At 38.7% G+C, this 286,268-nt stretch overlaps 1 long non-coding RNA gene across 1 annotated transcript; it reads left to right on the top strand.

The window, feature by feature from the left end:
• Window positions 1–87,196: 87,196 nt before the first annotated feature.
• On the top strand, window positions 87,197–216,258 carry LOC134757026 (uncharacterized). The gene is made up of 6 exons (XR_010130636.1): window positions 87,197–87,327; window positions 105,101–105,291; window positions 106,435–106,818; window positions 189,261–189,375; window positions 215,317–215,522; window positions 216,081–216,258. It is a non-coding gene; the product is annotated as an uncharacterized lncRNA (long non-coding RNA).
• Window positions 216,259–286,268: the final 70,010 nt, after the last annotated feature.

The following is a 286,268-nucleotide window of genomic DNA, read 5'->3' as shown; positions in this document are numbered from 1 at the left end:
AACATGACCTCTTCTGCAGTAGCACTGGAGAAAAATGCGGAAATAAAATCCTGCAAATTCGGGGAATGGTGGAAGAATGCTGTGATATTTGAGAGAAGGTCCATGGGCACCTCGTAGCCATCTTCTGGCAACATCCCTCCTTTCTTACTCTTTTGTTTGCTGGCTCTCTTCTTCTTTATTCAGCCTCCCTCCATGGAGGCTCCTCAGGTCTCTGACCTGGGTTCCTTTCCCCCACCCCACCCTCTTTTCTTAGGTGACTCATTTATTCCCATGGCTTTTAACATCTTTATGTTTATGACTCCAAAGTACATATCCACAGTCCAGACCTCTCCTCTGAGCTCGGAACTCAATTCCACTTCTTCCTTGACATCTCCACTTGGTGTCTTGAAACTTTAGCATGTCCAGGATAAAACTTTAGATTTTTCTTTAAAGTTTTGTTTCTTTCAGTTTTCTCTGACAGGAAATGGCATCACAATTCCCCTCACTGCTCCTTCACCTGCTGCACCAAATGCATCAGCAAGTTCTTTTCATTGTATCTCCAAACTACTTCCCCAATATGGCCCTTCTTCTCGGTTTCACTGTCACATCTTCACATCTCTGGGCTGCTGCTCCTTCTTCAGCTCCTGCCCTCCTCCATTTTGGACTGTGAAAATGCTATGGCAGGACATGAGGGTGAAGCTTTTTTTTACCCTAAGTGAGAATGTAAATGTCTCATTTCTTTCTTCTCTGGAAGGACTTGATATTAAGCCCCTCTGTCTCTGAGGGAAGAGACACTTGTTTTTGGATGATTCATCTTCTGCCACTGTAGGGCCCACAGAGTCTACTGTGAGAAAGCTGGAAGGACAGAGGAGGCAAAAGGAAGAACTTTCACAGGTGTAGACTAAAGGCTATAAAGAAGTGTGTGTGTGTGTGTGTGTGTGTGTGTGTTTAGGATGGGGAAAGTGATGCCTTTAGACCTTCAAATAGAGGAAGACTGTTTCTTGTTTTTTCATAGGCATATTGTGGCCACATGGAGCGTTTAGACAGACAGGAACAAAAGTCTTCAAAAGATTCCTGATCTCTCAGCATGGCACAGAACAGAAGGAGTAAGACCCATAGTGACCACAGTGAGGGGTGGTATTTGAGCACTGTTAGGGTTCTTGGAAACAGAAACAATAGGATGGAGATATACATACAGCTCCAAACAGAAACAGTAGGATGGAGATACACACACACACACACACACACACACATGTGTATATATAGATGTACATATAGATATACACACACATCTCCACATATATACCTACACAAAGACAAATATATAGATATGAACATTATAGGAATTGGTTCACATGGTTATAGAGGCTAAGTCCCCGAAAGTCTGTTATCGACAGCCCCGAGAACCAGGAAAGCTGGTGGTGTAATTCAATGTGAGTCCTAAAGCCTGAGAACAAAGGTGAGGATTTTGCTTGTCAGCAGCCTTGCCTGTTACTGTCCAGCAGGAGTGTCACCCCATCAGCCTAGACTTTTTTGGCTTATATCTGTGGATGCCCCACTCCCAGCCTCTTTATTTGCGATGACATGACCTAACACATGTAAGACTTAGAAAAAGAGAGGTGGTTCCCTGGACACCTGGTGGAATGGTGGGGAAGCCTTTGTGCCTGCACTTGGGAGGCTGACCTAAACTAGCATGAGAACCCTGTCTAGGACATGAGAGAATGATCCTTTCTGCTACATGTTAATGGGATCACGTCCCTCCTCTTCAGGCTTCTTTAGTGGCCTCTACGGCCCTGTCCACCCCATTGCCACGCTCCCCCTAGCTCTATGCCCTGGTCACATTGAACTTCCTTTCACTTTCAATATCTTACCTTTCTCAGAGCTTTTTTACTTGCTGTTTTCTCTGCCTTGAACACCCTTCCTCTTTTTGCATGGCCAGGTCCTTGTCTTCCTTTGGCTATTAGCTTAAATGCCACTTCTTTGGAGAAGGCTTTCTTGATCTTCTTCCTTCCCTTGTTCTCTGTGTTCTCAATTTCAGCCCTTGTTTGTTTCCATCATAACACATTGCTGTTTGTAATTATTTTATTAGTAGGCTTTCTATGCTATTCTCTACTTGAATATCATTCAGGATGGGATTGTTTCTGTCTTTCTCACTGTCGTAGCTGCAGCAATTAGCATGGAGCCTGGTGTATATTGAAAATTAAAAAAAAATTGTTGATGAGGAACTTCAAATATTTGTTGAATGCTTACTGAGTGCCCAGCACAAGAAACGGATCACCTCACCTCATCTTTACCAACCCTTGAAGTAGGTAATGATTACCCCCACTTTAAAAATGAAAAAACAGGCCCAGAGAAATTAAATTATTTGCTCTAGGGCACATATTTGGTTAGTGGCAAAGACAGGATTTGAACCTGGTTTTAAGTCCTGGATTCTCTCCAAAGTTGATTCTGTTAATATTTTACCAGAACAATGTAAATTGTACTAGTCACTTGACTAAGAAAGTTGAGTAGGGGATTAAAGCCTGGAGACCAAAGTTATAGATTCAATTAACTGCTCTCTACAGCCTGAGTAAGGGAATAGCTTCACAGCGGTCAGGCCAACACGAAGTAGATTTAAATGGTTATGTGATGGATTTTAGGTTAGAAATCATATGCCCAAGGACTTTAGTGATTCTTTAGGTTTGAAAATATTAACATTAGTAATTATTGTCTGGAACTTTTAAAAATCCTGTGATCACTGGCATAATAAATTCTTACTAGTATGACTTAAGGAAAAAGATTAAGACAAGAAAGGTCCTGACCATTTCTTGGAGAATGAGGATGAGGGCTGGCCTTAGAATCCTTCCAAGCTTCTTCTGGTTAAGGTGATTTCATGGTTTAATTGATTTGACTTGGACAGTGGGTATTTTGCTTTCTGGAGTCATTATTGTTTATGTTTCAGAAAAGGATGATTTCTGTGTTCTTCAGGCTTTTTTATGATAGTATGAAAGAAAATTTTAAGAAGTAGCAGCTTGTTATCAAATACTTTGTGTGCCATTTACCATTTGAAAATGGCATTAGCATTTGAGGTTTCACGGACCATGGAAAGTTATTAACTTCTTATAAAATTCTGAGACATTTAAGTTCTGAGAAATGAATTGGGAAGTTATATTGCTTCAGAAGCCCACTTCTGGACTAAAACTCTAATTTGTGTGCCGAAGGAGTGAGTTTGTAGAGATGATTCTAAATTCCCTTAATATATTTGCTACTCAATGCTTTCCTATACATAAAGTCAGTCAATTTCAATATATTAACTTGTGAGTTAATGAATAAGGAATACTCATGAGGCTTCCCTCAATATTGAACTCAGACTGTAACTGTGTTGATTTAAAAAATGAAATCAATCATGTTCCTTTCCAGAGAATCAAATATTCATTTGTAATGGGGACATCTTTATTGAATTCCAATTTGAATGAGGTCCAGGGAAATTCTGAAATAGGAAGATAGACTGAAATAGAGACAGTGGCATTTTAAAGAGGGCTCATTCTGAAATCCTATGGAGTGTGTCTGTGGTTCTCCTTTTCGACTTTTTTGATAAACATAATCACTTTGGTTTATTCTTTTAAAATTAAGTAGCTATATTCCAGAAAGGTTATTGCAGATGATCTGATGTTTATTTCACTAATTAGAAGGAGATTTCCCACTGTGTCACAACACCAAATGGCCTAGTGTGGCAGAAGTTAATTCACTAGGCTATTTCTTTTTTCTACCTTGGCTGACCAGTAGGTGGCATTGCCTGCCCTGGCTGCCACTTCAAGTCTTCTGTCCGCTTGGGAACCTGAATAGCCAGTCAAGCATTTGTTATCTTCTTGTATCCATTCTGATTTGTCCAGTCTGATTTTTGAATTCATTTGTGATCCTGCTAAGGATCGCCCCTTGACAGCTAAAGTGTCTTTGATACCCAGATAGCTTCTTTTCTAAATCTTGGGGATTATAATCATGTAGTCCCAGAGGGTATTCAGAGTGAATGACTAATTCTACCTAACCAACCAGGGTTCCTCTAGACCTGAAGAAATGACTGAGTGCTGCAGTGCTTCAGAGGTGATTATGGTTAATATTCTGTGAAAGTTACAGATGACTTCATACCAAACATAAAATTAAATAGGTACATTAATAACTTTAAAACCTTATTCATGACTTTAAAACTTTTAAATGAGATTCAAGCAAACAGCTGTGAATTAAATTGTCCTTTGCTTGAATAAATAAAGTTGAACTTCTTTGCATTTAGTAATCAATATTAGATGATAAATCATATCACAAAAGCCTTTATTTTGTTGAGATAAAATTATGGCCAGACATCGACTCATAAGATGACTGTTTTGGCAGCTCTCAGTTGAACTAACTTTTTCTTCTTTCTGATGTTTTTCAAATTCAAGTAAATTACTAACACTTTTGAGCTATAACACTGTGTATCCCTTTACTTATTGTATATTAGCTCTATTATCATCTGCTCTTACTTGGGAGACTCATTAGCTATAGTTAAATGACATTTGTTAGAAACAAGAATTTTTAAAGTTAGAACCATAATGGTGTCTAAAAATCATAAAAATATAAAACTTCTTCCTAATTGACCATATTTACCAGTTCTTGATCTAGGGACTATATGAATGACTTCATGCTGCTGTATGAGGTAGAGTTGCCTGTAAGAGAAGAAACTGAATCACTGATCAGTACCCTTAAGTTAGAATGTTTTCTCTGAGCTTTATAACTGGATGTGGCATATTAGAGGATTACAGGGAATAGCAGAGACATAAAAGCAAAGGGGAAGTTGAAAGGAATTAGTGGCTTCTAGAGCGTTTCCCTTTACTACACCTACTGAAAAGCCCTGTTGTAACCATTGATCTTACTTTAAATGTCTGAATTCTTCATATTGCTTTGATAATAAGGATTTCACAATTTCTGGAGCTTAGTAATTGGTTCCAGGAGTAGCACAGACAATTAGGTGGTGAATGTCAGACACTAAATTTTTGTTAGATTTATTAACATAGCAGATTTGTGGCTCATTTTTACACCACTGTTTGTTTTCTCTGTCCACAGTGTTTTATTAGGTATGGCATGTTCCTCCTAATTGGAACCAAATATCCCAACCAAACATCAGAAATGGATTTTAGCAGCCTGTGAGAAATCATCTTCTCCTAATGGACAGTCACAGGGGGTTATCTATGTGCCTCATTTTCTATGGATCTGGAGAATTATGACTCATCTCTTTGAAGCCACAAAAAATCTCCACTTTGGGCATCAGTCTCATTGCCCTTGAGAGAGTATGCTTCTTTTGATGATCTTGGGACCTCTTATTGTTTCTGGGCCCGATATATGGAATTGTATAAAAACCATCCTATTAGTCAGGATTCAATGGCAGAGAACAGAATCTGCCCTGTTTTAAGCAGGAAGGGATTTAGTATAGTTTATATTAAACAAACCCCCGTAATTATTAGTAGGACTCAAGAGAAGACGCTAAGCTGAGAAGACAGACACTAGGATGAATTCCCAAAGCCTTACTCCCCAGGTGGGCTACTGAAGGAGCTGCTGCTCTGATCAGGAAGCTTCTCCTGCTGAAGTGGTACCAACTCTGGGACCACCACCAGTTCTGCCCTGTCTACACGAGCACAGGCCTCATACCTGATCTTTCTCACAATTAACTCACTTCTGAAGTCAAGTCTTGAGTGCATGTGACTGACAGAACTTTAATCCTATCCAGAACCCATAGCTGCAAGGAAATCTGGGAAAGGTAAGCTTTAGGTTTTTGGCCATGATTGTATAAGGCTAACATGAGGAGACTGGATTAGATGGTGAGCATGCCAATCCACTTTTTTTTTTTTTTTTTGCCATTACCAGTAGTCTGTATTTTGCCATTACCAGTAGTCTGAGACCAACTCAAACTTACTTTCCAAATTGGTAAAAATCTATTCATCCAGACTTTCTTTTTTGGCATGATGGATAGTAACCAGATAGCCAGAACATATTTATATAGGTGGTAAACTATTTGTTCTTTAAATGCTGCTATGCTTCTCCTTTTAAATAAAATCAGTACTTTAGTGAATAAGAAATAGCTAACATCTCTTGTTGAGGCATATGTGAAAGTTGGTGAAGGTAACTATTGGACACAGGATAAAACAGTACCACCCAAGCAGACACCATTGCCTTAAGACAATGTCATCTATATTAGAGGATTTCATTCTTGAAGACATGAAGTAAACGTGAACGTCAAAGATTAATTGTTTTGGTGACTATAGCTTTAAGTATAGTTTGAAATCAGGTAGTATGATGCCTCCAGATTTGTTCTTTTTGCTTAGTCTGTCTTTGGCTATGTGGGCTCTTTTGGTTCCATATGAATTTTAGAATTGTTTTTTCTAATTCTGTGAAGAATGATGGTGGTATTTTGATGGGGGTTGTGTTGAATTTATAGATTGCTTTTGGCAGTATGGTCATTTTTCACAATATTGATTCTACCCATCCATGAGCATGGGATGTGTTTCCATTTGTTTGTGTCATCTTTGATTTCTTTCAGCAGTGTTTTGTTGTTTTCCTTGTGGAGGTCTTTCACCTCCTTGGTTAGGTATATTCCTAAGTATTTTATTTTTATTTTTTATTTTTGCAGCTATTGTAAAAGGGGATGAGTTCTTGATTTTATTCTCTGCTTGGTTGCTGTTGTTGTATAGAAGCATGGTACTGGTATAAAAATAGGCACATAGACTGATGGAACAGAAGAGAGAACCTAGAAATAAACCCAAATACTTACAGCCAACTGATCTTTGACAAAGCAAACAAAAACATAAAAGTGGGGAAAGGACACTATTTTCAACAAATGGTGCTGGGATAATTGGCTAGCCACATGTAGGAGAATGAAACTGGATCCTTATCTCTCACCATAATCAACTCAAGATGGATTAAGGACTTAAATCTAAGACCTAAAACTATAAAAATTATAGAAGATAACATTGGAAAAACCCTTCTAGATATTGGCTTAGGCAAGGATTTCATGCCCAAGAACCCAAGAACAAATGCAATAAAAACAAAGATAAATAGTTGGGACTTAATTAAAAGAAAGAGCTTTTGCATGGCAAAAAGAACAGTCAGCAGAGTAAACAGACAACCTACAGAGTGGGAGAAAATCTTCACAATCTATGTATCTGACAAAGGACTAATATCCAGAATCTATAACAAACTCAAATCAGTAAGAAAAAACAATCCCATCAAAAAGTGGGCTGAGGACATGAATAGACAGTTCTCAAAAGAAGATATACAAATGGCCAACAAACATATGAAAAAATACTCAGCATCACTAATGATCAGGGAAATACAAATCAAAACCACAATGTGATACCACCTTACTCCTGCAAGAATGGCCATAATCAAAAAATAAATAAAAACGGTAGACGGTGGTGTGGATGTGGTGATCAGGGAACACTTCTACACTGCTGGTGGGAATATAAACTAGTACAGCCACTATGGAAAACAGTGTGGAGATTCCTTAAAGAATTAAAAGTAGAACTACCGTTCAATCCAGCAATCCCACTACTGGGTATCTACCCAGAGGCAAAGAAGTCATTATACGAAAAAGATACTTGTACACATATGTTTATAGCAACACAGTTCGTAATTGCAAAATCATGGAACCAACCCAAATGCCCATCAATCAATGAGTGGATAAAGAAACTGTGGTATATACATACAATGGAATGCTACTCAGCCATAAGAAGGAATTAATTAATGGCATTTGCAGTGACCTGGATGAGATTGGAGACTATTATTCTAAATGAAGTAACTCAGGAATGGAAAACGAAACATCGTATGTTCTCATTGATATGTGGGAGCTAAGGTATGAGGACGCAAAGCCATAAGAATGCTACAGTGGACTTTGGGGACTGTGGGGGGAAGAGTGGGAGGGGGATAGGGATAAAAGACTACAAATAGGATACAGTGTGTACTGCTTGGGTGATGGGTGCACCAAAATCTTGTAAATCACCACTAAAGAACTTATGTAACCAGATACCACCTGTACCCCAATAACCTATGGAACACACACACACACACACACACACACACACACACACACACACAAAGATTGTTGAGTTGTGTGGCATGTGGCATCTTGTTGGTAGACACCTTTCTCTGCATTTCTCTTTGGTGATATGGCACATATCAGGGCTACTTTTAGTTTAGGACTCAGTGGGAAACCATCCGCTGTGTTTTTGTTTTGTTTCAGTTGTATTTTAGTTGCCTGATAGGGTGATTGAAGTGTTCCAGTTTTCTTTTCTTTAAAAAAATCCTTTGTTCTGTACAAAGTCTTTTCCTTGAAAGAATTTTATTAGGCTGACTTCGTTATTACAGAGTATCTCAATGCAAAGGATATAGAAAAATCATATTAAAGAACTAATAGGCTTTTAACTGATTTAAATGAACAAAGGCCTTTTTTTGCTTCCTTCTTGTCCATGCTCAAGCATCTTCCCAATCCCAATAAATTACATATTTACTTTACAAATTGGATTTCACAGGCAATGGTAAATATTAATGATATTTTCCATTATTTACTGTAAGAACTGATCCAATTGAACGCTTTTTCTTCTTCAGTTATTCTAGACACTGTTAATTAGTGAAATTCTATCCCTGATTATTTGATTGTCAAGGCACTAGTTCAGCCATTCTCATAATGGATATTTTCACTTTTGTTTTAAAATCCGTAGATAATGTAATGTTTTAAATGTCCTATACACTGAGAAATTCATAGTGCTGTAAATCTCTTGGCTCTAAGATATAAAAGCAGCAGTGTAAGTGAAAATATCATTGCTATATCATTTAACGTACTACAGAACAAGCCCTGCACTTAGAATTTCATTTCGCCAAGAAAATGTATAACATTTTAAAACTGAAAATGTACAACATTTTCAGTTTTAGGAAAAGTCTGGGATTTCCTAAGCCTATGCCTCTTGACACATTGTGGTGAAGGTTTTGGTATCTTCTTTTTTTTTGACGTGGAGTCTCACGGTCACCCAGGCTGGAGTGCAGTGTTGCTATCTTGGCTCACTGCAACCTCAGCCTCGTGGGTTCAAGCTATTTTCCTGCCTCAGCCTCCCAGGTAGCTGGGATTACAGGTGTGTGTCACCACGCCTGGCTAATTTTTCTATTTTTAGCAGAGATGGGGTTTTACCATGTTGGCCAGGCTGGTCTTGAACTTGTGACCTCAGGTGATCCACCCACCTTGGCCTCCCAAAATGCTGGGATTACAGGTGTGAGCCACCACGTCTGACCTGGTTTTTGTATCTTGTAGATTCCTCTTTCTGTAGGATCTGTAAGATCCTGTAGATCTTATAGATTCCTTTTTCTTTTTCAGTTCAGACTCTTTCACCATCTGTTACAGGTGAGAGAAATATTTGTAAACATATCCAATTAAATAATACAGTGAAGAATGGCAGAGAGAGAAATGGCTCATAATGGGAGACAACATTGCATCACAGTTAAGGAAATGGGTTGAATAAATTACTTAACTCCTCCAATATTCCATTTACTCAACTCTTAAATGGGACTAATACCACCTGCTTGTTATGAGGTTTTTGTGAGGATTACATTAGGTAATATACCTAAAGCTCTTAGCACAGTATCTGGAACATACTAAATATTCAATACGTTTATTTATTACTGCTTTTGATACTCTCTGGGCAGACACTGAGTTTTCAAAAGCTGGTGGAGAGATTTCTGAATATGATGGCAGCTACCTAGAAGTGCCTGATTTGTCTTCTCCACCTTCTCATTTAAATAATCTTGAAATATATTGAAAACTAGAATATTCAGCAACAATCTGCCTTACTTGAGAAGAAATTTTGACCAATAAACGACAGAAAAAAGCTATAATTTTCTGAAAAAATCCTCAAATTGATTCACTGTGAGTAGAAAACCTGAATTATTCAATGACCCTGGGGGAATTCCCCCCCCACCTTCCTAATGATGCTGTGTACAAATAGTTAGAAAAATGGAAATTTTTAAGTTTTGGAAAAAGATAATCTTGTTTTATAGAAGCTGTTGCAGAGCACAGATATATCATGCTGACATTTTATCAATTAATTTACAAATGTAGTGTGATGCTGACACAAAACTTGATAAAAAGGGGTTTAGAATACTTGAGCAGAAATTTGGGTCAAAGATGATCACTGGGTTAGAATATCATTAAAATACTATGTTTGCAAGACATTTAATGTCATGAGAAAATGTATTATGTTTAGTGAAAAGGGATGGCACATATCCTTATATTCAACAGGATCCTTTTTGTTAGTAAAAAAAAAATGTAAATATTAGCTTGGTGCAAAAGTAATGGCAGCTTCTGCCATTACTTTTGCACCAACCTAATATTAACAATAGTAAAACCTGGGTAGTACAATTGTGAGTGACTTTTGTGTTTTTCCTTGTGCCTTTGTCTATTTTTGAAATTCTCTACAATGATTATGCATTATTTCTATAATTAGAAAAGGAATATTATTTAAAAAGAAGACTCCGGCCATATCAAAATGGAGGCAAGAATATTGCAAAATTGAATTGTTTATGAAAAAAGATTGGTTAGACAATTTCCCATGACTAACTTTGTCCTTAGTAAGCTTTGGGAGGTTTCACTTTTATTTCTTTTCTTCATTTTCGATTTAGTCCCTTAAAACATTTTTTTTTTAATGGGTGAGTTCTATCGCTCAAGTTGTGAAGGACACCTAATTAGAATATAGCAGGTAGAATATTCCTAATTGGAATATTCCCTAGGTGATGTTTTAGTGATGAGCTTTCTGTTTGAATTTTTTTGTCTGCTTCCTGTAATGGATCAAAAACGGAAGAAGGCTAGTTTACTGAACATTCAACAGCAAGTAATTTATATCAAAAGTTTAAGGTATATAAACAGAAATTCAATAAATTAATTAGAAAGCACCGTTGGACTTTAAAAATAGGAAAACTTTACATGCTAACTTGTATTTACATTAATATCAAACTAACCAATTGAATTTAGAACTCCCTGCATACAACAGATACTCAATAGTACATGAAAAAATGAATTTGTTTTTAAAACTTTATTAATTTGTACTCCACTTATCTCTCATGCCCCAAAGAGATTTCATCAAGGATTCTAGAGTATTCCTTCTCCCTTTTGTTCTTAGTCTTAACAGATAGTATTCTTACTGTGTAAGATCATTGTACCATTCTCCAATGTTCTACATCTTCAAAAAATCCACTTGTATCACCTGAATTTCAAAATAATGTAGTATTTTAAGGATTACTTAAAATTCTACTAGGAATTTGTGAATAATGTTGGTCACATATTAATTAAATATCAGTAATACATATATTTTAGATACTGCTTTGTTGAGAGGAGAGAAAAATTTAATGTATTAATAAAGTATTCAAATTCTGAAAGTATTGTGAAGAGGAAGAAAAATCACTTGAGATTTTTAATACCCAATGATAAATGCTGTTAATATTTTGGTGTGCATACTTCTGGTATTATTCCTATCTGTTTGCTTATATATTTTAACATATTGGGATCACATTATACGTATCATTTTAGATCCTGATTTTTTTCATTTAACCATATAGAAGGCATTTCTAATATAATAAATATTCTTCTACAGCATGATTTTAATGATTGAATATTATCCCATCTGATGACTGTATCATGATTTATAGTCTTCATTGTGTGGGCTTATTTGTAGCCATCCTTCTTGGGAAGGATTTCCATATTTGAAAGAGCTTGAGTGTTGTGATCTAAGCTGTTTCTCCTTTAGGGGGTACTCCAAGCCCAGTAATGCTGTGGTTCTTGCAGACTCGTAGAGGTCTGCCTTGATGCTCTTGGACAAGATCTGGGAGAATTCTCTGTATTACCAGGCAAAGACTCTTTTTCTCTTCCCTTTCTCCCAAACATACAGAGTCTTTCTAAAGCTGGGGGTGAAGTGACACAAGCACCCCTGTGGCCACCACTGCTTTGACTGTGCTGGGTCAGACCTGAAGCCAGCATAGCACTGGGTCTTGTCCAAGGCCTGCTGAAACCACTGCCTGGCTACTGTCTACGTTTGCTTAAGGCCAGGGGCTCTACAATCAGCATGTGGCAAAGCCAGCCAGGTCAGTGTCCTCTTCTGGGTGACGCGGTCCCCTAAACCCTGGGTGGGTCCAGAAGTGCCATACAGGAGTCAGGGACTAGAGTTAAAAACCTTAGAAGTCTGCCTGGTGCTCTATTGTAGTGTGGCTGAGCTGGCAGTCAAACAAGACACAGTCCTTCGCACTCTTCCCTCCGCTTTTCCAAAGGCAGAGGAGCCTCACTCCATAGCCACCACTACCCCTGGCCATGAGGAGTACTGTCAGACTATCATTAATGTTCCCTTACGGCCCAAGGCCTCTTAAGTCAGCTTGTCCTGAATCCTGCTGACCCTTGGAGTCACCCTTCAGGGCAGTGGGCCCTGCTCTGGTGCAGGGCAGGTCTAGAAATTCCATCCAAGAGTCAAGTCCTGGAATCAGAGACCCCAAGAGCCTTCTTGGTGCTCTACCCGCTGTGGCTGTGCTGGTACCTGAAGCCAGCAAGACTGAGAGGCTCACCCAAGGTCCTTAATGTAGCATGAGGCCTCACAATTGCTGTGTTCTCTCTGCCCCTCCTCCTGCACCTTGGAGGGAGTGGTGGCCTGAGTGACTCAGGATTATTTTTTCTATCTCTTTAGTGCCTCTTTCAGCAAGATGAGGTTAAAATCAGGTACTATGAGTGCTCACCTGATTTTTGGTACTTATGCAGGTGTTTCTTTTTCTTTTTCTTTTTTTTTTTTTGAGATAGAGTCTTGTTCTGTTGCCCAGGCTGGAGTGAAGTGGTGTAATCTCATCTCACTGCAACCTCTGTCCCCGGGTTCAAGCAATTCTCCTGCCTCAGCCTCCCAAGCAGCTGGGATTACAGGCACCTGACACCACACCTGGCTAATTTTTGTATTTTTAGTAGAGACAGAGTTTCACCATGTTGGCCAGGCTCATCTTGAACTCCTGACCTCAAGTGATTCGCCCGCCTCAGCCTCCCAAAGTGCTGGGATTACAGGCGTGAACCACTGCACTCAGCCAACAGGTGTTTCCTCTGTGTAGACAGTTGTTAACTTGGTGTCCTTGTGGGTGGTGGGGGGCATAATCGGTGGAGCCTTCTACTCTGCCATTGTGTCTGCCTCTGTATCATGATTTATGTACACTGAAAAGTTAGGTTTGTAAAAATAGCTTGTTGGTATTACAAACGACATGGAAGTTTTTCCTTTTCCCACTAAAGGTATATAAGATTCCCCAGACATAGACAACCCCCCAAATCCATCAATTTATCATCATAAAAAGATAATTCTTGAATGATTTATTTTATCCCAAACTTTAAAGTGTAAAGCAGAACACTTGATTTTTATTGTATTATTTTTATAAATTTATAGACTATGAAGGAAGGGAAATTGCAGGCTATAAAAGAGGAGGACTGATTGTAAGGTATATCAGAGAAATGGAAAAAAATGCTAATTGAAAAGCATGATGTGGTAGGCAGACTTCAAAGATGGTCCCTATCTTCTGCTATTCATGCCCTTGTGTGATCTTTTATCCTTGATTGCAAGCTGGACTTAATGACTTGTGTCTAGCCAAAAGAATATGGCGAAGGTGGTGGAATGCTGCTTCTGTGATTAGGTTGTAAAATATAGTGCCTTCTGTCTTGCTAGCAGATCCTCCCTGTGGTTTTCTCAGCTTGCATGCTTTGATGAAGTAAGCTGCCATGTGGAAGAGGTGCATTGTTAAGGAAATGAGGGCAACCTCTGGCCACTAGCTAGCAAGGAAGTGAGGTCCTTTGCCCAACAGCCTGTGAAGAACTGACTGCTATGGACAATCACTGCGTGAGCTTGGGAAATTGCTCCTTCGTCAGTCAGAGCTTCAGATGAGACTGCAGACCCACATCAACACCTTGACAGAGACTGCAACCCAGAGGACCCAGATAAGCTGTGCCCAGACTCATTTCCCATAGAAACTGAGATAGAAAATGTGTGTTGTTTTAAGTTGCTAAGTTTCGGGGGTAAATTGTTATGCAGCAATACACAATAATACAGATTTGACTAGAAAAAGGAGGCAAGAGCAAATTAAAAGGCCATGAAAAAGATGCATATACTGAAGATTGTAGAAAATATTGAACTTTTACTTTTTCAGGATATCTTTTGCTGACTGGATGATAGTAGCTATTTTCTTTATACAATTATTTTAAATCTAATAAAATAACATTCTTATAAAACTAAAAATATGGAAAAGTTCAAAGTAAAAGTAAAAATTACATAATTTCATCACCAAATATAATTATAATTATTAATTATTATTTTGGTTTATCTTTGTCTTCTCTCTGCCTTTTTTTTCCTACAAAATCAGGATTGTACTCTAATAGTGTTTTGTATCTTGTCTTCTAATCTACCACATATTACAGACAGTTTCAATTTCATATTCTTCCACAACATCTTTTACATGGCTGCATGGTTGCCCGTTGTCTGATGTTTTATGGTTTATTTAATCACACTTCTATTATTAGACACAATACTATACTTAAATACACAAAATTGGACTACCCCAGAAAATCAAGGTTACATGGATGACAGTTGTGTTTTGTTTCAGGCTTTGCTTTATCTCAGAGACATGATATATTTTCAGAGCTGAAGGAAGACATGATTTTTAAAGCCAGTTCTCCCAGGTAGACTGCACATTACTCTCTAGAAAGTCTCATCAGGGCCATTTCTGTCTCATGTTAGATGAAAGGACTCGATAATTGAACCAAATGACTGACTAGTGGTAACAAGTTTGGGAAAATATTTAGTAGCTATGACCTCGTTATTTAAAAAGTCTTAGACTTTGGGGGAAAAGATGTCACATTGTGAAATCTAGCTGTTGTAAAGCCATAGAGAAATGTCAGAATAAAATATCTGCCTCTTGTCTGCTTTAGTTGAACTTTAAGACTCAAGCAGTTGACCAGGCCAGTGGGACAGAGATCCCACTAGAACGAGGAGGGACATGTGCTTGTGACCATGATTTTCACCCTTTGACACAGAAGTAATATACATGTGATATTTTTCAGTTTTTTCTGATTTTTATTCTTGTCTTTTTCAGTGTTATCTAAAATCAGTTTCAAAACAGATGTTTAAAAATTTAAAAAACATATATCAGAATTTCCCAAATAACTATTTTCCTAAATATCATACTGTACCTCCTTGGTTTTTGGCAAGTAATTTTTAAATTGAAGTTGGATGTAAAATTACCAGCAACTTAACAAATGCTAAATTCAGACTTTCTTTGCTTATCTCCAGATACATTTCATTAAACATAAAAAATTAACAAAACATGGATAGTCAGGCACCTGATGCAGTGTTTTGCTCTAGAATCTAGCTGATATGTTAATGCCTGTCCAGTTCTAAATTTCTGTGATTTTATAACTTCATCAGTAAGAGTGGTTAGAAACATTACTGTGTGACACCTAAGGCTGGGGTTCAGTTTTCATTCATCTCTGACCACACCTCAGTTCTAATGAAGTCTCCCTTTTTATATCTGCTCCTAGTGAGTTGACTTTGTGTCCACACAATTTGACTTTGATGATTCTTTCAAAAAAGTGGGATTTGAAGAATCTCAAGGCACTTTTTCCAGATGCAAAGTTCTGGACCCTGTGTCCTGGGCTAGCAATTGTGCTCTTATTCTGAAAGCTTTGAGATGAAGAATTTATTTAATTGATGCTGTACATGTATTGATTGTGAAATTTTTGGATTTCTTCCCAGGAAATGTACTATATGAAATGGAAAGATTTTTGTATTGCCATAAATATATCTACATGGGAATTCTTGTGGCTTTGAAGAGTGTCCGACCTCTGATTGCATCAGAATTCCCATAATGCTATACATAAAGTAAAGCTGACCTTGCATTTCTAATTAGAACTGAGAGGAACAGAAATCCTAGTGTGTGTGTTTTAAAAAAATATTTTTCAAGCTGAAGACAAAGCCCAAATATTTGAAGGTGGTAGAAAGAAATATCAGAAAAGGACAATTTGAAATGAATATTATTTTCCCCTAATTAACCTAGAAAGGTTACACAACTTTTTAGGGGAAAAAAAAATGCCAGGTGAATGGGGAATGTATGTAGTAGGGGTTCTTAAATATTCAATTTTTGATATATTCTATTGCCATAGGGAAGAATTTAAGTATTTCTTGAACTAAAGAAACATCAGGCTTTGATCCAAGTTAAAATTTTGGAGTCTCAGCTTCTGTGCCTACTAAGCCTGTTACCAAGCCACATGACATGCCTGGACATCACATGCCTTTCTTTTACCTTCTATTCCCTTCTGCTAAATTACCTTTCTAAAAGTATCCATTTTTTTTTCAGCTTCAAAACAATTTAATGAGCACTTATTATGTAGGTTTGCATTATACCTCATGCTGGGATCATAGATGTGTGATCCCTGCTCTCAGGGGAAGCCTAACTCAGACGTAGACTTAACTCTGACTGTTAGCTCTGAATGTAGGATATGGTCGTTTGTTTTAGACATCACTTTTACAAACCTGAAGTTTAATTTCTTTTTTTAACCAGGCATTTTATTTGCTGCTGCTTGTAATTTTGTCAATAATCATCACCACCTGATTTAAGTTGTCCTTTCTGCCTCCTCAGTACTCATTTCTCTCACTCAGGCATTTTTCCCTTGTCTTTGTCAATATGGTGAATGTGAAAAACAATAAACTTAAGTAAGATATTTTATCAGAAAGATTAACTCTGAATGAATTGATGTCAAATTTATGTCTTAGTAAGTTAGAGCATTCCCTGAGGACAGCGGTAATTGAAAGTCTACATTTAAATTAGACTTTAAATGTTGACTTTCAATTACTAACTTTGAAAATAAGAGGTACAAATGTAAATGACATCCCTAATTGCTATAAAGGGAATTGTAGGTTCTTAAGAATTTGGGACTATGAAGTACTATTATTAAATTCCAGACTAGTAAAGTTACTATAAGAAAAAGAGTTGAGAGAAAAGTTTGTTTTAAAATGTTATGTATGGTGATCTTGGCTCACTGCTACCTCTGACTCCTGGGTTCAAGCAATTATCCTGCCTCAGCCTCCCGAGTAGCTGGGATTACAGGCACACGCCACCATGCCCAGATAATTTTTTTTTTTAATTAATTAATTTATTTTTTTATTGATCATTCTTGGGTGTTTCTCACAGAGGGGGATTTGGCAGGGTCATAGGACAATAGTGGAGGGAAGGTCAGCAGATAAACAAGTGAACAAAGGTCTCTGGTTTTCCTAGGCAGAGGGCCCTGTGGCCTTCCGCAGTGTTTGTGTCCCTGGGTACTTGAGATTAGGGAGTGGTGATGACTCTTAACGAGCATGCTGCCTTCAAGCATCTGTTTAACAAAGCACATCTTGCACCGCCCTTAATCCATTCAACCCTGAGTGGATACAGCACATGTTTCAGAGAGCACAGGGTTGGGGGTAAGGTCACAGATCAACAGGATCCCAAGGCAGAAGAATTTTTCTTAGTACAGAACAAAATGAAAAGTCTCCCATGTCTACCTCTTTCTACACAGACATGGCAACCATCCGATTTCTCAATCTTTTCCCCACCTTTCCCCCCTTTCTATTCCACAAAACCGCCATTGTCATCATGGCCCGTTCTCAATGAGCTGTTGGGTACACCTCCCAGAAGGGGTGGTGGCCGGGCAGAGGGGCTCCTCACTTCCCAGTAGGGGCGGCCGGGCAGAGGTGCCCCTCACCTCCCGGACGGGGCGGCTGGCCGGGCAGGGGGCTGACCCCCCCCACCTCCCTCCTGGACGGGGCGGCTGGCCGGGCAGAGGGGCTCCTCACTTCCCAGTAGGGGCGCATGCCCAGCTAATTTTTGTATTTTTAGTACAGATGGGGTTTCACCAAGGATCTGTTCCAAGATGGCCGAATAGGAACAGCTCCGATCTGCAGTTCCCAGCGTGATCAACACAGAAGATGGGTGATTTCTGCATTTCCAACTGAGGTACCTGGTTCATCTCATTGGGACTGGTTGGACAGTGGGTGCAGCCCATGGAGGGCAAGCTGAAGCAGGGCGGGGCATCACCTCACCCGAGAAGTGCAAGGGGTCAGGGGATTTCCCTTTCCTAGCCAAGGGAAGCCATGACAGACTGTACCTGGAAAAAACGGGACACTGCCACCCAAATATTGCACTTTCCCCAAGGTCTTAGCAACCAGGAGACAAGGAGATTCTCTCCCGTGCCTGGCTCAGTGGGTCCCACACCCATGGAGCCTTGCTCACTGCTAGCGCAGCAGTCTGAGATTGAACAGCGAGGCGGCAGCCTGGCTGGGGGAGGGGCATCCGCCATTGCTGAGGCTTGAGTAGGTAAACAAAGCAGCTGGGAAGCTCGAACTGGGCAGAGCCCACCACAGCTCAACAAGGCCTACTGCCTCTGGACTCCATCCTCTGTGGGCAGGGCTTAGCTGAACAAAAGGCAGCAGATAACTTCTGCAGACTTAAACCTCCCTGTCTGACAGCTGAAGAGGGCAGTGGTTCTCACAACATGGCGTTTGAGCTCTGAGAATGGGCAGACTGCCTCCTCAAGTGGGCCTGACCACTGTGTAGCCTAACTGGGAGACACTCCCCAGTAGGGGCCAACTGACACCTCATAAAGCCGGGTGCCCCTCTGGGACGAAGCTTCCAGAGGAAGGATCAGGCAGCAATATTTGCTGTTCTGCAATATTTGCTGTTCTGCAGCCTCCGCTAGTGATACCCAGACAAACAGGGTCTGGAGTGGACCTCCAGCAAACTCCAACAGACCTGCAGCTGAGGGACCTGTTAGAAGGAAAACTAACTAACAGAAAGGAATAGCATCAACATCAGCAAAAAGGTCATCTACACCAAAACCCCATCTGTAGGTCACCAACATCAAAGACCAAAGGTAGATAAAACCACAAAGACGGTGAGAAACCAGAGCAGAAAATCTGAAAATTCTAAAAATCAGAGCACCTCTTCTCCTCCAAAGGATTGCAGCTCCTTGCCAGCAATGGAACAAAGCTGGATGGAGAATGACTTTGATGAGTTGACAGAAGTAGGGTTTAGAAGGTCGGTAATAACAAACTTCTCTGAGCTAAAGAAGCTTGTTTGAACCCATCACAAGGAAGCTAAAAACCTTGAAAAAAGGTTAGATGAGTGGCTAACTAGAATAAACAGTGTAGTGGAGACCTTAAGTGACCTGATAGAGCTGGAACCATGGCACGAGAACTTCGTGATGCATGCACAAGCTTCAATAGCCAATTTGATCAAGTGGAAGAAGGGGTATCAGTGATTGAAGATCAAATTAATGAAATAAAGTGAGAAGAGAAGTTTAGAGAAAAAAGAGTAAAAATAAATGAACAAAGACTCCAAGAAATATGGGACTATGTGAAAAGACCAAATCTATGTTTGAAAGTGATGGGGAGAGTGGAACCAAGTTGGAAAACACTCTTCAGGATATTATCCACGAGAACTTCCCCAACACAGCGAGGCAGGCCAACATTCAAATTCAGGAAATACAGAGAACACCACAAAGATACTCCTTGAGAATAGCAACCCCAAGACACATAATTGTCAGATTCACCAAGGTTGACATGAAGGAAAAAATGTTAAGGGCAGACAGAAAGGTCGAGTTACCCACAAAGGGAAGCCCATCAGACTAACAGCGGATCTCTCGGCAGAAACTCTACAAGCCAGAAGAGACTGGGGGCCAATATTCAACATTCTTAAAGAAAAGACTTTTCAACCCAGAATTTCATATCCAGCCAAATTAAGCTTCATAAGTGAAGGAAAAATAAAATCCTTTACAGACAAGCAAATGCTGAGAGGTTTTGTTACCACCAGGCCTGCCTTCCAAGAGCTCCTGAAGGAAGCACTAAACATGGAAAGGAACAACTGATAACAGCCATTGCAAAAACATGCCAAATTGTAAAGACTGTCGATGCTAGGAAGAAACTGCATCAATTAATGAGCACAATAACCAGCTAACATCATAATGACAGGATCAAATCCACACATAACAATATTAACCTTAAATGTAAATAGGCTAAATGCCCCAATTAAAAGACGCAGACTGGTAAATTGGATAAAGAGTCAAGACCCATCAGTGTGCTATATTCAGGAGACCCATCTCATGTGCAAAGACACAAATAGACTCAAAATAAAGGGATGGAGGAAGATCTACCAAGCGAATGGGTAGCAAAAAAAAAAAAAAAAAAAAAAAAGCAGGAGTTGCAATCCTAGTCTGTGATAAAAACAGACTTTAAACCAACAAAGATCAAAAGAGACAAAGAAGGCCATTACATAATGGTAAAGGGATCAATTCAACAGGAAGAGCTAACTATCCTAAACATGTATGCACCCAATACAGGAGCACCCAGATTCATAAAGAAAGTCCTTAGATACCTCCAAAGAGACTTAGACTTCCACACGATAATAATGGGAGAGTTTAACACCCCACTGTCAATATTAGACAGATCAATGAGACAGAAGGTTAACAAGGATATCCAGGACTTGAACTCAGCTCTGCACCAAGCAGACCTAATAGACATCTACAGAACTCTCCACCCCAAATCAACAGAATATACATTCTTGTCAGCACCACATCACATTTATTCTAAAATTGACCACATAATTGGAAGTAAAGCACTCCTCAGCAATGTAAAAAAACAGAAATCACAACAAACTGTCTCTCAGACCACAGTCCAGGACTAGACGTATTCACAGCCGAATTCTATCAGAGGTACAAAGAGGAGCTGGTACCATTCCTTCTGAAACTATTCCAATCAATAGAAAAAGAGGAAATCCTCTCTAACTCATTTTATGAGGCCAGCATCATCCTGATACCAAAGCCTGGCAGAGACACGACAAAAAAAGCGAATTTTAGACCAGTATCCCTGATGAACATCGATGCAAAAATCCTCAATAAAATACTGGCAAACCAAATCCAGCAGCACATCGAAAAGCTTCTCCACCACGATCAGGTCGGTTTCATCCCTGGGATGCAAGGCTGGTTCAAAATACGCAAATCAATAAACATAATCCATCACATAAACAGAACCAACAACAAAAACCACACGATTATCTCAATAGATGCAGAAAAGGCCTTAAACAAAATTCAACAGCCCTTCATGCTAAAAACTCTCAATAAACTAGGTATTTATGGAACATATCTTGAAATAAAAAGAGCTATTTGTGACAAACCCACAGCCATTATCATACTGAATGGGCAAAAACTGGAAACATTCCCTTTGAAAACTGGCACAAGACAAGGATGCCCTCTCTCACCACTCCTATTCAATATAGTGTTGGAAGTTATGGCCAGAGCAATCAGGCAAGAGAAAGAAATAAAGTGTATTCAGTTAGGAATTGAGGAAGTCAAATTGTCACTGTTTGCAGATGACATGATTGTATATTTAGAAAACCCCATCGTCTTAGCCCAAAATCTCCTTAAGCTGATAAGCAACTTCAGCAAAGTCTCAGGATACAAAATCAATGTGCAAAAATCACAAGCATTCCTATACACCAATAACAGACAAACAGCCAAATCATGAGTGAACTCCCATTCACAATTGCTACAAAGAATAAAATACCTAGGAATACAACTTACAAGGTATGTGAAGGACCTCTTCAAGGAGAGCTACAAATGAACTAAGAGGACACAAACAAATGGAAGAACATTCCATGCTCATGGATAGGAAGAATCAATATCTTGAAAATGGCCATACTGCCCAAGGAAATTTATAGATTCAATGCCATCCCCATCAAGCTACCAATGACTTTCTTCAAAGAATTGGAAAAAACTACTTTAAGTTCATATGGAACCAAAAAAGAGCCCACATTGCCAAGACAATCCTAAGCCAAAAGAACAAAGCTGGAGGCATCATGCTACCTGACTTCAAATTATACTACAAGGTTACAGTAACCAAAACAGTGTGGTACTGATACAAAAACAGATCTATAGACCAATGGAACAGAAGAGAGCCCTCAGAAATAACGGCACACATCTGCAACCATCTGATCTTTGACAAACCTGACAAAAACAAGAAATGGGGAAAGGATTCCCTATTTAATAAATGGTGCTGGGAAAACTGGCTTAGCCATATGTAGAAAACTGAAACTGGACCCCTACCTTACACCTTATACAAAAATTAACTCAAGATGGATTAAAGACTTAAATGTTAGACCTAAAACCATAAAAACCCTAGAAGAAAACCTAGGCAATACCATTCACGACATAGGCATGGGTAAGGACTTCATGACTAAAACACCAAAAGCAATGGCAACAAAAGCCAAAATTGACAAATGGGATCTAATTAAACTAAAGAGCTTCTGCACAGCAAAAGAAACTACTATCAGAGTGAACAGGTAACCTATAGAATGGAAGAAAATTTTTGCAGTGTAGCCATCTGACAAAGGGCTAATATCCAGAATCTATAAAGAACTCAAACAAATTTACAAGAAAAAAACAATCCCATCAAGAAGTGGGCAAAGGAAATGAACAGACACTTCTCAAAAGAAGAAATCTATGCAGCCAACAGAAACAAGAAAAAATGCTCATCATCACTGGCCATCAGAGAAATGCAAATCTAAACCACAATGAGATACCATCTCACACCAGTTAGAATGGCAATCATTAAAAAGTCAGGAAACAACAGGTGCTGGAGAGGATGTGGAGAAATAGGAACACTTTTACACTGTTGGTGGGAGTGTAAATTAATTCAACCATTGTGGAAGACAGTGTGGCAATCCCTCAAGGATCCAGAACTAGAAATACCATTTGATCCAGCAATCCCATTACTGGGTATATACCCAAATGATTATAAATCATGCTACCATAAAGATGCATGTACACGTATGTTTATTGCGGCACTGTTCACAATTGCAAAGACTTGGAACCAACCCAAATGTCCATCAATGATAGACTGGATTAAGAAAATGTGGCACATATACACCATGGAATACTATGCGGCCATAAAAAATGATGAGTTCATGTCCTTTGTGGGGACATGGATGAAGCTGGAAACCATCATTCTGAGCAAACTATCACAAGGACAGAAAACCAAACACCACATGTTCTCACTCATAGGTGGGAATTGAACAGTGAGATCACTTGGACACAGGGTGGGGAACATCATACACTGGGGCCTGTTGTGGGGTGGGGGCTAGGGGAGGGATAGCATTAGGAGAAATACCTAATGGAAATGACGAGTTGATTGGTGCAGCAAACCAACATGGCACATGTATACCTATGTGTCAAACCTGCACGTTGTGCACATGTACCCTAGAACTTAAAGTTTAATAATAAAAAAATAAAATGTTATGTGTGTAACATTTCCATTTCTTAATTTAGTCTTTAATTTAGTCTCTAATGTGTGACATTAGTCAGTTCTGTACCTCAGTTTCTTCATCTTAATTATTGAGATACTAGGGTTGTTGGGGGATTAAATTAGGTACAGCAAGGAAAGGAAAGCATTAATTTTGATGAAAGGTGTGACCATTTACACCCATTCTGGGCCTTCCTTGTTGTCAGCATTCTATTCACTCAGTAGCACGTGGGGTCGGGATGTAGTAGATGGATGCTCTCCTTAAAGACCATGGCCTGCAGGGGACTCAGCTCAGCCTTCCCTGATGAGGCTAACAATTTTGTATTCTTGACATCAACCATAATATGCTAATACTCTCAAAATAATGGCTCTTAACTTTTTTTTTTTTCAGATTCTCGCTCTGTCACCCAGGCTGGAGTGCAATGGCATGATCTTGGCTCAATGCAACCTCTGCCTCCCAGGCTCAAGCAATTCTCCTGTCTCACCCTCCCAAGTAGCTGGGATTACAGACACCTGCCACCACACCCAGCTAATTTTTTTGTATTTTTAGTAGAGAAGGGGATTTGCTATGTTGGCCAGGCTGATCTCAAACTCCTGACCTCAGGTGATCCACCCGCCTTGGCTTCCCAAAGTGCTGGGATTACAGGTGTGAGTCAGTGTGCCCGGCTGGTTCTTAATGCTTATAATATGAAAATGTTTTAAAATGTAAACCATTAAAAATTATTCCATCAACTGAAATGGAATCAACTGAAAAATTATTCCATCAACTGAAAACAAATAGTGGAAAAAAGCTTCCAAGATTTCAGGAACATTTTAAAGTGAATTTATTTAAGAAACTAAGGCTGAGTGCTATGGTTCATGCCTGTAATCCCAGCCACTAGGTGGGCTGAGGTGGGAGGATTGCTTGAGGCCAGGAGCTTAAGACCAGCCTGGGCAACATAGCAAGACCCTATCTCTACAAAAATTAAAAAAATAATTAGCCAGGTGTGGTGGCATGCGTCTGTAGTCCCAGCGACTCAAGAGGCTGAGGCAGAAGGATCTCCACAGAGTGAGATCATGTCTCTTAAACAACAGCTGGGCTTGGTAGCTCACACCTATAATCCCAGCACTTTGGGAAGCTGAGGTGGGTGGACCCCTTGGGTCCAGGAGTTTGACACCAGCCTAGGCAATATAGTGAGACCCCATCTCTACAAAAAATACAAAAATTAGCCAGTTGTGACACATGCCAGTAGTCTTATCTACTTGAGAGGCTGAGAGGCTGGAGGATTGCTTGACCCTGGGAGGTTGAGGCTGCAGTGAGCTGAGATTACATCACTGCACTCCAGCCTTGGTGACAGAGGGAGACCCTGTCTCAAAAACAAAAGCAACAACAACAGAGAAACTAAAGTATTACTCAAGGTCCCCATTCACCTCAGGTGAAATTTGGCTGGAACTCCATTTCCAGAGCCTTATAACGCTGTAGCATACAAAGTGCTGTTTGTTTTTCTTTGAGTTTCCCCCTCTAATTCCTTATATTTTGCTTTATTCCCACTTTTTTTTTTCTGTCTGGGAGGAGCCCTGTGTCAAGTCCAGAAGCTCAGCCTTTTAACCATTTTCCACAAAAAATTTAACCATATACAGAATTTTATGATTGTGGAAATTTTCCTGAAGTCCTGAGAGGTTCCATTGCTTTCCATACAGCCTTAGGCTGTCTTACTGGCTCTACCCCTCTCTCTTCTACTCAGGGCCTTTCAAAGCCCATGCTCCTACCGTGACCCCTGTCATTGATTATGTGCCCCCCCGGAAAGTAAGGCCCCTCCCTCCCTCTGACAGCTTCTACCACAGAGTGTGTCCCTGGGAGATTAGCCTGCCTGGCTTCCCTAACCTGCTGACATTCTGTTACTCATCAGTAAAGTATCTACGTGTTCATGTCAACTGGTAGAACATATGAGTTAGGCATATCATGTGTACAATCCATAGACAAGGCTCGATGTGAGTATGTATTTCCAGGTCTTGTAATAATTGCAGTGGCCTCTAGGCCCTAGAACCTAACTGGTTCAGGATCACTCCCCCAAAAGTCTACTTTCAATAAATTTTTATGGAGACATTATGGATTTATTTATCTTTTCATTCTAGTTTGCTCTTGTCTTAGTTAACTAAAACCTAAAGTTTACCCAAATGAGACAAAATTTGTACATATTTTTATTTTCCCTAAATTTGACCTCATTTAAACGTCAAATGTATTTCTCCTTCTTTATTATATTCCAGATCTTAGTAAACAAATTTGGTTTACTTCAATATTTTATAAACATTTATCTTTTCTACTTTTGGCTTTGGCCCTTCTCTATTGAGTAATGCTGATTTGTCTATGTTTTAGCTTCCAGAACTCTTAAAGCACCAATGTGGGAACATTACAGATAGTCAATATTTCTTCCCCATTCAGCTGCCCGAATGTTAATACTGTTTATTAATGGTGTTGATATTAGAAAGGGAGGCAACTCCCCATTTTCCCCTTGCTGGATTTTGTAAGAGAATGCTGACATGATGTTAATAGAGATTCTTTTATAAAAGATTGTTTTGCAGTAAAGAAGACTTGGAGCTTTCAATCTCTTTTAATCAATAAGCTAAGATATTGGCTTATTGGACAGTTTTAATTTTTGTTATACAACTACACACTATTTGGAACCAGGAGTGTAGCACTATTTTTACTTTCCTTGTGCACCCTCACTTAATTCTCTTACAAAATTGCCCTCCTTCCTTTCCCAGGAGAACATCATATATCACCCAACAATGAAGCTCTTGGCCAAGGAGAGGGTTGCAGTGTTGTGTGTAGATTCAGTGTCTCCAGTGGCTTTTGAGTTTTACATTCCGACATTCAGAAAATACTTACTGAACATCCACCATGTACCTACAAATTGCTATACTTGATACCAGAAGTATAAGAAAGGAATAGAAACACTCCTGGTCTTCAGGGAGCTTATGGTTTAGTGTAGAGATCAGACAAGACCAGCAAGTCAGAAAATAACTATGATGCAAAGCAGAAAGTGGTAACTTCCTCAGAGACACAGAGAAATGAAGAGACTCTAAAGAAGGGAAAAGATACACCCCACTGGAACCAGGGAAGATTTCCTGAGTGGAATCTTAGTGGCACTGTAAACAGGGGTTAGTGATAGGTTAGGGAGAGAATTCGAGGCAGAGGACAAAGCATGGAAGTGCAAAAGTGCAGGATAGGTCTAAGAGCAAGAAATCGTGGGAAGAAAAGTAATGGAATTTCAGCCTGCAAAGGTAGGTTGGATCCGATCAAGAATGATCTTCAGGATCAGGTTAAGAAAGTTCAGTTACCTTGGATTCTCTCCTAACCTCCATAGATCTAGTGAGTCCTATTTTTATACTAGCATGTGCCCTTATGGTTAACCTGTTTATGTGCCTACCTCTTGCATTAATCTGGGAGTGATTTGAAGTCCTGGTTGATCATTTATTTTTCTATCATAGGCACCTATCAGAACACCTTTCACACAAGTTTGGTAAATGTGGCCTTAACTGAAGCCCCATTTCAGATTTTGTTTTGTTGCATGAATACCATTTATTACCTGAAAAAATATATATCTCTCTGATAGACACATGCGTGCACACACACACACACACGCACACAGTTTCATGAAGAGGCAGATATTACATGTTGGGAGTTTTTCTCTGATACTGATTTCTCAATGAATTTGGCAGGACTCATTTGATAAGAGTTGCAGCTTTAACAGACTGCAAAAGCTGTTGTCAGCCTGGTGATTACATTTTTCACATTTTCAATTTTGGGGGGGCAATAATGTGTGAAAGTTTGGATTTTTAATTACTTTAGAAGAGCAGATTACTGGCAGCATTTACTATAGCAGTTTTAAATGGAAGAGAAAACACTTTTTTTTAAGTGGTCCCCATTTTCTGTAGAATAAAGTCCAAATCTTTGCATGGCATTCAAGACCTGCAGGAATTTTCCCAAAGGAATCCTTCAAGCTCATCTTCTGTCACTCTGTCCCTCATGTCTAGAGAAGTCCTCACTCTTGTCAGGCTATGTCATGAATTCCAATCTTCCTGTCTTTGCCCGTGCTTTTCATTCTGCTTGTATATAGATTAGGGTAACCTAGCAATAAACTCCCAAATCTCAGGGGTTTAATATGGTTAAAGCTGATTTATTTTTTGCTCAGATAGTAGTCAAATGCAGTTGCTTCTAGAGGGTGGCCTTTCTCCACCCTCAGGGACTCAGGTTTTCAGGGACCCAGATTTCTCCATCTTTGGATCAACCATCTTCACACTGACTCCTAAGATTGTCCTAGTCATCTCCAGTGTAGCCATTGGAAGAGAGGGCACAGAAGGTCATGAGTCAGAGGCTTAATGTACCAGGCCTGGTGCCCACATTTCATTGGTCAGAGCAGAGACACATAGTATGGCAGCTGTAAAGAAGCCTGGGAAGCATAGTGTAGCAGTGGGCCTGGGAGAAAAAGGAAGTGGTTTTTGGAGACTAGCTAACCAGTGTCCTCCACAGTCTTTCCTTCTGGTCACAAATGATCTGTTCTTCCTCTCTTACACAGAACACACTTACACGTTCCCCAGGGAGGCAAACCCAAGACCTGGACAGGCAACCCCAAAACTCATGAGGTCAATGCAGCTGCAGCAGCAGCAGCAGCAGCAGCAGCAGCAGCAGCAGCACAAAGTTCAGGGTCTGCATATGATGCTCTGTCTTCTCCATGGTGTCTGGATGGGGCTTCTGGTGGCAACCTGTGAATAAAACGACAGGCTATTCATCCCTTCCTCTCTCAATACACAGTGGTGGAGCAGTGGCAGGAGGACTATTGTAAAAACTATCTTTTATTTTTATTTTTAAGACAGGGTCTTGTTCTGTAGCCCAGGCTGCAGTGTAGTGGCAAAATCATGGCTCATTGCAGCCTCGCCCTCCTGGGCTCAAGCCATCCTCCCACTTCAGCCTCCCTAGCAGCTGGGACTACAGGCATGCACCACCATGCTGGCTAAATTTTTTCTGTTTTTTTGTAGAGATAGGGTCTCACTATGTTGCTAGGCTGGTCTTGAATTCCTGGGCTCAAGCGGTCCTCCTGCCTTGGCCTCCCAAAGTGCTGGGACTCTAGGTGTGAACCACCATGCCCAGCCAAAACTGTCTTTTAGAAAAGAGAACGAAAAACACTCAGCAATTACTGGTTGCTGGAACATATGGAATCCTATCAAGCAGGCATTATGAAGGCAGTCTATCCTGTGGGTGGGGAAGTTCCTTGATTAGATTCTGATTCTGCTTTCTGGGATGGACTCCCTAGCCCACGGCCCTTGGTCCATCCCCTGGGAGGGTCTTCATGTCTTGTCCTCCATGGCCACATCTGAAGAGGCCCTTTGAGAGTGTATTCTTGAGGGCCTTCCTGTTTATGTAAGTGCGGGGTTCTGAGGATTGCTTTAATGCTCAAATAGTCAAAGACTTTTTCAGGTTGGGATCATATTTATTTGATGTACAATTTACTCAGAAACTTGGGAAGTTTCTGACCTGTTGGCTTCCAGTCAGTTCCCCGTGCCGGTAAATATATCCAAAGTTTGGCTAGATGTCCTTCTCAAGTCCCATTTATTTATTTGCTTCCTTACCCCCATGCCCTTCTTTCTCAATTTAATAGTAGTTACCTTGAGGCCAGTAGGTTTGGGTGGAAAGGCCACATCTTTAATGTAATATTTGCAACAATGCTGAGGTTTTTAAAAAATTTAAATTATTCTTATTTATTGCTAATTTTATTATAGAAAGTAATGCAATATTAAAATATGTCATCAGTAAATTAGTATTTACTTAAAAATCTGTTACAGGTAAAATGTAGCATATAGAACATTCATTAAACATAAATTTTAGGAAAATTTTAAGAGTTTTTGAGAATGGAAATTATAAGTTTATGCTAAAGAGAATTCTACTTTTTGATAAGATGTGTCTTAAAATATTATGAAAAATATTTTTATCCTGAAAACTGCATCATGGAAGACTACCCAGATTCCTCTAAAACCATGGTTTCTAGTCATCCAATTGCTGTTTTGGTAACATTAAGAAGAAAGTGCATTTACAATTTTATACTGCAATCATCTGTTGAGAAATTAGGATAGAATAAATGTTGAAATATACATCAGGCTTACCATTACTTATAATTTTAAAAAAAGAGAATGCGTTTTCATTCATTTAATCTTTAAAAATGCACAATTGAAATGTACACTTAAATCTTATTCTAATATTCCAAAATGCTTGGAAACATTTTCTTGTAGCACTGAAAATCCAGCCTAATGCTTTTAGTAATAGTAATTGTAACCAAATGAAGTTAGTATTTTGTGGGGTTAATAGTTCACAGGACTTAATTTCTTTGAAAGTGTGATGAAGTGGCCCATCTGTCCATTTGTGTATATAGTCTGAAAATATGGTTCTGCACAATGGACATATTTTCTGTTAAACCATAGGGCACTGGACTATTTATGAAATGTTTGTGAACTGATGGGAAGAATAAGCTTCTGAAATTCCACCTGATGTATTGAACACATCTGAACAAGCTGCTCAGTAACTTTGTTGCATAAAAAATATTCACAAAAACCTATTTGAAAGTTCCAGATAGCCAAAAAATCCAAAAACTTTAAAATGAGGTAGAATAAAGCTGGGCATATCCTGAAAATCTATCTGGTAATATTACCAAACTCTCCATAGTCACTAAGGTAACAAGACCACAGTGGTGTGGGAACAAAATTCAGTAATACTGACATAATTTTTCTAATAGGCATATACCAGTAAACCCTCGGATTTAAAAAGGTATGATGAAATAAGGCATCAATATTACTCTCTGTAATATGATTAGCAATACATAAAAAGAGCTTATAAAAAGAAATTTTAGAATGAAGTCTGTAATTCCAGTAATCCAAAGTACTTCCTAGAAGCTCAAGCGATCCAAAGCAAGATTTAGAAAGATTAAGCTGTCAGAAAGTGACTGGGAATGAAAGAGAACAGAAGGTCCTGCTAAGAATACCAGTAACCAAGCATGCTGACTTTGAGCACCTCTCTTTTAGAAAAGCCTGATTTACAATGCTTTTGTTTGCATGCATAAATGTTGTTAGAAGCCAGTTCCAAGAGAAATTCCTTATATTTCTGGAGCTTGGATTCTCAGTACATTATTTAGGTGTGGAGCTTAGCCAGATACAAACGTCTCCAAAACTAAGGCAACAGTTTTAGCAAATGTTTCGCCTGTGTTTAATGTGGGCGTTCATCTTTATAGCTCTGTTGTAGTAGCCTCTGTAAGTCTTGAAGTCAAATGGAGAAAGGCCCTCAACTTTGTTCTTTTTCAGTTGTTTTGACCATCATAGGCCTTTTGCAGTTCTACAACGATTTTATTTTTCTTATTTTTTGAGATGGAGTCTCGCTCTATCACCCAGGCTGTTGTGCAGTGGCACGATCTCTGCTCACTGCAACCTCCTCCCAGGCTCAAGCGATTCTTCTGCCTCAGCCTCCTCAGCTGGGATTACAGGCACCCACCACCACACCTGGCTAATTTTTGTATTTTTAGTAGAGATGGAGTTTCACACATGTTGCCCAGGCTGGTCTTGAATTTCTGACCTCAAATGATCTGCTTACCTCAGCCTCCCAAAATGCTGAGATTACAGGCTACATGGATTTTAGAATAATAATTTCAATTGCTCAAAAAAAAAAAAAAAAAAAAAAAAAAACAACTCTGCTGGGATCAGGAAATGAAGCTGGGAAAGTAGGGGCTCAGAAAGTAGAGTTGGTGAATCAAGAAAGAGTGACTAATAGCCCTCTTGAAATACAGGCCTGGTGCACTAGTCAGAGCTCCATGGAATCTGCTGGGGAGGGACTGCAAAGGGGGCTAGTGTAGATGTCTACAGAAGCTTGTGGCCTGTCCTAGCTGTTGCCTCTGTGGGTTTGCAGTAGGCATCTAGTCATGGGTTCTGTTGGTCAGCAGGGTTGGCTGATGGGAAGAACAGCTGGGTGCAGAGGCAGAAGAGGATATAGAATTGAGAGGAAGATCAAGGAGAGGTTGATACCTGCTGGCACCTGTGTCTGTCTTTTATCACCTTTAACAGTGATGACCTTAAGAGTATAATGGCTACTGTTTCACATCACCTTACAAATCTTGTACAATTTTCTCTTTTGGCCCAACCTAACCCAGATTCAAATAGGGAAGGAGATTCTAAAATGTAGTTCCAACTTAGCCAGACTGTTACAAAATGAAACTACCTTATCTTTTACTGCTGTCTTTGCCTTACTGTCTTCACTTAGTCATCAATTCCTGTTGATTCACATCCTTAATATCTCTGGATTATGACTCTTTCTCTTCTTTGCCATTGCCCTCCCTTAGTTCAAACATTCATGCATTTTATGCTTGAATTACTGTATGCTGTGGTTTGGATTTGGTTTCTTTGTCCTTACTGAAACTCATGTTTTAATTTGGTTCCCAATGTGGCAGTGTTGGGAGGTGGGGCCTAGTGGGATGCATTGGTTATGAGGAAAGATCCCTCATTAATGGCGTGGTACCGTTCTTTCAGTAGCGAGATCTTACTCTTAAGAGACCAGATTAGTTCTTGAGGGAAGGATTAGTTCCCCAGAAAGTGGGTTGTTATAAAGCCAGGAGCCCCCTCAGGTCTTCTGCTCTTTGCATGTGTCAGCTTTCTGTTTGACCTTCAATGACATGTTGTGAGGGAGCACAAAAGCCATTTTCAGAAGCAAGTGCCATGCCCTTGAACTTCTCAGCCTACAGTACCATGAGCTAAATAATCCTCTTTTCTTTATAAATTACCCAGTCTCAGGCATTTTGTTATAGCAACATAAAATGGACTAAGTCACTGTAATAGCGTCCTAACTGGCAGGTTCATGAAGTATGGCTATGTAGGTTGTGCATTGCACAGCACCAGGAGTTGCCATTCACAGACCACAATTTAATGGCTCTTCCTAGAGTTGTACAGAATACAACATACAGATGCATAAATAGTGGTCCTGTCTAAGGTCTGTCCCCTCCCCTCACCTCCAGTAGTTTGGACAATCCTTTAAAAAATAAAATTCACCATGTCATTCTTCTACCTAAAATCCTTCTTGTTCTCTCGCGGCCTTCAAGGTAAAGTTCAAATTCCTTAGTGTAGCATAAAATCTGTTCATGATTAGCAGATGAGCCTAGGCTCTGGAATCAGAATTTCTAAGTTGTGGTACTATCTTATCCACTTGCAAAATATATGACCTTGGATAAGTCACTTAGTCTCACTGGGCTTTTTTTTCTTTAGCTGTAAAATGGGGAAAGGGAGGATAAGAATAATGCTTTTTCATCATTTTTTGTCAGGATTCAATAAGATATAATGCACTTAGTAAAGTGGCTGGTACATGCTAGGTTTTCAATAATATATGTTGAAATAGTATTATTATTCTTTCTATAGTGCAGTCTCTCACCACTGTCCATCCCCAGCCCAACTATACTTCAGCTAAACCAAACTTCTTGTAATAGTTCTCCATATTGTGACCCATTCTGCCTCTGTGCCTTCTACCTGAAATACCCTTTTTTTCTTCTCCTGTATAGAATCTGCTCATTCTCTAGGACCCAGGAGCTCATTGTCACTTCCTTCTGGAAGACTCCTTTGATGTTTGGTTTGTCAGCCTCATTTAGTGGCTGCTACCTTGGACTGTCAGTCAGTGTTTGATGACATTACAATAAATTATATTTTTCTGTTACCTTCTTAATTCCCCCCACTATATAAATGTATTAGTCAGGATTCTCCATAGAAACAGAACCAATAGGATATAGATGTATAAAGGGAGATTTATTGTGGGGATTGGCTCATGCACTTATGGAGTCTGAGAAGTTCCATGATATGCCATCTGCAAGCTAAAGAACTGGGACAGTTATAATTTAGTCTGAGGCCAAAGGCCTGAGAACTGGTGGGCTGCTGATGTAAGTTCCAGAGTCCAAAGGCATGAGAACCAGGAGCTCTAATGTCTAAGGGCAGGAGAAGATGGAGGTACCAGCTCAAACAGAGAGAAAATTTGCCCTTCCTCTAGTTTTTTATTTTAATCACCCATCAGTGTATTGGGTGATGGCTTGCCAACAGTGGTGGGAGCATCTTCTTTATTCAGCCTACTGATTCAAATGCTAATCTCCTTCAAAAACACCTGCAGACACACCCACAAATACTATTTTGCCAGCTATCTGGGGATACCTTAACCCAGTCAACTCAATCCCACAAAGTTAACCATTACAATAAACTATAGACTATCTCTTCTACTAGACGATGAACTCTAGACAATGTTTTCCTTGAGGATTAGAACTCTTTTTGTCTTTGTATCTTTAGCTCCAAAACTATACCACAAAGTTCTCCTAAATGTTTGCTAGCAAGTTCTTAAAAATGTTTATTGAATTAATGAATGGTGATAAATGATGAAGAATCTAACAGGCATTGATATACTTGTTGAGAAATATGAAGACAATGCATAATAGCAGGAATTTTTAGAATTCTGAAATGTGATGATTTAGTAGATTTTGAAATATAATTTGTTCTTATTAAGAATGGAAGTTCTCTTAATAGAAAGAATTATTAAGGAGTTTTTTTTGTCAAGGTATTGTTTATAGAATTTGTTCAATATCCATTACTTTAAGGCCTCTTACAAAAATATTGGATAATCCATAAAAATTTCTCTAAGAATATTGTGTTTGTTAGTGGTCAATTTTAATACTTAAAAATATAAAGTTGCTATCCTTGGCAATCTGGATCAACATCTTGGCAGCTATCTGTTAATTATATCTGTATGAGCTCAATATTTTGACAAGTTACCTTACCTCAGTCAGTAGTTTATTCTTGAAGTTTCTGATGATAGTCTTTTAATAAAAAAAAGTAATTACTTTCTGAGGTATTTTTTCCCTCTCAAATGTCAGATTTCCATGTACTGAATATGCTTGAAATAAAGCTCTCCCTCTCCCTCTCCCTCTCCCTCTCCCTCTCCCTCTCCCTCTCCCTCTCCCTCTCCCCACGGTCTCCCTCTCCCGCTCTTTCCACGGTCTCCCTCTGATGCCGAACCGAAGCTGGACGGTACTGCTGCCATCTCAGCTCACTGCAACCTCCCTGCCTGATTCTCCTGCCTCAGCCTGCCGAGTGCCTGCGATTGCAGGCGTGCGCCGCCACGCCTGACTGGTTTTTGTATTTTTTTGGTGGAGACGGGGTTTCGCTGTGTTGGCCGGGCTGGTCTCCAGCTCCTAACCGCGAGTGATCGGCCAGCCTCGGCCTCCCGAGGTGCCGGGATTGCAGACGGAGTCTCGTTCACTCGGTGCTCAATGGTGCCCAGGCTGGAGTGCAGTGGCGTGATCTCGGCCCGCTACAACCACCTCCCAGCCGCCTGCCTTGGCCTCCCAAAGTGCCGAGATTGCAGCCTCTGCCCGGCTGCCGCCCCGTCTGGGAAGTGAGGAGCGTCTCCGCCTGGCCACCCATCGTCCGGGATGTGAGGAGCCCCTCTGCCTGGCTGCCCAGTCTGGAAAGTGAGGAGCGTCTCTGCCCGGCCGCCATCACATCTGGGAAGTGAGGAGCGTCTCTGCCCGGCCGCCCATCGTCTGAGATGTGGGGAGCACCTCTGCCCTGCCGCCCCGTCCGGGATGTGAGGAGCGTCTCTGCCCGGCCGCCCCGTCTGAGAAGTGAGGAGACCCTCTGCCTGGCAACCGCCCCATCTGAGAAGCGAGGAGCCCCTCTGCCCGGCAGCCGCCCCGCCCGAGAAGTGAGGAGCCCCTCCGCCCAGCAGCCACCCTGTCTGGGAAGTGATGAGCGTCTCCGCCCGGCAGCCACCTCGTCCGGGAGGGAGGTGGGGGGGTCAGCCCCCCGCCTGGCCAGCCGCCCCATCCGGGAGGGAGGTGGGGGGTCAGCCCCCCGCCCGGCCAGCCGCCCCGTCCGGAAGGGAGGTGGGGGGGGTCAGCCCCCCGCCCGGCCAGCCGCCCCGTCCGGGAGGGAGGTGGGGGGGTCAGCCCCCCGCCTGGCCAGCCGCCCCGTCCGGGAGGGAGGTGGGGGGGTTAGCCCCCCGCCTGGCTGGCCACCCGGTCCGAGAGGTGAGGGGCGCCTCTGCCCGGCCGCCCCTACTGGGAAGTGAGGAGCCCCTCTGCCCGGCCAGCCGCTCCGTCCGGGAGGGAGGTGAGGGGGTCAGCCCCCCGCCCGGCCAGCCGCCCCGTCCGGAAGGGAGGTGGGGGGGTCAACCCCCGCCCGGCCAGCCGCCCCGTCCGGGAGGGAGGTGGGGGGGTCAGTCCCCCGCCTGGCCAGCTGCCCTGTCCGGGAGGTGAGGGGCGCCTCTGCCTGGCCACCCCTACTGGGAAGTGAGGAGCCCCCCCGCCCGGCCAGCCACCCCGTCTGGGAGGGAGGTGGGGGGTTAGCCCCCCGCCTGGCCAGCCGCCCCGTCCGGGAGGTGAGGGGCGCCTCTGCCCGGCCGCCCCTACTGGGGAGTGAGGAGCCCCTCTGCCTGGCCAGCCGCTCCGTCCGGAAGGGAGGTGGGGGGGTCAGCCCCCCGCCCGGCCAGCCGCCCCGTCCGGGAGGGAGGTGGGGGGGTCAGCCCCCCGCCCGGCCAGCCGCCCCATCTGGGAGGGAGGTGGGGGGGTTAGCCCCCCGCCTGGCCAGCCGCCCCGTCCGGGAGGTGAGGGGCGCCTCTGCCCGGCCGCCCCTACTGGGAAGTGAGGAGCCCCTCTGCCCGGCCAGCCGCTCCGTCCGGGAGGGAGGTGGGGGGGTCAGCCCCCCGCCCGGCCAGCCGCCCCGTCCGGGAGGTGAGGGGCGCCTCTGCCCGGCCGCCCCTACTGGGAAGTGAGGAGCCCCTCAGCCCGGCCAGCCGCCCCGTCCGGGAGGGAGGTGGGGGGGTCAGCCCACCGCCCAGCCTGCCGCCCTGTCCGGGAGGGAGGTGGGGGGTCAGCCCCCCGCCTGGCCAGCTGCCCCGTCCGGGAGGGAGGTGGGGGGGTCAGCCCCCCGCCGGCCAGCCGCCCCGTCCGGGAGGGAGGTGGGGGTTCAGCCCCCCACCTGGCCAGCCACCCCATCCCGGAGGTGAGGGGCGCCTCTGCCCGGCCGCCCCTACTGGGAAGTGAGGAGCCCCTCTGCCCGGCCACCACCCCGTCTGGGAGGTGTACCCAACAGCTCATTGAGAACGGGCCATGATGACAATGGCGGTTTTGTGGAATGGAAAGGGGGGAAAGGTGGGGAAGAGATTGAGAAATCGGATGGTTGCCGTGTCTGTGTGGAGAGAGGTAGACATGGGAGACTTTTCATTTTGTTCTGTACTAAGAAAAAATTCTTCTGCCTTGGGATCCTGTTGATCTGTGACCCTACCCCCAACCCTGTGCTCTCTGAAACATGTGCTGTATCCACTCAGGGTTGAATGGATTAAGGGCGGTGCAAGATGTGCTTTGTTAAACAGATGCTTGAAGGCAGCATGCTCGTTAAGAGCCATCACCACTCCCTAATCTCAAGTACCCAGGGACACAAACACTTCGGAAGGCCGCAGGGTCTTCTGCCTAGGAAAACCAGAGAACTTTGTTCACTTGTTTATCTGTTGACCTTCCCTCCACTATTGTCCTGTAACCCTGCCAAATCCCCCTCTGCGAGAAACACCCAAGAATGATCAATAAAAAAAAAAAAATAATAATAATAGTAATAAAAAAAAGAAATAAAGTACATATGTAAGATTTTTTATATTAAAAATGTCTGAAGCAAAAATCAGTAACTTAAAATTTGAAATAAAAATTCAAGTGTATAACTTGATATCAGAAGATACTAAGTCTAAGCACTTTTGTGGGCTGTAAATCTTGACCTCTTCTAATAACCTGTCTTTTCTTCAAATAGGTTCTTGCATTGGTAAAAGTTTAAAGAAATATGAATATATATGACTGTGACAATAAGAAAATTAAAAAAATGAAAATAATCACTCTCAACAGCAGTATTGTTTTTTGTTAGGCTCAGTGATTCTAACTGCCACCTAATGCATCAGAATTCTAAGATTAAGAAGAGTAAGTTGCGCCCGGCGTGGTGGCTCACACCTGTAATCCCAGCACTTTGGGAGGCCAAGGCGAGCGGATCACGAGGTCAGGAGATCGAGACCATGGTGAAACCCCGTCTCTACTAAAAAAATACAAAAAATTAGCTGGGCGCGGTGGTGGGCGCCTGTAGTCCCAGCTACTCGGGAGGCTGAGGCAGGAGAATGGCGTGAACCCAGGAGGCAGAGCTTGCAGTGAGCCGAGATCGCACCACTGCACTCCAGCCTGGGTGACAGAGCGAGACTCTGTCTCAAAAAAAAAAAAAAAGAAGAAGAGTGAGTTGCTTTATTTTTGCGTCTTACAAATGAATAAGAATAAATGAAAATCTCATTACAGAAATGGGCAAGGGCATATCAAAGGAGTCAGAAAAGAAGAATAAAAATGGCCCATAAATATATGAAAATATTTTATTTTATTTCTATTTTTATTTTTTAAAATTAATTTATTTTTATTTGAGACAGAGTCTCGCTCTGTCGCCTAGGGTGGAGTACAGTGGTGCAATCTCAGCTCACTGCAACCTCCGCCTCCAGAGTTCAAGCAATTCTCTTGCCTCAGACTTCCGAGTAGCTGGGATTACACACGTGAGCCACCACGCCTGGCTAATTTTTGTATTTTTTTAGTAGAGATGGGTTTTCACCATACTGGCCAGGCTGGTCTCAAACTCCCAACCTCAGATGATCCACCCGCCTTGGACTCCCAAAGTGCTGGGATTATAGGCGTGAGGCACCGTGTGCAGCCAGTATATGAAAATATTTTAATCTTACTAGTAAAGAAATGGAAGCTAAAACAATGTGAGATAACATTTTTAACCGATTGCAATAGCAAAGTGTTAGAAGACATGGACATTTGCATCCATTGCTTTTGGGAGTGTAAATCTGTAGTCTTTCTCTGCAAGTTGATAGTATATGTGAAAAGGTTTAGAAATGCTGTTAGCTTTGCCTCTGGAATCTTCTAGAAATTTATTCCAAAAAAATAATAGGACAAATGCACGCATGTATACATTATAGGATATTCACTGCAACATTGTTTATGGAATGATATTGGGTAAGTGACCTCCTTTTGTCTGGCACCCTGTTTCTGTGTGGAAGAATAGCCACTTCTGTAATGCTTCTGAGCCCACTTCCACCACACAATTCTCTCCAGGGAAAAGAAGTAACTTGTTTCGTTGATGAGTCAGGGCTCTGCTCTCTCCATTCTTCCACTTTGGGATCTGTCTGCTTGCAGACAGCTGTGCTCTCATGGACTCCCTGCCAAGTGAAGCTTTTATAGGGAAGGCCTCCTTTTATGGGAGAGGCTGGCAGTTTTCCAATTCTGCCTGTGCCTGTGTGGAAAACCCTGTTTCGTTGCAGGTACCGTGTTTCGGCTGCACACCTGAGACATGTCATCCATCCAACTTTTATTTTAAAAAAGGGCTGATGTTTTGATTTCCATTCGTCTGACTCCCCTCTATTGCTTAGTTGGTATTGAACCAGGGCCTCTTGACACCCCAAGAAGTAACCATAATAACAGCAAAACAAAAACTGGATATCCCAAAATATGGGATTGATTAAAATGGTATGTCTGTAAAATTGAATAGGATGCAGTTATTCAAAATGATCCTGTTGAGGCATATACTGGTAAATAAGGAAAAATGAATTCTAGCAGAGCATTTTGCATATGAACACACCTATCCATGTATATAGTCTGCTTTTTCCTCTCTTTTTCTCCCTTCTTTCTTCACCTATATTTTCTGAAGCTTCTGTAACTACTTTTGTTAAAAGTAAAGTAAAAATGGGTTAATGACATTCTTGCCTCTGGTTGATGGGGGCTGGCACATGCTTTACTTTATTCTTTTGTCTCTCAGGCAGTTTCCTTGGTGGGGTAAGCAGGGTCTTGGTCACAGGCAGGTCGAGAATTGATTCAGCTTTCCCTAGCTGGTCACCTCCTTTACATGGCCACCTCTCACAGGACAAGAACGCCTGGTGATTTGTGGCTACTGACTCCAGCCCCTTACCTTCTCTGCAGATTCTCACCTGGTCAGAAAGAAGTTCACCTGTGGGCCCAAAGGAGGCAATAGTCATCTCACTCCTCCACTGCCCCGTTTCATCTCCTTCCCAGGAGGCTGAAGCTTCTGCCTGAGGAGAAAGCCTCAGCCGCCCTGGAGCTGTGGAGGAATGAGAAAATACTCCCACTCAGGAGAATAAACCTGTAGATAATAACAAGATCAGGGTGGGGAGCTGGTGCACGGAGTAACCACTAATTCATGGAGATGCCTAAATCATCATCATTTGCAATGGCTCCTGGGAAATGGAATTTTCCACATAACTGAATTCTCTAGATAGCTAGTGTTTACTATTTTAAGATCCTATATTACTTTTCTTAATCATTTTTAATGGAAATCTTATGGAAGCATTTTCAATCTAGTTCAATAAACATTTAACATGTTCTTGATGACTCAGTGCCATCCTTGTAAAGAGTATTTTATTGTGCTCTACAAGGGTGATGTTCTTTGAGCTCATTAAACCATGGAATCCTGAAGCGCCACTGCTGGTTATTGTTCTTTCAAGGTCACACCTGTGTTTTTTAGACCGTTGGCCTACTTGCCTTGCTGAGAACTGTTCCATCTGAGAACCTGTGTATTCTAGTTCTTTTGAGACCCTGCTATATTGTGTAAGCATTTGATTGGGAAGGGCTCTGATCGACATCAAGATTCAGCAGCTTGTGGCAGATATATCTCTGCTGATGTGAGGCTGTTTTCATTTGTTTATGAGTTTGCTGCTGGGTTTTGGCTACTGTGGTTATGGTGGTCAGCAATCTGATCTCTGATTAAATAGGTCATTCTTACAAGATTCCTATTCATCTTTTTCACAACCAAATTAAAACACATTTTCCTTTACAAACAGGCTTCGTTATAGATTAATGATCATTTACATGATAATTTTAGAAAGTGTGTTTCAAACAAATGCAGTAAAATTTCTAATCTCATTCACAATAAAACATTAATGAAGTTCAGAGTCTGTTCCTGAAGCTATACGACTAGAAATCACAAGCTATTTCTAAGAGAATTCCATGAAAACAATTGAATGATCATGCATTCATTAATTATAACTATTCAACTTAACTAAATAGATTCTTTATTGGGTTTCCATTGCCTTAAATATAAAGCTCAATGTCTTTAACATTGTATAAGTTAGTTTTGCTGTCTAAAACCACCCAAAACATAGGCGTTTAAAATAAAACAGTGTTTTATTACATTTCATGATTATATGGACCAGTGAGCAATTCTTTTGGTCTGGGTTGGCTTGGCTGGAATTGGATGGTCTAAGTTGGCCTCACTAACATGCCTGGGGTCTCACCTGAGATGACTGGGATGACTGAGGTCTCTCTCCACAAAGTCTCATGCTCCAGGAGGCTTGCTTGAATATGTCACATGGCAGCAGGAGGGTTTCCAGCAGCAAGAGAGGGCAAACTCCAATACACATGTACCTCTCAAGTCGCTACTTGTGTCACATTTGCTAATGTTCCATTGTCCAAAGCAAGTTACAATGGCTTGTATTTGTGGGGATGGGACTAGGCATGTGCATGGATATGGGAAGGCATGGTTTGCAGGGGCCATTACTGCAACCACGGACCACAGCATGTTCCAAACTATTACTCTAGCCCTGCAGTTCCCAGACTGGCTGAGGGGCCCAGGGATGCCACAGTGAATTCACAGGGGTGTTGTGGGATATTTTAAAGTTTCTAGGGACACATAGTTATACTCAACAACTACTGGACATCTAACAATCTATTGGCTTTATGTAGTTTGCAATGTCAACATCATTATATTCCTTTCGGAGTGAGCTGTCATGTCTTTGCAAAGCTGGATTTTTGTGGTTGCTGTGGTAAAAAGCAAGTACTGCATAAAAATCAATGTGGAACAGCAGATAACGGTCATGGTGTCCAATATGATCCCAAGATATCAGAAGTTATGCAGTGCCTAATGCCTAACAGGTTCTTATATCCCATTATTGTGGTTAAGAGTGAAACAAAATATTATCTTAAAAAATTTGTGTATTTTTTTTTTTTTTTTTTGAGACAGAGTCTCACTGTGTGACCCAGGCTGGAGTGCAGTGGTGCGATCTCAGCTCAATGCAACCTTTGCCTCCTGGGTTCAAGTTATTATCATGCCTCAGCTTCCTAAGTAGCTGGGATTACAGGCATGCGCCATCACACCCGGCTAATTTTTGTATTTTTAGTAGAGACGCGGTTTTGCCATGTTGGCCAGGCTGGTCTTAAATTCCTGACCTCAAGTGATCCACCTGCCTCGGCCTCCCTAAGTGCTGGGATTACAGGCATGAGCCACCACACCTGGCCATGTATTATGTTTTAAGTGTTTAAATGTATTATGTCTAAGTTGTTAGAACATACATACTTACTAAGTTTTCTGTGTTGAAGCACTTAGTAAATGGAGCTATTAGGTATTTCTTTTGGTCTGGGGTATTGTGAACAAATCAAGACACATGCCATGAACCAAGAAAAGTTGGTAACTTCTATTCTAACCAAATTTTCTACTGCTCATGAAAGAAGAAAGTTAGGAAATAAGGCAAATTTTATGAACAGGTGAATGGATTCAGTTTTGCATATATTGAGTCCGAGAATCTTGTGAGCCATTCAGGAAAAGATACAGGACTGAGTGAGATTCAATAGAATGTTTGGAGTGGAGTGAATTTCATCCTTGAATAATCATGTGTATGCACTCTTCTTGATTGCTCTGAGTCTTGTACATACTCAAGAATTAATTAGAAAGGAAAAAATCAATTTATTTTCCATATAATCAGTGCTCAATCCCAGAGAGGGATTAATAATATCTAAATAAAATTTATAATATCAGTTGCTAGAGAGGCTAAATATTAGGGAAGGAACCTAATATTTATTGTTATCTACTATGTACCAAATGATGCTAGTTGCTTTACGTATGTTAATTTATGAAATTCTCAAAACAAATTTGCAAAAAGGACATTCTCGGTTTACTTTTTTATTGTGGTAAAATATCTACAACATAAAATTGACCATTTCTGCAACTTTTTAATGCATACTTTAGTAGCATTAAGTATATTCATATTGTTGTGCAACCATCACCAGTACCGATCTCCAGGCCTTTTTTCTCATCCCAGATTGAAACTCTGTACCCATTAAACAGTAACTCCCATTTTCCAGCTTTTGCTTCTGTGAATTTGACTATTTTGGGTACTTTATGTAAGTGCAATCATAAAATATTTGTCCTTTTATGTCTGACTTGTTTAACTTAGCACAGTATCTTCAAGGTTTATCCATGTTGTAGCATGTATCAGAATTTCATTCCTTTTGAAGCTCAATAATATTCCGTTGTATGTATACCACCATGTTATGCTCATCCATTCATCTGTCAGTGGACATTTGGGATGTTTCTGCCTTTCGGCTTTTGTGAATAATGCTACCATGAACATTGGTGTACAAACATCTCTTCAAGTCCCTGCTTTCAATTCTTTGGGGTATATACCTAGAAGTGGAATTGCTGGATCTTGTGATAGTTCTACGTTTAATTTTGTGAAGAAATGTAATACTGTTTTCCACAGTGGCTGCGCCATTTTGCATTTCCTGCAGCCATGTGCAAGTGTTCCAATTTCTCCATACTTTTGCCAACACTTGTTATTTTCTGTGTTTTTCATGACTAGCCGTCTGAGTGGGTATGAAGTGATAGCTCATTGTAGTTTTGATTTTCATTTCTGTAATGATTACTGATGCATCTTTTCATGTAGTTACTAGACATTTGTATTTCTATTTTGGAGAGATGTCCATTCAAGCCCTTTGCCCACTTTTTTGTTGGATTGTTTGTTTTCTGTTGTTGAGTTTGGCTTAAAATTTTTGCAAATGTTAAATAGATGCATTTTAATTTTCCTCTTAAGTCTTTTGTGTGTGTGTGTGTGTGTGTGTGTGTCTGTGTGTGTGCAAACAGCAGGCCTCTAAGGGGGCAGCATGAGGTTCATTGTCCTGGGGAGAGAGAAGATGAGCTCTTGGCTCTTGACCTCTTAGGTGTTGGAGAGAGAGAGAGAGAGAGAAAGAGAGAGAGAAAGAGAATTTGCTAAATTACCTTATTTAGTATTTCACACATTGCTAGCTGAGCCCAGAAAACTCTTACCATAGTTCTCCTCATATGTAGAGAAGACGCCCCTGTGCATAGTAAGGCTTAACTCCCAGATTAGCATCAGGTAGTAGGAGGCTATGATATAGAGAAAGTAAAGAAAAGCCTCACCCATCCCCTGCCTTTTTGGCTAAGAAGGTTGTGGAATGGAATAGAGAGAAAAGTAATTTTTTGTAATTAATTTCTATAATTTTTTTCCCACTTGGCTTGGAAAGAGGGAGCTGTGTTACAAAAGTGAGAGGAATAGCAAGGGCAAAGAGGTGAGCTATTGCTCATTTCCAAATTGAGTGTCCTAGAAAGTACATCTCTTGTCCTGCCCACCTGTACCAACTTAGGGTAAGACTACAACATCTTGGCCATGCAGCATGATCAGACAGAAGGAGAAATTGTGGCTTTGTTTTCCTACGTTGCTCCCAGTTTCCATGTTTTATGGACACTGTGACAAGAACCAGTAGGGTTTTCAGGTATCCTCTGCCTATCCTGCCTCAACAAGTCAGGGTGGACTACGAGACCAGTGGACTGGGTGAGAGAGAGAGCAGTCACTCCTCAGTCTGTAGCCAACATAGCAGGAATGAGACTGATTCATGTATAGGTGCTATTAAGTCCTGACCAAGCAAGAAGCCCCAGTGAATAATTGTCATTGTCCTGGTGACCGGTAGTAACTTCCTGATGCATGTCAATGGCCAGTATGGGGAGAGGAGGCTCTTACTCCAGTGCCATGATGACCCATCAACACTCCCTCTCCTCAGATATCCAGATGCCATCTTAAGGAAAGGAGCAGGGGAAGGAGGCAACCGTCTGAAGGCCAGAATTGGCTGGTCCCAGTGCAAAATGAAAATGCAAGTTCCTTGTTCTAAAATTTAAAATTTCAAAACTGTGTCAGCAGAGCATTGAACCAGGCGTGGGGTCCTTCTGAGTATAGGTCCCTGTGCAACTCCACAGGTCGCATGCCCATGAAGCCAGTTCAGCTGAGAATCTAAATATTTTTTTTTTTCCCTGGAGATTGAGGTTGTCAACATTACCCAAAAGGATTATTTTAATGATCAGATAGGATTAAATTTAAACTGCATCGGACATATAGTTAATTCTTTTTCCATTAACCAGTGAGTGAGTTTTTGGGAGAAATGCCAGATTAGATTATGGATAATCAAGACATTAGTGAGTTGAATATGAGTTAAATTTGTGGTCCTGTGGTAAAGACCTAATTTTCTCACTTTTATAGGAGAAGAACTGGTGATCAGAGAGGTTAAGGGATTGTCCAACGTCGCTCAGGTGAAATTGAGTATATCGAAGTGAAATTGAAATTGAAATCAAAATGTGATTCCAAAACTTTGACTTGTTTCCCGTCTTCTGATGCAGATGATACTAAGATCAAAGCTAAGCCTAAAACTTGAACTTTGAAGTGAGATTTTTTTTTAAATATGTTTGTTTTCTGAAGCACAGATAAAAGTAAACCTGGCCAGATGTGGTGGCTCACACCTGTAATCCCAGCACTTTGGGAGGCTGAGGTGGGCAGATCACGAGGTCAGAAGATTGAGATCATCCTGGCTAAACGGTGAAACCCCGTCTCTACTAAAAATACAAAAAATTAGCTGGGAGTGGTGGCATGTGCCTGTAGTCCCAGCTACTTGGGAGGCTGAGGCAGAAGAATTGCTTGAACCCTGGAGGTGGAGGTTGCAGTGAGCCCAGATCACGTCACTGCACTGGGGGACAGAGAGAGGCTCTGTCTCAAAAAAAACAAAAACAAAAACGAAACAAAAAACAAAAATTAGCTGGGCATGGTGGTGCATGTCTGTAGTTCCAGCTACTTGGGAGGCTGAGGCAGGAGAATGGCTTGAACCTGGGAGGCAGATGTTGCAGTGAGCCGAGATTGCGCCATTGCACTCCAGCAAGGGGAATAAAGCAAGAATCCGTCTTAAAAAAAAAAAAGTATACCTTATCATGAATAGAAATGATACTAGAGGGCATTTTGGACAATTGGGGAAATGTTTTTGGCTGTTTGAGGGAATGCTTGAGACATTTAGTGGGCAAAGGCTAGGGCTGCTTGAATGTTGCAATTTGCAGGCAGTCCTACACCAGGAAGAGTTATTTAATGTTCCGCATAAGTTGAATGCGTAGCTAGTGGTTCAGGTAAGTGAAAACTTGTTTATAATTATGAATCTGGAATCTAATTACATTTTACAAATACATCCACGGTATTTTTTTTGCATGCTTTAAAAATAGGCTGAATTTTCTGTGACTACTACTTTGTAAATTGATGAAAGTATACATTTGACTTGTTTGTAAGTTTACCAAGAGTTGTTCCCTATTTTGGCAAACCACATTACCCAAAGACCGTGCTGCTTTTGGCATTCCAATCACCAACACGACACACCTAAATCAGTATGCATTTGTGGGTGACAAATTCCCACTGATTCCATGCGTAGATGCATTGGCTACTTCACTGTGTCTTCTGGAATAGCTGTGCCTGAGCCTCTTGGCATATGTATTATTTTATCATAAATTCCATTCTTTTCATTTCTCATTTGTACTATAGTCAGGGCATTACACTGTTTCGTTAAATTATTTGTATATGCAGGTTACAGTTTTTTTTGGATTCCCATTTTAGGACAGTAAAGGGAGCATTAAAAAAATTTGCTACAGAAGGGGATGGGGTCTCATTGACTGAGAACCAATGAGGTCAGAGACATAAACATTTGGAATCAGTGAAGAGCAGATTTCTTTTTGCAAGAAAACCTGAATTATTGAACTTTCCCCATAGGGCTTATTGGCTATGAGGGCAATATTCTTGGGCTTGATGTGAAAGGGTTACTAGATAGATCTTTCAAGAGACTATATTCTGTGAGTTAGGAGTCAAGATGCCTGACACAATTTACTCAAGGAATTGGACTTTTCAGGTGACCTCCTTTTTTTAATATAAGTTAATTTTTGGTCTCGGCTGGACAAAAGAACCGTATTTTTGGGTTGAGGGAATAACCTTGGCAGAAAAAAAGAAAAAAACCTCTTCTGAATTAATTTCTTGAAAAAAATATCCCTTGAAAGGTAAAATAACAACTGTGTGAAACATTCATATTGAAACCCGAAGGGTCCCTGTTAACTAATTGTTGTGAGGAGGCTGAAATCAAAGAGCTTGGGGTAAGATGTCTCAATCTGCTGAGTTTCCTGCCGGACCACTATCCTTATGTAACCTCAGGATTCTGTCCTTTTTGTATAAGGGAGTGTGTTATTGCCTATTATTAGCAATGCTACTTTTGCCAGTCAATCATGTAAAAAATTGCTGAAAAGAAGGTTAAGAAAACCCACAGTACTTTACTTTGGGTTTTAGTCACATCTTCCAATCAGGGGGTTAGTCCAACTCTAGAATGACTGTTCTGCTTGATTTGACTTAGCCACCTGATTAAAGACAGTGAGTGTTACATTCTAGAAACTTGGGGTCATTCTGGGTAGTGGCCTCTGTTATGGTCATTGAAGGAAAACTCTTCCTCTCCCTCCTTCATCCCCTCTCTGTTGGATCTCCCCCTTCCCCACTTGCTGCAATGTCTCTTTGGGCCCTTGAATGCTTCCTTCCCCAGACACTTGTCTGTTAGTCATCTCAGTCTCTGGTCTGTGTGATTGGTCAATCAGGTTGGAGAAAAAGGTGGGATGGGAAAATGCCTGTGGATTTTTCAGGCAGAGTTTTTATGCCATAGGGTAGGCAGTTTAGTTTCATGTTTAAGAGCACAGTCTCTAGAACCAGACAGCCTGGATTTCAATTAATCTGGCTCAACAATGAATAGTTGTGTGACTTAAACTCTCTGTGCTGCAGTTTCCTCATCTATAAAATATAAACTCAAATACTACCTAATCCTAGGGGTTGTTATAATGATTAAATGTGTTTATATATAGTAACTAGGAAGCAAGAAGAAAACAATTTTTCTACAATACTTAGACATTTAAACAGAAGAATATTTTGTTTGCCTGTTTCCTAGTTGGTGTTTTATGGAAGATTTTTTAAACTTAATTGACTTGTTTACTCTCATGGATGATGGGACTAGGAGAACAACGTGATAATGCAAAGTAGAAAGAGTAATCAGATTGGGCTTTAGATTTACGAGTTGGGCTTGTGAAGTCTGCACCCCGGGTGGACCCATCTTAGCCCAGATGAAGTAATGACTACAGAAAATGACTGAGCTAGTGAAGTATCATTCATTTTACTTATTCAAAAATATTTATTGAGCATCTGCCACATTTCAAGCACTGTGCTAAGTAAGTCCTGTGGATACACTGATGAATAAGACAAAGGGAGTAAACAGACCATAAATAAATACGTAAAAAACTAAACAAGATAATTTCATGAGGTATGAATACTTTGAAGACTATAAAACCAAATTTATGTGATATCTAGTGACTGGGGATAGGTGGCTACTTTAATTATAGGGTTTAGAGAAGGTCTAATCATCCTCGAACTGAGTGGTAAATATAAAGATCTGGGAGGAAAACATTGCAGGTAGAATGAATACCAAGTGTAGACAAAGTCCAGTAGATGTGGGACTAGTCAGATTATTATTATTATTATTTTTATTTCCAACTTTTAGGTTCGGGGGTACATGTGTAGGATGTGCAGTTTTGTTACATACGGAAACGTGTGCCATGGTGGTTTGCTGCACAAATTGTCCCATCACCTAGGTATTAAGCCCAGCATCCATTAGCTATTCTTCCTAATGCTGTCTCTCCTCCCACCCCCCACCCTCTGACAGGCCCCAGTGTGTGTGGTTCCCCCAGTGTGTCCATATGTTCTCATTGTTCAATTCCTACTTATAAATGAGAACATTCGGTATTTGGTTTTCTGTTCCTGTGTTTATTTGCTGAGGATAATGGCTTCCAGCTCCATCCATGTCACTGCAAAGAAGATGATCTCATTCCTTTTTATGGCTGCATAGTGTTCCATGATGTATATTTACCACATTTTCTTTATCCAGTTTATCATTGATGGGCATTTGGGTTGATTCCATATCTTTGCTATTGTGAATAGTGCTGAAATGAACATGTACATTCATGTATCTTTATAGTAGAATGATTTATATTCCTTTGGGTATATACCCAGTAATGGGCTTGCTGGGTCAAATGGTATTTCCGGTTCTAGATCTTTGAGGAATTGCCACACCATCTTCCAGAATGGTTGAACTAATTTACATTCCCACTAACAGTGTGAAAGCATTCCTATTTTTCTGCAACATTTCCAGCATCTGTTTCTTGACTTTTTAATAACTGCCACTCTGACTGTCATAAGATGGTATTTCATTGTGGTCTTGCTTTGTATTTCTCTTAGTGATCAGTGATGTTGAGCTTTTTTTCATGATTTTTGGGCACATGTATGTCTTCTTCTGAGAAGTGTCTGTTCATGTCCTTTGCCCACTTTTTAATGGGGTTGTTTTTTTCTTGTAAATTTGTTTAAGTTCCTTGTAGATGCTGGATATTAGACCTTTGTCAGATGGATAGAATGCAGAAATGTTCTCCCATTCTGTAGGTTGTCTCTTTACTCTTTTTTTTTTTTTTTTTTGAGACAGAGTTTCACTCTTGTTGCCCAGCCTGAAGTGCAATGGCGTGATCTTGGCTCGCTGCAACCTCTGCCTCCTAGGTTCAAGCAATTCTCCTGCCTCAGCCTCCTAAGTAGCTGGCATTACAGGTGTGTACCAAAATGTCCAGCTAATTTTTGTATTTTTAGTAGAGAAAGGGTTTCACTATGTTGGCCAGGCTGGTCTCGAACTCCTGACCTCAGGTGATCCATCCGTCTTGGCCTCCCAAAGTGTTGGGATTACAGGGTGAGCCACTGTGCCTGGCCAGTTGTCTGTTTACTCTGATGATAGTTTCTTTTGCTGTGCAGAAGCTCTTTAGTTTAATTAGATTCCATTTGTCAGTTTTTGCTTTTGTTGTCTTCATTATGAAATCTTCGCCTGTGCCTATGTCCTGAATGGTTGCCTAGGTTTTCTTCTAGGGTTTTTCTAGTTTTGGGTTTTACATTTAAGTCTTTAATCCATCTTGAATTGATTTCTGTATATGGTTTAAGGAAGGCGTCCAGTTAAATTTTCTGCATATGACTAGCCAGTTCTCCCAGCATTGGGAGAATAAAGAATCCTTTCCCCACTGCTTGTTTTTGTCCTGATACATAAATAGTTGTATACAAGCATTTATAGTACCTTTATTTGTTAATGGCCAAAATCTGAAATAACTCAAATATTCATCCACAGGTGAATGGATAAACACAATGTGAAATAACCTTTGTCAAGGATCAAATGGTTGTAGGTGTGTGGTCTTATTTCTGGGTTCTCTATTCTGTTCCATTGGTTTATGTGTCTGTTTTAATACCAGTACCATGCTATTTTGGTTACTGTAGCCTTGAAGGATAGTTTGAAGTTGGGTAGTGTGATGCCTCCAGCTTTGTTCTTTTTTGCTTAGGATTGTCTTGGCTATGCAAACTCTTATTCAGTTCCACATGAATTTTAAAATAGTTTCTTCTAATTCTGTAAAGAATGTCAGTGGTAGTTTGATGGGAATAGCACTGAATCTATAAGTTGCTTTGGGCTGTTTGGCCATTTCCACGATATTGATTCTTCCTATCCATGAGTGTGGAATGTTTTTCCATTTCTTTGTGTCATTTCTGATTTCTTTGAGCAGTGGTTTGTAGTTCTCCTTGAAGAGGTCCTTCACTTTACTTGTTAGCTGTATTCCTAGGTATTTTATTCTTTTTGTGGCAATTGTGAATGTGAGTTCATTCATGATTTCGCTCTTGAGGTTATTTTTTTTTTAGTGAGCTTGGACAGTGTGGCTTTCAAGAAATTTTTCCATTTCATCTAGGTGGTTGTATTTAAAGTCCATGGAGTTTTTCATACAATTTTCTTATGCTTCTATTCTCTGAAGGGTCTATTGTAATGTCTTCTTTTTCATTTCTGATATTTTGTAATTTTGTGTTTTCCCTCCTTTTCTTGATCAGACTGGCTAGGAGCTTACCAGTTTTTTTCTAAGAATCAGCTATTTGATTTTTGATTTTTAACCCATTTGTCATTTTCCTCGATAATACTCTTGTCTCTAATCCTAATGTAATATCATGCATATTTCTGTTACATTAGGTTTAGAGACAAGTTCAGTTTAGAGATAACTTCAAGAACAGTTTTTATATTTTATTTTCACATTGAAATTCAGTCAGATTTGCCTCAGCCTCAAATAGCATGTTTATGTAAAATTAAATGAGCGCTGGCAGTGAGTTGCACTTTTTTTTCTAAACAGGAAATGGGTTAAATAAATTTTCTACTCAATTTTATTGATTTTTTGCTGTTTTCCTTATTCTTTCCTTCTTTCTACTTGCTTTGAGTTTACTTTGCTCATTATTTTTTCTACTTTCTTAAGGTAGAGATATTGATCATTAATTTGAGAATTTTCTTATTTTCTAACAAAAGCTTTTAACGCTCCAAATTTCTTTTTAAGTACTGTTTTTGCTGCATATCACAAATTTTGATATCTGTGCTTTCATTTGCATTCAATTCAAAATTTTTGATTGAAAGGCAGACTTCTGGAAATGGTCATACTTACAGTTTTGCTAGGCCTTTATTGTGGGGTCTAGCAAACCCATGGAAGTTTATTGACTTAGTCTGTTTGAGCTACTAAAACAGGATACCACAGACTGAGTAATTTATAAAAAAACAGAAATTAATTCCCACAGTTCTGGAGGCTGGGAAGTCCAAGATCAAGGCTCTGGCATCTGGTGAAGGACTTCTTTTCTCATCCTCACAGGTCAGAAAGTGGAAGGGCAAGTGGGGAGTGAATGCTGTGTCCCCACATGCTAAAGAGCAGAAGAGAGAGAACCCACTCCTGCTAGCCCTTTTACAGCCACATTAATTCATTCATGAGGATGGAGACCCCATGACCTAAACACCTCCCATTAGCCTCCACCTCCCAATACTGTTGCATTGGGGATTAACTTTCTAAAACATGAACTTTGGGAGACACATTTAGACCATAGCATTCTGCCCCTGGTCCCCCAAATTCATGCCCTCACATGCAAAATACATTCATTCCATCCCAATATTCCTAAAGGATCTTAATTTTCTCCAACATCAACTCAAAAGTCCAGCGTCTCATCTAAATCAGATAAGGGCAAGACTCAAAGTTTGATTTGTCCTGAGGCAAACTGCTCTTCAGTTGTGAGCTTGTGAACTCAAGCAAGTTATGAACTTTCAAAATACAATGGTGGGACTGGCATAGGATAGACATTCCCATTCCAAAAGAGAACAATAAGAAAGAAGAAAGAAGTAACAGTTCCCAAGGAAGTCCAAAACCCAACAGGGCAAACAGCATTAAATCTTAAGGTTTGAGTATAGTATTTGACTGCATGTCCTGTCTTCCATACACACTGTGGCAGGAGGTTGGGCCCCAAGGCCTTGGGAAGTCCCACTTTCATGATTTTGCTGGGTGCAGCCCATGCTTCAGTTTTCATGCACTGAAGTTGCATGGCTATGGCTTTCCCAGGCTGATGTTGCATGCTGGTGGCACTACAGGTCTGACTGAGAAGTCATTTGGGCCTTTTCCCAAATTTGGTATGTTTATATCCTATAATTATTTTCCTTTTAACAAGAAGAAAAAGTTTCTTCATGCCCTTTTGTAATCACTGCCTCCTACTTCTCTTTTTCTACTCCCTTTCTTTGTCCCCAGGAGTTACTGATCTGTGTCAGGCAGTGTAGATTTGTTTGCATTTTCTAGACTTTTGTATAAAGGAATCATGTGGATTGTACTTTTTTTGACTTTCACTCTGGATTATTTCAAGATTCATCATGTTATTGTGTGTATCAATAGTTTATTTTTATTGCTGAATAGTATTTCACTTCAGTTATTTCACATTGTGTTTATCTATTCACTTGTGGATGAACATTTGAGTTATTTCAGATTTTGGCCATTAACAAATAAAGGTACTATAAATGCTTGTGTACAACTATTTATATATCAGGACATAGGCTTTCATTTACCTTGGGTAAATAACTTGGAGTGGAACGGCTCGATCATGTGGTAGGCATATACTTAACTTTTTGAGAAAATGCCGAACTGTTTTCCAAAGCTGTTGTATCATTTACAACCAGCAGTGTATGAATTCCAGTTACTTTATATTCTTATCATCTCGTGGTGTGGTCAGTTTTTTAATTTTTAGATCTAGTGTAGTCATATTTAATTGTCATTTTAACTTTCATTTCTCTAATGACTAATAATGTTGAGTTTTATTTATTTATGTAGAGACAGGATCTCGCTCTGTCACCCAGGCTGGAGTACAGTGGTTCAGTCGTAGTTCACTGCAACCTCTAACACCTGGGCTCAAGCTATCCTCCTGCCTCAGACTCCCAAGTAGCAAGGATTATGTGTGTGCACCACCATGCCCAGATAATTAAAATTTTTTTTTGTAGAGATAGGGTCTCACTATATTGCCGAGGCTGGTCTCGAACTCCTGGTGTCAAGTGATACTTCTGCCTTAACCTCTGAAAGTACTGGGATTACAGACATGAGCCACCATGCCTGGACATTGAGTGTCTTTTCATGTGCTTATTTTCCATTTGTGTATCTATTTACTTTGGTGAAGTGTCTATTAAAATCTTGCCTATATTTTCATAGACTGTTTATGTTCTTATTAATGAGTTTTGAGGGTCTTCCTATATTCCAGATATAAGACGTTCATCAGATATGTGATTTCCAATGATTTTCTCTCAGTCTCTTTGATTTGTTGATTATTTGAAAGTGTGTTAGTTTTCAAATATTTGGGGATTTTCCAGCTATCTTTCTGTTCTTCATTTATAACTGAATTCCTTTGTGGTTAGAAAACACACTTTGTATGACTTGAATCCTTTTAAGTTTATTGAAGCTTTTTTTTTTTATGGTCCAGAATGTAGGTCATATCTTGATACCTTGCACTTAAAAAAAAGTGTTTTCTGCTGTTTCTGGGTGGGGTATTCCATAAATGTCAATTGGGACAAATTGGTTGAGAGTTGTATTAATTCCTAGAGATACCATTACAAAGTGCCACCAACTGAGTGGCTTAAAACAACAGAAATTTATTCTCCTACAGGTCTGGAGGCTAGAAATAAAAAATTAACACATTGGCAGGACCGTGTTCTCTCTGAAGGCTCTAGGGGAGGATCTTTCTTTGCCTCATCCTAGCTTCTGGTGGTTGTTGGCAATACTTGGCTTGAAGGTGTATCACTCCAACCTCTGCCTCCATTGTCACATGACATTCTTTGTATCCATGTCTAAATTTCCCTGTTCTTATGAGGATACCAATCACTGTATTAGGAACCTTCTCCTTAATCCAGTATGACTTCATTTTCACTTGGTTACATCTGCAAAGACCGTATTTCCAAATAAGCTCACATATGCAGGTACTGGAAATTAGGACTTGAACATATCTTTTTGGAGGACACAATTCAACACACAATAGTGTTCTTTAAGTCTTCCATATTGTTACCTATTTTTTTGTGTACTTGTTTTATCAATTATTGAGAGAGGGATATTGAAATCTGACTACAATTTGTGGATTTTTAAATTTCTCCTTGTAGTTCTCTCAGTTTTGTTTCATGAAGTGTTTCTGTTATTAGGTACACAAACTTTGATGATTATTATGTACTTTGAGGAAATGACCCATTTATCATGATGAAATGATCTTCTTTGTCCTTGGTAATATTATTTGCTCTGAATTCTACTTTGATGTTAATACAGACACTGAAGATTTTTTGGATTAGTGTTAATGTTAGATAGTTTCTCCTGTTCTTTTACTTTCAATTTATTCATGTCTTTAAATTTAAAGTGAGTTTCTAGTAGGCAATATATAGTTGGATCTTGCCTTTTAATTCAATCTTCAAGTTTATTTATCTTTTCTTCTGGGATGTCTAATTTATCTTTAATCTCATCCCGTGTATTTTTTTCCTCAGACACCCATAGTTTTTCTTAAAAAATAATCTTTCATGTCTCCACTTAATATGTTTAGTCTTTCCTCTGCTTTTCTGGCATATGGAATATGGTTATAAAACTTTTAAAATGCCCTTATTTATTACTATTTTTTAAATAAATATTTTATAATTTAATTTTTATCTGAAACAATTCTGATTATTGGTTTCTCTCCTTCTAGGTTATATTTTCTAATTCATTTGCATGCTGGGCAATTTTTAGTTAAATGCCAGACATTGTGAATTTTAGCTTTTTGGGTGCTATTTTTATATTCCTATAAATATTCTCGAACTTTGTTCTGCGATGTAGTTGAGTTACTTGGAAACATTTTGATCCTGTGGGTCTTGCTTTTCAACTTTGTTAGGTAGGACCATAGTAGAGTTCATTTTAGGGCTAAATTTTTCCCCTTCCTGAGGCAAGAACCTTCTGACTACTCTACCTGATGCCCTATGAATTATTAGATTGTTTTCCAGACTGGCTGGTGGAGACAAACACTATTCCTGGACCTGTGTAAGCACCAGGTATTGTTATGTAATGGTTAATTTTATGTGTCAAATTGGCTGGGCCATGGTGCCCAGATATTTGGCCAAACATTATTCTGGATGTTTTTGTGAAGATGTTTTTTGGATGAGGTTAAAATTTAAATGGGTAGAATTTGAGTAAAGCAGATTACCCTCCATAATGTGGGCAGTGCTATTCCAATCAGTGAAAGTCCTTAATAGAATAAAGACTGACCTCCCCTGAGCAAGAAAGAATTGTGGCAGCAGACAACAAGGGGACTCAAACTATAACTCTTCCCTTGGTCTCCAGTCTGTTGACCTACCCTGCAGATTTTGGGTTTACCAAGCCTCCACAATCACAGGAGTCAATTCTTTAATAAATCTGTCATGCTATATGTACACAGGTTATATTGGTTCTGTTTCTCTGGAGAACTCTGACTAACATGGTTACCTCAAACAATTTGTGGTGACTCTTTTCTTAGCTTCAGAGGCTGAGAGGCAATTTTTGGGCTCACCTTGTTTGTTTTTCATCTTTCAGGGACCACTGTCACTCATTGCCTAGCATCTAGTATCTTGAAAACCATTGTTTAATATATTTGTCTGTTTTTTTTTCAGTTGTTTCAGGTAAGAGGGCAACTGGTCCTTATCACTCCATCTTGACAAGATGTTAAAGTTCTTAGGTGTGTCTTCTTGCTTTTTCTTCTCTTACCCAATCTGGCTTGTTCTCTTTGTATGCTAGATTTATATCCACTCATAGCTTTTACTTACTCATTGTTTCAGTTTCCTTAAAACCGTGACTTTCTTATTGCTCTTTTCACCTTTCAAAAAAAGTTTTATTTTTAATTGATATATAATTATAGATATTTATGGGTACAATGTGATGTTTTTATGTGTACATTGTTTAATGATCCAATCAGGGTAATTAGCCAATTCACTACTTCAAACTCATCTTCTTTGTATGCATCTCTTTAGCTTCAGTTCTTGGAGTCAGTCTACAGATGAGCTGCCCTTGTGTTAAATTCCCTTCTCTGACTGGAGCTGCCTGGATGTGGGGAACAGGCTCATGTGAAATAAAACAAGGCTGAATTTGTTCTGTCTATAACATGATACTGGACAGTCTTGCTTAGAAGAACTACTGGACGTGACAAGTCCTATGGAGAACAAGGCCCATTTTTATTTTATTTTATTTTTTGGAGACAGGGTCTGGCTCTGTCATCCAGGGTAGAGTGCAGTGATGTTATCTTGGCTCACTGCAACCCTCACCTCCCAGGCTCAAGCCATCCTCCCACCTCCGCCTCCTCAGTAGCCGGGACTACAGGCATGCGCCACAATGCCTGGCTAACTTCTGTAATTTTTGTAGAGATGGAGTTTTGCCATGTTGCCTAGGCTGATCTCAAACTCCTGAGCTCAAGCAATCTGCCTGCCTTGGCCTCCCAAAGTGTTGGGATTACAGGCATGAGCCACCATGCCCAGCCCCTATTTTTATTTTATAGAAGCAAAATAATAGATTAATACTTCAGTTTACCTTTGTCACATCTTATGCCCCTCTACCATACTAGAGTGTAAGCTCCTTGAGAGCAGAGACAGTGTCTAATTTATCACTGCATTCTCATTATCTTGTAATGCCTAACCTGGTTTTTACTAACTCTGTTTTTAGACTCTCCCTTTTCCTTTAATCACCTAGCCTTGTTTCCACAAGCCCCTTTAAAACTGCGCCTAAGTCAGGCGAAGCCATTAGATTAATTCTTTTTATCTACCTCACTGGTTTGTTTTTGCCTGTTACGTCCTGTGCGCCTTCCTACTCCTTTCTCCTCACCTCTTTCACAAGACGTGTATTTGCAAACACCACTTAGAAGGCCAGTACCTCCAAAGAAGTCTCCTTTGCAGTTAATTTATGTGTACTGTTCCTAAAGCCAGCCCGTACCCACGAAGAGCAACACAATCTGCTAGTCCCAAAAGCAAGAAGTGTCGACCTTGCAGCAAGATTTAGATGCTCCAGAAGCCAAACTAGATGTAGAAGCTCCAAAGGTGCAGAAAAAGAACTCCAAAATGTTGACTTTTACCTCTGTCCTAAGAATCACCCTGATGCTAGCTGTCAAGATACTTGTCAGTTTTTCTGCCCTGATTAGACATGTGTAACTTTAGCCACCTACTCTAAAAGGTCAACCAGATCTTCATTCCATAACTCGTGCTTCTCGTCCTAAATGATGTACTAGAAAAAATTGTAATCCTCTTACTATAACTGTCCATGACCCTAATTCAACTCAATAATATTATGGCATGTCATAAAGATTAAGATTTTATATCCCAAGATTTGATATTAAGACTATGTTCACTGTCCAAAAAAAAATCCTAGTCTCATAGAGCCCACCCAAGCCAATCAAGCCTTTAACTGCTCTAAGTGACCCTATGTTCCAGAAACCCCCTGACAAAGTTGATTTAATTGTTCCTCCACCATTTTTAGTCATAAAAGATACACTCCAAAAGTTCAAAAAAATCTAAATAAGCACCAACAGAAATGAGAAAATAACATCCCCTAGTATGAAAACATGTTCAACTAGAAACCCTGGCTAACTACTTTAATCACTAAGTTAGCTAGACCTCTCCTCATCATACTATTAAGTTTAATTTTTAAGCCTTATATATTAAATTAATTTCTTAATTTTATAAAACAATGCATAGCTTCTGTCAAACTTATGTATCTTAAGACTCAATATAACCCCCTTGTTATAACTAAGGAATCAACGATTTGATTCCCCAAAAACACAAGTAAGGAATGTAATGCCCAACCTGGTTTTTACTAACTCTTGTTTTTAGACTCTCCCTTTTCCTTTAATCACCTAGCCTTGTTTCCACCTGAATTGACTCTCCCTTAGCTAAAAGAGCCAGGCAGACTCTATCTTGGCTCTTTCATTGGCAGCCCCTTCCTCAAGGACTTAACTTGTGCAAGCTGACTCCCAGCACATCCAAGAATGCAATTAACTGATAAGATACTGTGGCAAGCCATATCCACAGTTCCCAAGAATTCGTCCGATTGATAACGCCCAAAGCCCCAGGTCTATCACCTTGTAATAGTCTTAAAACCCCTGCACCTGGAACTGTTTACTTTCCTGTAACCATTTATCCTTTTAACTTTTTGACTACTTTACTTCTGTAAAATTGTTTTAACTAGACCCCCCCCCCCTCCTAAATCAAAGTATAAAAGTTAATCAAGCCCCTTCCTCGAAGCTGAGAAAATTTTAAGTGTTAGCTGTCTCCCAGTCGCCGGCTAATGAAAGACTCTTAATTTGTCTCAAAGTGTGGCGTTTTCTCTAACTCGCTCAAGTACAACAATCTCCTGTAGTGCTTGGCACTTAGTATCTGTTCTGTTACCTATGGAATGAATGAATGGATATATTATACCCTCTGCCTCCACGTTGTCTTATCATTTATGTTTCTCTGTCATAAACATAATTCAACATAGTCCTTTTGGTTGTTCTCAGACTTTCTTAGCTTTCTTATAATTATGTGCCATTCTTGTTTTTCATGACTTTTTACATCGTGAATTTCACTTAGAAGATGATTATTTTGGACGATTCCTTCACCTAAAAGAAGCTAAGGGTAAGTGCATTTAGAGAGAGATTGTTGAGAACCCTTTAGCCCTAATGCATTTATTCAGAGTGCACTGGACTATGTCTTTGCAGAACTTGTCAAATTGTTGTGGTCCTAATGTCCTTTTAGAGTGTTGTTCTTTGCTGATTTGTAGTTTCTAAGCAACATTGTTAGGATTATGGATTTCCAACTCCACTTAACAACTGGTAAAAATGATACGTGGGATAAACTCTAGTCTAAATTTGTTCTTAGTAGATATGAGTAGCCTCTGGTTCTGCACACTCAGGCTTAGCCTAAAAGAGGGTTAAAATAACACTTTGACAACAAGAGCTGTGGGCATGGAGGAATGTTATCCATTGAAATGTTTCCTTGATTTTAATAATCTTGACTCAAATGAGCTCATGTTATTTTTATTTTAAGAGCTTAGCACACAATCTGGCACAGAATGAATGTTCGATAAGTGTTAGCTATTATTATTGTTGTTATTGTTAACAAAGCATTTTCCTTTGCATCTTCTTCTTTAGGTCTTTCTTTCTTATGATTCTTTGATATCCCATTACATGCAAATACATCTTACTGAAAAGATCTGTGAACAAATGGTTGACTCATGCTTTTTATTTTGTGCACTGTTACCCTTTGGTCTTTTTGCCTGCATGAAGGCTGGTGTCACTCACTCTTGCTATGGGTTGTGTTGCAGCACTTTCCCATTACACTATTTGTACCATCTTCATCCCAAATCAGCCGTGTCTCTTGTTTATCTTAATATGGTCAATCAGTTGCTATAGCTTTGTCACACGCTCATAGCCAAAGTCTCCCTGTTTGACTAGGGGATTACAAAAAACAACAATCACCACAATAATAACAGCTAATATTTGTTGACTGCTTTCTCTAGGCTAGGCCGTGTAGCACTTAACATCTGTTATGTCATTTAATTAACACAATAAATTGATGAAGTAGAAGTCAGTTTGTAAGTTACAGTGTTCTGCTAAGGTAATGCTACTGTCATCCCCCAAATTTTGATCAACTCTTGTTTCAGTGCTCTAGCCATGTCATAGCTTTGTTACTGGGTATCAGTGCATAGATATATTAATACTAGGTCTAGGGTTGAAAGAGGGAGCTATCAGCTCTCAGAGGCCAGAGGGGACATGACATGATAATGAACAAGAAACACAAGGGAAGGTGTATTAGTTTTCTGTTGCTGTTATAACAAATCACCACAAATTTAGCTGTTTAAAACAACATAAATGTGTTACAGTTCTGTAGGTCAGAGTCTGGTGTGGGTTTATGTGGGCCAAAATAAAGATGTCAGCAGGGATGCATTAATTTCTAGAAGCTCTGGAAGGGAATCAATTTCCTTGCCTTTTTCAGCTTTCCGGGGCTGCTGGCATTCCTTGGCTTGTTTCCCCTCCTATCTTCAAAGCCAGGAACATTTGAGTGGGTCATTCTCATGCTACCATCACTGTCACTTGCATGCTCTTTTACCTCCCATTTCCACTTATAAAAGCCCTTGTGGTTGCATTGGAGTCACCCAGGTTATCAAGGATGATCTCCCTATATCATACTCAGCTGATTAGCAACCTTAATTCCATTTACAACCTTAACTCCCCTTTACCATGTAACCTAATATATTCACAGATTCCAAGGATTAGGACATTTTTGGGAGGTCATTACTTTGCCACAAGAAGTTGAATCCTTAGGAACAGAGTTGGGATACTATGGAATAACCACTTCTCGCCCATCCCAGGAGATTATCCTTACATTGTCAACATTGGTGACCTTTGCTATTCTTTCTTTTTTTAAATTTTAAATTAAAAAAAAAATTTTTTTTGAGACAGGGTTTTGCTTTGTCATGGCTGGAGTGCCATGGCACGATCATGGCTCATGGCGGTCTCAAACTCTTGGGCTCAAGCAATCCTCCTACCTCAGCCTTTTAAGTAGCTAGCACTACAGGTGCATGCCACCCACCACACCTGGCTAATTTTAAAAAACGTTTTTTGTAGAGATGGGGTCTGGCTATGTTGCTGGTCTTTAACACCTGGCCTCAAGTGATCGTTCCTCCTCGGCCTCCCAAAGTCTTGGGATTACAGGTGTGAGCCATTGTGCCCAGTTAACTATTCTTATATTAAAGAATACAGACTTGGGAGACCTGGCAAGATGGCAGAATAGGAACAGCTCCAGTCTGCAGCTCCCAGTGAGATCAATGCAGAAGGCAGGTGATATCTGCATTTCCAACTGAGGTACCCAGCTCATCTCACTGGGACTGGTTAGACAGTGGGTGCAGCCCACAGAAGGCGAGGCAAAGCAGGGTGGGGCATTGCCTCACCTGAGAAATGCAAGGGTTCAGGGAACTCTCTCCCCTAGCCAGGGGAAGCTGTGGTGACTGTACCGTGAGGAATGTTTCACCCCAGCCCAGATACTCACTTTTCCCATGGTCTTCACAACCCACAGACCAGGAGATTCTCTTGGGTGCCCATGCCACCAGGGACCTGGGTTTCAAGCACAAAACTGGGCTGCCGTTTGGGCAGACACTGAGCTAGCTCCAAGAGTTTTTTTTCATACCCCAGTGGCGCCTGGAATGCCAGCGAGACAGAACCGTTCACTGCCCTGCAAAGGGGGCTGAAGCCAGGGAACTGAGTGGTCTAGCTCAGCGGATCCCACCCCCACGGAGCCCAGCAAGCTAAGATCCACTGGCTTGAAATCCTCGCTGACAGCATAGCAGTCTGAAGTCGACTTAGGATGCTCGAGCTTGGTGGAGGGAGGGGTGTCCACCATTATTAAGGCTTGAGTAGGCAGTTTTCCCCTCACAGTGTAAACAAAGCAGCCAGGAGGTTCGAACTGAAAGGAGCACACCACAGCACCACAAAGCCGCTGTAGCCAGACTGCCTCTCTAGATTCCTTCTCTCTGGGCAGGTCATCCCTGAAAGAAAGGCAGCAGCTCCCATCACAGGCTTATAGATAAAACTCCCATCTCCCTGGGACAGAGCACCTGGGGGAAGAGGCGGCTGTTGGCGCAGCTTCAGCAGACTTAAATGTTCCTGCCTGCCAGCTCTGTGCAGTGGATCTCCCAGCACAGCACTTGAGCTCTGCTAAGGGTCAGACTGCCTCTTAAGTGGGTCAGGAGACCCCCCCGTTGTCTCCTGACTGGGAGACACCTTCTAGCAGAGGCTGACAGACACATCATACAGGTGAGCTCCAGCTGGCATCTGGTGAGTGCCCCTCTGGGATGAAGCTTCTAGAGGAAAAAACAGGCATCAATCTTTGCTATTCTGCAGCCTCTGCTGCTGATACCCAGGGAAGTAGGGTCTGGAGTGGACCTCCAGCAAACTCCAGCAGACCTGCAGCAGACAGGCCTGACTGTTAGAAGAACTAACAAACAGAAAGGAATAGCATCAACATCAATAAAAAAAAGTCCACTCAGAAACCCCATCCAAAGGTCACCAACATCAAACACCAAAGGTAGATAAATCCATGAAGACGGGTTCAGCGCAAAAAGGCTGAAAATTCCAAAAATCAAATGCCTCTTCTCCTCCAAAGGATCACAACTCCTCTCCAGCAAGGAAACAAAACTGGATGGAGAATGAGTTTGACGGATTGACAGAAATAGGCTTCAGAAGGTGGGTAATAATGAACTTCTCCTAGCTAAAGAAGCATGTTCTAACCCAAAGCAAGGAAGCTAAGAACGTTGAAAAATGGTTAGAAAAAGTCTTAACTAGAATAACCAGCTTAGAGAAGAAAATAAATGACCGGATGGAGCTGAAAACCATAGCATGAGAACTTCATGAAGCATACACAAGTATCAATGGCCGAATTGATCAAGCGGAAGAAAGGATATCAGAGATTGAAGATCAACTTAATGAAATAAAGTGTGAAGACAAGATTAGAGAAAAAAGAATGAAAAGGAACAAAGCTTTCAAGAAATATGGGACTATGTGAAAAGACCAAACCTACATTTGATTGGTGTACATGAAAGTGATGGGGAGAATGGAACCAAGTTGGAAAACACTCTTCAGGATATTATCCAGGAGAACCTCCCCAACCTAGAAAGACAGGCCAACATTCAAATTCAGGAAATACAGAGAATACCACAAAGATACTCCTTGAGAAGAGCAAGCCCAAGACACATAATTGTCAGATTCACCAAGGTTGAAATGAAGGAAAAAATGTTAAGGGCAGCCAGAGAGAAAGATAAGCCCACAAAGGCAAGCCCATCAGACTAACAATAGATCTCTCTGCAGAAACCCTACAAGCCAAAAGAGAGTGGGGGCCAATATTCAACATTCTTAAAGAAAAGAATTTTCAATCCAGAATTTCATATCCAGCCAAACTAAGCTTCATAAGTGAAGGAGAAATAAAATCCTTTACAGACAAGTAAATGCTGAGAGATTTTGTCACCTCCAGGCCTGCCTTCCAAGAGCTCCTGAAGGAAGCACTAAACATGGAAAGGAACAAATGGTACCAACCACTGCAAAGACACACCAAATGGTAAAGACCATCGACACTATGAAGAAACTAAATCAACTAATGGATAAAGTAACTAGCTAGCATCATGACAGGATCAAATTCACACATAACAATATTAACCTTAAATGTAAATGGGCTAAATGCCCCCATTAAAAGACACAGACTGGCAAATTGGATAAAGAGTCAAGACCCATCAGTGTGCTGTATTCAGGAGACCCATCTTATGTACAAAGACGTACATAGGCTCAAAATAAAGGGATGCAGGAAGATTTACCAAGCAAATGGAAAGCAAAAAAAAAAAAAAAGCAAAAAAAAAAAAAAGCAGGGGTTGCAATCCTAGTCTCTGATAAAATAGACTTTAAACCAACAAAGATTAAAAGAGACAAAGAAGGCCATCACGTAATGGTAAAGGGATCAATTCAACAAGAAGAGCTAACTATCCTAAATATATATGCACCCAATACAGGAGCACCCAGATTCATAAAGCAAGTTCTTAGAGACCTCCAAAGAGACTTAGACTCCCACATAATAATAGTGGGAGAATTTAAAAGCCCACTGTCAATATTAGATCAATAAGACAGAAAATTAACAAGGATATTCAGGACTTGAACTCAGCTCTGGACCAAGCAGACCTAACAGACATCCACAGAATTCTCCACCCCAAATCAACAGAATATACATTCTTCTCAGCACCACATCACACTTATTCTAAAATTGACCACGTAATTGGAAGTAAAACACTCCTCAGCAAATGCAAAAGAATGGAAATCATAACAAACTGTCTCTCAGACAGTGCAATAAAATTAGAACTCAGGATTAAGAAACTCACTCAAAACCACACAACTACATGGAAACTGAACAACCTGCTCCTGAATGACTACTGGGTAAATAACAAAATTAAGGCAGAAATAAAGATCTTCTTTGAAACCAATGAGAACAAAGACACAACATACCAGAATCTCTGGGACACAGATAAAGCAGTGTGTAGAGGGAAATTTATAGCACTAAATGCCCACAAGAGAAAGCAGGAAAGATCTAAAATTGACACCCTAACATCACAATTAAAAGAACTAGAGAAGAAAGAGCAAACAAATTCAAAAGCTAGAAGAAGACAAGAAATAACTAAGATCAGAGCAGAACTGAAGGAGACAGAGATACAAAAAATGCTTCAAAAAATCAATGAATCCAGGAGATGGTTTTTAAAAAAGACCAACAAAATATACCACTAGCCAGACTAATAAAGAAGAAGAGAAGAATCAAATAGATGCAATAAAAAATGACAAAGGGGATATCACCACTGATCCCACTGTAATACAAACAACCATCAGAGAATACTATAAACACCTCTACACAAATAAACTAGAAAATCTAGAAGAAATGAATGAATTCCTGGACACATACACCCTCCCAAGTCTAAACCAGGAAGAAGTCAAACCGCTGAATAGACCAATAACAAGTTCTGAAATGGAGGCAGTAATTAATAGCTTATCAACCAAAAAAAGTTCAGGACCAGACAGATTCACAGCCAAATTCTACCAGAGGTACAAAGAGGAGATGGTACCATTCCTTCTGAAACTATTCCAAACAATAGAAAAGGAGGGACTCTTCCTTAACTCATTTTGTGAGGCCAGCATCATCCTGATACCAAAAGTTGGCAGAGACACAACAAAAAAAGGAAATTTCAGGCCAATGTCCCTGGTGAACATTGATGCGAAAATTCTCAATAAAATACTGGCAAACCAAATCCAGCAGCACATCAAAAAGCTTATCCACCATGATCAAGTTGGCTTCATCCCTGGGATGCAAGGCTGGTTCAACATATGCAAATCAATAAACATAATCCATCACATAAACAGAACTAATGACAAAAACCACATGATTATCTCAATACATGCAGAAAAAAGCCTTTGATAAAATTCAACACCCCTTCATGCTAGAAACTCTCAATAAACTAGGTATTGATGGAATGTGTCTCAAAATAATAAGAGCTCTTTATGACAAACCCACAGCCAACATCAAAGTGAATGGGCAAAAACTGGCACAGCACAAGGATGCCATCTCTCACCACTCCTATTCAACATAGTATGGGAAGTTCTGGCCAGGGCAATCAGGCAGGAGAAAGAAATAAAGGGTATTCAAATAGGAAGAGAGGAAGTCAAATTGTCTCTCTTTGCAGATGACATGATTGTATGTTTAGAAAACCCCATTGTCTTAGCCCCAAATCTCCTTAAGCTGATAAGCAACTTCAGCAATGTCTCAGGATACAAAATCAATGTGCAAAAATCACAGGCATTCCTATATACCAATAATAGAGAGCCAAATCATGAGTGAACTCCCATTCACAATTGCTACAAAGAGAATAAAGTACCTAGGAATACAACGCACAGGAATGTGCAGGACCTCTTCAAGGAGAACTACCAACCACAGTGCTCAAGGAAGTAAGAGAAGACACAAACAAATGGAAAAACATCCCATCCTCATGGATAGGAAGAATCAATATTGCGTATATGGCCATACTGCCCAAAACAATTTATAGATTCAATGCTATCTCCAACAAGCTACCATTGACTTTCTTCACAGAATTAGAAAAAACTACTTTAAAGCTCATATGGAACCCAAAAAGAGCCCACATAGCCAAGACACTCCTAAGCAAAAAGAACAAAGATGGTGGCATCACGCTACCTGACTTCAAACTATACTACAAGGCTACAGTAACCAAAACAGCATGGTACTGGTACCAAAACAGATATATAGACCAATGGAACAGAACAGAGGCCTCAGAAATAAGACCACACATTTACAACCATCTGATCTTTGACAAACCTGACAAAAACAAGAAATGGGGAAAGGATTCCCTATTTAATAAATGGTGTTGGGAAAACTGGCTAGCCATATGCAGCAAACTGAAACTGGACCCCTTCCTTACACCTTATACAAAAGTTAACTTAAGATGGATTAAAGACTTAAACATAAGACCTAAAACTGTAAAAACCCTAGAAGAAAATCTAGGCAATTCCATTCAGGACATAGGCATGGGCAAGAACTTCATGACTAAAACACCAAAGCAATAGCAACAAAAGCCAAAATTGACAAATTGGATCTAATTTAACTAAAGAGCTTCTGCACAGCAAAAGAAACTATCATCAGAGTGAACAGGCAACCTATAGAATGGGAGAAAATTTTTGCAATCTATCCATCTGACAAAGGTCTAATATCCAGAATCTACAAAGAACTTAAACAAATTTACAAGAAAAAAACAAACAACTCCATCAAAAAGTGGGAAAAGGATATGAATAAACACTTCTCAAAAGAAGACATTTATGCAACCAATAAACATATGAAAAAAAGCTCATCATCACTGGTCATTAGAGGAATGCAAATCAAAACCACAATAATATACCATCTCATGCCTGTTAAAATGGCGATCATTAAAAAGTCAGGAAGTGACAGATGCTGGAGAGGATGTGGAGAAATACGAATGCTTTTACACTGTTGGTGGGAGTGTAAATTAATTCAACCATTGTGGAAGACAGTGTGGTGATTCCTCAAGGATCTAGAACCAGAAATACCATGTGACCCAGCAATTGCATTACTGGGTATATACCGAAAGGATTATAAATCATTCTACTATAAAGACATATGTACACGTGTGTTTATTGCAGCACAGTTCACAATAGCAAAGACTTGGAACCAACCCAAATGCCCATCCATGACAGACTGGATAAAGAAAATGTGGCACGTACACACCATGGAATACTATTGAGCAATAAAAAAGATGAGTTTCAGTCCTTTGCAGGGACATGGATGAAGCTGGAAACTATCATTCTTAGCAAACTAACACAGGAACAGAAAACCAAACACCGCATGTTCTTACTCATGAGTGGGAGTTGAACAATGAGAACACATGAACATAGGGAGGGGTACATCACATGCTGGGTCTTGTCAGGGTTTCAGGGGCTAGGGGAGGGATAGCATTAGGAGAAATACCTAATGTAGATGACGGGTTGATGGGTGCAGCAAACCACCATGGCACGTGTATACCTATGTAACAAACCTGCACGTTCTGCACATGTACCCCAGAACTTAAAGTATAATAAAAAATACATATAGTTAGCAACTTACCTAAATAATTAAAAATATTAAAAAACAGAATATAGACTTTATTTAGTGTCTATATGCAACATGCCACAGCAGCCATAGCATATGTTTTACTTATATTACCTCTTTTAGCCTCACAATCTTGCAGTGTGGCTACTATGACCATTTTACATATGAAGGTATATAAGCTTTGAGAGGTTAAGAAGTGGCTGCACGTTCACTCAGCTATTGTATATTAATTTTCTTTGTTGCATAATATGTTCCTACAAACTTAGCAGCTGAAAATAACACCCATTTATTAGCTAACAGTTCTGTAAATTAGAGGCTTAGTCATGGTAAGGGTGGTTTTTCTGTTCACATTCTTGAAAGTCTGAAATGTAGATGTTGCCCAGGCTGCCATTTCTTGTCTGGAGTCTCTGAAAAAGAATCTGGTCCCAATATCCGTCTTGTTGTTGGATGAATTAAATTCTTCATGGTTGTAGCTTGCTGTCAGCTGGGGCGACTTTCAAGTCCTATCTTCTGTATTCCTTGCCACATGGCTTCCTCCATTTTCAAAGCTATTAAGAGAGACTCTCCCTTGTGTTGAATCCCTCTCATGCTTTGAATCTCTTGCCAGGGAAAGCTTCACCTTTTTAAGGTTTACCTGATTAGGTTGGGCCCACTGAGGATAATTTCTCTTTTTGAAGGTCAAATGTGGTATATAATATACACCAATTAAAGAGAGGCTATCCTATCATATCCCTAAGTCCCTCCTACACTCAAGGGGACAGGACTATACAAGGATGTGAGTCACTAGAGGATCATGTTAGAATTCCACCCACCACAAAGAGGTAAAGTCAGTCTTAAATTCATATATATTGGATTCCAAGGCCCATGCTGTTTCACTAGGATAGCCTGCGTGCAAAGACAAAGACCTTTATTTTTTCTCAAAATAATAGTGATATAGTCACAAACATGACTATATCATTTTGCTATTTTAAAACCTCTGAGGGATGTCTTCTTATCTTATTAATGTCTATTTAACATTGAATTCCTGGAGGCATTAGTATTAAAATAATAAATAAAGCAAAGATGCCTACTAATTACCTTTTTAAAATTTAACATTGTTTTGGAAGTTATGGTGAATTTAATAAGACCTGAAACAGAAATTAGGGATGTATATACTGAATTGGATAATATTATTATATTCAGGGGATATTATTGTGCACACAGAAATTCCAAGAGAAACAAGGTTGTAAATAATAGGGATTAGAGAGTGAATGTTTAGTACAGTAGCTAGACATATCTATCAATAGGTAAAAAATCCAACAGGAAAAAGCATCCCAACAGAAATAATTTTAGAAGACATAAAAATATCTTGATGAATAAATGGAACTTGCATGAAATATATTAAAAACTCTTCTGAGAAAAATAAAAGGCAAATAATTAAGAGATATACATTGCTTCTTGACTGGAGTACCAAAAACTTTGAAGATATAAATTACTTCAAATTGAGAATTTATAGGTTTATTATAATTTAAATCAAATATCACAATTGAAATTTTTAAGGAATCTTAAAAAAACGGATGTGTGGCAAGATGGCTGACTAGATGCAGCTAGGAGGAACATCTGCCACCAAGGCCCAGGACACAGGGAAGACTGGTGCAGTCCAAGCAGATCTTCAGAAGGGTGGCATTGAGAGTGGATGGAGGCAGGACACAGACACTGGGCTAAAGGGGGAGGAAGGTGTAACCCTGCATGGGGCTACTGTAAACCGGGACTCATTCCTGGCCCCGAGTAACTCCTGGGGTAGGGGTGAGTTAAGCAGACAAAAAGCAACCCACTCTCCCCATGGACCTCTGGAATCTGGGCAGTAGGTGAGCCCCATGACTCACATGGAACACGTGAGCTAGCAAGGAGAGCTGCTTAGAGAGGTGGTAGGGGCAGGGCTCCAGTCTGTGTGGAGTCCAGAGGGTTTGGTGTGGGAACTTCTGCAGGGAAGTATGGCCAGGGACGCTCATCCCCCAAGGCTTGCTTTGCTCACCTACAAGACTCTAGCCTTAGGAGAACTGTTGGGACTGAACAGAACAGGATGATCTTGCCTGTGAGACAGGGCCAGTCTGACCTGAATGCCTTTCTGTCTCCTGGCCTCTCCTGGGGCCCCAGCCTGGCTGTGCCTGCTTTCAGTGCATCCTGGGGTGCCTCTCAGAGGCCACATCATAGCTCCTGTGCTGGTAGAACATGCCTGACTGTCAGAGAGCTCCAGCAGAGTGGACTTTCCTGACATGCACCAGCCCGCTTGTACCCTCCCCCTACTGCAGCCTTCCCTGTGCCACAGCCATCCTGTCACAGCTTTACCAGTGCATGTGTGCATGGGTGGACCTCACTTCCCTTTCTCTGCTGGTGGGTGGGTGTGCATGCACCCCACTGTGTAATTGCCGCTTGTATGAATGCACCCACCCCCCTCCACCACTATGCTGCAGGATTGCCTTTGCCCTGCCCCATGATGACACTGCTGCGGGTGCTGATGTGCACACAGACCCTAGCAGTTCCCGCCCTTCAACTCCCACCTGTGCCAACACTGCCACTGCTGCTAATGTCCATACAGAGGTCGGCAGCCCCAAGCCCATCAGTGCCCCACCCCAGCTGACAAGCATGCACCCTGTTTCATTGCTGTTGCTGCTAGCATGAGCTGCCACCACCCAAAAAAGTGCTTTGGAGTGTTGTGACCAGCAGTCCAGGAACACCTCAGCCCCTCCAGTGAAACAGGTTCCCAGCCTTGAGGGGGCAGAGAACAATGCCAGGGGCCTGATACCAGCTCCCTGAGGTTAGGGCATGCAGCCCAGGAGTGCTGAGCTATGCCTTCAAATGTCTGCTAGAAATGAAGAAGATAAAAGCAAAAAACCCACAAACCCATCCAAAGGATGGCACCTTCAAAGATGGAAGAAACATCAGCCCACATAGATGAGAAAGAACCAGTGCAAGAACTCTGGCAATTCAAAAAGCCAGAGTGTCTTCTTACTCCAAACAACCACACTAGTTCCCCAACAATGGTTCATAATCGGGCTGAAATGGCTGAAGTGATAGAAATAGAATTCAGAATATGGATAGGAATGAAGATCATCAACATGCAGGAGAAAGTCAAAACCCAATCCAAGGATTCTTAAGAGACACAATAAAATGATACAGGAGATGAAAGATGATGAAATGGCCGTTTTAAGAAAGAACGAAACTGAGCTGATAGAACTGAGAAACTCACTTCAAGAATTTCAGAATACAATTGCAACTATTAATAAAATTGGCCAAGCTGAGGAAAGAATCTCAGAGCTTAAAGACCTGCTCTCTGAAATAACTCAGTCAGACAAAAATAAAAAAACAAACCATAAATAAGAATGAATAAAATCTCTGAGAAATTTGGGATTATCTAAAGAGTCCAAATCTATAAATCACTGGTGTGTCTGAAAGACAGGGAGAGAAAGCAAGCAAGTTGGAAAACATATTTCAGGATATCATCCATGAAAACTTCCCCAACCTTGCTAGAGAGGCCAACATTCAAATTCAGGAAATGCAGAGAACTCTGGTGAAGTACTACACAAGAAACCATCCCCAAGAAACATAGCCATCAGATCCTTCAATGTTGAAATGAAAGAAAAATGTTAAAGGGAAAATGTTAAAAATGTTAAGGGATCCCCATCAGGCTAATAGTGGACCTTTCAGCAGAAACACTGCAAGCCAGAAGAGAACAGGGGCCTATATTTGGCATTCTTAAAGAAAAGAATTTCCAACCCAGAATTTTATATCCAGCCAAACTAAGCTTCACAACTGAAGGAGAAATAAGGTCCTTTTCAGACAAGCAAAGGCTAACGGATTTTGTTACCACCATACCTGCCTTATATGAGGTTCTGAAGTGAGTGCTAAACATGGAAAGGAAAGACCATTACTGGCCACTACAAAAACACGCTTATATACATAGACCAATGACACTATAATGCAATCACACAAACAAGTCTGCATAACAACCAGCTAACAACCTGATGACAGAAACAAATCCAGACATATCAATATTAACTTTGAATGTAAATGGGCTAAATGCCCCAATTAAAAGGCACACAGTGGGCAAGTTGCATAAAGATGCAAGACCCAAGATCATGGCAGATGGGAGGCAGGACTAGATTGCAGCTCTGGACAGAGTAGTGGGAGGTGGCCCACACTGTGAATTTTAGCTCCAGATTGACTGCAAGAAAAAACCAGCAATCCCGAGAGGATCCACAGACCCTCTGTAGGAAGTGGACTGATCCTGCAGGACCCAGGACACCCCTCAAAACTGTGAGTGCCCAACTGTGGATGTAGGAAAGGGAGACCCTCTTCTCCCAAACACACACCCCCGCTAGAGAAGCTGAAGGTCTGTTTGTGGGAGAAGTCTCCGACTTTACCTGGAGCTGAGTCAATTCAGAGAGCTGAGTGAAATACAGGGGTAGAGGAAGCAGCAGAAAGGCCCTGGGAGCTGGCTGGGTCTCCTAGCAGGCCATTCTTGTCTGGCACCACAGGGATCCAACCAGAGAGGAGCAGGGGGTAAAACTACACAGGAAGAAGCAAATCTCTAGCTGAACTTTCTAACAATTTGAATGGGGTGAGAAGCCTCCTGGCCAGAACTTGGGGGAGGGTGCATCTGGTGTGCAGACTCCACAGGTGGGGAAGAACCAAGCCCTTTTCTTTCAAAGCTGGGAGGCAGATAGCCTGAGGCAGGTTTTCAAGCCCATATTGCTCTCCACCTGGAAATGGTCTGGGGGCTGTTGGGGAAGGGGGCATGGTGGGAGTGAGACCCAGCCCTTTGGTTTGCATGGGAGCTGGGTGAGGCCTGTGACTGCCAGCTTTCCCCTACTTCCCTGACAACCTGCCTGACTCAGCAGAGACAGCCATAATCCTCCTAGGTACACAACTCCACTGACCTGGGAATCTCACCCCCATCCCCCGCAGCAGCCGCAGCAAGACCCACCCAAGGAGAGTCTGCACTCAGACATGTCTAGTCCCGCCACCACCTGATGGTCTTTCCCTAGCCACCCTGATAGCAGAAGACAAAGGGCATATTATCTTGGGAGTTCTAAGGCCACACCCACTGCCAGTTCCTCCCCATAATACCACAGCTGATGCTCTCTGGAAAGTGCCATCTCCTGGAAGGAGGCTAACCAGCACAAAAATAGAACATTAAACCACCAAAGCTAAGAACCTTCAAGGAGTCCATTGGACCCCCCTGCCACCTTCACTGGAACAGGCACTGGTATCCATGGCTGAGAGACCCACAGATTGGCTCACATCACAGGAATCTCTGCAGACAACCTTTAGTACCAGCCCGGAGCCGGGCAGACCTGTTGGGTGGCAGGACCCAGAAAGAGACAACAATCACTGCAGTTCAGCTCACAGGAAGCCACATCCATAGGAAAAAGGGAAGAGTACTACATCAAGGGAACACTCTGTGGGACAAAATAATCTGAACAACAGCCTTGAGCCCTAGACCTGACAGGTCTGACAGAGCCTACCTGTTAGATATGAGTTCTAAATTTCTCTTCAAAGAATCCATATGTCAGTATGTTCAATTCTTTGCCTTCTACTTTTAAACTTCCCCATAAAGCAACCTTTTTTGATTACTTGCTCCACCTGACTCATTCCGATTACCTGCTCCATCCTTACTCATTCCAATCACCTGCTCCATCCTGACTCATTCCAATTACCTGCTCATTCTCCACCCTGACTCATTCCAATTTCCTGCTCTGCCATAACCATTTTTCCCACCAAACCACTCACCCCCTGACTGTCTTTAAATTAGCCAATCGGAGTTAGTTTAGCCTGTGCTGTCTAACCCTAGCCAATAGGGGAACAACACAGCAGCAGGTGCCACGTGCATCAGGGGTAAGGACCCCTTCCCTTTCCTTGTCCAAGTGTGCACTCACCATTGCTCCGTCTGTAAGGGTGCACCCTTCTATAGAAGTACATTGTCTTGCTGAGAATTAAAAAGAAAATTTTATATTCGAGGGCTATTTCTTTTGCGGCATCAAAACTTTATTTATAACATACCCAATTGAGAAGGAACTAGAATACCAACCCTGGTAATATGACAAAGCAAGACTTTTCCACACACCCCCAAAATCACACTAGTTCACCAGCAATGGATCCAAACCAAGAAGAAATGCCTGATTTACCTGAAAAAGAATTCAAGAGGTTAGTTATTAAGCTAATCAGGGAGGAACCAGAGAAAGGCAGGGCCCAATGCAAGGAAATCCAAAATGTGATGCAAGAAGTAAAGGGAGAAATATTCAAGGAAATAGATAGTTCAAAAAAAAAAAAACAAAACAAATTCAGGCAACTTTGAACACACTTTTAGAAATGCGCAATGCTCTGGAAAGTCTCAGCAATAGAATTGAACAAGTAGAAGAAAGAAATTCAGAGCTTGAAGACAAAGTCCTCAAATTAACCCAATCCAACAAAGACAAAGACAAAAGCATAAGAAAATATGAACAAAACCTCCAAGAAGTCTGGGATTATGTTAAATGACCAAACCTAAGAATAATTGGTGTTCCTGAGGCAGAAGAGAATTCTAAAAGCTTGGAAAACATATTTGGGGGAATAATTGAGGAAAAATTCCCCAGCCTTGCTAGAAACCTAGACATCCAAATGCAAGAAGCAGAAAGAAAACCTGGGAAATTCATCGCAAAAGGATCTTCACCTAGGCACATTGTGATCAGGTTATCTAAAATTAAGCCAAAGGAAAGAATCTTAAGAGCTGTGAGACAGAAGCACCAGGTAACCTATAAAGGAAAACCTATCAGATTAACAGCAGATTTCTCAGCAGAAACCCTACAAGCTAGAGGGGATTGGGGCCCTATCGTCAGCCTCCTCAAACAAAACAATTATCAGCCAAGAATTTTGCATCCAGTGAAACTAAGCATCATATATGAAGGAAAGATACAGTCTTTTTCAACAAACAAATGCTGAGAGAATTCACAATTACCGAACCACCACTACAAGAACTGCTAAAAGGAGCTCTAAATTCTGAAACAAATCCTGAAAACACATCAAAACAGAACCTCTTTAAAACAGAAATCACACAGGACCTATAAAACAAAAATACAAGTTAAAAAGCAAAAACCAAAAATCCAAAGTACACAGGCAACAAAGAGCATGATGAATGAAATGGTACCTCACATTTCAATACTAACATTGGTTGTAAATGGAACAAATGCTCCACTTAAAAGATACAGAATCACAGAATGGATAAGAACTCACCAACCAACTATCTGCTGCCTTCAGTAGACTCACCTAGAACAAAAGTACTCACATAAACTTAAAGTAATGGGGTGGAAAAAGGCATTTCATGCAAGTGGACATCAAAAGCGAGCAGGGTTAGCTATTCTTATATCAGACAAAACAAACTTTAAAGCAACACAGTTAAAACAGGTAAAGAGGGACATTATATAATTATATTATATAATGGCCTTGTCCAACAGGAAAATATCACAATTATAAACATATATGCACCTAACACTGGAGCTCCAAAATTTATAAAACAATTACCAATAGACCTAAGAATGAGATGGACAGCAACACAATAATAGTGGGGGACTTCAACACTCCACTGACAGCACTAGACAGGTCATCAAGACAGAAAGTCAACAAAGAAACAATGGACTTAAAGTATACCTTGGAAGAAATGGACTTAACAGATATATACAGAACATTTCATCCAACAACTGCAGAATACACATTGTATTCAACAACGCATAGAACTTTCTCCAAGATAGACCATATGATAGGCCACAAAATGAGCCTCAATAAATTTAAGAAAATTGAAATTATATCAAGCACCCTCTCAGACCACAGTGGAAGAAAACTGGAAATCAACTCCAAAAGGTATCTTCAAAACGATGCAAATAAGTGGAAATTAAGTAACCTGCTCCTGAATAAGCATTGGGTCAAAAAACAAAATCAAGATGGAAATTAAAAAATTATTCAAACTGAATGACAATAATGACACAACTTATCAAAACCTCTGGGATATAGCAAAGGCAGTGCTAAGAGGAAAGTTCATAGCCCTAAATGCCTACATCAAAAAGACTAAAAGAGCACAAACTGACATTCTAAGGTTACACCTCAAGGAACTAGAGAAACAAGAACAAACCAAACCCAAACCCAGCAGAAGAAAGAAAATAACCAAGATCAGAGCAAAACAAAATGAAATTGAAACAAAAAAAAATAAATGAAACAAAAAGCTGATTCTTTGAAAAAAATAAATAAAATTGATAGACTATTGGCAAGATTAACCAAGAAAAGAAGAGAGAAAATCCAAATAACCTCACAAGAAATGAAACAGGAGATATTACAACTGACACCACAGAAATATAAAAGATCAATCAAAGCCACTATGAACACCTTTATGCACATAAACTAGAAAACCTAGGAGATATGGATAAATTCCTGGAAAAATACAATCCTCCTATCTTAAATCAGGAAGAATCAGATACCCTGAACAAACCAATAACAAGCAGTGAGATTGAAATGATAATTAAAAAGTTACCAACAAAAAAAATCCAGGACTAGATGGATTCACAGCAGAATTCTACCAGACATTCAAAAAAGAATTGGTACCAATCCTTTTGACACTATTTTACAAGTTAGGGAAAGAAGGAACCCTCCCTAATTTATTCTATGAAGCCAGCATCACCCTAATACCAAAACCAGGAAAGGGCATAACCAAAAAAGAAAGTTACAGAACAATATCCTTGATGAACATAGATGCTAAAATCCTTAAAATACTTGCTAACCAAATCCAACAACATATCAAAAAGATAATCCACCGTGATCAAGTGGGTTTCATACCAGGGATGCAGGGATGGTTTAACATACACAAGTCAATAAATGTGGTACGCTACATAAACAGAATTAAAAACAAAAATCACATGGTCATCTCAATAGATGCAGAAAAAGAATTTGACAAAATCCAGCATCACTTTATGATGAAAACTCTCAGCAAAATCAGCATACAAGGGACATACTTTGATGTAATAAAAGTCATCTATGACAAACCCACAGCCAACATAATATCGAGTGGGGAAAAGTTGAAAGCATTGCTTCTGAGAATTGGAACAAGACAAGGATGCCACTCCTCTTCAACATAGTACTGGAAGTACTAGCCAGAGCAATCAGACAAGAGAAAGAAATAAAGGCCATCCAAATGGGTAAAGAGGAAGTCAAACTGTCACTGTTTGCTGATGATATGATTGTTTACCTTGAAAACCCTAAGGATTCCTCCAGAAAGCTCCCAGAACTGATAAAAGAATTCAGCAAAGTTTCCAGACACAAGATTAATGTACACAAATCAGTAGCTCTTTTTTTTTTTTTTTTTTGTGAGATGGAGTCTCACCCTGTTGGGCAGGCTGGAGTACAGTGGTGCACTCTTGGCTCACTACGACCTCTGCCTTCCGGGTTCAAGCAATTCTTCTGCCTTAGCCTCCTGAGTAGCTGGGATCACAGGTGTGCGCCACCACGCCCAGCTAATTTTTTTTTTTTTTTTTCAGTAGAGACGGGGTTTCACCGTGTTGGTCAGCCTGGTCTTGAACTCCTGACCTGGTGATTCACCCACCTCAGCCTCCCAAAGTGCTGAGATTACAGGCGTGAGCTACCACGCCCGGCCACAAATCAGTAGCTCTTCTATACACCAACAGTGACCAAGTGGGGAATCAAATCAAGAACTCAACCCCTTTTACAATAGCTGCAAAAGAAAAAATAAAAATGAAATACTTAGGAATAAACCTAACCAAGGAGGTGAAAGACTTCTACAAGGAAAACTACAAAACACTGCTGAAAGAAATCATAGATGACATGAACAAATGGAAACACATCCCATGCTCATGGATGGGTAGAATCAATATTGTGAAAATGACCATACTGCCAAAAGCAATCTACAAATTCAATCCAATCCCTATCAAAATACCACCATCATTCTTCACAAAATTAGAAAAAACAATTCTAAAATTCATATGGAACCAAAAAAGAGCCCACATAGCCAAAGCAAGACTAAGCAAAAAGAACAAATCTGGAGGCATCACAGTATCTGATTTCAAACTATACTATAAGGCCATAGTCACCAAAGCAGCATGGTACTGGTACAAAGATAGGCACATAAACCAATAGAACAGAATAGAGAACCCAGAAATAAACCCAAACACTCACAGTCAACTGATCTTTGACAAAGCAAACAAAAACATAAAGTGGGGAAAGGACACCCTTTTCAACAAATGGTGCTGGGATAATTGGCTAGCCACATGTAGGAGAGTGAAACTGGATCCTCATCTCTTACCTCAAGATGAATTAAGGACTTAAACCTAAGACCTGAAATTATAAAAATTCTAGAAGATAACATTGGATAAACCCTTCTAGACATTGGCTTACGCAAGGATTTCATGACCAAGAACCCAAAAGCAAATGCAATAAAAACAAAGATAAATAGCTGGGACCTAATTAAATTAAAGAGCTTTGGTACAGCAAAAAGAACAGTCAGCAGAGTAAACAGACAACCCACAGAGTGGGAGAAAATCTTCACAATCTATACATCAGGAAATACAGTCTTTTCGTGTTTTCAAGAAGAGGTGATGAGACTCGTGAGCATCTAGCTGGTCTGCCACAGTGCTTTATTACTACTCAGCCATAACTATTAAAATCCTTTTGGAACAAATAGGGATCTTAGAATTTGGATCTTACCAACCTTCTTTATAGGTTAATTTTCCTCCTCTTCTATCTTCTCCCAACTTACTCCTCACGTTCCAACAAAAGGAGCTATGTGCTCTTCCCTGAACAATCTTTCAAGTATGTAGGGTTTTATACTATGCCAATTTAGCTGAACTATAACTATGAATCTCAGAATTAACTTCTGTATGGTTCTGCATTAGAGTTGGTTCCAAGAGACATTTGTGCAGGATTTGGGAGGTGGAAGCAAAGCAGCAGGCATCATGCTCAGCAGGGCAATGCAAGGCCCAGGGCCGGCTCACCTGGAAGGTGTGGGACAACTGCTGGACCCACAGCTCCTCCAGCTCTTGCTACTCTTTCAACTTCTTTGAGCCCTGGGCCAGGAATAAGTGTGTTTCGTGGTGAAGAATACCAGTTTCTTCCACACGGTACCTGCACTGTTAGTTAGAGACAGATGCTGGTTGCACTTTGTCTTTGTATGTTCCAACTTGTTTTTAAAGGTCTTCTTTGTCTTTGTACCTTAAGGTTTGTCCTTGCTGTATCATGATTTATGTCCTGATTTTTTTTTTAAATCTTCCACACCTGATGACCCACAGCGACTTTAGACCAACCACTAGACACAGAGACAACCACCTTCTATTGCTTTTTCCACCAGCTTCCATTTTTGTTGTCTCTGATCAGTGACTTTTCCCTGATCCTCCATTCTTCCCCTTCCAGGCTTTTACATTCCTAGCTTCTCCAACAACTCTGTTAGGTTTAATTTCTACAATAAATCTCTTATTCCATACCTGTCATACTGATTCTGCTTCCCTGTTGGAGCCCTATATGAGGGAATGTCTCTGAGTCTCTGCATGTACTGCCTCCTCTATCTGGAATGTCTTTTTTCTTTTCTCTGTTGTGTTGTAATTCATACTTCAAGGTTGAGCACAGATATCACCTCTTTTATTAGTGTGGTACTGTTCCTCTTAAGGGACACTATTACTTCTTCCTCTGAAGTTCTACAAGGCTCTGAACATACTTATGTTAGAAACTTCTGCTGTCTTATAATATCTTTATTAGTTCGATAGTATTTTTAAAAGAACTCTTTAAAAAATCCTTAAATTTCCATCCTTGAGAAAAAGCAGGTTTAAATAGAGAAAATAAAGAAGTAGCATTGTACCCGGGGTTGTAGAGTGGCTCTCACACAGCTCTAGCGACTTCCTGAGGTTTGCCTATTTTGTTGTTGCAGACGTCCCTGGAATCCTTGCATTTGGAGTTGTCCAGAAGTGGCATTCCTGACCTTTGATCCCCAGCCTTCCAACAGTGGTGTACATCTTCATTTCTCTATGTTAAACATTTTCTTATTACAAAATTGAGTGTGGTAGAGGACTGACTTGGTAAAGGATAGGGGGACATTATGTATTTTGGTTCATTTAGCAGATATTTTTGTGCTCCTACTAACTGCTAGACACGGTGCTAGATCTTGCATAAACCATGATGAACAAAGTAGCAAGGTACTTACTAGCCTCATGGGGCTAGTGTGGAAGTGAGTTAAGCAAATAAACTCATATGGGATGTATCTTTGTAAAGAGTGGCCAGTGCTTCGAAGGCAAAGAAAAGGGTGCAGTAGGAGAGCATAGTGTGGGAGATGGGCTTGACATTAGTGGTCAAGGAAGGCCTCTCCAAGGAAGGAACACTCAGGCTGGGACTGGCTGGATGAGGAGACAGCTGAGCAGGGGATGTGCTGGGGAGACTGAGGCAGATGGAGTGAAGGGTTTAACCTGAGAAAAAACTGGCACACTTGAGGAACCAAAATAAGGTCACTGCAGCTGGAATGTTGGAGTGAGTGGACTTTTTTCTTTTTTCTTTTTTTCTTTTTTTTTTTTAGTGGCTTGCAATAAATCAAGGTAGTCAGGTGGTTGGGGAAGGGAGTTGGGGAGAAGAGGCAAGTCATAGGTAGCTCGAAGCTAGATTAAGAAGCACAGATTTATATATTAAAAATCCGACTCTTTCTCGAACATAATTTTCCCCCTCATGTAAATTTTGTTTGTATTACTATCTGTCGTTTGATCAAGGAAAATAGTTAAATACTTTCTGTAGGTAAGTATTCAAAGATTATCTGAAGTCAAAATGCTTTCTCTGATTAATCTTGTTCAGTTATCTGATTGTAGCAGAACATTTTGTGTTGCACAGTTATTTGCATGCTAGTCACCTTCAGACTGGGTTATTTAATATTCACAGAAACGAATGCAGGACAGTTTGTGTGCTTGAAAAAAGTAAGTGGGAAAAAATGTTACAATTTTATAATTAACTCTTGGTTGTTGTGTAGCATTCTCGAATGAACTATAGGAATGATCCCTGAAAGTATAGTCTTTGTGTAGGATTCTCTTTGATTAAATAGTATCATACATAATTTAAAAATATTCCAGAAATTTTTATTTATGAAGGCCTGTCTGATGTTCCTAATTATTTTGAATTTATGATTCATTAAAAACTTACACCATCATTCAACCAGAGTTACAACATTTTGCGTTGCTATGTCTATCTTAACTGTCATCAAATTCCTTTGGTCAAAGGATTTTTTCCCCTCATTTTCCAAGGCTTACCTTTTTCTTAGTCTTGCTGTCTTGTATTTTGAAGATGTGTTTTTCATTCTTTCAAGTGTGTTCGTTAGGTATATGTGGTAGAGCCTAATTTGAGGACCATGTAGTATGGTTAATGGTATAGTGGAAACAGCATTGGCATTGGAGTTAGGCAGACCTGGGTATGAATTCCAACTCCTCTATTTACTTAGCTATATCATATTTGTTTAGTTATATATATTTTGAATCTTAATTTTTTTGTCTATAAAATAGAGACAATAATCTCTTTCTCCTAGGGTTGGCAGGACCAAGAGAGACGATGTGCATGAAACACAGCACAGTGCCTAGCACTGGCAGGTGCTAGACTGTGTATATAGTCTTTGGCAGATCAGATAGCATTTCTTAGAATTATATTTCTAATAGAAGAAATAGATCTGCACTGATTCTTCTGTGTTCTTTTACCTTTACCTTTATGTCCAAGGACACATACTTATTTCTCACTTGGGAAAAAGGAGAGGGTTACTGCATGGAATACAAGGCTGGCTGTGGCCAGGAGGGACAACAGAATGTCACACTACCTTATTTCAGAAGACTTTACAGCTGGGGTGGGCTGCTACGGGAAGCCCAGGCCAGTGTTTAAGCAAAAGTGTGCCCCAATCTTAGGAGAAGAAAGTGTGGTTAGAAGCCGACTTAAAAAGCAAAATCCAGGGCTATAGCCAAGAAGCCAGGTTATTCATTAAAAAAACATTGATTGGGAAACTTCCATGTGTCAGGCACTATGCTAAACACTGGGTTTACTAAGTGGGGCACAGTGTGCCAAAGAGTTTATGATGTAGGGAGGAGTCCAGTAATTACAACACAGGGTGGTAAGTGCTATCATAGTTATGTGAAGCAGGGAAAGGGCAGGGATCTGAGAATTTGAAGGCGAGATGGCCATTTTATATTGCTAGGAGGGGGCTGAGAGAAACGGCTCAAGAAAGCCACACCTAGGCCAAGAATAAAATGAAAAGTTGAACAATAAGAAGATAAATTGTGGGTCACTTGGTGAAGAATGGGTTCTGAGCCACTGTGTTTTCTGGTCCTTAAAGGGGCAAGGAGTAAAGCAAGCAAAGTAATGAGATTGATTCCGATAGCACCTATGGGATGCTCTCTGGAGGGCCAGACATTACTCAAAGAACGGAGAGATGCTGCCTGGGCCATAGGAAACTGAAACCTTGACCTTGCTTTCATTGACTTGAAGTAGAGATTATTTAAACAGTGCCAGTGACCTGAAATAGTTTGTATGTAAGTTCTGTTGGATGTAGCTGAAAAACAGGATAATATTTACTTACAGGGTAATAAAAGTTGATATTGATTTTACAGGATGGGAAAAATGGCAGTGAACTACTTCTTATTCTGGAAATTATAGTGCACCAGTGTATTTGGGAACATTTTTGAATCTTGGTTAAGTATTCTAAATCCTAACTGGAATCTCCTCATTAAGTATTTTTTTTCATGGTTGTGGGAGACTAAGAGATGGATTAAATTAGTTTGTTTCTGTTCACCTTGCCTGGCAATGTCTGGCTGCACAGATGTAGTGTGAATGTGTCCTCCAGATGTTGATGTACAAGAGAACACATAGCTCCTCTGTGGGAATGGAAGAGCAGTCATTAGTTCAGCACTGGTTATTGTAATTCTATTTTTCTTTAAAATGCACTCTCAGGAGACCTATCTCTGTGATTGCCTGAGGAAAGATGCAGCTGAGAGAGTAATGGTATTTATCAGAAACTAGAGACATTTGGCATCTTTCTCTGAAGACAAAGTTTGTCAGGTTGATTTCCTAGTAAAGATTCACTTGAGAATAAGCAGGAATACTAACTTGTGTTTACATTATGAATTTCAGAATAACTGCATTCCAAAATGTTCTCAGTATCATAATTCTGGGAAAGTGAGGATTTATATAGAAAATACTTGATCTACTTTTTACTACAGTCTATTCCTATAATTCCTATGGTTCTCCATTCTTACATTTTATAGACACAACTATTTAAGGCAGTAAATATCTGGAAATTATCTGAGAGGTGAAGCACAGGTACTCACTAGTTGAATTATTAAAATCTGTAAATGTAAGTTAAAAACCATTAGGGGATCTAAAAGTCACCATTTCAGCACATCGCTCCTTTCTGATTATTGCATAGAGAACTCTGTTATCTGGCTTGTTGTTTTAAGCCACCAAGTTTTGGGGTAATTTGTCATGCAACAATAAATAACAGAAACAGTGGATCAAATAGCACCTGGTTTATGATGGGTAGCTGGAGTCTCATTCAAGCATTTTATTTCAACTATGCCCAGTAGCAAGCAGGGAGCTATTTCTTAAAAGGTAAAACTGAAGTTATCAGCAGAGGAGAACCCCAGGGGTGTTTGCTGTGATTCCTTTATTAGGGATTGCCAGCGACTCCCTGCCATGTCTTTCTTTACCACAGGCACATGGAGTTCCCCTGGATTTCCTGGTCATGAGGAGTGGGTGGCAGGATGAAGCGCCTCCAAGCTTGGACCTCCTGCAGAGACTTCTTTAGTTCTGGCCCCACTCAAAACTAGCAGCCTTAGGGCTATTCGGTAAGTGAGTCAGAGCACCATGTCAACATGCGAGATCAGTTGTCTCCTATACCCCAAACAAGGCTGAATTGCTTTCCAGGAGTTATAATTTATTCTCCCACTGGCAGTTTATGAGGACCCCCAGCCCTTCACATCCTTACACATGCTGGTTATTGAGCTATCTTTTAATGTTTGCCAATCTCTTGGGTGTCAAATAAAATCTCATTGTGTTGTTGATGCCTTTTGCTGGTTACTAATGAGGTTGAACCTCTTTTTTACATTTTTTATTGGCAGTTTTATTTATTCTTGCTGGAAACATCTGTTTATGAATTTTACCCCCTCTTTCTATTGGATTGTTCATCTTTCTTATAGCTTTTTTGATGTCATTTATATATTTTGGGTAGAATCCGCATTTGCTTACTTTCTCTTGGCTAGAAAAAATAAATGGTGAGCTACAGTGAAGAAGATTCCCTTGTCAAGGGATCTACTGTATTTTCCTGGCTGCTACTTCCCTTTTCTGTCTACTTATTGCTTCATTGAGGAGATTAGTGAATTTTCCCAGGACTTTGTCACCTTACCTTTTGCCCCACGTATTGCTTGAGAATGGGTTTGGTGGATTGGCGAGGTTAGGAGGAGAGTGTAGTGAGAGGAAACATAGCTTGATTTCTGGAATCTTTCTATTTCTCTTTGTCTAGTCATTGTTTTAAATGTTGACTTGAAATTGTGTCCCTTCTTTTGAGTGTGCCTGGTTTTTAACATGTATTTGGTATTCATTTTGTTAGGTTTGACTGGGCAATGGCCTGTATTCTGGCTTTATTCTTCCATTTGACCCTGGAAGTCTCTGGGACTACTTTTGAGGCTGCCCTTGATGTTAATTTTAAATGGACACTCTCAGGGTAACAATGTTGGAGAGAAGAGATTACTTTTACCCTTGGCTCTGTGTTTCTGTAGTATGGCCCTGACAGTGGATGCAAGACTCAGCTAGAAGATGTTGGGGTGGAGACGGATTTCACATACCATAAACTTGATTGTGTAAAAATGAAACCTCTCCTTCCCTCTCTAACTAAAAATGTCTAGCCTGAACCCCTATTCTATCTGAGGCAGAAATCTTAATCCAACAACTTAGCAATAGTGTCAAGCACTTTTGACATTTTTTCTCACATATTTCAGGTTTAAACTTAGTTAACTTTAAGATTTTTAACACTGCTGTCTTCAATTTTCTTGCTTCTGGGGTTGATGCTAAGCTTGGCTTGGGGAGGGGTGCAAATGCCATCTCAAATAGGTGGGAGATTCTCATATCTCCTTCAAAAGCATCTTGGTCTCTGTTGCTGTCTTCTGGGAATGTGCTGTCTTGCTGAGCCTTGAGTGTCTCACCCAAGCTACCCATTTCCCATCCAGTGCTTAGCCCCATGACCCCATCTCTGCATTCTCATTCCTAGCTGTGTTTATTAGTTTTCTATTACTACGTAAGTGACTGCAAACCTAGTGGTTTAAAGCAACACCCCAATATTATTTCACAATTTCTATGGGTAGGAATTCTGGGCACTGTTGAGCTGAGCCCTCTGCTTAATGTCTCACAAGGCTGAAATCAAGGGGTCAGCCAGGCTGTGTTCTCACTCAGAAGCTCTGGGGAAGAATCTGCTTCTACGCTCATTCAGGCTGTTGGCAGAATTTATTCCCTTGTGGTTGTATGACTGGGCCTTTTGTCTTCTTGCTAGGAGCCAGTTGGGAACATCTCTCAGCTTTAGGACGGCCTTCAGAGCCTTTCCTGTGGCCCTCACAGGCTTCCTCACATACCACCTTTGGCTTGTTCCAGGCCAGCAGAATAATCTCTCTTACCTTCAATCTCAGGGCTCATCTGATTACATCACACCTCCCAAGATAATCTCCCTTTTTATTAACTCAAAGTCAACTGATTAGGCACCTTAATTACATCTTCAAATTCCTTTCACTTTTGCCATGTAAGATAAGCTAATCATACTTGTAAAATCTTGTCACATTCACAAGTTCTACCCACACTCAAAGGCTGACACCAGGGGCTGGGAATCTTGGGACTGTTTCAGAAGTCTGCCGACCCCACTGTTGGACCCTTGAAGTTATAGTTTTTCTGCTAGCTTTTATATCTCCCTTGGCTCTGGGGCATGGGAATTTCACACATTGTGCTGTGCCACTCAGGCACTTGGAGGAAACTCAGGGCTCTTTACACTCCTGTTCTGTAGTCTACCTTTCTTGTCTGTAGCTGAGAGAACTGCAGGGCTGAAGGCCCTCTCACTGAGGTCCATCTCATATCCTCAGGCTTACAGGAGAACCACCTCCTTTTAATCCAACAAGTCTGTGGGTGGGGTGGGCAAAGAATAGGACTCATCTTTTGCTTTATCTCCAAACTCTTGCTACCTCCTCTAATTCGTAAAGGTTTTATTTACTCTTCCCACTGGGGGATGGGGAGGGACAGAAGGCATGGCTAGTTAAATAGTCTTTGAAATGTATTGCTTATGCCAAGTCTTCATGTCTGAAAGCTTAAACGCTAAAAATTAACTTCTTTTGCCTCAATTTGCATTTCAACTATGGTCTAGCTTTTCTGGGGGCAGCAGAGGCCAGGATTAGTTTAAAGTGGGGGTGGGAGCTACAGGGTAAACAAAGGGATTGCAAGGCTATCTCATGTCTCTCTCTCCCCTGTTGTTTGTGGGTTAATACTTCATAAACAACCTGCCACAGTAGTTTCGAAAACAGTCTAGGTTTTCTAAATCATTTTGAGAACTGGATTAGTTCCATGTAAATATTTATGCCTCATCTACTATATTCTTTATCTATGAACATTTTTTCCCTTTCTCAGAGTGAGTGGAAACCCCAGAGAAGGGCAAATTGAAACAATTCTAGAAATTAACAAAATGTTAATTAAGTTTTCCCTTGCTGAGGGGAGAGTAAAATTTGGCAGTGTTTCAGAGACGATAAAGGACTTGTGCTTGTACTAATTAAGAATATTACTCAAGTGAAATAATTGGAAGTCAATAGAAACCCCAAAGCTTAGTAAATGTAGAGAATGGTGTTGGGTTGGAATCAAAAGGGTAAAAGGATATGTCCAAAAAGCAGTTGGTATTTTTCACCGGAATAGTTATGTTAGGGCAATTTTGCACTTAGCTACTAACCAGTACTTCTCTCCATCCCTACCCTCATTATCCAGGCTTGATTGTCACATAAACAACCTGCTAATCTATAGCCATAATGGAAGTCATGGAAAAATCTCAAAGGAGCACACTTTAAACTCAGTTGGCTTGTTTTCTCAAAGCCACATAGGAACATTTTCAGGCTGTTAATTCACCAGGCAGAGCTTCCACGGCATTTCTCTTTTTCCTTTCCCATTTTTCTGCCCTCCTGACTACCTTCTTCATGTTCTTTCATCCAATTTCTAAAAGTATAGGTTTATCCTGGGAAAAGTCTATCTCATTTCTACATGGCTCATTTTAGAACCCTCATAGCTTTCTGATTTTTAAACTATATATTTTTTTCCCTTCTGAATTTTTCTTTGCTTTACCTGGATAGTATTACCTTACTGTTGAGGAGTAAATTTTTATCTTTGTATCTCCAACATTGATATGAACATCTGGAAAATAGTAGTTGCTAAAATATTTGTTTAATATGAACTCATCAATGAAAGACATATCTACTTACTTGTCTGACTGTCTCCCCACTAAACATAACCACTTTGAAGGTAAGGACCTGTTTTATTCATTTTTGGATCCCTAGTGCCTAACATAATGCTTGGTATATCATAGATTCTCAAGCAAAGTTTACTGAAAAAATGAGTAATAATCAGGAGTTTATACATGTACCTCAGTATACTATAAAACAATAATTAGCTCTGATGTTATAATTTCAGAATATACTACTGTAGAAGTAGGTAAGGAAAGGTGACTGCATTGGTCTTCAAACAGTTGCTGTGAAGTTAGGCAGAAAAGGGATGTAAAGAGAAATAATTTTAAAGAGATTACAAGTAAGTGTTCTCTCTCTATGCAATCTTTACAAAATCAAGCACATTTCCAATCCAAGGCAGAGAACGAATATTTCCTTTACTTTCCTTGAGATGAAATACAAACTTTAAATGCTTCCTTGAAAATTATGAAATCCTTTCAACCAAATGGCTGCAGGGAGTTGAAATCTGAGCTGACGTCTGAGTCAGACAGTTGGAATAATTTTCATGAGTAGTACTACTTGTGCCATTGCTGATTTGGTAACCACCTCAGAGCCTATCCTATTTATTCCCAGCATGGACCTAAATCCACTTCAGCCAAAAATGAACAAAGAAATGATGAAGAACAGAGCCTGTTTCTTTCTCAGTGGTGTACTCAGGTTTGAAAATAAGACGAAATGATTGTCTGCTTGTTTTCTGTTTCCCTCAAGTTTCTGAAAGGTCTTAACTCTTTCCTTCACCTTTTCCCGTAGTTTCCTATACATTTTAATTATCTGGATATAGCCATTGTCCTGCCATGTTGAACCTTGTAGAGTTGGCTTTTCTGTGATATTTCTAGATAATTAAGGTGGTAATCAGTTTGATTCTAAATGTGCTACATTTTATGCTTATCAATCAAGATGTCCAAATTAATAACAACATATCCAAATTTGAATGGTTTCTCAATTTCTTTGGAGTAGTGTTACAGGAAGACTATATGTTTTAGAATCATACATATCTTTTTGAATTCTGTTTTTGTTACTACAAGGTATGAAGTCTTGAGTACATATCTTAATATTTCCGAATCGGAAAATGTGGAAAATAACTCTATCATAGGAATTGCTTGAGATTTAAATAAGTTAAAAGGCCTTAATAAATGATACATGGTTTTCTCCTAAGCAAACACTTCAACTAATATTGAAGTTTAATACTGATTCTCTCATCTTACTTTTAAAAAGCATGGTTAATAACCAATATTAGCATAAGTAAATGCAGAAAAAGTTAGCAATAAGAAATTAAGATTTTGTGACATTTGAAATTAATAGTTTAGTGATATAACTATTATCTGCAAATTACTTTGAGTAGTTGCAGAGAAAGTGACAATCCATGTTTAATATAATATTTTATTTTACTAATGAAGAAAGTGTATTGAACAAGGAGTTGATTGACTTGCTCAAGATCACACAGTTAAAGGCAAGCCTAGATAGATTAATGGATTTCTAGTTGAGGGCTAATACAGTGTATCCAGTAATTTCTCACTTCTGTCCTCCTCTTTCAGTTTGCACAGTCTTCATCCCACTTCAGAACCTTGCTGTTACTTACTTGGACTACATCAAAAGCATCCTAATTGGCACCTCTGATCCAAGTTGTTCTTCTCTCCAGCTCGTCCTCCTTGGTGTGGTCAGATTAATCAGACTGTTACATTTACTTGCTCAGAAACCTCTACTGGTTGCCTAGTGTCTACTAAGTGAATTCCAAACTTACTAGCCTGGCACTCAATATCTTTCACACTATAGCCTCAGGTTCATACATTTAACTAACGAGTACTTATTGAGTGCCTACTATGTGCCAGACTCTGGTCTAGGTGCTGGGATATAAGAGATATATAGTCTCTGTCCTTTCTGAGCTTATATTATAGTTCAGCAGTTCTCAAAGTGTAATCGGGGGACCCTGAGGGTCTCTGAGACCCTGTTAGGTGTCTGCCAAGTCAAAATGATTTGTTATGATGTTATTTGTCATTTTCTCATTAAAAAAAGTATGTACAGTGAAGTTTTCCAGAGGCTACCTGACATGTGATATCACAGACAGACTGAATATAGAAGCAGACACAGGAAACCAGTTGTCTTCTATGAAGCCAGACATTAAGGAGCATCACAAAAATGCAAAGCAATGCCACTCTTGTGATTTTTTTTGTTTGAAAGATAGTTTTTTCCATGAATATATGTGTAATGGTTAATGTTAGGTGTCAGTTTGACTGGGTTAAGGGATATCCAAATAGCTGGTAAAGCATTATTTCTGGGCATGTCTGTGAGGTTGTTTCTGGAAGTGATTGGCATTTGAATCAGTGAGCTGAGTAAGGAAGATCTGCCCTCACCAAATGTGGGCAGGTATCATCCAATCCATTGAGGGCTCAGATAGAACAAAAGAGCAGAGGAAAGGCAAATTTACCTTCTGGAGCTGGGGCATCCATTTTCTCCTGCCCTTGGACATCAGAACTCCAGACGTCTGGGCCTTGGGACTTTGGGACTTACACCCTCCACTCCCTTGGTTCTTGGGCCGTGTACTTAGAATGAATCATACCACCAGCTTCCCTTGTTTTCCAGCTTGCAGATGGCATAAGATGGGACTTGTTGGGCTCCATAATCACGTGAGCCAATTCCCATAATAAATCACCTCTTATACACACACACACACCCCCACACACCCACACACTATAAGTTCTGTTTCTCCAGAGAACTCTGACCCATACAATATGTTAAACATGTAATGGATTTATTGTAAAAGTGAATAAATATTTAGCTATTTAAAATTTTCTCAATTTAACTGTCTGGTACAGTAAGTATTTATAGATATAACTCACATAAACAAAAGCTCTTTGGGGCTTTTAATAATTTTTGATAATGACCAAAAAGTTTGAGAACTTTTATTTTAGTAATTCTAGAAAATAAACAGACAATATAAAGTCAATATAATAATATACTGTCAGCTAGTGACAAAGGTCATGAAATAAAATGCAGCAGGATAAACAAATAGGTCCACTGGGTGTCAGTAACAATCACTGTCTATAACCTGTGCTCCTATTAAACTCAATCATCTAACATTCCCAGAACACAATTCATGCTTTTCCACTTCCATGTCTTTGTAATGCTGTTCCTTCTGCCTAGCTTGCCTTTCATCTCCTATTTCAATGCCTCCTCACTTTCATCTGTCACAATTCTATTCTTCTTTGAAGACCTGTCTCAAATATCACCTGAACGATGATTCCTTCTCTTATGTTCTTCTAACAGAAGTGATTTGTTTCCCTTTTATTTTTTCCATCTTCAATGATATTTTGTTCAATCTCTCTTGTGAAACTCATAATTTTCTGCTTTGTAAAAAGTATACTACTCATATCCTTCTCAAGTTTATGATATTTCTTAAAGTTGAGTACTATTTCCTATTTCCTCTGAATATGGTGTCTTTTCTGTATCAATGAACCTTAGGTTCATCAGTAACAGAAAACCTCCAAAAATAATAGTGGTTTCACCTAGATAGAAGTGTGTTGTTTCTCATATAAAAGCTGGAAGGTAGGCAGGACAGGCTGATAATGACTCTTGCTCTAGAAGTCCTCGGGGCTGCAGGCTCCTTCAATCTCACTGCTCCTCCATCCTAAGAGTGTGGTTGTCCTTAGCTTCAAGATGGCAGCGTCTTTGTTTCAGGAAGAAGAAAGGAGGGAGAGACAAGGGAGCTAACCATATGGACCAGCTCTCTCCAAAGGAAAGTTTGTGGAAGTTGCTGATATGACACTTCTGTTGATATCCTGTTGATAGAACTTAGTCACATGTGCATACCTAGCTTCAGGGGAGGTTGGGAAATGCAGTCTTTATTTGTAGTGGTCTTGTGCTCAGCTGTGGAAAAAGGGGAGAATAGATATTGGGGGACAAGTTTCAGGCTCTGTTATACTCCCCAAAGTGTCTATCATGGGCACTTATCCCAGGTAAATGCTTAAAATTAACTTTCAGCAAATAAGTAATACTGAGCTTCATTCTTACAATTATTTGTTGATAATAAATAAATACACTGGAAATTTTATTCATCATATATTTGCTTGTTGTCTTTAATGAGGTGTTAGAAATGATTAAGGAATTCTAAAATCTCTCTTTCAGACTTAACTACTGCAGGGTTCAATAGCTGATCAATTCCTTCTAGCATATCAAAAAGAGAAGGCTTTTCTATTAGACCAACCAGCTTGCTGTTTTCATCATTTCACCTTCTTCTGTTCACCTTTCTCCATAGCGGTAAAGACATCACTCAACTCTTCCTTGCTAGAAGTGTTCCCAAGCTTCCCTGTGTTACGTGACGTCTTTGTTCTTAGCTCCCCTGTAGACCCAGAGAAAAATATCCCTTGAAAGAAACCCTCAGTGGCTTGCTCAAGCTATTAGGTTAGTTTGCATATTTGTTCCACCTAAGAGCAGATAAAAGAACATTTGTAATTTTAAAGTACTAAAAATATTGGGGCATTGAACTTCTGCTGTGTGTTTGCTTTCCAATTCTTCTCATTGCATGAAAATCTTAGTAAATGATAGAGCCTACCTTTAAGTTTGAGTCTGACTCTTTATTTCCACAAAATGTTTCACTGGAATCTATAGAAGCAACCTCAACACCCCCCACCCCCCACACTTCCGGTCTCGACATACTGTCTAATTACCTCACATATTGTCTACTTCTGGTTCTCAGAGCTTTGAGGAAGTCATTCCTCCACAAAGAAAACTCTGGAATTCCTACATGATTGAATTTATATTTAAAATAGTCTACCTGGTTATACTAGGTCCATGGCCTATAAATATGGAAACTTACAGTTTTAGGATGTTGGCAATGACCCCAGAAATTGTCTTTGAAAAAAGTTGAAATAAAAGGAGGAATCTGTTAGAAATGGCATTTACTCTGTTTGCTACTATTTCATTTTTGTTTGTACATGACTTATTCCCTGTGGATTATATACTTCTTGAGTACCACAACTCTGTCTGATGAATGGCTTTAGTTATAAAGTGAAATAAAGTTGGAAGTAACTGAGATAAATTAAGACAGTGATAATGACATGGGGTTTGTTCTTACCATGACGTGAGATTTTCACAAAAGAAATGAATATTGTAGAGGACTACATTCATTCATCCATTCATTAATCTTGCAAATATTTACCGAGCATCAACCAAGTGCCCAGTACTGTCGTAGATACTGGGAGACAGTGGTGAGAAATATTGATCTAGTCTCTGTCTTTATGGTATGTATAGCCTAGAAGATAAAGACAGACAAAAAAGTAATAACTGTAAAATATGATAAACACTTGTTAGGGAAGCAGAGATTGCTATGGGAGCCGTCAAGGGAACATTTATAGTCTTTATAGAGCTTTCACATACAAATACCTCATTTGAGCCTCATTAAGCCATGTTCAGTGAGTAGTGCAGGGATTATTCTTCTCATTTACAGATAAGGAATTAGACTCAGAAAGGTTAGCAAGATGCAAAGTCCCCATAGACCCAGACTTGAGCTTTTGACTCCAAACCCAATGCACTCACCAATATTCCAGACAGCAGCTGGAGTGCCAGGGAGTGTGAGGTCTGTGGCTCCGCTGCATCTGCTTCCTGTCTTTATGATGCTCTAGTCCCAAGCCTGTATAATAACCCCATTGGCATCAATTAATTAATTCTTGGCATCCAATGAAGCTGCCTGGAAGCCATGAGGGTGTTCTGCCTAGCATGGCTCCAAGCCGTGGGCAGCTTATCCAGTGTTCATGCTGGGAGCAGCCTCTTCAATTAGGAGAGGGGCCAAGGGATCTTTTAGGCTGATACAGAACCGACAGAAGCTCAGCTCAGCCACAAAGTCTTATTAGAAGGAGCCCCCATGCTTCAGTCTGCTCAGTGGTCTGTTTTCCTGTCCTATGAAGTAGAAGTCAGATTCTCCAATAAGAAAACAACATTAAAATGTCCAGAGTTTGTTTTGCTTTGTGTTTAGTACCACAAAGTTGAGCAGAGGAATAAACACTGTTGTTGGGCAGAAAAACTTCCCTTCTTGCTTTGTACACCTAACTGCATGTTATTCCCTAATTATTCTAGGAAAATGCTTTGTCTTTCTTATACATTTTTGAACTTGTTGGAAACTTCCAAGTGACATGAGAGCTTTTTAGGGATGAGGAAGCTCTGGCAAAATTGAGGAGCTGGTGATACTTGTTTCCTTGATTTGTAGTGTAGTGGAAAGACCATGGTACTTTGGACCATGCAGTAAGAACATGGGCTGAGTTATTATCTCAGCACTTTCATTTTTTGGCTGTATCAACTTCGGAAATATGAGGACTTCCTTGAACCTCAGTTTCTTCAAAGGATGGTTATGAGGATTAGAGGAAAGACAGGTAATATAGCAGGCATAGCCTGGCCAATAATTGGCCCTCGATAAATGGGAAATATTATCATGATGGTTAAAATATCCTTTCTTCTGAGGACTCAATACAAACTCTAGTATCTCCTCTAAGCCTGACCTTTCTGGCAACACTAGTTCCTCTAGACCTTTACCGTTATCATAAATTTCTTGTTTTTTTTTTTTTTATCCTCCCAGCTAGGGCATTTATGATTATTTAATCTGCAAATACTAATTTACAGTCTAGTTGGAGAGATAGGATATAGGTAACAGGACAAAGTATGACAAGTGTCAATGAGTGACATAGTATTGGTGCTGTAGTATTTCAGATGAATAAAATATGACCATGGGCTGGGATTTTTAAGGATTTGAGCAGACACAGTTGATAATTTACACTTGAATGGGTAGTTGGGAAGGGCTGGAACCGGAACAAAACCTATCTAGGTAGGGACGGTGGACAGGGGGATGAAAGAACAACAGAATTTTAGATATTAGTTTGCAAAACATGGTTTCTCAGTGGTAATGGAAATAGATAAGAGCCCTAGCAAGTAACTGGCAAAAAGGTCAAGATAAAGCACTAGGACAGTGACAAATGGTGGGGAGTTTGGGAATGGTAATATTCAAAAGTTGAGGCAGTCATGCACAGTAGGTCCTCACTGTCTAAATTACACTTCCCTTGGCAGGAGACTTGGAGGGTTAGCCCAGCCATTGAAGGTTTTTAGGGTCCAAGTCTATGGTGGTAGTGGTGGGGAAGGGTAAGATACAGTGTAGATTTTTCCAAGACTCAGTGCACCTGTGGATCTTAAGATGGTGTTTTGCAAAGTTCCTGGACCACGTGCTTCAAAATCACCTGGAAGGCTTGTAATAAATACAGATTACTAGAATATCTGGGAATAGACTCTGAGGACATCCATTTTAAATAGGATTTTAGAGAATCTTATATATGTTAAAGTTAAAGAACACTGGGTAATTCATATTAGATTCCAGACTTCAGAGACATGCTGGAGAGTCCTGAAATAAAAAATCCTGTGAAGAAATTGGCTTTTCCTTACTCCATAAAGAGTAGTTTGTAGGAAGTCTGGTTGTACTGAAGAAAAATCTGGAGACAGGTCTTTTGTCCTTGTAGTGAGATTGCAAGATTTGTCTGAAAAGAAAGTTGGAGTTTCTGAAACAGGAATCAAGGCAAAAAGAATCCCAAGAACAAGAAATGGAGCAGAGAGACTGGGAATTAAACAAGATATGATAAAGGATTTGCAACAGAGTTGTTGTTTACCTCTTACCTTCCTCAACTAGACTGTGGGCTCCCTGAGGGCAGGGCTCTTAACTTCCTTATTCTTATTTCTTTTGCGCCTGATACAGGGTCTGGTGCAAAGTAGGCTTTCAGATGTTTTTTAAATAACTTAATAAGTAAATGTGAGATTGGCAAGGGTGATTTGATGCTAAGCTCTGGAATGTGGGCTGGAATTGCTTGGTCTGGGTGACTCAGTTCATACTGGGTCCTTGGATTTGGATCTGGAGCTGCACTTGTAGATTTGGAGTTAAGAGAGGGAGGAATCAGACTGATTGAAGACACTGGCTGAGGCTACAGTTAGGATAGTTTAGGGTGACTTCTGAAAGAAGGTGTGATTTGAATCTGGCTTGAAGCAAGACAGATATTAAATAATTCAATCCAACTCAATGGACATTAGTTGGGCATCTGGTCTGCACAATGGCTGGCAACCCAGTGGTGAGTAAAATACAGTTCTTCCCTTGTAGGAGACCAAAAGGAAAAGAAATGACTGAAACATAATGTTATATTTGGATGGGGAGGTATGGGATGTGAAAAGGAAAACTATGGAGGAAAATTGAGAGAAGGGATAATGTTTACCTGGGCCTTAAAAATTGGTCAAGCTTTGTTCTACAGTTAAGGCAGGGAAGGACTCTCAGTGGAGAAAACAGCCAGAATGAGAGTAGGTAGGCGTGAAAGTGAAGGTGACCTGGGAGGTAGCCTCTGTGGTTTGGTGGATGAGAGCACAGGATGAATTATGGGTAGGGGGTCTGGACCTCAAACAAAGGTTAGTGGGTTAACAAGGGGGGGTTTATTGGGTGTTAATGGGTGTTAACAAGGGGGGATTTATTCTACAAACATTTAAATTTGTCAAAGTGTTTGTTTTAAGCAGAAGAATCACACAATTCAACTTATATTAGGAAGAGAATTTGGGCCAGAGGGTAAAAGAAGGCCTGCAGGAGAGGAAGGCCAGAGGGAGGAATCTGGGCAGGGCAGCAAGGCGAGCCACACTTCACCTAAATTAATTCCTGCTGAGATACTAAAGTAAATAACGGCTTAAGACAAACTCCCTCTGAGTGAGCTGTTTGCCTTTGAACTGGCCCCTCCTCACCTGGAGGAGGTGTGACTTCCAGTGGATAGATTTGCCAGGCCACTGGGAAGATTTGCCAATTTTTGATTCATTCTTCCCATGCCCATAACTGGCTCTTACTAGCTGTTCGGCCCTGAATATGAAATGCAGTTTTGTGACCTGGCTGAGAGTTCACAGGCCCTAGAGCCCAGGTTGCTTTATGATTTACAAAAAAAAAAAAAAAAAAAAAAGTTATGGTAGGAACACTTAACATGAGATCTGTTCTTGGAACACATTTTAAAGTGTGTAATACAGGACCGTTAACCATAGGCACAATGTTGTACTGCGGATCTCTAGAGCTTCTTCATGCTGCACAGCTGAAACTTCATGCCTGTTGACTAGCAACTCCCCATTTCCCCTTCTCCCCAACCTCTGATAACCACCATTCTATTCTCTGCTTCTATGAGTTTGACTATTTTAGATACCTCATATGAGTGGAATCATGCCGCATTTGTCCTTTAATAGAACTGCTATATGATTCAGCAATCCTACTTCTGAGTATTTATCCAAAAGAGTTGAAATCAGGATCTCAGAGAGATATTTGCACTCTCATATTTGTTGCAGCACTATTCACAACAGCTAAAAGGTGGAAACAAACTAACTGCCCATCAATGAATGAATGGATAAAGAAAATGTGGTATATACAGCTAGCTCTCTGTATCCACAGGTTCAAGCAATCACAGATGAAAAATGTAGTATATAAAAAATCCCCCCAAAATAAAAATAATACAAATAAAAAATAATACAGTATAACAACTATTTACGTAGCATTTACCTTGTATTAGCTATTAAAAGTAATCTAGAGATGATTTAAAGTATACCGGAAGATGTATTTAGGTTATATGCAAATACTATGCCATTTTATATAAGGGTCTTGTACAACCTTGGATTTTGGCATCCTTGGGGCTCTCACAAGCAATCTGGGGTAGATACCAAGTGACAACCGTAAATACGATATTACTCAGCGTTGAAAAAGAAGGAAATACTGCCATATATGACCACATAGATGAAGACATTATGCTCTGTGATTTAAAAAAATTGACCAACATATGGTGGGAATGTAAATTAGTTCAACCATTGAGGATGATAGTGTGGTAATTCCTCAAGGGTCTAGAATCAGAAATACCATTTGACCCGGTAATCCCATTACTGGGTATATACCCAAAGGAATATAAATCATTCTACTATAAAGACATGTGCATATGTATGTTTATTGCTGCACTATTTACAGTAGTAAAGACATGGAACCAACCCAAATGCCCATCAATGATAGACTGGATAAAGAAAATGTGGTACATATACACCATGGAATACTATGCAGCCATAAAAAAGAATGAGATCATGTCCTTTGCAGGGACATTGATGAAGCTGGAAGCCATCATCCTCAGCAAACTAATACAGGAAAAGAAAACCAAACACCGCATGTTCTTACTCATAAGAGTAAGCAATGGGAGTTGAGCAATGAGAACACATGGACATAGGGAAGGGAATAACACACACTGGGGCCAGTTGGGGGGTCGGGGGCGAGGGGAGGGAGAGCATTAGGATAAATAGCTAATGCATGTGGGGGCTTAAAATCTAGATGATGGGTTGATAGGTGTATAAAACTGCCGTGGCACACGTATACCTATGTAACAAATCTACACATTCTGCACTTGTATCCTGGAACTTAAAGTAAAATTAAAAAAAAAAAAGATTGAAGAAAATTGACCAACATGAGTGTTTACTGTCTGTACCCTGAAGAGTGCTTCCTCAAAGCCATTCCAAATGAGGATCCCCTAGAAGATCCCAAACACACCAGTGCTGAGGGCAGAGTCAACAACTTCTCTTTTCCCCCAATGGTCTTCAGCCCAGGAACCAGGACTTACAAGCCCAATTATTGTTACTATATGGATTCTTATTATCAAAGTTCTGGATGTCACATTTTCTCAACTGTAAGAAAAGCTGTTGCTTTTAGTGTTAGTACATGCATTAGAAAGTTCTGTGAATTTACAATAGCACAGAAATGGACTCCACCTAGGTTCCCAATCAATGGTGGATTGGATAAAGAAAATGTGGTCCATATACACCATGGAATACTATGCAGCCATAAAAAAGTATGAAATCATGTCTTTTGCAGCAACATGGATGCAACTGGAGGCCATTATCCTAAGTGAATTAACAGGAACAGAAAACCAAATACTGAGAGAGGGAGGAGGCCAAGGGTTGAAAAATTACCTATCAGGTACTGTGTTCACTATTTGGGTAACAGATTCAATTGAAACACAAATCTCAGTATTACATAATATATCCATGTAACCTGCAGCTCTAACTCCTGAATCTAAAATAAACATATAAAATAAAATATAAAAAAGAAAGTTTATGAATTAAAACAAAGTTAAAATGATATTAAAACTGCTCTTTTTTTCCATTCTTTCATTCTTTGCTACCTACTCCCTTCCTTACAAACCCAACAGACATACTCTGTCTGCCAATAAACTGTATGTTTTAGAATAACAATAGATAAATCCTATGGTTTGATTCTGTCCTGCTTGTGTAGTAATGACATACTAGAAGGAGCGTGTTAGCTCAGAAATAAAAACAATTGGGTATTATTCTTTTCAAGGGCACTAACTGATGTGTATCCTGGGGTGATTACTTCACTTTTCTATGCCTTAATTGCTGTAACAAGAGGGAGTTAGACTCGGCTGTATCTCCACAGTTCTGTCTGAGTCTAAGAATCACAGCTTCTCTAAGCAATGCAGGAGTGATGGAATACTTTTTTACATAGTGGAAAAACTTGAACACTGCTTTGGAAAGTTGATTTACCTTTAAAATGGGTATTTGTTGATTGCTTCCTTGGTGTCTATTTCTTAATTTCTTTAACAGACTTGAGTTTTTGTCTTTAAGGTTGGGTTCTGCTTTGCTCAGCTATGCATCTGGCATGGACTGGATACCACGTCTGGCTCCAGCGGTGGATCCTGCCTGGCTTAAACCAACCAGTGTATCCCTTTCTGGCAAACGGTGAGATACAGCCAGGCAAGGAACCAGATTCTGCCTGTCTTTGTGGACCACATGAAGGAATTTGGGCTTTATTTAAAGCAGAGTGGGTGGCCTCTGCAGGGTTTTAAACAGAGGAGCAGCATGATCAGATCTGCATTCCATTTGGACCACGTCTGGCTCAGGGTCATGAGGCCCCCCCTCCAGTTTTGTTCCTCTGTGTGTTTGCACTGTTCCCTCAGCTTCCTCTCTATCTGCTGCCTCTCTGCTTTTAAAACACCCTTAAACTGACCGGAGAAAAGAATGAAATGGGCACTGTGTGTTCCTAGTACTTGTTCCAGCACTCCCTCTGTGGCAATTTGTTTTTCCCGGTAAATATAATTTGCCCTTTCTTAATTATGATTTGAGTTTTCGGTAGCTCTGACCTGTAAATTGGCACTAATTTTCTGCTTTTTCAATCTTAAAAATGGGATCCAGCAGTGGAGGTGTGGGCTTTAATAACCTTGTCTGTGACTGGCTTCCCTGTGGCAAGCAGCTGCCAGTGGGGCTCATGCTGTGGCCCTTCTTTGGGGTCTTGTTTTGTGCCGCCAGAGCACAGTCTCACCCAGAACTTATCCCAGCAGTGAGGAGCTGCACAGACTGACTTGCAGATATCTCTGTCCTCACTCCTTCCAAAGGGCCTTCATAATGAAAATAAAATTTAGCTCCAAACAGGATCACTTGAAGCCCTTAGTCCCCTCTTGCACTTGTTGGTTACACCCCAGAGCAAGCTCATTCCTTTGCTTGCTTTCACTCTAAAGGGTTGAACCTTCTTTCTGGGTCTGCCTGTAAACTCCTGGAGGGGCCGGGGCCCTTCCAGTTGCTTCTTCCACAGAGACCTCTGGGCACAGTGAGCGCTGGATAACACCAGTAGAATGACTGAAAAGGCAGAGAAATTAAAAAGTTCTGAGTCTGGGTGTCTTTTTTTTGTTTTGTTTTTGTTTTTTTTTGAGACAGGATCTGGCTCTGTCACGGAGGCTGGAGTGCAGGGGTGCGATCTTGGCTCACTGCAACCACTGCCTTCCAGGCTCAAGCAATCCTCCCACCTTAGCCTCCAGAGTAGCTGGGACTACAGGCATATGCCACCACACCCGGCTAATTTTTGTATTTTTTGTAGAGATGGGGTTTCACCATGTTGTCTAGGCTGGTCTCAAACTTCTGAGCTCAAGCGGTTCTCCCGCTTCGGCCTCCCAAAGCGTTGGGATTACAGGAGTAAGCCACTATGCCTGACCACTCTATGTGTCTTTTGTTTGCTAATGAGGTAGCTGGGGGCCCCTAGGTAGCCTCAGGATGGGGCTGGTCACCCAGAAAGACCAAAGCATGATTAGAGGGTTGGGACTTTCAACCCTTACTCTCAACCCCCTGGTATGGTAGAGGGGCTAAAGGTTGAACTGATCACCAATAGCCAATGATTTAACCAGTCATGCCTATGTAATGAAGCCTCCATAAAAGCCCAAAGGACTGGGTTTGGGGAGCTTCCCAATAGATCAACTTGTGGGGGTTCCTGGAGGGTGGTATGCCACTTGATCCATACCTTGGCTTGCCCTGTGCATCTTTACAATAAATGGGCAAATAAAGTGTTTTCCTGAGTTATGTGAGCCACTCTAGCAAATCAATTGCACCCAAGGAACGGGTTGTGGGAACCCTGGTTTATACCCAGTCAGTCAGACATAGTGACAATCTACTACTTACCACTGGCATCTGAAGTGAGGGGCTGTCTTGTGGTACTGAGCCTTCAACCTGTAGGATCTGACGCTATCTATAGGTGGACAGTGTCAGAATTGAATTGAATTAGAGGATACTCAGCTGGTGTCTGCTATAGAATTGCTTGCTTGTCATGTGTGGAAAACCCCCACAAATCTGATGTCTGAAGTGCTGTATTGAGTGGATGACAGAGATTAGGGAAAAGCAATTCCTCCTCCCTTATCTTTTGTAATAGATTTTTCTGCTTTATCTTGATTATTATTCACCCTGGCTCTCTTTTTCCCCCAACCTTGTTTTCTATTTCTCTGTAGCACATTTCACCATGAGACAATATTGTATATTTTATATTTTGCTAATTTACTTGTTTATTATCTGCTTCCCTGCACTGGGGTATAAGCTCCACAAGGGAACAGAGTCTGTTCTGAGCTGCATTCCCAGCACCACACAGCGCTTGGTACAGGTGCTCTATGAATATCTATTGAGTGAATCTGTCCCACCTTTGAAGATGGTTTATTCTTTGGATTTTGCCCTCCTTTTCTTGACTCTTCTCTAGGGCTGGAGTTGTCTGGTAGAATGCTGTTTGGACTCATGTTGCTTTGCTCTGTCGTGATTTGAAGATCACACTATCAAGGTATCCAGGTACTTGGAAAGAAGGCAAAGTGGCATCAGGCCAGCAGTTCGCTAACAGTCTTGAAGATTTTATTTAGATGAGAGCTGTTTGGTTTATTTGGAACCCACTGGGGGTACTTTTTATCAGAAATAATGACTTACTGGGCTTACTGTGTACTGTACTGAATACCTTGCCTACATTTGCTTGATTCATTCTTACAATAAATCTATGATGTTTTCTATTAGTACCTAAATCTTACAGGTAAGAAAAATGAGGCACAGACTGGTTAAGAAAATTGAAGGTCACACAAGGAGTTAGTGGCCATACTGGGAACTGAATCCAGGTATTGCTGACTGCAATGCTCATGTACTTAACTGAGAGGCTGTTTGGACTTGCTATTAGGGGCTTCAATTGTATATTTGTACCAATTCTTTGACTTGTTCTCATTGGTTCCAGAGATCAGAGGTTTTCCTGCCTTGCAGACATTCTTCACCTTAGTGATGGAGCATATTTTAAATAATAAAGGGTGGCATACAGGATTTTATGTTCAATATCACTGTAATTGCTTCCAATAATTTAAGTGATCAGATAGACACATAATGCTTGTTAATGCAGTTAATGTTTGTTTCAAAACAATATATATTTCAAAATGATGTAGAACAGTAGTTTTCGAACTTCAGAGTATATTAAGGTAGATCTTATAAAAATTGAAAATGTTGACTGTTATGCCCAGGGATTCTTTTCTGTTTTGTTTTTTAAAAAATATTTATTTAATTTTTTAAAAAATTGATAAATAGTATTTGTACATATTCGTGGGGTATGTAGCAATGTTTTGATACATATAATGTACAGTGGTCACATCAGGGTGCTTAGCATATCCATCATTTTAAACATTTATCATTTCTTTGTGTTGGGAGTGTTCAATACCCTTCTTCTAGCTATTTGAAACTACATAACATATTATTGTTAACTATTGTCATCCTAGTGGTGTAGAACACTAGAATGTACTTCTTTCTAGCTGAAGTTTTGTATCCTTTAACAAATTTCTCCCAATTCCCCCCTTCCCCCTACCCTTCCCAGCCTCTAGTATCCTGTTTTTCTTCTTACTTCTATGAGATCAACTTTTTCTTTGTTTCTACAGATGAGTGAGAACATGTGATGTTTAACTTTCTGTTCCTGGCTTATTTTACTTAACATAATGTCCCTAGTTCCATCCATGTTATTGTGAGTGACAGGATTTCATCTTTTTTTATGGCTGAATAGTATTCCATTGTGTATATATACTACATTTTCTTTATCCATTCATCTGTTGTTGGACACCTAGGTTGATTCTACATCTTAGTTATTATGAATAGTACTGCAATAAACATGGGAGTACAAATGTCTCTGTAATATACTGATTTTCTTTCCTGTGGATAAATTCCAAGTAGAGGGGTTGCTACATCATACGGTAGTTCTGTGTAGTTTTTTGAGGAACCTCTGTACTATTTTCCTAATTAGCTGTATTAGTTTACATTTCCAACAGTGTAGAAGAGTTCCCTTTTGTCTGCATCCTTGCCAGCATTTGTTATTTTTTGACTTTTTCATAATAGCCATCCTAATTAGGGTCTCAGAGATTCTGACCCAGCTGATATAAATGTTTAACAAGACTGCTCAGGTGATTTTGATGTCAATGTTTCCTGATCACCATTTAAGAAATGCTAGCAGGTAAACATCAGGAAAAACACAGGATTAAGGAAGTCTCATATGTAGTCCCAGACAGGGGCTAACAGACTTCAGAGCTCTATTTGCATGAGAATTTGATAGGTGTCCTGAAAATATGGTAAAGAAAATTTGGAATTGTTGATTGATCCTCAAGATAAGGAGACTAAAATTCTCCAGTAAGGTGTTATGCAAGGCTGTGTGTGTGTGTGTGCATGTGTATGCTTGTGTGTGTTGATGTGAGGTATGTGTGGGGATATAAAATAGTCTCTCTTTATCTTTGGGGATCCACTTCCAAGACCCTCACCAGATGTCTAAAACTAAGGATAGTACTGAGTTCTATATATACTATGTTTTCTTCTATACATACATACCTATGATAAAGTTTAACATGTAAATTAGGTACATCAAGAGACTAACAAAAATAACTAATACTAGAATAGAACAATTATAACAACATACTATATTAAGAGTTATGTGAATGTGATCTCTGTCTTTTAAAATCTTATTTTCTGTACAGGCATATTTGGAGATATTATAGGTTTGGTTCTAGACAATTATAATAAAACAAATATCTCAGTAAAGTGAGTCACGCTTTTTTTTTTTTTTTTGGTTTCCCAGTGCATACAAAAGTTATGTTTACACGACACTGTAGCTTATTGCCTAGAAAAACAACATACATATCTTAAATAAAAAATAGCTTACTCTTGGCTGGGCATGGTAGCTCATGCCTATAATCCTAGCACTTTGGGAGGCTGAGACGGGTGGATCACCTGAGGTCAGGAGTTCAAGACCAGCCTGGCCAACATGGTGAAACCCTGGCTCTACTAAAAATATGAAAATTAGCCAGGTGTGGTGGTGCACACCTGTAATCCCAGCTACTTGGGAGGCTGAGGTGAGAGAATCACTTGAACCTGGGAGGCAGAGGTTGCAGTGAGCCCAGATCACACCACTGCATTCCAGCCTGGAAGACAAGAGTGAGACTCCATCTCAAAAAAAAAAAAAAAAAAAGCTTATTCTTAAAAAGTGCTGACAGACATGAAGTGAGCACATGCTGTTGGAAAATTGGTGCCAATAGACTGCTCAACACAGAGTTGCTGCAAACCTTCAATTTGTAAAAAAAATGCAATATCTGTGAAGCAAAATAAAGTGAGGTTTGCCTATAGCCATCTATCTTTGGATCACAGGTAACTGGAAAGTGAAACTACAGATAAGAGGGTACTACTACTGTACAAAAAGTATAATGATACTCACATATAGGGCGAGATCAAGATGCCTAACTACCTCGGTGGAACAGTAGCATAATCAGTGGGAAGAGACTTGTTGAGCAGGTTATTTAAGCTGCCATTCAAATATTTTCTGACTTTGCTGAGGGGGTTGCTTTTCTTGAGTTATTTGGAAGATAGTTCTGAAGGAAACTAAAAGAGTAAGCTACCCTTTATGGGAGATTTATTAAAAAATGGAGAGATCACGGTCACACTTAAAGGTCTGGTAAAAAGTTACAACAATGATGGAAAGAGAATCCTCCCTTCTATTTGAGAGAGCCACAGGATCAACTCAGGAGACTGAGAGGGCAACATTGAGAGGCTGGAGAAGGCAGTGGTGAAGGCATTCATGTTATTAGGGTGGCATCACTAGCAAGACAGGCAGCGTCAGCAGGGCTGGTGGGGAGTGGAGGGAATGACTCTTCAGTAGGAGGAAGGCTAGGCCTTGGGTTCTCAGTGATTTCTCTGGGTGGTGGCTTACAGCCCCGTTAAACCAGGCTCTTAATAATAACTAACACTTAGTAGAGTACCTTACTATGTGCTGAGTCCTTATCTAAATTGCTTGTATTATTACTTGAATGAGAAATTGTTTTTCTAATTGATCTAGCAAGTGGCAGAGGTGGGAACTGAACCCAGACAGCTAGCTTCAGAGTCAGTGTGTGTAAGTGCTGTGCTATATGTTTTCTCCTATGTACATTAATGCCAGTTAGTGCTCCCCGTTCTGAATGTGCAGATCACGTAGGTGAGATCCTGGACAGCTGCTTTTCAAGCACGTGCCATTACTAATTGGTGAGGTAAAAGTAGGGGTTCATTATAAACTTCTACCTGGAAAATGATTCTCAAAGAATATCCCTTGCCCATACCAGACCCATAGAAGCTAGTTGATACATGTTTACTTGAATGAAGAATGAAAAAATCCTGCTTATAATGGTTTGAGAATATTGTCTTTGAGTACTGTACACTAAACAACTCATTCTAATGACAACACCAGAGGCCATTCATATTCATAAGCTGAACTGCTTAATGTAGGCTGAAAAAAATAGACCTTTTTTATTTCACAGTCAGAAAAATGACTTTTTTGACAAAAATAAAAAACCCAAAACAATATTTTCTTGAAAAAACAAAAAAGTCCAGACCCTGGTATTCTCCTCCTCCCCAGTTCCGGGAGGGTTTGATTTAAAAAGAAGCCCTTTATGCCCCTAACTGGGTTATTTTAATATTATATCAATAGTTTACAACGAACCATCTATACTATGCTTCTGCCCATGAAGAACTTATGTTCCATTCAGAGGAAAAAATAAGTTTGTTTACTCACTTTTCCCTGTTCTCAGAGCTTTCTAATACTGATTCATTTCTTTTTTTGCTCAAGAAAATAGGATGCAAGAGTAGAAGCTGATCCTCGAGGCTTGCAAAAGTGGGGTTCTTTCTGAAAGTGAAGCCAGCAGCCAAGAGCCACCCTTCAGAAGATAAAAGGAAGAGCAGCTGCATGAGCGATGGCCACAGCAATGCATGGGTCCTGTCTGTCCACGTAGTCCTCTCCATCTGCCCGTAGCTTGCCAGGTCTCCTACCCACACTGGGGAAATTCCAGCTGCCAGCCCTCTTTGGGTTGCACCTCCCCTTTTTGCACAGGGCTCTATTGGGAAAGCAGCTGTCATGTGTCTATTTGAAAGACAAGAAACCAGTCTAGTTATAGAAAAGAGATTTAGATTACATCAGAATAACAATGCAAATCATTTGTGCAGTTCTTAGTACAGAAAACAGATTTAGGAACAAAAATTGGGAGGGTTGAAGAAAGTGTTTTTTTATTCTGTCATCAAAATTGTTTTTTAAAAACAAGTCACAAAAAAACACATCTGTAGTAAGATAAATAATTGTGTGCCGACTTCATAAACAGAATGAATGACTGAATTCACACAATGTTATTTACTGTTTCAGGGCACACACACATGGTTTCCAAGTGGTTTCTTGCCACTTTGGCCTTCAACTGGCCTTGCTATTTTCCACTGAGGGGTGTCTGACTGTCTCCAACACAGCCCTGAGTCTAAGCAAAAGCCCATGGGTTGGTTGACTGGTGTTCTTGTTGTCCTTGGAAGTGGACAGACTGGCAGATGTGGGGCTAGTGGGGAAGATTCTCGTAAACACTTTATTTGTTGTAAGAACTCCAGTTGGAATGTGGCTTCCAATCATGGGAGGAGGACTGCTTTAGAACAGGTTAGAGGGAGAGAGAGAGAGGGAGAGAGAGAGAGAGAGGGAGAGAGAGAGAGTGTGTGTGTGTGTGTGTGTGTTTGTGTGTGTGTGACATGCTTGGTGTTGCTGTTTTGTATCATTTCACCCTTTAATCTGAAATAGAAACTTATTTATTGAGATTTGTTGATTCATGTTGCTGATGATACATGGTAATGCCACAAGTATGGGAAGAACTTCTAAGTGTGTGGTAATTCAGCCTTTTTCTTTTTTTGGATGCTCTTTCCCTCTGCACCTTGATCTTGAAAAGCCTGGCAAGGAGTTTGTTCAGAGACAAATCTTTAAAGTCTCTCCAGGCCTCAGCAATATCATGTTGTAAATAATCCTCTTACTGGTGCTAAGCTTTTCATGAAGCAGTGAAGAAAATAAGATGTAAACCCCAATCAAATGAGGCCTTGTTGCATAGTGTATCAGAAAACAGCTGAGAACTCAAACAGCAACTGCTTTTTTTTTTTCAGGAAACTTTCTATAATAATACCAATACAACCAAAGACTATTATTCTGAACAGAAAACAAGAAATACAGCTGGAGCTATTTCCTATCTACCTGATGAAGGGCACTACCAGGCGGTCACTCTGGCTCTGTCCACCGATGCCTGTGCCCACTTTGTGCCACGTAGCTTCCATGGAGACAAGAGCAATGGTAATGGAAGAAGAAAGTCTGGATGTACTCGTGCAGAAGCAGAAAGCTTCGTGGAACAATATTAATCTTCTGATCATCTCTGTGCTGGTCTAGTTGCCCATAAAGTTGTCAGATTGACTTCGGATTTAAAGCCTGAAAATGAGTCCCAAGGAAATCCATTGACATGAGGCCCAAGGAAGACAGTTTTTGGAAGGGGCAAGGTAGGAAGGATGGTTTGGTCACTGTGAGGAAGAGGAGGGTAGAAAAGCATCAGGACATCAGAATCTTTAGGAAGTGGCTACTGATAATCAAGCAGAGCTTTCTCCCTGTGGGTCTCTATCCGTTTAGCGGCTTCTTGTGCTAAGCAACTCAGTGACTGCTCTCTGCTCCAGATGTGACCTTCAGCCTCCACTGCTCCTTTCTGCTGGCAATGCTCAGTGTAATTTCAGCCACAGAGGAAAGGAGGTGAAGTGAATATCAGTGGGAGCCTAAAAAGTTAAACAACAGACGTGTTTTCCCAGTGTAGAGAAAAGCTTGCTTCTCCACTCCCAGGACTTTGTGCCCTGCTCACCTGGAAGGTAAGCAACAAGCTGCTGGGGCACGAGGAGCCTGTGAGTGGCTGAGAGCAATGATGAGCTCATCCCTTCCTTTAGGCACCTCACCTTCCGCGTCAACCATTTTGGTGGTTTCTTAGATTGTTTCCCTGCCTTCTATTGTGTCTTCTCATTCAGAGTTCATTCTGATGACAGCCACTAAATTAGTCATCCTCAGGAAGAGCCTGGGTCATGTCTCAAACTCTGCAGAGGCTACTGAGGGCTCACTGAATGGTGCTGAAGCCCCTCGCCTGCCCCTCGAGACCTGGTACAGTCGGGCTCTGCTTCCCTTTCCCCATCTGTGCTGCTTACACTCCGTTGGACCCTTCAGGTCCATTCTCTGCCCTGCTGTGGGATTTGGGGGCCTGGCTTCTACATGTCTCACTGGGGCTTCCTCACTCTCTGGCTTTTCATTGGGTTTGGCCACTGACAGAGGGAGGTGGATGTCTGGATACTTATTCCTCCCCTCTCTTCCTGGCAGTCCTTGATTCTGGCAGTAACCAAGTCTTCTTTCTCTACCCAGGCCATGACTCACATCAAGCAACCCCTCTTTCACAGGGTTCTGGTAACTCCACTTCTTTTGCCCCTTCAGATCCATAGGTGGAAATGGCCACATGCTGTTGCTCATCTCTGTTGGCTTTGGCATCCCAGGGTGGATACTTTACTTCGCCCATTCCTCTTAAAGAACAGATTTATTCAATAGTTTCCCTTTACTTTCTTGGGTGTGTCACCTCTTTCTTGCTGGAATCCTATCTCCATCCTGTCCTCTCTTGTCCAAGCAAAAGAGCCACTTGCTATTCCTCGAACATAGCACTTTCTCTTCTCTGTGACTTTTCAGTTCCCAGCTTTCTTCATCTAGTCCCAAGGAAACTCAGGTTTGGAGGATCCTATTCAGTAATCAGGTCCAGTAATCAGATGCTTCAATTCTCTCTGCATCTCCCAGTAAATGATTGTCTAGTCTTTGTTTAAATATTTGTAAGGCAGGAATTCATTGCCTCTTAAGGCATCAGTATTTATTCATTCAGTTCGTTCAGTGAATATTGTTGTTGCCTCCTACCATGTGCCAAGTGCTATGCATGGTGTCTCTCCTCAAGAAGCTCAAAACAGTGAGGAGATGAATGTATGAATAAGCAATTTTGGGACAATGTGATATGGATTACTTTGGTGTTATTCAGAAGTGCTTTGAGAGCATAGACAGCTGAGATGGGATGGAGTGGAGTCTTGCTGTGTTGCCCAGGCTCATCTGAGATGAAATGGAGTCTCACTCTGTCCCCCAGGCTGGAGTGCAGGGGCACGATCTCAGCTCACTGCAACCTCCGCCTCCCGGGTTCAAGAGATTCTCCTGCCTCAGCCTCCCAAGTATCTGGGATTACAGATGCACACCACCACACCTGGCTATTCCTTGATAGGTTTTTAAGCTCCATGAGGACAGAGTCCTTGTCTTGATTATCATGGAATCCCCTTTATTTAGCATTTTATGAGGCTGAAATCAAGGTGTTCAGCCTGGCTGAATTTTTCCCTGAAGGAAAGTTTTTTTTTCTGAAGGAAAAGTCCAGTTCCAAGCTCATTTTTGTTACTGGCAGAATTCAATCCTTTGCATTTGTAGTACTGAGGTCCCCAATTTTTTAGTAGTTACTGCCAGCCAGAGAAGACTCTGCCTTTAAAAGGGTCATGCAATTAGGTCAGGACCACCTGGATAATCTCCCTTTCTAAAGTTAACTCTGCCATATAACGTGACCTAATCCTGGGGGGCAAATCCATCAAACTCCCAATCTGGGGGATTAGGTGGAGCATGCACACCAGAGGAAGAAGAGGGAAATCTTGGGGATAATCCTAGAATTCTGGTAGAAAGTGACATAAATTGAGAATAGTATACATGATATGTTGAATCAAAATAGTCATGCTTAATCAATGGTTTCAGAAATCAAGACAGTAATGATCCTTAGGGTCAAGGAGGGAGAGAAACAATAGCATACATGAAAAGTAAGTATTCAGTCAGTGGGTACACACTCATTGCCTTCCAGATGCTAAAGAGAACCTAGCCATGTCATGCTGGACTTATGGCCTACAAAACTATGCACTAATAAGTGGGATTTTTTTTTTAATGTTACTTTAAGTTCTGGGATACATGTGCAGAACATGCAGGTTTGTTACATAGGTATATATTGCCATGGTGGTTTGCTGTACTTATCATCTAGGTTTTAAGCCCCACATGCATTAGGTTTTTGTCCTAATGCTCTCCCTCCCCTTGACCCCCATCCCCGACAGGCCCCAGTGTCTGATGTTCCCCTCCCTGTGTCCACATGTTCTCATTGTTCAACTCCCATAAGTTGGATATTTTAAAGCTGCTAAATTTGTGGTAATTGTTACTCATCATAGAAAAGTAATACAAGACCTCAACTCCTGACCAGTCTGTGGGTAGTAATCTCATAAAACAAGTTGCCTCATTATATAAACGTTTTGCAGCTACTTTATTACAGAGGACTCATCAGGAAGTTACGTTGCTTAAAACTAGGCATTTTGTAGACACTTTCATAAGATTGATTTATGGCCAAGATGACCTTTAGTCTATACCAGTTTTATCAGATTTCAAGAATAAAATGATTCCATCATAGTAGTGTTTTTTTTTTTCTCTAAGCTTGACTATTAGCTCAAATGATTGTCAAGAGCTCTGCATTTACCTGGAAATATAGAAATGCTGAATTCTAGGTATTTGTCAGCCAGTGAGTTTGAAACCTGGCTTTGCTTATTAGTATATGTATGCCATGGACAAGTTACCCCCTTAAAAACCTTAAGCTTTTCATTTGTAAAATGGGCATAGTAGTCCTACCTTGCAAGCTGTCTGGAAGGCTTGAAGATGGGGTATATAAAGTGCTACTCTACTTCTTCATATCCTCTCCTTCATCTTTCCTTGATCCTTTATCCCTTTCTTTTTTTAAGATGTGATTTTACAGAAAGATACTAAAAATAAACAAAGGAAAGCAAATGTTAGGAAAAGCCTTTTAGGTTTTATCATTAATTTCTTTTGTGAGTTCACTTGTCTATAAAGTTATACTTGGTACCATAACGAACACTGAGGAGAAATGTTTCCTGCCCAAAGGGGACAGACATTCTGAAGGAGACGGGATGGCTTCACATAAGCTATCTTTTTATTTTTGTGTTGGCTCAGTATTCTCTTTTTCTGATTATAAGGGTGTGGTTCCTTTAGGAAGTGGGATTGCTCTAGTGTATTTTATAAGACCAGTGAAGTAATCTTTCCACTGTGACCTATCCTTGGATGGGAGAATGGGAATGGGAGGAAGAAATGTGGATTTTTTCAAGGTAGTGGCACATGAGCGACAGCCTTTGCTGCTTGTGGTGTACGGGATGTTTCTGTAACAGAGCATATAAACACAACATTCATGACTAAGTGTTTTGTAGAATGGAAAAATCAATGACTAGACTAGAAAGGAAACCATCATTATGGACAAATACCATGGCTGGTGTCAGTTGCACAGAAGGACCATAGATCTGATGTAGGCACTGTTGAAGATGCCCAAGTTATTCAAAAGCCATTAAAAAATCAGTTTGAATTTTTCCAATTGTTTCCCGAAACACACAGATGAAAATCCTGTGTGGTTGACTTTGGCTGCTGCTACATGAAATTTTACAAAGCTTAGGAGATCTATTTTTTTTTCCATAAAACCAGTGGAATTCTAATGTGACACTTGGGAATTGTGTTTGAATTCTGAATGTGTGTTTATGTCTCAATTTCCCATCAATACAGATGTTTACTTCAGAAAGACAGTCACTCTAGACATTTCCTGGACTCTCACCCAAGTTTTTCACAAGAATATTGTATCATTATGTAAGAGAGCAGCTGCTGCTATCTTTTACGCTTTTTGGAAAGTTCTTTAATTTTTTCTTCATGAGAGTTTCCACCGGGGTGGAATCATTTTGTTTTAGTGTTAGGATCTATTGTCTTTGAAGGGAAGCTAGTTAACTCCTACAAGCTGAGGGATAGGAAAGAGAGTGGATGTAGAACTGGTCTAGCTGATATTGTTAAAATAGATTGCTGTCATTGTCAAATGGGAATGAACATTGAAATAATAAAATATCATTCTTATTCTACAATAGAGAGAAGAGGGTTAGCCCCTTGACAATGGAAAGGAATAAGGGAGAAAAAACAGATGAAGGAGAGTATGAAGAAGTAGAGTAGCACTTTATATACCCCATCTCCAAGCCTCACAGACAGCTTGCAAGGTAGGAGCCACTATGCCCATTTTACAAATGAAAAACTTGAGGCTTTTAAGGGAGTAACTTGTCCATGGCATACATATAATAAAAAACAAATCCAGGTTTCACGCTTACTGGTTGACAAGTACCTGGAATTCAGCATTTCTATGTTGCCAGTTTTCCAGTATCAGATGGAAATAACCATATCTAATCAGTAATAAATGAGACAAAATTATACTCCTTACTGTATAAAGCTTTCTAAACATTAAGTAAATTGAGCAAACTGAGACTCTAGTAAGCAGTCTTAAAGCATTTGACTCAATATAATTCAGAATCACAGTATAGTTTACAGATATTTTTATCTTTCTAATTTCTTCATTCTCTTTGCATCAAGTTAGAATGAGAGGAAAGGCCTTTACTTCGTGCTCAAATTAAGAGTTTGTTACAGAGAAAGTTGGTAGGCATTTTTGAGCGAGGCTTTTGGAAAGATTTGGAACAGAGCTGCGGTTCTGAGAAGAATGAAAACGGTGAGTGAATCCTGTACCGGCAACTGAGGTATCCAGGTTCTCTCATTGGGAATGACTAGGTGGCTGGCATGACCCACAGAGAGCCAGGAAAAGCAGGTTGCTGTGACAGCCCACCCAGGATCTGTAAGAGGCAAGGGGAGCTCCCATCCCCAGCCAAGGGAGGCAGTGAGTGATTGTGCTACCTGCCCAGGAAATGGGCAAATTTTCCATGGATCTGTGCAACCTGCAGATCAGGAGATACCCTCATGAGCCCACATCACCAGCACCTTGGGTTCCAAGCACAGAGCTATGCAGACCCTATTTGGCTGATCCACTGGAGATTGCCTAAGACTACTGAGTTCCTGGGAGGATGGGACAGCCGCCATCACTGTGGCTACCTGCTGCCTAAGACCACTGAGTTTTTCAGGGGAGGAGTGGCAGCCATCACTGCAGCTCCAGTTTGCCATTTTCCCCTGCTGGTGCGGGGAGACTGAGCGGTTTGGACCCAGGAAGCATTCCCCACAGCACAGCACAGCACAGCGACTGTGGCAGATCATGGCCAGGCTGCCTGTTTAGGCCAAAGTTGGACCCATCTCTCCTCATTGAGTGGGGCCTCCCTGTGGGAATTTCAGCAACTCCAGCCTAGGGGTTTACAGACAGAACTCTGATATGCCTGGGATGGAGTCCCTGGGGTGAGGGGTGCCCGTGGTCTCTGTGGATCAGTGAACGTAGTCTTTTCCCCTTCTGGTTCAGGAATCTGGGCAGTCCTGATAAGCAAGATTCCCCCCAGTGCAGTGCACCTCCTCTACCAAGGGGCAGCCAGAGTGCTTTGTTAAGAGGGTCCCTGATCCTGTGCCTGCTGGCTGGGTAAGATTTCCCAACAGAGGTTGCCAGACACTTTATACAGGAGAGTTCCTGCTGGCGTCAGGTCTGTCTCTGGGACAGAGCTCCCAGAGGAAGGAGCAGGCAGCCATCTTTGCTGTTCTGCAGCCTCCAGTGGTGACACGTCCAGCTGCAGGAGGGAGCCAGGCAAATAGGGTATGGAGTGGACCCCCAGAAAACTGCAGCAGCCCTGTGGAAGAGGGGGCTGGTTGTTAAAAGAAAAACAAACAGAAAGCAACAACAACAACAATCGACAAAAAAGTCCCCACAAAAACCCCATCCAAAGGTCGGCAGCCTCAACGATTGAAGGTAGATAAAGTCAAGAAGATGATAAAGAATCAATGAGAAAACACTGAAAACTCAAAAAGCCAAAATGCCTCTTCTCCTCCAAATGATCGGAACACCTCTCCTGCAAGGGCACAGAACTGGGCTGAGGCTGAGATGGATGAACTGATGGAAGTAGGTAGGCTTCAGAAGGTGGGTAGTAATGAACTTTACTAAGCTAAAGGATCATGTTCTAACCCAATGCAAAGAAGCTAAGAACCAAGATAAAACACTACAGTAGCTGTTAATCAGAATAACTAGTTTAGAGAGGAACATAAATGAGCTGAAAAACACAACATGAGAACTTCACAATGCAACCACAAATATCAATAGCCAAATAGACCAAGAGGAGGAAAGAATTTCAGAGCTTGAAGACTGTTTTGCTGAAATAAGACAGGCAGATGAGATTAGAGAAAAAAGAATGAAAAGAAATGAACAAAACCTCTGAGAACTATGGGATTATGTAAAAAGACTGAACCTCTAAGTGATTGGGGTACCTGAAAGAGATAGGGAAAGTGAAACCAAGTTGGAAAACATACTTCAGGATATCATCCAGGAGAACTTCCACAACCCAGCAAGACAGGCCAACATTCAAATTCAGGAAATCCAGAGAACCCCAGTAAGATACTCCCTGAGAAGATCAACCCCAAGACGCATAATCATCAGATTCTCCAAGGTCAAAATGAAAGAAAAAGTGTTAAGGGCAGCCAGAAAGAAAGGCCAGGTTGCCTACAAAGGGAAGCTCATCAGACTAACAGCGGATCTCTCAGCAGAAACCCTATATGCCAGAAGAGAGTGGGGGCCCATATTCAACATTCTTAAAGAATTTCCAACCCAGAATTTCATATCTGGCAAAACTAAGCTTCATAAGTGAAGGAGTAATAAAATCCTTTTCAGACAAACAGATGCTGAGGTAATTTATCATCACCAGGCTTGCCTTGCAAGAGCTCCTGAAGGAATCACTAAATATGGAAAGGAAAAATCATTACCAGCCACTACAAAAACACACTGATGTACACAGACCAATGACACTATGAAGCAACTACATCAATAAGTCTGAAAAATAACCAGCTAGCATCATAATGACAGGATCAAATTCACACATAACAATATTAACCTTAAATGTAAATGGGTTAAATGCCCAATTAAAAGACACAGAATGGCAAGCTGGATAAAGAGTCAAGACCCATCGATGTGTTATATTCAAGAGACCCATCTCATGTGCAAAGACACACATAGGCTCAAAATAAAGGGAGGGAGGAAAATTTATTAAGCAAATGGAAAATAGAAAAAAGCAGAGGTTGCAATCCTAGTTTATAACAAAGCAGGCTTTAAGCCAACGAAGATCAAAAAAGACGAAAAAGAGCATAGCACAATGGTGAAGTGTTCAACAAGAAGAGCTAACTATCCTAAATATATATGCACCCAATACAGGAGCACCCAGATTCATAAAACAAGTTCTTAGAGACCTCCAAAGAGACTTAGACTCCCACACAATAATAGTGGGAGACTTTAACACCCCACTGTCCACATCAGACAGATCATCAAGACAAAAAATTAATAAAGATATTCAGGACTTGAACTCAGCTCTGGATCAAGTGGACCTGATAGATATCTACAGGACTCTACACCCCAAAATGACATAATATACATTCTTCTCAGTGCCACATGGCACTTACTCTAAAATCAATCACATAATTTGAAGTAAAACAATCCTCAGCAAATGCAAAAGAACTGAAATAACAGTCTCTCACAATCAAATTAGAACTAAAGATTAAGAAACTCATTTATAACCACACAACTGTAGGGAAATTGAACAACCTGATCCTGAATCACTTCTGGGTAAATAATGAAATTAAGGCAGAAATCAAGTTCTTTGAAACCAATGAGAACAAAGAGACAATGTACCAGAATCTCTGGGGTGCAGCTAAAGCAGTGTTAAGAGGGAAATCTATAGCACTAAACTTCCACATCAAAAAGCTAGAAAGATCTCAAATTGACATTCTAACATGACAACCAAAAGAACTAGAGAACCAAGAGCAAACAAACCCTAAAGCTAGCAGAAGACAAGAAATAACCAAGATAAGCGTGAAACTGAAGGAGATAGAGACATGAAAAACCCTTCAAAAAAATCAACATATACAGGTTGTTGAAAAAATTAATAAAATACACCACTAGCTAGACTAATAAAGAAGAAAAGAGAGAAGAATCAAATAGACACAACAAAAATGGTAAATGGGATATCACTACTGACTGCACAGAAATACAAACAACCATCAGAGGATACTATGAACACATGTATGCAAATAAACTAGAAAATCTAGAAGAAATGAATAAATTCCTGGACACATACACCCTCTAAGACTGAACCAGGAAGAAGTTGAATCCCTGAAGAGACCAAAAACAAGTTCTAAAATTGAGGCAGTAATAAATAGCCTACCAACCAAAAAAAGCCCCAAACCAGATGGATTTACAGCTGAATTCTAACAGAGGTACAAAGAAGAGCTGGGACCATTTCCTCTTAATCTATTCCAAACAATTGAGGAGGAAAGACTCCTCTCTTACTCATTCTATGAGGCCAGCATCATCCTGACACCAAAACCTGTCAGAGATAAAACAGAAAAAGAAAACTTCCGGCCAATATCTCTAATGAACATTGATACAGAAATCCTCAATAAAATACTGGCAAACTGAATTCAGCAGCACATCAAAAAGCTTATCCACTATGATCAAGCTGGCTCATTCCTGGATTGCAAGCGTCGTTCAACATATGCAAATCAATAAATGTAACTCATCACATAAACAGAACTAAAGATGAGAACCACATGATTATTTCAATAGACAAAGAAAAGGCCTTTGATAAAATTCAACATACCTTCACATTAAAAACTCTCAATAAACTAGGTATTGATGGAACATACTTCAAAATAGTAAGAGCCATTTATGACAAACACACAGCCAATATCATACGGAATGGGCAAAAGCCAGAAGCATTCCCCTTGAAAACAGGCACAAAACAAGGATATCCTCTCTTACCACTCCTATTCAACATAGTATTAGAAGTTCTGGCAAGGGCAATCAGGCAAGAGAATGAAATAAAGGTATTCAAATAGGAAGAGAGGAAATCAAACTGTATCTGTTTGCAGATGACATGATCTTATATCTGGAAAACTCCGTCAACTCAGCCCCAAAGCTTCTTAAGCTGATAAGCAACTTCAGCAAAGTCTCAGGATACAAAATAATCTGCAAAAGTCACAAGCATTCCCGTACACCAGCAATAGACAAGCAGACAGCCAAATCATGAATGAACTCCCATTCACATTTGCTACAAAGAGAATAAAATATCTAGGAATACAGCTAACGAGGAAAGTGAAGGACTTCTTCAGGGAGAACTACAAACCACTGCTCAAGGAAATAAGAGAGGACACAAACAAATGGAAAATCATTCCATGCCTATGGATAGGAAGAATCAATGTTATGAAAATGGCCATACTACCCAAAGTAATTTATAGATTCAGTGCTATTCCCATTAAACTACCACTGACATTCTTCACAGAATTAGAAAAGCCTACTTTAAAATTCATATAGAACCAGAAAGATTCTGTATAGCCAAGACAATCCTAAGTAAACAGATCAAAGCTGGAGGCATCATGCTACATGACTTCATACTATACTACAAGGTTACAGTAACCAAAACAGCATGGTACTGGTACAAAAACAGACATGTAGATCAATGGAGCAGAATAGAGAGAACTCAGAAATAAGACCACACATCTACAACCATCTGATCTTTGATAAACCTGAAAAAGCAAGCAATGGGGAAAGCATTCCCTATTTAATAAATGGTACTGGGAGAACTGGCTAGCTATATGCAGAAAATTGAAACTGGATCCCTTCCATATACTTTATACAAAGGTTAACTCAAGATAGAATGAAAACTTAAAGGTAAAACCCCAAACTGTAGAAACCCTGGAAGAAAATCTAGGCAATACCATTCAGGACATAGGCATGGGCAAGGATTTCATGATGAAAACGTGAAAAGCGATGGCCACAAAAGCAAAAATTGAAACATGGAATCTAATTAAACTACAGAGCCTCTGCACAGCAAAAAAAAAAAATATATATATATATATATATGTATATATATATAAACTCATAAGAGTGAACAGACAACCTACAGAATGGGAGAAAATTTTTGCAATCTGTCCATCTGACAAAGGTCCAATATACAGAATCTAAAAGGAACTTAAACAAACTTACAAGAAAAAAACCAAACAACCCCATTAAAAAGTGGGCAAAGGACATGAACAGCACTTCTCAAAAGAAGACATTTATGTGCCCAAAATACATGAAAAAAAAACCTAACATCACTGATAATTACAGAAATGCAAATCAAAACCACAATGAGATACCATCTCATGGTAGTCAGAATGGCAATTATTATTATTATTATTTATTATTATTATTATACTTTAAGTTTTAGGGTACATGTGCACAATGTGCAGGTTTGTTACATATGTATACATGTGCCATGTTGGTGTGCTGCACCCATTAATGGCAATTATTAAAAAGTCAAGAAACAACAGATGCTGACAAGGCTGTGGAGAAATAGGAATGCTTTTACACTGTTGGTGGGAATGTAAATTAGTTCAACCATTGTGGAAGACAGTGTGGTTATTTCTCAAAGACCTAGAACCAGAAATACTGTTTTGCCCCAGCAATCCCATTACTGGGTATATATCCAAAGGAATATAAATCATTCTATTATAAAGCTATATGCATGTAGAGACAGTGGTCTTGGTATGTTGCCCAGGCTGGTCTCAAACTCCTGGCCACAAGCACTCCTCTGCCTTGGCCCCGACAAGTGTTGAGATTTTAGACGTGAGCCACTGCACCTGGCCAGTGAATGGTTTTCTTTACCAGTCCTTTGCAATCTCTCTTCAACATTTATTGAAGACAGCAGCTTCATCTTCTTTTTTTTTGCTTTTGCATGTTGAACTTTAATGCCATAGTACTTGATATGTCTCTTGAAACGTCATATATAGTGACTGCAGCAAAATTATTACATAAAAGGGGTATAGGGTAGGTGATCTGGTTGGAATAAAGGACTAGATCTTTACCTTGAAGTTTCACTTGTATAGCGAGCCTACTGTTCGTACATAGAAGGTGTGTTTCTCCCTCATGGTGACTCTAGTCTTCTAGTATCCTAGGTCAAGATCTTTGGGATTATCCTTGACTCATTTTTTCTCACTCTATGTCTAATCCTTCAGCTATTTTGTGGGGCCCACCTTCAAATATATCCATAATCACATCTCTTCTCACCTTCATAGCTAGCACCTTGGTCTAAGCTGCCATCATCTCTTGCTGAGATTGTTGCAATCACTTCCTTCCTAACTAATCTCCCTATGTACATCCTCCCTCATACAGTCTGTCTCCAACATATCTTTTGAGTTTCATCTCTTGTTTTCACAATTGTTGGAGTGATCCTGTTAAAAAAGAATCAGATTATGTCATTCCTCTGCAGAAAACCCTCTGAGAGAGTCCCATTCTCACTCAAAATAAAAGCTATAGTTCTGAAAATGGCTGGAAAGGTCTTATACTATCAGGACTTCTGTAACTTCTCAACTCCTTTCTTACTTCCCTTGCTCGCTCTGTTCCAACCACATTGGCCTTCTTGCTGTTCTTTGGGCATGCCTGAAATGTTCATGGCCTTTGCATGTGCTTTCTTTTTATCTGGACTGCTTTTCTTCTGGGTACCCCCCTGGTACCCCTCCATCTCTGCTTCAATACTTTACTTATCTCACTTGTCCTCTGTGCTCTATAACATTGCTTATGGTTACCCACTTCTAAAAATGACTCTTGCTTCTGGACACCACATCCTCTTGGAATTATTTGTAACTGTTTGACCATCCCTTCCTTTTAAAAAAATTTCAACTTTTATTCTAGATTCAGGGGGTACATGTGCAGGTTTGTTACAAGGCTCTGTAGCTTGATGCTGAGGTTTGGGGTATGAGTGACCCTGTCACCAGGTAGTGAGCATAGAACCTAATAGTTTTTCAACCTTGTCTCCCTCTCTCTCCTTCATCTTGCAGGCCCCAGTGTCAATTGTTCCCATCTTGTGTGTATGAGTACTTAATGTTTAGCTCCCACTTATGAGTGAGAAAATGTGGTCTTTGGTTTTCTGTTCTGTGTTAATTCACTTAGGATAATGGCTTCCAGCTGCATCTATATTGCTGCAAAGGATATGATTTCATTTTATTTTATGGCGGTGGAGTATTCCATGGTATACATGTGCCGCATTTTCTTTATCTAACCCACCACTGATAGGCACTTAGGTTGATTCCATATCTTTGCTATTGTGAATAGTGCTGCAATGAGCATATGAATGCATGTGTCTTTTTGGTAGAATGATTTATTTTCCTTTGGGTATATCTCCAGTAATGGGATTGCTGGGTCAAATAGTAGTTCTAGTTTTAGTTCTTTGAGAAATCTCTAAACTGCTTTCTACAGTAGCTGAATTAATTTACATTCCCACCAAGAGTATATAAGTGCTCCCTTTTCTCCACAGCCTTGCCAACATCTGTTATTTTTTTGACTTTTTAATAATAGCTCTTCTGACTGGTGTAACATAGTATCTCATGGTTTTGATTTGCATGTCTCTGATAATTAGTGATGGTGAACATTTTTTCATATGTTTGTTGGCTGGTTGTATGTCTTCTTTTGAAAAGTGTCTGATCATGTCCTTTGCCCAGTTTTTATGGAGTTGTTTTTTGCTTGTTGATTTAAGTTCTTTATAGAGTCTAGATATTAGACCTTTGTTGGATGCACAGTTTGCAAATATTTTCTCCCATTCTGTAGGTTATCTGTTTACTCTATTGATTGTTTCTTTTGCTGTGCAGAAGCTCTTTAGTATAATTAGGTCCCACTGTCAATTTTTGTTTGTGTTTCAGTTGCTTTTGAGGACTTAGTCATAAACTCTTTGACAAGGCCACTGTCCAAAATCGTATTGGTTTTCTTCTAGAATTTTTATAGTTTGAGGTCTTACATTTAAGTCTTTAATCCTTCTTGAGTTAATTTTCATATCTGGTGATAGGTAGGGATCCAGTTTCATTCTTCCGCTGCATGTGGATAGCCAGTTAACCCAACACCATTTATTGAATAGGGAGTTTTTTTTCCCATTGCTTATTTTTGTCAGTTTTGTTGAAGATCAGTTGATTGTAGGTGTGCAGCTTTATTTCTGGGTTTTCTATTTTGTTCCATTGGTCTATGTGTCTGTTTTAGTACCAGTATCATGCTGTTTTGGTTACTGTAGCCTTATAATACAGTTTGAAGTTGGCTAGTGTGATGCTTCTGGATTTGTTTTTTTGGTTTAGGATTGCTTTGGCTACTTGGGCTCTTTTTTGTTTCCATATGAATTTTAGAATAGTTTTTTTCTAATTCTGTGAAAAATGACATTGGTAGTTTGACAGGAATAGCATTGAATCTGTAGATTGCTTTGGGCATTATGGATATTTTAACGATATTGAGTCTTCCAAATCCATGAGTATGAAATAGTTTTCCATTTGTTTGTGTCATCTATGGTTTCTTTCAGCAGTGTTTTGTAGTTCTCCTTGTAGAGATCTTTCACCCGCTTGGTTAGATGTATTCCTAGGTAATTTATTTTTTCGTGGATATTTTAAATGGGATTATGTTCTTGATTTGGCTCTCAGCTTTAACATTAGTGGTGTATAGAAATGCTACTGATTTTTTACATTAATTTTGTATCATGAAGTTTTACTGAAGTAATTTATCATGTCTGAGAGCCTTTTGGTTGAGTCTTTAAGGTTTTCTAGAAATAGAATCATATTGTCAGTGAAGACAGATAATTTGACTTCTTTTCATTTATCAGGTCTAGGAGCCTTTTGGTGGAGTCTTTAAAGCTTTCTAGATATAGAGTCATATTGTCAGTGAAGAGAGATAATTTGACTTATTTTCCTATTTGGATGCCTTTTCTTCTTTCTCTTGACTGACTTCTCTGGCTAGGACTTCTAATACTGTGTTGAATAGGAGTGGTGAGAGTGTGCATCCTTGTTTTGCTCTAATTCTTAAGGAGAATGTTTCCAGCTTCTGCCTGTTCAGTATGATGTTGGCTGTGGGTTTGTCATAGATGGCTCTTATTATTTTGAGGTAGGTTCCTTTGATACCAAGTGTTGAGGATTTTTATCGTGAAGGGATATTGAATTTTATCAAAAGCTTCTTCTGCATCCATTGAGATGTTCATGTGGTTTTTGTTTTTAATTCTATTATGTGGTGAATCTCATTTATTGATATGTGTATGATGAACTAACTTTTACAACCCCAGGAATAAAGCCTACTTAATCATGGTGAAGTAACTTTTTGATGTGTTACTGGATCCAGTTTGCTGGTATTTTGTTGAGGATTTTTGTGTCTATGTTCATCAAGGATATTAGCCTATAGCTTTCTGCTTTCACTGTGTCTTTGCCAGATTTGGGTATCAGGGTGATGCTGGCTTCATAGAATGAATTGAGGAGGAGTCTCTCCTCCTCTATATTTTGGAATAGTTTTAGTAGGATTGGTACCAACTGCTCTTGGTATGTCTGGTAGAATTCGCCTGTGAATTCATCTGGCCCAGGGCTTTTTTTGGTTGGTAGATTTTTTTTATTACTGTTTAAATTTTGGAACTTGTAATTTTGACCTCTCTCTTGATCTCTTTCATGAGCTTGTCTTCTTCTGTCCATCCCTTAACTACCACTTGTCCACTTTTAGTCCTCTGGAATTCTTGCCACCTATTTATTTTCTTGAGCAATATTATCTTCTCTGAGGTTTTAAATTACCATTTATATGCTCATAAACTCCCAAATATCTATTCTGAGCCTAGTTCTTTCTCCTGATATTCAGATGCATAGGTCCCATTATCTGCTGAACATCTCCATCTAGGTGTCCCAGGTACACCTCAAACTCAACGTGTTCAAAAGGTCGTCATCTTCTTTATTACACTGGATCTCTGTTCATGTTCTCTATCACAGCAGATGGCACCATCTAGATACTTTAGTTATAGGTTACTCTTGACTTCTCTCTCTCCTTTGCTCTCCACAGCCAACTAATCATCAAGTTATGCTGGCTATACCTCTCAAATAGTTCTGAGTTTTATCTCTCCCTCTTTATGTTTATTACTTATAATGGGTCGAGTGATAGTTCTTAAAAGATAAATCCACACCAAATCCCTGGAACTTGTGTTCCTTATATGGAACAAGGGTCTTTACAGATGCCATTGTTAAGGATCTTGAGATGAGATTATACTGGATTTTCTGTGTAGACCCTAAATCCAATGACAAGAGAAAGGCAGAGGGAGAACTGTGGCATAGAGAAGGGAGGAAGATACAGACACACGGAGGAGAAAGCAATGTGGAGGTGCAGACAGAGGCAGTGATTGCAGTGATGTGGGCACAAACTAAGGAAGCCAAGGAATGATGACAGCCTCCAGAAGGCAAAAGAGGCATGGAAAGATTCTCCTGTATGGGCTCTGCCAACAGCTTGATTTTCATTTCTAGTTTCTAGAAATGTGAGATTGTGAGAGAATATATGTTCCTTGCTTTGAGCCACGTAGTTTGTGGTAATTTGTTATGGCAGCCACCAGAATCGAATGCACTGCCTTTGCCAGTTCAGAAACTTGTCATCCTTGTCTTGGATTAGTGAGAGAGCTGCCTAATGGTTTCTCTGTCTCCAGTCTTAGCCCTTTTATGTTACATGTTCTATTCTGCACCCAGAGTAGTTATAGTCAAAACTCAATTTGGCCCTGTCCCTTCCATGTTTAAATCTATCTAATTCCCTCCACCTATCATATAGTCTCTCTTCTCCTGTAGCTTCAATGCTTGTTTAGCCTGGAAGCCTTGGCCCCATTTTTTTTTTTTAATCACTCCATTGGTCCTACAAATCCTCAAACATGGATCAATCCCACTATATACTTTCTCTACTTCTACCTTTAGGCTATTGGGAAAACTGATATAATTGTGTGGATTTTTTCCCTCTATACATTCATAGTAGCCAGTCTCAGGTAAGTCTTCAAAATGGTCCAAAAATCTGGCCAGCTCCCTCTCCTAATTGTCCCCAGTGACTCTTCCAAACCTTCATCATTGCCTTCTAAGCTCTTCCACTTTGTTTCGTGTTGCTCCATTCCTTGTCCTTAATGGGAGAAACTTCAAGGTTCTCAGGGATAAAATTCCTCAGTTTCCTGTCCCCATCCCCACTAAGTTTCATAGCTTTACCTCAGCTGTCTTCCAGTTTCTGAGAAAGACACACCCCCCTCATTCCTTCTGTTCTGTTGACTTTTTCTGTCCATGTTCCTGAGGACTCAGTTTATTATTTCCTCTTCTATTATATTTTTAGCTCTTTCTATGGGATCCATTCCCAGTGCTGATAAACATGCTGACATCTTTTTTGTTTTGAACAATACCAAGTACTCGACACTTTTAAAATTATGTGACCTGACCTGTTAAAATGAGAACAATTTTGTAGAGATAAACCAAGCTGTCTTAAAAAATGATACACCATCAATTGTCTTTGAAAAGAGTTCTGAACTTTTCTTTTTCTCTCTCTTCCATTTTGATCAAGGAGGAAAATAGACAAATTAGAAGCCCATGCTGAAAGTCTGCCAATGTTACCAGCTGCTTGCTGATAATGATTTTTCTTCTCCCCTGGCTAGAAGGAAGGGTAAATTAAATATCTCTTAGTGACAATCCCCTATCCCCGTCAGGCCGATTTACTCAACACTGGCCCCTCCTGGCATCATCTGCTGCTATATAAAGCATGAGTTTGTAACTTGTCTTTGTCCAACCTGGTCAGAAAATGTGGACTCTCATCATGGTCATACATGGCATTTAAAATCTTTTTCATTTTTATCTTCAATAATTTATAGATGGAAAATCCTAGGGTATTCATACTTTTAATTAAATGTAGAGCTTCTTTTTATGCAATTGCTGATTTTTTTTTTTCTTTGAAGAAAATTGACTTTTCTCCTTTTCATACCTTGGACTGAATTCTTTTTCACCCTTTTCCTTTTCATGCTTCTCAGTTGAATTCCTGTGCAACATGAACTGCTGGCAGTGAAGCATTCCAGATGGAACCACCTATAGTTTTGAGGCATGTAGCCTTGCCCACAAAGACAGGGAATTGGAGAGGAAAGATGCATAACCAGTGAAAACAAAGGTAGCAGTGCTCAGCTGTAATCTTTTAGAAGTGACAGTATTATACTTATATTAGAATTTTAACTGAAGAAAACCAATGGAAATTATAAATTATAATACAATTCTAATTTTCCTTTCCTCATTTGTTGTTTTTCAGATTCTTGTGCCATATTATTTCCTGTCACTGATGGAAAGTTTAACATTATATACTTACTGTTTCTATCAAAATTTGATTCAATTAAAAAAATTTTTTTTCTATGACTGAGTGTGATAGACAGAATAATGGCCCGCAAAATAAGTTTACGTCCTAATCCTGGAGCCTGTGAATCTGTTACCTTAGATGGCAAAGGTACCTTGCAAATGTGATTAAGATCTTGATGGGAGATTATCTTGGATTATCTGGGTGGGCCCAATGTAATCACAAGGGTTTTTATGAAAGGGAAGCAGGTAGCTCAGAGTGAGAGCGAGTCAGAGAAGGAGATGTGATGTTGGAAGCAGAGGTCAGAATGATGCCATTGCTAGAAAGAGCCATGAACCAAAGCACCCAAGCAGGCTCTAGAAGCTGGAGAAGCGAGGAACAGATTCTCCCTGAAATCCTCCAGGAGGAGCACAGCCCTGCTGATACCTTGACTTTAGCCCTGTAAGACCCATTTTTGGACTTCTCTAGAATTATGAGATAATACATTGGTGATGTTTTAAGCCACTAAGTTTGTGATAATTTGTTAAAGCAGCAATAGGAAGCTAAAATGCTGGAAGTTTCAGTAAAAAACACAACATGATTTTCATTCTTTTAACCTAAAACTTAGTGACAGGTCCTGTCCAGGGAGCATTGTCACTTTAAGAAGCTATGATAGTCTCACCAAAGCAGCTGGGGGTTTGCTAACCCAAAAGCCACAAAGACTGACTCATTGTCTTGTGGGTTTGATCTTGGGTCCCTCTCTCCCTGCCTTCTTTACTTCCCTCCATGTTCTCTGGCCACCATGCCTGGTCACTGACCTGTACCCAGGGTTATGATCTAGTTTCTCACTATGATTTAGTTAATGAGCCTTAGAATCCTCAGCTTCTCCTCTACCTGGTTTGAAGTGATGCACATGCCAGTCCTTTTTGGCTTACCCTGCCTGGCCAATGTGATAAGATGCCTGACTTATACATACAGGCCCTCAACTCTTGTTTGGGCAGTGTCCAGATGCATTTGTTCCTGCTTTGGTTTGCAGATGTGCCTGAATGTTTGGCTCTGTTTGCCTGTCTATTCATCCATTCTTTAATAGTAACTTTCTGAACAGCTACTCTATGCAAGAACTGGAGTAGAAACTAGAGATGAATAGATGAATAAGATATGGTCTGCATCTTCAAGGAGTTCATAGTTCATAGAAGACCAACATAGAGAGGTAATTAGTAAAAGAAAAGATAAAAATATGTATAGTCTGTTACTGATCCTAGGGGAGAGAAGATGTTCTAGGGTAGTGCGAGTGGGGGAAACTTCCTAAAAGGAGTAGATGGCTGAGTGGGAAGTTAGAAAGAATGAGTAGGAATTATCCAGTGGCAAGGAGGTGTGCATGGGGGATGGTGGGAATGGAGGAGATGGCACAAAGTGACAGGAGTTCAGAAGAGGTAACAAATCAAGCAAAAGCATAGGAAGCAGAGGAGTGTGAAGAAGAAAGTTGCAGGGAGAAGATGGAGAGGTAGACAGGGGCCAGACCTCAGAGTATCTTGGATGCCCTGGAAGGGTGCTTCAACCCTAGCATTCTGGCTGTTCATCTTATAGTACGTAAGATTCATTCATTAAACTCATCAGCACTGTTCAAAACCCTGGGGATCAGATGTAAACAAGACAAAGCTGCTGCCTTCTTGGAACCCAGTGTATCACAGGAGACAGATAACATGAGTAATCACAATGGTAATCACATGGTAATCACAATGAGAGGAGGCATTCGGGGTAGCTCACAATCCAGGCTGAAGGTCCAAAAAGATTTCCTTGAAGACACAATATCTGCTCGGGAGGCTGAGGCACACACACACACACAAAACAATGTAATCTCTGAACTGAGTCTAAATAGATGGGTGGGATTACCCAGGATCTTTTTTTTTTTTTTTTTTTTGAGATGGAGTCTCCCTCTGTCACCCAGGCTGGAGTGCAGTGGCTCGATCTTGGCTCACTGCAACCTCCGCCTCCTGGGTTCAAGCGTTTCTCCTGCATCAGCCTCCCCAAGTAGCTGGGACTATAGGTGCATGCCACCACACCCAGCTAATTTTTTTTGTATTTTTAGTAGAGAAGAGGTTTCACCATGTTGGCCAGGCTGGTCTCCAAATCTTGGTCTCCAAGATCTTGACCTTAGGTGATCCACCCACCTCCACCTCCCAAAGTGCTGGGATTACAGGCATGAGCCACCGCACCCGGCCAAGGATCTTGTTAAGAAGGGAGACCTCTTTAGATCTCAACCTCAGAGAATTTTATTGCGTAGGTCTTGGGTAGACTTAAAAATCTGCATTTTACAAGCCTACCTAGTAGGTAGTTCTCATGCAGTTAGATTCATAGAAGGGTTAAATTTTTTTGCTTCCAGGAAATGAGCTTCACATGTTGGACTTCTATGTAACCTGATTCAGGAGGCTCAAACCATGAATAGCTTCATTGAGATGTGGTAATACTCATGATACTGAAGAAAAACAGTATTGCAATAACTTAGTGTTGTTCTACCCACAACTAGATGGCTCTTGAATGATTCAGAGGGAAACTTTGGATGGGATATATTAGAAGCAGTTTGGGAAGTTCCCTTTGAAAGGTCGAATGGTATGAGAACATGCTTCCATAGATGACTGAAGAATGGGTGAAACTTTCTTTAATTTCTCTACCAGCTCCCATCAACTTCCTGCCTCTGACCCCTAATGCTTTCCAAGAAAATGGACTCAGCTACTTAATCCTTAGGCAGGGTTGAGCTGAGGATACCCACTCTTCCTGTTTAGAATTAGCTGCTCTGAAAAACTTCCCAGATTCCAAATCATTGCCAACGTACTTAGATCTTTTTATTCTAAGATGCAGGGTAGTATAAAAGAAATTTATAAGTAAAATTTGAAGTCAGGCTTATCAGTGAGTATTTACATACTTTGTAAATATCTGAAGTATTGAATTGCTAGGTACTCAGCAAACAAACAAACAAACAAACAAACAAAATCCTGGTCCTGCTCCGTAGAAGTTCACTATCTAGTAAGGGAAACAGATAATATTTATAACAATGTAGTAATTGAAATGAGAGAACTGACAAGCTACTGTGCACAAGAGATTAGATATTTGGCTAAGCCTGGAGTGAGGGCTTACAAATAAATAAGCCCTCAGTTAGGTGGCTGGGAAGAAATTAGCTGGGAAAACAAGGTGAGGTTAAGGCACGTATTATTTCCCTCTCTTGTAGCCTTTCTTACCACAACATCTCATAATGGTCTATACACAGTAGATTTGTGGTCTGAGAGAATCATCATTTACATATCTTCATTAACTTCTTACTTGAGTGGAATGAAAAGATCACTTAGTACTGGATTGGATGACCCAAATCAGCAGTTTACTCAACGTTTCTTAGTGAATCATGTTCAAAGCAAAATATATTTATTTATAAGAGCCTTGTCCTTTGAGGCAATACCCTGTCACTGTATTAGCTTTGTGTGAAGTCTCATCAGTGCACAGTTGGCTTTGGAATGCAATATGGGCAGGATGCATAACCATAGGTGTGGTGGTCTATTTAGGACCAGTCTAAATGTTACAGAATGGTAGATGGCCTTGCTCAGTTCCTAGACAATCACAATCTCTCCCCATCTCCCCCCACCACATTCTTTTTCTTTTGACAGTTATTTACTACCCATCAAACATATTTACTAAACACTTTGAGAACCTGAAAAAAAATCAAGACTCTTTAAGAAGAAAGAATGCATGAACTTGGACAAAAATGATTAATGTGGGAATGTTCAGAGATTTTCCCCACAGCTTCTCTGCCTAATAAATAGAGTCCTCAGTTTATGTGAAGCAATCTTTTTCTCTCTCCAAATATTTCTTTTTGCAGAAGAGAAGCAAATTTGGTGTACCTGGTAAAGTTCTCAGAGAGAAAAGAAAGGGCTCTTCTTCTGATGGAAGAAGAAGGCAGTGGAGGAGTGATGGAGGAATATTTCTCTCTGAGGGTTTTGAGGAGAGAGATGCTGAAATACCCCTAGGAAAAGAGCAAGTGAGCAGGAGAACAAAAGATTTTGGCAAGTGATTTTATGCATTTTCTGTTGGAATTCCTTTGAGTAATATGAGTAAACCATGGGATTTGTTAATTAGTTTTTATTTATTTTGGCTATTGCACTGTGCTTCTTGGATATGATGGGGCTTTCAGACTAAATTACATTATGGGTATATATGCATCCTCATGTGATTCTATAAATACAGCATGTCCTAACCTACCTGTGGGTTCCAGGTTAAGAATGTCTCTTTTGGGTCTAGATTACTGAAATAATCTCCAAGCTAATCTTCCCATCACCACTTTTCCTCTTCTCTATTTTTTTCTGCCATACTACTCTTAAAGTACATATTGGATTATGTCATTTTCTTGCTTAAATCCTCTTAATGGCTTTATTTTTGTAAGTGTTATGGACTCCATTGTGTCCCTACCAAATCCTTATGTTGAAGTCCTGAAACCCAGTACCTCAGAATGTGACTGCACTTGGAAACACATTCTTAAAAGTGGTAAATATAATAAAATGAAGTCATTAGTGTGGACTCTAATCCAATATGACTGGTGTCCTCATAAGGAGAGTTAGGACACAGATGGGTACAGAGAGAAGACCATGTAAAGACACAGGAAAGCACTGCAAAGAAAATAATCAGCAAAATAAAAAAGTAGCTTTTACCCCCCAATTCCCAATGGGAAAAAAATTTGCAAACCATTTATCTGATCGGTGGTTAATATCCAAAAATTATAAAGAACACATACAACTCAACAGTATAAAAACAAATAACCTAATTAAATTGGCAAAGGACCCTAGTAGACATTTCTCCAAGGAAGATTAAAAATGTCCAACAGATGAAAGGGTGCTCAGCATCATTAATCATCAGGGAAATGCAAATCAAAATCAAAGATGTCACCTCACATCTGTTGGATTGCTATTATCAAAAAGTCAAAAGATAACAAATGTTGGTGAGGGCATGGAGACAAAGGAGCCCTGTACACTGTTGCTGGGAATGTAGATTGGTGGAGTCATTGTAAAAAAGAGTATTGAGATTTCTAAGAAAACCAAAATAGAACTATCATGTCAGACACTGAGAACAATGAGTATAAAAACTCTGAAACATCAGAGCAATCCTATCATCAAGGAATGTCTAGAAGGCCATAATGGCTGGCATTTAAAGAAGAAGAGAAATTTGGGCAGGACATAATCATAGGGTTTTGTAAGACATAGTAAAAAATTTGGATTTTACTTACCGTATTAGTTTGCAGGGGCTGCCATAACAAATTACCACTGTGGCTTCTACAACAGAAACTTATTTTCTCACACTTACGTGGTTGTTTTTTTTTCTGAGGCTCTTCCCTTGGCTTGTAGGTGGCCATCTTCTCCCTGAGTCTTTATTTTTTTTAATAAATTTTATTGTGTATATTTAAGGTATACAACATAATATTAGGCGATGCATAGAGATTGCAAAATGGTTACTAGCATGAAGTAAATTAACTATCATGAAGTGAATATTTATCATCTTGTTATCCATTATGTTTGTTTTTGTGGCAAGAGGAGATAAAATCTCATTTTGCAACAATTCCAAATACAGCCCAATGTTATTGCCTATACTCCTGATGTTGCACATTAGATCTCTAGAGTTATTCATTCAACCTATTTGGTATGATACTTTGTATCCTCTGACCTACATCTCTTCAATTCCCCCTCCCATCACCACTGTTTTACTCTGTAACTCTGTATATTTTACTTTTAAAAACGTTTTTCTATGTCTGGCTTATTTCACTTAGCATGTCCTCCAGGTTCATCCACGTTGTGGCAAATGACAAGATCTTTCTTTTAAAAGGCTAAATAATATTAGCCATGGTTCCTTTATACAATTATCCATCAACAGACACTTAGGTTGTTTCCATCTCTTGTTCCTACAGTAGCTTGTCAGAGTTCTCTCATGTTGATTATCACATTGTTATAAATATTATCTGTTTCCCCTACTAGATTGTGAGCTTCTAAGGAACAGGACCAGGATTAGGGGTTTGATTGTTAGTTTCCAATTGGAGAATATCTTTAGAATTTTGCTCCTGATGGGCACAAGCTAACTGTCATTACTATTATGGGCTATTAGTGTTATATGATACTTGCATTCTGTTGCTAGGGGATAAAATTCTTTTAAATTCCTGATATTTGTCTGGTTTTAGCGGTATTTGATTAGATCAACAATCAGCCCATATCTCCTTGTATTATAATGAACTGATTTTTTTGTCTTTCCTATTTGATTGGGATATCTTTGAGGGCAAGAATTATATCTTCTGCATTTTCAATTAATTTTTAACTGCAACTAGAAATGCTTTATTGCAGTTGAGAGTCTGTTGCTGGGTAGCAGTGTGATGTAATGGGTATGGGTTGACCTAGTTAGAGATTCTGGGCTCTGGCCGAGAGCAGCCTTTCCCCTGGTTTTTATGTCTAGGCAAATTAGCCCTGACCTAGTCCCTTATCACACACTGCATTTATTGTCATTGTAACCTCTCTCTCCCCGACTGAGTCTTAATCCACTGTGGGTGCTGAATACATGCTTTATGAGTGAATAAATGAGGGTGTGTGTGAATACCTAAAATACCTCTTGTGTTGGTTTTCAAATTTTCTGCCACTGTAGTCTCCTTTGAAATCTAAGCATTATCTAACAAGACCCAAATGAAAATCCGTTATGTGGGAGAGACATCACTGTCTTTCATTAGCAGGTCAGCAGAAGGTACGTCTTGTAAAGAATGATGCAACTTAGAACAGGTACAATTTGTTATGAGAGGCGAGGATGGGAGACTAGAAAGGCCCAAACTGGGGGTCCTTCCTCAGGATGCCAGGCTGGAGTGGGCTGCTGGTAGGGTTGGTGACCAGGGAAAAATATGAGAATCCTGAGTACTGGAGAAATTTAGGGTATTACTGAAAGAGAGAGAGTGAAGAGGACAGGAGGGGTTGCTAAAGACTAACCAAGCTTTAAGGTTTCGCATAGGGAACCCTATTCATCCTGCCCATAGCGAAGCTTGTGTCTGTAATGAGATCATGAGTGCAGTGAAAACTTACTGAATTCAAGTCACTTGGTGGTCTGTGGGAGTCCCAAATGCCTAATTTACTCTCTGTTTTAGGAACTTGTATAAAGAAGGAACAAGATAATTCTGGAAACAAATAAACAAAAAACCAGAAAATACCCCCATATCTAATTGTCAGCTTACTGGATACTCATAAACCAAAAACTTATTTGCTTTACTGTATATGGAGCAGAACTGACAAATAATGCTAATACCTTACACACAGCACTTCATAGTTTATAAAGCACATTCATGTATATTATTTCAATCTTCCAGTAAAGCAGGTGGATAAGTTGTTATCCCCCATTTACAGATAGGAACACTGAGGCTTGGAGAAGTTATTTGACTTGCAGATGTTTATGTGACTGGTAAATGGTAGAGGTTAAGACCAGAACTCAGGCCCCCCTGGCTAATCTGTGTGGTCTTCTGTGCCAACCTTTCTTTTGAAACATTTCCCAGGACAGTGGCTCAGGCTGAGTGGCCCAGGGCGCCTTCTATTGCCTAGCCATCCTGACCCAAACATTTCCAGAATTACTTACTGCATTCACTTATGACTTTGTCTATATTAGTAATTTAAATAAAGATTGCAAAGGTTTGTCCCGGTAAGAAGTAAGTAAATTATCATTTCATTTTTATTTTTCATATCTGGTGATTATGAGTTTTCCTGGCCATAGCCAAGGTTATTATTTCTATACAATGTCTTAGTTTGGGGACAGAAACAGATTATAGTTCTGAGAGGCATTTATGCTGCTTATAGAAACTTGAATTCCTATTGTTATCTTGACCACATTGTGCCTCTTGGATCTTTGTATTCTGGAAAAGAGAAGTTACCTATGGAAGTATATAGCACCCTTAGGTTGAAACTTTACTGTTGTCAGCAAGTACTCAAGGGTGCTCTACAAATCAGGTGGGTGGCTCTCAGCATGGCCTCAGCATGGGATCAGCTCTGCTTACTTCAAGTAATTAATATTATTATTACTACTAATTAATAATAATGGGTATTACTTATTGAACCCCATCTCTGTGCCAGGCATAGTGCTACACACTATATATACATTATCTCCAATTCTGAAAACCGTCATATAAAGTAGACATTGTGATCTCCATTTTATTGGTAATGGCCTCAGAGAGGCTAAGTAACTTATGCAAGTCCTAAAATTAAGTCAGTCAAAACCTGGTCAGTTTCATTCTTGTATTTGAAATGTTAGTAATGTATAATTCTATAAAAAGTTTTAAAAATATACAGACTTTTATTAATTCTTCTTGTACACCATGATTGATAACTTAAACACCATTCCCAGTGAATGTGCCTAATTATGGGGCCTTTATGAGTATGTGATTCTTTCCCAGGCTTTCTGCTTTGGGGGTTGTAGGCACATGTGGTGGCCAGAGCCGGGAGCAATTCTTTGGCAGAAGCTAACTTTGGTGGGGACAAAGCAGAACTACCCTGTGCAGCCTGGTCCTTAAAAGAACCCCTTTGAGCACCCCATTTTGGTTGGCTGAACTTTTCATTTCCTTTATCACTTCTGGATCGATGAGCTGAAAGTGTTCTTGTGTGTGCTAAAAGGTAGACTTATATCCAAAGGATTTATTTGCCTTGGAGCACGCCCTTTAGGAAGGCATATCCGCTCTTTAGATGAGAGTCTTAGAGTTGTTTACGATAACTGCTAGTCTGCTTTCCTATATGAGTAATTTATCTCAGGAAGTGACTTGAGTCTTCAGAAATCTGGCGCAATGCACATCAACACATCTGGGCTTAGGAAAGGTTGTGTTGGCAAGGCAGCCATGGTGGAGTGGACTTGACATGGAATTAGAAGACTAGGCTTGGGCCCTAGCTTTACCAGGGAACCAGGTTTATGACTTTCACCTAACCTGTATGCAAGGCCACTTACCTTATTAGTGCCTTGATATCCTTAATTTGAACTTGCATATGTAACCAAAGTTTTGGCTCCTAAAATGATGGACCACAAACCCTCTAACATTCTGGAATGACCCTTAAAAAACTTCTAAATGAATTATCTTGATTTCCTAACCCACACAATGGCATGTCGTCACCAGTATTTTTAAGCACTTTTTTTCTTGGTGGAGAGAATGGGAGAGCTTAGGTTTCTCCTGATGCAGGTTACGATGAAGCCTCCTTCTCTCTTGCTCCTCTTTCGAAATTTTCTAAAACCTCACTAGCGCCAAATAGCTGTGCATAGCAGACATATTTTCATGAAATGTTTGAGGGTAATGGAGAGTGTGCATGGGGTTGTTACATTTCAATACAGAGAGAAGTAAACAGCTTAAAATTGAATATTAAACATCATTATGTTCAAAGTCTCTAGCCAGCTCCACCTCTGGTGCCTTCTGAGGTCCCTGCCCCAGCTCTGTGGCTCAGGTTACTTCTTTCTCCCAGAATCTTCTTCTTTATCCTACATCAGAGTATCCCAGATCTGTGTCTTCCCTACCTTGTGGGGAATACAAAATACTTTTGTCAATTTATTGTAAAGGCCAATTTAAGTCTTCTCTTTTTATACCTCTGCCTTCTAGGATATGTTCAAGGTGGGGTGCCATGTGGGGTCTACCTTTAATAACCAGACAAGTTTGTTAATATGTTTTTCCCAAGGGAGAAAGAGCCTACTATGTGGAAGACGTGGTTTTTTTTTTTTGTTGTTGTTGTTGGTTTGATTTCATAGCAATTGGTCTACTCTATGAAGATATTTACCTTGGTTGCCTCACAGTCGGTGCTCCACGCAGTAGGCAGAGGGACTATTCTCAATGCAAGTGAGGTTGTGTCTCCTCCTTTTCTTAAAACTTTTAATAGCTCAGAGTAAAATTCCAAGTTTCTTATGTGGCCTTCAGGGCCCTAACTGCTGCTGCTTTGTTTCCCCATCTGACCTGTGACCTGCCATAACCCTTCCCTCACTGTATTTCAGCCACAGTGGCTTCTTGGGACCCACCAAGCTCCTTACCACCTCAGGGCCTTTGCATTTCCCTCAGGTAGCCTGTAACTTCTCTCACTTCCTACAGGTCTCTGCTCAAATGTCTTGGAATCAGGGAGACCTTCTGTGACCACTCTGTAAAATTGTACCTCTCCACTGTTCTTTGTACTAACATATTATTAATCATTGGTATAATTACATGTTCATTTTTTGTCTCCCCACACTAGAATGAAAGCTTATGGGACTAGAATTTACTTTTTCCTGACTTACTGCTCTTTTCACATATCCTATAATAGTACCTTGCATATAATAAGTCTTGATACATTATTTGTTGGATGAATGAATGTATGCATCCAACAGATATTTCTTGAGCACCTACATGTGCCAGAGTCTGTGATTTCAATCTCTGCAGGTTATATTGTGAGAATTAGTTATGCAAAGATCCTTTCTTAAAAGCAGAATGTTGCTCAGACGTGGGGGTGTGTTTAAAAAAAAAAGCAGAGTGCCCCCCAAGGGTAAAGCATTCTTACTTCACTTTCCCCATTTCCTCTTTATTTTGTCCATGTCTCTAGGTGCTCTGTATCAGGAATTGGTACACTTTTTCTGTAAAGGGCCAGGTGTAAGTCTTCTAGGTTTTGTGGGCCTTGCCTTCTCTGCCTCAACTACTCAGCTCCACTCAGCTGTTGCAGCACAAAAGCAGCCATAGGCTGAAGTCAAGGCATGAGCGTGGCTGTGTTCCAACATCTCTGGCTCACAGACCATGGTTTGCTAACCCCTATTGGAAAGAATAAAAGCTCCTTCACAAATCAACCCCAAATTAGTTAGAATTAGAGCACAGTGTGACACCATTCTTGCAGTAATTGACATTTAAGGAGATCCTGAGGGCATAGGTTTCTCTTAGCAGGAACCAATGACTTGTAGTGGAGTTTGTAGAATCAGCAAAATGTTAGAGGGAAGATCATTTTGAGGCAGAGGGAATTTTCCCAGCTGACCACAAATTATATTTGTTATATTTGAGTAAGGCCCCACCCTGTTCCTAAATAAGAGAATAGTCAATCTAAACAGATTTAATACTCAAAACAAATAGGACAACAACTACATCATTCTAACTTCCACTAAGTTCAAAGTGGTGTGAAAAGTAAGCAGTGTTTTCATCTTTCATGAATGATCAGATTTATTTCATGAAAGATCAGGTTTTAGTACATTGCCTAGTGATGATCTGCATCATGGGACAACTTTAGGGCTTCATTTCCCAGGATTGTCATACCTCTCTTAGGAAGTGTGTCTCTAAGTAGCAAGCTGGACTACCATTCTGGCACTGGGTGGCTGCATCTCTGGTTCAAGTTCCAAATTGTCCTTACGGTTTATTTTTCACGGCTTTATTTGCCAGCAAAAACTGTTTGGTGAGCCCGGCTGATAACACTGTTCAATTTCAGGATCTGCAGATTGCCTCAAACCTTTGTAGCCATAGGAGAAATTATATTAATTTAATTGTTAGGTGATAGGCAGTTAGTATGTTCCATATGTTTGCTGTCTTATGCCAACTCTTTTAATGGGAAACACACTGTTATCTGGCAGAGCCAGATCAAATTTTTGGCTACTCAGTATATATGTGGATATGTGTAGGGTTTCTTTCTTTTACAAAAAAATGCTAAGGGGAAAAAGAATTGATGAGTCAAAGTATTTCACAAAACTGAGTTTCCACATATAGGGTACAGAGAAAATGTACCTCATTAGTGAGATGCCGTTGTATTTTGGTGACCAAAATTAGAAACATATTTAAGAAATGTTCCATTGCTTTTTCAGGATTCCAAGTTCAGTCTGGACTATTTGTTACTTTTTTTTTCTTAAATTTTTATTCTTCTCAATGGGATTGTTTGTTTTTTTTTCTTACTGATTTGTTTGAGTTCGTTGTAGATTCTGGATATTAGTCCTTTGTCAGATGTATAGATTGTGAAGATTTTCTCCCACTCTGTGAGTTGTCTGTATACTCTGCTGACTGGTCCTTTCATCATGCAAAAGCTCTTTAGTTTAATTAGGTTTCAGCTATTTATCTTTGTTTTTATTGCATTTGCTTTTGGGTTCTTGGGCATGAAATCCTTGCCTAAGCCAATGTCTAGAAGGGTTTTTCCAATGTTACCTTCTAGAATTTTTATATTTTCAGGTCTTGGGTTTAAATCCTTAATCCATCTCAAGCTGATTTTTGTATAAGGTTAGAGAGGAGGATTCGGTTTTTTTTTCTTGCATGTGGGTTGCTAATTATCCGAGCACCATTTGTTGAAAAGGGTGTCCTTTTCCCACTTTATGTTTTTGTTTGCTTTGTTGAAGATCAGTTGGCTGTATTTGGGATTATTTATGGGTTCTCTATTCTGTTCCATTGGTCAATGTACCTATTTTTATACCAGTACCATGCTGTTTTGGTGACTATGGCTTATAGTATAGTTTGAAATCAGGTGTGTGATGCCTCCGGATTCATTCTTTTTGCTTAGTCTTGCTTGGGCTATGCAGGCTCTTTTTTGGTTCCATATTAATTTTAGAATTTTTTTTATACTTCTGTGAAGAATGATGGTGGTATTTTGATAGGGATTGCATTGAATTGTAAATTGCAAATTTTTATTCTTCTTGAGAGATAATCAACTTTTAATATGATGTCTTTCAATGAAACTTTGAACAATAATATTAAAGATTTGTTTTTTAAAAATTAATACAGAATGAATTTTCTTATTATAAAGCTGAATGAAAATACAGTTTAGAAGCACACATTTGGTTAAGAAGCAAGGACACTAGAAGGGCTGTACCAGAAAAGAAAATTTATTTTGGAATGTTGTCCTGTCCGTGAGAGGAAAAAAATTGGGGGAAGGTAGAGAGGATATTTTGTGCAAAGAAATTACTTTCTTAGCTTAAATAAAATTAGCAAACATTATTCCAAGGAGTTATATAGGGTTGTCTGTTGGCCTGATCTTTTTTCTTTGGCTTGTTGTATTAGTTTGTAATAGTAAGTTAGTTTGTAGTTGTAAATGTTTCTGAGAAGAAAACACTTTCAATTTTATTTCTCAGGAAAGACATTTCTGTGCATTTCTAATCATGAGATTACAAATATATAAACTTCAAATAGGAGTTTACCTGTCAAACTGATTCACGCACATTTCAAATCATTTTTACTTCTTTTCTGCTTTCTTCTTTACATCCTCTTTCCTTTCCCTCATCCTCTCTTTCTCTTCCTCCTTCTCCTGTTCCTCTCTTTTTGCTTGAATCTGTTATGAAAAAATAGCAACATTAGACGAATATTTAGTTTTAGAATGAGATTTTAATATAACTAGACAATTCACATAGTGTGGACATTAAATGCAAAGCCAAATAGTTCAGTTAACTTGAATACATGCCCTTCCTATTTCTGGAACAAGATTTATTACGTAAAACCCTGATTGTTTTTCCCTTTTACATCCAAGTTAGCTCTATTATGTTAGTATCTGCAGATGGGTTTAATTTGAGTACTTTTTCACTTTGGACCACCTCATGATTTTTCCTGGGAGCCAACAATGACAGTGATCTCATGGAAGAGATTGCATAAATGCTACTCATTAGGGTTATTTAAGAACTCAAATAGATATTTCCAGTTGCTTATAAAACTATAAAATAAGCAATAATTAAACATGATCAAAAACTCTGCCAAATCTCTTTTCCATATCATGGGATATTACGATAAGAGCTAATCATATGTTTTGATTAATAGCTGGAATTTAAATTTTAGGGCAGATTATTTTTTAACCAAGTCTTACCTTCAAATTATATGTATTTTCAACAACATATTCATTTTCATTCTGATTTAGAGACTTAACACCATTTTCATTTTTATTATTTAATTTGCTTATCAGGCCAAACTTTGAGACATATTGTCCCTGGTTTTCTGAACTAGCAGCCCCCAAGGGTTAATTCAATCACTTGGCTAGACCAAGTGAAATCAGAGCTGGAAACCAGATGGGACTGATACTCAAATGTGACTACTAGGTTGTGACTTTGAGTATATATTGTGTTTTGTCTGTTTTATTTTAGAATGAATGTAAGGTGGTTGCTTCTCTAGTCTAGATTTAATCTAATGAAAACATTTGAAATAGCTAAAATATTGCATTCCTGTGATGGACAATTACTTAATATGTTACTAAAAGTTACAATGAAAAAAAGCTGATATAGCATCTTGTTTTCTTAAAACAAAGAAAAATAACTTCAGTCAAAACTTTCCACATTGAAAACTATTTGTTGAGTCATGTTGTTGATATGAAGTTTGAAGACACCCATGTTAGACGTTACGGCATCTGATTCTTACCCTCTCCCTCTGATCTTACAGGAGGGACAGTTCTCTGCTCCACTGAAGCTAGGTATGGCCATGTGACCCATGTTGCCAGTGAAACAGGAGGAGAAGGGACATCTGGGTGGAAACATTTAAGAGTCAAGTGTATTTCTCCATACTCTCTTTCTTTGGCTTTGGCAGTGATGAAGGTACGTGTTGAGACGGAGGTGCCATTAAACTGAAGCAGCTGAGAATGCCCAGCCAACATATGGAGGACAGCTGCCCTGGAGAGCATCCTGGGCCAGTGATGACTCTGCTTGAGCAAGAAATACACTTCTGTTTTTTACATCCCTGAAATCTTGGAATTATTTGTTACTGTAGCAACCTATCTAAACTGATCAATTCAAGATGAAACTGAATATATTGAGTTAACATGGCTTATTTAATTTCTGAAAGGTTTCCATGGGGCCATGTAATGCTATTATTCCCCCAACTTTTTCTTAGCATGCTCTTTTCCTCCTGCAGCACCCCCAAAATCAATATTTTTGAATAGTGTGACCATAATATCAGAGTTATTGAATAACAAATTTGTAGAGAGTCTGGAATCATGAAGGACAAGTTGTTCAAAATCTCTTTTAAATTGTTCTTTCAATAAGGTCAATCCAATTACAGTTGATTCTTGAACAACAGAGGTTTGAACTGTGTGGGTCAACCTATACGTGGATTTTCTTCTGCCTCTGCCACCTCTGAGACAGCAAGACCAATCCTTCCTTTTCCTCCTTCTCCTCAGCCTATACAATGTAAAAATGACAAGGATGAAGACCTTTATGATGATTTACGTCCACTTAATGAACAGTAAATATATTTTCTCTTCCTTATGATTTTCTTAATAACATTTTCTTTTCTCTACTTGTTTTATTCTAAGCATACAGTATATAATACATATATAATATGGTTTGGCTGTGTCCCCATTCAAATTTCAACTTGAATTGTATCTCCCAGAATTCCCACCTGTTGTGGGAGGGACCCAAGGGGAGGTAATTGAATCAGGGGGCCAGCTTTTCCCTGCTATTCTCCTGATAATGAATAAGTCTCATGAGATCTGGTGGGTTTATCATGAGTTTCCACTTTGCTTCTTCCTCATTTTCTCTTGCTGCTGTGATGTAAGACGTACCTTTCACCTCCCACCATGATTCTGAGGCCTCCCCAGCCATGTGGAACTGTAAGTGCAATTAAACCTCTTTTTCTTCCCAGTCTTGAGTATGTCTTTATCAGCAGCATGAAAATGGACTAATACAGTAAGTTGGTACCAGTAGAGTGGGGCATTGCTGAAAAGATACCTGAAAATGTGGAAGCAACTTTTGAACTGGGTAACAGGCAGAGGTTGGAAGAGTTTGGAGGGCTCAGAAAAAGACAGGAGAATGTGGGAAAGTTTGGAACTTCCTAGAGACTTGTTGAATGGCTTTGACCAAAATCCTGATAACAATATGGACAATAAGGTCCAGGCTGAGGTGGTCTCAGATGGAGATGAGGAACTTGTTGAGAACTGGAGTAAAGGTGACTCTTGTTATGTTTTAGCAAAGAGACTGGTGGAATTTTGCCCCTGCCCTAGAAATCTGTGGAAATTTGAACTTGAGAAAGATGATTTAGGGTATCCGGTGGAAGACATTTCTAAGCGGAAAAGCATTCAAGAAGTGACTTGGGTACTGTTAAAAGAATTACATTTTAAAAGGGAAACAGAGCATAAAATTACAGAAAATTTGCAGCCTGATGATGCAGTAGAAAAGAAAAACCCATTTTTTGAGGAGAAATTCAAGCTGGCTGCAGAAATTTGCATAAGAAGCAAGGAGCCTAATGTTAATCTCCAAGACCATGGGGAAAATGTCTCCAGGCAGTGTCAGAGACCTTCATGGGAGCCCCTCCCATTATGGGCCTTGAGGCCCAGGAGGAAAAAGTGGTTTCATGGGCTGGGCCCAGGGTCCCTGTGCTGTGTGCAGCCTAGGGACTTGATGCTCTGTGCTTCAGCTGCTCCAGCCATGCTGAAAGGGGCTGATGTACAGATTGGACTGTGGCTTCAGAGGGTAGAAGGCACAAACCTTGACAGCTTCCATGTGGTGTTGAGCCTGCGGGTGCACAGAAGTCAAGAACTGATGTTTGGGAACCTCTGCTTAGATTTCAGAAGATGTATGGAAATGCCTGGGTGCCCAGGCAAAAGTTTGCTTCAGGGGTGGGGCCCTCATGAAGAACCTCTGCTAGGGCAGTGCAGAAAGGAAATGTGGGGTCAGAGCCCCCATACAGAGTCCCTACTGGGGCACTCCCTAGTGGAGCTGTGAGAAGAGGCCCACCATCCTCCAGACCCCAGAATAGTAGATCCAATGACAGCTTGCACTGTGTGCACTGTGTGCCTGGAAAAGCTGAAGACACTCGATGCCAGCCTGTGAAAGCACCTGGGAGGGAGGCTGTACCCCACAAAGCCACAGGGGCGGAGATGCCTAAGACCATGGGAACCCACTTATTGCGTCAGCATGACCTGGATGTGAGACCTGGAGTCAAAGGAGATCATTTTGGAGCTTTAAAATTTGACTGCCTCGCTGGGTTTTGGACTTGCATGGGCCCTGTAACCCCTTTAGTTTGGCCAAGTTCTCCAATTTGGAACAGCTGTATTTACCCAATGTCTGTACCCCCCATTGTATCTAGGAAGTAACTAGCTTGCTTTTGATTTTACAGGCTCATAGGTGGAAGGGACTTGCCTTGTCTCAGATGAGATTTTGGATTGTGGACTTTTGGGTTAATGCTGAAATGAGTTAAGACTTTGGGGTCTGTTGGGAAGGCATAATTGGTTTTGAAATCTGAGGACATGAGACTTGGAGGGGCCAGGGGCGGAATGATGTGGTTTGGCTGTATCCTCATCTCAACTTGAATTGTGTCTCCTAGAATTCCCATGTGTTGTGGGAGGGACCCAGGGAGAGGTAATTGAATCATGGGGGCCAGTCTTTCCCCTGCTATTCTCATGATAGTGAATAAGTCTCATGAGATCTGATGGGTTTATCAGGGGTTTCCACTTTTGCTTCTTCCTCATTTTCTTTTTCTGCCACGATGTAAGAAGTGCCTTTAGCCTCCCGCCATGATTCTGAGGCCTCTCCAGCCATGTGGAACTGTAAGTCCAATTAAATCTCTTTTTCTTCCCAGTCTCAGGTATGTCTTTATCAGCAGTGTGAAACTAATACAGTATATAATATACAAAATATGTGTTAATTGACTGTTTATGTTATTGGGAAGGCTTCTGGTCAACAGTAGGCTATTGGTAGTTAAATTTTTGGGAAGTCAAAAGTTATATGTGGATTTTTGACTGCATGGGGGTTGATGCCCCTAACTTCTGCATTCTTCAAGGGTCAACTGTAGTTTACTTTTTGAGAGTTAAAAAATTATCTAACCAACTTATAAACCACCAATCACATCTTGCCATTAATTATCAACAATCTCCTTTAAGATAAAGTATATATGCCAATGTAGTGTAAAAGAACTGAAATTTTGATGCTTACAGCACTTGGCTCATGCATTTGTATCAAAATTTGCCTGACTCTTTATGAGGGAGGCCTGCTTTTCACACCTCAGTTTATTTAATACGAGGCAAGTTGAAAGACAACACTCATTCTAGGTGATTCTGTGGTGCCATGAAATTTAAGATAATTTGGGAAAAAGGATTAGTCAGTTTTAAGCAAGAGTCACATCTTCTGAGCTTTTGATTATCAGTGTAGTACCTGACTAAAAATGAAGTAATACCCTTAACCATTTATAATTTCTAGTATTTCTCTGAAAGATCGTTTTGGAGACAAAAGTAACTTGACACGTCCAATTTCATTTCAGAATAAAAAGCTAGCATCTTTAAATATCTCAGATTGCTTGCTTACAGATATAAGTAAGAATTAGGAGAAACGATTCCTTTTAGAGGATTACTTTTTTCAATTTTGGTTTTAGTAATCTAGGCTTTGCCTGTAAATAATACAATGATGGATTTTAAATACTGTTTGTGGAATGTGTTTAAAGGATTGATTCTAGAACCTTTGTATATTTGATAGTATTTCTGACTTTCATTTCTTTACTGTTTGCAGTTAATGTTAATGTTCTGCTATGCAATCATTTATATGCACGTTTCTTTAATTTTTTAAGATTTTCCTGGATGTATAGTTTAAACAACAAAAAGTCTATTTAAAACTGTAGCAGTAGTTTGCAGTTCTAGCAAAGAGGAAAGTTGTGGGGTTAAACTTTGTATTTTCTTTCTTATAGAGGCTTCTAAAAAGATATTTTATATGTTCTTTTTAACAAATATTGTGTACAACCTTTAAAACATCAATGTTTGGATCAAAACAAGACCCAGCTTATTTTCTGCTTGCTGTAAATTAAGCAAACATGCTATAATAAAAACAAAATGAAGGGAAAAAAAGTATATATGCCAATGAACCAACTCAAAGCTGGTTATATATCTTATATAAATGCACTTACAGACATATACATGCATGCACATATATATTTGAGTATTAAAAGTGGTGGTGAATATTTTATACATATCTTATAATATTTAGACTGTATACAAATGACCATTGCAAAGGTTTTCTGCTTTTCAGAGGAGAGGTAGCAAACTAGATTATAAGCTTTATGCTTGCAGTGGCCATACATATTTCAGCTCCTTATCCCTTAAGCTTACAGTGCCAAGCACATAGAAGAAACTTAAATATTTTTAGGAGAAATAGACCAATGGCAAGAATTTGTCTAATTGTACCATCATAGAAAGTGAAAAGGGCAATGTGGGTGCTTATAAGTCACTCCCACCTTTCTTAAACACCCTGAGAAGTGAGGCATCAGAGCCCAAGCTACAGGTGAATGTATGTTTGTGGACAACTGAGATAACTGTGTAGATCATAGGAAAAGCATTGCATTTGGATTCAGAGGATCTGGGTTTGCATTTCTGTTAATCATTTCCCTACCTTAAGAAAATTCATTGACTCCTTTAAGACTCATTTTTCTCACAGCAGAAGGGAGCTAGTAATCTATTTCACAGGATTTTAACTTGGGGTCTACTTGGAATCCCTTGAAATTATGTGCAATTTTTGGATTTGCACACATATATATCAATTTTTCTAGGGTTGAGAGTGAATAGCTTGCATTTTTCTCAAAGAAGTTAATGAACCAAAAAGGTTAACAGTAACTGATATAAGCTTGATATTATTAAGCTTCTAAGTCCGAGAGTATAGAGTTTGGAAGTAACAAGGTATGTTTATCTCCAAACCTCATTTATTTTTTGTATCTTTAGTGGCTAGTTCCAAGTACCAGTTTTAAATGTAGAAGAAAGTCAATATAATTCATGAATGATGACTTTACAAACATTTGTAGAGTACACATGGTTTTTAAAGTCTTTACCTATATCCTGTTGTGGAGACAAGCCATACGATTAGTCTCGTGAGTTGCGTTAGAGATTGATTTAGAGCTACGTGATTTGAATTAGTTGGGCCAGGAGCTCCCTCTTCCCTCAGTGACAGTGGCTGTTTCTGAGTTGAACTTCCCTTAGCAAGCAGTCTGATGTGGTTTGGCTCTGTGTCTCCACCCAAACCTCATCTCAAGTTGTAATCCCCATCTGTTGAGGGAGTGGCCTGGTGGGAGGTGATTGGATCATGGGGGTGGTTCCCCATGCTCTTCTCATGATAACGAGGGAGTTCTCATGATATCTGATGGCTTAAAAGTGTCACTTTCCCCTGTATGTGCTCTCTGTCTCTCTCTCCTGCTGCCATGTAAGACATGCCTTGCTTCCCCTTCACCTTCTGCCATGATTGTAAGTTTCCTGAGGCCTCCCTAGACAGCAAAAGTGTGACTCAAGCATCCTTTCTTTATAAATTACCCAGTTTCAGGTAGCATATTTATAGCAGTGAAAGAGTGGACTAATACACAGTCCTCCCAGGTTTCCAAATGTTCTGGGCAGCCACTGTTTTCTCACAAGCTTCCAACCAGCTGGCACCTATGCTCATCCTGCCTGCTGCCAGAGCCTTGGTGTTCATTTTCCCTATTAAGGATATGCTTATGCTTGTCCCATAAAAGGAGAGACATGGGTGGGGTCCCATAGCATGAGCATAGCTCTAGGGTACATCTAGTTCTGTGCCAGTCCACGAGTGTCACAGGAGGCTGCAAGAAAGGAGAACTTGAGACTCCACTGACCCTGAGGCCTATGCCTTCCAGGCTGCTCCAACGTGATATTTGCTGGTATTTTCCTGAGATGATTGCCTGACATCTGTCTCAATTAAAAATGTAATCCTAACAACAGATCTGTGAGGGAGATATTGCCCTCTCTTCCAGGAAAGGGGGCTCAGAGTACTTAGCTGACTTGTTCCAGTTTGTAACTGGCAGGCCAGAAATCAAATGCTAGCTATCCAACTCAAGCCTGGAATTCTCTGCCCCAAAGCCTGGCTCCTTCCCTCATTTAATAGTTTTGAGCCTTTTTTCCTCATGTGTAAGACATATGTGAAATAATCAGAGGACCACGAAGAAAGGGATATGAGAAGTGTTGCTGTGCATTATGTATCAGATTCTTTTAATGTCCTTCAGGAGATGTAAGTAAATAATGGAATTTCTTTAAACTATTTTCTAAGCTCTTGGGCATATGCTATTTGAATACAACTTTGCTCAGGCACTGATCTGTAGGTTATGGGCTCAATAGGGTTGCAGATGGCTGTCATTTGTCAGAATTCTAACCAGAGCCTTGAAGTTAATGCTACCATGCCATCATTCTTCTCTTGTGCCAAGACCCTCAATTCAAGCCAATACAATTGTCTCTGAAGTGTTAATGTTCATCAGAATACCACTGTGTGCCTTCTGCTCCCAATGCATATTTATTTGCTTCCATCTCTGGCAACTTTTTCCATTGTGTCTTTTAGAACTACCTTTTCTTTCATAGACTCTCGGCTCTGTCTTGAACATATTTACAGTATCCTACCTCTATTTCTTGTTTTAACAGAAACCTACTTTTCTCACAGGAACATTGCCTTCATTTAGGGTCTCCCAGGCTGAGTATAATAATGCTGTCACTCTGCAGGAAACACAAGAGGTGATTATGACTTGCTAAAAGCTCAGGTGGTCACTAGCATTTTTTTAGCAATGAAGTATTTTAAAATTAAGATATACATTCTTAGATATTAATTTAATGCTATTACACAATGAAGAAACCACAGTATAGTATAAACATAACTTTTATATGCACTGGGAAAGTAAAAATTCCTTGTGATTTGCTTTATTGTGATAGTAGTTTTATTAGGGTGGTCTGGAACCGAATGTGAAATATCTTTGAGGAATGCCTGTATCCCTTTAAACCTCCCCTACATGTATCCCTCAACTCAATGTTCCCTTACCTGTATTTCAAAGTTCAGGGAACATATATTACTTTTATAAATTCTTACAAATTTTATAAAAATGTCTGATTCTGGAACAGATTGATAGAAGCTCTGAAAATTAAATGTTCTTAGCTTTAATAATCTTATTGCGCATCAGCAAAGAAGACGGAGAGGGAGGGGTTAGGAAAGGAGGAAACAGAAAGAGAAATGGTGGTGAAAAGCTGAGGATGGGGAGAGTTTTAAGAAGGAAGTAGCCATCGTTGGCATATTCCACAGAGAACCTAAGCAGGAAACGGACTGCAAAACATCTTGGTAGATACAAGGCCATGGCTGACCTCATTGTACATGAGGAAATATTTGATTAGTTTGTGTCTCCTCTACCAGTCCTTCTAGAATAGCTCCTGAAACCTGCAGGAATAGAGGAGATCATGCTTTTTGATGGCAAATATGATTAGCTGTCTTAAGATGAAAGAAGCTTCATCGGGCTTCTTGCTCTTGAGAACGTGCCCTAAGACGTAGTGGCTCAAGCCTGTAATCCCAGCACTTTGGGAGGCCGAGGCGGGCGGATCACGAGGTCAGGAGATCGAGACCATCCTGGGAAACACAGTGAAACCCCGTCTCTACTAAAAAATACAAAAAATTAGCCAGGCGTGGTGGCGGGTGCCTGAGTCCCAGCTACTCGGGGGGAGGCTGAGGCAGGAGAACGGCGGGAACCCGGGAGGCGGAGCTTGCAGTGAGCCGAGATAGCGCCACTGCACTCCAGCCTGGAGGACAGAGCAAGACTCCGTCTAAAAAAAAAAAAAAAAGAAAAAAATAAAAAAGAAGAAAGAAGAGAATGTGCCCTAAGAAAGTTTGGGAAACAATTCTATTACAATGAAGACCGTTGTCTCATTTGATAGAGAGTCCTGAGAGCTGCTATCTACATAAATGACCCCACTGATTAATGTGTGACACCAAGTTTTTGTGGATTTTGCCCCACAACAATTTTACTTGAAACATGTTGACTCCCTCCCCCACATATTGTGTTTTTCATCTCTAGAAGTCTCATTTGGATCTTAAAAAAATGCTCTCATTTTTATCTACCTCATGTTCACGTTTTCCTCTCCCTCTTGAATATATAAATCATAGCTTTAATAGCTAGTAGTTTAATAGTTATTTTTATGTTTTTTCTTCTAATTTCATCATTTTATAATTTCTAAATTAGTTTGTATTGTTTGATTCTTCTCTTAGTTGTTGGTCATACATTACTGGGAGTTTTTGATTGGGTGCCAGACTTTTATTTTATGTTGTTGCATGCTAGATTTTTGTCATATTCCTTTAAATGTTTTTGGGCTTTGCTCTAGTGCGCAGTTAAGTTACATGAAATCAGTTTGATCCTTCTGAGGCTTGCTTTTAAGTTTTATTCGGCAAATTGAGTGCAATATTTAGTCTAGGACTAATTTGGCGATACCCTTCTGAGGACTCTACCCAAAGCCCTGGGTATTGGGACATCTTTCCATTCTGACTGGTGGGAAAACAAAATATTCCTAGCCTTGTGTAAGGTCAGGAAATTGTTTGGTCTACTGATTTTTTGCTTGGCCTGGGGCATTTTTCTCTTAGCCGTGACTAGATAGTCATACTGCAACGGTCAAGATTGGAGGGGACCCCTCTACATGCTCTCCGTGTAGCTCCCTCCTCTTTAGTATTCTTTCCCACACATTCTAGCTTCCTTGGCTTCCCTATACTCTGAACTCTTGTCTCTTCAACCCAGCAATACCGTCAGTCTCTGTTACGGTCACACCATCTCCGCTGCAGCATGGGAATTCCTCTAGGCAGTAAGTAGAATTCACCCCATTTGTTTCCATTTTTGCAGGGGTCAAGTCTCATGCTGCCTGTTGTTCAATGTCTGAAAACCACTTTTTTTTCATATGTTTTGTTTGGTCTTCTAGTTGTTTAAGGTGGGGCTGTAAACCAGTCTTTCTTAATCCATTTTGGCTGGAAGTGAAGGTTCCCCACATGTTGATTTCTGATTGAGGGCTAAAAGTAATATATTTCTCCACAAGTATTCTTAGAATTTATTGTTTCTTAAACATATAAATTCTATGCCATGAAAATAACTTGTTTTCTACCTCTTTCCAGGTCTAAACCTCCCACAGTGGAATATTTCTCTCCTTATTATAAGTGATTTTTTTTTTTTAAATGAGGTAGTTTTCAGGAAGATCTGCAGGAAAGTAGATTAAAAGAGTAAGAATTCAGTTATGATAACCCTTGGCTTCTTGAAAGAAATATCTCTAACTAGTTTTCACTGCAGAGTAGTTTTTTCCTGCAAGATCTACATTGGTCATAAAATGAGTTGATGAACAAATGCAGGCCTTTCATATGTCGCTTAGTTTATCCTGATATTGCCCTCCCATGTTATTGTAATCTATTAAACACAGACAACTCATCCAGCCAAATGTGGAATCATTTTCATTTTATGTGTTCACTGACTATGAAAGTACTGAAACACACTGTATATTACAAACCAGCAGCTTTCTAATCACCATTGTACCACTGTCACTGTAATTTGTACAAGTGATTCTGCTTCTGGTTAACTTTAGGGTAAGAAGCAACAGAATGAGAGATTTTAAAGCAGTAATTTCTGTCCAACTGCAAACACTGCAGATGTGTGTTTTGAAACTGGAATAAACGTCTCTAAAGGTTGAAATCTAAAGAATTATCCATGTAAAACTTAAAAAAAATCGAATCATTTTAGAAACATATTTAATGGAATTCAAACCTTCTGCTCTGGCTATTTGTATACAGAAATTTCAGAGTAAAAAATTTACTAATAATATAGTTTTGAAAAAATCAAAGGCAAGAAAGAGATTGGAATTTCACTGAGGAATCATGACAAAGAAATCTTATATTGTCCAGACACAAAATCGTCCTTCATTTATTTGTCAAATGCGTATTGAGGGTCCACTATGTGTTAGGCACAGTGGTAAGACTGGGAAACGAAAACCAACCAACCAACCAACCAATTAACCAACCAACCAACCAACCAACCAACCAACCTTACTTTCTCAAAGAGAAGTGACTGTTTTTAATTTTATTGTATTTTGAGGTATTTATTTAATGCTAAACAGTATACCTTATTTTTTCCTTGATTTATAGAACCATGTGGGTGCTACAGTTTGAATGTCACCTCCAAAAACCATGCTGAAATTTAGTTGCCAGTGTAATAGTATTGAGAGGTGGAGTCTTTAAGAGGTGATGAGATTATGAGGATTCTGCTCTCATGAATGATTTAATGCCATTGCTGGGGGAATGGGTTATTTATTTTGGGAGTGGTCTTGATAAAAGGCTGAAGTTTGGCCCCATTTCTTTCTCTCTGTCTCCTGTGTTCTTTTGCCATGAGATGACTTCCTTCATGAGATCATGCAGCATAAGGCCTTTGCCAGGTGGCCTTGCTATTGGCACTGTGCTTTTGCACTTCCCAGCCTCTAGAACCATGAGCCAAACAAACTTCTATTCTTGATAAATTACCCAGTCTATTGTATTCTGTTATAGCAAAAGAAAATGGACTAAGACAGTGGGACAGAGGGTAATTTATCATATGACAAATATTGATCTTCAAGGTTCTGTTTTCATCTACCACTACCATACTAAACTTGACTCTTTTTTGACTCCCTAAAAAGACACATTTTTTTTCCATTAGCCATGCTTGTTAAAAATTTAGGGCTACTTTTAGGGTTCAAATAAAAGATGGATTATACAACAACTTTTTTTTTTTTTAAGATACTAGGTTTCCTTGCCTATTGTTTGGCATGGTTCTGCTGGGAAATACGATTTCTCTACTGGCCTTAGCTTTCTTGTATCCTGATATCATCTCTGATCACCCAGTTTTGACCTACAACCCATTTTTCCAACTTTTTGTCTGCTTTTCCAGTTTGAGCCCTAGCTCAGTTAAATTCTTTTGGCTCTTGGATCTCCTGCATCACTTCCCAGTCAATGATTTCCTCACTCCTGGCACAGAATTTTCCTTGGATGACTGTTCTGTTAGTGTGAATCATTCCCCCACCCCAGACACCACCAGTCTTTGGCACAACCATGAGGAAATGTAGCTGTGTGCCTGGAGGGATCTACAGCCAGACCAGGTAAATGCCTATAGCCTCTTTCTTCCAAAAGGAGTTCGGTACTTACTTTTGTATTGTTCATGCTCTTATTTTGCAATACTACTTATAAAAAGCTTTGGGTTATGTATCTATTAGATTTATCCAAGGCCTCACAACTAGGCTCTGAAGAGTGCAGAACGGAATGTCAACTCATTATCCACAATATCATAGTTTATTTTGGTCAGTTTAGCTCTACCACTTTCAAGCCATCAGATGCCATTCAAAAGTAAATATTACTTTGAAGTCATTCTTTTAACATTACATCTGTTTAAGTATTTGATTAGTTAGAACAGTGAAAATATTCACCAGTGTAGATATCTTACTCGTTTTTTAAGACCTCCTAACTAATAAAATCAATCTGGAGAATTAAATCATCAAGGACCTGATGAGGATAAATTTGCAGTGACTAGTGATTATTAACACTAGTCACCTGGGACAGGTGATTGAATTTAGTTATCTAAGTAAAGAATGTGGGACAGAGAATTACAGACATAGGCACATATCACTTGCCATGAATAACAAAGATTTGATCCCTGACATTCTAGAGTGAAATGACTGTTGTAATCATAGGTTTTATCTTAAAAATGTATTTCAGCCTTATGTAACACTCTGAAATATATACATGTTAGTGTCAAATATGTCTTAAATTATTTACAATTTAGTACAATTATCACTCCAGGAAAATGCTGCACATTTATCCTTTGATTTTTTTTTGTAGCCCTGGCATATCATCAAGTATCCCCATGAAAATTAGAATCCCAGTTTAAGAAGCTTTGGCAAGCACTTGAGAACACTGATTATGAAATTAGCCTGACCTAAAAGGGGATTCTACATAATCTCTTTACATTTTAGTTTCTTTTTGTATAAAATGGAGATTCTGGTGAATGAAAATGAGATCATATATATCAAGCACATTAAGAACCTGTTACAATATACCACTCAATTCATGAATGGAGATTACATGAACTTCTTGAAGTTAGGAAACATGTTTAGCTTCTTCCTCCTTGTGTTTTTGGCACAATGCCCAGTACCCGGGGGTACACAATAGTTATTAAATAAATAAAGCAAGAACTCATGATTTAGTTATGCCAAAATAGTTTATTTTATTTTAATGTAAATTTAGAAAGAAGCTAAAAATAATGCCTGGAATACACTAGTTCTTTATAGATATTTCCTAGTTGCCTGATTTGATGAAAAACTTCACTTGGTGCTCATCCTCAGAAAGTGAGCACTGAACAGAATGTGAACTGTTTAAATCCAAGATTAATTGTATATCAACCTGGTGGTACTTGTACTCTGCTGTCTTCTGTGAGAAATGCCTAAGTAGGTAATGCAGAAAATCCATAAAACATGTACAGGTGACTGAGTGAAGACTCTTATAACCACCACTCAGGTCAAGAAATAGAACTTTGACAGCACCTCAGAAGTCCCTCTGTGTGTCACATCACAATCACAGCTTCCTTTCCTCTCCCAAAGTAACCATTGACTTTTGTAGTAGTCATTTCATTATGTTTCTTTATGGTTCTTTCTTCTAAGGTGCATTGCTATATAAAATAGTTTAGTCTTGCCAAATAAAAAAAATTGATGTGTTTTTCAGTCCCTGTCATTCCTATCTTTACCTCACAAATGATTTTTTGAAGAACTGGAGCTGTTTTGTTTGACCTCTACAGTTTCCCACCATTTGGAGTTTACTGATTGCACACTAATGGTACAGTTCAGCTTGTTCCTTTTTTCCCTATATTTCCTGCAAATTGGCAGCTGGATACAGAGAAATGATCAAACTGAGATCCTAATACTTTGGCAAGACTATAGGTGGTCCTGGTTTATTTTTATTTTTATCAGGAGCTGCATCATGTCTACTTTTGATTTTCTTTGATGTTAGCAGCTGTTGATGCCTTAATTTATGAATTCAGATGGAGATATTCTATAATTTCATTTTCATCTCATAACTGGAATAATTTCATAAAAAAATCCTTCCCCTCCTCAATCATTTGGTTGCTCAGTATTTCAATTTATATAAAAAAGGCTCTCTAATCAAGGCTTCCTCCCCCTTCCCCCCTTTAGTCATTATTCAAGAAAATAAATTGGTTCACTATCATCTTATAAATTTAAAAAATACTATTATGGACTCATGGATTTGGACATATTTTATAAGTTTGAACCCACTGCAATTCCTTTTTTTGTTGAACCTCAAACTGTCCCATCTTTGACCAGTAGTATCCTCTTCAAGGTGGCCCTTGATTCATGTTGATAGCTAACTGTCTGATATGTCAAGATAGTCCACATGCTTCTTGTACATTTCTTGCCCCAGACTTGAAATGAGCAATTTCTTCAAGAAAATCTGGCTTATTTTAATGGGAACTAATTGCACTAATGGAGATTTTGCTACTGTGTTGATCATTTTCTAGGATTCTTCAGTGTACATTTAGGACGTACATATACAAGGGGTGTGTGTGTTTATGTGTGTGTGCATGTTTGTTTATATATATACAGATATATATTTTTAATGGAAATAAAATTTCTCATAGGGGTGTTTCAAGTTTAGTGCTTGTTTTCTGTACACAAGTATTTTGTATATGGCAGAGTAGAGAAGCTGGTTAATAATATGCTAGCTGACTCTGGAACCACTTGATTAAATAATGAATCCCCAGGCTTTCAAATGCTTGATATAACAATGTAAAATTACCTCTAATATGTGCATAATTCTATTAACAGGTATCATTTCTACACATTTGAAACTTCCAAATGTTTAAGTAGAAAATGTAGAAAGGGTACAAGGATATTTATAGTAGGCTATGCTTCAGTTTTGCAATTCAAATGAACATATATTCTTATAATAGTATTATATATGGTACAGCACTCAATAAGTAGTAATTATATAATCTCTCTGGGTGCTTGTTCATCATTTTATCCCCAGTGCCCAGTATAGTGGGCTTAGCAGACACATAGTAGGTGCCAAACTAACATTTGTGAGATGAATAAGTATTAATGCTGTAATATACCAATGAATGTATTGGTTGAATTATTGTACTTCCTTGGCCCCATCTTTAAAACATAATTTGCATGCACTACCACTAATTTTACACACTTTGTTGAGTCTGTCTGACCCATGATAGCAAGTCAATTAAGAGCGTTAAAAACTTAAGGAGGGCCTTAGCCTAAAAAACAATGTTAAGAGGTTTTTAATATTTTCGTCAGTGTCTGTAAATTTCCCAACTGCAGTCCATCTGTGACTTGTACCTTGTATTTTTTCATTGAATCATAAAGGTTAATTTGGTAAAAGAGGTGATATAAATGTGTTATAAGACTAAAAATAATTAAAAACTAAAAAACAACATTGATGAATAAAATTTAATCATTATGAAGTTAGAACCGAAATTGCTAACATAAAATTTTCATTAAGTAACTGTTAATTAACTCCTAAAAGGGTAGTTATTCTGCAAAATCATGTAAAAGTAGACAATTAGTCACCAGGAAGTTTTTCAGAAATTATTTTATTCTGCTGCTTTCTCAGATAGGATAGAATTTGTTTTTAGCTTTGTGACTAAATTCTTAATTTTTTTTTTTGAAGCAGAGTCACTCTGTTGCCCAGGCTGGAGTGCAGTGGCGTGATCTCAGCTCACTGCAAACTCCACCTCCAGGGTTCAAGTGATGTTCCTGCCTCAGCCTCCCCAGTAGCTGGGATTACAGATACCTGCTACCATGCCCAGATAATTTTTGTATTTTTAGTAGAGATGGGGTTTCACCATGCTGGCCAGGCTGATCTCCAGCTCCTGACCTCAAGTGATCTGCCCTCTTGGCCTCCTGAAGTGGGGGGATTACAGGCGTAAGCTACCACGCCTGGCCGTAAATTATTAAATTTAAACGTGAGTTAATCATCTTCTTTATCTCCTTTGGGTAGGAGGATATTTCTTTGTTTTTACCTGAAATTGCAGATATTCTGGTACATTTATATTGGGAAGCCACAAAATGGCACAAAATGACACACTTTCAGATTTTATAAAACAGAAAAAGATTAATAAAAGGGTAAAAATGGTAGACTTTACTGTGTGTAATGATTGAAGGGAGAAAGGTAACTTAACTTTTTTTATTTATCTTTCCATTCACCATGCATAAAGATTGAAGGGAAAATGGTAATAGCTTTTTCCTTTATCTTTGCATTTAAGTACTGTCCAGAATGAGCTTGCATGACAATGGGCCAGATGTCTCTTGTTTTGCCATTTAATCAGCAGTACAGGTACTTTTCTGCAGAGCTTAGGAACCCAAAATTTAATTACCTGCCACTGGAGTCCTATGTTTTCTTGGGAATTGCTTACGTTTATGTATCTTAAATTACCTTTGCATTTGGTAAGGTCATCTCAACAACGGAAATACCAAAGTGTTTTCTGGAGTCTCAGGTAAATCCAGTGTAGACTATGCCTGGCCAGCAATGTGTTTTATCTGAGCTGTACAGTGTTGGGAAAAATTGAATTATTTGCCGATGTTAAAATTATGTGTGTGTTTTCTAACCTCAAGTGTGTATTTCTGGCATCTCTTAAAACAGCAGGCTATTTGACAGTAATGGACCCGCATTTTTGGGTCACAATTATTGACAGGAGGTGAATCCTGGAATTACTCCAGACTCTGCCTCTTCATGTGATCTTCACACTGAGACTGAGCGTGGGTCACCATTTACTAAGAAGTGAAACATTTCTTGTATCCCGGTCTATAGCAACAGTGGCACAATAAAAGATAGACCAAGAAGACTACATGGGCAAGAAAAGTGGGAGAGAGCAAGATGGAATATTTTGTATGTGTTCATGTAAGAGAAAAATATTCCATGCCTTTAATATTGAAAGCACATCTGTTTTGAAAGACTACAACTCAAGAAAGTCATTAGGAAACAAACCATCCTAGGACTATGACTGATAAAAGATCAGTCATATCTTTTATCAATTGATAAAAAAGAAAAACCTGATACTTGGATAAAGAAACTAAAATTTCAGTAGGGCTTGCTTTGGAATGTAGGTGCAGATGGTGTAAAATGTAATTATGGGTTAACTGAAAAAATTGACCAAGCATCAAAATATTTGCAGATGGTGAATTTATAAGATTAATTACTGAGTGCAGCAGAAATGGTCTTAACAGAGGCAAGCACTTACAGAGAGAAGCCTCTTTAGAAATACCGTTTCTTGGTTTGTGGAAGGTATGCATAGGAGCATTTATGGAGTCCTTTTTAATTGTAGCTGAAGAGAACACAGATATAAATAATACCATACAATATTCTATATTATCTTGGTATTGATAAAAATTCAGATGTGACTGAAGAACTTTCAGACATAGTGTCCATGACAAGCGTATCGTCAAAAAATGATGTATTTTTTATATGTTGAGAATTCTCTTCCAAAGTTTAATATAGAATGATCAAAATTTGTTAAGTGAAGGGACTCCTCTAATGGATGACATTAGTTTATATTTATTTCAGTATTATAACATTTAAATTAAGGTGGCAACATTTTGCAAGAATGTGAGACTTAAGTGCACTCATTTTATAGCACTCATTGGGAATTGCTTTGCTTTGAAAGTTCAATATGGCATATGCCATGGAATCAATGTACTTTTAAGGCATGTAACATGGATAGTTCAGTCACAGTGACTTGGGTGACTATGGGTGGTCTGCTGGAAGTTAGATGCTTTAGTTGTGAAATGGCACTAAAAAGATTTGTTTTGTATTTTTGAAAGAAATTACTGTTCATGTAATCTGATGAAAAATCCTGTTATGGCTCACAAACAGAGAGTAGATTAACAACTTGACATTTCTGGTTGTCATTATAACTTTTAATAGCCTATATGTTATAACAAATTTGACTAAAATTATCTTAGACTTTTGTTATCCCAGGCCTAAGAGCTCATTGATACTTGTTTCATTTCAACATGGTAATTGAACAAGAAGCTGTTTGGAATTGGCAGAAGTCAGATGAATGACCAATCTTACATGCCCATTCTTCCTCTCTTGAGCTATTATTTATATTCAAATTCAGTACACACTGTTTCTCTCTATAGGTACCTAGGTACTTACTAGATTCTAGTTAGTAAACTGCACATGTTCAATAACTTTGAGGACATTTAGTGAAAATGAAGGAAAAGATAAGGAGGTTCCAAGATGGCCAAATAGGAACAGCTCCAGTCTGCAGATCCCAGCATGAGCGACACAGAAGACGGGTGATTTCTGCATTTCCAACTGAGGTACCAGGTTCATCTCACAGGGACTTTTCAGACAGTGGGTGCAGCCCATGGAGCAGGGCGGGGCATCACCTCACCTGGGAAGCGCAATGGGTTGGGGAATTCCCTTTCCTAGCAAAGGTAAGCCATGACAGACGGTACCTGGAAAATCTGGACACTCCCACCCTAATATTGCGCTTTAAAAACGGCCTAAGCAAATGGCACACCTGGAGATTATATCCCACGCATGGCTAGGAGGGTCCCACGCCCATGGAGCCTCACTCACTGCTAGCACAGCAGTCTGAGATCAAACTGCAAGGCGGCAGCAAGGCCGGGGGAGGGGTGTCTGCCATTGCTGAGGCTTGAGTAGGTAAACAAAGCTGCCTGGAAGCTCCAACTGGGTGGAGCCCACCACAGCTCAAGGAAGCCTGCCTGCCTCTGTAGACTCCACCTCTGGGAGCAGGGCATAGCTGAACAAAAGGCAGAAGAAACTGCTACAGACTTAAACGTCCCTGTCCGACATCTTTGAAGAGAGTAGTGGTTCTCCCAGCACGGAGTTTGAGATCTGAGAATGGACAGACTGCCTCTTCAAGTGGGTCCCCGACCCCCGAGTAGCCTAACTGGGAGACACCTCCCAGTAGGGGCCGACTGACACCTCATACAGCTGGGTGCCCCTCTGAGATGAAGCTTCCAGAGAAAGGATCAGGCAGCAAAATTTGCCGTTCTGCAATATTTGCTGTTCTGCAGCCTCTGCTGGTGATACCCAGGCAAATGGGTTCTGGAGTGGACCTCCAGCAAACTCCAACAGACCTGCAGCTGAGGGTCCTGACTGTTAGAACAAAAACTAACAAACAGAAAGGGCATCCACACCAAAACCCCATCTGTACGTCACCATCATCAAAGACCAAAGATAGATAAAACCACAAAGATGGGGAGAAACCAGAGCAGAAAAGCTGAAAATTCTAAGAATCAGAGCACCTCTTCTTCTCCAAAGGAACGCAGCTCCTCGCCAGCAATGGAGCAAAGCTGGATGGAGAATGACTTTGACGAGTTGAGAGGAGAAGGCTTCAGACGATCAGTAATAACAAACTTCTCCAAGCTAAAGGAGGATGTTCGAACCCATCACAAAGAAGCTAAAAACCTTGAAAAAAGATTAGACAAATGGCTAACTAGAATAAACAGTGCAGAGAAGACCTTAAATGACCTGATGGAGCTGAAAACCATGGCACGAGAACTATGTGATGCACGCACAAGCTTCAGTAGCCGATTTGATCAAGTGGAAGAAAGGGTATCAATGATTGAAGATCAAATGAATGAAATGAAGTGAGAAGAGAAGTTTAGAGAAAAAAGAGTAAAAAGAAATGAACAAAGCCTCCAAAAAATATGGGACTATGTGAAAAGACCAAATCTACATCTGATTGGTGTACCTGAAAGTGATGAGGAGAATGGAACCAAGTTGGAAAACACTCTTTAAGGATATTATCCAGGAGAACTTCCCCAACCTAGCGAGGCAGGCCAACATTCAAATTCAGGAAATACAGAGAACACCACAAAGATACTCCCTGAGAAGGGCAACACAAGGCACATAATTGTCAGATTCACCAAAGTTGAAATGAAGGAAAAAATGTTAAGGACAGCCAGAGAGAAAGGTCAGGTTACCCACAAAGGGAAGCCCATCAGACTAACAGCAGATCCCTCGGCAGAAACTCTACAAGCTAAAAGAGAGTGGGGGCCAATATTCAACATTCTTAAAGAAAAGAATTTTCAACCAGAATTTCATATCCAGCCAAACTAAGCTTCATAAGTGAAGGAGAAATCATATCCTTTACAGACAAACAAATGCTGAGAGATTTTGTCACTGCCAGGCCTGCCTTCCAAGAGCTCCTGAAGGAAGCACTAAACATGGAAAGGAACAACTGGTACCAGCCACTGCAAAAACATGCCAAATTGTAAAGACCATCAATGCTAGGAAGAAACTGCATCAACTAATGAGCAAAATAACCAGCTAACATCATAATGACAGGATCAAATTCACACATAACAATATTAACCTTAAATGTAAATGGGCTAAATGCTCCAATTAAAAGACACAGACTGCCAAATTGGATAAAGAGTTCAAGACCCATCAGTGTGCTGTATTCAGGAGACCCATCTCACATGCAGAGACACACATAGGCTCAAAATAAAGGGATAGAGGAAGATCTACCAAGCAAATGGAAAGCAAAAAAAAAAAAAAAAAAAAAGCAGGAGTTGCAATCCTAGTCTCTGATAAAAACCGATTTTAAACCAACAAAGATCAAAAGAGACAAAGAAGGCCATTACATAATGGTAAAGGGATCAATTCAATGAGAAGAGCTAACTATCCTAAATATATATGCACCCAATACAGGAGCACCCAGATTCATAAAGCAAGTCCTTAGAGACCTACAAAGAGACTCAGACTCCCACACAATAATAATGGGAGACTTTAACACCCCACTGTCAACATTAGACAGATCAACGAGACAGAAAGTTAACAAGGATATCCAGGAATTGAACTCAGCTCTGCACCAAGCAGACCTAATAGACATCTACAGAACTCTCCACCCCAAATCAACAGAATATACATTGTTCTCAGCACCACATCACACTTATTCCAAAATTGACCACATAGTTGGAAGCAAAGCACTCCTCAGCAAATGTAAAAGAACAGAAATTATAACAAACTGTCCCTCAGGCCACAGTGCAATCAAACTAGAATTCAGGATTAAGAAACTCACTCAAAACCTCTCAACTACATGGAAACTGAAAAACCTGCTCCTGAATGACTACTGGGTACATAATGAAATGAAGGCAGTGATAGAGATGTTCTTTGAAACCAATGAGAACAAAGACACAACATACCAGAATCTCTGGGGCACACTTACAGCAGTGTGTAGAGGGAAATTTACAGCACTAAATGCCCACAAGAGAAAGCAGGAAAGATCTAAAATGGACACCCTAACATCACAATTAAAAGAACTAGAGAAGCAAGAGCAAACACATTAAAAAGCTAGCAGAAGGCAAGAAATAACTAAGATCAGAGCAGAACTGAAGGAGATGGAGACACAAAAACCCTTCGAAAAATCAATGAATCCAGGAGCTGGTTTTTTGAAAAGATCAACAAAATTGATAGACTGCTAGCAAGACTAATAAAGAAGAAAAGAGAGAAGAATTAAATAGACACAATAAAAAATGATAAAGGGGATATCACCACCAATCCCACAGAAATACAAACTACCATCAGAGAATACTATAAACACCTCTACGCAGATAAACTAGAAAATCTAGAAGAAATGGATAAATTCCTTGACACACACACCCTCCCAACACTAAACCAGGAAGATGTTGAATCCCTGTATAGACCAATAACAGGTTCTGAAATTGAGGCAATAATTAATAGCCTACCAACCAAAAAAAGCCCAGGACCAGACAGATTCACAGCCGAATTCTACCAGAGGTACAAAGAGGGGCTGGTACCGTTCCTTCTGAAACTATTGCAAACAATAGAAAAGGAGAGAATTCTCCTAATTCCTTTTATGAGGCCAACATCATCCTGATACCAAAGCCTGGCACAGGCACAACAAAAAAAGAGAATCTTAGACCAATATCCCTGATGAACATTGATGCAAAAATCCTCAATAAAATACTGGCAAACCAAATCCAGCAGCACATCAAAAAGCTTATCCACCAAGATCAAGTTGGCTTCATCCCTGGGATGCAAGGCTGGTTCAACATACACAAACCAATAAACGTAATCCATCATATAAACAGAACCAAAGACAAAATAGATGCAGAAAAGGCCTTTGACAAAATTCAACAGCCCTTCATGCTAAAAACTCTCAATAAACTAGGTATTGATGGGAGGTATCTCAAAATAATAAGAGCTATTTATGACAAACCCACAGACAATGTCATACTGAATGGGCAAAAACTGGAAGCATTCCCTTTGAAAACTGGCACAAGACAGGGATGCCCTCTCTCACCACTCCTACTCAACATAGTACTGGAAGTTCTGGCCAGGGAAATCAGGCAAGAGAAAGAAATAAAGGGTATTCAATCAGGAAAAGAGGAAGTCAAATTGTCCCTGTTTGCAGATGACATGATTGTATATCTAGAAAACCCCATCGTCTCAGCCCAAAATCTCCTTAAGCTGATAAGCAACTTCGGCAAAGTCTCAGGATACAAAATCAATGTGCCAAAATCACAAGCATTCCTATACACCAATGGCAGACATACAGAGAGCCAAATCATGAGTGAACTCGCATTCACTATTGCTTCAAAGAGAATAAAATACCTAGGAATCCAACTTACAAGGGATATGAAGGACCTCTTCAAGGAGAACTACGAACCACTGCTCAATGAAATAAAAGAGGACACAAACAAATGGAAGAACATTCCACGCTCATGAATAGGAAGAATCAATATTGTGAAAATGGCCATACTGCCCAAGGTAATTTATAGATTCAATGCCATCCCCATCAAGCTACCAATGACTTTCTTCACAGAATTGGAAAAAACTACTTTAAAGTTCATATGGAACCAAAAAAGAGCCCACATTGCCAAGACAATCCTAAGCCAAAAGAACAAAGCTGGAGACATCAACGCTACCTGACTTCAAACTCTACTACAAGGCTACAGTAATCAAAACAGCATAGTACTGGTAGCAAAACAGAGATATAGACCAATGGAACAGAATACAGCTCTTGGAAATAATACCACACATCTACAACCATCTGATCTTTGACAAACCTGACAAAAACAAGAAATGAGGAAAGATTCCCTATTTAATAAATGGTGCTGGGAAAACTGGCTAGCCATATGTAGAAAGCTGAAACTGGATCCCTTCCTTACACCTTATACAAAAATTAATTCAAGATGGATTAAAGACTTAAATGTTAGATCTAAAACCATAAAAACCCTAGAAGAAAACCTAGGCAATTCCATTCAGGACATAGGCATGGGCAGGCAGTTCATGACTAAAACACCAAAAGTAATGGCAAGAGAAGCCAAAATTGACAAATGGGATCTAATTAAACTAAAGAGCTTCTGCACAGCAAAAGAAACTACCATCAGAGTGAACAGACAACCTACAGAATTGGAGAAAATTTTTACAATCTACCCATCTGACAAAGGGCTAATATCCAGAATCTACAAGGAACTCAAACAAATTTACAAGAAAAAATCAAACAACCCCATCAACAAGTGGGCAAAGGATATGAACAGACACTTCTCAAAAGAAGACATTTATGCAGCCAACAGACACATGAAAAAATGCTCATCATCACTTGCCATCACAGAAATGCGAATCAAAATCACAGTGAGATACCATCTCACACCAGTTAGAATGGCAATCATTAAAAAGTCAGGAAACAACAGATGCTGGAGAGGACGTGGAGAAATAGGAATGCTTTTACACTGTTGGTGGGAGTGTAAATTAGTTCAACCATTGTGGAAGACAGTGTGGCGATTCCTCAAGGATCTAGAACTAGAATTACCATTTGACCCAGCCATCCCATTACTGGGTGTATACCCAAAGGATTATAAATCATGCTACTATAAAGACACATGCACACATATGTTTATTGCAGCACTATTCACAACAGCAAAGACTTGGAACCAACCCAAATGTCCACCAATAATAGACTGGATGAAGAAAATGTGGCACATACACACCATGGAATACTATGCAGCCATAAAAAAGGATGAGTTCATGTCCTTTGCAGGGACATGGATGAAGCTGGAAACCATCATTCCCAGCAAGCTATCACAAGGACAGAAAACCAAACACTGTATGTTCTCACTCATAGGTGGGAATTGAACAATGAGATCACTTGGACACAGGGCAGGGAACATCACACACTGGGGCCTGTCAGGGGGTGGGGGGTTGGCGGAGGGATAGCCAATGATGAGTTGATGGGTGCAGCAAACCTAGATGGCACATGTATACATATGTAACAAACCTGCACGTTGTGCACATGTACCCTAGAACTTAAAGTATAATAATAAAAAAATTAAAAAAAGGAAAATATAAAATATTTCTCTTTAGACCTGAGGTTATTTTTAGGCTGGCCCATAGAAACAGGTCCAGATAAATTGTCTAAAAAAGCAAAGTAGGTACTTATGAATAATATTCAATGCCTAGGATTAACATCTAAAAAGATTCAGTAGTACTGCTAGCCAGCCAATAAAATATAAACTCCATTTGTCTTAGTTATATAGAAATGTGTTTCCAGCTTAGAAAAAGTCAAACCAATGACTTTTATAACAATCTATCCTCATTTTTTATTCAGCTTCTAGAACATGGAAGCTTTGAAATGAATTGGCTAAATAGGCAAGAACTTCTGAAAGTTAACGTGTTAATGATTAAAAACAGTAAGTACAGGTTAGTAATTACCTGGGTAATTAATTGAAACCTTATTCTATTTTCATAAGACTTACTTGCTTAATTCAAGCAAAGCAAATTTTGGTCTAAATTACCTAGATAATTATAACATCTTTTTACTTGAGAAGTGTAGAACTTGCCTCAGGCTACAAAACTAACTATATTATTACTAAATGGATAACCAGGTAGGATTCTGACATTATTGTATGCTTAAGAGTGATTTAACAATAGCTATTCCCAGTAGGGAAATTTTAAAAATCAGATCCAGTTACATGTATTACGATTTTTCTACCTTATGGACTATTTTGGAGGGATAAGCTATTAAGACTAAGACTATGAATGAGAGTTGGGGAGAGAGTAGGAAGGGAGGAACATGCACACCACATTAACACAGTGGCAATCTTCTGCCTCAGACTGTTCTTTACTACTGTCCTTAAAGAAAATATTCATTCTGCTGCAGCTAACTAGCCTCCGTCTTCTACAACAAATAATATTCCATGCCATGGAAGTGCTATGTAATAACTCTCCCAGGTGGCACCTTATACCGTTTAAAAGCCTTTAAAATCTCTAATCTGAAGGTGTCACAGTAAAGAAATGTAAACACTTAGGAAAACAAAAATGTAATTACCTGAGGAAGTCATCTATGTCCATGGAATGGGCCCGTTTGTCACTAAAACCTGTGCTAGTTAGGATTTGCTGTATTTTATCTGCTATACTGAAATCTTCTGGCAATATCTATCAATATAAGATTCAGGATAAGTGAATGACATATTATTTAAAAACCCTGTGAATACTTCTCTGTAAACATTTATATGTAGTCACAATAGTGGGATTTGATCTGCTTATTCTTTGTGAAATTGTGTCTTTGAGAACTGATTTGATAAGGTTGACTATCAAAGCATCACTTCATCACCCACAAAGATAGGGCTTTCCATGGACTGTGTTGGAAAACAAGCCGTAGGTCCCATGCTGAACTGAGGCTTGCTGCTTTCTGCCCCCAAATTTATCCCTAGGGGCTGCTTGCTTGATGGTTCTGCAGTGGGCTCTTGCCCACTCTGCAGCATGGTATTTCATCTCAGGGGCTTGAGACTCAGCGAAAGCCATTGGGAGACAAGAGCCAAACCTGTATTGCTCTTTAAAATCAATTGGTTTTAATACATATTTAATATGTAGAAATAACAAAGAATAATGGTAAAACAAACATCCATGTACTTACCACCCAGCTTAAGAAATATATATGATGTATGATGTGTGTATTAGTCAGAGTTTTCCAAAACAGAATAGGAGATTATATTTATCTATATATATGTATGTATTTTTTACTATATATATACATATACATAAAATATATACTATAAAATCATACTAATGATTTCCTTGTTCTATTTCTTCATATCTCTGGGTATAAATATTATGTAGACATGGTCATTATGTAATGCTTGACAACTAATAAAAGATCAAATTCATAGAATAATATTAGACATCATTATTTTTGATAAAGATAAGAGTAAGAGTAGGGTATTTTAGATTCCTCTCATGAATCAGGATTTGCAAGATATTTATTTTCTTTTTCAGCATATTAGTTAAGTTGTTTTTAACTCTCTAGGGACCAATTTCGCTCAACTTTCATAAATATTCTGGTAATAATTGTGTCAGCACCAGGAATGTCTAGCAAAATATCTTTCTTTTCTAACAAAGATTAAAACAGATTGATTTGTGTTTCATCATTTTTTAAAATGATTCACTTCTCTTGCCAACTTAACCACTTATGCAGCTGCTTTTGATACAGAAGATTCTGTTATTGGTGCATCGATTCTTGACCTTTTTCTTTAGTGCCATAGGGAGGAGAGAAGAGTGTAGATAATATAAACACTTGATATATTTTTGACTTTGAAATTTTTAAGTGTTCTTTCTTCCCCTCCTGATTGAATCTTCCAGAATATTTGCTCTTTTAATTGTGAACTGTGTGACTGATCTTGGACAAGTTACCTAAACTCTCAAAACTTCAGTCTTCTCATTTGGAAAATGAATATAATCAACAATAGTACCTAATTCATAGTAAAATAATGCTGTCAGGGTTATATATGGCAGTCATACAAAATACTAAGTGTATTTCCAGGCAAATAGTAAGCACTTAATTAATGAACATGATTTTTGTTGCTGTTTAAACTGAAATAATAGCTGAGATTGCATGGAGTTGAAGGCATCAGAATTGAGGAGAGGAAGGTATTTAAAGGACAGTGTAATAAATGGGCTGTCCACACAATGCTGAAGTCACAGAGGATGATAGCATTAGGTGGGTGGAAAGACTGTGTTGTTTGCCAAAGTCTTTGAATAATCAGAGAGAGGTGGCTGGAGGCTGGTCAGGAAGAGTGATGAGGAATAAGAGATGCACAATCTAAGCCTGATATGTATGGCAGAATGGGCATCAGCCTCTGAGTGGGCTGTGGTGGAGGCTGTGTACTTGGGGTGCACCCAGGAGTCAGTTAAGGCAAGGAGTTGGGAGAGATGGAGGGTGTAATAGAGATATTTTTACATGGAGAGGAGGTTCTCTAAGACACAGTAAATAGGCTTTAGAGGGAAGGGAGCAGTATGATTGGTTTAGGGGAAAGAAGCCCAAAACAAAATGGGAATGAGACTGTGGGAGGAGAGCTGACAAGAGGGAATTAAATATTGGATGATGGTAAAGAATAATTTCGATATAAACCACAGGGCTTCCAGAAAGAATTAAAAATGTTTTTGGTTCCTGTCAAGATGGAGAAATCAACCTGAATAGACTGTAAAGTAAGGGGGTGGGGCGAAGGCTATCTCGAACTGCAGTCTCAGGTGGCAAGCTGCAAGAGGCAGTGAGAGGAGGGAGGGAAGTTTTGAAGCTCTGCTCTTGCCTCTTCAACATTTCCTTGGACAATCAGTACACACTTCTTCATCAGAGAGAGATTGTTGGCAGCAGCCTACCGGTAATAACGGAATAGCACAAAAGCTCTGCTGGGGTGAGATAGCTGAAAGTAGCTGGAGTGAAGCCAAGATGTTGTTGGATGTTCACACTTCCATTTCTTCCCCTTCCAATGGCCCAGTGACGATGGAGTTGCAGCGTGGGAAGGCTGCCTTCTGCTAGTGGTGCTTCTTCCTAAGTACTTAAGGGTGAAACTACTCAGAAATCTGCCTGGTGGAATGGCAGCAAAGGAGAGTATCAATAGTGGTTTTGTGTGCCTAGGGCTCTCTACTCTCTTTGCTTTTCTCTCTCCTCCTTTAACTCACTAGGACTGACTGACTAGAGCCTGGCCTTCCAGCCATTCTCATTACACAATTCTGGACAGAATAATAGTTAATACCCTCTTGTTCACAAGCCCAGAAAACCAAACCAAACCAAACAAAACATTGACAGACACTAGACCCCTGAGGAAAAATGGTGCTATATGCCAATACACTTTTTGGCATAAAGTTGCTTATAATATTCTCCCATTATTGTTTTAATGTATATAAGATTTGCTGTGATAAGCACTCGTTCATTCCCAATAGTGGCGGAATGTATTAGCCTCTTTTTCTGTTTCTTTTTCTCTCAGTATCTCCTACTTCTAAATTAGAATAACTCGGACTTTATCAATTCTGTTAATCATTTCAAAGACCCAACATATGACTTTGTTAATTTTTTTCTCTTATGTCTTCTATTTTGTTCACTTCTACCCTTATCTTTATTATTTTCATACTTTGCCATATTCTGGGTTTACTTTACTCTTATTACCCTATCTTCTTTATATAGAATCTTAAGTCATTGATGTTAGACTTTTTCTTCTTTTTTAAGATAGCTCTTCTGCCCTGAAAAACCTTAGCTAGTCACCGCCTCACAATCAGTGAAAGTTCAAACTTCATCATAGTTACAATCTCAGGCTGCCTGCCCTGCTGTTGCTCTTCAGCTGGGAAACAAATACTTCAGAGAGAACTCCTTTAGCTCTTCTATCCTGCCTCTAGCCACCAGCATGTCACTTCTATGCACTTGGTGAATGTCCTTGGAATAAAATGTGTGGCTGGATTCAGACGTGTTCTGTAGCTAGTCTTCTTGTGATTCTAATTTGTCATGCATGTTGTATGTGCAATTAAGTTTGTTAAAAGTTCAGCTGGTCTATCAGTTATCTATTGCTGTGTAACAAACTCTCCCCAAACAGTGGCTTAACATACATATTTGTCATGCTTCTGGTAGATGAGGCAGTTCTGCTCCATATTATATTGATTGAGATCACTTATGTGGCTTAATTCACCTGGTAGCTGGGCTGGGCTGGAAATTCCCAAATAGCCTGCCTCTCTCCTATTTCTGGGGCCTTCATATGTCTCTCTATATGGCTTTTATATTCACATGATGTTTCATCTTCCAGGCCTCCTCAGTATGGCCTCTGGATCTTATTTAATGGTAGCTGGGCTTGAATACAGAAGGTTTTTAAAAGATAAGCCCCATTGTGCAAGCACTCTTCAAGATTCTGCTGGCATAACACTTCTAACTTGGCCTTGACCAAAGCAAGTCACATTCTAGCCTAGAAGGGTTGGTTCACTGTGAACCAGCATTGTGATTTTTTCCTTATTTCTTGAGGTCTATGGCATATTCCTCATTTTCCTGCCTCTCAGCAAGGGCTGAAACAACTTCAGGTATTTTTTCTCCTAGAGAGGGATATTTATTTTCTTATTTAGTCCTTTTAGGTTTCTTTGTATCTTCAGCTGTGGGATGAGGTTAAAAAGCCAGAAAGGAAAGCTATGATTTTATAGATTATTATTTGTTCTTAGGGTTAGGGTGAGATCAAACATATTTAGCAACTTTCTGCATCCAAACCCTCAAGTGGAACAAATGCCCACTACTTATATCTCATACTTTCTCACCTGTACTTAATACTTCATGCCCTCATAACTTTCCCCCTTCAAGTCAGTAGATAATCTCATCTACTGATGGCACAGAGGAAACAGAAGCCAATAGGATGTGCTGATTTGTTTCAGTACGGAAATAATATCTGGAATAGTAGTTGGATTTGGAACCCTACCTTTTTCAGTTTATGAAAATCCATTGTCATCTTCCAAGACACGTCTGTCTTCTGTACAGGTTGAATGGGGGTGTGATAGAAATTACTAAATTGCTACCTGTGCATCATTCAAGTCCCTTGTGATGTAATTAATCTCTGCAATCCCTCCAGAAATGTAATACTAAAAATTTATATAGAAGTTGCTAGTTTTATTTATTTTTATTAAAAATATATATTTTTTGAGACTGGTTTTTGCTATGTTGCCCAGGTTGGACTTGAAATCCTGGGCTCAAGAGATCCTTCCATCTCAGACTCCTGAGTAACTGGGGCTATAGGCACACACCACTGTGCCTGGCTATAAGTTGCTAGTGTTTATGTCCCGGAGTGACCTACGTCATTTTGATGGGCAGTGCTTTTGAGGCTGAATCTCAATTTTTTTGTGGTCATTCTCTGATCATTCACCACTTGTGTGTTGAATGTTTTCTGTGTGAACAGTGTAACAACTTCTGCTTTGAACTGAAACCGAGATAGAAGAGAAAGCCCTGAGCAGATTCTTCCTACATTCTTGACGGTGGTAACCTAACAACACTTACTTACACTTACTTCTCATTGGTCCTGACAACTGCAGGGACCCTAAGAAATTTCTGCTAACCAGATCCTTAACCATCTAATGAAATTTAATCAGAGTTATGGCAAATGGCAAACAAATGCACACGAAATGAAATGCACTAAAATTCCAGGCTAGAACTGTTTGTGAGCCAAGATGGATCTGTGGTGTAGCTTAGAACCAGAAAAGCCTCCTCAAATTTGAATATGGGCACAGGCAAAAATAATGAACAACAAGGTTGAAGAATTTCTTTCCCTTCTGACCAATCCAGGCCATTCCAGTATGGCTTCCTGAAATATCCATACTTGCCTCTTTCTTCTCCACTCTTCAGATGAGAAGGACAAAATCTTTGTTCGAAGATAAAATCCTAAATCACTTTAATCTATCATACTTTTCACTTTGTCATGTTTTCCTTTTGACCTTCAAGACTACAACCTCTTTTCTGGTCTCTATTTTGAGTTAGTTTACAATGCGATCTAGGAAATTATCTTGTATCCTGGAAATACATCCTCATATTTCAAATGATGCCCACTGAACTCAGCTTCTCCATGACCCTCTTCTCCACATTTCCCTCTGGCCTTTTCACCTTTTTAGGGGAAATTTGACAATTTTACCCTAGTCACACTGAGGTTATGCCTGGGTCTGCTTTTAATGGAAAAGTATTGTCCCTTCAGTCAATCCAACTTTTCTGTAGCTGAGCAGATGGCACCTTCTGTCCACTCATACCTTTTAGCTGCATTGTTTCTCAATTTCTTGAATGCCAAAAGGATAAAAACTAAGTCAATTTTTTCCTTACCTTAACTTCCTTAAAGTCACATGGTTGCTACAAGTCTCAAGAAGAGAAAGAAACTTTTAGCATATTGAGTTGTGGGGACACAAAAACTTCTATTACTCATGTAAGAGCTATTTGTTTTAAACATAAATTTTGTGTCAGCGGTTTCAGCTATTAATATTTATGGTTTCAGGTTCATGACATTATTTTTAAATAAATGAGACAAAACCAGATAAGCACTCTAACAACTAATGAGTATTTATTCCAAGTCGTAAAACCTGTTACCGACTTGATATAAAATAATTTAGAGACCTTCAAAAATGAGTTTGGATTTTAGTGCTTGAAAATGTCAAGTACAAGACATAATAAATTTATTACAGTTATCTCATTCTTCAGGTGATAGTGGCTTTGGTACTTATAATATGCTCATAAAATTTATCCCTGTCTTAAGGTTAATTGACTTCTAAACTTTTAAGAGGGGCACCTTCAGAGAAGCACCTAATTGGAGTCGATAAATGTAGACTTAAACCAAGTGAATCAACCTAATCCCCTGAATACAGAATTTTAATGACAGGTCAATCAAACAGCACATCCATACTTACCTCATAAGACATTCTAGATATGAATCATTCAGTGGCATGTGGTACTGGGCAAAAAAACATTCTCTCTGATGACGAGATTGTGAATTGAGGAGATGTTTTCTTGTAGGAGTGGTGGTAAATGTGATAACTTATAAATATGAGTCTTAAAGTGTTTTAAAACGTGCTATGGAGCACAAAGCTGAAATAATTAGTTTACAGCAACACAAAGACATGTCCCTTTCCCACCCAATATAAATACATGTAGTTAAAAACAGAATCAGTTAGGGCATAGTCAGAATTCATCAGGGAAGCCAAACCACTATGAATATTATGGGAATAAGAAATTTATTTTAGGAATTAGAACTTACACACATTTAGTCCTTCTGAAACATTGGAGTGGGTAGAGAAGTCAGAGCCTGAAGGAGAATCTGAAAGATCTCGTATATCCACCTGTCAAAGTGGGATCTCAAAGTGGGAGCTTGTGGAGAGGCCCACTGGTTGTCTCTGTAGATCTACAGCCAAGACTGTGGTGTTAGGCTTGGGACTGCTATTGGGGCCAATAGTTTGGAGGAGAAACTGGATGAGGAGCAGATAAGGGTGAATTATAAGCTGGGCACCTCTGCATCCGTCCCTCACTGTGTTGAGTATAATGAACTTCTAGAAGTAATGATTCCTACTTCATTTCTACCTCGCAATTCTTATACAAGTTCCCTTTCCCATACCATACTAGAAGATAAATCCAGGAAATGAAATTCGCAGTTTAACCAAATTGATAAGAGCACAATCCAGTTTAGTCCACCTCTTATTAAATTGCTATTTATACAAACCTTTTCATCATGGTTAACATTCAAACAAATTCAATAGCAAAATCATTCTTCCAGTTAACATAATGCAGTCATTCCTCATACAACTAAATGCATGCTAACCTTTTCCCTAGCAGAGTATATACAAAGTCCAACTTTATCCATCTTTGGATGATGTTCACTCCTGAAGTTGACTCCTGAGTCAACTTCTACCTTGATATCCTCTGTATTAAATACTAAAATTAATCTCTGTTAACACGTCTTATGTTCAGTATTAGGGAAGTGAAAAAGGGGAAAAGTAGAAAGAAAAATAGTTGATAAACTTTAGCTTGTCTTAGTTCTTTATTTGTTGAAGTGACTCAAATGTTTATAATGGAAAGGTCTGGGCATTAGTAGCCCTGCCTGCATTGAGTTATAGTTTTCTACTGACTTTAATCATAGGATGTGGAACTACTAAGATGTACCACAAAGGAATTTCTCCATTTTTCTTCTTCCTACTCCCATTGTGCAGTAGCAAAACCAGGATAAGTCACTCCAACTATCTCCATTCTGTTTACTGGCATGAGGAACCCAGAGTTGTCAGGTGGCAGTTGCAGCTCCCACATTAACGATATCGTTGATGTGTCACTTGGTAGAAGTGCTTCTCTTTTGGGAACTCAGATCTCTAAACTAGCAAAGATGCAGAAATGAAAAACATTTTTGCGAGTGGATCATAGAGATAATTGTGAGAAAACTTATTTCTGTTTCTATCCCTTGATTTTTGGATTTGTGAACGATGGCTATAGGAGAAACAGAACCATACAGTGCTTACTGATTCAGAGAAAATACTGCATCCTGAATGATGTCACTCTAGAGACACTAAGTGCTGTCATCTAGCTTCCACATAACTAAGTCTTCAAAAGACCATCCCACGGTTCTATCAGGCTAGCAGCTTCAGAGTAATGGGGAAAAGAGTAGGAATGTTGAATTCTATGAGCATGAGCCTATTGGCATACTTCATTTACTGTGAAATGAGTTCCCTGATCAGAAACAATGCAGTGTGGAATATGATGATGGTAAATAAGGTATTCCATAAGTCCATGGATTGGCAAAATCATTGAGGGCTGGAAAGGCAAATTCATATTCAGAGAAACAATTCCAGTGAGAACAAAGTTCTGACGTTTCCTTGATAGAATTGGTCCAAAGGTAATCAACCTGCCACCAGGTGGCTGGCTGGTTCCCCTGAGGAGTGGTGATGTACTGGGAACTCAGTGTTTGTCTCTGCTATTGGCAAGCTTGGCATTTTCTGCAGTTGTTATAGCTAAATATGCTTTGGCGAGTTCAAGTCCATATTGTTGAGCTCATGTGAAATCTTCATTCCTTTGTTCATATGCTGACTGGGGAAAGAAATTGCCTGAGACCACATAATGGGTCATCCCGCTCATCTAAATACTAAGATTCTCCTCTGCTGAGGCTGCTCTTTGGTGAACATTCACAGGGTACACAAATATTTGCACATTATGTGCCCATTTGGAGACATCTTTTTTTCAAACCCTCTGTTATCTCCCATTAACCAGTTTTCCTACTGTGTTTCTTCTAAGGTAGGGTGTAAAAGTGTATTGATAGCCCTGCCAACTGAAAGAAAACTTCTAATGGTCTTCACTAACAAGTATAGGGATAAAAATATTTGTAGATCAGTAGCTGGATACAAGAGAATGTGCTGATTTGCTTCAGTAAAGACACAATATCTGGAACAGCAGTTGGGTTTGGAATCACTGCTAACTTGATTTTGTGAAAATCCACTGCCATTTTCCCAGATCCGTATCTCTTCTCTACAGGCAAAATTAGGTGAACTGAATAGGGAGGTGATGGTAATCACCACCTGTGCATCCTTCAGATCCGTTATGATGTAATTAATCTTTGCAATTTCTCCAGTAATACAGTATTTTCTTTCAGGCTGAGTTTTTTTTTTTTAACTTAATTGTTGATTATATAGCACTGCACTCAACAACTGAAGATCCATATTCTTTTCAAGTACTCATAAAATGTATATAAAGATAGATCATATGATGGACCATAAATAAATCATAAAAATATTTGAAAAGATTGAATTTTACACAATTTGTTCCTTGATCAAAATGGAATTAAATTACAAACTACCAAAATATTACATCTAGAAAAGCCCCAGATATCAAAAAGTTAAACAACTTACATTTAAACAACTCATGGGTCAAAGAAAAAATCACACAGAAAATTATAAAATATTTTGTATCAATGATAATAAAATCACAACCCATGAACATTTTTGGGTTGCAGCTAAAGTAGTACTTAGGAGATTTTAGTCATTAAGTTCTTGTGTAAAAAAAGAAGTTGTTCCTTCATGATACTGATTCTATTTCCATTGAATATATACCCAGAATTGGGATTGCTGGATCATATGGGGTTCTATTTTTAATTTTTTGAGGAAATTCTATACTGTTTTCAGTATTGGTTGTACCAATTTACATTGCCAACAAACAGTGTACTGGGGTTTCCCTTTTCTCTACACTCTAAGCAACGCTTGTTAGCGATTGTATTTTTGATAACAGCCCTCCTAGCAGGCGTGAGGTAATATCTAATTGTGGTTTTAATTTGCATTTCCCTGATGATCAGTGATGTTCAGCACCTTTTCATATATAATACCTATTGGCCATTATCATTTCTTCTTTGGAAAACTCTCTATTCAGGTCCTTTCCCCATTTGTAAAATCAGGCTATTTGTTTTTGCTGAGTTGTGTATGTTTCTTATATATTTTGGATAACAGCACTTTATCAGATATATAGTCTGTAAATGTGTTCTCCCATTCTGTAGGCTGCCTTTTCATTCTGTTGATTGTTTCCTTTGCTGCACAGAAGCTTTTTAGTTTGATGTAGTCTCGCTTGTTTACATTTGCTTTCGTTGCCTGTGTTTTTGGTGTCATATCCAAAAGAGTTATGCCAAGATTGATGAATGGATAAAGAAAATGTGATATATATATAATGTTTACATATATTTATATATACATTATCTATATTACATTATAAATGCAATATATGGTATATATAATTATATATAATGTAATAATATTTATAAATATTTATAATGTAATATATAGTTATACATAATGTAACATATAATATATAAATATACAATGTATATAAAAGTAATATTTATATATTTATAATGTAATATATAGTATATAATGTAATATATAATATAATATGTATAAATATATATAATATATAATGTAATGTTACATTATATATCACATATATTATGTGATATATAATTATAAATGTGATATATATACACACACTTATATAATGTAATATTATTCAGCTCTAAAAAATAAGGAAATCTTGCCTTTTGTGAAAACATGGAAACCTGGATAAACCTGGAGGACATTATGCTAAGTGAAATAAGCCAGACACAGAAAGACAAATACTGTATGATTTCTCTCATATGTGGAATCTAAAAAAGTTAAGCTCATAGAAGCAGAGAGTAGAATAGTGATTGTCAGGGTCTGAGGGGTTGGGGGAAATGAGGAGATGTTGGTCATGGAGTACAAACTTTCAGTTATAAGATGAATAAGTTTTGGGGATCTAATGTACAGCATGGTGAATATAGTGAACAGTCTGTATTATTTGCTTAAATTTGATGAGAGAGCAGATTTTTATGTGTGGTGATGGATGTGTTAATTTGACTGTGGTAATCATTACATGATGTATATGTATATCAAATAATCATGATGTACATTCTTGAATAAATACAATTTTCATTTGTCAATTACATATTTTAACGTAAATAAAAGACACTTATGAGAAAAGCTCTTAAATTGATCTAATTCTCTCCACTGGAAACTAGAAGAATAGCCAATTACACTCAAAGCAAGTAGAAAGAAGGAAATAATAAATATAAAGGCAGAAATCGGTAAAATTGATAACAAATAACCAATAAAGAAAGTCAATAAAGCCAAAAAGTTTTTTCTTTGAAAAGATTATTAAAATTGAAAACTTATAGTAAGGCTAATCAGGAAAACCTGCCACAAATGATCAGTACTGTAAAACAAAAATAAAATTCTAAGCCCCAAGCTGACTGATGGACCTCAGTCTGGGCAAAGGGTATTCCAAAGTAAACCTGAAAAACTAGTTTAGGCCATGATGGGAAACAGGGTTGATGGGGGCAGGGGTCGAGGGTGCTAGTCAGACATACCCTCCTCCCCTTGGCACAACTGACCAGCATTAATATTAAAACAGAGACCTTACAACTGACAAAGCAGACTCTTTGTAACAATAAGATACCAAAATGACAGCAGGCTCTGAAAGCAGTTGAAGTATTTTACCCCCAAATATATTTCTTTGACACATTTCGAAATGGCCTGCAAAGCTGTCTCTCGTGGGGAAAATCTATATCCTGTAGAGAATCCCCTTCCCTTTCCAGTTCTTTTTCCTGATACAGGAAAGAATTAACTGAGAGTCTGGTACCTTTTTACATCGGATAAGAAACATTTACAATCTATTCTCTTTGAAGCCTGCTACCCGGAAGCTTCATGTACATGATAAGAATCTTGTTCTTCACAACCTGGTATCTTAACCTAGACACTCCCTTCTTTTGATTCTAGGTCTTTAGGTGATGACTTAACTCTTTCAACCTATTGCCAATCAGAAAATCTTTGACTCCGCATATGACCTGAAACTCCTCCCGACACCACACACTTAGTTTTCTTGCCTTTCCAGACTGAATCAATGTAACATTTACATGTATTGATTGAAGTCATATGTCTCCCCAAAATGTGTAAAACCATGCTATAGCCCGACCACCTTGGGCACGTGTTCTCAGGACACCCTGGGGCTGTGTCACAGGTCACTGGTCCTCATATTGTTACCAGCAGTGAATCCATAGGGGTCTGCAGCAGCATCAAATCTTGGCTCCTCAGAAGAAAGAATTCTACCGAGGAGCATAAGGCAGAAGGTGAGACCGAGGCTAGACCGAGTGAAAGTTTATTAAAAAGCTTTAGAGAAGGAACCAAAAGAAGGAAAGTAGACTTGGAAGAAGGCTGAGTGGGTAACTTGAAAGACAAGTGTGCAGCTTGACCTTTGGACTTGGGGTTTTATATGTTGGCATACTTCAGGGGTCTTGCATTCCTTCTCCCCTAATTCTTCCCTTGGGGTGGGCTGTCTGCATGCACAGTGGCTTGCTAGTGCTTGGGAGATGAGCATGTGCAGTGTGTTTCCTGGAATTGTATGCTTGCTCACGTGAGGCGTTCTTCCCTTATCAGCCAAATGTTTCTAGGCGGTCGCATACCAGTTAAACTCAGCCATTTTGCCTCTTAACGCACATGCTTGAGTCCACATGCCCAGCTCCTGAGATCTTACAGGGAAGCTGCTGATTACCAGTTTCAGGTTTTTCCTATCTATTGGGAGACTGCCTTTCCCCTGAGTGGGCTGTGACTAATTATTACTTTAGAGAGACAGTTAACAACCACTTGACCATCACCTGATGGCCACCCAACACTCCTGGTGTGTATGTGTGTGTGGGACCCCTCTCCTTCCCTGCTCATGCCTGCGTAGCTAACTACTGTAACAATATTTGGCTCAGAATGAGTCTCTTCAGATATTTTACAGAATTTGCCTGTTTTCATTGACAGTACCAGGCATGAAAGAAATGAAATCACTACAGAGTTCATAGAAATTGTGAACAACTTTATACCAATAAATTAGAAACTTAGATTAAATAAACAATTCTCTTGAAGGTAAAAAAATAACAGAAAGTCAAAAAAAAACCTGACAGATTTGAAGAAAATACCTGTAAATCATATATCTGATAAGGTACTTGTGTACGGAATATAAAAACAACTCTTACACTTTAATAACAAAAAGACAAATAACTCGAAAAATGGACAAAGGACTAGAATAAATATTTCTTTAGAGATGATATATGTGAATGGCTAATAAGCACATAAAAAGATACTCCACATCATTAGTCATTAGGGAAATGCAAATTTAAACTACAATGAGGTGCCACTTCACACTCACTTTAGAGGCTATAATAAAAAAGAGAAAATAACAAGTGTTGGCAAGAATATGAAGAAACTAGAACCCTGATACATTGCTGGCGGGAGTGTTCTCTACTGACTTTAACTTAGGCGTACTCGTAACATTGCTAGGACTCTATTGCACAAAGTCCAGTCACCTTAGAAAACAATTTGGCTTTGCCTCTAAATATTAGAGTTACCATCTAATCCACAAATTTTAGTCCTAGGTATATTAGTATTGAATCATGATGACAATAGCTCTTTGAGGCACCTATTGAAAGGGTTTGTTGAAAGCCTCTCTGGAATCACCTGGGTTCAATGAGAACTGGTTTCAGTCCAGGAGTCTCATTGTAAGTTTTGATTATATAAAGACTAAAGCATTTGGAATTTTGTAAAGTATGGCAAAATATTAATCAAAAAGATGAAGACATCTTTGGAAAAATACTTGTTTTTTTTGTGTACTCCAAAGGGAAATAGGATAATGTAATCTAGATATTCACTGGCACCAGATTCTAATATAGAAGTCAAAATTATGCAATGGCCAGCTGGCTAAATGATGTTGATATGAATGATTATGGAAACCAGTCAGTGTCTTTTGGGGGGGAAAAAACTCTTTGAAAAGAGAAGTGAATTTCAAGATTTCTTTGTGAGCTTGCCAGTGTTGTCTTTGACATTGCTGATGTTTGGTTGTCATAATTTTCTCCATTGTTTAAGATAGAATTTCATAACACCAATAAATATTTTTCATGTTAAAAAATCAAAAATTAAAAATTAAAGTCCAAGAGTTATAATTATTTTGTTTTTTTGAAGAAAATACTAATTTGATGCAAATAATGAGACTTCGAGTGATATATGTATGTGTGTGTGTCTATATATATATAATTCTTTCAACCAATTGACAACCAATCTTATTTATATATGATTTTCTTATATATATATTTAACCAGGGTTCCATTTTAAACCCTAAATTCTTTTGAAATAGAGTAGAAAGGCAAATTGTTTTGAATTAATACAAATAATTTTTTAATAATAAATTAGTAAAATTTATTATAAAATAAAATCTTACAAATTGTAAAAATTAATAATTTTTGGGGGGCAGTCCTTTTTTATTGATGATTACTTGGTAATAGGACTGAACATTTGAGTTTTTTTACTAAATTGGATGGAGTTACTGTGAATTAAGAATCTTTTTAATAGCTTGTAATGTTTAACAAATTCTCTAGTTTTAGTTTATAGATGCTTACAAGTGAAGTGCTTTACCTTTGAGGTAGATTTTAAGTGAAATGCAGCAGAATGTCCTAGATTTTACATTAATTATCTTTGGAGAATGTTCCTATTTATTAGTTTAATAAATCTATATGTTTTACAATGAGATGCTACTTCACTATTATTTCTTTAAATTGTTGGCTGATAGTAATTAGTTAAAAATGAATACCACACATACAAAAAAAGGCCAGCCATGTTAGCATGTAGACCATCTTAATACAGTTGTTAAAACAAGATACAAGAAGAAAAATCCTATGCCAAAATTAATAGCAGACAAAAATCTTTTCTGTGAAATTCTTTCAAATAAAAATCTAGGAGTAGTTCTCTTAAAAAAGAGCATAAATAGAAAATACAAGGCAGGGAAAGGTTAACATGCATTACCAAAAGTGAAATATGTTAGAATTAAGAATGAGATTTTAGATTTAAAGTTTACTAAAATATAATGAACAAAATGAGTATATAATATTAGATAGGCATTTAATTTTCTGAGCAAATGAATCCCAAAGTCATTTAAATTGTATTAAACTAAACTTGCTCACACAAATCTTATATAAAGAAATGTATGTATTTATTCCAAAGGTGGGTAGACTAGTCGTCATCAGACCAACTCTACTCCCCTTTCTCTTTTTTCACTTATCCTCTCTCCTTCTCTTTCTTCTTTTCCTCCTTTCTCTTCCCCATATCTCTCTTTTTCTGCCTCTCTTTCTTCTATCTTCTTATCTTTTCTTCCTCTATTTCTCTCTTTTATCCCTCTCTCCCTTTTTTCCACCTTTCTGTGTCTCTCTGTTTCACTTGTTTTCTTTTCCTCTATCTCTTCCAGTGTGCTTTCTTCCTCCTTTTTTTCATTGCTCTTCCTTTCATTCTCCTTTTGACATTTTCTTTTTTAATCTTTCTCTCATCATCTTCCTGTGTCTCTCTCCCCCACTCTCTCTTCCTCCCTATCTTCTTTTTCCTCCAATTCTCTTTGGTCTTTAAGTTAGGGTGCTTGACAACATTACTAGGACCTGACTGTATAAGGAAACAGGTGACTCTGATCTACCCATTTGTAGAGGTTTACCTGGAAAAGCTGCAAAGTGGGCTCAGCAAGGATTTACTTTCCTGAGGGATAAAGATACCTTCTTGGAAAAAACCTTTTCCAAAGAAAAGAGAATTGAGGCACTGATTTAGTTCATTGTACATAACTCATATTTACAGAGGGCTGTGTGGTTCTTAGTAAGCTTAGAACATGAAAATTCAGAATAGATAGTAATGGAGGGACATGAACTATGTCAGAACAGTGGGAGAAAACATCAAAAAGTGAGTTTTCATTTCCACTGTTTTTCCTGTTTTTTTTCACCAATAAAGAAGGAAACCTCAATCCTCAGCATCCATTGTGAGGTGTTATGGCTCCTAATTCATCAAAATTTTCAAGGCTTTTGCTTATGTTCTTCCCTTACCTGGCATCCCCTCTGCCCATCTGATCTTCTCACCTTTTGTTTATCAGCTATAAATTCGTCTCTTGGTATCACAGTAACCTCACCAGATAAACACATTTCTTTTGGCTTTGTGATTCTAGAACGATTGGCATATACTTTTTTTTTTTTTTGCAGTGCTAATTGTAATTAGTCCCACAAAGATGTGTCTTATTTATTTTTTCTAGAGTTGATAACACATAAAGAAAGGAAGTCAATATTAATACATTCACATGTATTTATGGAGCACTTACTATGTGGTAAAAGCTGAACTAGGTGCTGAATCTTCATTTATATGAGGAATTAAAGAGGCTTTTTTTTCCCTCAAAACTGTTGACTTCAATGGTGCCAACTTTCCCTCAAAATATCCCAATGAAAGCTCAGTGAAATAGCCTATCTACTTACTAATTGCTCTTTTCTTATAGCCTCCTTTTTAGTTTGTATGCTTTGGGGACAGAGGATAAACTCAACTATACATTCATAATCACACCTCCCCCAGCTCTGAATCAGTGTCCCTGGATCCAATTTGGTCCAAACGCAGGATGAGTTTTTTCCCTCCAGAAGGCACCTTGATTTCCTAATATAAATAGACTTCTGCTGGGACCACCTAATCTTCCCAAATAACTGCATTCTAAACACATCTGAATCCTAAAGTCAATATAACTTGAGTTCTGAAGTTGAGGCTCTGGAAACACACCTCTATAAATGAGAATGCTGAAACAATTTTCTTGAGATCTCTTTGAGAGCAGAACTATGTCTTATATCCTAAATGCTAAGTGCAGTTTCTGGTACTGCGTAAACACTTGTTGATTAAATAAATCAGTTTAGGATCATTTCCTCATAGAGATGCTTCTTTTCTCGTTATAAAATCTATTTTGCTTCTAACTTTTTAAACCGTTGCGTAATTGTGAAGTACTTCCATAGACAGTCCACTAGGGGAGCAGCACTGTGTATGTGGAAGCTTTGCGTGTTTGTGTTCCCGGCACATGCTTTAAGAAATCTGTCAGCCCCTTGTGTGTAAATCTTCATGCTTATAGAGATAACATTCTACTGCCTCTTTTATGAAGGATTGGGGAGGGAAAAATATTTATTTTTTGGCATTTAGTAGAGTTATGTATTTTAGTCCTTATGACAACACTGTAAGGAGGCAAACTCCTCTTAGTTTAAATGAATAAGAAAACTGAAGCTCTGCCATGTAGGAAAAGTTGTCTCAGGTCTCACCAAAGCTCATAAGCAACTAAACTAAGATTTGGAGTCAGATCTTCCTCAATCCAGAGCACATGCTCCATCAGTAACACCAGGCACCATCCACATAGCCATGAGGGATGGTGAAGGGCCATTAAATGTACTTCCAGGATGTATTTCTCCTTCTTTGAGTCCAACATGGACCAGGAAGCTCTAGACTCAAGGAGCACTAGCTTCAAGGAATCAATTAATTCCAAACTTAAAATAATTCTGAATTCAGAAAATATTTGGTAAATATTGATTAGTAAATGTCTACAGTTCTAGAGGATAAAAAATATATGACATAAAGGAGTGAAGAGGATATTAAAAGAAAGAAAAATAATTGAAATCAAATCATTGAAAAATGAAGACTCATTTGGCATGGTGCCAACATAATTCCTAACTCAGTCTACTTTGAGACAGCGTTGTCTTAAAAGTTATTATGTGTACTGTGTGGGTCATCATCCTATTTTAAGATTTATTGAGACCCTGAAGATGGAGGTGTTGAGTAGCTAATGGCTCTGTTGTATTTTGTACATTATTTTGCTGTCTGGCTATTGAAACTATGACGTTGATATTGAAGGATGTGCAGCTTTTTGGTTTAAAAACATTATATTTAACACATATTCAGGAAAGAAAGTTTCAGTTATGTTAAAGTTAGATAACTAGCTTGGAGATTTCAGCAATTTATTTTTGTCATGGAATGAAAGGAAGAAATGAAGCATAGAATATTAGATTATTAAATCAAATTTTCCTTTTCCTTTTTCTTTCTTCATTTCTTTTTTTTTAACAGAGGTAAAACTGAGGCACAAAGTGGCTGAGTGACTCGGTTACATAGTTCACTAGTACAGATCTGGGACTAGTTCTAACTCTCTTGACTCTTGATTCGGTGTACTTAGTAATTAGTAGATATATGTAGTTTTCAATTAAAGAATAAAATGTAAGGTAGCTTGTTCTTGCTTCATATAATTAAATATTTAAAATGAAATTGTTACAATAAATTTCAAAAGTTTTTATACACTGAAAGGAAGTATCTTTCATTCTTATGATTTGACTCCACAGATATTCATTAGCTTTGCTTCCTTTCCAATTTGGCCTGGACCCAATGATCAATTACTTCAACTATTCTCAACCAACATCCTCAATTCCCTTAAGACAGTCACTGTCCGTATCACCCTGTTTCCAGGCCCCCAGCTGTAGATCAACGATCTGTTTTCTTGATTTCTGCTTCTGGGTTTCTGAGAAGTGCTCAAAAAAGTTGCATAACCATGCTGATGGTGTCATTACTAGTGCAAATGTTCCAAACTCACTCAGGCCACCGATGATGCTTAGCAATTCTTTTATTCATCCGTAGCAGGGTCCCTTTTCCAGTCTTAAAAGGCTTTTGTAAACCACTCTTTTTTTATGAATCCCTAGCCTCATCCTTGACCTTCAGCTTAGCAGATGGTGTTTCCTTCTTGACTCAGAACATCAAGGCCATCAGAAGAGCATTTCTTCAGTATTATCCTTGTTCATTTCTGAAATTAAATATACTTTCTTCATCTTTCTTTCCTTTCTTAGAGGAAGGAGAGTGGTCAAGAGCAGCGGCTCTGTAGTCAGACTGAGCATCTCAACTCTTCAACCTGTTAGTGTGTGACTTCAGGCAGGTTATTTACTTGTTCTGTGCCTAAGTTTTCTTCTCTGTGAAATGGGGGCAGTAACAGTATCTGCCACCCAGGCTTGAGATGAGGAGTAATGAGGTAATGTTCCTAAGAGCATAAGAAATTGCTCTGCTCTTCCCATAGTAAACCCTATCGCTTCCCTCATTGGTTTTGAGCAACAATTATTTCCCATCCTTCTTCAATGCCATCTTCTCTTCAGTTTGAGAGCACTTCTAAGTGTCCCATACCCTAAAATGGTTAGTGCTTTCACTCTACCTATCTCTTTAGTTTTTATCTAACTCTAACTCTTATTGTGAACTTAATCTTGTCTCACCCTTGTTCTTCCAATTATTACATAAATCCACTGACTCCAAGATGCTATGACTCTATGACTAAAGATGTAAGGTAGAATTGATTCCTCCTCATAACTAAAAAGAGTTTGTGTGACAACTATTTCTGTGAATCCTTGTGGGGCAAATTAGAAACAAAGTCATAGCAAACCTGACAAAAACAAGCAATGGGGAAAGGATTTCCTATTTAATAAATGGTGTTGGAAAAACTGGCTGGCCATATGCAGAAAACTGAAACTGGACCCCTTCCTTACACCTTATACAAAAGTGAACTCGAGATGGATTAAAGACTTAAATGTAAAACCTAAAATGATAAAAACCCTAGAAGAAAACCTAGGCAATACCATTCAGGACATAGACATGGGCAAAGACTTCATGACTAAAATGCTGAAAGCAATGGCAACAAAAACCAAAATAGACAAATGGGATATAATTAAACTAAAGAGCTTCTGCACAGCAAAAGAAACTATCATCAGAGTGAACAGGCAACCTACAGAACTGGAGAAAATTTTTGCAATCTATCCTTCTGACAAAGGGCTAATATCCAGAATCTACAAGGAACTTAAATTTATAAGAAAAAACAACCCCATCAAAAAGTGGGCAAAGCATATTAACAGACACTTCTCAAAAGAAGACATTTATGCAGCCTACGAACATGAAAAGAAGCTCATCATCACTGGTTAATAGAGAAATACAAATCAAAACCACAGTGAGATACCATCTCATGCCAGTTAGAATGGCAATCATTAAAAAGTCAGGAAACAACAGGTGCTGGAGAGGATGTGGAGAAATATGGATGCTTTTACACTGTTGGTAGGAGTGTACATTAGTTCAACCATTGGGGAAGGCAGTGTGGCGATTCCTCAAGGATCTAGAACCAGAAATACCATTTGACCCAGCAATCCCATTACTGGGTATATACCCAAAGGATTATAAATCATTCAACTTTAAAGACACATGCACACGTATGTTTATTGCAGCACTATTCTCAATAGCAAAGACTTGGAACCAACCCAAATGTCCATCAATGATAGACTAGATAAAGAAAATGTGGTACATATACACCATGGAATACTATGCAGCCATAAAAAAGGATGAGTTCATGTCCTTTGCAGGGAAATGGATGAAGCTGGAAACCATCATTCTCAGCAAGCTAACACAGGAAGAGAAAACCAAACACCGCATGTTCTCACTCATAAGTGGGAGTTGAACAATGAGAACACATGGACACAGGGAGGGGAACATCACACACTGGGGCCTGGCAGGAGGTGAGGGGCTGGGAGAGGGATCGCATTAGGAGAAATACCTAATGTAGATGATGGGTTGATGGGTGCAACTAACCACCATGGCACCTGTATACCTATGTAACAAACCTGCACGTTTTGCACATGTATCTGAGAACTTAAAGTGTATATATATGTATACTTTATATATACACACATTTCTATATATACACTTTATATATACATTTCTCTCCTCTCTCTCTATATATATACATATATGAAGTCATAGAAGTTCCTCTGTTCCACTGTAGACAAGCTGAAAGTTTCTGTAGAGACCTTCCAGTACAAGCTATTCATAATATACTTGAAGAAATGGAGTCTTGGAAACATTAAATGACTTGGTAATTAAAAATAGAGTCAGGCTTAGAACCCAGAACTTGAATTCAAAGGATGGAAGGTAGTGTAGTGAAGGTCGATCACTGAGTTTATCAAGTTGACTGACAATGAAAATACACAAATACACTTCTGTGAGAGCTTAGGCATAAGGATCATTTTCAGGAAATTTTATAGCTTTTGCCTGTACCTCATTCTATTTGTTTGTGATGTAGTTGTATCCCCTGAGCCCACATAGAAATTGAACTGTGCTTTTTAGATTATCCAAAGTGATGGAGCCTTGCTGTAATTTCCTGGTAGAGTCCAGGCTGCATCAAATTGCCCAGTAGGTTGATATGTCTTGAAGGATTTTGGTAACCAAGATCTCTAGGATTGGACCCAAGACCAATCTACCTTTGTTACCAGAGGCTGGGGGTGAGGTGGGGTGGAGAGATTGGAGAGATGTTGGTCAAAGGACACAACATTTCAGTTGGATAGGAGGAATAAGTTCAGGAGATTTATTATACATCATGGTGACTATACTTAATAACAATGCATCGTATACTTGAAAATGGCTATGAGTAGATTTTAAGTGTTCTTATCTCAAAAATAATAAGTATATGAGGTAATGCATATGTTAAATCGCTTGATTTAGGCATTCCGCAATGTATGCATATATCAGAACATCATGTTGTACATGATAAATATACATAATTTTTACTTGTCATCTGAAAAATAAACACTAATTGCAGAAGTAATGCTGTGTTCTTCTCACTGCATTCTATCACTTGGCATATCATGGCCATTTGTCCTATAGCTAATCATTTTGATTACTCAATTTAGGTGGTGTCTGTCAATCTTCTTTACTGTAAACTTACTCTTTTTCTCTTTGCAATTAGTAAGTTTTCTGTGGGAAGGTATTTTGAAACTATGTAAATATCCCTTTTCTAATCAATCTTTAAATTGTTTATTTATATCACTATGGCTTAATGGTTTTCAATTTTTATTTAATGGATTATAATAATGTATTACTATTATTATTTATGTTGCTCAAATTGTCACCTATTTGGTCAGTCTTTCTTTAAATTGCTTTTTGTATTTTCAGACCTGTCCCTATCATTCTTCGATTACTTCCTTGCTTATTTTGCATATAATATTCCTGCCCAATGCTATAATCAGCCATTTCTTCTTTGAGCCTTTATCCCTTTTAGTGGAGGACAGTATCCAGAAGCCAAGATCTGGTTACTAGGAGTATTCACTGCTATTGGGGTATTGCTGCTCCCAGTCCTTTGGGGTGGACAGAGGTAGGTGATGTACACACATACTTATATCCACATGTTCACATTTATACATGCATATACACATTTATATTCCTTTTTGATATATATCTAGATAATGAAAATTATGAGTTTACACAGATATTTCTGTGTGCACTTACTTATTTGATCAGTTTTCTTGAATATCATTAATCTCCCATCTCAACCATTACTCCTTCCTTTGCATGGATGTTTTCCTAGCTTACTTGGGCTCCAACACTGCGTGTTAGGCATTTCCTCTCTGTGGAAGTCCTGCTTTATCTTTCCATGGGCTCCAGTAACCGATGTCACGCTATACGTGCAATCCCCCCATGGATGCCCTCTCCACCTGGCTCAAGCTCTGACTTCCCACACTGGGACACCCTGCATAGACACCCTCCTTATCCTCCTTGGCCCCAACATCTCTGCCAGTTTGCCTTTTTTTATTGATGCCCTGCTCGCCTTGCTTGAGCTTTGAAATCTCATTCTCGGTCTCCCTCTAGTCTAGATGCCTTCCTCATCCCACCTCCCCATCACGTGGTCTTCCTCCCTACCCTACTCAGGTTCTGATACTCACAGAAACCTCCTCCTCTAGGTGCATCCCCTCCTCACCCTGGGTGAGCTCTGATAGTCTGCTCAAGGTCACCATGGCTGCCTCCTACTTTCAGCAAATACTGTATGGCTATGCTCCCACAAATGGCTTTAGAACTGAATTGTTTGGGAAGGGAAAGAAACTGAAAGGGAAGTTGACAATTGGAATTTGTCATTGGAATTCATCCCTAATTCCAGTTTTTGCCTCCAGTTCTGACCATTCCTGGCCCATCTTGTCAGCTCATTGAGTCATTTGTCTTGCTGGGTCATCTTGGTTTCTTACTAACTCTTGTTTGCAGTATGCTTGACCTTGATGTGTGTCCATTAAGACATGCAAAGGCTTAGCCTACCAGGGCTGCATCACCTCCTCAGCTCCAGGCTGCTAGATGACAGTTCAGGTTCAGTCTGACTCAAGCTGCTTCTGCAGCAACCACAACCATTCTCAGGAGAAAGAGCTAGAGCAAGGGATACCAAAGAAAGGGTCATCTCTGAGGGGTGGTTGTTGAAACTATAGGTGTGGTAGAAGTTGTCCAAAAGAAAAGTGAAGAAAAGGAAGAGGAAATTAAAGAATATCTTGTAAGGAATGTTTATGTGTTTATATTTAAGATAAATAAGGAGAAAAGGAAAAAAGGAGTTAGAACAGAGATATTATGGAGTAACCTACAACCTGGAAAAATTGAAGAAGTTGCTGTAGGTGACTAAGTTCTTTTTGAGGAGAATTTGACTCAATGCTGTGTCCTCAAACAATTAAAATGGGAAAAACAGCATTATTATTATAAAGCCTGAGTAAACTAAGAAATATGACATTATAGAATGCCTTATTACAGTAAAAATGACTCAGTAGGCTGAGTCAAAGTAAATGATTCATCTATGCAGCCTGTCAGATCATCTGACAATTATTTTGCCTGACTTTGGAGTTCAGGGTCAGTTAAAAGAGGCTTGCCTCTTCTGTTTTAGTCAACTTTTGGGGTGGATAGTTTGTTCAGATAATAGCACCCGTGAATTTATTATTAAAAACCTTGTGGGAGAAACCCTTCAAAAAGCATAGAGCTGTCACTTGGATAGTTTGGGTGAAGTTACTTACCTAGGTGACCTTGTTCAGATGGGCAGATTCTCTGGAAATATAAGTAGTATGTTTGTCTATCTTATTCACCGCTATATCCTCAGCACCTAATACAGTGCCTGGCACATTGTGCATGCTCAGTCAGTAGCTGTAAAGTGAATGAATAAAGGAAGATTTGTCTATACTTTTTTGAGAAGTCATAATCTGATGGTGGAGAGGACTCATCTCAGAAATTTTTTTTGGATAACAGTGGGAAGACGGTCATGCCCTAAACATTTTTCAAGATAGTCATCAAGGGCCAGGCACAGTGACTCACGCCTGTAATCCCAGCACTTTGGGAGGCTGAGACAAGCAGATAGCGAGGTCAGGAGTTCGAGACCAGTCTGGCCAACATGGTGAAACCCAGTCTCTACTAAAGATACAAAAAATTAGCCAGGCTTAGTGGCGGGCACCTGTAATCCCAGCTACTTGGGAGGCTGAGGCAGGAGAATCACTTGAACCTGGGAGGTGGATGTTGTAGTGAGCTGAGATTGCACCATTGCACTCCAGCCTGGGCAACAGGGCGAGACTTTGTCAAAAAACAAAACAAAACAAAAAACAAAACAAAACAAAACAACAACAAAAAACGATGATCATCAAGGAACATCATTATTTGGTAGATTAAAGTTGTTCTCTGCAACAAGGCTTTATTTACTGTGAATTTCCTTCATAGAAATTGATGCTATTCTTTGGTGCTAATAATGTAAAACTTTCCCAGAAGATCAAACAGTAAATCACCTAAGAAATGGGTGTCTAGATTGTAGATGACAATGTAACATTTGGAGGTTCTTTTAGAAGTGAGTAGCTATCTGGGTTGAAATAACTGAGGAATAATGTGTAATAAGCTTATTGGGCCTGAAGCACCCAGAAAGGCAGTTGTACTAATTGGGTCTTTTCCTCATATAGCAAAACTTCCTGTAATTGTGGTGACAAAACCATGACCGTTTATGAGAAAGTTATTGCAGTGATTAAGTAATGTGTCTTTGAGATGGCTTAATAAAAATTATTATAAAGTGGTCTCCTCCATCACAATTATTTTTCATTTTTATGTTTACCAGACCACTGCAATTTATTTATGTATTTATTTTTTAAGAGATAGAATCTTACTATTATGCCCGGACTGGACTTGAACTCCTGGCCTCAAGTGATCCTCCTGCCTGAACTTCTCAAGTAGCTGGAACTACAGGCATGTGCCACCGTGCCTGGTAAAAGATAGTAAAATTTAATTAGCATATACTCTATGCCTAGCATATTTAATATTTAAAGATTTATTTAGCTGTTTAGTAAAACATAGATAATGATTAATAGCATATGCTTCACTTAGAGAAATCAGTTATGAAAACACCCTAATGGTTAAGAGCTATGACTCAAGAGTAGACAGATATAAGTTTAAATTTTGGCTTCTTTTGTTCTTTTCTAGCTGGGCTTTTGGGTGAGTTATCTAATGTTTCTTTGCCTAAATTTACCCAGCAATAAATGGGATTTACTAATATTATTTACCTCATGGAGATGTTTGGAGCATTCAATGAGATAATGTATTTAAAGCATTTAGCTTAATATCTGGCAAACACTAAGCATTAAATCAATACTAATATTCTTTGTTATGGAAGGATTTGCCACAGATTTCCTTCAAATGCTCTGCTCCACTTAAATGTGTCAATTCACATGGAACTTCCTAGGAGCTCAGATATTAGCTAAGATAAACAACATATATGAAAGGATAGTATTTTTCATTAAATTTAAGCCAGGGACATGTGGTTCTCAATGGGAGTAGGATGGGGAGGAGGGCACTGCTTCCCAGTGTGATGGCTTTTGGAAACGTATGAGCTGTCTTTGGTCCACATATACTAGTTAAAGATCTCTGGGTGACTGACATTTACCTTTCATAATATAAAGAACATTGCTAGTTAGTATTATCTATATATAAAATGTATAGAATATTAACTGATTTCAAAAATGGCAGCAATGCTCATTTTCACATAAGCATTTAGAATGAAACATTGATGAGATTTGTGATATATGTTCTTATGCAATTACTGTTTTTATTCAGCATAATGATTTGGAATGATGCCTAATAAAATAAATGGTTGACCAGAAGATTAATAATGTGTTGGTTTCTCAATAGAAGAGGAGGAAAACATGTTTTTAAGATTCTTACCAATAAGGTAAAGTATTCCTTCAGGTTGTTCATTCATTCATTCAATTTATTTATTCAGCAAACATTTAATGAATGTCTGTTATGTCCATTCTGCTTTATTTATTTATTCATTTGGTGTTTGTTTTAATTTTATTCCTCTTTTATTTTTGATTTTTTCCTGTTACCTCTTCAAGGGAGAACATTCTGCTTTATCTAATCTGCATCTAATACAATGATTGATAGATTGTTAAGCACAATAATAGGTGCTTAGCAAAAGAACACTGGATCATGGATTGATGAATGAGTGGTAGTTGAATAATAAATACATGATCCCTGCTCTGTAGAAATGTATACCCCAGTGGGTTAGAGAGATGGTTTGGGAGACAGAAAAAAACTGTCTTTTTTTTTATTATTGTATTTTAAGTTCTAGGGTACATGCGCACAATGTGCAGGTTTGTTACATATGTATACATGTGCTATGTTGGTGTGCTGCACCCAGTAACTCATCATTTACATTAGGTATATCTCCTAATGCTATCCCTTCCCCCTCCCCCAACTCCACAACAGGCCCTGGTGTGTGATATTCCCCTTCCTGCGTCTATGTGTTCTCATTGTTCAATTCCCACCTATGAGTGAGAACATGAGGTGTCTGGTTTTTTGTCCCTACAATAGTTTGCTGAGAATGATGGTTTCCAGCTTCATCCATGTCCCTACAAAGGACATGAAATCATCCTTTTTATGGCTGCATAGTATTCCATGGTGTATATGTGACATATTTTCCTAATCCAGTCTATCATTGATGGACATTTGGGTTGGTTCCAAGTCTTTGCTATTGTGAATAGTGCCGCAATAAACACACGTGTGCATATGTCTTTATAGTAGCATGATTTATAATCCTTTGGGTATATACCCAGTAATGGGATTGCTGGGTCAAATGGTATTTCTAGTTCTAGATCTTTGAGGAATTGCCACACTGACTTCCACAATGGTTGAACTAGTTTACAGTACCACCAACAGTGTAAAAGTGTTCCTATTTCTCCACATCCTCTCCAAGAGCTGTTGTTTCCTGACTTTTTAATGATCGCCATTCTAACTGGTATGAGATGGTATCTCATTGTGGTTTTGATTTGCATTTCTCTGATGGCCAGTGATGATAGCATTTTTTTCAATGTGTCTGTTGTCTACATAAATGTCTTCTTTTGAGAAGTGTCTGTTCATATACTTCACCCAATTTTTGATGGGGTTGTTTGTTTTTTTCTTGTAAATGTGTCTGGGTTCTTTGTAGATTCTGGATATTAGCCTTTTGTCAGATGAGTAGATTGCAAACATTTTCCCCCATTCTGAAGGTTGCCTGTTCACTCTGATGGTAGTTCCTTTTGCTGTGCAGAAGCTCTTTAGTTTAATTAGATTCCATTTGTCAATTTTGGCTTTTGTTGCCATTGCTTTCAGCGTTTTAGACATGAAGTCCTTGCCCATGCATATGTCCTGAATGGTATCGCCTAGGTGTTCTTCTAGGATTTTTATGGCTTTAGGTCTAACATTTAAGTCTTTAATCCATCTTAAATTAATTTTTAATGAATCCAGGAGCTGGTTTTTTGAAAAGATCAACAAAATTGATAGACTGCTAGCAAGACTAATAAAGAAGAAAAGAGAGAAGAATCAAATAGATGCAATAAAAAATGATAAAGGGGATATCACCACCGATCCCACAGAAATACAAACTACCATCAGAGAATACTATAAACACCTCTACACAAATAAACTAGAAAATCTAGAAGAAATGGATAAATTCCTTGACACATACACCCTCCCAAGACTAAACCAGGAAGAAGTTGAATCCCTGAACAGACCAATAACAGGTTCTGAAATTGAGGCAATAATTAATAACCTACCAACCAAAAAAAGCCCAGAACCAGACAGATTCACAGCCGAATTCTACCAGAGGTACAAAGAGGAGCTGGTGCCATTCCTTCTGAAACTATTCCAAACAATAGAAAAAGAGGGAATCCTCCCTAACTCATTCTATGAGGCCAGCATCATCCTGATACCAAAGCCTGGCAGAGACACAACCAAAAAAGAGAAATTTAGACCATTGTCCCTGAGGAACATCGATGCAAAAATCCTCAATAAAATACTGGCAAACCGAATCCAGCAGCACATCAAAAAGCTTATCCACCATGATCAAGTGGGCTTCATCCCTGGGATGCAAGGCTGGTTCAACATACACAAATCAATAGACATAATCCATCATATAAACAGAGCCAAAGACAAAAACCACATGATTATCTCAATAGATGCAGAAAAGACCTTAGACAAAATTCACCAGCACTTCATGCCAAAAACTCTCAATAAATTAGGTATTGATGGGATGTATCTCAAAATAATAAGACCTATTTATGACAAACCCACAGCCAATATCATACTGAATGGGCAAAAACTGGAAGCATTCCCTTTGAAAACTGGCACAAGACAGGGATGCCCTCTCTCACCACTCCTATTCAACATAGTGTTGGAAGTTCTGGCCAGGGCAATCAGGCAGGAGAAAGAAATAAAAGATATTCAATTAGGAAAAGAGGAAGTCAAATTGTCCCTGTTTGCAGATGTCATGATTGTATATTTAGAAAACCCCATTGTCTCAGCCCAAAATCTCCTTAAGTTGATAAGCAACTTCAGCAAGGTCTCAGGATACAAAAAACTGTCTTTGAGAATGTATTTTATGCTTTCTGCCTTAGCTTCAAATTTTAGAATTTAATATGTGAAGTAGGAAATGTGCTGATTCGAGTCTGATATACAGAGATCTGTCTAATAGGGATGGGAGAGAGCCCTGGAATCTACAGTATTAGCAAGAATTCCAGGTAATTCTTATGTATGTGCTCCATGTTCCGATCTTTGAGAAATAATGTCTTAGTCCTCTTATTAGATCCAGAGAAAAGGGTCAAAATTATTGTCAAATTACCTTTACACTTACTTTTTATTGCTGCTACCACCACCACCAAGAACAACGTAGCAAAGAAAAACAAAATAAAACAAAACACACTTAGATTGCTCCAGGGAAGGGAAGCACTAGGAGAAGCAATTTGAGTAGCAGTGTGGGCATCTTTCTGAGTTTAGGAGAGTATGGCTTCTAATCTTCTCAGCTGGATTTCCCTGGTGGATGAGTGTGGGCAAGCAGCATTCTGAACCATTTCTTTATCCTTTGCTGCAGTATTTTCTTTATCTTTTGTGGGGAGAAGTTACTGCTTATACTAATTTTTACAGAACTGATGACTGTTTGGAAAGGGCACTGAAGGCTGGCTTATCTTACCCACTCCTGAGTTTCTGTTAACTATAGCTGTGGTTAACATTAGGACTATTTGACCTTCGTGACTGTAAATGTCATAAAGCTATTCATACAAGATGTGATATTCTCATAAACAGCTTCTGCAAAAAGAAAGATACATACTTATACAAAGCAGCAGGCTCAACCAGTTGGAGAACTGATAGCAGAAAAAGACTTTGACTACTTTCCTGTCACTTGGTGTCACTATACAGTCTAAGCATAACAATGTCTTTCAATTTCCAAAGTGCAAAAATTTGACTACCTCACACACTGGAAAGAAGATGCAATCAAAAAATTCAAGAAGCACTTGATTTTTGAGTATCTTGAAGGAGAAACTGAGTCTTGCTCTTTTAAATTTTAACGTGTAGCTTTAGGCAGAGGGATTGGTACTAGCTGAGCAGAAACTGATCTTGGGGAATCCTGGCCTACTGTGGAGTCAGCCACAAGTGCTAGAACATTCATCCAGCTGTAGTTGATCGTTTGGAGGATGGGTTTCCCACATCGCCAGTGTTATGGGGACAAAAACAAGAAGGCTTTAAAGGTTAGAGTGGGCCACTGGGCACCACTTTTTGGCCAGCTCAGAAACAGGGCAGTGGATAACTCTCTCCCATGGAAGACGCAAAGCTACTCAGGATGGTGGTGGCAGTTGATCTCTCCACCAGCACTGAGCCAAGGAAGACTGCTTCTAAAGCTACTTATAAAGTTTGGGCCAGGAGCACATGGCTAAGATGATTAGATCCTTCACTTCAGTTGCTTCCATAAATGTTGGATGGAGGCTAGTGAGAAAAGATATGCCCTTAGTATTAATACTATATTTCATTGTGGAACCTTCATGCTCTATCAGGCATCTGCCCAGGGCCCTGCCTGTTAGTTTTTCAGTTCAAATTCAGTCACATCCTAGGGGGCAAGCCAGTCCTGGAGTGCTGGGCTAGGACTGGTTTTAAAAACTAGCACTTTATGGATCCAAAACCATTGGCCTCCCTGTCTCTTTCAGCATCAGGTTCCTAAGGGATGAGGCAAATTTTCTATTTTTAAAAAATTGTCTACTTTTATTCTTATGAAAGTAACTTTCACATAACATGCATTAGTTACCATTTAACCATTTTAAAGGGTTTGATTCAGTGGCATTTAGTACATTCACAATGTTTACAACAGTTATCACTATCTAGTTCCAGAATATTTTCCTCACCCTCAAAGGAGACCCCATACCCAATAAGCAGTCACTCCATTTCCCGCCTTCCTACCCTCTCTGGATACCACTAAGCTGATTCCTCTGTCTATGAATTTCTCTATTCTGGATATTTCATATAAGTGCAATGATACAATATGTGTTCTTTTGCATCTGGCTTCTTTTACTTAGTATAGAGTTTTCAAGATTCATTCATGTTATAGCATGTATCAATACATCAACAGTTGGTGGACATATGGGTTAGTCACATCTTTTGGTCACTGTTAATAGTGCTGCTGTGAACATTTGGGTGCAAGTTTTGTCTGAATACCTGTTTTCAGTTCTAGGTGGAATGGTTGGCTCATATAGTAACTTTATGTTTAATTTTTTTGAGGAACCACAAACTATTTTCCACAGTGGTTGCACCATTTTACATTCCCAGGAGCAATATAAGGGTTCCAATTTTTCCACATCTTTGTCAAAACTTGTTATTTTCCATTTTTTAAAAATGATATTATCATCCTAGTTGGTCTAAAGTGGCATTTCATGGAAATTTTGTTTTGCATTTGTTTAGTAACTAATGATGTTGAGCACCTTAAATGTAATTTTTGGCAATTAATGTCTTTTTTCGAGAAATATCTATTCAAGTCCTTAGCCCAATTTTTAATTGGATTTTTTAAACTTTTTTGTCATTGACTTGTAAGAGTTCTTTATATATTCTAGATATTAGACTTTTATTAGCTATATAATTTTGAATATTTTCTCTCATTCTGTGATGAAAAAAGTTTCACATTTTGACAAAGTCTAATTTATTTTTTCTTTTGTTGTGCATGCTTTTGGTGCTATATCTAAGAAACCATTACTAAATTCAAGGTACTAAAGATTTCCTCCTAAGTTTTCTTTTAAGAGCTTTATTGTTTTTGTAAGTTTATTACTGCTGTATTCTTTTTTGTGTGTGGCCATTGAAATCTGTTCTGTCAGCTAGTGATTTGAGACATTTCCTTAAACACTGAAATGTAGTAGCTTCTTTCTTCATTAAGCATTTCACCGGATGTTGTGCATTGTTTATTAGATTCTAGAGTTCCAAAGTGATTCAAAAAATGACATCCTTTGATTTTGTGGAGGAATGGAATATTGGAGTTCCTTCTCTGCTGCTTTTGGTGATGACACCTATTCGTACTTTTCTTTGTTAAACAGGAATTTTTTAAAACATCCTATATTATGCTGAATAGTGACATTCAAAGATATAAGATTCTAATCCCCGGACCCTGTAAATTTTGCCATGTAAGGAAAAAGGGTCTTTCTAGATGTGATTAATGATCTTGACAAGAAAATAATATCCTGAATTATCCAGAAGGACTTTAAATGCCATCACATGCATCCATGTAAGAGGACAACAAAGGAAGATTTAAAAGACACACACAGAGGAGAAGGCAATGTATCCACAGAGAAGGATATTGAAGTGATGTGGCCACACTCAAGGAATGCCAGAGCCACCAGAAGCTGGAAAAGTCAAAATCCAAATTCTTTCTCAGAGATTCCTGAGGCAGTGCTGCTCAGCCATAACCTTGATTTTGGCTCAGTAAAGCTGATTTCAGACTTCTGGCCTCTAGAACTTTGACAGAATACATTTCTGTTGTTTTTAAGATACCAAGTTTGTGGTAAGTTGTTATAGTAGTCCTTGGAAACTAATACTCCTTCCACCATATTACTGGGCTATTTTATTTCATCTATGGCTGCCTGTCAAAGGAAGCTACCTTCAGTGATTTCAAGGTGACTTTTTGACCTATATGTAATTTACTTCAGACACACACACACACACACACACACACACAGTATCAATGTATATATACATATATATATATATATATATATATATATATATATATATAGTTGTAACTGGTATGTCCCTTGCAAAATAAGAGAAAAGGAAACAACAAAACCCCAGGAATTTAATCTTTGGCTTGGCATGTGTTCACTAGGGCATTCCATTACATACCCTATTTATTTTCCACAAACTAGAAGGAAGATGTAAAATATTTATTTGGCATTCAGCCTCAGTGAAAAGGAGCCCAGCACAAATATGAAAACCTCTGCATTTCATAAAGGCAATATATAGAAGAATAATTATAATTCAATGTGATATTATAATAGTATATTAGCAAAAACTCATGGAATCAACGAGAAGGGACTTGATTATTAGGGATACTGGACATTACTTCTCGAGGATGTCCCATTAGGTCAAGTCTAAAAGGATGACAGGATTTGCTAGGCAGGGAATGCATAAATATGGAATGTCATGTGCAGGGACACTGAAGTGTGAAATGGTGTGATTTATCTGAGAGATATAATGGGAAGTTTTGTTTGTCTAGAAGTTAGGAGGTAAAGAAAAATGGGTGAAAATGCTGGAAAAGTAGGTGGGTCCCAAACTGTAAAGGGTCTTGAATGCTCTGATAAAGAGTAGAAAGAGAGCCCTCAGCAGCAAGCGAACAGGGCCAGACCCTGATATTGGTGGGCCTTGCAGCTTTCAGGGCTGTAAGAAAATTAATTTCTATGTTCAAGTCACCCAGTTTATGGTATTTTCTTACAACAGCCTGAGCTGACCAATACAATGCTATTGGCTGGTATGTAATACTTAAATATGAAATATTAGTGGCTTTTGACATATTTAGAAGATGAGGGTTGAGTATGAATTTTCTGTTTTTTGATGAACATAACTGGATGTTGGGATCCAATGCCTGGAAATCAAAGTAATTACCATTATTGACTCATTTAGTTCCAGAGAGTGATGGATGAACATTTGCCATCAGGACTCAATTATTCTTATTATTCACAATCACATATAATTTTGTACTTGGGTTGGGGGCCCAAGGCCAAAAATTTCTCCTTGAAGGTCAACAAGTCATGTATGCATTTGTAAATTAAAAAAATAACCACTTGCCATTTTAACAGGATGATTATATACTCTCAAAAAGTTTTGGAGATCATTTCTACAACAGTGGCCAGAAAAGCAGAAATATATTCAGTAACTTCACCGTTACTGAAGTTTGGGTTTTCTCTATTATACTTGTTATATATAAATGATTGTGGGAAATACCTATGAAAATTATCATATCAGAATAATTCTCATGGGAGCATAGTTTCTTAATAGAATAAAATATATATCATTAATAATAAAGTATGATTTTGTATGTTGCTCCTTTTACTAACCAATCTTTAGACCAATTTTATTCCTAAAATTTTTTCCGTTTGATATGTCTGCAAAAATTTAGCAGTGGAGTGCCTGGTCATTGCTTAGTTATATCTGAAATCATTGAAAATATATTATTTTTTATAAACTAACCTTCATTATGGAAATCAGAAACATTTCCATAAGTGAAATTGGGTTGAACTTAATGAATTTATGTGTCAAAAATAAAAGACTGAAAATATCTTAGTGACTTGTGAAATGTGGTCATTCAAAAAGTGCCGGCTGCCTTTATTCAGTTTTGGAAGTACCTATACACATGATTATATTCACATGCCTAGATTCTCACTATAATTTTCTAGTACTATTGTAACAAATTACTACAAACTTAGAGGCTTAAGCAATACAAATTTGTTATCTTATAGTTCTGGGGTCCAAAATCTGAAATAGGTCTTAGAGAGCTAAAATCAAGGTGTGAGCGGAGTTGCGATCCTCCTGAAGACACTAGGGGAGAATCCATTTTATTGCAATTCCAGCTTCTAGAGGCCATCACATTCCTTGGGTCATGGCTCCATTCCTCCATCTTCAAAGCCAGCTGGTGGAGTCTTTCTTCTGATGTGTTTCTCTTGTTCTGACTCTTCTGCTTTGTTCTTCTCAATTTGAGGGCCTTTGTGATCACATTGGGCCTGCCCAGATAACCCAGGATAGTCTTCCCATCTCAAGGTTCTTAGCAACAATTCCAGACTTCAGGGAGTTTATAATCTAGTGGGAGACATCAATGCATAAAGATGTTTGCCACCATGCATGAGGACTGCTAAGAGGGGCTGTGCAGAACATAAAGAGAGGGCAGAAGGAGTACAATTGACTGACTCTTCCTGGAACTACCCAAGGAAGGCTTTACAGAAGGGCTAAGTGACCTGGGTCTTTATGAGGAAGGCAATTGGTCATGTAGAGAATTGGGTCAATGATATTTCAGGCAGATGAAAAATCATAGTCAAGGGCAGGCAAGTTTGGAAGAGCATGTTGCATGTATTATTTGAATAGGAGCAAAAGAATGTCCCAGGAATGAAAATAGCATTTATTATTTATTCAAAGTCAACAAATTAAGAAAGAAGTCATATTTGCACTATCAGTTTCATGTAAATTAATAAATAGAAAACATCCAAATAGTACAAATATATCAAATAGATACAATAGAACCACGGTGGTGTAGAATGATCACTTTATTCTGCCACTAACTGGCTATGCAAACTTGGGCACATTAATGTCTTAATAAAATAAAAGAGCTAGAATAGATACATTTTAAAGTTCTTTTTAGCCTAACATTCTATGAAGCAAAACAAACAAACAAGTGATTCCACAGTTTCTCTTTTTGACTGAGAAATCTGTGAAAGTTAATCAAATCATTTAGACTGGCTTATGTGTGTGGAAGCAAACAGATACTCTGTTCATCATTTCCATATGGTCTATTGGTAGCCATCCTGAGGCATTTTGCCTGGAAACTTACCCTTGAAATATTGCAGAGAATGGAGAATTCAGACGGTGTGTTTCAATCAAACATTTGTTAGAGTGGTTTTCACGTGTGTGAAAAATCCGATTTTTTTCATGTTCTCCATCATCTGCTCTACTTTCATCTGCCTTAAATATCAGTATGCTCTCTCATGGGTTAAGGCTCTGTCAAGTATACTTTATCCCACTTGTATTTGCTTTCTGAGTTTTCTTCCCAGGAGTGTGTGAGGTTGGTAGAACAAGTGGTTCTTTGAAATTTGGCAGAACTACACATGTGCCACATTTTCTGAAATCTTAGCTCTTAGCTGCTCCCCTTCTCTTACCACCTGTGGGCTTGTTGACATTTTTTTTTTGGCTTTTTGAGTATCATACTTTAAACCAAACAATAATTTTTCACTGAGATTATTGACAAAGGCTGATGGTCTCACCACTGCCTATAATAGAAGATTATATCCCAAACAGTCATAATGATAGCTTGGGGGACACTTTTAGAGGAGTTTGGTCTATGAAGAGGATCTGTTTCATTTTTCTTTCACTAAAACACCTCATGTATAAATTAGTGAAAGAAAATCGAGAAATTTATTTGGTGTTAATAAACAATAGACTTCAACAGTTACCGTTGCAGATCTCATTAGTAATAGAACACATCTTTATTTCTGCAAATGAAGAGGAAGGCTCAGTTTTACATTTTCCAAAGTTATGTGGCTCCTGTAAATTGACTACTGTTGCAAACTGAGGTAGGCTAATTTAATTACACTTTTTTTTCTTGAATAATTCATAATAGCTGCTGAAAATTTTCAGGTGGGTAAGAGTTAACTATTTCCCTAGAGCCTTACTATCATGTCGTAATGAAACATGTCTTAAACCAAACTGGACCACTCAAATAGGTATTTGTGCTAGCGGGCACAAAATACTTCATAGATCCTGTACTGATGAAATTCAGGTTTCTGATATTTTTGGTGCTCTGACAATGCAAGAATGATTCTCTGAAGGAAGGCCCAATGACATTTTAGAGGCAAGACTGTTCTCTCACAGTTGATATCAGGCAACCAGAGATCCTTCAACAACTGGAGCCAGGAACATTTACAGGTCAAGCCACAAACCCTATCTTGAAGGGTTGGGGCTAAAAGTCTCACTAGATTCTTGCACTTTGCTCATGCAAGGGTAGTAATGCCTCCCAAATATCTTAGCCAATCCACATGTCTTGAATACTTTAAATTCATCACATGGGAATGCATTTCTATTATAACATTCATGTTGCTAATAAGGCATTGATTTCACCAATAAAACCCCATTTTTGGATAAGATTTATGCTAATTAATAAAGTATCTACTGATGATCAGTGATACTGGTAACAGAAGCACTTGCAATAGCGACCTCTGGAGTGTGAGCTTAACGGCATACAACTAGCTGACTTCTTCTGGAACACAAATTCCTGATTGTACCTGGCTTGTAACTCAACCTAATAAATGTGACACCACACTGTCTATGCTGAAGTCCTTTAAAGAAAATTACAGACAACTACTCAACATTACCTTGTGTATTAGTTTCCCATTGCTGTTGTAACAAAGTACTCCAAACTTAGTGTCTTATTCCATTTATGTTGCTATAAAGGAATACCTGAGACTGAGAAATTTATAAAGAAAAGAGCTTTATTTGGCATATAGTTCTGCAGGCTGTATAAGAAGTACGGCACCAGCATGCGGTGGGGGCCTTAGGAAGCTCCCATTCATGGTGGAAGGAGAAGGAGGGCAGGCATCGAATGGTGAGAGAAGCAGCAAGAGAGGGGAAGGAGGTGCCAGGCTCTTTTCAACAATCAGCTCTCGTGAAAAACAGACTCACTTTTGCATTAACCTATTCACGAAAGATCTGTCTCCATGACCCAAACACCTCCTGCTAGTTCCCACCTTCAAGATTGGGGATCACATTTCAACATGAGATTTGGAGGGGACAAATACCCAAACTATATCACTTAGTGGGTTGAACAATACAAATTTATTATATTACAGTTTTGGAGGTCAGAAGTACAAACTGGTCTCACCACTAAAAATCAAGGTATTGGCAGAGTTGCATTCTTTCTGGAAGCTGTAGGGGAGATTCTGCTTCCTTGCCCTTTCCAGCTTCTAGAGGCTGCCCTCATTCCTTGGCTCATGGTCCTATTCTTCCACCTTCAAGCAGCAATGGCAGGTGGAGTCTTTCTCATGCTGCATCACTCTGGTTTCGTGCTTTCATCATTACATCCCCTTCTCTGACTCTCTGCGCCCCCTCTTTCCTCACAAGGACACTGTGTTTACATTGAGCCTGCCTGACAACCCCATCTCAGGATTCTTAATCACAGTATAAGGTTACACAACTTAAGCCTCCTTTTACAGGTTCCGGGGATTAGAATATGGACATCCTTAGGGTCCATTATTGTGCCTATCACACCCTGTTAATACTCTAAGTAATTTTCTTAAAGATAATTTTGGCTGGGTGCGGTAGCTGATCCCTGTAATCCCAGCACTTTGGGAGGCCGAGGCGGGTACATAGCCTGAGGTCAGGAGTTTGAGACCAGCCTGGCCAACATGCTGAAACCCCGTCTCTACTAAAAATACAAAAATTAGCCGGGTGTGGTGGTGAGTGCCTGTAATCCCACCTACTTGCGAGGCTGAGGCAGGAGAATAGCTTGAACCTGGGAGGCAGACACTGCAGTGAGCTGAGATTGCAGGGCCACTGCACTCCAAGCTGGGTGACAGAACCAAACTCCACCTCAAAAAAAAAAAAAAAGATAATTTTAATTTCTCTTAATAGAATTCTATAGTAAGAAGAAAAAAAACATGGGCTTTCGATCTTACAGATCGTGGCGTAAACTCTGGCTCCTTATGAGTCGCAAGCCATGGGAAAGACAAATAAAGTAATAAATATATACCTTGCAGAGTTGCCATAAGGATTAGGTTAAATAATGGATAAAAAGGACTTAGTCTAGTGTCCAGCACATAGGAGATACTAAGTAAAAGGTAACTAAAGTTAGCTGTCATGATGATTCATTGAATTTTGAAGCTATACAGATCTTCAGAAATCATTGTGTCTAGCAATTTTCTACCCTTCAGCAGCAGAACTACCTTCTTATAGTCCCAAATAAAATCTTACTTAGAACTTTATAAAGAATCTCAATTTATAAGAAAAATAACAGCAATAGATAGGTCCCTTTGGTGGCATAAGTTTTTCCTGCTCCTCCTCTTCTTTGCCTTTCTCTCCCTTTTCTTCTTCCTCCTTCCCTCCTCCTTCTCCTCCTCCTCCTTTTTCTTCTTCTTTCTTGCCCTCCTTTTCCTCTCCTCTTCCTCCTCCTCCCTTCCTGCTTTTTCTTCTTTCCTGCCCTCTTCCTCCCCTTCTTCCTCCTTTCCCTCTTCCTCCTCTTCTCCCTCCCCTCCCCGTTCTCCTCCTCCTTCTTTTTTTGCCCTCCTTCTTCTTCTCTACCTCCTCCCCCTTTCTTGCCCTTCTCCTCATTCTTTTTTCTCATCCTCCTCCTTTTCCTTTTTTCTTACTGTTTTCCTTCTCCCCGTCTTCCTCTTTTCCTCCTTCCCCTTCCCTTTTTCTTCTTCTTCTTCTTGTTTATCCTCTAATTCTTATTTTTGCAGACAATGTTTTTGCTGTTTCCACAGCCAATGATCTCTATAGTTTAAAGACAACCACTTGAAAGCCATGGGTCTAGTGTGACCTCTTAGTTTACACTGGAAGAAAAAGAGGTACGGAGAAGTTAGTGACTTCCAAGGTCACACAGCTACTCAATGGAAGAACAGGTACCTGAATTCAGCACTCCTGATTTCCAGTCCAACTCTTTTCCCTATATTACATTGGAGGTGGGGTAAAGCAGAGTGACCAGAAAGCTGCTAGAGGAATGAGGAATTTTAGAAGATTTAGTTAAGGCAAATATCCTTAATGATAGCAAAAGTAAACGGAGTCTCCCCTCCATAAACTCTGGTCTTGTACATCACAAAAACAGTACTCTGAAGTACAGAATTTGGCACTTCATCAGCACCACATAAAAGGAATGTTGTTTGTGAAATATACTAGATTAGAAACAGCTTCTCTTCAGCTCAACAGTATTAGAAATTTTGTTTGAAGCCCGGACTTCTCCACAAAGATTTAGGGTTTTGAATATAGGTTCCAGAAAGCTGTGCTCTGCTGAAAATCTCAGAACACATTGGTAGGAAAAGGCAAGTGCTTGCAAAGCAGGGCATGGCTCTCTTCTGCTGCCCCAGCAGGCTCAGTGGGACCAGAAATCTTCATTTTCAACTTCCCATTCAACACTGGAGTGAGAGTTCTTTCTCTACAAGGTGCTCTGAGGTGTTACAGCATATGTTACAGCATAAACTGCTTGCTGAGTTATTGTATAAAAACAATTTTAGTTTAGCACAGCCCTGAAACACAATACTTTTTCCCTTTCAGACTTAAACAAAAAATCAACAGTCCAAAGAAACAGTCTGGCCCTTGTCTGAAATTAGTGAAGAATACGGTACTAGTTTTAAAACCAATGTCACTTATTCTAGGATAAACTATACTTTATTTAATTATTTAATTATTTCTTGAATGAGCTTAAAAGTAAACTCTGAATTGTATGTTTTTCATGGTCCTACTCAATGTGATATCTTGGGATGGTACTCTAAGTATACAAGTACAAGTGTGTCTGTTATCTAGACAATAGATTTAGTCCACAGTAGACACTCACAGTAAAACTGCTTAGCTCAGGTTATCCAAAGGCTCCAATATTTAGGATGAATGTTGAAAATGTCAGCCAAAAACTTCAGCAATAAAACAAATGAGGGGTTAATTATCTTATCAAAAGAACTGATTTGTTTAGTAAAAAATGAAGATAAAAAACATCATGTATACAAAACCTACCCCCTTTATTGAGCCAGCTTTTTATTCTGACTGTATTGCTTGTACACATACAACCGACGAATTATGTGGCAGAGGTGCCTGGTGAGAAATTTGAGACTAGATTTAAAAAATCACTTATTAGGCTGGGCATGGTGGCTCATGCCTATAATCCTAGCACTTTGGGAGGCTGAGGCAGGTGGATAACCTGAGGTCAGGAGTTCGAAACCAGCTTGACCAACATGGTGAAACCCCATTTCTACTAAAAATACAAAATTAGCCAGGTGTGGTGGCGCATGCCTGTAATCCCAGCTACTTCGAAGGCTGAGGCAGGAGAATGGTTTGAACCTGGGAGGCGGAGGTTACAGTGAGCTGAGATCGTGTCATTGCACTCCAGCCTGGGGAACAAGAGCAAAACTCTGTCTTAAAAACATTATCTATTTATCAATATTGATTTTTCTTAAAGGGCAGTTTGGTATAGTAATACAATAGCATAAACATGGGATTTAGTTTAGCTAGACTTGGCTTAGAGTTCTAGCTTTAGCACTTAGCCTTAGGAACCTAACAACTTCAGGAGAGTTTTCTTATCTACATGATAATACAACATGCCTTACCTAGTTTTTGAGAGATTAAGTAATATACTGATGTAAAAGTATTTGGTGAAATATTACAGAAAGTTAGTATTATTTCTCTGATATTTTTCAGATAGATACCCGTCCTGATAAGACAATATACTCCTTTGTTAGCCATATTATCTACTTCCAGCGGCTTCTGGCTTCTGTATTTTTTGGTAGAAAATTACTGGCTACTATGACCCGTTACTTCCATCTTGGAATGTTGAAGGGTTGTTTCCCCTATTCCTTATTTGTGAGGTCTGCTTCATGTTTCATGTAGAACCTAGTTCCTGCCTCTTATTTGGAAGGTCTTGATTAATATTCCATGGGAAACATTTTACTCATTTAATTATTCTAATACTACAGAGTTTCTTTACTTCTTTTAACTTGGCACAAAAATTTTCACTCACCTGCACCTTGGTTTTGACTTTTGAATCTTATCTCTCTCCTCAAAATTTCTGTCTTTTGGCTTTTTTTTCCTGATTGATTTCCTTCATTCTAAGGACAATTCAAGATGCGTATGGAACGGGAGAGAGAAATCATCCAAGTAGAGCTATGAAACACTTTATTATAGAAATAAAAACATCAGTGGGAGTTGCTTATAGTAATTCATGTAAGAAAATAATTGGTAAGAAGGTATTCATAAAATAGTCAGCTACATAAGTATGTTGACATTATACTGCATAGTAATAAAAAGGAGAAAATGGTACCCAGTGGGTTAGAACCTAAAATTAAGAATCTATGTTAGAAAAGACACAGATTTGCTAAAGATGAAAGATGAGTTATCCTATATGTAAAGTACCTATGTGAAAATCTGCTGTAAGGTTGACGCTGTTAAAAATTATAATTCGGATAAAAATGAGAGAACCTTAGAACTACCATTTTGAGATCATATTAAGAGGCTATGTGAACAGAGAGAAAAAAGTGATTAACGTGCTAATTCAAAATATAAGATTGACATGAGGTTGGATTTTAACAGTCATGAGTACTTCAACTGTCAAGACATATGCTGCAAGTCTTCTTAGGCTAAATCAAGAGCCTCTAACAAAGAATGTTTAACTTGTGTTGCTGACAGGTTTCATTTCCCAGTAGGTATGAGAATTGACCTGGTTAATGAAACGGTAATAATAAGAAATGCATGACAAAGTGACTGTGTCATCTTAGCAGATCTTCGTGAACCAGAATTCTTGGCTCAGAATATAAATTTTAGCCATAGAAGAAGTGAATGTTTGAAGACACGTTAAATAAGGTAATGCACATAAAACACTTAGTATAAGGTTTTATTTCTTAGAGCTCAATTTATAGCAGTGTATAGGAGAATGTCAGTTTTCCTTGGTCTTGGACTTTCAACAAAGTATTGTGCATTTAACAAAACAAAACACTTTCCTAGTTTGTTAAATATAAAATATTTTTATTAAATTTAAATTTCTTTTATAGTTAATAAAGATAGACTTTTTTTTTTTTTTTTTTTTTTTTTTTTTTTTTTTGAGACGGAGTCTTGCTCTGTCGCCCAGGCTGGAGTGCAGTGGTGCGATCTTGGCTCACTGCAAGCTCTGCCTCCCGGGTTCATGCCATTCTCCTGCCTCAGCCTCCGGAGTAGCTGGGACTACAGGCGCCCGCCACTACGCCCAGCTAATTTTTTGTATTTTTAGTAGAGACGGGGTTTCACCGTGTTAGCCAGTATGGTCTCGATCTCCTGACCTCGTGATCCGCCTGCCTTGGCCTCCCAAAGTGCTAGGATTACAGGCGTGAGCCACCGCGCCCGGCCAAGATAGACTTTTTTTTTTTTTTAACGGGTTTATTTGTTTCTTCTTTCTTTACTTCAATTACCTTGAACTTTACTCCTCTTTCTAATGTTGTGTCTGTATTTTCTAACTGCTTTTTCAAGGACTGTTTATAAATGAGGCTCTAAAATATGTATAAATGTATTTACAAATATTTTTCAAAGATTTCCATTTACTTGAAAATTTTGTTTATGTGGTATTTTCTGATGTATAGAAGTTTACATTTTTTAAGTATGCAGTTTTTTTCTTTATGATTTCTGCCTTTAGTGCCATGCTTAGAAAGGCTTGCCTCCCTCTCTTTTTTTGACGAATATTTTTCTAGAGAAGCGTAATGTTTCTGGGTAGTAGAGAAGGCAGATTATATGGTTTGGCTGTGTCCTCACCCAAATTCTGTCTTAAATTGTAGCTCCCATAATCCCCACATGTCATGGGAGGGATCCAGTGGGAAGTAGTTGAATTATGTGGCGGGTCTTTCTTGTGCTGTTCTCCTGATAGTGAATAAGTCTCACAAGATCAGATAGTTTTAGGAAGGGGAGTTCCTCTACATAAGCTCTCTTGCCTACTGACATGTAAGGTGTGAATTTGCTCCTCATTTACCTTCTGCCATCATTGTGAGGCCTCCCCAGCCATGTGGAACTGTGAGTCAATCAAGCCTCTTTCCTTTATAAATTACCCAGTCTTGGGTATGTCTTCATTAGCAGTGTGAAAACAGACTGAACAGTTTCTCAAACTGCAGAGTTTCTCAACTGTCTTTGTTTTTAATATTTTTGTCAAGGCAAGTGCACTTTGGACTAGAAATATAAAGTATACAGAGAAGATCAAATTTCAAGAAGCATGAAGGAACTGGTTAAGTGACTTCTAGTTGTTTTGCCTTGTTGTATTAGGTCCTAGAATTCTGAGGCAACCAGCAAAGGAAATAGAAAAATAAAACCTTGATTTCAGTTTTCTTTTAACAGTCATGAAAGAACTACAGCATGAAGAATGGGAATGAACAAATGTGGTTTTGATTTTCAAAAGGGGTCACAGGGAGATTTTGCAGGTGATAGACCGATAAGCCAACCAAATTTGAGCTTGGTTTCAATCTCAGGAAAATTTCTGAATGTATTATTTAAAGGACAGTTGGTGTAATCTCTAGGAAACACTGTGTATTCACTGAAAACAGCTCACATTAGGCTTTTCTTAATGCTGTCTTTCATTGAACTCTAGAATAGAGAAATGCTGCATATGGTGTGTTTCTCACTACATGCTTACAAAAATGCTGGAGAGATGTGAGTTGGATCTTTGTAATTAGATGAATGTGTAACTATTTGACAAAGTATACCAAAATTATCTATAAATGGATTATTTTGAGCCTATGAGAAATAGTGGAAAAATTCTTCCACTAGTTTTAAGCTCTTCAAATTTATCAATGACCTCTGAATAGATGTTTGATACTTATTGAATTTGTATTAGGTAAGTAGTAGGAATATAAGTGTGAAACAATATAAAACTATAGGCAAGATCTACTACTAAAGATGAAGTCTGTTGCAAATAAGTATGTTTTATTTTTCTCCAAATAAATCACACAACTATTAAATTGAAAAAATACGACTTAGAAGCTCATCTAAAACTTATTTAGAAAATGTCAGTAACTTTAATGTGAATCAACATATGGTCACCGTGAAAACTAGCTCTGCTGGTTGTTGCAATAGTAAGATTATCATGTCCAGAATTAGGGGAATAGTAGTCATTCTTTACTTAACTTCAGTTAAATTGTCCATGAAGCATTGTGGTGCCAAGTATTAACACTCGAAAAGATAAATTGGTGCACAAGAAGAGAGAAGTGACCAGGATGGGGGAGCCATGCCATAGGATGATGGCTGAAGACACATGAAAAGAGAAGACTTAGAGGACATGTGAGAGTTGTTTTCAAACATTTGAAGAGCTATTTTATGGTGAATGTAAAATTAGGTCCAAAAGAATGACGTTATAAGATAAGAGGTTTCAGCTCAACATGATACAGGATTTTACAGAGCTCCTCAGAACTGGAGAAGCAAGTATTTAAGAATAGGGCAATTACTCAGCTGCAAATGCTACTGACAGATGAATAGTTTGCCTAGCTTACCTTTTCAAAACTGAGATTGCAACTTAATAAACTTTTCAGTTTTGCCACTACACAAGTGCATTGAAAAGCATTCCTTAAGCCTGCTGCCTTCATCTGATAAAAAGGCAAGCTGCATGTATAGCAAATGTGACTGGTCACATTGGGTAGGAAACTCTTGGTAAACTATTCAAAACCTGTCCCTGGAACCAGCCCAGTCTGCCCAGGTCTCTGGGTGACAAGATAAACTTTAGCTTCTTGTTGCTGATTCTGTAAACACAGTCATTTGAAAAGGTGACCAGTAGAAGCCAAGCCTTGCAAATATGGTAAGCATAACAAGTATGACAAGTTTGGAAAAATAACTCAATATAATACATTTTTATTCTGAAATACTTGGATTAACTGCAGCCTGAAACAATCTTAGTTTCTGTTTATAAATTTTGTTACCACGGCTTTAGCATTTAATCTGTTTAATCCTTTCATTAAACTTAGTTTTTGAACCAAAAAACCACCTGCTTTGGTGCCCTCCGTTTTAAAAACTGCATCCATAATGACTGAGGAAGGTCATGTCTTCTTCATATTGGCCTCCTAAGAGCACTCAATGGGGAAGGCTGGATGGAACATGGCACATCTCTCTTGGTTATTCCCCATTTGCAGGCAGCATTGTGTGTGTGGGGGAAGTGGGGACAGAAGATGACAATATCACTGTGTATGGGAAGGAAAAACAAGAGCAAACTGGGCATTTTCTTCCCGTTTTTGTGCTGGATGGAATGGATAGGAGTCATTACAAGTTGAGGGCTAAGGATAACTTGTGATTATTGAATGAAACAATGTCGATAATATAAAATGTAATTGCTTGGCACACAGTAAACATTCAGAAAATAATGATTATAATTGGAATTATGATTGTCACTATCTATTCTGGTGGTATGGGATCACAACCCCGTCGGATGACTTAGGTGCTTGGGGGAAATTATCTGTATTCAGATAAGACAAAATGGCTAGACTAGAGCTCCAGCTTGACTAATTTTCTAAAAAGTTGGGGGCAGTTGTCCTGTTGGGATTCATTAATTCCCATTAGTTCTCCACCCTAATTCTTACAGTCTCTACCCTTTAGTAGCTCATGGTCTAGGGAGTAGACAGGCTAACTGTATACACTTATGATATATGGGTGATCCCCCTAAGCTCAATTACTTAACAACCCTTTCTTTGCTATTTGCATTTTTCATGCTGTGACATTCACCTTAACAATGTAAATAGAGAAAGAGGTGTTAGGGGTTAGTTGTGTTTCACTAAAAGATATATTGAAGTCTTAACCCCTGGTAGCTGTGAATGTGACCTTATTTGGAAATAGGGTCTTCACAGATATAATCAGGTAAAGATGAGGTCATACTGAATTAGGACGGGTACTAATCCAATCTTATTGGTATCCTTATAGGAAGAAAAAAATTTGGACATAGTCACAGAGATGACATGTGTGTGCCTTTTTAGTGTAAAGACTGATGTCTTCCTTCAAATCTCAAAAATGTTAAAACAAGATTTTTCTAATTAATGCCTTTCTGCCATTCACCATATTATCTTCTGAAACTTCCATTGGATGTACGTTGAAGCCACTCAGTCTAACTTTCATTTATCTTAAATGGATTTTTTATATTCTTAAACTTATTTTTTCTTTTTATAAATGATAAATTTCAAAGTAGGCTGATATGCAGACTTTTCTTAATGATAAAAAACAAAGAAATATAATAAAATTTACTGTGGACTTGTTATGAGTTTGGGACTATACAAATGCTTCATTTAACCATGGAATCTGATGTGTAGATAATGTATAAACTGTGTTTTAAAAATAATGGAACTGAGGATTTGAAAGGTTAAATAATTTGTCCAGCGTCTTAGGGACCATAAATGGTGAAACCAGAATTTGAGCCAAGGCCAGACTCCACAGTTCTTGATGGCACCCACTCGGCTGTATTGCCTCTTTGTGGATCACAAAGATTATGTGAGTTGTGCACTAAAAGTTTTTCTTTTTTTTAAAGTTAGCATTACAAAAGCTTTTAAATTAAATCAAATAATTCACCCTTGAGAAGTTTTCCTTAGGAATAAGTCGTGGTTCTCAAGTCATTTTAATTCTCTATTCACTTTCTAATAAAGTTATATTCAAAGATTCTTCTCCTAAGTACAAACATGCACACCCACGTGCACGCAAATACCCATACAGTTGTCCCTCAGTATCTGTCAGGGATTGGTTCCAGGACATCCTGTGGATATAAAAATCCAAGGTTGCTCAAGTTCCTGATATAAAATGGTATAGTATTTGCATATAACCTATGCATATCCTCTTGTATACTTTAAATCATCTCTAGATTACTTATAATACCTAACACAATGTAAATGCTATGTAAATAGTCATTATACTTTATTGTTTAGAGAATAATTACAGGAAAAAATCTGTATATGTTCAGTACAGACACAAAATTTTCTTTTTTTGGGTATTTTTAATTCACCAATGGTTGAATCTGCAGATGTGGAATCCGCTGATATGGAGGGCTGACCCAATATCCCAAACGAATTTTAAAACATTTTTATGGCCTCATTATCTTTTTCAAATATATATTCACCCATTGTAAAAAAAAAAGCCAGTTACATTACAAAGTGCTTTTATGTGAAAATACGTAATCAAAAAATATTCCTGTGCCTTTCCATGGTCTTAATGATTGCTGTTGTCAACATAATCTAATGATTAGAAACTGGTCTTTATGAAAGTCAGGAGAAACATTTTTTTTGAAAAATAGTTGTTTTTCTATATGCAAATAGATATGGTCTTCATGTGTGTGTTTGTTAAAATTTAAGAAGGGTTAGGAAAATTTTTTTGGAGTGTCCCTTTGGAGAGTGAAGACCTGCCCATCTCACTTTATGGTTTTCAACTGAAATCTAACTGCAAGTAAAACCACTTTATTTCTTGCATTTTTGGTTTCTGGTTTTCTATAGTGAACATCTCTGTGTTTTTTTTTTTTATCAGAAACTTGCCTAATTTATCAGGGATATCTATTATCTATTTTTTTATGTGATTTCTCTTGCACACTGTTTTTTTTTTTTTTTTTTTTTTTTTAGACAAAGTCTCACTCTGTCGCCAGGCTGAAGTGCAGTGGTGCGATCTTGGGTCACTGCAACCTCCGCCTCCTGGGTTCAAGGGATTCTCCTGCCTCAGCCTCCCAAGTAGCTGTGCCTACAGGTGCGTGCCACCACGCCCAGCTAATTTTTTTTTTTGTATTTTTAGTATAGATGGGGTTTCACCATGTTGGCCAGGATGGTCTCAATCTCCTGATCTCGTGATCAGCCCACCTCGGCCAGCCAAAGTGCTGGGATTACAGGCATAAGCCACCACGCCCGGCCTGCACACTGTTTTTGATAGTATAATTTTACCCATTTTTTTTCCTTTAATCTATATTTTCATCTTAAATCCCATCTAAGGAATAGTAGTTTTGGCCATTTTCAGGTAACGGAAAAATCTAAACTTTTTACGTAAACTTATTTTGTAGTCTCATAGTTCTACAGCTTTATGGCAAATTCATTGAGTAGTATGTTTGAAAGGCACAACAGCTGATTATTCACTCTATCCTTCCGAGCAGTGATTCCCAAGTGTGGAAAAATAATATCAAATTCTGTGGTGAGATACATGTATAGGTTGAAAAAATACATTCGGTATTATCAAATAAGTTTGTAACTGAAAATGAAAAGGAAACCTGTTATTTTAATAACAAAAATAACAAGTAAAATTCAGCAGCATCTTGGTTGGTATGCATACAGAGAAGCTACAGTCATTCTCCACTGGGTTACTCTTTCCCAAGAGGGACAATGTCACAACCTCTGGAGCTGGGGGCAAAAATGGTTAGTCACCTCTGCTCCAGGGGAAGTTCAAGGTATTCCTTCTCTGCCTTCACTTCAAAGCCACTCCAACCCCTCAAGAAGGAGAAGCTCTGGCCTAATCAAGGAGAAAATGCTGTCATCAGGGTCACAAAATGGATTTTTAATACAAGGAAGTATGATACAGTGGAGCAAACATTCTTTCTTTTTCATGCTTTACTCTGTTGCCCTTCTTCTTTTCTATGTTCCTGGTGCTTAGGGAGCCTACATATTCCTCCTGCTTGGGATGATCAGAGTGAAGCCTTAGGAAAAAGAATATTCTCTTTTTCATTCTTTTGCTGACATCAGAATAGAAAGATCCTGACACTCAAGAACCATCAGTAGATGGCTAAAGGTACAGGGTTTGTGGACAAGGCTGCTGAAGGCCTGTGTTTAGTCTAGACCTTATTATGCTAAATGGGCCAGAGAGGTCCTTGAAGCTTACAAAACACAGCTTAGCTCACTAGAGAAAAGGAGCCGATAGAAATTTGGAGTTGAAATCTTAGCTAAAATAGACATACATTTACCTAGAATATCCTTGAGCAATTTGTAAAGTAGAAGAAATGCAAGATTTATTCAGTCCTGAAGTTGAGTTACAATTCAGCCAGAGTACAATTGGGACATTAAACAATTACCTAAACTTAGTTTCTTCATTTACACAGTGAACATAAAAATGAACATCTTCAGGACTGTTGACAGAATTCAATGAGAAAATGAGTGTGATAGCTCTTAGCACATGTGCTCCATAATGGGTATCCAACAAATTGTTGCATTATTACTATATTTCATGTTAGTTCCTAGTGAAGTTCTCTCTTGGAGTCAAGAGAAAATGGGACTTTTAGGCAATAAGTGGAATAAAAGATTTTAAAAATCAGTATAGAGGTAACATATAGTGAATACCTATATAGAAACAAAGAAATAGGAGACCTCAATTCAAAAGGTGTACCTTAGTGAGCCTTTCTTTTAGAGTAACTCTTCTGGGTCACATTCCATGGTTGATGGAGGAAATATTAGGAAAACAACATTAGAGTAAAATTAGGAAATTTTGCTAACATGTCTGGTTTGATATAAATTGTCTCATGATCTAAGAATAAGCATAAAATGACATCAAGGGACACTTCTGTTGCTCTCAAAGAAGTAGAGAAGCTGTATATATTAATGTGATAATATAAATAGACACTATAAACAAAAAGATATTTGGTAATGCTGGTATGTTAAGTTCCTGAAGAGTGTTAGAAGACATCATTGTAATAGTTGGTACACTTTTCAATGGAGTGGCTCTTTGGATGTTGTAGGAGAAATTACTTGATGCCTACCAAAAGCTGTTCCACCTCTAGTAGCAAGACATATAATTGCACAGCTACCCTGTGTTTTCCAGCTTCCTTTCCAGTCTGTGGTTGGGTATGGTCTTATGACCATATTGTCTCCAATGGGATATGAGAAGAGGTAAGATGTGATACTTCCAGACTTGGCCTGTAAAACCTTTCAGTGGGCTTTTTCCATGGGATTCCATGGGATGGTGACATCCAGAATGACTATGGAAGATTTATGTTGAAAATGTCAGTGCATCTGGCAGCCTATGTCCCAGATTAACTGGGTGGAGAGGACTTATCACCCTGATCCCTGCCAACCTGCCCATTCTGGATTTGAATGAGAAAACGAACAAGAAGCAAAAACAAATTCCCATTGTGTTTGAATCATTATTCAAATGGATTTATTTGAATCCAATCATTCTGGATTTATTTGTTTGTACTTTGCACTTTGACCTACTTTAGACTTTTGGTTAAGATGGTGTTTTAAGTTCATTCTTTGAAGTTTGACATTTGCTTCAAATATATAACAAAGACAGAGGAAATACAATTAATGTGTTAAAAGACACCTTGAAACAAAACAGGCAGTAATGAGAAGGAAGGATATATAAATATGAAAAGGAAACAATTAGAAATCTTGAAAATAAAACGTAATTATTGAATTAAAGACTCAATAGAAAGGATAATGTCTACATTGGCTTAGTATAATAAACAAATGGATTGGGATACAAAAGTAAGGAATTCAACTAGAATGATGAATTGAAGCGAAACAATGAGGTAAAAAATATAAAATAGTTTAAGATAAATGAAAGTTAGATTGAGTGGCTTCAGCATGCACCCAATAGGAGATTCAGAAGATAATCGAGTGAATTCTGGAAAAGCATTAATTAGAAAAACAATGAAAAAGAATTTTTGAGATTTGAAGAAAGATACTAATCTTTACACTGAAATGGCACTCTGAGTACCAAACTGGATAATAGGAACAAATTCACACTTGGAGACATTATGATGAAACTGCAGAACATCAAGTACACAGAGAAAACTGTCAGAACTATCAAAGAGAAAGGACACTTAGAAAAGAGCAACAAGTAAATCACTGGAAGATTTCTCCTCCGGAACAATAGATTTCTAGATGACAATAGAGTAATAGCTCTAAAGAACTGAGAAAAAATAACTACCAACCTGGATTTTGTACTGACTTAGCTATCCTTAAGGATGAAGACAATATAGGAATGTGTATTACCCACACACAGTCATGAAAAACACTACACCTTAACAAGTAGAAAAGTGAACCCAGAGAAAGAATATAGGTCACCAGAATCAATAGTAATAACAAAATTTTCTTAAAAATAGAGAATAAATGCAATTAATTAATGACTGTGAAAATAATTTTATCTGTTAAAAGCAATGTGAAAAAAGCTCTACAAAACAATTATATGATGAGAGAGGGATATAATGGGTAGTCATATCATGTAAAGTTCTTGTTTAAATGACCAACAGATACTTAACTGGTCTAATTTTTCAAAGAAAATTTATAATGAAGTATTAATAACTTAGCTGCTGAAACTCAGTAGTTCAGTACATATTTCTTTCCCTCTTTTCCCTTCCCTTCCCCTCCCTTCCCGCTTTCCTTCCTTTCTTCTCACCTCCCCTCCCCTCCCCTCCCCTCCCCTCCCCTCCTCTCCTTTCCTCTCCTTTATTTCCCCACATCCACTGACTAAAATAACAGTGTTCAATGTGGCAAGGAGTACTCTTAAAAGCATCTTTTATACATGTATTTTTAAACATTTCATTACATGCAATACAGTGGCAACTAAGTTTATTTCCTGATGATGAACCTGCCTTTGCAAAATTATGACAGTAGAAGAAATCTGCCATAGTTGACTCCATCTTGCTTCTAACCTCCAAGCAAAGGCAGGAATGACCTGCCTTTGGTCATTCCTGGGCATAGGCCAAGCTCACTTTGGGAGAAATTTAGTTTATAGTTTAACCTTAAAACAAGGATGATAATAGCCCTGTCCAAAACTAAACTACCTTTGTAAAACTGATGAAAGTTCACAAAGTTAGGATTATGAGAGGGGCCTGAATTATGCTAAGATGTAGGTGTAGTTTCTATAATTACTTACTACTTAGGAGTTATGTGGCCAGAGGTCACAAGATTTGTGACTTTTCCAATTGCTCCTATAGAAAACATCACTATTGCAGAACCAAAGATTGGTCTTTTGAAATGTTTTTCAGGCTCACTCCACCCAGTCCTGTGACTCATGACTCAACTGGTCCTGTGGACCCCCCAATCAAGAGATGGACTCAGCTCATGAGGACCATTTTCCATACCCCTATGACTGCCTCTGCAACCAACCAGCAACACCCATCACCTAGTCCCCTGCCCACCATACTATCCTTGAAAATCTCTAATCTTCAAGCCTTCAGGGAGACTGATTTGAGTAATAACTCTATCTTCTGTGTGTCTGGCCTCGTGTTAATTAAACTCTTTCTTTACCGCAATGCCATGGTCTCAGTGAACTGGCTTTGTCTGTGCAGCCGCCAGAAATAACCCACTGGGCAATTACAATAACCTATATTTCAACTGGGGGGTGAGCTAGGTAGTGGTGGTGGTGTCTCTGTTACATGCTATTATTCAGTCACTCAGGCTGATAAATGCTCTATCCTCAGCATAGGGCTTCCATTGTCCCTTAGGACATTGACATACAGCTGGCTAGGGGTGGAAGTAGAGGGAATGGAGGTTTTAATGGGCCAGGCTTGGGAGTGGCATTCCTCACTTCTGCACATATTCCATTGGCTTGTCTATAGCTCAGTCATGCAGCCATATCTATCCAACTTCAGGGGAGGCTGGGGAGTAGCGTTCAGCTTTGTTCCCAGGAGAGAAGGAGAATGGGTTTTATGAGCAGTTAGCCAGTCTCTGTCACACGTATGTATTTTCATAATTAAAAGTAACACCCAAAGAGTAAAGTTGCTATCTATAATTTCCAAATTTGCAGAAGAACAAAAGGGACCCTAGAAATCTTTAGCCATCCAAAAGAAGGCAAAAAAAGAGTATCAAGGAAAGAGGATGGCAAACAGAAAATGTAAAAGAAGATGGTAGAAATCACAAGTTGGTAATCACAATATATGTAAATATATTAAACACATCCATTAAAAGGCTATGTGATTAGATTAAAACAATGTAGTTCTATGTGATGCTTATGAGACATACGTATAAAGCAAACCCAGACATAAAGTTGGAAAATTAGAGGCATAGAAAATGATATATTGGTCCAATATTAACAAAAAGAAAGCTTGGGTAGCAAGTATTGGTATTATATTAAAAAAGAAGCAATTATTTATAAGAATAAAGAAGAATCTGTTAAATTTACTTTTACTGTCCTATTGAAAGAATCATAATACTCTAAAACTACAGCCATGCATTGTGTAATGATGAGGTTACTTCCTGAGAAATGTAATGTTAGGCAATTTTGTCATTGTGTGAACATCATAGAATGTACTTATGCAAATCCAGATGGTATAGCCTACTACACATGTAGGCTATGTGGTATAGCCTATTGCTCCTAGGCTACTAACCTGCACAGCATGCAACTGTACTGAACACTGTAGAAAACTGTATGTAACACAGTGATATTTGTGCACCTAAACATAGAAAAGGTACAGTAAAAATACAGTACAAAAAAATAAAAACTAGTATACTTGTAGAGAGCAGTTACCATAAATGGAGCTTGCAGGGCCAGAAGTGGTCTGGGTAAGTCAGTGAGTGAGTGGTGATTGAATGTGAAGGCCTAGGACTTATTCCCATACTTTGCTCAATAAACATTATTACCTATAAAAGGTATAATCTAAACAGAAGCCAAGAACACAATAAATGCAGATCCCTTGTCTAACCTTCTTCTCACATGTCTAATTTATTCTCTGACTTTGGTTAGAATGAAATGACCCCAATTAAAAAAATTTAAATATCACCCAGAATAAATATTTGCTTTGGTCATAATCACAAACTTAATTGATAGAATTCATGTTTGTGTTTAGAAAAAGTCAACAGAACACCAGTTAGAATGGCAATCATTAAAAAGTCAGGAAACAACAGGTGCTGGAGAGGATGTGGAGAAATAGGAACACTTTTACACTGTTGGTGGGACTGTAAACTAGTTCAACCATTGTGGAAGTCAGTGTGGCGATTCCTCAGGGATCTAGAACTAGAAATACCATTTGACCCAGCCATCCCATTACTGGGTATATACCCAAAGGACTATAAATCATGCTGCTATAAAGACACATGCACACGTATGTTTATTGTGGCATTATTCACAATAGCAAAGACTTGGAACCAACCCAAATGTCCAACAATGATAGACTGGATTAAGAAAATGTGGCACATATACACCATGGAATACTATGCAGCCATAAAAAATGATGAGTTCATGTCCTTTGTAGGGACATGGATGAAATTGGAAACCATCATTCTCAGTAAACTATCGCAAGAACAAAAAACCAAACACCGCATATTCTCACTTATAGGTGGGAATTGAACAATGAGATCACATGGACACAGGAAGGGGAATATCACACTCTGGGGACTGTTGTGGGGTGGGGGAGGGGGGAGGGATAGCATTGGGAGATATACCTAATGCTAGATGACGAGTTAGTGGGTGCAGCGCACCAGCATGGCACATGTATACATATGTAACTAACCTGCACAATGTGCACATGTACCCTAAAACTTAAAGTATAATAAAAAAAAAAAAAAAGAAAAAGTCAACGGAAAAGTTTTGGAAAAAAAGCCACTTCCCTATTTCTCCTCCAGGGGTCTGTTGCTCATCTGGGGGCAACATAAAACTATGTTTAAATATGCATATTATTGATTTTACTAAGTAGTTCACTTACAAGCTCTGATTGAGCACTTATGATATGCCAAGCACTGTTAAGAACTGGGCTACAAAAACTATGAGGCCTGACTCATTCTTTTCAGGCACGAGCATACCAATACAGGAAACAGAAAAGTACAAGTTGCAGGAGGTGTATGTAGGAAATGCCATGAGAAGAAGCCCGTGGTACTATGTGACTGGGGACAGAGAGGCAAGTGTTTCTACAGGCAGAAGCCAAACCAGCTGCTGAGTAAATTTACCAGGTTTGCTTGATTCTTGTCATTAATTTTCAAATGAATAACTAATAAAGGAAGCTAAGTGGTCCATGCACAAATGTCTAGGGAGTTGTTCATACAAATTTCTTTGATTAGCTGGATTAAATCAGGTCAGTTTAAACATCCTCTGAAGAAACACCTCTGTTGGTAAGACTTTTCAGAAGGCTTCAGCTACAAATGGAAAACAGGCATCCTGGGAATAAACTGACTAGTACGTGTGAGCATCTCTTCAGTTACTTAGCTTAGTCATTGTTTCTAATGTTTTGTGGTCTCAAAGAACCATGTGAATCAACAAACCGCATATAACCAAGAACAGAAGGTTCTGGCTGAAGGATATTTTGTTTTTTTTTTCTTTCACAATATTAAAACAAAAGATTGAAGGACAGAACCTTAAAGATCAGAGATAGATAGATAGTTAGATAGACAGAATTTCTAGAGGCTAAAAGTTCCTTCCTCCTTCAACATTTACCTACTTTCAGAAGTGCTTTCCTAACATGAAATGTGCTCATTTTGCTAGAGGGCTGTTCTGGTTATTTATCACTATGTAATAAACCACACCAAAACTTAGTGGCTTAAAATAACATTGTTCATTCTGCCTACAAAACTGCAATTTGAACAAGGCTTGGTGTAGGATGACTGCTGTCTTTTTCACATGATTTCAGCTGGGGCGCTTTGACTGTGGCTGGTGGATCCACTTCTGAGATGGCTTGTTCAATGGCTAACAAGTTGGTGCTGATGGTTGGCTGGTAGCTCAGCTGGAAAACAAGGCTGGAGGCCTTGAGCTTCTCCATCAGGGTGCTTGGACCTCTCCACTACAATGCTTGGGTTTTCTCAAAACATGGTAGCTGGGTTCCAAGAGCAAGTATTCCAAGATCCAGAAAAAGAAACCATGCCAGTCTATTAAGGCCTAGGCTTAGAAACTGCCACAGCATTACTTCCATAATCTATTAGCCAAAGCAGACACAGAGCCTACCTGCATTCAAAGCAGACACAGAGCCCACCTGCATTCAATAGACCTCACCTCTATGGGAAGAATACGAAAGACTTTGTGGACATTTTTAATCTGCCACAAAGGCCAAAGCTCAAGCCCATTTCTGTCATTAGTAAGCACAATGAGAGTATTGGGGCCAAATATAGAGGAAGGGGAGTATCACACTAAGAAATAGAGGAGCTAGACGGATAAATCCAGAGACAGTAGCCTATAGCTTCCATAAATGATTTTACTGCAGTTTGATTAGTTCTACCCTTCCCAAAGAGTGCTAATGCTTTCGTACTTGTAGGGTATATTAGTCTGTTTTCACACTACAAAAAAGAACTACCTGGCCAGGTGCAGTGGCTCACGCCTGTAATCCCAGCACTTTGGGAGGCCGAGGCAGGCAGATTACCTGAGGTCAGGAGTTTGAAACCAGCCTGGCCAACATAGTGAAACCTCATCTCTACTGAAAATACAAAAATTAGCCGGGCATGGTTGTGTGTGCCTATAATCCCAGCTACTTGGGAGGCTGAGGGAGGAGAATTGCTTGGACCAGGGAGGCAGAGGTTGCAGTGAGCTGAGATCCCGCCACTGCACTTCAGCCTGGGTGACAGAGCGAGAATCCATCTCAAAAAATAACAAAAACAAAAAACAAACAATCAAAAAACAACAACAAAAAATCCCTACCCGGGCCTGGGTAATTAAGGAAGAAAAAAGGTTTAATTGACTCACAGTTCCACAGGCTGTACAGGAAGCATGGCTGGGGAGGCCTCAGGAAACTTACTATCATGGTGGAAAGTGAAGGAAAAGCAAGCACATCTTATCACGGTAGAAAAGGAGAGAGAGAGAAAGCGAAGAGGGAAGTGCCACACACGTTTAAACCATCAAATCTAATAAGAACTCACTCACTGTTATGAGACCAGCCAGGGGGAAATCCTCCTCCACGATCCAATGACCTCCCACCAGGTCACTCCCCTAACCCTGGGAATTACAATTTGACAGTTTGACATGAGATTTGGGTGGGGACACAGCCAAACCATATCACAAGGATACAGAGTCAGATGTAAAGGATGGTAAATTTTCCTGTCAGGTCAATTTTAGTGGACTCATTATTCTAGAAGTTGTCTCCTTTTTTTTTTTTTTTTCCTTTCTGTGCTTTTTTCTTGGGATAACTCTAGAATCCAATTTTGTTTCCTCCAATTTGCTACTCTAATTTTGTCCCCTTAGATTTATTGCTTTGTGCTCATTTCTTAAACTGACTATTGTATTTTCTTAATTCATTTAGTCCAAATAATGAGCTGTATCCTTTCTCCCTTTCTTTTATCTTATCTCCTCATACCCACTTCTCTGTAATTTAAATAGATTACAGATGTGATGAAAATTTTTGGCTACCTAATTTGATTCTCAAAGAACATATTGAGAAAACACATGGTTGATTTCAAATGCTTTATTATAGGGCAAAACCAAATGGAAATACCTTATCACCTTGAGTCCAAAGCAGTTCTTGTTAAAATCATTTATTTTATCAGGCAACGTGATACTACTGTGATAATTAGATGCATTAAACATAATTTTAGCTGTTTATTTGCATCTTAGAATATGTTGTCAGTTTTAAATTTATGAAGATGTTAAGGAGCATCAAAGTTAATTGATGGTTAATTGCATGTGGATAGAGGTCTTAAATTAGTCTTAACATAAAATCAGACTAATTGATCATCAATTATTCTAGATATTAAGGAAACCTTTAAAACACTGAATAATTATCTTGAGGTTTTTCATTGAGAATGTGTACATTTTTGGATACTTATTTTGGTCTTAATTTACCAAAAAGATTTTATGATTCATTTCCAAAGAAGAAAAAATAATTTTCCTTCTGTCTCTATTTTCCTCATTTTTCCCCTTAAATAACAAGTTACACAAAAGAAAAAAGATAACAAGATAACAAGGTTGTTTCACATCATTATTTGCTGAAGACCAGGTCTGAGAAGTACATGTTCCTATCTTCTTGTTACTTATGTACAAGATGAAAATCCTTAGATTAGAATCTCCTAATAGATGTAAGATCCCTATTAGTTAAAAACACACATTATTTTTCTCTGGATAGCTTATACACTGGCAGCACATGAAGATACAGTTGATTGGCTGAACAGGAGAACAACATTCTGTGGCTAAATCTATTCCACACACCAAAAATTGGATCTGGGCCTGAATGCTAATTAGGGATTTAGCACTGAGCACTTGTTGTACAGGAACTTACTGTAATAGGCAAAGTTCACCATTCTCTCTAGCTAAATAAACATATGTTAGAATATAGAAAAAATGTATTTCTTAAACCATATATCTTTCCAAATATCATGAACGGAATAAGAATTTAAAAAATATCTAGAAGTTGTGACTGGAGTGACAGGATCATTCATTTATTCACCCACTTGGCAAAATTATACATCTATTTGAGTTAGTTTTGGGGTCTCTGATGGAGACCAATAAATAGTACCTCCTTTCTTGACCAGGTTCTGAACAAATATGTTCAACAAATCACCAAATATTTATTAACTGCCTATTATATGGCAGGCACTATTTTAGAAGCTGGGATATAATCATTGAGCAAAACTGACATAAATTTCTGGTTATGTGGTATTTAAATTCTATTAAGAATAGGTATAATACAAAGAATGACCTTTATCCATAACAAAGGTTAGTTGGAAGAAGTAGGTCAGTTGAGACTCAGATTGTCTTTAAATTAAATCTCCGGATTTGTCACACTTTCCCATCTATTTCCCAGTAATACTGGGCTAAGACAGGCCTCCTCACGTTGGGGCAGAGCTCTGCCAACAACTAGCTCCTGAGAGGAAGAAAATGCAGAGAATGCCCAATTATTACCAAATCCATCAGTTGGATAAGCTCTTCCATATCCCCTGGGGAGAAATGAGTAAAGGGGAGAAAAGTAGAAAAAGTTTCATGGAGTGTTAGAGGTGTAGGGTAACCATATTCCCGTCTACATAGAATTATTGGGGATTTTGTCCTTCATTGCTCTCGATGGACCATGGGAACTCCAAGGCCAGGTAAAAAGCAAGGGTCAGCAAGCTTCCACTCTGTGGAATCACAGATAATAGCAACATTCAACACAACATACCTTGTTTCAGGTGAGATCAAATCTACAGTGTTTGCTAAGAGGCTATGATGGGTATCATGATAAGGTATTATGCTGGGCATCAAAGGGGAACACAAACATCACAAAGACACCCTGTAGCCCTTTAGGAGCTTTTATCTAATAGGGAACACAGACAGATGTTTACCAATGACAAAGATATATAGAGTGTGGTAAAAGTGTCTCTGGGAAGTATTTCGGCAATAGGAATTGTGAGAGTTTTCTGTAAGAATGTATTCGACCTAGGCCTTGAAGTTCCAGATCAAATGCTCCCTTTCCCATAGAGCCTTCTTTCATACCCACAGCAGGAATCAATCTCCTCTTCCTCACAATTCCCATGGCAATTTAACCAATATTTCTTCCACCCAAGTACTAACCAGGCCCTACCCTGCTTAGCTTCCAAGATCAGGCACATTCAGGGTGGTATGGCCATAGAACTTAACTAACATTTCTTATTGTGCTTATGATTCTTATACCTTATCTACTAGGTCATTGTAATGAATCTGTTATTTCTCTTTTATGCCACAAGCCATTAAAGACAGGAAACATATCTCACCTGCAGTAGGTATTTGAGAAACGTTTCTCAAGTTAATAAGCAATAAACCTATAATGGAGAAAATTTGTTGAGGTGGCTACTAATATTTCTCTTCCACACGTTTTTTTTTCCCTTATGAAAATTGAAGTGGTGGCATCTCCATGCCTCACCCTGTGTATGATTCCAACCACATAAGGAGAGGTGGCCCCAACCACTTAACTGCTTTGTCCATGCATTCAATCGTCCCTTTAAGTACCCTAGTTGCTTACTTTCTGAGTATTTGCCATTTGTGGCTTTTCTCATAGGACAGAAATTTCTGCCAGAATAATTGTATAGACCTTGATCCAGAGGGCAACAAATAAGAGCCATATGTTTTTGTGATTGCCTTCTATGAACAATTTGGGAGTATGGAGCTTCATTATGTTTTTTCTATTCTTTTTAATTTATTGTAGCTCTTTCTGAGATTTTATGGGCTATGCATGGTTTGAATAGCACACATATAATCAGAAACAGATTATAATAGTGCAACTAAGTTTTTTAGAGAAAAATTATCTGTGGCTGTTCTTTCTAAGTTTTAAAGTCTACCACCATTAAGATAACTATGAAAGATTTGCTGAGATATTTACTCTGTGGCCTGAAATAACAGACGAGCAATGTATGAATGGCACTTTAGAATCCTAAAGGATTCTATTTTCAAGAGCTTAAATTGGCACAACTAATTACCAGTGCCAGCAAATGCAGAGTGCTGAAAATATCATTTCCACACTACCTTTCAGATTTGTAAGTGTGGCTCTGGTCTGAGCTGGCAAGGCTTCTCTGAGTTTCACTTTACATGAAGTTGAATGTCTCAGTTGTGTGGTTTGGCTCCTGCTGAACTGCATTTAAAGCAATGGATGAAACTTCTTAGGTCTGAGGCTATGTGAATCAAATCTGATGAAAAGGCATATTGACGGGATTTCACTTATTTCTTCTCAAGTTCCCCAGCCCTGTGGTATCTTTAATTCCGGCTTGCTAGTGTAGTCTTCTATTCTTGTTTTTGCTAAACACTCTAGAATCCTTGTTAAAGAGATTTGAAATTTATTATATATGCACGGCCTCTTAAAAAGATGCCTTAGTAAGGTACTTTAAGTCCAGATGGCATGGAACTTAAATACCATTTTCCAAAGCATAGTGAATATTTTCCGTGATAACTTAGAATCCTGGATAATTCTGTGGGACATTTAGGAAAAGTCAAGAGAGTGGATATTATCAACTAGATAGTAAAATTTAGTAGGTCTGTGGTTTGGCTAAGTTAAACTGCTCCAAATAATAAACACAAAGAAATGTACTTCAGGATTCTCAGAGTTCTAAGTGATCCCCTCTTGCATTCATATTACTTAATGGGAATCATGTGCTTGCAATTTGGCATGCTCGAGAGCAGTGCTTCTCCATCAGGGGTGATGTTGTTATCCCTACTCCCACCCCTGGGGACCTTTGCAATGTCCAGGGACAGCGCTGGTTGCCACAACTGGTGGGGTAAGTGGTGGGGAAGGTGACTGGCTACAAGTGGCATCTACTGAGTAGAGGCCTAGGATGCTGCTAAACATCCTACAGGGCACAGAGCAGTACCCCTCACAAACAAGAGTTACCTGGCCCAAAATGTCAATCCTGCTCTGTTTAGAAACCCAGGTCTAGAGATAATTAAGAGGTAATTCTGATAGTTGTTCTTTATGAGTTTTTACATTTATAGGAGGAAGGGAGAGAGGGAGGGAGAGAGAGAGAAATTTTGCTATAGCAGTCATTTAAATGGGATTTACATTTATAGTTACAATTTTCAATGTAAATATACATTCGTGGGTTTTATTTTTGCCTTAAATGCCACTGTGATTAAAGAAATCTGTGAAAGGTGAGAATTCTCCCAAAGGTGACAATTATCAAGTTGAGAATTGATTTTTCAGGTCTTGGCTCTTGGGCTACATATGACTTGTTACCTAGAGAGATGCTTTTCTGGCAATATTCAGGAATATTCAATACAAAACTTGGGGCACTCACTGTGGGTCAGACACTGCAGGGGCTCTGCTGGGTTTTAAATACTTGTGTTTTAATGATACTTGTGTTTTAATGATAGATGTACTGTACATCTCCACCTATATATGGCACTGTGGCCTGAATAAGCAGGTGCTAAAGGAGATAAGTCATCTGTAGAGCTCCATCCTGTAAAGCTATATTAGCTTAAAGGTTACAACATCATGTCTTTGAAATCTTCCCTTTCTTCTTTATTCCCATTGCTGCCCCAAGTCTTGTCTCTTATTAACTTTTGTCCACCACTAGAGTTCTACATCATTTCTTTTTTGGTCTTCCACTTCTATTTCTGCAACCCAATAGCAATCAGCATTTTTGAAGGTTAATGATTAATTTTGAACCCATCAGTCCTCAGCTCAAAACCTTTCAATTTTCACTGCCTACCCAACAAAGCCTGAATGTTTATCATTTTATAATCTCTCTATGCTGTCCCTAATTTTTCTTTCAAACATGTATTTTTATTGTTCTTCACACCTCCTACTCCCCAGCCAGACAGAACCACCTACCATTCTCTTACATGTCCTTCACTCTCCTGCCTTAGATGTTTTCACTTACTGGGTTCCATTTGCAAGAAACAGCTCCACACTTCCCATTACTGCCTGTGTATATCTTACTCTTTCTTCAAAGATCAAGACAAATGCACTGAGTTCAAATCTCTTCAGCTGGAAGTTCTCTGCCTTCTCTGAACTCTCCCTGCTTTGAATTTCTCTTTTTCTCTTAAGATACAAAATATTTTTGTTCTTTATTTATAAACCCTGTGTTATTCCTTCAGGGGAAAAAAGAAACCTGTGTGAAAAGGAGAATGGCAGTATGATATAGAGCAGTGATTCTCAAACTTTCTTATGTGTGCAAATCACATGGAATCTTATTAAAACCAGGTTCTGAACATGGACACAAGGAGGGGAACATCACACACTAGGGCCGTTGGGGATTTGGGGGAAGAGGAGGGAGAGCATTAGGACAAATACCTAATGCATTTGGGGCTTAAAACCTAGATGACAGGTTGATAGGTGCAGCAAACCACCATGGCACATGTATACCTATGTAACAAACCTTCACATTCTGCACACGTATCTCAGAACTTAAAGTCAAATAAAATAAACAAACAGAAACAAACAAATAAACACACAAAAAACAAAACCCCAGGTTCTGATTTAGTAAGTCTGGGCTGGGAATGAGAGTCTGCATTTCTAACAAATTTCTAGGTTGCTGCTGCTGCTCTTGTTGCTCCATAAGCCACACTATGAGTAGCAAGGGTGTACAGGATTTGGAATACAACTCAACTTGTAACTTGCTATCCTGCTAGCTCCTGAAGCCACTATCCTGTTATCCTAAAGCCACTAGCCAGTTAGAAGAAGAAATTCTAGATCTTGGTTTCAAACTCCCTCTCAGTTATTATGAATGGCTTGATAATGATGCTCTGTGACTAGTGTCTGGGTTGGGGGAATCTTGGAACAAGCGGCACTTAAGTGAGTGTCAGACTTCAGCCTTCTTACCCAACTTTTATCACGGGTGTTCAAGTTTCCCATGATCTTCTGCGCTGGTACCTGGTTTTCCCTTAGTCACCTGCTAGAACTAAGGCCCAACTTCTAATTTCTGTTGGCTAGTGTGGCCAATCCCATGCCTCCAGGACTAGCTCTTTTCCTGCTCTTCTTTGTATCACCTGAAATATATTTCCTGGCTTGGATGCTGAGGCCTTAGTTGCCTGCCCCTCTCTATTTCTCTGCCCTTCCTCAGGTAGACTTCTGTATTGTTAGGTCCCAGTAGGATTGAGAGTACTGATTCATTATTTCGATGTGTATTTGAGTGTTTACTATGAGCCAGCACTGTACTGTCTTCAGCCCCAATTAGTTTAATCCATTTCCTTGTCCAAATCCCTATTTCCTGCTGAGAACTTCCTGACCTGGTTCATACTGCTTACAGCATTATTTACATTATGAACTTTTAATGATTGTGAGGTTTAAAAGGATTAATGATTGTGAAAGCCCCCTTTAAGCTAAATGCTAACATGATGTGATTATTTTGTATTATAATGTATACGAGTACACACAAAAATGTATATTAAATAAGTCTAATTTCTTGACTTCATGTAAGCCTAAAAGGAGATTTCTTGTATGCAATAAAGACTCACAGGAGGAAAATATTCAGTAATAAATCTCTGATCTAGGAGTATCAATACAACTAAGTTTGGCTTCATGCACAGGTGACTTGATGGACATCTACATGTATTTTCACCCAAGCATATCTTCCCAGATAAGATGTTACAGTACCTGAAATAGTCACCATTAGGGATTCTCTTCTTGGAGAAAATAGCTGTGCTAGTTTCTGGCTAAAAAGAAATGTTCTTACAAGCAGGTAGTTTTTATGAGTTGTTAATTCCTTTGAGGGGATCTAATTATCAGATTAGTAGCTATCAATTTTGGTAAAAGAAAGCAGGACCCAAAAGGGAAGAAAGACTAAAAAGCAAGGAGATCTTGAGGCAAGAAAGAGACGAAAATCTTAGAGAATAGGCCTCAGCATTCTAGTTGGCAGGGCAGGAGAGATCACCTTTGAAGGTGTGCCTGGCACAATAGGTGTAGCAAGCCTGTGCTTGTAGAGGGAGGAACCAAAAATTGGAATATCTTTTGGAAGTGTTGTCTGAGTCAGCTCTGGGTGCTATAACAAAATACCATAAACTGGGCTTAAATAACAGAAATTAGTTTTCTCACAGTTCTGGAGGGTGGACGTCCAAGACCAGGGTCCCAGCAAGTTTGGATTCGAGTGAGGGCTCTCTTCTTGACTTGTAGACAGCTGTCTGAAAGACACTATCTTCCTCATTCGCTTCACGCATTTGTGTTTCCTGTGTTGAGAAGGAGCTGTGACTCAACTGAGCATAATTAAAAACTTATTTTACAGCAGATGGTTTTATCAATGCAACGCATAACTACATCACATTTTTTTGCATCCTTCTTTGGCTTGCTCTTGCTGGTATTCCCTATTCTATGGGCATCTAAATAACTTGCAATGTGGTCTTATAATGTTATATACACACAAAAAGAACTGACCCCTCAGTCTTTCAGCTTAAGATACACACTCTCCCACTAAATAAGTTTTCATTTAATAAATTGTTTATTTCTTCCTTGTGATTTGTAATAAATTGATGACAATATTTTTAGCTTCATTTTTGATTGTGGTAAAATACACAAAAAATTTACAATTTTAACCAATTTAAGTGTACAATTCAGTGACACTTAGTATATTCACAATATTGTGCACCAGTCATCACTGTGTAGTTCCATAACATTCTAATCATCCCAAAAGGAAATCCTGTACCCACTAAGCCGTCACTCCCCATTCCCCACTCCTCCCAGTTCCTGGAAAACACTAATTTATCTCTCTTTATGTATTTGCCTCTTCTGGATATTTCATATAAATGAATCACATGGTATGTGGCCTTTTGTAGTTGATTTCACTTAGCTTTCACTTAGTGTAATGTTTTCGAGGGTCATCCACGTTGTAGCATATATCAGTACTTTATTCCATTTTATAACTGAATAATAATAGTCTATTATATGGATATACCACATTTTGTTTATCCGTTTATCAGTTAGTGGGCATTTGGGTTGTTTTAGTCTTCTGGCCACTGTAAATTATGCTGCTATGAACATTCATGTACACATTTTTTGTTTGGACATGTGGTTTCAGTTTTTTTGAGTATATACCTAGGATTGCATTTGTTGACTCGTATGGTAATTCCATGTTTAACTTATCAGGGAATCACCTAATTGTTTTCCATAGCAGCTGCCCCTTTTACGTTCTCACTAGCAACATATGAGGGCTCCAGTTTTTCTCCTCTTCCCAGCATTCGTTATTTTCCATTTATTTGAATATAGCCACCCTAGTGGGTAAGAAATAGTATCTTGTGTGGTTTTAATTTGCATTTCCCCAATGTCTAATGGCATTTAGCATCTTTTCATGTGCTTGTTGGCTATTTTTTATATTTTTGGAGAACTGTCTATCCAAGCACTTAACCAATTTTAAAAACTGGGTTGTGTCTATTTTTTGTTGATTTGTAAGAGTTCTTTATATATTCTGGATACCAAACTCTCATTACACATATAATGTGCACATATTTTTTCCATTCTGGGATTGTATTTTCACTCTCTTGATAATGTTCTTTAATGAACAGAAGTTTTAAATTTTGACGAAATCCAATTTACCTATTTTTCTTTCCTTGCTTGTGCTTTTGATGTCATAGCTGAGAAACCATTTGCCAAATCCAAGGTAATTAAGATTTATTTCTATGTTTTCTTTTAAGATATTTATGTTTAAATAAAGTTTTAGTGCTTAAATTGAGGTCTTTAATCAGTTTGGGGTTAATTTTTGTGTATGGGGTCCAACTTCATTCTTTTGCATCTAGTTGTCCCAGCATTAGTTTTTGAAGATTATTCTCTTCTCATTAGATGATCTTGACAACCATGTCAACTCTAAATTGACATAAATGTGACGGTTTATTTTTGAATTCTCAATTATACTTCATGGATCTATATGTCTGTCCTTATGCCAGCATGCTAGCTATTTGACTACTGTAGCTTTGTAGCAAGTTTTGAAATCAGGAGATGATACTGTCCTTTGTTTTTACTTTCTTTCATTGAGTAAATTAGTCTCGGTTCAGATGCTACTTTTCTTTCTTTCTTATATTGTATGTGGTGAGACCACAAACTTGCCAATAGCTGTGGAGAAGGGTCTTTGGGTGCATACATGAAAAGGAAGGAGAGCATTTGTGATATTACTTGCAGTTCTCTATGCTTCAAATCTTTAAGTGAAAGCCAAATGCAATGGGAATTTTATAGTTGTACATAGGCATTACACTACGTGTTTTTGCTCCTGTGTATTTATGCAACCATGATGCTATTTCTATAAGATAGATTCCTTGAAATGTGATGGCTATGTATCCTTAAAAATGTGGTAGGACTTGCAATATACTGTTATCAGTTCTTATTTGGGCTAAGGAAATATGAAAGACTAACAGCAATGCCAGCAATGATGTTGTAAAGGATTTTATAAAGAGAATACTAAGTCACAAAGTGATAGAATGAACATCATCATCAGCAATCATTTCCATGTGGTGTTAATTTACACACAAATGAGAATTGAAGCCATGCCTTTGCTCATGTTGTTTCCTCTCTTCCTGCACAGTCTCCTGGTAAATAATGATTTACAGGAAGCAAGCCTTGTTTTTCAGGTAAGTCTTCTCACTGTCTCTAGACTACCTTTTCTAATTCCTTTTCCCCCCAGCCTCACTCTAGAATAAAAGATTCTCACTTTGGTGATGCTTTCTTCCTTTGCCCTATTGTTTTTAGAGATGTCTATCATAACATCTGCTTCTTTTATTTGTTCCAGTTGTTTGCTTGCTTGTTGTTAAGTAAGAACATATTTCTTACTCATCTTTATGTCCCCAGTTGTTGAATGACAGAATAAGTGAAGGAAATAGGACTGCATCAGATTGTCCAGTGAGGGAATGGAGATTGAATGAAATGGGAATGAAAATTTAAATAAGATTACTATAATTAGTGGTAATTAACAAGATTACTATAAATTATATTCTAATTTCTAGAATTAGCACTCAAATAGTATATTATTCAAATGCATCTGTAAAGAAAGGAAGGCTTGGCTCTTTCAGAGATGAATATGGTTTAGAAATTTTGTTGTTTTCACAGAATGGAAGGTTTACTGAAGGAAATAGCAGAAGCATTAGTGGAGAGATAAGATAAAATATCATTTCTTAAGCTAAGACTTAAGGAATACTCTATGGTTCAAGTTCAAAAACCATCAAGGTTTCTGGGAATTCACTAGTGGAGTGACAGGAGTGAGATAAATGTAATTCTGAAGTAAATGTCAGTAAAAATAAAATAAGAGAAAATAGTTTAAAATACACTTCTATTATATTTCTATTTATACAAAATAGTCTTCTTTATTATTTTATTATATATACTTACAACTATGCAAAATAGGCTCTATAAGTATATCTTTCTACTTTCTCTTTCATCAATTCACATACTTAGATGTGGCATAAATTAGATGACATATTTTTACTAGTAAACTGATAATATATTATTATTGAGTTACATTTTTTAAGAAAATTTTTTTTTATTCAATCCACCTATTCCCTGGCTGCCTTGTCATAGCTGCTAATATTTCTGGTGCTATATGTTAATATCTGATTGAAAATTATCACAGAACTTCCTTGAATTTCTACGTGAAAGTCACAATTGGTGCAAGTGAGTGCTGAGGTGGTCCAATGAGTTTCTCATCAAATTGACCACATCCATGGATGGGATGAGGTACAGGCTGGGGAGATAAGCAAAATTATTGATCACTTGCCATCATGAGTCTTACTGTAACACAAGGAAATTATAAAACGTCAATAGAGGAGAAAAAAAATTTTAACACTAAATCTCAACCCTAATGTAGAAAATAATTATATTGGGAGTATACAAGGTTAAGTGTTCTTTAAATAAAGGAAGTTGAAGACAGTTACCCTTATATTTGCCAACTTCTTTTAGGGCCACTATTGCATTAATTTCATTTGCTGAGGATGGTAGTATTAAGACTAATATATAACAAGTCCTCTGACTTGCTGAACCAGCTCATGGCTCTAGATCTGCTATTGTGTGAATTTATGATGCAATCTTGTTAGTTTGGTCATATCCCTGAGACCAAAATGACCCTTCTGCTCTGTCTTTTGTAACTGTCTGAAGTGCTAGATGTTTGTGTAAACATATCAAATGGTGAGGGCTGAGCCAATTTAACATGCTGTTTGCTCCCTCAAGCATTGGAGAAGTTTGGCTCAACATTTCAAACTGATTTCCCTGAAGTATTTTGGATCCCTTGACAATGATGCAGTTTAGTGTTTTCATTAAATAGAAATTTATCTTGACAGGTGGATACAATTTTATTCCCACCGACCTATTTATAATCTTTTAAGAGTGTCTTAAAAGTGCTTCTTTCAGAAATTTGGAATTTACTGCAAAATTAAAGGGCTCCTAGCCTCCAAAATTACTTAATACTGTTCAAAGTACTCAAGACAGTGCAAACTCATGGAGGAAGGCTTGGATCTAGGGGTGCATTTAGGGGTGATGTTACTTCTGTTGGAACCATGGATTGGGCAGGATTTCCAGGGGAAATTAACCAGGGAGTGGTTGCCTAAAGGAATACATGTGAAACATATATCCATTTTAGTGTTCAATAAATACTGTTGGTTGAATGAATTATGTTTTTGTGTTCTTCTTAATGAAATTCTACATATAACTTTTTATCAATTTAGAGGGAGGGCATAGGGAAAGATAAGACATGCTACTGCAATAACAAAAAGGCTTATTGTTTTGCATTTGAGTAACAATACTGAACCATCCACAATGACATTTTTCACTCTACTTAATATTTACATGATTACCTACTATGTGTAGATATGTTTGGGACCAAGATTATTCTATCTATAAGTAATTTTTGAATCATATTATAATCTTACTGATTTATAGTTAATATTGGATGAATAAATGATAGATTATCTGAATTGTCAAGAGGTAGGTACTAGTGATGTAACAAGAGAGAGTTTATGTTCCTTTTTAATTTGTAGTCTGAGGCTAAGTTAGCAGTTAATACATGAACATGATCTACTGTTAGGTTGAATTGAACATCTCTGGTTACACTGGATGCTCAACGGGGCACCAAACACATGGCAGGTAGTTTACTGGATGACTAGCATAGGATAGCTTATTAATATTAGTATATTAAAGTCCACATTACTGACAACCGAAAGTGATTTGGAGAAGATGATAGTTTTTACCACATGTACTTTCCAAAATATGCTTGGGACATCCTTTCATTTTAGCAGAAATTCTAGGATCTCGATTGAACTTATTGGAAGATTTTGAAGTAAGTAAGCTAAAGATCAACTATGAAATGAAGACAAAGTCACGGTAGAGATGTCTTAGAAGCTATACGTTTCACTTTACTGAAGAAAATATTTAGGAAAATAAAAATTTATTTCATTTAGGAAAGAGTTCCCACCAGGAGAATAAAATATCAAATATCATTTCTTCTTAGATGACGAAAATGTTCTGGAATTAAATAGTTTTGAAGGTTGCAAAACTTTGTGACTATACTAAAAACCATGGAATAGTACACTTGAAAATGGTGCATTTTATGGTATATGAAGTATTGCTCAATAAAAAAGAATATTAACAAATATGTGAGAATAGTGTTATATATTGCATTATTAAGGGTTAAAGTAGGAGGAGCCAAGATGGCCGAATAGGAACAGCTCTGGTCTACAGCTCCCAGCGTGAGCAACGCAGAAGACGGGTGATTTCTGCATTTCCATCTGAGGTACCAGGTTCATCTCACTAGGGAGTGCCAGACAGTGGGTGCAGGTCAGTGGGTGCGTGCACCATGCGTGAGCTGAAGCAGGGTGAGGCATTGCCTCACTCAGGAAGCGCAAGGGGTCAGGGAGTTCCCTTTCCTAGTCAAAGAAAGGAGTGACTGACGGCACCTGGAAAATTGGGTCACTCCCACCTGAATACTGCACTTTTCCGATGGGCTTAAAAAACGGCGCACCACGAGATTATATACCGCACCTGGCTCGGAGGGTCCTACGCCCATGGAGTCTCGCTGATTGCTAGCACAGCAGTCTGAGATCAAACTGCAAGGCGGCAGCGAGGCTGGGGGAGGGGCGCCCGCCATTGCCCAGGCTTGCTTAGGTAAACAAAGCAGCCAGGAAGCTCGAACTGGGTGGAGCCCACCACAGCTGAAGGAGGCCTGCCTGCCTCTGTAGGCTCCATCTCTGGGGGCAGGGCACAGACAAACAAAAAGACAGCAGTAACCTCTGCAGACTTAAATGTCCCTGTCTGACAGCTTTGAAGAGAGCAGTGGTTCTCCCAGTACGCAGCTGGAGATCTGAGAACGGGCAGCAGACCGCCTCCTCAAGTCAGTCCCTGACCCCTGACCCCCGAGCAGCCTAACTGGGAGGCACCTCCCAGCAGGGGCACACTGACATCTCACACGGCAGGGTATTCCAACAGACCTGCAGCTGAGGGTCCTGTCTGTTAGAAGGAAAACTAACAAACAGAAATGACATCCACACCAAAAACCCATCTGTACATCACCATCATCAAAGACCAAAAGTAGATAAAACCACAAAGATGGGGAAAAAACAGAGCAGAAAAACTGGAAAGTTTAAAAAGCAGAGCGCCTCTCCTCCTCCAAAGGAACGCAGTTCCTCACCAGCAACGGAACAAAGCTGGACAGAGAATGACTCTGACGAGCTGAGAGAAGAAGGCTTCAGACGATCAAATTACTCTGAGCTACAGGAGGACGTTCAAACCAAAGGCAAAGAAGTTGAAAACTTTGAAAAAAATTTAGAAGAATGTATAACTAGAATAACCAATACAGAGAAGTGCTTAAAGGAGCTGATGGAGCTGAAAACCAAGGCTCGAGAACTACGTGAAGAATGCAGAAGCCTCAGGAGCCGATGCGATCAACTGGAAGAAAGGGTATCAGCGATGGAAGATGAAATGAATGAAATGAAGCGAGAAGGGAAGTTTAGAGAAAAAAGAATGAAAAGAAATGAGCAAAGCCTCCAAGAAATATGGGACTATGTGAAAAGACCAAATCTACGTCTGATGGGTGTACCTGAAAGTGATGGGGAGAATGGAACCAAGTTGGAAAACACTCTGCAGGATATTATCCAGGAGAACTTCCCCAATCTAGCAAGGCAGGCCAACGTTCAGATTCAGGAAATACAGAGAACGCCACAAAGATACTCCTCGAGAAGAGCAACTCCAAGACACATAATTGTCAGATTCACCAAAGTTGAAATGAAGGAAAAAATGTTAAGGGCAGCCAGAGAGAAAGGTCGGGTTACCCTCAAAGGGAAGCCCATCAGACTAACAGCGGATCTCTCCGCAGAAACCCTACAAGCCAATATTGTAGGGCAATATTCAACATTCTTAAAGAAAAGAATTTTCAACCCAGAATTTCATATCCAGCCAAACTAAGCTTCATAAGTGAAGGAGAAATAAAATACTTTACAGACAAGCAAATGCTGAGAGATTTTGTCACCACCAGGCCTGCCCTAAAAGAGCTCCTGAAGGAAGCGCTAAACATGGAAAGGAACAACCAGTACCAGCCGCTGCAAAATCATGACAAAATGTAAAGACCATCGAGACTAGGAAGAAACTGCATCAACTAACGAGGAAAATCACCAGCTAACTTCATCATGACAGGATCAAATTCACACATAACAGTATTAACTTTAAATGTAAATGGACTAAATGCTCCAATTAAAAGACACAGACTGCCAAATTGGATAAAGAGTCAAGACCCATCAGTGTGCTGTATTCAGGAAACCCATCTCACGTGCAGAGACACACATAGGCTCAAAATAAAAGGATGGAGGAAGATCTACCGAGCAAATGGAAAACAAAAAAAGGCAGGGGTTGCAATCTTAGTCTCTGATAAAACAGACTTTAAACCAACAAAGATCAAAAGAGACAAAGAAGGCCATTACATAATGATAAAGGGATCAATTCAACAAGAAGAGCTAACTATCCTAAATATATATGCACCCAATACGGGAGCACCCAGATTCATAAAGCAAGTCCTGAGTGACCTACAAAGAGACTTAGACTCCCACACATTAATAATGGGAGACTTTAACACCCCACTGTCAACATTAGACAGATCAACAAGACAGAAAGTCAACAAGGATACCCAGGAATTGAACTCAGCTCTGCACCAAGCAGACCTAATAGACATCTATAGAACTCTCCCCCCCAATCAACAGAATATACATTTTTTTCAGCACCACACCACACCTATTCCAAAATTGACCACATAGTTGGAAGTAAAGCTCTCCTCAGCAAATGTAAAAGAACAGAAATTATAACAAACTATCTCTCAGACCACAGTGCAATCAAACTAGAACTCAGGATTAAGAATCTCACTCAAAGCCGCTCAACTACATGGAAACTGAACAACCTGCTCCTGAATGACTACTGGGTACATAACGAAATGAAGGTAGAAATAAAGATGTTCTTTGAAACCAACGAGAACAAAGACACAACATACCAGAATCTCTGGGACGCATTCAAAGCAGTGTGTAGAGGGAAATTTATAGCACTAAATGCCCACAAGAGAAAGCAGGAAAGATCCAAAATTGACACCCTAACATCACAATTAAAAGAACTAGAAAAGCAAGCGCAAACACATTCAAAAGCTAGCAGAAGGCAAGAAATAACTAAAATCAGAGCAGAACTGAAGGAAATAGCGACACAAAAAACCCTTCAAAAAATTAATGAATCCAGGAGCTGGTTTTTTGAAAGGATCAACAAAATAGATAGACCACTAGCAATATTAATAAAGAAAAAAAGAGAGAAGAATCAAATAGACACAATAAAAAATGATAAAGGGGATATCACCACCGATCCCACAGAAATACAAACTACCATCAGAGAATACTACAAACACCTCTACGCAAATAAACTAGAAAATCCAGAAGAAATGGATAAATTCCTCGACACATACACTCTCCCAAGACTAAACCAGGAAGAATTTGAATCTCTGAATAGACCAATAACAGGATCTGAAATTGTGGCAATAATCAATAGCTTACCAACCAAAAAGAGTCCAGGACCAGATGGATTCACAGCCGAATTCTACCAGAGGTACAAGGAGGAACTGGTACTATTCCTTCTGAAACTATTCCAATCAATAGAAAAAGAGGGAATCCTCCCTAACTCATTTTATGAGGCCAGCATCATTCTGATACCAAAGCCTGGCAGAGACACAACCAAAAAGAGAATTTTAGACCAATATCCTTGATGAACATTGATGCAAAAATCCTCAATAAAATACTGGCAAAACGAATCCAGCAGCACATCAATAAGCTTATCCACCATGATCAAGTGGGCTTCATCCCTGGGATGCAAGGCTGGTTCAATATACACAAATCAATAAATGTAATCCAGCATATAAACAGAGCCAAAGACAAAAACCACATGATTATCTCAATAGATGCAGAAAAGGCCTTTGACAAAATTCAACAACGCTTCATGCTAAAAACTCTCAATAAATTAGGTATTGATGGGACATATTTCAAAATAATAAGAGCTATCTAAGACAAACCCACAGCCAATGTCATACTGAATGGGCAAAAACTGGAAGCATTCCCTTTGAAAACTGGCACAAGACAGGGATGCCCTCTCTCACCACTCCTATTCAACATAGTGTTGGAAGTTCTGGCCAGGGAAATTAGGCAGGAGAAGGAAATAAAGTGTATTCAATTAGGAAAAGAGGAAGTCAAATTGTCCCTGTTTGCAGATGACATAATTGTATATCTAGAAAACCCCATTGTCTCAGCCCAAAATCTTCTTAAGCTGATAAGCAACTTCAGCAAAGTCTCAGGATACAAAATCAATGTACAAAAATCACAAGCATTCTTATACACCAACAACAGACAAACAGAGAGCCAAATCATCAGTGAACTCCCATTCACAATTGCTTCAAAGAGAATAAAATACCTAGGAATCCAACTTACAAGGGATGTGAAGGACCTCTTCAAGGAGAACTACAAACCACTGCTCAAAGAAATAAAAGAGGATACAAACAAATGGAAGAACATTCCATGCTCATGGGTAGGAAGAATCAATATCGTGAAAATGGCCATATTGCCCAAGGTAATTTACAGATTCAATGCCATCCCCATCAAGCTACCAATGCCTTTCTTCACAGAATTGGAAAAAACTATTTTAAAGTTCATATGGAACCAAAAAAGAGCCCGCATTGCCAAGTCAATCCTAAGCCAAAAGAACAAATCTGGAGGCATCACACTACCTGACTTCAAACTATACTACAAGGCTACAGTAACCAAAACAGCATGGTACTGGTACCAAAACAGAGATATAGATCAATGGAACAGAACAGAGCCCTCAGAAATAATGCCGCATATCTACAACGATCTGATCTTTGACAAACCTGAGAAAAACAAGCAATGGGGAAAGGATTCCCTATTTAATAAATGGTGCTGGGGAAAACTGGCTAGCCATATGTAGAAAGCTGAAACTGGATCCCTTCCTTACACCTTATACAAAAATCAATTCAAGATGGATTAAAGACTTAAATGTTAGACCTAAAACCATAAAAACCCTAGAAGAAAACCTAGGCAATGCCATTCAGGACATAGGCATGGGCAAGGACTTCATGTCTAAAACACCAAAAGCAATGGCAACAAAAGCCAAAATTGACAAATGGGATCTAATTAAACTAAAGAGCTTCTGTACAGCAAAAGAAACTACCATCAGAGTGAACAGGCAACCTACAAAATGGGAGAAAATTTTTGCAACCTACTCATCTGACAAAGGGCTAATATCCAGAATCTACAATGAACTTAAACAAATTTACAACAAAAAAACAGACAACCCCATCAAAAAGTGGGCAAAGGACATGAACAGACACTTCTCAAAAGAAGACATTTATGCAGCCAAAAAACACATGAAAAAATGCTCATCATCACTGGCCATCAGAGAAATGCAAATCAAAACCACAATGAGATACCATCTCACACCAGTTAGAATGGCAATCATTAAAAAGTCAGGAAACAACAGGTGCTGGAGAGGATGTGGAGAAATAGGAACACTTTTACACTGTTGGTGGGACTGTAAACTGGTTCAACCATTGTGGAAGTCAGTGTGGTGATTCCTCAGGGATCTAGAGCTAGAAATACCATTTGACCCAGCCATCCCATTACTGGGTATATACCCAAAGGACTATAAATCATGCTGCTATAAAGACACATGCACACGTATGTTTATTGCGGCACTATTCACAATTGCAAAGTCTTGGAACCAACCCAAATGTCCAGCAATGATAGACTGGATTAAGAAAATGTGGCACATATACACCATGGAATACTATGCAGCCATAAAAAATAATGAGTTCATGTCCTTTGTAGGGACATGGATGAAATTGGAAATCATCATTCTCAGTAAACTATTGCAAGAACAAAAAACCAAACACCGCATGTTCTCACTCATAGGTGGGAATTGAACAATGAGATCACATGGACACAGGAAAGGGAACATCACACTCTGCAGACTGTTGTGGGGTGGGGGGGAGGGGGGAGAGATAGCTTTGGGAGATATATCTAATGCTAGATGACGAGTTAGTGGGTGCAGTGCACCAGCATGGCACATGTATACATATGTAACTAGCCTGCACAATGTGCACATGTACCCTAAAACTTAAAGTATAATAATAATAAAAAAAAAAATAAAAAGATAAAAAGAAAGAAAAATTCAGGAAGCATTGACACCAAGGAATGAATAAATTTAGTAAAGATCTTTACTCTTGTTTTGAAAAAAAAAAAAGACGTTATAGCTTTCAGCTCTGGAAGTTCTATTTGTTTTTCTTTTCAATAGTTTCCATTTCTCTTTTCATTATGTTCATATTTTCCCTAAAATCCTTGAAAATATTTATAATAGTGTTATTAAAAGCCCTTCTCTGTTAATTCCAAAAAAAAGGGTTAAAGTAATGCATTAGCCCTATAAGATTCAAATTTCATGCTATTTCTAAGTGCTTGAGAATGAAATCCAGGGAACATTGGCTTCTTATTGGAGGTGTCTTAGCAATCTTAGTGAAGGAAGAGCATGCAAAGATTAAAGTCATGTGACAGTCATTGTACTATGAATGTAGGTATTTTGTTTATGGTATTTTAAAGCTAACATTCAAATTGAACAATTGCCTTTAAGCAATACAGTCCAATAGTTGAGGTACCAGTAGTTGAGAGACCACAAACCTCTAGAAACTAGAAATAGTAATATTTTGATTACAAAGTTTCCATCTACTAACCACAGTGGCAACAATCTTTGTAAAAAGCTGTGATAATCAGAGTTAAAGGTAGCTTTGATGACATTAGTTAAGCAGAATTACTCAAGAAGGAAGGGAAAAGACTCTTATAATTCATAAAAATAATTAAATGTTTAAGAAAACAATGAGAAATGATGATTACTTGAAAAAAATTTTAGTGAGAGAATAAAAAAATCATTGTGTACACTTCAGAATGCCAATGGCATACTTTGCAAGAGTGCTGTTTGAGGTGAAAATGTAGAGGAATGGTCCAGGAGTCTAGTCATGGCAACACATCTAAGTGTTGGTATGCTTTTGGGAAATTAATTTGAATTCCCTGAGTTTGCTTATCTTTACTTGGATACTTACTTGGATAGCCTTACTTGGTTACAGGACAGAGAGAGCAGATGATCAATACAATTTCCTTCCTGTTCTAAAATCCTATTCTTTTAATTAATCAAGAGACAATGATTGATAGATGTATAAATTTAAAGTTGCCTCTAGATTACTTAGCTAGAAAAATAACCTGGAAGTTGAATTAGATTTAAATAGCTATAAGCACTTTTAGAAACAATAAGGCAACTTAAATTGAGATTTTTTTATAAATCAAAATTGGAATTAAAAATATGTACTTTAATGCCCTACATTTTAACTCTCCAGGTGACATTATAAGCACTTCAATACAGTCAACTCAAAAATAGTGTATCTGTGAATGCTTGATATTAAAAGAGGCTATCCCCTTCATCATTTAGCAAATACTTGTTGAGCACCTGTGATAAACCAGGCACAGTTCCAGGCCCGTCCTTGCCCTTATGGAGCTTACATTCTTGTGGTGAGAACAGGCCATAAATGACAAACATAATAAATACATAAATTATGTTATATGTTAGAAGGCGATAATTATGGAAAAACAGTTAAAAGGGTATTTTTATTTCTGGGGGTAAAGTGCAATCTTAAATAGGTGGTTAGGTGTAGATAATATTTACTTATAGCCTCAGAATATAGGTTTAATATACTCATTTATTCAGTAATTTAACAAATATTCATTGAGCACTTACTATATTGTAGTGTTTGCGTCAGGAGCTAGGAGAAAGGGAGTATGGTGCATGATTGCATGGAGCTTCTATTCTAATAAGGGAGACAGATGTTAAATAAATCCACAATACATGTGCAAGTACACATTGTTTTAAGTGTAATGAAAGGAAAGAGCTGGAGGGAGCCTACTTTATGTGAAGGATTAGAGAGAGCCAATCTCTCTGGGACAGGAATCTGAGTGAAGATATGTATTTGTGAAGAGTATTAAGGAGAGTAGTAGGTTTTACATTTTATTTCCAAATTCAGCAAGCTCTGTGCCTTCCTTTTTCAAAAAGCGGTCATGCTGAGAAACAGACGGCTTGTCTATTGGCAGCCTGCTTTTGTTTTGGCCTACAATGAGGTTTCTTTAAAAAGGAAAAAAAAAAACTTAAAAAAATCCTTCTTTCCACTGTTGTCCATTAGAAGAATTTGAAAAATCCAAGTTTTTGCTCTCTTAGGATCTTATAAAGAATCTACATGCTGAGCAGATGTGGAAAGTTCTGGAACATTTAAAATCCTTTGGCTTAATGGTGTATTGTGACTTTTTTTTCTGCACACCTTTCTCAGGTAGTAGCTGCAGTATCTACCATGGAGTACTCACTCACCTTTCTGTCCAGTAAAATTCAGGCCTCAAATATCCTTCTCATCTCATCTTTTGTAGAATTTGTTTGTTCATTGAGAACAAAGGAGACTTATTTAAAGCCTCATAGGAGGGTGTTCTAACATTCTCTTTAAAATGTCTAACAGTCCTTGTCAGTATACTTGAAGTTTGTGATAGATATGGAAAAGTGTGGCTGACTGTGCTTAATCCTGTTTTTGCTGCTTATATAATTCATAAGGGCCATTTTATTGCAGTTTGGCATGGTTTGGTATTATTATCAGTCAGTACTTATGTAATACTTTATAATGGAAAAGTGCTTTCTGGCCATTTATTACGGAAGCCTCTGTTATCAGTGACAAATAGTTCTAGGAGGCTGTTCATCACACAGCTTTGTCTGCTTTATAGTTTCAGCTAAAACACTAGAGAGTGTGCCAACACTAAGAGGAGGATTCAGTACAATAACTTTTCCAGTACAATAATTCTTTCTTTGGATATGAGATCATGGGATTTTCAAAACTCTTGGTAAAAAATTTGGCTCTTTTGGATGCATTTTTGTACTGACAGAGAAATGATGTGGAGACAATACTAGAGGATTTGTTCAACTCTAGAAAAGAAAAATAATAAAGTGCTTTTAAAAGTCAAGCATCTAGTTAAAACATGGATGATTCTAGAATTATTTAGGGATTGTTTCCCAAGGTGGTCCTCTATGACTCATCACAATAGCATAATATTTAAGTTTTGGAGCAGACAAGGCTAGGTTCAGATTCTTATTTTCACCACTTACCAGATGACTAAGTGAGGGAGAAACCATCAAAAACATTACGGACATTGAATTTCTCACTTTGACCTTGGGCAATCAAACCACTTTAAATCCCTGAGCCTGAATTTTCTCAATTGTCAAAGAAGGGTGTTGTTATCTTTCTTGAAGGTTAATCCTTGTGAGAATTCAATCAGATAAAGCCTAGAACAGAACAGCCCACATTTGTTCAATGATTCCTCTTTTTAATTCTCCTCTTTCTGTTCTTTTACTATCTGCCTCATAAAGAAATAGCAATAAAAATGAGGTTAAATGGGAGATGATCTGAAAATAATTTCCATACTGGCTAAATATGGTGGTGTGCTTATATTTCCTTCATTTAAATGTTGCTAAGAAGAAAATTTTATTGGAGACCAGTACATGCTAAATGACGAGTTAATGGGTGCAGCACACCAGCATGACACATGTATACATGTGTAACTAACCCGCACATTGTGCACATGTACCCTAAAACTTAAAGAAGTATAATAATAATAATAATAATAATAATAATAATAATAAAAAAAAAGAAAATGTGGCACATATACACCATGGAATACTATGCAGCCATAAAAAGGGGATGAGTTCACGTCCTTTGTAGGGACACGGATGAAGCTGGAAACCATCATTCTCAGCAACCTATCGCAAGGACAAAAAACCAAACACTGCATGTTCTCACTCATAGGTGGGAATTGAACAATGAGCACACTTGGACACAGGAAGGGGAACATCACACAGTGGGGCCTGTCGTGGGGTGAGGGGAGCGGGGAGGGATAGCATTAGGAGATATACCTAATGTAAATGACGAGTTAATGGGTGCAGCACACCAACATGGCACATGTACACATATGTAACAAACCTGCACGTTGTGCACATGGACCCTAGAACTTAAAGTATAATTTAAAAAAAGACCAAAGGAAAAAAAACCCTATAATTAAATGAAAATAACATTATCTCTTAGGAAACCATTTGGAAAAGTTGGATTAAAAAAAAGTTCAAGGTGGCATGGCAAGGTCTGTCAGTAATTAATTGAATTTAAGCAAAACGTTTACCATAATCAATAGTTGGTTGATAGGCAATTACATGAAAAGTAATTGTGTCTGATTTGAGTGGCATTGCCTGTGATGTGAGTTTTGATAATACATGGCGCATTGGATTATTTAATTATCAAAACTTCTGGGGGAACTATGAAGGCAAATTTCTCTTTCTTCAAATTGCTGTGGAATTTTGCGGGACTCCAAACTGCTTAATAGAATTCTAATGCATGTAAATATATTGCTTTAGGTTTGCAATAGAATTTAAGGTTTGTTTGGTTGCAGTATTTGTCACTCCATTGTGGCATGGATTTGTCTGATCCGCCTAGCTGGGTTTTTATCTTCTTTCTCTATCTTTTTGTAAGCATCCTTTCAAAGTTTGTGTTTAACCAAAGGGAATGAACCTCCATACAAGAAAAAGACCCTTCCTTACAGATGCTGGATATTAGACCTTTTGCAGATGCATAGTTTGCAAAATCTTTCCCATTCTGTAGGTTGTCTGTTTACTCTGTTGATAGTTTCTTTTGCTGTGCAATATCTCTTAAGTTTAATTAGATCACATTTGTCAGTTTTTGCTTTTGTTGGAACTGCTTTTAGCATCTTTGCCACAAAATCTTGCCAGTTCCTATGTCTGGAATGGTATTGCCTAGGTTGTATTCCAGGGTTTTTATAGATTTGGGTTTTACATTTGTCTTTAACCCAACCTGAGTTAATTTTTGTATATGGTCCAAGAAAGGGATCCAGTTTCAATCTTCTGCATATGGCTAGCCAGTTATCATAGCACCATTTACTGTATAGAGAGTTCTTACCCTATTGCTTGTTTTTGTCAACTTTGTTGAAGATCAGGTGATTGTAGGTGTGTGGCCTTATTTCTGGGCTCTCTATTCTGTTCCATTTGTCTATATGTCTGTTTTTGTATCAGAACCATGCTGTTTTAATTGTTGTGGCCCTGTAGTATAGTTTGAAGTTGGATAATGTGATGCCTTCAGTTTTGTTCTTTTTGCTTAGGATTGCCTTGGCTATTTGGGCTGTTTTTTTGGTTCTATGTGAATTTTAAAATAGTTTTTTCTAGTTCTGTGAAGAATATCATTGTTAGTTTGGTAGGAATAGCATTGAATCTGTAAATTGCTTTGGGCAGTATGGCCATTGTAATGATATTGATTCTTCCTATCCTTGAGCATGAAATATTTATCCATGTGTTTGTGTCATTTCTGATTTCTTTGAACAGTGTTTTGTAATTCTCAAAAGGTCTTTCACCTCCCTGGTTAGCTGTATTCCTAGGTATTTTATTGTTTTGTGGCAATTGTGAATGGGATTGTGTTCCTGATTTAACTCCCTGCTTGGTTGTTGTTGGTGCATAGGAATGCTAGAGATTTTTTTTTTTTTTTTTTGAGACATAGTATCTCTCTGTCACCCAGACTGGAGTGCAGTGGTGCAATCTTGGCTCATTGCAGCCTCCGCCTCCCAGGTTCAAGGGATTCTCCTGCCTCAGCCTCCCGAGTAGCTGGGACTACAGGTGTGCACTACCATGCCCAGCTAATTTTTGCATTTTAGTAGAGATGGGGTTTCACCATGTTGACCAGGCTGGTCTTGAACTCCTGACCTCAGGTGATCCACCCTCCTTGGCCTCCCAAACTGCTGAGATTACAGGCATGAGCCACCATGCCCAGCCAAGATTTTTATATGTTGATTTTGTATTCTGAAACTTTTTTGAAGTTGTTTATCAGCTGAAGGAGATTTTGGGCTGAGGCTATGGGGTTTTCCAGATATAGAATTATGCTGTCTGCAAACAGGGATAGTTTGACTTCCTCTTTTCCTATTTGGATGCCCTTTATTTCTTTCTCTTGCATGATTGCTCCAGCCAGGAGTTCCACTATGTTTAATAGGAGTGGTGAAAGAGGGTATCCTTGTCTTGTGCTGGTTTTCAAAGGGAATGCTTCCAACTTTGGCACAGTCAGTATGATGTTGGCTCTGGGTTTTAATAGATGGCTCTTATTTTTTTTAAGGTGTGTTCCTTCAATACCTAGTTTATTGAGCCTTTTTAACATGAAGGATGTTGAATTGTACTGAAAGACTTTTCTGCATCTATTGAGATGATCATGCATTTTTTTGTCTTTCATTCTGTTTGTGTGTTGAACCAAACTTGCATCCCAGAGATAAAGCCTACTTGATTGTGGTGGATTTGCTTTTAATGTGCTGCTGGATTCATTTTGCAAGTACTTTGTTGAAATTCTTTGCATCAATGTTCATCAAAAATATTGGCCTGAAGTTTTCCTTTTCTGTTAAGTCTCTGCCAGGTTTTGGTATAAGGATGATGTCTTAAAGAATGAGTTGAGATGTCTCTCCCCCTTGATTTTTTGGAATAGTTTAAGTAGGAATTATACCATCCCTTTTTTATACATCTGGTAGAATTCAGATGTGAATCTGTCTGGTCCTGGGCTTTTTTTTTGGTTGGCAGGGGATTTATTACTCATTTAGTTTCAGAGCTTGTTATTGGTCTGTTCAGGATTCAATTCAGGAGTAAAATGGTAACATCTACTTCATCATTTCTGAGTTTTTTGGATCTTCCCTATTTTCTTCTTTATTAATGTAGCTTGCAGCCTATCATTAATTTTTTTAAAAAACAACGTCCATATTTATTGATCTTTTGAATGGTTTTTCATGTCTCAGTCTCCTTCAGTTTAGCTCTGATTTTTGTTATTTCTTTCTTGTCTTCTGCTAGCTTTGAGGTTGGTTTGCTCTTGCTTCTGCAATTCTTTTAGTTGTGATTTGAGATCTTTCTAACTTTTTGATGTGGACATTTAGTGCTATAAATTTCCCTCTTAACACTACCTTAGCTGTATCCCAGAGATTCTGGTATGTTATGTCTTTGATCTCAGTTTCAAAGAATTTCTTGATTTCTGCCTTAATGTCATTATTTGCCCAAACATCATTTAGGAGCAGGTTGTTTAATTTCCATGTAATTGAATGGTTTTCAGTTCTACTATTATCATGTGGGAGTACAAGATTCTTTGTAGGTCTCTAAGAACTTGCTTTATGAATCTGGGTGCTCCTGCGTTGGGTGGATATGTATTTAGGATAGTTAGTTCTACTGATTGAATTGAACTCTTTACCATTATGTAATGCCCTTCTTTGTCATTTTTGATCTTTGTTGGTTTAAAATCTGTTTTTTTTCTGAAATTAGGAATACAACCCTTGATTTTTTTCTGATTTCTATTTGCTTGGTAGATTTTCCTCCATCCCTTTATTTTGAGCCTATGGGTGTTTTTGTGTGTGAGATGGGTCTCTTAAATACAACAAACCATTGAATCTTTCTTTTTATCTAGCTTGCCACTCTGTGCCTTTTAAATGGGGGCATCTAGCCCATTTACCTTCAAGGTTAGTATTAATATGTGTGTATTTGATCCTGTCATTGTAGTGTTAGCTTGTTATTAGCTTGTTTGTGTGGTTGCTTTATAGTGTCATTGGTCTGTGTATTTAAGTGTGTTTTTGTAGTGGCTGGTAACAGTCTTTCCCTTTGATATTTAGTGCTCCTTTGAAGATCTCTTGCAAGATGGATATGGTGGTAAAAAACTCCCTCAGCATTTGCTTATCTCAAAAGGAATTTATTTCTTCTTCGCTGAGGAAGCTTACTTTGGCTGGATATGAAATTCTTGGTTGAAGATACTTTTCTTTAAAAATGTTGAATGTAGACCCCCAATCTCTTCTGGCTTGTAGGGTTTCTACTGAGAGATCCACAGAAACCATTTGAAAATGATCTGCTCTTTCTCTCTAGCTGCCTTTAATATTCTTTTTTTCATTTTGACCTTGGAAAATCTGATAATTATGTGTCTTGGGGATGATCTTCTTGTGTAGAATCTTGCAGGGGCTCTCTGTATTTCCTGAATTTGACTGTTGGCTTCTCTAGTAAAATTGGGCAAGTTTTCACAGATGATATCCTGAAATATATTTTCCAAGTTGTTTGCTTTCTCCCCGTCTTTTTGAGGAATGCCAATGAATCACAGGTCTTGCCTCCTTACATACTCTCATATTTCCTGGAGGTTTTGCTCATTTCTTTTCATTCTTTTTAATTTTGCCTGTTTTATTATTATTTTTAAAAATTATACTTTAAGTTCTGGGATACATGCGCAGAACGTGCAGGTTTGTTACATAGGTTTACACGTGCCATGTGGTTTGCTGCATCCATCAACTTGTCATCTACTTTAGGTATTTCTCCTAATGCTATCCCTCCCCTAGCCCCCTGCCCCCCAACAGGCCCCAGTGTGTGATGTTCCCCTCCCTATGTCCATGTGTTCTCATTGTTCAACTCCCATGTAGGAGTGAGAACATGCCAAGTTTGGTTTTCTGCTCTTGTGTTAGTTTGTTGAGAATGATGGTTTCCAGCTTCACCCATGTGCCTGCAAAGGTCATGAACTCATCCTTTTTTATGGCTGAATAGTATTCCATGGTGTATATGCACCACATTTTCTCTATCCAGTTTATTATTGATGGGCATTTGGGTTGGTTCCAAGTCTTTGCTACTGTGAACAGTGCTGTAATAAACATACATACGGATGTGTCTCTATAGTAGAATGATTTATAATCCTTTGGGTATGCTGCACATTGATTTTGTATTCTGAGACTTTGCTGAAGTTGCTTATCAACTTAAGCAGATTTTGGGCTGAGATGATGGGGTTTTCTAAATAATCAATCATGTCATCTGCAAACAGAGACAATTTGACTTCCTCTCTTCCTATTTGAATACCCTTTATTTCTTTCTCTTGCCTGATTGCCCTGGCCAGAACTTCCAATACTATGTTGAATAGGAATGGTGAGAGAGGGTGTCCTTGTCTTGTGCCAGTTTTCAAATGGAATGCTTCCAGCTTTTGCCCATTCAGTATGATATTGGCTGTGGGTCTGTCATAAATAGCTCTTATTATTTTGAGATACGTTCCATCAATACCTAGTTTTTTGAGGGTTTTTAGCATGAAGGGGTGTTGAATTTTATCAAAGGTCTTTTCTGCATCTATTGAGATAATCATGTGGTTTTTGTCACTGGTTCTGTTTATGTGATGAATTACGTTTATTGATTTGTGTATGTTAAACCAGCCTTGGATCCCAGGGATGAAGCTGACTTGATCATGGTGGAGAAGCTTTTTGATGTGCTGCTGGATTTGGTTTGCCAGTATTTTATTGAGGATTTTTACATTGATGTTCATCAGGGATATTGGCCTGAAATTTTATTTTCCTGTTGTGTTTCTGCCAGGTTTTGGTATCAGGATGATGATGGCCTCATAAAATGAGTTAGGGAAGAGTTCCTTTTTTTCTGTTGTGTGGAATAGTTTCAGAAAGAATGGTACCAGCTCCTCTTTGTACCTCTGGTAGAATTTGGCTGTGAATCCATCTGGTCCTGGGCTTTTTTTGGTTGTAGGCTATTAATTACTGCCTCAATTTCAGAACTTGTTTTTGATCTTTTCAGGGATTTGACTTCTTCCTGGTTTAGTCTTGGGAGGGTTTATGTGTCCAGGAATTTATCCATTTTTTCTAGATTTTCTAGTTTATTTGCATAGAGGTGTTTATAGTACTCTCTGATGGCAGGTTGTATTTCTGTGGGATCAGTGGTGATCTCCCCTTTATCATTTTTTATTGTGTCTATTTGACTTTTCTCTCTTTTCTTCTTTATTAATCTGTCTAGCAGTCTATCTATTTTTTTAATCTTTTCAAAAAACCAGCTCCTGGATTTACTGATTTTTTTGAAGGCTTTTTCATATCTCTATCTCCTTCAGTTCTGCTCTGATCTTAGTTATTTCTTGTCTTCTGCTAGCTTTTAAATTTGTTTGCTCTTGCTTCTCTAGTTCTTTTAATTGTGATGTTAGGGTGTTGATTTTAGATCTTTCCCACTTTCTCCTGTGGGCATTTAGTGCTATAAATTCCCCTCTAAACACTGCTTTAAATGTGTCCCAGAGATTCTGGTATGTTGTGTCTTTGTTCTCATTGATTTCAAATAACTTATTTATTTCTGCTTTCATTTTGTTATTTACCCAGGAGTCATTTGGGAGCAGGTTGTTCATTTTCCATGTAGTTGTGCAGTTTTGAGTGAGTTTCTTTATCCTGAGTTCTAATTTGATTGCACTGTGGTCTGAGAGACTGTTTGTTATAATTTCTGTTCTTTTGCATTTGCTGAGGAGTGTTTTACTTCCAATGATGTGATCAATTTTACAATAAGTGTGATGTGGTTCTGAGAAGAATGTATATTATGTTGGTTTGGGGTGTAGAGTTCCGTAGATGTCTATTAGGTCCACTTGGTCCAGAGCAGAGTTCAAGTCCTGAATATCCTTGTTAACTTTCTGTCTCATTGATCTGTCTAATATTGACAATGGGCTGTTAAAGTCTCCCACTATTATTTTGTGGGAGTGTGAGTCTCTTCGTAGGTCTCTAAGGCCTTGCTTTATGAATCTAGGTGCTCCCGTATTGGGTGCATATATATATAGGATAGTTAGATCATCTTGTTGTGTTGATCCCTTTACCATTATGCAATGCCCTTCTTTGTCTTTTTTGATCTTTGTTGATTTAAAGTCTGTTTTGTCAGAGACTAGGATTGCAACCCCTGCTTTTTTTTTTGCTTTCCATTTGCTTGATAAATCTTCCTCCACCCCTTTATTTTGAGCCTATGTGTGTCTTTGCACATGAGATGGGTCTCTTGAATACAGCACACCAATGGGTGTTGACTCTTTATGCAATTTGCCAGTCTGTGTCTTTTAATTGGGGCATTTATCCCATTTACATTTAAGGTTAATATTGTTATGTGTGAATTTGATCCTGTCATTATGATGCTAGCTGGTTACTTTGCCCATTAGTTGATGCAGTTTCTTCATAGTATCGATGGTCTTTACAATTTGATATGCTTTTGCAGTGGCTGGTACCTGCTTTTCCTTTCCATATTTAGTGCTTCCTTCAGGAGCTCTTGTAAGGCAGGCCTGGTGGTGACAAAATCCCTCAGCATTTGCTTGTCTGTAAAGGATGTTATTTCTCTTTCACTTTTGAAGCTTAGTTTGGCTGGATATGAAATTGTGGGTTGAAAATTCTTTTATTTAAGAATGTTAAATATTGACCTCCACTCTTGTCTGGCTTGGAGGGTTTCTGCAGAGAAATTTGCTGTTAGTCTGATGGGGTTCTCTGTGTGGGTAACCTGATCTTTCTCTCTGGCTGCCCTTAACATTTTTTCCTTCATTTCAACCTTGGTGAACCTGATGATTATGTTTCTTGGGGTTGTTCTTCTCGAGGAGTATCTTTGTGGTGTTCTCTGTATTTCCTGAATTTGAATGTTGGCTTGTCTTGCTAGGTTGCAGAAGTTCTCCTGGATAAAATTCAGAAGAGTGTTTTCCAACTTGGTTCCATTCTCATCACTTTCAGGTACACCAATCAAACGCAGGTTTGGTCTTTTCACATAGTCTCATAGTTCTTGGAGGCTTTGCTCATTTCTTTTCATTCTTTTTTCTCTAATCTTGTCTTCATGTGTTATTTCATTAAGTTGATCTTCAATCTCTGATATCCTTTATTCCACTTGATGGATTTGACTATTGACACTTGTGTATGCTTTATGAAGTTCTTGTGCTGTGTTTTTCATCTCCATCAGGTCATTTATGTTCTTCTCTAAACTGGTTATTCTAGTTAGCAATTCCTCTAACCTTTTTTCAAGGATCTTAGCTTCCTTGTATTGGGTTAGAACATGCTCCTTTAGCTTGAAGGAGTTTGTGTTATCCACCTTCTGAAGCCTACTTCTGTCAATTCATCAAACTCATTCTCCGTCCAGTTTTGTTCCCTTGCTAGTGAGTAGTTGTGATCCCTTGGAGAAGCAGAGGCATTCTGGTTTTTGAAATGTTCAGCCTTTTTGTGCTGGTTTTTCCTTGTGTTTGTGGATTTATCTACCTTTGGTATTTGATGCTGGTGACCTTCTGATGGGGTTTTTGCGTGGACATCCTTTTTGTTGATGTTGATGTTATAGTTTTCCTTCTAACAGTCAGAGTCCTCTGCTGCAGGTCTGCTGGAGTTTGCTGGAGGTCCACCCTAGACCCTGTTTGCCTGGGTATCACCAGTGGAGGCTGCAGAACAGCAAAGATTGCTGCCTTTTCCTTCCCTGGAAACTTCATCCCAGAGGGGTGTCTGCCAGATGCCAGCCAGAGCTCTCCTGTATGTGGTGTCTGTTGACCCCTGCTGAGAGGTGTCTCCCAGTCAGGAGGCACGGAGGTCAGGGACCTACATGTGGAGGCAGTCTTTCCCTTAGCAGAGCTCAAGGGCTGTGCTGGGAGATCCCCTTCTCTCTTCAGAGCCAGCAGGCAGGAACATTTAAGTCTGCTGAAGCTGTGCCCACAGCAGCCCCTTCTTTCACGTGCTCTGTCCCATGGAGATGGGCTTTTTATCTATAAGCCCCTGACTGAGGCTGCTGCCTTTCTTTCAGAGATGCTCTGCCCAGAGAGGAGGAATCTAGAGAGGCAGTCTGGCTTTAGTAGCTTTGCTGAGCTGTGGTGGGCTCTGCCCAGTTCAGACTTTCGGGCAGCTTTGTTCACACTGTGAGGGGAAAACTGCCTACTCAAGCCTCAGTAATGGAGGATGCCCCTCCCTCCACCAAGCTTAAGCATTCCAGGTAGACTTCAGACTGCTGTGCTGGCAGTGAGAATTTCAAGCCAGTGGATCTTAGCTTGCTGGGCTCTGTGGGAGTGGAATCTGCTGAGCTAGACTACTTGGCTCCCTGGCTTCAGCCCCCTTTCCAGGGGAGTGAATGGTTCTGTCTTGCTGGCATTCCAGGCACCACTGGGGTATGAAAAAAAAAAAAACTCCTGCAGCTAGCTCAGTGTCTGCCCAAACATCTGTCCAGTTTTGTGCTTGAAACCCAGGGTCCTGGTGGTATAGGCATCTGAGGGAATCTTTTGGTCTGCGGGTTAGAAAGACTGTGGGAAAAGCATAGCATCTTGGCTTGAATGCACTGTTCCTCACCGTACAGTCCCTCATGGCTTCCCTTGGCTAGGAGAGGGACTTCCCCGACCCTTTGTGCTTCCCGGGTGAGGTGGTGCCCTGCCCTGCTTCAGCTCACCCTCTGTGGGCTGCACCCACTGTCTAACAAGTCCTAATGAGATGAGCTGAGTACCTCAGTTGGAAATGCAGAAATCACTCACCTTCTGTGTTGATCTCACTGGGAGCTGCAGACCAGAGCTGTTCCTTTTCAGCCATCTTTGCCTGTCTTATTTTAAAGAGCTACTCTTCAAGTTCCAAGATCTTTCCTCAGCTTGTTTTCTTTCTGCTGTTAATCTTTGTAATGGATTGCATTGTGAAATTCTTGTGTGTTTTTCATCTCTGTCAGATTATACTGGCTATTTTGTCTGTTAGCTCCTGTATCATTTTCTTATGATTCTTAGTTTGCAGATTGAGTTTTGGCCTTCTCCTGAATATCAATGATTTTTGTTCCTATTCATATTCTAATTTCTGTTTCTGTCATTTCAGCCAACTCAGCCTGGTTAAGAACACCTGTTGAAGAACCAGTGCAGGCGTTTGGAGGACATAGGACACTCTGGCCATGTGAGTTACCAGAACTCTTGCATTGATTTTTTCTCAGCTCTGCATGTGTGTGTCCCTTTGACTGATGGGCTGCCTCTAATTGAAGTGGTCAGGCAGGGGCTGGGTGGACATACTTGAGTCCCAGCTCAGGTGATCCTGTCTAGTGAGGAGAAGTGAGGACTGGGACCTATGTGGAGAACAGTCTGGGCACTTTTCCATGAGGTAGTTGGTCTGTCCTCGGAGTTTGGACCAGTCCCTGGTCCCTTGGATTCTGCAGACCCTTGAAACATCTAGGATGAGAGTTCCAAGATGGCAATTATGGCAACCTGCCCCTCCTACTGGGAGTTTTGTTGCAGAGTTGCTACTGGCTCGATATTCCCAGTGTGGGGTGATTGGAGACCCAGGCTGGGAGGACCCACCCACTGAAGAGATATAGGATTGGGGACCCATGTAGCAAATAGTCTGGGCACTTTTCCATAGGGCTGCTCCAGTATGCTGGAGGTCCGTTCCAGTCCCTAGTCACCATGGATGTTTAGTACCTGAAGGTATCAGTGAAGGCTGCAAAATGTCTCTTGCTTTTTTAAACTACACTTATTCACATGACTTCATCTGCCTATTGAAAATCATATTATTACCACAAGACTGTTAGGAAAATCAGAGGTACCTAATGGGTGTTCAATATGGTAATTATTATTGTGTTGATACTCACAAATTTGACTATCACCTAGCCATTAATTGTAATATTTAAGAAGAGGCCAGGCACAGTGGCTTGCACCTGTAAGCCCAGCACTTTGGGAGGCTGAGGCAGGTGGATTGCTTGAGCTCACGAGTTCAAGACCAGCCTGGGCAACACAGTGAAGCCCTGTCTCTACAAAAAATACAAAAATTAGCTGGGCATGGTGGTGCATGCCTGTCGTCTTAGCTACCTGGGAGGCTGAAGTGGGAGGATGACTTGAGCCTAGGAGTTGGAGGTTGCTGTGATCTGAAATTGCACCCCTGCGCTCCAGTCTGGGTGATAGAGCAAGACCTTGTCTCAAAAACGAAAAAAAAAAAGAAGTGCATCTTGTCTTATAGGTATATAAATAGACTTGTGATATTACATTCACTAAATAAAACAGCATAATAAAAGTGTGTAAACTAGATGTCCTTAACTATTTAAAATATATGAAGGGAAAAAACTGAAAGGAAATATGTCAAAATGTTAATTCTAGTTATTTTTGATAGGGTACTATGGATGAATGCTCTTTCTGATTTTAATATTTTATATTTAAAAATCTTTTGTTTAATTATAAAAGGAAAAATACATTATGTCATATAACCATAAAAACTTGAAAGTGATTTGTAATGAAAACTAATTTAGATTTAGATTTTTTTATGGTAAAATGTTGATTTCATTAAGAATATCTCATTGCTGCAATAAAATGAGATTGTTATGGAAGAATAACATTTCTAGATTGCCGCTCTTTGAATTGAGGAAAACATGCCCTTTTATAGTATTTTATTATCAAATATACTTTGATTTGTAAATGCAATATATGTTATATAAACAAAAATCAAGACATACTGGCCTTTTGTGGAAGTGCTCTGTTCTCTGTAGAAACGTATGTTCTTGTGAATAAAATTTGCCTTTTCTACTCCTGCATGACCATTCAAATCTATGTCTTAGTGTATAACTGCTTTGTTTTCTTTTTATCTTTTGTTTTTGAAAGTGTATTTATATTCTTTTTAAATTTGCAATATTATATAATCATTGTAGAAAGTTTGAAAATTATTAGAAAATATAAAAATATGTGAAAGAAAATAATTATTAGTGATTCTGTTGTCTGTACATAAGAGCTGTTAACACTATAAAACATTTTTTTCTACATTTTTTTCAACAAAGTTGAGTAAACTGCAAATGATCTAGTACATTTGGTGAGAATTTTATATCATTAAGTTTTGTTTCAAAGTATGACTTTTTGTTTAATAATTTGAATATTCCATGATTTGTTTAAATTTGTGTTTTTGAAGTTAGTAGTTTGAACAGTCTGTTGGTCAATTGAATTTTTCTATAAATTATTGTTCCCTAACTTTTCTCACTTTTTTATGGAATGTTAATGCTTCTCTTATTGATTTTCTGAACTCAGTACATTAAACATGTTTCTGTAAATTTTAAAACAATTGTTACTTATATTTTGTCTATTAAAACATTTTAAGAACTGTGCATTTTAATATACATAAACAGCATTAAAAATCTAAACATCTAAACACTGAATATGATGCAGTCTCTTTTACTTTCAGGAAATAATGAGTCAGAGAAGCACTAAGACAAATACTGGTCACTTTCACATACATTCTGACGAACAGCTCTGTGGAGAGGCAGCTGTAATCTAAGGATTTAAGAGTGTGTTCTCAAATATAGCCCCAGCCTCTGCCATGCAGGGCACTATCCTTTCCAGAAATTAATTATATTTCTTAAAGCACCTCTAGACTGAAGGCATGGGAACTTAACATGACAAAGAATTGCTAATGATGAAATTTAAGATTTGTGGGGAAGATAACTAGTGGGTCCTTTTTTCCTTCCTTTTGTTCCATGGGAGTTGGATGCTGTTTGCTCTTATTTTCTCATATTTAACATGTCCCTGCCTGAATGTTGGAAACACTTTCTGTAACCAACCAAAGTCCCCTATCCTGGGCACTGTGTTTTATATTTTTTCTGTGGATGGGTTGTTCCATGTTTCAGCAGCAATTCCTGGACGGCTGAGCTCTATTTTTTTATAAAGTGTCTTGTTTACTAAGTCAGTTGCCTTCTGGGGCAAGCCATTTTAGGACATAATAACTCTTAATACCTTTTGCACATTTGTCCCATAATATGGTTGTATCCACACATGCAAATACATTTGACTGAATTCAGCAAAACCAGTTAGGTTTTGTTATTATACGTAATGAATAACTGGTTTCATGGCATTTTCAAATTTTTGGCTGTTGGATTTAGTCTCATCCAGATGTGACCTATAAGAATTATTAGCTTATATAAAAATTTTAAGAAAGGAATAAAAAGTTTTAAAAATCTTTACCACAGAATAAATGAAATTTGCCTTGGCACCTGTATTAGGGTTCCCTAGAGGCACAGAAATAATAGGAGATATCTGTCTATTTATCTATCTATCTATGGAGTTTATTAAGTATTAACTTATATATATAAAACTCCATATATATGTATGTGGACTTTATTAAGCATTAACTTACGTGATCACAAGTTCCCCCAGTAGGTTGTCTGCAAGCTTGAGGAGCAAGGAGACCAGTCTGAGTCGCAAAACTAAAGAACTTGGAGTCCGATATTTGAAAGCAGGAAACATCCAGCACGGGAGAAAGATGCAGGTTGGGGGGCTAAGCCAGTCTTGCTTTTTCGCATTTTTCTGCCTGCTTTATATTCACTGGCAGCTGATTAGGTTGTGCCCACCAGATTAAGGGTGGGTCTGCCTTCCTTCTTCAGCCTACTGACTCAAATGTTAATCTCCTTTGGCAACACCCTCACAGACACCCAAGATCAATACTTTGCATCCTTCAATCCAATCAAGTTGATGCTTGGTATTAACCATCATAGCACTTTAATCTACCTAACATAGCTAATACATTTTAGAATTTAATTTTTAATTCACTTTCTAATATAGTCAGTTGTGTTACACATTTATAGCAGGAAAGTTCAGTAGACGTTGGTCTTTTTTTCCTGTCTTTGAACTCATTTGGATACACTGTCATGAGGAGTTATTAAAGAAAAATAATAATTCTGTACTGAGCAAACATTAACTTGAGCTATGTGAAATGACTTATATTAGGCCATTTTAAAACTAAAACAACGGGAGTTAATATTACTAATAATTATTATCATAAACTTATTGATTTTCCGCCAAATTCAATGTTTTCATCACAATTTGAATATCAAAGCTCTGTACTCAGTAACTCCTGGAAGTTCATGTGGTCAATAATGGGCTTTTCTTATCGTCTAGTTGGATGATGTCATATTTTTGGACTTCATTGTCTTAGTCTGTTGTTGCTGTAACAGAATACCTGAGATTGGGTAGTTTATGAAGAAAATAAGTTTATTTATCTCGTGGTTCTGCAGGTGGAGAGTTCAAGGGACATGGTGCTGACATCTGCTCGGCTTCTGGTGGGGGCTTTTTGCTGTGTCAAAATATGGCAGAAGGTCAAAGGGGAAGTGGCAAGTGCAAAAATGGACCAAACACAAAAAGAAACTCCCTTTATAACAAACCACTCTCACGGGAACTAATCCATTCCTGTGATAACTAATCCAGTCTCATGAGAGCCGGAATTCACTACCTCGAGAAGACATTAATCTATTAATGAGGGTTGCAACCCCTGGATCTAAATGCCTTCCACTAGGCTCCACCTCCCAACACTGCACATTGAATAGCAAGCCTCAATATGAGTTTTGGTGGAAAAAATCACATCCACATCATAGCACTCATAGTGAACATATCAGTAAAAACATATTTGTGTCTTCTTTTTAGGATGACTATTTTACTTTTCAGGAGTGTGTTGACCTGTTTTACAAACTCAAGCCAAAATAAAATGCATCAGTAGTAATTTTGTCTCCTTTATTTTGCTAAAGACCAACAGAACTCACATTCCCTGTGTCCACTGGGACAGGTCTTGAGAATGCCCTTGTGCTCAGTCCAGTTCACAAGGATTTATTGAACTCCTGTTATGTGCCAGAGAGTGAGCCAAGTCTTGGGAATACAAAGATGACTATGTGAGAATAGGTGAGTAGGTGAGAATAGGGCCACATGTTGCAGCATTAAAGGTTAAAAAAGTTTTAAGTAATTCTGTGGAACTCTCCACAACTAATAACACATTCTAACGATAATTAATTCAACAAATATTTACAAAGCCCTGCCACATGCCAGGCACTGTGTTAGGCACAGTGCCTGTTATGTCCAACAGGACATAACAGTGAATAAGACATGTGCTTTTCCTGGCCATCTGAAACACAGCACTTTCATGACACATATTGGCATTAAAAAATCAATCATTTGTAATTGTCTTCACTTTGTTTTTTCATTAATAGATAATAATTGTATATATGGGGTACATGTGATATTTTGATAAATGCATACAATATGTAATGATCTAATCAGTATAATTGGGAAATTGGGATACTCATCATGTCAAACATTTATCATTCTTGGTGTTAGGAACATTCCATTCCAAATCTTCTCTTCCAGCTATTTTGAAATGCATAGCAAATTATTGTTAGCCATAGTCACCTTACTGCGCTATTGACCGCTAGAACTTGTTCCTTCTATATAACTGTATTTTTATACTTGTTAGCTAAGCTGTCTCCATTCTCCACTTCCCCTGTATCTTTCCCAGCCTCTGGTAACCATCAATCAACTCTCTCCTTTATGAGAGCCACTATTTAACTCCCACATATGAGTAAGAGCATACAATATTTACCTTTCTGTGCCTGTGTTATTTCACTTCACATAATATCTTCCAGTTCCACCTATTTTGCTGCAAATGACAGGATTTTATTCTTTTTTTATAGATAAATAATATTCCAATGTGTATATATACACACCATATTTTCTTTATCCATTCATCCATCGATGGACATTTAGGCCAGTTTCATATGTTGGTTATTGTGAATAGTGCTGCAATAAACATGGGAATGCAGATATCTCTTTTTGACAGACTGATTTCCTTTCTTTTTTCTTTCTTTCTTTCTTTCTTTCTTTATTTTCATTATTATACTTTAAGTTTTAGGGTACATGTGCACATTGTGCAGGTTAGTTACATATGTATACATGTGCCATGCTGGTGCGCTGCACCCACTAACTCGTCATCTAGCATTAGGTATATCTCCCAATGGTATCCCTCCCCCCTCCCCCCACCCCACAACAGTCCCCAGAGTGTGATATTCCCCTTCCTGTGTCCATGTGATCTCATTGTTCAATTCCCACCTATGAGTGAGAAAATGCGGTGTTTGGTTTTTTGTTGTTGCGATAGTTTACTGAGAATGATGATTTCCAATTTAGAGATATTCCCAGAAGTGTGATTGCTGGGTTATATAGTATTTCTATTTTGAGTTTTTTGAGGAATCTTTATACTGTTTTCCATAATGGCTATATTAATTTCCATTCCCTCCAACAGTATATGAGAGTTCCATTTTCTCCACATTTTTGAAAAACAGAATCTGTTATATTTTTTGTCTTTTTGATAATAGCCATTTTAACTGGGGTGAGATGATATCTCATTGTGGTTTTGATTGCATTTCCCTGATGTTAACATTTTTCATATATGTGTAGACCATTTGTACATCTTCTTTTGAGGAACATTTATTTAGATCACTTGCTCATTTAAAAACTGGATTATTATTATTTTTACTGTTGTATTGCTTGAGTTCCTTATATATTCTGATTATTAATCCCTTGTCAGATTAATAGTTTGAAAATATTTTCTCCCATTCTGTAGGTTGTTTTTTCACTCTATTGATTGTTTCCTTTGCTGTGCAGAAGCTTTTTGGTTTTATATAATCCCATTTGTCTATTTTTGCCTTTTGAGATCTTACAATAATTTTTTTGTTGCCCAGACCATTGTCTTGAAGTGTTTCCCCAATGTTTTCTTCCACCAGTTTTGTAGTTGCAATTCTAATATTTAAGTCTTTAATCCACTTTGAATTAAGTTTTGTATATAATGAGAAGTAGGGGTCTAGTTTCATTCATCTGTATATGGATATCCAGTTTTCCGAGCCCCATTTATTGAAGAGACTGTCTTTTTCCCAACGTATGCCCTTGGCACCTTCATTTAAAATGAGTTGGCTATTACTATGTGGACATATTTCTGGGTTCTTTATTCTGTTCCATTGGTCTATGTGTCTGTTTTTATGCCAGAACCATGCTGTTTTGGTTACTATAGCTTTATAGTATATTTAGAAGTAGTGTAATGCCTCTGGCTTTGTTCACAAAGATTGGTAGAATTTCTATATGCCAACAGTGAACACGCTGAAAGAAAAATTAAAAAAGCAATCTCATTTACAGTAGCTACATAAATACATAGAAATACATTTAACCAAGGAAGTGAAACATCTCTACAATACAAACTATACAGCCAAGTGCGGTGGCACGTGCCTGTAATCCCAGCACTTTGGGAGGCTGAAGCGGGTGGATCATGAGGTCAGGAGATCGAGACCATCCTGGCCAACACGGTGAAACCCCATCTTTATTAAAAATACAAAAATTAGTCAGGTGTGGTAGTGTGTGCCTGTAGCTCCAGCTACTCAGGAGTCTGAGGCAGGAGAATTGTTTGAACCCAGGAGGCAGAGGTTGCAGTGAGCCGAGATTGAGCCACTGAACTCCAGCCTGGTGACACAGTGAGACTCCATCTCAGAAAACAAACACACAAACAAACACACAAACAAAAAAACCTATAAAATGCTAATGTAAAAAATTGAAGAGGGCACCAAAAAAAAAAAAAAAAAAGAGAAGATACCCCTTGTTCATGGACTGGAAGAATTAATATTGTTAAACTATCCATACTACCCAAAGTGATTTACAGATTCAGTGCAATTCCTATTAAAATACCAATGACATTCACAGAAATATAAAAAAAAATAGTTCTAAAACTTGTATAGAACCACAAAATAGCTCAAATAGTGAAAGCAATCATGAGCAAAAAGAACAAAGTCTTCATTTTGTTTTGCTCACTGCTGCTGGGGTGAGCTCTGTGAAACAGGAATCTGATTATGTCAATTTCTTTGCATAAAAACTTTGAGTGGTATTCTCATTGCCTGATAAGAAAAGGCCAAATTCGTTGGTATGGATTTGCACTCTGACCTCAGATTAATTTTCCAGTTTCTATTCCTTCTCATAAGTCCTTGGCTGTCCACATTTGTCCTTTTGTCAAACTTCTACTCACTCATATGTAACTTCTTCAATGACCTCCCGAGCATAGCTCACTATGTGTAACGCCGTAATCTGCTTATATACTATATCACTTTACTATAGTTATTTTTGTGTCAGTATACTGGGCTAAATGACAAAGTCTTTGAAAGGTTCTAAACTGGAAGCAGCTTTTGTTTAAATTATCTCCAACACTGAAACTCCATCTTTCTTCCTAGAGGGTTGTTTTTGTTTACTGTTGCACCTTCCCAAGGACTTCTATGTTCAAGATCTTCTCACGAACTTAGAATTACCTTGTGGAGCATTCAGGGCCAGCAGAATTATGTCCAGTTCACAGTCAAAGAGTCTGAGGCACAGATGCATGAAGTGCTTGTTTCAAAATAATTAAAGTACTGGGATTATGAAAATTCCCACTGTTGCCTATTCGTATCCATTCTACTGCTTGTCCACATGAAAGATTACATATAATTACTTTCCTGTCTATAAAATTCTAGCCATATAAGAAGTTGAACCCAAGTCATGGCCTGTGTATTAGACTGACTATCTATAAACTCAATAAAATAGAATTTCTTTATATAGTCCTTTCTAAGTTAGCCAAGAAGATGGGTAATTTTGTGATGATGGCTTGTTCTCTGGGCCCCACCATGTAGTATTACTGAGTTTCTTTGGCTCTAGTCTGTTGATTCTGAGGGCTCTTGGATATGGGTGGTGGTTTTTACCATTGCTGCTGCCTTACTTTTCTTGCCTTGACCACAGGGCTGCTGTCTGTCAGTGTCTTCACTTCTCCCACTGCTCTGGTAGCACGGTCAGTGGTCCAGTTCTCAAACTGACAAATATTCTTCCCCAGGGTATAAGACTTTGGGCCTATAAAATGTAACCTGAGGACACGATAGACCTCACCCCTGTGGAGCCCAAAGTTATCACCCTTTAACAGTGATCAATTTAGGGTGACTTCCTCCTACTTTAGGGTAAGTTTCCTGTGTTTTAGTGGGAACTTCTTATACTGGGGCTATTGTTTGCTTTTTTCAGTGCATTAATCTTGAACATTATACCCACAGTCCTGTTCATTATTTTTCCAAGATTCTTTGGGAGTCTGATACATGTAGAATTTTTATTTGATTTTGTTTAAACCAACACTTATTGAACACCTATTATACCTCAGGTGCTATGCTAGACTATATATAGAGTGTTCCATTTAATAGTCTCAAAACACAGGGATATTCCCATTGGCCCCCTGCTACAGATGAGAAAACCTAGCATCTGAGAGTTAAATAACTTGCCCAAGGTATCAAAGCCACTAAATGGCAGATCTGGGACTGAAACTCAGGTCGGTCTGATCCCAGAGCCTAAGTTCTTTCTCATGCTTCATGCTACATCCCAGTATGTGTGCTACCATGCTCTAAAACATTTGCAGAGGATTCAGCAAATGTTACCCTGAAGTTAGCATTGAGGAGTTTACTGGGAGACTATTCCTGCTACTACTACAAGTGCCAGGAAATCTATAAGATTTGTAAGAAATTGTGAATGTCAATAAAAGGTAGCCTTCTGTACATATTTAGTTTTTGCTCTCCTTCTTAACTACAAACATAGGGGAAAGAAAGACTACTTTTTACAACTTAACTTTCTAAGTGACTTAGACATTTTTGAGGGCTTCTTATTTTCTCTACTTTCATGAGCCCTCTAAGGGCTATCATGCTAAAAATGATGATTATTCTTTCCAGATGTTGGAGTTTTGATTGCAAGGAGAATAGGAGCAGTTAAGTGCTGGTGGTGGAGCTGGCATTGCTTAGTGGAAAATATTCAGACACCACCACTAAAACCTGCCAAGTCTCTTGCAATATTTTATTTGTATTGATACGTGTTTGGCTCAATCAACTCTGCCTGAGGTTGTGGGAATGATTAGAATGACAAAGCAAAAAAACTCTGGGGATATTTCCCCCTTCTTACTATGATTCCTGAGTATCAAGCAGACTAATGATAGGACCAATTCTGCATTTAGGTAAGAGAGTGAACAAATATATACCCTCAGTGGCTGTATTAAGTATCTTAAGAAATTGTATAACTCAGAAAGTAAATGAGAAATGAGATTAGAAGAAAATTCAGAATATTTAAATGAATAGTTGCCTATAAAACTACCATTTTGTGATTTAAGAAAATCAATGATTCACCATTAAATCATATTAATTTTTAGAATTTTGTCTTTTGCTTTAACTAACAGCAGCTAGTGTGCAGTGCTCTCAGGGAGAGAAGTAGAGGGGGGTGAGTAAATACAGCACTTTCAACTGAAACATCCAGCTACACGTATTGGGATTCAAGAAAACAGCTTGACCCATGGAGAATAGCGAAAAGCAAGGCAGGATGACTGCCCATTTGGGAGTGACTCAGAGCCCAGGGAGCCTCCTCTGCCTAGGGAAGCAGTGAGTAAGTGTGCGACTCTGGGGACTCATACTTCTCCCCTGTATCTTTGAAAACCTTAGGTTAGGAGATCTCCTCATGAACCCACCACACCAGGGCCTGTGGTCTGACACACAGAGCTATGTGGTGTCTTGGCAGAGCAGCTGCTTTGGCACATGCAGAGCCCCAGGAGTTTTAGAAACTCAGGCTTCCCAGCAAAAGTGGTTGCAACTCTAGCAAAGAGGGAGGTTAGAGCCCCATATATACCCCTAGGAAGGGGGCTGAAACCAGGGGGCTGAGCAGTGATGGTCTGCAGGTCCCACTTCCATGATACCTCATAGGATGAGACCCACTGGCCTGGGCATCCAGCCATCCACAGGTAGCAGTGTTACATCTCCCTGACATGAAACTCCCAGAGGGAGGGGTAGACTGCCATCTTTGCTGTTTCATAGCCTTAGCTATTATTGCCTTCAGTGCAGCTGCCCTACAAAAATGCAGCCAGACTCTTTTTGTATGGGGGTTCCTGGGCCTGTTTCGCCTCATTAGGCGGGACCTCCTGACCAGGGTCACCAGCCATCCTTGCCAGTGTTTTCCAGCTGGCAGCGGTTCTAAGCCTCCTTGGGATGGAGATCTCAGGGGGAGTGGTGGGCTACCATCTTTGCTGTTTTATAGACTTAGCTGTTGTCTTTGGGCCCTAGGGAGTCTGAGGTGACTAGGGACTGGAGTGGTACCCCAGCACAGTGCAGCAGCTCTATAGAGAAGTAGCCAGACTGCTTTTTCAAGCAGGTCCCAGATCCCATTTCTCTTCACTGGTGCAACCTTCTGATCAAGGTCAACAGCCACCCCTGCTTGTGTTTTCCAGCCAGCAGCAGTTTCAAACCTCTCTGGGATGGAGGTTCCAGAGGGAAGGCTGTGCTGCCATCTTTGCTGTTCAGCAGCCTTAGCCATTGTTGCTTTCAGGCTTTATAGATCCTGAGGCAAACAGTGACTTGAGCAGACCCCCCAGCAAAGCCAGCTGCCCTACAGAAAAGTGGCCAGACTGCTCTTTATGCAGGTCCCCAATCCCATTTCTTCTCACTGGTTGGGATCTCTAGACTGGGGTCTCCAGCCACTTCCTATTGGTGAGTTTGGGTTGTCAACAGGTCTGTACCTCCTGGGATGGAGCTCCCAGAAGAAGAAGAAGGCTGCCAGTTTTGCGGTTTCACAGCCTTCACTGTTGATACCATCAGGTGCTGAAAAATCTGAGGTGACTAGGGACTGGAGCAGATCCACAGCATACTGCATCAGCAGTGGAAAAGTGGCTAGACTATTTTTTACATTTATGGGGTCCCTGATCCCACATCTCCTCACTGGGTGGGTCCTCCCAGCCTGGGCCTTCAGCCACCCCACACCAGGGCTATCAAGCCAGTATGAGCTCTGCAACTCCCAGGGACAAAGCTCCAATTAGGAGGGGTGGGTTGTCATCTTTGCTGTCTTTCAGCCCTTTCCCTTGCTGTCTCCAGGCTATGGAGAGTCCATGGGGACCAGGGGCTTGTCCAGATCCACAGCATGGAGAACAGCCTCATGGAAAAGTGGCCAGACTAGTCTCTACACAGTTCTCAGTCTTCACATCTCCTCACTGGACAGGGACAGGGTGGCCTGAACTGGGACTCCAGAACAACTACCCTGCCCTCGCCTGATCATTTCAATTAGAGGCAGCCCAGAAGTTAAAAGAACATCCACATGCAGCGATAAGAAAGAACCAATGCAAGGACTCTGGTAACCCAAATGCCCAGAATGTCTTATGTCCTCCAAATGACTGCACCAGTTCTCTTACAAGGGTTCTTAACCAGGCTGAGTTGGCTAAAATGACAGAAATAAAAATCACAATAGGGATAGGAATGGATATCTTTGAGATTCAGGAGAATGGCAAAACTCAATCCAAGGAAACTAAGAATCACGATAAAATGTTACAGGAGTTGACAGACAAAATAGCCAGTATAAAAAAAGAATCTAACTGATCTGATAGAGCTGAACAACACACTACAAGATTTTCACAGTGCAATTGTCAATATTAATAACAGAATAGAACAAGCTGAGGAAAGATTCTTGAAACTTGAAGACTGGCTCTCTAAAATAAGGCAGACAAAAAAAAAAGAATGAAAAGGAACAAAAAAACCTCTGAGAATATAGGATTATATAAAGAGGCCAAATCTATAAATCATTGGCATCCCTGAAAGGGATTGGGAGAAAGCAAACAACTTCAAAAACAAATTTCAGGATTTCATCCATGAAAACTTCCCCAACCTCACTAGAGAGGTCAGCAGTCAAATTTAGGAAGTAAAGAGCACCCCTGCAAAATTCTACACAAGAAGATCATCCCGAAGACACATAATCATCAGGTTTTCCAAGGTCAAAATAAAAGAAAGAATGTTGTAGGCAGCTAGAGAGAAAGGGCAGGTCACGACTGAAGGGTTTCTGTGGACCTCTCAGAAGAAACCCTGCAAGCCAGAAGAAATTTGGGGCCTGTATTCAGCATTCTTAAAAAGTATATACATCTTCAATCAAGAATTTTATATCCAGCCAAACTAAGTTTCCTCAGTGAAGGAGAAATAAAATCCTTTTAGCATCAGCAAATGCTGAGGGAGTTACAAACCTTACAAGTGATCTTGAAAGGAGCACTAAATATGAAAAGGAAAGTGACTGTTACCAGCCACTACAAAAACACACTTAAGTACACGGACCAGTGACACTGTAAAGCAATCACACAAACAAGCTGGCATAATACCCAGCTAATAGCATAATGACAGGATCAAATCCATACATATAAATACTAACCTTGAATGTAAACAGGCAAAATGCCCCATTTAAAAGGCACAGAATGGCAAGCTGGATAAAAATTCAAGACCCAATGGTATGCTGTCTTCAAGAGACTCATCTCACAAGCAATGCCAGCCATAGGCACAAAATAAAAGAATGGAGGAAAATCTACCAAGCAAATGGATATCAGAAAAAAGCAAAGGTCACAATCCTGATTTCAGACAAAGCAGATTTTAAATAAAAAACATCAAAAAGGACAAAGAATGGGAATTACATGATGGTAAAGGGTTCAGTTCGATAAGAATACCTAACTATTCTAAATATATGTGCTTCCAACACAGGAGCACCCAGATTTATAAAGAAAGTTCTTACAGACCTGTGAAGAGACTTAGATTCCCATATGATCGTAGTGGAAGGCTTCAATACTCCATTGACGATATTAGATCACTGAGGCAGAAAATTACGAAAGATATTCAGGATCTGAACTCAACATTGGATCAAATGGATCTAATAGACCTCTACAGAACTCTCCACCACAAAACAAAAGCATACTCATTCTTCTCATTGCCACGGGGTACATACACACATTAAAATTGACCACACAACTGAAAATTAAACAATCCTCAGCAAATACAAAATAACTGAAATACACCAAACACACTCTCAGACCACAGCACCATAAAAATAGAAATCAGACTTTAAAAAATGGCCCCAAACCATTCAATTACATGGAAATTAAACAGTCTGCTCCTTAATGACTTTTGGGCAAATAATGGAATTAAGGCAGAAATCAAGAAGATCTTTGAAACTAATGAGAACAAAGATACAACATACCAGAATCTCTGGGGCACAGCTAAGGCAATGTTAAGAGGGAAGTTTATAGCACTAAATGCCCACACCAAAAAGTTAAAAAGATCTCAAATTAACAATGCAACATCAGAACTAAAAGAACTAGAGAAACAAGAGGAAATCTACCCCAAAGCTAGCAGAAGGCAAGAAAACCAAAATCAGAGCTGAACTGAAGGAGATCAAGACATAAGAAAACATTAAAAGACCAATATACTCAGGAGTTGTTTTTCTGAAAAAAGTGATAGGATAGGTTGCTAGCTGGACTAATAAAGAAGAAAAGAGAGGAGATACAAATAAGCACAATTAGAAACCACAAAGGGGATGTTACCACTTATCCCACAGAAATACAAATAAACCACCAGAGAATACTATGAACACCTCTATGCACACAAACTAGAAAACCTAGAAGAGATGAATAAATTCCTGGACATACACACCCTCCCAAGACTGAACTGGGAAGAAATTGGTTCCCTGAACATACCAATAATGAGCTCTGAAATTAAATCAGTAATAAATAACCTACCAACTAAAAAAGCACAGGACCAAATGAATTCACAGCCAAATTCCACCAGAGGTACAAAGAAGAGCTGGTAGCATCCTTACTGAAACTATTCCAAAAAGCTGAGAAGGAGGGACTCCTCCCCAACTCATTCTATGAGGCAAGCAACATATTTATACCAAAATCTGGCAGAGCTCACAAAAAAAGAAAACATCAGACTAATATTCTTGATGAACATTGATGCCAAATTTCTAAACTAAATAGTGAGAAACCAAATTCAGCAGCACATAAAAAAGCTAATCCACCGTGATCAAATAGGCTTTCTCCCTGGGATGCAAGTTTGGTTGTACATATGCAAATCAATAAATGTGATTCATCATACAAACAGAAATAAAGACAAAAATCACCTGATTATCTCAATAGATGCAGAAAAGTCTTTTGATTAAACTCAACATTGCTTCATGTTAAAAATGCTCAATAAACTAAGTATTGAAGCAACGTACCTCAAAATAATAAGAGTCATCTGTGAAAAATCCAGAGCCAATATCATACTGAATGGGCAAAAGCTGGAAGCATATCCCTTGAAAACCAGCAGATGGCAAGGATGCCCTCTCTCAACACTCCTATTCAGCATAGTAGTGGAAGTCCTGGACAGAGCAATCAGGCAAGAGAAAGAAATAAAGGGCATCCAAATAGGATGAGAGGGAGTCAAACTATCCCTGTTTGCAGAGAGCATGATTTTATATCTATAAAACCCCCATAGCACGTCCCCAAACCTCCTTGTGCTGATAAAAAAAAACTTCAGCAAAGTTTCAGAATACAAAATCAACATACAAAAATCTCTAGCATTCCTATGTACCAACAACAGTCAAGCTGAGAGTCAAACCAGGAACACAATCCCATTCACAATTGCCACAAAAGAATAAAATACCTAGCAATACAGCTAACTAGGGAGGTGAAAGATCTTTACAATGAGAATTGCAAAACACTGTTCAAAGAAATCAGAGGTGACACAAACAAATGGAAAACTATTCCATGCTCATGGTTAGGAAGAATCAGTATCATTACAATGGCCATACTGCCAAAGCAGTTTACAGGTTCAATGTTATTCCTACCAAACTACCAACGACATTCTTCACAAAACTAGAAATCAGGATCCTAGAAACTAGGATCAGAACAAATAACTATTGGGTACCAGGCTTAGTACCTGGGTGACAAAATATCTGTATAACAAACCTCTGTGACACAAGTTTACATATATAACAAACTTGCATTTGCACCCTTTAACCTAAAATAAAAGTTTAAAAAAATTTAAAAAAGCACTTCGGGTCCCGTTAATTTCTGTTCAAACCAGAGATACCTTCCCTATCCTAATAATAGGCTTCTTTTTATTTCAGCAGTAACTACACAGCTTGCTTCTCCGTCTTTCCTGGAGTTTCTAGTGGGAACCAACTTTTAAATCATCAATGTTTTTCCTGCTCAATTACTTTGCCAGTCTAGAAGCTGACATGTATCAGTAAAGCTGGTGCAATTTTAACTGTTACTGTATGCTTAGTTTTAAGTGAAAGACATTTCATTTTCTCCATTTTCTGCAGGGACACATTTGTTACCCAACTGTGGTCTGATTTTTAAAGTTGCCTTAGTCTTTTTATCCATGATAGAAGAAGGCAAGTATCACATTGTGGTATGTGTGTGTTCAGCTGATGCCCAGACAGGAGACTTCTACTGAGATTCCTATATGTTGTCCCTTGGTTTCTGTTACATAGAAGACAAAATGGGAGAGAGAAAGGAACTATATATTATCAGCCTAAACGTTAAGCTGTCAAGGTGATGCTTTTTTCACTCAAATCAACTTGTTTTTCTACTATTGGGAAATACGTTTGGGTAACAAGATACAAACTGAAAAAATTTTTCTTTCTGTATAGTTTTGTCAGAATAGTTGTTAGCAAATCCCAGACATCTTTTTGGAGTCTCTGCGGATTCTGGATTCAAGAAGAAAGAACAGTTTGAAAAACAATTTTATAAATTCAATTTTATTAGTAAAAGTCTTCCAGAAGAGGCAGCACAACAAATGTGAAGACTATGTAGTCAGACAAGTTCTGCCATTTACTAACTGTGTCAGTGTGGCCAGGTGATTTCACTCCAGGAGCCTCAGTTTTCTCATTTGTAAAATGATGAAACAAATACATATCTTTCAGAATTGTTAGGAGAAATCAATGTCTGCAGATTTAGGCAAGAGAAGGCCTCTCAATAATAGAAAAATATTTAACACATTTAAATATTATTTAACACATAATATTTAATATTAAATATTATTTAACACATAATATTTAATATTAAATATTATTTAGCACATTAAATATTTAGATAATAATATTTAATATTAAATATTTTTAGATAATAATATTTAATATTAAATATTTTTAGATAATAATATTTAATATTAAATATTTTAAAATAATATTTAATATTAAATATTTTTAGATAATAATATTTAATATTAAATATTTTTAGATAATAATATTTAATATTAAATATTTTAAAATAATATTTAATATTAAATATTTTTAGATAATAATATTTAATATTAAATATTTTTAGATAATAATATTTCACATTAAATATTTTTAGATAATAATATTTCACATTAAATATTTTTAGATAATAATATTTCACATTAAATATTTTTTAGATAATATTTCACATTAAATATTTTTTAGATAATAATATTTCACATTAAATATTTTTTAGATAATATTTAACATTAAATATTTTTAGATAATAATATTTAACATTAAATATTTTTAGATAACAATATTTAATATTAAATATTTAGATAATATTTAATATTAAATATTTTTTAGATAATAATATTTAATATTAAATATTATTTAGATAATATAAAAGTTGTTATTACATAGGTTGAATTTACATTGTGAAGTATATTATAGTAGGCAAAAGATGAATGCTGGCTGGGCATGGTGGCTCATGCCTGTAATCCCAGAATTTAGGGAGGCTGAGGTGGGAAGATTGCTTGAGCCCAGGAATTCAAGACCAGCCAGGGCAACATAGCAAGACCCCCTCTCTACAAAAAATAAAAAAATTAGCTGGGCATGGTGGCTTATGCTTGTACTTCCAGCTACTCAGGAGACTGTGGTGGGAGGATTGCTTGAGCCTGGAAGATTGAGACTGCAGTGAGCTATTACCACACCACTGAGTTTAAGCCTGGGTGACAGAGCAAGACCCTGTCTCAAAATAAAATAAAATAAAATAATAAAAAGATTGATGCTATGCAGTCTAAAATATGGACATAAATCTTCCTCCCTATGGTCATGGTTGTGAATAATAATACTAATAATACTAATAGCTGTCATTTATTGTGTTAGTCTGTATTTGGTATTGTACAAACACTATGTCATTTCAAAACTATCCTAAGGGGTAGCTTATGTGATTCCAAACAATGAGCTTATATAAAATTAAAATTAAAAAATTCATTTTGCTATTGTATAGTCACAGCTAGTGGATTTTTATAAAAATAAGTTAGACTAATTCAATACTCTTCAGAGGTTTTATATAAATGGTTCTAATCAAACGGAAAAAGTTCCAGAAAAAATACAATTGTACCACTGCACTCCAGCTTGGGTGATAAAATAAAATACTCATGGATCTTGTTCAAAATGCAGATTCCTCAGATTCAATAATGAGAGCTCAGACTGGGAACAGGGCCCAGGAATCTGTGTGGTACAAACCTGCATGATGTTTATGCACACAAAGATATGAGAACCATTGTTCCGAATGCTGCTTCCATTTGACAAAGTGCCGTGATAATTTTTGAAAAGAGAAGCAAACAATGGTGTCTCTTTTATGTTCAGCTTATAATGAAATCTGTTTGTTGACTTATTAGGACTTTGAATTATTTCTTTATTAACACTTTGAGTTTTTGTATGTATTATGATTCAAGAAAAATACAATCAGGATTTTAAACATGTAAATACAAATTTTGTATAACTTTTTATGACATCAGTGAAATTTTCAGGTAGTCTGAGTAATAGATTGTTTTGCTACTTAGAATAGCATTTACCACTTAGTATTTTAAAAAATTATTGTTGGAGTATTTATTGTCAGTTTTGTTCTCTTGTTATCTAATACAAAATTATAAAGCCTTCAGAGAGTTTGGACCACATATCTTTGGAAAATAGTTTGCAACATATTTAATGGATACTTGATGCCAAACTGACTTTATATGACGACTGTATTTGTGACTTTTAAAAATAATTATTTTATTGTGTAATTGATTTATAAATAACAAATTTTTTTTTACAACTTAAAAAAATACGATTGTAAATAGAATCTCAATGTTTTGTTTATTCATTTTTTAAACAGGTGTACGTTTGAAAGGATAAATCCTAGGACTTACCTATCAAGTTTCCTAGGATTGTGAAAAATGTGAGCTGAATGATGTTAGCAATGCCAAGCTCTGTGAGGAAGGCAGAAGTAGTTTTCATCTGCTCATTACCAGGCAGTTTCTTGAAATAGGTAGATAATACCTACTTAGTAGGTACTTATTATAGCAGGCAGCTAATAATACCTGTTGAATGAAATTTCTTGAATAAATTAATTAGTTTTTAACATGGAAAAATACCCCTGTGAATTGCTTTAAAATAATTTTACCATTGATAATTTTAAAGTTTCAAAAACTTTTTAAGTACTTAATGCTTAAAATAGCTTTTGAGGCTATTCTGAATCTTGCCAAATATTTGATTTTGTCTTTTTTTAATGTAAAAAAATTTTTAAAAGTGAGAAAATGCACTCCTAAGAAAATCGCATTTTTGAATCTTATGTGTAAGTACATGAAATGCTGTATTTATAAAGCTAGCTACATCATGAGCCGCCAAAAAAAAAAAAAAAAAATAAAGAGAAGTAGTAAAATAAGCGACATTCTATTAAGCTTAAGTATTGGCTACAATCCAGTTTTTATGTTTTCTAGGCTATACACAGAGTAAAATAAAAAGGATAATGAAAAATAGGTTATATATTATAGTGCTTATAAAGTTCTAAATCCTGCAAGGTGCTTCGTATACATTATATTTCTGGATCTTCACAATAACCCTGTGAGGTAAGCATTGCTATCTTTCGCATTTTACAATTGGGAAAACTGAGACGTGCAGGTCAAAAGAGTTGCCCAAGGTCACATTGCCAGCAAGTGGCAGAATCGAGCTTAGAGAACAGGTATCTCTGGCTCCACATCCCCCAATCCTGTTTACCTGTTTTACTAAGAGTTCAGCCTGAGCTTGGTAGGCAGAGCACCTGCAGGACTTGATATCTACAGTATGCAGAGATGGGGTCATTGATCAGTATATTGAACCCAACTAGCAAAATATCTTGTTCACTCTAAAGTATCCAACATTTTTTGGCAGAAGGAATACCTATATACCTTCTCAAGAGAATCAAATACAAGAACCTCTAGGTTTTAAAAAAATGGATGTCTGCAACAAACAAAACTCCATTTGATACTAAATTCTTTTTAAAAATGAGCTATTGCAGGAGTCAAGCTGAATACCGAGGAGTCCCATAAACTATTTAATATGAAGTTTGGTTTCAATTTAATATTGTTGCTCAGTCTAGGAGTTTTCAAAAATTACAACCGTTTGGTTATTGTCCTCTTGTGTGACTAGACCAAAATATGGAGCAGACAATAGTTTGGAATCTGTGCTAGCACCTGAAAAACATTCACACAGCATTTTTCTCCTATGTCCATTAATGCAAAATTCCAGTTTCATTTTCTTCATTTTAAATGGATCTCTGTGTAAAAGCAGGGAAATTTAAATGCAAAAATAATTTGTATGCAACATTAGGTTGAAATTTTCATTATATGAAAGCAAATATTAAAATCAAAAGGACTCTACAATAATAGTTCTACAGTGATTTTTCCTCCCTCACTGCATTTTTAATGTTCTTTTCATATTACATTGCCCTCTATACTATAACATATATCAAATTAAAAAAACACATCAATAATGGGATAGTGAGAGAAATAAATTTTGCTTATTGGCAACGTGAGAAAGATTCATTTGGTTTTGAAAAACCCAAGCAAATAATTTTAATGTCTGCTCATTTATATTTCAAGAACTCTTTTCTCTAAACATACTCCATTAGCTAAACCCAATTGTCTTATCTTGTGTTTCTGCATCTTTGTTTTAAAAATAATGTGAATGGATTGAATAATCTTATATTTCCTGTAGTAGTACTAAAGAAAGTCAAAATCAAGTAGAATAATCAAAAGAATGCACAGTATTCTAGTAACTAGGCTGTGAAAAACAGCACCTATATTTATTCGGCAATCTTATTCTCAGACAGAACTAAATAGATTTACAAACTTTCCAAAATAAGCACAAACCGAAAGAGAAAAGTCGCCCTCAGGCTTAGCAAGAGCATGAGACTTCTAGCTTAATAGGTAATTGTTTTGGAAATTTATGTTTCTAAAAGTGGGGGGAGCAAAATGCAAGCACCATCTCAACCATAGCTAATTTAAAACAGTTGGTGAATGAGCTGATTTTGGCAAAAAGAAATGAGTTGCAACACTTGAGATGACTGGTGCAGAACTCAGAAAGAAGTCCAAGGAAGTAAATATTTCTTTGCCTTGTGAGCAATTTATTTTAGCCAGACAACTGCATGAAGGATGGTAGTATCCAGGTTACTCTCTTTGAGACAAGTAGATAACCACCCTTTTAAGGCAATAGTGTTCTCTGAAAAGCAAAACAAAACAAAACAAAACAAAAAAACGACAAACAAAAAAACCTGGTTCTTGAATATGTTGACTCTCTAAGCATTAAATTTTTTTGCCTCCAAGGAAGGGCCTACAGAATTAGGTATGATTACTTTAAAAATTAATTTAATGTATTTCACTGAAATGTGATAATACTGCTGGCAAGAAGAAAAGGAAGGAAAAGGCTGTTGGGAGAACTAAGTGTTAAAACTTTTCTGGAAGACAATTTGTTAACACTACCAAAATCCTTAATGTATGTACAGATTTTGTCTCAGTGATTTCACTTTTATGGAATTAACAAAAGGAATAATCAGAGATGCAGACCAAAAATGCCAACTAATAAGAAAATAGTTTTTTTAAAAAGATAAATTTATACAGGAGAATACTTTGAAGCCAGATTCTGAAAAATGTTTCTTGACATAAAAAATAATAGCAATATTTTACAATGCTGCTAAGGGGAAAAAGAGCAGACCAAAAATAGTGTATAGAATAGATACCATTTAAATAAAAACAAAATAAATGTATCCCCTGTGTTTTCTCTTTTTGTAATGTGGTGAGGGTGGCGATTGATGGTCTGCAAACCACAATAGGGAAAAAATAATAAACATCGCAAATGACTGAGATTTCCTTTAACTGTGATGTGTGATAAACCCTCTGCTAGAGTTGGGAGCCAGAGCTGGAACAACAGAATTTTCTGAGTTGACTGGGACATTGATTCGTATTTGGAGTGGTCCAAACCTAGATAATGTTTGTGAAATATGTTTTGTATTTGACTATGGATTAGATTTATTTAGAATACTTTTACATATAAAAACGCTCAAATGATTAATCACCATTTTATTTTATTTCATTTTATTTTTTATATTGTGAGATTTTGCACTCTATAAATGTCATCAATAAACCACCTTAGGTTGTATTTAAGCCTGTCAAATTGTCAGCCACTTTGGCATGGCTGGCCTGCCTGCCTTCCTTCCTTCCCTCCTTCTTCCCCTCCTCCCTTCCTTCCCTCCTTCCTTCCTTCCTTCCTTCCTTTCCTCCCTCCCTCCCTCCTTCCTTCCTTTCTTTCTCCCCTCCTCCCTTCCTTCCCTGTTTCCTTCCTTCCTCCTATCCTTCCCTCCCTCCTCCCATCCTTCCTTCCTTCATTCCTTCCTTCCTTCCTTCCTTCCTTCCTTCCTTCCTCCCTTCCCTTCTTCCTTCCTCCCCTCCTTCCTTCCTTCTCTCCCTCCCTCCTTCCTTCTTTCCTTCCTTCCTACCTTCCTTCCTTTCCTGCTTCCCTCCTTCCTTCCCTCCCTCCCCCTCTCCTCCCTCCCCTCCCTCCCTCTCCCTCCCCCTCCCCACTCCCCTTCCCTCCTTCCCTCCCTCCCTCCCTCCCTCGCTTCCTTCCTTCCTTCCTTCCTTCCTTCCTTCCTTCCTTCCTTCCTTCCTTCCTTCCTTCCTTCCTCCCTCCCTCCCTTCCTTCCTTCTTTCCTTCCTTTCCTCTCTGTCACCCAGGCTGGAGTGCGCTGGCATGATCTCTGCTCACTGCAACCTCCATCTCCTGGGCTCAAACAATTCTCTCTCCTCAGCCTTCTGAGTAGCTGAGATTTCAGGCACACACTACCATGCCTGGATAAGTGTATGTGTGTGTGTGTGTGTGTTTAGTAGAGACAGGGTTTTGTTGTGTTGGCCAGGCTGGTCTCGAACTCCTGACCTCAGGTGATCTGCCTGCCTTGGCCTCCCAAAGTGCTGGGATTACAAGCGTGAGCCACCACACCCAGCCCCTGCTGCTTTTTTTAATGGCACATTTTTAAAACTACGCGTACCATAAGCTGTCTGGTACTGAAATAGGCCTGTGGGATGCCAATTTTGGTTTCAGAATTAGCTTGTATGTGGAATCATGGTGGCATACAGGGTTTCCCATGCCAAAAGATAAACAAAGACGTAAGCTCCCTTGATGGATTTTGGCATTCAACACTGTAGTGGGAACTTGTAGACATAGATAGAATCAGTTTTCTGCTCCAGTGCCTACTCTGGGTGCTCCACTTGAAAAGCAGTGGCAGGATCAGCAGTGGTGGCTGCCAAACATGAAATGGCCATGGAATGAACAATAAAGCATGTTTTGTTTTACAAACCTTCACATAGAACTTGTTAGGTAGCTTGTAGCAACCACTGAATTGCTTTGAGATCTTTGCTTCTATCTTTTCATGATGTATTGAAAGTTCTTGTACTTCAGTGCATTGGTATTAGTGTGGTTGTTTACAAAAAAGTATTTTACTTTAAAGCAGTCTCAAATTTATGGAGAAATTGCAAGAAGAATACAAATAACTTTTTTTTCTGAATTATTTGAGAGCGGATAGCTTTCATGATGCCCCATCATTCCTGGATACTTTAGTGTGCATTTTTAACTAATGGGGGCAATATCATAATGAACCACAATAAAATAATAAAATTCTGAAATTAACATAGACACATTACTACCATCTAATCCTCAAACATGATTCAAGTTTCATGAATTATCCAGAAAATGCCCTTTGTAGCCAAAAAGGTCCACATCAAAACCACACATTACCATTCAGTTGTCCTGTGTGACTTTTCAATCTCCTTCAACCTTTCCTTACTCTTTCCTTGACTTTCATGACTATGATGATTATAGGGCAGTTATTTTGTGGAATGTCCTCACTGCATATTTTTCTTATGTTTTCTGTTGATTAGATTCTGTTTGTCTGTCTTTGGCAGGACTATCACAGAAGTGGTGCTGGGTTCTTCTCATTGTATCCCATCAAGATTTCTATTTGTCCCATTACTGGTGATGATCACTTTGATTATTTGATTGGGGAGGTATCTGCCAGCTTCTCTTTGTTATCAATTACTCTTTATAATTAATAAATGTTTTATGCAGAGGTACTTGAGGTGAGCTAGATATCTCTTTCTTTATCAAACTTCTTATTTAATTTATTTATAAGAGTGTAAACTCATGGGTTTCTATTTTATTCAAAGGATTGGGATCCAAATCTATAATTATTTATTTTGAAGCTCAAATTATCCCTTCCATTTGATGGAAGAAATCTCCTTCAAGCTGGCTTCTATGTCCTTTGAAATATTATCTGAGCACTTCCTTATTTTCTGGCACAACAAGAAGTTCCAGGCTCATCTTGTCCTTTCCTTCCTCAGCTCTGGAATCACCCATTTTTGCAAGGATTCCTGAGTCTTTTTATTAGAGAATAGTATTTAGAAAACAAAATCTAGGTAGTTATTGCTTTTCAAGTGGAGCACCCAGAGTAGGCACTGGAGCAGAAAAGTGATTCTATCTATGTCTACAAGTTACCTAGGTGCTAGGTAACTTCATTGTCACTGTAATGTTGCTGCTCCAAGGCCCTTTGCGTTAACGGAGCTGGAGAATATATAGATACATATTAATATATTTGTATTTTTTCTATGTCTGTTTATATGTTGAAACTGTGAGTTCACAGAGATATCTCCAATGCCAATCCACAGGAATCATTTTAGCTCTTTCTCTTTCCTTATTTGTGATTTCCCTTTCTGTATTTCCACATTTTCATTCCTCAACAACTGAGAAATTAGTTCCCAGCAGCCTCAATATATTTACTTATTGCTCAACTCCCCAGAGTATAACAGATTTCCTGCTGCCAACACCCTTTCCATCGAGGATGGTCTACGCACCTTGCTTACCCTTTGACATGTGGACATCTTCCCCACCCTGCTTTGGATTTGACATACCATTATGGATTGCACCCATATATGGAGACTGTCCTCATTCCATTACTTCTGAAACCCCTTGCCTGGGCATCCTTCTTCAGGGATACCTTCCTCACTTTGCTCAAGCTTTGGCAACACACCTTGGGCTGTCTCCCAGCAGGGACATTCCATGCTCACTCCTTATTCTACTTGTGCTCCAACATTTCCTCCAGGATTCCCCTTCCTCTACAGCCCCTATGCTAATGCTTACCTTGCTCAACCCCACCTAAAAGCTTTTGGGTTAGAAAGGAGAGACAAAGGAAGAAAAGAAGTAGAAGAAAAAAAAAGGTTTATTTTTAAAATTCAGGTCTAAGAAATGGCCAGGAAGCATTCTGTCTCTGGACTACTCTGCCTTTCTTATTAGATGAGGGGGAAATTATTAGAACTCTTATTAGAGTGTGGGTAGTTTGACTGAACAAGCTGTCAGAATAATGGCCAAGGAACAAGGGTTCAGTGGGCAATTTCATAGCATGTTAAGAAGAATAATAGCCAGTAATTATTGGGTACTCATTTGCTAGGCACTTGTTACAATATTTAGCAATTTTCTTGATAGGTGGGCATTATTCTGACCATTTTATAAAACAGGAAACAGGTTTGTAGAGATTCACCCACTTGCTATGATCGATAGGGAAGGTCTAAGCCAGGGCTCCAATCCAAGTCAGACCGACTTTTATAATTGTTGTTTCTTTTACCGCACATGATTATTAATGGTAATTTGGGAAAGAGAATTGATGTAAATAATTCAAAAATTACACTTTACTTTAATATGGATTTGTGTACAGGTGTTTCTGAAGTTCTAAATTATTTCAACAAAGGAACAAAGGTATTCCAGGAAAAGCAGATGCAGGAGTTGCTGGCCAACTTCCTAGTTCTTACCTTAGCTCTCTGTTAAGAAAAAAAAAGATTCTGAGAAGGAGCATTCAGACAGTTATATGTCAACTGCAAGGAAAGAGTGATCCATAAAGACAACAGGCAGAAATGGGGCCAAGGAAACGAAGCTTATTTACACTGGTCCTTTAGAGTAATCTGTTCGTATGTGGATGATATTAATCCCTAACATGGAAGTGGTAGAAAGAGCAGGCTAATACATATTTGTATCATTACCTCATTTTGATTCCAAGGGCCTCCTTTTTAACTTCTGTTGAGCAGGTGACAAGTGAGATAATGACAGTTTTAACCAGCGTGTATATCTACAGTTAGATGATGGCTCCAGGGGCACTGAGAGCCTGCCATTTTGTCAGTGTTCCCTCTACATCTGCATGGAAGTGGAGTGTAAAATTATTCTGGTGACCTGTATATCACATAATATTGCAGACCACCTGCCAGTTGTCCCACCAGAAGCATCATAACAGAGACAGCATCCTTCTGTTTCCAGGATCTTGCCATAGTCTGGCGTTGGCACATGTTGTTTATTTAGATCATTCAAATGGTGTGATTTAACCTTCTATAACAAATGGAATATAGCTTGGCTTTATGGTTTCCCTCATATAAACAACAGTAAACAAACCCATGATTTATTCAAAAAGAATTTATGGTTTGTCTTTCTCTCAATTGTAAAGAACGAAGCATTTGTAAATGAAAACATGATCCTCGCCCAGACTTATAAAATGAATTCTACCAGACAGCCTAGACAACAAATTTATGACACTTTGTGGGGTGATACAGAATGTTTGAAACTGAGTGGCCTGGGAGAGGAGGACAGAATGGATTCAGCTGTAGGAGGAGGGAATAAAATCTAGAGGTATGTTCTCGAGGTCCCTTTCCATTTGCGTGGTTCACTTAAATTGTCTTCTTTATTTCTTATAATGTAATGTCACTTGGCATTTATGTTAACTTTTTATGAGGTACTCATTGCTTTTCAACTACAACTTGTACGTTTTCACTCTATGTCTGTGTTGGTGAGCAATAAATAGCACTGCATATATGCAGATGGTGGAATTGGGCCTTTCTACATGAAGTGATGTGGAGAATTGTGCAATTGATTGGTTTTATTACGTTAGAGAGAGGATGTTAAAGTAATCATCTAGTAAAACAAGCTAGGGCTATTTTGGAGAACTATTTTTAGTTTTCTATAAATTGTAACAATATAATATAGTTATTGCTTTTGTCAGAGAGCTGGAGTCTGCTATTAAGATGATTTAAATTTTATGCCTGAACTTCATATTGGTAATAAATTGTTGGACCTTTTAGTGTTAAATGTAAAAAGGCAAGTTACTTAGCTGCTTGAAGAAAATAGTATGACTGCGTGTTGAAAACAGGTACTAACTAAAGGAATTCTAATATATTCCAGAGAAAGGGGGATACACCACCCCTTATTTTTTTTAAAAAAGAAGATTGTGGTCACATTTTTGCTATGTAGTCTAGCAAATTGATTTGTATTCTAAACAATGGGAGAGAATGTTGAAGAGTTAAATTAAAACAATGAAGGAGTAGAATTTTAGAATATTATAGGAATAATGACAATACAGGAAATAAATAATTATTACATTATATGCAATTATATCCTTAAGTGAATTATAGAGATTCTATTATTGTTGATATTAATAATACGTTGGTTTAAATCTAAAACATATTACCATGTTGTACTACCTAGTATAGTGCTGGGCACAAACAGAAGTTTAATGTTTCTTGAGTTTTGACACATGTATTAGCCATTCAGTAACTCGTTAGACAGCCTAATGAGGGCTGAAACTTGAGAATATGTGCTAGAAGCTTGTTCACTGTTAATAAGAATTCACTTTTAAATGTTATGAGCATGTTTGCAATCTCAAAGTATTTTTAAGCATAAAGATAGAGGACCTACATTACAAGCATGAATTAAAAGTTAATATGGGTCTGAAGAAACAAAAATATTTTATAAACATTAAGACAATTCTTTACAGAAAAGGCAAGTCTTCTAAGTACACAAATAGGTTGCCAAACAGAAGTTTAAACTTCAAATACAAATATGATAGTATAACCAGAGAAACCATCTAACCTAATGTATGGGTATTATAATTTTAGGAAGAAAAGACTGCAGAAAAGGGAAAAATGTTAGTTACTGGGCCAGGGAGCTCAGTACCCAGGACTTGAACTTCAGAGCCACCAGCAAGACATGAGTTGTTGCCTGGCTGTTTGTCCTAGCATCTAATTCTTCAGGGTTCTCCAGTGGACAGACAGATTTGCTTATGTTGTGAGTTAATGACTAAGAATTCATGTTGTATGGAAAGGAAAACAATAGGAACAATGACAATTAAATAACACCAGGCATTTCATCAGTGTTTCCACCAGCTCCTTGCAGGAACGCTCCACTCTGTTGGCCAGGGGAAGATTTTTATTGTCTCCTCTGTGTATTTTTCTTCGGTTCCTAACCAACCAAACCGCTGTGTGTGTTTCGCCTTTGTATAAAAAACAGAGAATGCAGGATAGCCTTCTATCCTAAGTGTTTTAAATAAAATGGGCAATAAAATAATTATTGAAACTGGTAGAAGAAAAGAAGGATTTCGGGGGAAAGAAGCCCACCTACTTTGCTTTATGAGATGTGGAAACTTTCAGAACTGCCTCTGCTTTGCCTCTGAAGAGAAACTAAAGAAAGAAAGGAATCTTTTGGAATGCAAGATAACTAAATTCATTTGTTACGGTCTTTACAATAAGCGTTGCTGGTTTTGACCTGTGAGAGGACAGAAAACAGAAATTCTAAGCAGTAGAGGGTTGGGGACACTTTATAATCATTTCTTAGTGATACAAGAGCTAATTGTAAAGAGGATGAACAGAGCTTATTAAGGCCGAAATAAGTATTTAGTAACTAAACAGCTACACGCACATTTTACTCTCTTTATGCAACAAGGGACTATATGTACTCCCACATGGTAGGGGAAGATAACTCACTTGTGTTTATTATGTGCCATCTACTATGGTGTGCATTTAACTTAAAATATTTATTTAATTCTAAAATACCCATTAAATTATCACAGAGTGTTACTTATTGAATATTACAAGGTTGGTGTGAGAATTAAATGAGATAAAATGGATAGTATCTGGAACATTAAATTTTCACAGTGACCCTGCAAGTCTCAACAAAGGTAAAGTGACCCAGCCAATGTCACACAGCCGGGAAGTAGCAGAGATTGTGTTATAATCCAGAAGTGACTGCAGAGCTCTCACTTCTGTCGCCACACTGTATGACTATAAAACAGGATATGTTATAGATAATTGTCTGCTACACATGTGATAGGAGAGATCTTGGGCCAGAAATGCCAAGCAAAAGTGTATTGTTGTTAAACGAAATCTATTTCAAAAATAATTTATAGTTACTGGGAAGAGTATTTTTATGCCTCTTCTACTCTTAAAGTACAATGTTTTGCAATTTCCTCTTTGCGAGCTCTGTGCTGCTGGCAAGCTGTTTTCCCACTGACAAGGTATTTCTAAATCCATCTATAGATATTGAGTTTGAAGAAATTTGATATCCCAAACTTTGTGTAGAGAAATGAATGTAAAACTTATTTGGGAATTTTATGATCTGGTGATGATAATTTAGTTTCTCTAAGGCTTCGCATGCAGAATCCTTTAAATCATCTCTTGATCTGATAGAATGGTATGCTGCACAGACAGAAATGTGAGTGGAATTTAATATTTATAGAGATGTCAGGGCTGTGGTTTTTAGTCTTAATATTTATTCATTATACATTTTGATGCAAACATTAGGGTAGGTGCACAAATATCAGTTGAAATTATAAACAGCTTAAGAATGAAAGCACTTAGGCAAAGGGATAGAAGGTTAAGAAGTTGAATCCTAAGAATGTTGGAATGGAAAGAATTTTTTATCAGAGGAGCAGAATATTACAGGGATGAACTATTAGTGTAGAAATAATTATATTGAATTAAATCTTCAAATTAAATGTAAATATTTTATTTTTGGTATTTATATTACTATTACAAAGAGGTAGAGCCTCTCCAAATTATCAAAGATAGTCTGCACAATTCTCCCAATTATTCAGAAGAAAAGATGAAAAGGATCGCACTATGATGTCAAATGTTAAATTTTAAGGACTAATTTTAAAAAGTGTGTGTGTGTGTGTGTGTGTCTGTGTGTGTGACAGGGGCAGGTGAAGGAATGAAGTAGAAAGAAAGAATGCACAAAAATTCAAATGAACTCCCTTGATTACATCCTGTTTGAGAGAACTAACCACCAAACAGTTGCTTTTGTCAAAAGCAATTGACAAGTGTCTGACTAGTGTCTTTTTGGTTTTAGCATTGTCAGTAATAATATAATGCTGCATAGTTTTTTATTTAATTCTTATTTACCTTTGCCTATGCTAAACAGAGTTTGCCAAAGTTGCCACTTATTGTAGGGTCTTCAATGCTTTGCATTACATTCTTCCATTAAATATACATTTTTTCCACTAATAACATGTAAAAGGATCTGCAAGAAAATCTCCCTAGTTTTCTATCTTTATGTCATTAGGGAAAACATGGAACTTCCTTATATTTGTAACTGGAAACAAAACAAAAAAACCTCCCTTTTATATTTTAATTACTTAGGGGGTATAAGAGTGGAGAATAAGAGGAAGTTTTAAGTGAATTCAAGGGAAAAACAATAAATTGCCTATTTCTAGGAAAAAAGACTTTAAAAGATCATTGAAATAATTCAGAAAGTTTTTGAAATGCTTCTGTGGACACCAATAGTTCTTAAAAAACAAAATTTTGATTATTTGTATATATCTAAATCAGAAAGATGTGAATTAAATTTCACTTAAAATACACATGATTTAAAAAAATTAAATGTAAAAAGTGGTTGGCAAAACTTATTTGGTGTTTGGTAAAACACAAAATGTGTTTTGGGTTTGGTGGAGCCACAGATATTTGAAAAATATCTTGGAATGATCATCAAGCCTAAAGTGTTCCTAAGCTAGCCCATCCTCTAGACACTTTTTGTTGTGATGATGTCTGATGATTGATCTGTTTTTTTTTTTAACTAAAGAAAAATATCCACTTAGGGGAAATTCAAGGAAGATCAAATTTTCTTTTTCCAGTGAGTTGTTAGAATTTGAAAAGCCAGTAATTTAACAGGCATGTTGTTTGCTTGTTTTTAACAATCTGCAGAAGCACTATTATTACAATTGCTATAATATTAAAAAATTGGCCTCTACTTTCACAGCTCATGTTTCCCTTTAAAGTCTGAAGAAAGCCGAAGAGTTCATCTCATCTATCTCTTGAACTTTCTCCTTCTCTCCTTTCTCCTTTTTGCTTTCCTTCTTTTGTATTTCATTGTTTTTCTTGAGTCTATCTCAATGATAGTTTCTTTGCTTGCATGGTGGGAATTGCAATGTGGGCAAATGTCAACCCTAGTCCTCTTTCATTCTGGCAAACGTGTTCCTTCTCTCATAATTCTTAGCTTCTCTACAGGTGTCCAGTGTTCTATGGCTGCCCCTACTCTTTGCAGTCTCAGCCACACAGACCTATGAAAAGCTGCTATTCTGGAGTCCCCAGACCATCCTCTTATCAAAGTTTACATTGTGGATAGCCATGACCACGTTGTGGAGATGGGTGTTGAAAATGTCTTGTATCATTTAATTATGGTTGCTTACATGACTTTGTTGAAGAGTAAAACTGACATTAGACTGTAGTTGGAGAGTTTCTAGTAAATTTTTCTTATGGCAACAGGATTTCATTCAAGCTTATTAAAACAGAAAGATGTAGGGATAGATCATGGTACCCAAGGATCAGGTAGTAAGAGCTAGAACTAGGTGCTACAATACCAACAGGCTCTTTCTGTGTCTCTCATCATCTACTCTGGTTGATTCTGTATAATTTTTTTTTTTTTTTTTTTTTTTTTTTTTTTTTTTTTTAGGCAGAGTCTTGCTCTGTCGCCAAGGCAGGAGTGCAGTGGCATGATCTCGGCTCACTGCAACCTCCCCACCTCTCAGGTTCAAGCGATTCTTCTAACTTAGCCTCCTGAGTAGCTAGGACTATAAGCATATGCCTCCACACCTGGCTAATTTTTGTATTTTTAGTAGAGACAGGGTTTCACCATTTTGGCCAGGCTGGTCTTGAACATCTGACCTCAGGTGATCCATCTGTCTTGGGCTCCCAAGGTGCTGGGAGCCACTGCACCCCACCAAGTCTGTATAATTTTTCCTTTTGCAAGTTTCTTCCTGCAAAAAATGGCTTCTACTTTTTTGGTCTACATAGAAGAAAATGGCTGCATATAGTTTCTGACTTTACTTGTAACAAGTCCAGCCACCAGAAGACAGACTCAATTTTTCTTTTGTTTCAAATTCTAAATTTTAGAGTCAGAATTCTTACTGGCCCAGCTTGGTTAAAGTACTCACTTTCAGACCAGTCAACTGTGGCCAGGGAATGTGGCCAGTTACACTCTAGAATCATGACTACTACTGGCAGCCATTCTTTTAACCACTTGAAGGGGGTTGGTGTGTGGATGGTGCTCAGATAAAGAGGGGCTGGAGGGATAACCCAATAGATGCACACTATGAAAGTTGCTCACGTTTGTCTTAAATTTCTTGTTGAAAAAAATAAAGCTATTCTTTATTTATATTTTATTTACTTGAAATTTCAGAATAGATTTCTAATGTAGATTTTCATTAGGCATTGCAACAGAATGGTAAGAGATGGGTAAAGAGGCAGGACATGTTCACCGCAGCTTTTCATATTATACTTGTAGAGAATTACATAGTCTACTAAAAATTATTTGTTAAAATTTCATGCTGGTTTTAATTTTCCTTGTTGGAAAGAAGTTTCAGGAATATTCCAATACTCTCATTAAAGGTAGGGCATTTATTATTAATTCAGTTCCTTGAATAAAAAGTTATCGAATACCTAGACAGTGTATTAGATAAAGACACAGAGATGCTGAAGATAGTCTTTCCCTGAAGGAACCCATAGTTAATTTTGGAAGACTAATGGTAAAAATATTATCCTACATAGTGCTAAGTGCAATAATAGAAGGAATTACTAGGAACAATGGTGGCACACAAGTCGGAAAAATGAAATTGTTTTCTGCGGGTCAGGGAAGTCACAGAGAATGAAAAACACTCTTGCCAGGAAAATAAAGAAAAAAAAGAGTACTCTAGGCAAGAGAAATTTGATCATAGGCATGGATTTATGAGATAACAAAGTCTGTGAAGAGGCCTCAGACAAGAGCCTGAGTCTAAGAAGGTAGAAGTATTTCATAACTGTTCTCTCTCTCTCGCCTGTTAACTTAGCTCAGTTAATATTACTGCCTCTATATCCTTGCAGGCTGATTTTATTTGGAACCTTCAATGCTGCTGAGCAATCGCACCCTATTTTTCTTTTACTTTACTTTTTTTTTTTTGAGATGGAGTCTTGCTGTGTCTCCCAGGCTGGAGCGCAGTGGTGCAATCTCAGCTCAATGCAACCTCTGCCTCCCGGTTTCAAGCGATTCTCTTACCTCAGTCTCCTGAGTAGCTGGGACTACAGGCGCCAGCGCCATCACACCTGGCTAA

Source organism: Gorilla gorilla, chromosome 1, assembly GCF_029281585.2.
Source record: "Gorilla gorilla gorilla isolate KB3781 chromosome 1, NHGRI_mGorGor1-v2.1_pri, whole genome shotgun sequence".
NCBI lineage: Eukaryota > Metazoa > Chordata > Mammalia > Primates > Hominidae > Gorilla > Gorilla gorilla.
The sequence above is the reverse complement of the archived record's forward strand: the minus strand, read 5'-3'. Positions and strand labels throughout refer to the sequence as shown.